This window comes from Centropristis striata, chromosome 9 (assembly GCF_030273125.1).
Source record: "Centropristis striata isolate RG_2023a ecotype Rhode Island chromosome 9, C.striata_1.0, whole genome shotgun sequence".
Taxonomy (NCBI): Eukaryota; Metazoa; Chordata; class Actinopteri; order Perciformes; family Serranidae; genus Centropristis; species Centropristis striata.
The window spans coordinates 16,915,932-17,144,876 of NC_081525.1; the positions used below are offsets into that span (position 1 = coordinate 16,915,932).

The 228,945-nt window shown below is 38.0% G+C and overlaps 10 protein-coding genes across 12 annotated transcripts in view; 4 read left to right on the forward strand and 6 right to left on the reverse strand.

Annotated features, from left to right (window-relative positions):
• Positions 1 to 17,076: 17,076 nt before the first annotated feature.
• dpt (dermatopontin) lies at positions 17,077 to 22,614 on the reverse strand. The gene is made up of 4 exons (XM_059340442.1): positions 22,208 to 22,614; positions 19,163 to 19,288; positions 18,302 to 18,409; positions 17,077 to 18,068 (listed from the first exon to the last, which is right to left on the reverse strand). Exons 1-4 carry the CDS (start codon positions 22,480 to 22,482, stop codon positions 18,002 to 18,004), a joined length of 576 nt encoding a protein of 191 aa, XP_059196425.1. The 5' UTR covers positions 22,483 to 22,614; the 3' UTR covers positions 17,077 to 18,001.
• Positions 22,615 to 47,049: 24,435 nt separating this feature from the next.
• atp1b1a (ATPase Na+/K+ transporting subunit beta 1a) lies at positions 47,050 to 58,390 on the forward strand. The gene is made up of 6 exons (XM_059340418.1): positions 47,050 to 47,457; positions 52,201 to 52,329; positions 53,813 to 53,968; positions 54,882 to 55,066; positions 56,861 to 56,944; positions 57,032 to 58,390. Exons 1-6 carry the CDS (start codon positions 47,364 to 47,366, stop codon positions 57,287 to 57,289), a joined length of 906 nt encoding a protein of 301 aa, XP_059196401.1. The 5' UTR covers positions 47,050 to 47,363; the 3' UTR covers positions 57,290 to 58,390.
• Positions 58,203 to 80,944, reverse strand: nme7 (NME/NM23 family member 7). Of its 2 annotated transcripts, none has more exons than XM_059340415.1 (12): positions 80,832 to 80,944; positions 78,323 to 78,424; positions 77,819 to 77,985; positions 76,955 to 77,065; positions 75,876 to 75,926; positions 75,457 to 75,664; positions 75,229 to 75,334; positions 69,503 to 69,567; positions 68,115 to 68,183; positions 67,798 to 67,899; positions 59,825 to 59,932; positions 58,203 to 58,467 (listed from the first exon to the last, which is right to left on the reverse strand). In XM_059340415.1, exons 1-12 carry the CDS (start codon positions 80,832 to 80,834, stop codon positions 58,435 to 58,437), a joined length of 1,125 nt encoding a protein of 374 aa, XP_059196398.1. In that variant the 5' UTR covers positions 80,835 to 80,944; the 3' UTR covers positions 58,203 to 58,434. The 2 variants fall into 2 exon arrangements, with proteins under 2 accessions (XP_059196398.1, XP_059196399.1); XM_059340416.1 differs by lacking the exon at positions 80,832 to 80,944 and adding an exon at positions 80,469 to 80,656.
• zgc:172121 (uncharacterized protein LOC337599 homolog) lies at positions 80,794 to 87,982 on the forward strand. The gene is made up of 8 exons (XM_059340417.1): positions 80,794 to 81,745; positions 83,942 to 84,009; positions 84,342 to 84,514; positions 85,389 to 85,492; positions 85,723 to 85,884; positions 85,967 to 86,172; positions 86,856 to 86,935; positions 87,689 to 87,982. The coding sequence occupies exons 1-8, from the start codon at positions 81,641 to 81,643 to the stop codon at positions 87,775 to 87,777; spliced, it is 987 nt and encodes a 328-aa protein (XP_059196400.1). The 5' UTR covers positions 80,794 to 81,640; the 3' UTR covers positions 87,778 to 87,982.
• Positions 87,983 to 91,869: 3,887 nt separating this feature from the next.
• LOC131977213 (basic immunoglobulin-like variable motif-containing protein) lies at positions 91,870 to 99,122 on the reverse strand. 2 transcript variants are annotated; one of them, XM_059340413.1, is made up of 10 exons: positions 98,930 to 99,122; positions 97,076 to 97,620; positions 96,782 to 96,911; positions 95,783 to 95,878; positions 95,594 to 95,698; positions 95,364 to 95,458; positions 95,148 to 95,280; positions 94,290 to 94,373; positions 94,113 to 94,209; positions 91,870 to 93,084 (listed from the first exon to the last, which is right to left on the reverse strand). In XM_059340413.1, exons 2-10 carry the CDS (start codon positions 97,548 to 97,550, stop codon positions 92,782 to 92,784), a joined length of 1,518 nt encoding a protein of 505 aa, XP_059196396.1. In that variant the 5' UTR covers positions 97,551 to 97,620; positions 98,930 to 99,122; the 3' UTR covers positions 91,870 to 92,781. The 2 variants fall into 2 exon arrangements, with proteins under 2 accessions (XP_059196396.1, XP_059196397.1); XM_059340414.1 differs by having other exon boundaries at positions 98,818 to 99,122.
• A 232-nt stretch (positions 99,123 to 99,354) lies between these two features.
• Positions 99,355 to 111,423, forward strand: si:ch211-201h21.5 (uncharacterized protein LOC555526 homolog). Its single transcript, XM_059340457.1, has 6 exons — positions 99,355 to 99,471; positions 101,362 to 101,550; positions 103,866 to 104,048; positions 110,524 to 110,635; positions 110,711 to 110,847; positions 110,936 to 111,423. The coding sequence occupies exons 2-6, from the start codon at positions 101,368 to 101,370 to the stop codon at positions 111,296 to 111,298; spliced, it is 978 nt and encodes a 325-aa protein (XP_059196440.1). The 5' UTR covers positions 99,355 to 99,471; positions 101,362 to 101,367; the 3' UTR covers positions 111,299 to 111,423.
• Positions 111,424 to 113,606: 2,183 nt separating this feature from the next.
• tmem131 (transmembrane protein 131) lies at positions 113,607 to 153,580 on the reverse strand. Its single transcript, XM_059340899.1, has 41 exons — positions 153,297 to 153,580; positions 149,840 to 149,901; positions 149,678 to 149,718; positions 144,467 to 144,535; positions 143,077 to 143,197; positions 138,422 to 138,538; positions 138,202 to 138,324; positions 136,806 to 136,886; positions 136,546 to 136,696; positions 136,387 to 136,443; positions 135,884 to 135,945; positions 135,691 to 135,799; positions 134,443 to 134,551; positions 134,179 to 134,332; positions 133,906 to 134,076; positions 133,520 to 133,630; positions 132,651 to 132,785; positions 131,295 to 131,399; positions 131,110 to 131,196; positions 130,830 to 130,982; positions 130,666 to 130,741; positions 129,479 to 129,593; positions 129,231 to 129,369; positions 129,033 to 129,142; positions 128,875 to 128,947; positions 128,561 to 128,712; positions 128,310 to 128,452; positions 126,321 to 126,507; positions 122,705 to 122,890; positions 122,428 to 122,583; positions 121,252 to 121,688; positions 120,314 to 120,498; positions 119,599 to 119,729; positions 119,399 to 119,517; positions 119,165 to 119,317; positions 118,908 to 119,058; positions 117,091 to 117,206; positions 116,913 to 116,985; positions 116,725 to 116,828; positions 116,474 to 116,622; positions 113,607 to 114,588 (listed from the first exon to the last, which is right to left on the reverse strand). The coding sequence occupies exons 1-41, from the start codon at positions 153,469 to 153,471 to the stop codon at positions 114,322 to 114,324; spliced, it is 5,415 nt and encodes a 1,804-aa protein (XP_059196882.1). The 5' UTR covers positions 153,472 to 153,580; the 3' UTR covers positions 113,607 to 114,321.
• Positions 153,581 to 163,075: 9,495 nt separating this feature from the next.
• cnga3a (cyclic nucleotide gated channel subunit alpha 3a) lies at positions 163,076 to 174,270 on the forward strand. The gene is made up of 9 exons (XM_059341431.1): positions 163,076 to 163,205; positions 165,931 to 166,049; positions 167,213 to 167,293; positions 168,804 to 168,977; positions 170,041 to 170,100; positions 170,710 to 170,895; positions 171,022 to 171,123; positions 172,056 to 172,162; positions 172,268 to 174,270. Exons 2-9 carry the CDS (start codon positions 165,955 to 165,957, stop codon positions 173,662 to 173,664), a joined length of 2,202 nt encoding a protein of 733 aa, XP_059197414.1. The 5' UTR covers positions 163,076 to 163,205; positions 165,931 to 165,954; the 3' UTR covers positions 173,665 to 174,270.
• A 1,420-nt stretch (positions 174,271 to 175,690) lies between these two features.
• ube3a (ubiquitin protein ligase E3A) lies at positions 175,691 to 187,930 on the reverse strand. Its single transcript, XM_059341661.1, has 11 exons — positions 187,649 to 187,930; positions 184,901 to 184,947; positions 182,418 to 182,701; positions 181,114 to 182,324; positions 180,870 to 181,014; positions 179,889 to 180,094; positions 179,044 to 179,208; positions 177,640 to 177,795; positions 177,476 to 177,549; positions 177,200 to 177,343; positions 175,691 to 176,163 (listed from the first exon to the last, which is right to left on the reverse strand). Coding segments are annotated over exons 2-11 (2,508 nt in total). The 5' UTR covers positions 184,903 to 184,947; positions 187,649 to 187,930; the 3' UTR covers positions 175,691 to 176,042.
• Positions 187,931 to 205,624: 17,694 nt separating this feature from the next.
• Positions 205,625 to 228,945, reverse strand: part of atp10a (ATPase phospholipid transporting 10A) — a 53,870-nt gene continuing 30,549 nt past the window's right edge. The window contains exons 13-21 of the mRNA XM_059341686.1: positions 227,740 to 227,924; positions 225,019 to 225,373; positions 220,008 to 220,084; positions 217,391 to 217,516; positions 216,630 to 216,830; positions 215,578 to 215,658; positions 211,728 to 211,832; positions 207,611 to 207,798; positions 205,625 to 207,439 (exon numbers count right to left, since the gene is read on the reverse strand). Of these exons, the coding sequence (XP_059197669.1) occupies positions 206,857 to 207,439; positions 207,611 to 207,798; positions 211,728 to 211,832; positions 215,578 to 215,658; positions 216,630 to 216,830; positions 217,391 to 217,516; positions 220,008 to 220,084; positions 225,019 to 225,373; positions 227,740 to 227,924 (1,901 nt within the window). The 3' untranslated portion in view covers positions 205,625 to 206,856. The remainder of the gene's footprint in view (positions 207,440 to 207,610; positions 207,799 to 211,727; positions 211,833 to 215,577; positions 215,659 to 216,629; positions 216,831 to 217,390; positions 217,517 to 220,007; positions 220,085 to 225,018; positions 225,374 to 227,739; positions 227,925 to 228,945) is intronic.

Sequence of the window (228,945 nt, forward strand, 5' to 3'; positions counted from 1 at the left end):
CCTTTTGCAAAAGAAAAACAATACTTTATCATCAATCTCATGATACAGTTAGCCAAATGGCATATCCATAAATGTTTTTTACGTTAATCAAAAAGCTATCTTTCTTGTCTTTCAAAAAAAGAAACCAAACAATATATTAAGTCTATTAAGAAATCTGCCTACATGTAAGCTATACAAACTTTGAATTTATGTACACTTTACAATGTTTTTGTATGAAAGCTTGCCTCTGTATTGTTGAAAACCCTCTTATGGTGTTTTGTTGGTGTATTGTCTTGTATTTCACCATGTTGCTTTAATAAAGTTTAATAAATTAAAAATAAAAAAAAATAAAAAACGTTTGTTTTTTTTTACTCCTACTGGGTAACTAGGACATTGGGAGTGTGAAAAATAATTTAGTTATTTTGGTAAAAATATTTAATGCTCAATTTGTTTGTATTTTTATTTTATACTATTTTTTTAATCTTTATTCTATTTCATTGTTATTATTCTATTTTTATTACCTTAATTTGTTTTTACTCTGTACTCATGTGTTGCTGCAACACCTGCATTTCCCCCATGGGGGATCAATAAAGGAATATCTTATATTGTTGTCGTCTAAAATATTTAATATATTTGTGTTGTTGTTTTTTGGTTGGAGTGAAGTAAAGTGCTGAACTTTTTGAAGACAATCGACTCACTCATTATCTTGTTGTCGTCTAAAATATTCAATTTATTTGCGTTGTTTTAAAGAACTTTTTTTTAAACGGTATATTTTACTGTATCACTGCAGTAGTGACTCTGGGACTAAGAGTTCTCAACCCAGCCCCAGTGGTGCGAAAAGTATTTAGATCCCTTACTTAAGTAAAAAGTACTAATGTCACACTGTGAAAAAAGTGCATTCAAAACCTACTTAAGTAAAAGTGCAAAAGTATCAGCATCAAAATGTACATAAAGTATCAAAAGTACAAGTACTCCTTATGCAGAATGGACCCACTCAAACTGTTTTATACATTCCAGATATATTACTGGATTATTGATTCTCCATTGATCATTGATTCTCACCCAGCCCCATATATGAGTTCAGTTAATAAATGTTGCAGTATCTAAAGGGACATTAACTTTGGTGTCAGCAGTAAGAAGGCTAAAAATGTGCTGTATGCTTACACTCATACTAACTGTGGTCCGGGTAAGGTTATAATAGTTTTGGATTTTCATTAGTTTTAGTTTTAGTTTTGTTGTGAATTTTTGTTTTCAAATTCAGTTAGTTTTAATTTGTTTATAGAGTGAGTTTGCTAGTTTTTATTTTTTGAAAATGCTTAGTTTTAGTTGAGTTTTTATTAGTTTTAAGGTTTTTTTGTAATGGGGTATTTGTTGGGTGCAAGATTAAAAAAGGTCACAATAAATTTTGACTTTATTTCCTTTGCCTTACCCATCTCAGCCCCAAAAAGGTTATTAACTCTTGCAGCTCCGGGTGTTTTGAATTTTGATTGGAGTAAAGTGCTCAACTTTTTGAAGACAATCGGCTCACATAGTCGTGTAACATCACAGTCTCAATAATCACTAAATACATTTACCAATGCATCCAGTATGGAAAAAGGTGGCAAAGTTGAAAACAAAGACATTTTCACTTTAATTTTAGTTAGTTCTGTAACTACACAATACAGTTTCAGCTAGTTATCTTTCTTTCATTTTTTTATTTAGTTAGTTCTCGTTAACTGCAATAACCTTGGGTCCATGTAAGACTAGACTGATTCCACTTAAGGTCAAGTCTCTCAAACCAACACAACAAAATGTACCCTTAGTCATCTGAGACAACTGCATGTTCACTTTAGTTAAATTGTTAAAGCAACAGTTTATATATACCACTTGGACCCTCAAACCCTTTACGCAGACTCTCCTTTTCAGTGTCTTATCCAAGGATGATCGAACATTTTCCACTGTTGTCTCAGCTGTGGAACAGTTTACCTCTCACTCTCTGGCTTTCCCTCACTGTTGCCATTTATTATGTTGTCTAAGGCATATTTTTTCAATTACCTTCCCAGTCGACACAGATGTTTTAAAATGGGAATGATTACATTTCATGTTACTTGATTGGCATTGCCTCAGCATTACTCACTTTCTTTTTCATGTAATCAAACTTGAGAATGAGATGACATTTCCTGTATGGAGATATTCATATCGATGAAAGTAGGTTACTTGAAAACACAACTCAGAGTTACAACATATTATGGGCTTATGGGCAATACGAACCACATGTTTTTTATGCCCTTTGAAACACACAGAATCAGCTTTATTTGACATTTAGGAGATCAGGCCTAGTTTTTACATAATCAGCTTGACAGAAGTGTTGATAAGCTAACCTTCTTAATGCTGGAGATAAGTCACATATCTGTGTCTACTGTACACAACACATTCCACATTAGTTGAGGGATAATCATCCTGAGTTTCACTTATCACCTCGTGTCTTTAGATAAAAGTCTCTGCGACAGGCCAGCTCTCTGAGATTTGTAAAAAAAGAAAAAATGGGAGATAAAAGTTTTCACAAACAGATCACAGTGAGCAGCTTGATAAGTAATGATAAACAGTCAAAGGCTGCTCAGAATCCTTAATGTTAGGAGTCTCAAGTTGTTGTTTTTTATCCCCTATAATAAAATGACGAGACTGTAAATCATCTCACATGAACTGAAAGAAATGCTGCATTGCAATTGTCCTCAGAATTTGCACTGCTAGGCCTTCGTGTGGCACTGCAACCCCAGTAGAGCTGGCTGTACATCACACATAATAGTTTAAATACCACCACTCTGTTATTTTCTGAATTACTCGGACCTGGAAGGGAGGGGCGACACACAATTTGTTGCTCATCCATGTGTCACATACCAAACCTGACATCAAACACCGGTCTGCAATGTGTCTCACTACTGCATTCCTGCATTCAGAGTCACAACTGACTGCACCAAGGACAAACTGCAGTTACAGCTTAAAATAAAGAGATGTGTCTGTAACTGTTGTCCTGGGGGGTGAAATATTACCTGGTAATGCAACAACATAGCCTCAGAGTAGGGCTGGGCGATATGGACCAAAAGTCATATCCCGATATATTTAGGCTGAATATCGATATATCTATTTTTATCGCAAAGTGAGTGCAAATGTTCAGTCAAAGCCAAAGCCAAATATGACATGTCACAAGTAGTTTTATTGAAACCATTTATTTAAGTGAGAATAAATACTGTATAACAACAGGAGTACCTTTTTTAAAAGAAAATCAAAGCTCCATCAAGTGCACATTTGAATAAAAAGCTATCTTAAATGAAAATACCCTATGAAATTAAATAGGCCAACTTTTTTCTGAAATAAATATATTTATATGAGAAAAGAATAATGAACATTACAAAAAGACAATAAATGACAAACCCTAGTAAGGGCAGCATTTATATATAAAGAAAGAAAAAGAACTATATTGATATATGTGATATGGTCTAATTCCATATCACATCTAAAATATATATCGATATTTTTTTTGGATTGATATATCGGCCAGCTCTAACTCAGAGCCCTGGAGTAATGACAACAGCCTCTCTGTTACAACAAATACTCAGTCTACTGTCACAGTCAGACACATTTCCGCCTGTTGTCATGTTTTTTAACTTACGTCTCTTCTGTATTTGTGGCCTGAACTAAACCCTGACTCACTGAGTAGACTGGTGGATACAAACCCACAGCACTCAACATCTACACCAAACAGCCTCCTAACTGCACACAAAAACACAAGTGTTGGACTGTTAGATTATTTCAGGTGTTTTGTCATTCCCGTCTTGTTTAACTTCCCATACAAAGCTGATTTAGTGTATTTGGTTCCCCCCTCCTATGAGGCAGAGATTTAATATGTTTATTCTCAGTTGCTGTTGGCAGGCGCCTCAACACGTGTCGCTGAGTGTTTACATGGACGCTGGGAAAGAGGTTATTTGCATCCTGTCGTGTATTTTTGTGCTCCATGCAGACATCTGTTGAGGTTTAATAGCACTTCACAGGTTTCTCAAGTGTTGAATCTAATCTGTGATGCCTTTACATTCAAACACAACAAAGCCACCTCTGTTCACTTTCTCTGTTTAGTCCATTGACACCACACAGTTTGATAGCTGCTCTGCACATCTTGTCACTTCCTCCCAGCGAGGTTTTCACTCAACTGTTCATTTCCTCCTCTTTAGAGGTATTGTTTGGTTTAAAGCTGGGTTTCTGGTACGAAGACAAAGGTATTCGTGACTCAAAACAGGAAGGCTGGTGTGTGTTTCAGACTGGTTAGAGACACGCACCCACTCAGTGTTGAAACATGCTCTTCTGCCAAGGGCTTCACGTGCATGCAAAGAGGAGGGAAATTCAAAGCATGCAGAGCTCTGCTGCAATGGAGTACAAAGGAAACCCTGAAATGAGGTAGCATTTTTGCACAGCCCATTCCTATGTCTCGAAGACAATGTTTTTTTAAATGGGTTTTTGGTTAGCTGCCTGAAATAAGGTCTGCTTCATAGATTTAAATTTTTTTTTTTATATGACATTAAATACGTCAGTAAATAGTCCATCCCACATGTGAATTGTTAAAGATATCTTAACCCTCCTGTTATGTTGCGAGTCAAATGACCCATTTCAAAATAAGTTTAAGTAATAAAAAAATAAGTAATAGTAAAAGTTTAAATAATAAGTAAAATAAATAAATAAATATCTTTTTTTTTTATTTTAAAAATCAAAGTCATGTCAAATGTTTATATTTTATATGTAGGTTTTTCCAATGTACATTAAAAAAGTTTTAACTTGGATTTTTTATGAAAATTTCAAAGAAAATGTTTTCTCAGGCACAGCAATAATGTTCATGTTCATTATCCATAAGTGTCAGAAACCAAAAAATTCTGAATAAACTTTTTTTTATATTTCATCATTAACTCCGTTACTAACCATTTCAATCAGTATTTAGTGCAATGGTGTTCTTTACCTCTCACAGATCATGGTTAAATGAGGATAATTTACTCGTTTTCATAAAAAAATGCACGTTAAAACTTTTTCTATGTGCATTGGAAATACCTACATACAAAATACAGTAGTTTAACATGACATTGAGTTTTTGAAAGTGTTAGTCACCTCTTCTGTTCAGGGTCAGATTGACCATTGAACAGTATCTATGTAATATCAACATGCAAATATGTTAAATGAACCATTTGCATTTTATACGTTGATTACACTTCTTGAGCCAAGCAGAAGAAGTTTCATCCTGAAAAAATACTTTTAACTATTTTTTTCATTTGTTTCATTATTCGACTTTGAAAGGGGTCAATTTGACCTGCAACATTACAGGACGGTTAACATGGCTTCAGCAAGAGCCTCCAAAGACCCACAGCTTAAATAAACACTCAATAAATTTGCCTTTACATAAATTCCTTGGGCTTCCTCCTTCATGACTCTATCATACTACCCACATCAGGTTTGTGTTGACTGTGCTGATCTGCTTTATTGCTCAGTCTGTCCAGTTGCTGGATCAGACTTACGGAGCTAATGTCAGTAAAGTCTAGTTTCATTACAGTAACCAGTGATAGATTGTCTTTTTTTATTTATTTTTTTACACCAACAGGGGAATCAGCTTTACTCATAGGCTGCACACATTCTCCTGTCCCACATAAACCTTCTTATTGCTCTGTATCTGCTGTGCAGTTTGTGTCATATAATCTTCCTAAGGTTTTTTGACAAGCTGTAATCAGCTCGCTGTCGGTGTTTTGTCTGAAAGCTTCCCCCTTGACAAGATAGCTGTTATTCATTGCTGCCATGTAATCTGTATATACCTTTATGTGCTGCCCTGTCTCGCAATCCATTCTCCATTCTGTTGCACTCATCACTGACTGCATCACCTTCATAGTGAATGAAAGCCTCCCATAATAGTAATAAATGTATATGCCCTCTTAACTCAGCTGTCCATTCTGACTTGAAAGCCTGTTGGTCTCTTGGCACAAGTCCAATTACTACTACTAATACTGCAACCACTGGTCTTGATTCTCCCATCCACAGTCTATATTTTCTAACAGAGACACATTTTCATGCAGTCTTTCAAACACATGTCATGTACAGAATACCTCATGTGGCGTCCTAATGTTCTCCTCCCTCTCTAACCTTGAAACGAGAGAGTAAACATAGCCTCGGGCATTGTTGACCAGAGAAAAAGTAGTGATCAGCGCCCCTATTACCCGCATGGTTGGCCATTTGACGTTTGGTTGTATATTTGCTGTTGAATCTTTTTCCACTCTGATGATACAAGCCAGTATTGACTGTACACACAAAATTTTCCAAGAATAAATCCTCTTCTGTTCACCTTAAAGCCAGTCATGACCTTCATATAAAATGATCAGGAGCTCCTGGTCTTTGTTAAATTGTAATAAAATGTTACTGTCCTGGAATAAAAAGCCTCTCTTTGTAAATGTAAACTCTCCCTCACCCAAAAAAACGAAAAAATGTATGCCCTCTAGTGGCCATGGTAATTATGACAGAAGCCAGGTTGAATTAAGGATACAGAGTATAAGGAACAACAAAGTCCACAAAGGGTGGCGGGGAGGTGTGGTGGGTGCTGGGCCAATGGCAGTGAAACCAAAAGTCAACATTGTTATTTTAAGCTGTGTATGTAAGCTAACCACCATGCAGTCCACATTTATGTCACCTAGGTCATTACCTTATGTTGGCAGAAGTTAAAAACTATCGTTTACACAGCATAACCATGTAGTTTTGTTTCCTAAATTAAACAAGTAGTTTAACTGCCTTAACCTAACCAAACTGTGACAAAATGTATCTTAAACTGCCACTGTTAAGTTTGTTTAGTTATGCTAAGTTAAGATTAATGGTCTGATGTTTTGGAGGATTCGGGACCTTGGACCTTGGACGTGGACCAGGAACATTTTAACTTAAAACCCTTTGTGAAAAACAGGAGTGTTTGTATGTATGTTTAGGATAGTTTTGAACAGTGCCAGTATAGTCAGTAGCTGTTTCCACACTAGCTGCTGATTGTGGCTGGTATCAGTCTGTTAATACAATTATTTCACAAAATGTCAACTGCTTTCTCTATAGAAAGTTCTTATGGACTGAAAATTAAACTTCTGCCACCACAGCAAAGCATGATGTGTATGAAAAAGTTGAGGAACACATTTAAATTATGGATATTACATGTCTGAGGTCTACAGTTGATTTGTAATCTTGATTTGAGGTCTTTGAGGTCCAAATTTGTAATTTGCTGTGTGTCCTGTTACACTAATGGCTCTGAACTGGAGCTTAAAGGCAGTCAGAAAGATCTTCTGTCTGACCCAGACTTCTGGGCAAGATAAAGGTGTCTGACTGTCTAAGGACAAACACAGCTGGAAACCGAACAAGTGGAGACTGCCTTATCTTTCATTGTCTTGCTCTCGCTGTGTCCAAGGCCAGACGCAGTAATAGAAGGCTTGCTATGGCTCTTCTGGCACTGGGGTACTTTTCCATTACACACCGCCTGAGGAGAGAGAGGAGAGTGTCAGCTGTAAACAGGTTTTCTGTAGAATCCTGTTAATGAAAATTGTCTCACAGTTTATCTGTATGGTCACAAAAGTTAGATAAACTTTTATATCATAATTTCTTGTTTTTTCAGCAGTGTAATTTAAGTGCTGGTGAGCCCAGGGGGGATCCAACATGGGTGACACTGACAATCAGCACAGTTTGCCAAGGAAACCACAGCACATTGGCCATGAATGGAGGATAATGATGTAAGAGCTCACAATCACAGCTCTGCTTATGTCACCACTTTTGCTTATCCTTCAGTGCTTTGTTGTCTGGCTGGCTGAGAGCAACTGACGTTTTATGGGTATTTGAAGCAAATTGGCTGCAATACAACCGGCAAGCTTGTTTGTCACAAAATCCTATGCTCTTTGGGAGCTGGGGGGACAAATCTTGAAACTTGTTGAGATGAGAGTAAAGTAGTTAAGTTAGTTGAATTGCACAGTGGGAGTTGTGATGGAACTTTTATTATTCAGAATTAGTGATTTGCCGCATTAGCTACCATAAAGCACTGGTCATGCCAGTGGCTGTTCCACTGAAACCCGTGATTGTACTGAATTGATTTAATTTCTAAAAGGGAAAAAAAATGAGTCATTGCTTTTTTTCAATAATGACCTTGTTTAAGTATTACCAAGTAGAAAAGAATTTCTTCTTCATCTGTGCTCTTGTCCTTTGGCCTTTTTCTAATTTTGTCCGCCTTGTGTGGTTTTCTATTCTTTGTGAAGCACTTTGTGGCATTTTTAAGAAAAGTGCTGTATTAATAAAACTTAGAATAATCATTATTGCTCTTATTTTGCATAATGAAGCCTACAGTTCAAGGTATAAGGTAGTATAAGAATGCACATAAAAACAACAAGTCCTGGCTGTTGTTTGAACTAATGGCCTTAGAGACAAAGATCCATGTGTGGAAGGCAATATGAAAACTGTCAGACTAATTGGCGATGGTTTCTCTTGGTTCATTTGCATTTAATTTGTTTGCATTTGCAAACCAAACTAGTCAGACAGCTGTGACAGTGAATGGACCTTTTTGTATTTCAATTTAATGTTAGGAGTACAATGGGCATAAGGAGTGTGAGATTTGTATAATTGAGTTAAATTGGAATAGTTTGGAAATGTTGCATGTCTATGCATGAAATGTTGAGCAAGATGGAGGAAGCGATTAGCTTAGCTTAGCATAACAGCTCCAAAGTTTCAAAAATCTTGCTACTAGCATCACTAAAGCTCACCAATAAACTTGTTATTTTTCATTTGTTTAGTGTAACACAAATTTGCAGTTATGTAGTTTAAATATATTTTGGCAAACAACCGTTTATCAGAAGGAGTAAGGCCATCTGTTTCCCATGCTTACAGTCTTTATGCTAAGCTAAGCTAATGGCCTCCGTAGTGCTCCATAAAAGCACAGAAATGAGACTAGTATTCTGTTAGCATCACTTTACTGCCCATGATTTAATACTGCACTTAACCATAAAGTTAGGGGAACTTGCAAAAGACAGTAAAATAAATGGATGCTGCACATGTATGGTTTGCAGAGACGTTAATGTGTCTTTGGAGAAACATAATTTCACCATTAGTCACCAATATGTGTCAAAAGCAACTTTTGTTACATCTTCTATGGCATGCCCATGTCTTTGAAATGTCACGACTCTCATATGTAAAGCTTTTCCTCTGAGAGAATCTGTAAAATGTTCTCAGTTTAGGCCAAGATATTCCTCTTAATCTAGCAACTTTTTAAAAATGGTTCTCATTTTGATTTACAGATTTAACTCGGTCGGTTTACATTTGCACACAGTGTGGGTGTGTATAGTTAGTAAAACATGAGAAAAAGTCTTGAATGTCCAAGTGTGTCCTCTGAGCAATGTTCTGTACCTTGAGATGTATTTCCTATATCCTGAGAAACTTCAGTGTATCTAAACTTTGGGTCACGGTCGGTTTCCACACAACCAAGAAACGAGCACGTGCTCGATGGTGTGAGAAGAGCCTGTTTTGTGTAACACAATACTGTTAGAGTCCTGCTCTTCTCTCTGCCTGGGCTTCTGGCCAACAGACAGATTAACACGCTGACAAGCCTCTGTACATCTTTTACACACACAGCCCTGACCTTTCACCTGCAGGGAGATCCAGAAATCACAGAATAAAGGTCTGACACCTTTTAAAAACAAAGACTGCGCTCTCTGTGGCACCATTTAATTAATTCTCAAGCTTCCAGGAAATGCAGCCACAAGCTCATCATGGCTAATGAGAGAGACAAAACCGCCATTGGAAATAGTGTGGTAATATTACCGCTAAGAGTCTGAATGACTGGAAACACCCAATGCTGGCGTCCTCGTCATGGATCCATTCAACTCTCTCCATCACAGCCCATAAACCGGCTAATTTATTCGGTGCTGTTTCACTACCAAGAATTCGCCAGCGAAGAATCCAAGAGCAATAATGATGCTTTTGTCTGGAGGTGCGCTGTGAGCAGGGAAAGTGAGAAAGCCAAAGGGAAGGCTGGGAACCAGTAGGTCACTGAGCTCACCTTACACCTCTCGTTCCCACAACGCCAAACTTTTTGCTCCACAGACCCAGAGGGGAAAAAGTGAGCAAGCTGTTTGTCTTCACTTTAAATCTCAACCAGCTTCTATTATCTGACACCATGATTTTGTGATCACAGGACGAACACCAGTTGACTGTGTAAACACGAGTGCAGAGCTCCCTCCTGAGTCCTCAATGCAAAGAATATTTCCCAAGAGCCGACGACTGGGAACTGTAACACTCAGGAAGGAGAGGATTCCCATCAGCTTATTGTTCATGTTCATGGCAACAAAATGAGTGTTGAGATTCATCAAGGGGGAATAATCATCCAGTTCATCAGAGTTCATCAGCTAAAGAGTTTCCTCTGAGTGCTTCATAGGGTGGGACTACATGTGATTGCCGCTTGAGACTCTTGAAAGCGAGGATCTCAGAAGAACGCTGTCCTCATTTGTGACTGAAAATGAATTCATGTGCAGGAGTAGAGCACAATCATGGCAAACGACACACCCCACATGATTAACCTGTGCCGTGCCCGACAGCCACGGGTTGCCACATGTTTTTCCTTTTGTCTTGAACCCTCTCATGGACAACAGCTTGTATTTGCTGATCCCACGCCAGTAAATAAATATCTCTACTGTACAGAGTGTACTCAACATGCTGCCACACCTGTGCCAGGTCAGACTGAGGTGGGCTGTCAGCTTTCTGATGCAGCAATGTAAATGAAAATGAAAAGTCATGATGGTGGACATTTTAAGGCAGCCATTAAAGTGACATTGTGTAACTTATGAAAGAAGAAATAATACAATCGTCCTCAGTACACTCAGGGGTTTGCTGTTGTAGTCTTACTTGGTCTGGTATATATTCTAAGATATATATCTGCTGTATTAGAAGTGTTCAGGTTCCTGTTGTACACTGAGTAGAATTGAGCAATCACATCTGAGCAAGCTTTGAAAGCAGGTAAACAGTAGACAGGCAGGCAGGCAGGCAGGCAGGTAGGTAGATAGATAGATACTTTATTTAGATACTTTATTTATCCAGAGGGAAGTTCAAGAGTGGAGAGCAGACAAGTTGGATTGCATTGGCTGTAATAAAACCAGAACAGACTTCAAGGTGAATTTTTTGATCATGAAAATGCTGTAAAATAACGTTTACCGGAACATTGCTTTTATTTTGAAGGCAGGGCAAACACGTTCTTACCGTAACGCTTAGTAAATGCATGCAACGGGGAAAACAAGTGGAGGCTGACTGACTGCAGTGTGCTTTGTAGTAACACTTAGTGTAACAGCAGTAACACACTGCACACACACTGCACAATACTTAACAATCAATCATTCAACAGTAGTAACGTTAGAACCAAACCTTGTTCAAAGCAAGGACTGAATGCTCAAGCCTTGAGTCAAGGACCAGAAGGCGACTGGCTACCGTAATAACTGTTGCTCAAGTCTGCGTGCAACATGCTCACTCGTGCTTCTTACCCGGCTACCATAATAACCTTTGGAGCTCTTCCATTTCTGCAGGTTCTGAGTGTATTAACAAGTAAACAAGGTTTCAATGGCAGAGAGGACACAGAACTAATGAGTTGTGTCTCCAAACATACTACCGGCACAGCTGTAAATTTAGAAGGTCAGCAGAGAATAGGAGCAGGGACATGGGCTGCTTTCCTTTTCCAGTTTTACTGCTGCCATTATGAGCTTAGTCATTTCACTTTACTGATCATGGGTTTCTCAATTTTAGACACACAACATTTTTTTTCATTGACAAAACGCTAAAATCGGGGAAATTTTCAGGGATAGCTTTAGCCAGGGACAGGTCAACCTAAACGGGGACTGTCCCCGGAAATAGTTGACGTCTGGATGTACCATCGGCTGTTATCTGACATGATTTAGCATTTATTAGTTTAGCTAACTTAGCTAAAGCTAACAGTCCTGTTTTTGACTTTCAAGTCCAACACCAATCTCGTGTCTCAAGTTGATAATCAGACTGTAAAGAATTAATAGCAGAGGAATTCTTGGCCCATACATCCTTTATCTGGATATCCACTGGCTACACCCCAACACCGGAGGAAATATTGGTCATTACCTTTCGAAGGCTAACTCTTCGTCAGACTAAGACCAGTAGCTTGGGTTAGGTGGGTATATAACCAACATTACTGTGTCACTTTGCTGACTTTTTGACTATTGTCTACATTGATTATGTCACACATAAACATTTGAATAGTTTCAATACAAGTCATGCTAATTTTTAGGTTCATACTTGTATTTTGGCAATCTGATCTGATTGCCTTGAGACAAAAATATGGTGCACGTTTGCAAAGGTAGTTATGAAGCCATGGATGGAGATACTAAGATGGGGGACGCTACATTTTCATCCCCTAGACCTTTTCAGGAAACACAACAGCCTGTATGTAACATAGTAAGTGGAGACAGATCTGATTTGCTTGTTGAACCCCATGTTTTCTTATCAAGGCAGCCAACAAAGAACTGACTGGATTGTCTGAGGCATTCCAGATAACCAAATGTATGAGCACAAGCACTGAAAAAGTGCTTAATATGCCCCCTTCAAAGCAAGTGATTCAAGAGAAGTAAAGGGTAATTTACTGTCCCATTATTCTGTCAGCCAAACATCCATATTGTTATTTAAATGTGAACAAAACCAATTAAATATTCAGTAAAGCTCAAATTGAGCCTTTAGGGGCTTGTTACATGTTCCTATTTACCCATAGTGGCAACTAGTAACGCAGATATGGTAGTTTTCACTTGAATTGCTTTCTATTGAAGAAACAGTCCCTATTAAAATTCCAGAGATCTGTAACAAAGACAGAGTTTCTGGTCTTGTTGTTCAAATGTCTATAAGTACTACATGCATAATGCTATTCACCTCAATTGTACTGGGGTGGAGGCAGTTATCAAAAGGACAGATATTTTGGTTGTATAAACCCTTTAGTGTGCTTGCATTGGTTTGATATTCTATATTGTAAACACATTATAAGTTCACATCATTGTCACTTCTTAGAAAAGCTGTACACTTCTGTAGGAAAGAGTTGTTCAAACTGAGTTCTGGTGGCCCTCCCCTGCACTGCACGGCTTGTAGTCTGACATGAAAAGAGGCAGCTGTTTTTGTCCTCAAGTGAGAGCAGCAAGAGCGGGCAGAGGCTCCCTAAAATAAACAGGCTATCTGTGCAGCCCCAGGGCTAGGTCAGGGTCACACTCCATGGTGCTCCCTCGCTGGGGCTCTCCCTGCCCACACCACAAACACAGCGCCTCACTTCTTTACTGCTGGGGATCAGAGCCATTTGAGTTAAAACAGTTGTATAAAGTCTAAAAAATTAATTAATTCTTAATTATTAAAAATTATTGTTTGAACATTTTGGTGGTAATTACTAGTTACATTCCCTCCCATTTTATTTAATTGCCAGCTAATTCATTTGGGTGGTAAATGACAGAATATTCTATAATTTAACATAAAAACCGCAATGGGTGAAACTGTCAAGAATAATTCAACAACCTATACAATGTCATATTGTATGCGTAGGTTCTAATGCTGGTTTTCCAGCAGGTATGGGAACTGTATTATTTTCTTATTCCAGGATATCATTAAGTGTAAAATAACCTTCCAATAAAAGGTGTCCCTTATGAGTGCTGCAGTCTGTATCAAAGATACTATAAACAATAATTTTATTAAAAGTTGTTTTAAGTGAGCAGCTCTTTGTGGCCGCTCTTCAGTGCATTGGTTACACACCTGCATGCTCACAACTTACCAACATTGCCAGTTAACAGGGAACACAATGGACATCTGTTGTTGTTCTGCAGGTTTTTAGTCATAAACCAAAGTAATAGAAAGCTGGTATCATGATGTCACATTAAGGCTAAAATCTGTACCACTAGTTTCTCAGTGCAACCTCTTTTCACCATTACTTCTTTCTTTCTGAAAAAATAAAATAAGCGTCATGCTGAGATTTTCATATTCAAAGATAAAGCCTTCATGATTCCAATAAAGTGAGGACACCAAGACCTTGAGGAAGACCACAGAAAACTTGGTGTTGGGATTTGGTTTGACATGTAAGAGATTTCTGATGAGGAGCGCTGTTCTGAACACTGTTGCGATACCCCTCTATTGTCAATATACTAATAAAACCATATTTCATCTGAATGCTCCAGGTCTTTAGTTTGTGGTTGTAAAGTTTCACGAGGCTGTGATCATCCTCATATCACCACAGCTCATTTTATACAGCAAGGTAAAGTTAAGAAGAAAAGCATGATTTTAGCATAAAGTGGGCATGTCTGTAAAGGGTAGACTCTCTTGGGTACCCATAGAAAACATTTTCATTCAGATATCTTTAGGTCAGAGGTTAAAGGACCCCTTTGAATATAGTCTAACTGAGAAGCATTACTCAACTGAGGCCTCTACAGCCTCCATAACAAAAGAGTCTGCAAGGCCAGCCGGTGGAACACTAATAAATAACAATTACTTCTTCTTTTTTTTAATGATAGTGCAAGAAAGGATTTTTAGCATGAATGCAGTATTCTCTTATTATGAGAAGCTGATATTTGTCTCATTCTTCCCTGGCTGCACAGAAGCCTGAATCACTGGATCGCAGCTAATGAACTCAGGCATTAACTACACAAGCTGGCCTCAAGTTCTGAGTGGAGGGAGAGAGGCGTACTCGGGCTGTGGGTACAAAAACATCACATGATCCCTCTTTTTTTCAGAGACTATTAGTGCTCGATTAGAGAGCCATTATGACATTTAATTTCTCTGATTGAAACAAGTGGTTTTCTTTCCCGTCACTTTCGTACAATAACATAAATCATCTTTGAATCTCTACTTTCCTAACTATTCTACTTTTTGTGCAAATATACTGAATAATTTATTCGCTTATTTGAACTTAGTACTTACACTGTTTGTTAGTCAAACACTCAGCAGTATTGAAACCAACATCTTAAATCTGAAGTGCCTTAAACCTGCATTCTTCCTAATGGCCAGCAGGGGGCAGCTCCACTGGTTGCAAAAAGAAGTCTGATTGTTTAGAAGTCTATGAGATATGAGACATGGCATCACTGTGAATCTTATGAACCTTTATCTAATTGTCACTTTATTGCTTCTGTAAACATTTTCATAATAAGTTTATGGTTTCGATTGTGTGATTATAACATTTAGGTCACCTAAAATGTCTTGGCTAGCATTTGGTAATACAAAAGAGACTCCAAGGAGTCGACTGTCCATTTTTACACATTGCTAACCAAGCTAACTTACTAGCATTGGTGGAAAAGTATCTCCAACCTACCAATAGGTAGCTGCTGACTTCTGACTGCAAAAAAAAAAAATAATAATAACATGGAGACCGCCACAAACCAAGATGCTAACAGCTAACAGTCCAAACTTGAGGCTTGACAGACCAACAGGTGACGTCACAGTGGCTATGTCCACTTCTTTCATATGGCCTTTATCGTCCAGACTGAATAATCTCATAGCCAATTTACAATTAGCCATGAACTTTTTCATGATGTTTTGAAATTACTTCCGTGACCCCTTCACCATCATCAGTTAAAACATTTAATTTGTCCAATAAGGGTTTGTCTGTTTTGGATTACATCAATGACATTTTTGATACCAACACACTAATACATAAAACCTAAACATCAGCATGTTAGCTTTGATATTGTGATCATATTAGCATGTTGATACGATGTTAGCATTTAGCTCAAATCAACATTGTGTAGCCTCACAAAGCTGCTAGCATGGCTGTAAACCCTGTGCCAACTTAGAAAATATTGATAAATTATCATTATTTTCATTTGAATGCATTTTTATCATAAATACAATATTTTAAGATATATGTTCTGTTAAATTAGTCAAAATAAGTATGCATTGGGTCCATTAAACTGCTAATATAACAGCCATATTGTGTTTATAACAGTAGCAGGTTTTCATCAGAAGTCAAATCCCTTTTTTCACTGGGGCTTTGTTGCCATAAATGTATACTTAGCTCCTGATTATATGGTGGATAACTACAGATTCCAAAAGTGATTGCTGTAAGGAGACTTTAATAGCTTTGTGACTCCTCCTATGAACTCTAATTACAGCCAGTGTGAATATTGTTTTGAAAGGATTGTTTTTCATCCAGCTGTAATGAAACATGTTGGAGAGAGGAGCGGATAGAGCGGTGCAATATATCCCCCCGTGTTTTCCAGCTCAGGAAGGAGGCTTCCACCACAGGGACAGTGGGTCTCTTTGGGGGCAGGAGGCCTCTGCCGGCGTGTGGCTCGCCACCGTCCACTGGCTCAGGGGACAGCTGTGTCACGCTGCGACGTTTGGCCCTGTGCCCCGGGACAGCAGTTGCCATAAACAAACAGTGCTGAAAGCTACTGGCCCGATCCCCAGCTCTTTTCAAGACGGTGCAGCAAGCCGGCTGACCTTCGCCCAGCTCACTCCATTAAGTCCGAATAGATTTTAACAGCCATTTGGAGGGTTGAGCTGGTAAAGAAATGCTGCTTGTCCCGTTCCAACAAGTGGAATGAGAATGAGGACAAAGTGGATTCTGGGCACTTTATTTTTCCATATTTGATCTGCTACCTTGAACTCATATGCTATTAGATGTATTTAGGAAAAAACTAATTTGAGCATTCATGTTGGTTGAGCTATGTCCCAAGGTTACACTTTTTGTACAGATTAAAGAAGAAAAAAACTTAGATGCACCTCGATACAAAAACTAGATACTACTTTTTCATCAGTTAACATTAGAAAATAGAAGTCATAGGTTTCAAATTCTTTTCAAATTAAATTTTCCCTCTGCTATAGTCTCACTTGAATAAGAAACTGATTTGCTGTTGATATGGTAATCCCTGATGTCAGACCCTTCCAGCAATATTTTATGACAATATGAAGCAGTGTTGAGTTTGCCTGCAGCCAAGTTAAGCCCAGAGGAGCTGTTGATATCGTCACGGCTGACTTCATCCTCTCTGTGTTTTTGGAAGGCTTACACTCTCAGATAGTGTGATGATCCATTCACCAACAGTCTTGACAAGTTCAGCTTTTAATCAAAATTCTTATATTACATTTTAAACCTCATACACTACGTTGTTCTTTTTTTCCAACATGCAAAACTATTTTATTTTTTGCATTATGTTAGATGAATTTGCACGGCAGACCAATAAATAAATGACCATACAAAGATTTCAAAAGAAGTGCATGGTTTTTAATCCCATTTTCACACTGTATAGTTATATTAGTCTTACAGTAAACTGCATAGCTGTAATTAATAAAAACTGAACAAAACACTTTAATAAAAGAGACTTGAAGTAAATTGAAAGTAGGTGGGAGACTCTTCACTGCATCCAAAGTTAATGTTGCCAGTGATTCTGAAAGACCTTTTCATTACTTGCCGCACATACACAGCTGTTCCAAGAGTTGACCTCCAAAACAATACACCAATCAGTCACATCCCACCGCTCACTGAATGCCTTTATGACCGTGAAAATGGTCCGACCACAAACAATTTTGTTTGTCCATCACGTGACTTTAACTCAGAGATCTTGGAGTGGAGCCTGGTGCAGTCTTTACCACCACCATGACCACAGCCATAACTAATTCACTTTGTTTTGGAAAAACACTTTCACAATCTGCCAAATGGCTTGTAGTTCCTCCAGCAACGAACTGAAAACACTTAACCTTTCCAAAGTATCTGGCGGAGCCAAAATCCCCTGCAGACCACCTGTGTTGATGTTCAATTTGACATTTACCTTTATATGAGTAGTCATTTTTGCATGCTAGACTAAAAAACTGTGATTATACAGACATATATTACATGCCAGTGGTTGATCCATTTTACAAAAGCAAATACATGAATGAAAACATGAATCATATCAGTAATGGATAATGTCAGGATTATCTTTTTCAGAGTAAATGAGTATGCTGAGTTTAAAATGTTTATGGATATGAAAAAAAAATGCTGATTACAAGTCTATAAATTTTCAAATTCACAGTCAAAGTCTGTCATTCTGCACAGGATGTACTTCCACTGCCGATCTCTGAAAGAAAGCATCAGATAAAATCAGTCAGTTCAACAACCATAAATTATTGTTTTTTTGTTTGTTCTGCCAATAAATTATGGTCCCATAGGCCTTAAAGCGGAAATCTTTTCTCCCAGCCCAACCATGAGAGGATTACAACAATTTCTGGATAAATTCTATCCAAACTGTTGCTTCATGGAATCAGACGTAATTGGGAAATAAACAGATGTTCACAGATGTTGTGAGCAAACCTTAGCACTCCACTGAAGGTAGTCTGGGCGCCTCGGATGAAGTAGCCATAAGAAGGGACAACCAGCTCTGCCTCTTCTCTGAAGTACTCAGGAATGTCATTCGTTTTCCTGTGGAAACCAACAAAAGTTTGTGGAACGTTTTGGCGAGTTATTATTATATAATGTATACCCTTTAAAAGGATAATTTGACATTTTGGGACATATTATAATTCACTTTCCTAACGGTAACACGATACAATAGCACTCTCTTCATTGTTCAAAGGTATACCTATGAAAAGTAAAACTGTTGTTAGAGTGGGACCTCTAGTGGCCGTAGTAATTATGACAGGATGGGAGGAAAGGAGGAAGTGACCCTTCCAGTAAAGACTGAGAAACTGTTTTAGGGCAAGTGGCCAGGAGGTGTGGTGAATGGGTCAAACAAATCCCAGACTTTGACCCAAGAGGCTGATGTTCATGAAACTAAAAGTCATTGTTATTTTAAGTTAACCTGTTAAATAACTTTCATACCTATATATGTCACGTTCTACACCACAGTCTGCATCATCTACATCACCTATGTAACTGTGTCCAGTAGTCATATACTGAAGTAATTCTCGCCTTGATCTTTTTGCCAACCTTAACTTAATCTAACAGTAGGTCGCTAGCTTTATTTTGTAACATATGTGCTAGCCAGCTAGCTCACTAGTAACTCATTTTTGTGTGTTAGTCAATGCATTAAATAACCATCCACTGGCTTCAGCATCTAACAGACAGATATGAATGTGGTTATAAATCTTCCTATCTAACTTCTGAGAAGAAATGGAGTATGCATATTTCCCAAAATGTCAAACTACTTCTTAACATTGCCCTTTGAGAACATACATGCAGGAATAGGGACAGCGGCGTTTGTAGTAGCAGCAGTAGAACTGCCACTCCCGGTCAAGAACGGATTCAAAGTACTTGCTCTGTACTCCCGCTACCAGGCCGTTGCGAGTGCATGTTGAAGTCCTGCAAAGACAAATTAAAGTCATTCGGTTATCCAAAAAATGGCAGCGAATGACACAGAAAAAGGTCTAAAATGATACCCTTCTGTTACTTCCAAGTCAGTCTTTTCTCTGCTTTCAAACATAAAGTTTATTGGATTTCTTGAGAGGTAAAACACTGAAATGCATATATATTGTTTGAAGTAGATACTGGTTTGTGGACAGTGCACTTTGTTTATGGCCCATACACTTTGCTGTCACCACAACACATCCAAGAATACCAGGTCCAAGCAGCAGGAGCAGCATGATGTGTAGACCTTTGTCATGGCAACAAGGGCACAGCCATCAGCCATTCAGCCAGTGGGGGTAGTTTCCCTGCAGGGTAATGTCCTTACTGGTGTAATTCAAACCGACAGCTATGTTAAAGAGAGGCAGGCGTGGCAATGATAGAGTTCACAGTGTTTGTCTTTGAATCAGTGCGCTGGGTGCAATCGAGCTTAACTCAAAATCAATCTGAGGAGTACAAATAAAAATGCTCTCCAACCTAGAACAACTAATATGAAGCAGATATAGTTGAGTCTGCAATCTGTTTACATATGATTCAAGCTGGTATTTACACAGAAACGTCTGGTTACAATTATCCCCCAAACAGGTTTTGTAAACTTGTATCCAAGTCTTTTAATAAGATCAACCTTTCTGTGCAGTTAGTTCAAAGTTTGCAGAACATGTTTATATGAGAACATTTACGCAGTGGATTTTTGTTGACTTGTCTGTTTTTACTATCGAGTTTTTGTGAATGACGTGTGGCAAGCTGCTGCAAAATGCTGTAACATGTGGCCCATGAAATACAATGTGATGTCTCTGAAGAGCCATTGACACAGCCTGTTGGACAAATCTTGTTAAGATTCACTGGCAGTAGTCATGTTCCCAGGAACTGTCAGTGGAAGACACATATTGCTGTTCTGGAGTGAGACGGTGATTCATGCAGGACCAGGAGGACCAGGAGGACCTGGCTTTGTTCCTCTGAATGAGAAAACAGTGGGAACAATTCTACTTTTTATGAAAGTAACAAAAAGGACAGAAATAAAACACATGGAAAGTTTTTAGGCATTCTATTATACAAAGCATTATAATAAACTTAACTAGGAGCATACATTTGCCCAACACACTTTTTACAACATTAAAAAAGTAATTAAAACAAACTTAAGATCTAAAATGACGGAAGCCATCTTTGGGGAAAAGTTGTTGACATTTCTTTAGCTTTTAAGCATATTCCATCCACTAACATGGAGGGGGCGGGGTTTATGAGCTATACCGCAGCCAGTCACCAGGGGGCAATCAAGATATTTTTGCTTCACTTCCGGGGAAGCTGTCATGTTATCCATCTTTATATACAGTCTATACCAAGCCCACAGGAAAAGCACTGAACTTCGAAGCTAATTTGATATAGTGTCCGAAGAGTGGAATTATAACTTCTGTATCCGTCACGTGATGCCAATGGGCTGAAAAATACTTTTTCCCATAGAGGTACATTGATAGACATATAAATAAGCAGATATTTTTTTGGGTGGTGAATCAACTTCACATTACACAATAGCCTTTATTTAATTATAATTGTCTTAAAAGTTGAAAAGTTCACTATTCGACAAATCCAGAGTTACTTTCCATCCTCCATTCATGTAAATAAGACTGAGACACAGCGGTGGGGTTAAAAAGGAAACCCAAGTATGTTGCTCTATGGGCCCATGGAGGCGGAAGATCTGGATAATTTTATACACAGAGGTCAACCTTTTTTGGCTTCATCTGCCACTGACCAACTTTCATAGGAATGAACGAGGCCCCACCTACAACACTGTGTTCTGCTCCCTTACAAAAACCATGGTCTATGCTCTGTTTTATGTACACATTTATCCATGCATAATTTGTCAAATGTCATTAAAAGTAATTATCAAACACAATTTTATCGGGTGACAGTTTTGCATATTATCTTCACTTTCTTTACTAGGTCACGTGTTTGCAAACTAACATGAATTTTCGTGGTAAAGCTTGCTAGTTCAGTTAGCTATGCAGCAGTTACACCCCGCAGTTAGTGGGTGTAGATATTTAGTAACAACTAACATCTACATAAGTTTGTGTAATTAGAACTTACAAAGGAAGTGGTGCAACCTTTAAACCACCAACCACATTCTCTGGTTGCAGCTGTATGGACTGGAGGTCTTCCAGTCCAACAACACGGGTGCTTTTGTTCATACAACAGTTTCAGCACACACAGCACAGGCCTCGTATGGGACTCTGTTGTCTGCTAATAGTGACCTTTAACTACCAGTGTTGTTGGTCAAAGAATATCTTAGACCTGCACTGAAGCAACATAACTTAGTCATTTAGGTCATTTTTTTCAATCTTTGATCCATACATCCTCCTGTTGATTGGAACAATTACAGACAAAGGGGCCACAGTTTAATACATTTCCTTCTGAAATATCTAGACCGAGATGAATAATTGAATACAATGAACAAACATGTTCACAGCTGCTGGGCAGCATTAAAAAGAAACTTTAAGCTCAAAGTAAGTTCATCAACTACTCTACGCATGTAATATGATTCAGATGTTGATCTCCTTTGACAGCATTTCTGAATTATTGTGCTTGTATATTATTCTGCATCAATTATTCATATCACTGCCACTACTTAAGATAATTAGTGTAATGTTTTTTGTAGATATACTATACACAGGAGAAAACTCTTTTGTCAATTAGAGTGAATTCTCGGCATCTCTGTGCCACAAGCCACAAGCCAGTCATCCTACCAATAAAACTTGATTTGATTTGATTTTAATTTGTAATTTACTCTAAAATCCATAAATCCAAGCAACAAAGCTGTCAAAGAAAGTAGAAAGGAGTTGTTCAACCAGTAAATGAATCACGGATACATGACAGAGGACCCACCACTCCATCCCAGCACGGTTGATGTCGTCCCACCAGCAGTCACTGGGCTCCCCCAGACCCTCAGGTGTGGGCTGGCACTCAAATGTCCACAAGCGGTCTGAGCCATCCGTCTCGCTGTAGTAGCTCCTGATGGCCACGAGGACCTCTCCGTGGGGACACTGGAAGTTAAAGCCCTGCCGATAGCCGTTGACCCAGTCCATGTCATGATGGTCGTGAGACTGAGCTGCCACCGTAGCCAGCAAAGCCGACGCCAGCGCCACCAGAGCAGGATTCATGTTGAAGAAAATCAGTCCGTCTGCTGGGTTTGCTCACAGCTGTCTCACTTTAAACTCCTCTGAGTCTTTTGTTGTCCAGATGTTTTGTAACCAGGAGTGATGTGTTATTTGCTGCACATGGGACAAATCCAAAAGTGGACCTTGCTTGACATTTTAAGGTAGACTCTGAGAGGCAGCAATAACAAAGTCTCATCGTAGATCTGGGGTTACCTTAAAAGACCACACTTTAAGATTACATGCAATTCAGTTCGTATAAGCATGTGTGAACCATCTCATTACTCAGACAGTTGACTTTGCAGTGTAATCATCTTTTTTTCCATGACTTTTTCAATCTTAAAGGTCTTTATCGTTTTGGACCTTAAAATATCATAATTTCACCAAACTGACTTTTATAAAACCCAGTCCTCTGTCCCAATTTTGCAACATCTACTGAAAAGGTTATTGTGACCAAATGGAATACTGTGATTTATCTTTAGCAATGTCTCACCGTCATTGCATTGCATTCTTTACAGTTGCCAGCAGGGGGCAACTGCTGGCAAGAAGTAAGATTGTATGGAAGTCTATGAGAAAATTACCCTACTTTTTGATTTGATACATTACCTCAGTAAATATTTACCTAATGAGTTTATGGTCTCAATCATTAGTGTCAAGTTTTCTTCAATATGACATGATGTTCATGTTTGTGATAAAGGTCAGATTTAGAGTAAAATACACAATGAATCAGGGTTTTACAAGGCTACAGTTGACAAGTTTTGTACAATTGGGCTGTTATTTATAACATTTTGGTCCCCCAAAATGTCTTGTTCAGTGTACGGTTGTACTAAAAGATACTCTATGAAGACCGCTGTTTATTTATCTGTTTCTGTTTATTTAAACTAGCCAGCTAGTGCTAGCTGCTAACTTAGCTCTGCCCTCTTGCCCAAACGTGGTCACTTCTGGCTACATATAACCAAGAAGGTGAAGCCTGCTAGGGCAAAAAACGACTGGTTCTGGCATCTAGCTAGGATACCTGGTTGCCTCCTGTTAGGTGTTCCAGGCACGTCCAAGTGCTTGAGGCATTATGTGTCTCATCTGGCCTAGGAATGCCTCAGGGTCCACTAGGAGGGGAGAGGGAGTCTATAATGCTTTGCTTAACCAGCTGCCCCCGTGATCCAGCCCCGGATAAGCGAATAAAAAAATGGATGGATGAATAGATGGACACTCTCCACAAGAGACAACAGTGAGCCCATTATAATCTAAAAAACAAACTCAAAACAAACAAGCGACTCAAAGCTGAGATTTATTCGTTATATCAGAAACAGTCATTGTCAGTTTTCTAAAGGAAAGGACTCCAAAGAAGAGGACTAAATGGTTGGTTTTGCAGCAACAATTATTCACATGGCTTGTACATGAAGCTGTTCTGCACAGATACAGATCACTAAGTGCTGACCTGACCCGTACCTTCAGTATGAAACATACACACAAATGCATCAGTGCACAATCACTCATCCATTTTCTTCAGTGTATCACAAGATAACAGCTATTACGTTTTCTACAGCTTCTCCTGTTCCTGTGAAACAGCTCCCTTGTAAAAGCTGACTGGCTGACAAATTAGGCTCTGTTAGAATATGAGCTCATATTATTTATGGAGTGTGGTGTTAGAATAGTATGTGTTGCTTTTGGTCATGCTTGTATATTTTATGCCCTCATAAAATATTGACTTTGACCAAGTTCTGCCCAGGACAAGATGTCAGAAGAGTTCAGTGGAGCATAATAATGACATTTAGATTTTAATTTGTTCAGGTAGTGAGTGAATGTATCTCCCACACAACACTAAGACACACAGTATTACATTAACAGTGGTGATGATGTCACTTTTTTCATGTTTTAGTGGAAAATTACAGAAAACCCTGCCGATGACCAACACAGCTGGCAGCAATAGATTTCAAAACAGGTGGTTTTCGAATATTATATTGTAATACATTTTTCAAATTGACAACTGATTGAGATTCAAAGGTATAATTTGTCACATTCTTATTGAATATGGACAGTGAAATGTTGCACACTCTTGAGCTAATAGGAGAGTATGCAATAAAGAATGAATAAGAAGAATTGGAAAAAGAAAAATTCCACTGGAAGATGTTTTAATAATCGAAAAACGCATTATTTTTCTCATCCTGTTTGAGTGAATATACCTGTATTCACCCTCTATCTGAAACCCTCCATTTTTGCGCCTGTCTCTTTTAAGACCCCCTTTTGAAAAAGCTCAGTTACAGCTGGAGAATGACTGTAACTGTAGCAGCACCTTTACCTATGTATAGTAAATTTGTTTCATCACAACATTAAGGAAGTCCTGACAGCTCATTTATAGTCTCAGTTTCTGAATATGGGCTGGATGTAATTCTCCCTGAATGCAGCATTTTGATACTTTCACAGTATTTATATAGCACTCTGCTTTGTACAGCAGCTTATTATTAACCATATACACACCGTAAGGTGGCGCCCTCTAGTGGCTATATTAATTGGGACGGGAACCAAGGTGGAAGTGAGTCTATGCAGTATAAAGAACGATAAAGTCCACTTAGAAAAAACCACGGGACTTTCACTCAGGAGACTCGTGTTCATGTTCCAAGTGAAACCAAAAGCCAAAATTGTTATTTTGAATTACGTATGTAATTTAACTTCTGCCTGTAGCTTCTTCACATTCTGTGTCATGTTTTGCATACGTAACTACTGTAACTAAAGTAGGCCTATGTTTTTACCAGTGGTGGAAAAAGTATTCAGCTGCTTTACTTAAGTAAAAGTACTAAAACCACACTGCAAAATAACTCGACTACAAGTGAAAGTCCTGCATTCAAAACTTACTGAAGTGAAAGTACAAATGTATCAGCATCAAAATGCACTTAAAGTTACAAAATTAAAAGTAATCGTTATGCAGATTGGATCCACTCAGATTTTTTGATATTCCAAATATACTGTTGGATTGTTATCATTGAGGCATTTATGTAAGCAGGAACTTAAATTTCACATGGTAGGACTCATTTTAACTACAGTTATGATGTGTTTTTTTTTTTTTTTAAAGATTATTTTTTTGGCATTTTATTGCTTTATTGGATAGAGACAGATAGAAAGGGGGAGACAGAGGGGAAGACATGCAGCAAAGGGACCTCAGGCTGGATTCGAACCCGGGTCCGGGTCCGTGGTTGTATGGTTTGGAAGACTGTTTAACAGGATCAAGGATTTTAGTCATCTCCCAGTTGTCTCCTGAATCTCAAGTTATCGGCTTAGCAAACATTGGCAGCAGCTTGGCTTGCAGCATGAAACGTGAAATGGAATTATTTAGTATTTTTTACTGGTTTTAATGACCTGGTCAGTTTCTTTTGGAGATGTGGAGACTTCTGGGGATATTTTGGCTCCTGGCAAAAACCACCTAAATGATGAACACTGAGAGAATCCTGACCAGGAGGGGTAAAGACAATGATAATGCCATGCTAATTCACCAAAAATGTATTTTGTTATAGTTTTGATTGAGAGACCCATGACGGCAGAAGATTACATATTGTGCCTTTAACTTACGGTAGTTAACAATACGGACATATTAAATATACTGAATAATATATAAAATAATACAATGTGCACCTGGGTTCTTTTAAAATGTGTACTGGCAACTGAGACAACCTACTAGATGCTGTTTGTTTCATTAGGGAGGAGAGACATCCATTTGATCGCTGTGTGCCTGAGAAGCTGATCCCATGTGAGAGATCATCCTCAAAGCATCTAAAAATAAATAACAGCACATGTTCAGGAATAGTGAGTGACTCACTGCAAGAGGAGTTCCACAAAAGTCAAAATGGAGCAGGACTGGGGGGTATTTATAGAAACTATTGTCTATTTAAAAATCTCTATTTAGAGCAATGCTGTTGGCACTTGGAGAATGTAGGGCTTCATTCATAATACTTTGATGTGACTGTGACATGCAGACTGCACTGTGCCAAAGATCACACAGTGCAGTCAGCCAGGCCTCTCACTGAAGGCCAGTTCACACAATATCTTTCAAGTCAACCGAGCAAGATCTGAACTGCTTGTACATCACAGGCATTCAGAAGCTGCAGAAGGAACCTCCTTTCAATCACTGACCAGTATGAATGCAAGTCCCTCAAAAAGAGAAAGGTTTCCGTTATTCGAATGCACTCAAGTGAACAGCAGTTTTTGCAGAAATGACACAGTAAAAAAACATCTTTGGGTCAGATGTGCACACATGAATGCCAGTCTTTTTCAAGATAAATATTTGGAAGCTACAGAGCACATCTGCTTTTAATTCAATCAACCCAAAACCAGCTTTCACAGTCGTGGCAACATCTTATCATTAGCACTACACACACAGTACAGCTGAGGCTGGGGCTGTGTTAGTTTGGTTTAGCATATTACTTTTATATCAGTTTAGAATATTAGTTTTCAAATAATCAGTTTGCAGGCATTTGGATGGAAACTAAAATTTGGACAAACATATTTTTTATTTTATACTATTTATTTTTACTCTACACTATTTTATTTTATATTATATTTTAAATCTTTATTCTATTTTTATTACCTAAATCTGTTTTACTCTGTAATTGTGCTGCTGCAACACCTCAATTTCCCCCATGGGGGATCAATAAAGGAATATCTTATCATGACTTATCTTATTTTTCATCCTTGCTGGATGAAAAGTTAAGGAGTCATCAAAGTGATTTCATTTCTTTCAGAAGAACTGTAAGAATAACTAGTACTCGTCCTCTGAGGACCAATTTCAGTCGGGGACCAAAGCATTAGACTGACCTACCAGGGACACCACCCAACACAAATTGACCTTTGCTCTGAGATGCAAACTTTAGTCTCTGACATAAATTTTGGACATCCTGTTCACTTGACTTTAACATTTACTCAAGTACTGTACTTAAGTTCAATTTTCAGGTACTACTTTAACTTTGTATTACTTTCTACTTCTACTCCGCTACATCTCAGAGAGAAATATATTTTTTACTTCACTACAATTAATTGAAAGCTTTAATAACTTTACAAATTAAAAATTTTGCATTCAAAACACAAATTAAAGTCAATATGTTGATTTACAGAAAATGAACTGGCAACTCGTTAATTCGTTAAGTCATTCTTAATGCAAAAATATTTCATTATGAGCTTTTTTAAATTTGAGGATTTAATGCTTTCCTTTTAATAATTGACATTTAATATTTAGATATTTTTAATTTGATAACTTTAGTAACTAATTACTTTGCAGATTTTGATTATTAATACAAAATATACATCAGCTAATAAATATGTTTTAATAGAATAAGCTTCCCAGCAGTACATAAAGTGATTAAAATGTACACATGAATGCACCAATAATCACATCCATATTAATCTGAAATGGGACCGTTATTTTAATGAGTACTCTTACTTGTAATATTTGCAAGAATATTTTGATGATCATTTTGTACTTTTACTTACGCTAAATTTTGAATTCAGAATATTTACTTGTAACCGAGTATTTTGACCACTGAACATTATGCCTTATTGACTGAATGAGAGGTAAAAGAGAGGTGAGTTAAGGTAGAGTGGTGCAGGAAGTAAATACAATTGTATTTACTATGATGGGAAATATAAATCCAAACATTCAAGTTATAACACAGCAGTTTATACACACACACACACACACACACACTGACTATCACTCATCTTCCCACAGAGCTGGACAGGACAGCTCTTGTCTGTCACCATCAGGACAGACTTTCTTTGTCCCAGTGGCCAGAAAAGGTTTGTATTCAAATCAGCGGGTGTGAGCAGCTGCCAAGTAGATAGTGTCCCATTCACAAATGTTTCTACATCCTGAGATAGTCTGTACAAGAGCAGAACAGCCTGTGATTCTTCCTACTGTGTACACAGAGTTCCACCAAATCAGAGAACCCATGAGAAAATGACACAAACTAACTAAAACTCTCCCTGTACTCATTCTCAGTTTGGTGCGCTTCATTTATTCAGCATTAAAACTGTCATCTCTTGTCAGTTATCACCACATAGAAGGCATTGTTTAAAAACAGAGTGAAAAGTTTACTCTGTCTGAGAATCCGAACTGTATCAAAGGACTGTGAGAGGGCCGAATGAGGGCTTTAAATAGATTTTCTGGTCAAAACAGACATTTCATATTCAATTAATGTCACCAACACCTGCTAGACAAACTCAGCAAACACTATACATAATAGCCCACATTACTATCTGCCAGTCTCGCATGCAGTGACCTTCAAAACTCCCGGGCGTCCCCTCGAAAATGTCACAAAACTGCTATTTTGTAAACAAACTCAGACTCATAGCAGCATGCAAGAGACCATCAACAGCATGACCTCGTCTTATATATATGGCACTCTGCTGTTTTACACATGGAGGTCAGATTCTGCTTCTTCTGTGGCTTTGGAGGCAGCACTGGACTGCAGGTCAATAACTCTGATGACATCATCAGGGGAGACTATCCTTTGGGACCCAAAAGTGACCTCAGTGTCACCTTTGGCCAAACCCTCTCCTATAACCAGCACATCTACCTCAGAAACATTACCCACCTCCGTCCATCCCTCACCCTTTCAGCTGCTGAGACCCTCACCCATTTCTTTCCCATGCTTTTCTCCTTAGGGCATTCATAGAGATCCAGCAAAGGCGTGATATTCATGCACTTTCATAGTGCAGTCCGGCATCACGGAACGAGGTGGAAGGATAGTGGGAGGAGGCGATAGTGGGAGGAGATGATAGTGGGAGGAGACGATAGTGGGAGAAGAGACGATAGTGGGAGGAGACGATAGTGGGAGGAGACGATAGTGGGAGAACAGATGATAGTGGGAGAAGAGACGATAGTGGGAGGAGACGATAGTGGGAGGAGACGATAGTGGGAGAAGAGACGATAGTGGGAGGAGACGATAGTGGGAGGAGACGATAGTGGGAGAAGAGACGATAGTGGGAGGAGACGATAGTGGGAGGAGACGATAGTGACGTGAAACAGAGCAGCAGCCCAGTGCTAATAGGCTACACAGTTAGCTGTGTAGCTGTACAGTATTCATGTGCTGCAGCAGTATGTGTTCACTTAGCGACCTCTGTTTGCTTAGAACAAGCACTGGACACTCAGTTAGCATGCTGGTTTGTTTACAATAAGCGGCGGACGCTGTGTATAGTTAGCGACGGCAGCCGCGGTTGTTGTGCAGCTGAACAGTGATTCGATGACTGTCGGACCAAGTGGGAGGTCTGTGTTAGACGTCACGTGCGACGTCAAATATCCCACTTCGCCCCGATGGCCCGTTCATTGTGGTCCCGCTTCCAACAGTCCCACCAATTTTCTGCCTCTGTGACTACCTCTGGTGGCGGAAAAAATGGTGCCACCCCCTTATGGGCACGTTCATAGTGCAAGCAAGGCGTTACAGAGCTGTAAATGTCCCGGCATGAAACGGCACTATGAAAGGGGCTCATGGTTCACCATCCAAAACACTCAAGAAACTACAATATGTTCAAAACTCTGCTGCTCGTCTTTTCATTGTCTTTTCATCCACTCCCGCATCTGTGACCACATCACTCCTGTTCTCCACAACCACAACCTCCACTGGCTCCCAATCTCCCAGCAAATTCACTTCAAAGTCCTCACCATTACTTACAAAGCCCTCCATAACCTGGCTCCCTCCTACCTACCTGAGCTCCTCCACTGCCACACTCTCACTCACTAATGCCACCCCCCCCCCCCCTCCCTCCGGTGATGCCTGATTCCTCAGTCAATACATGTAAATTAACAGTGTCATTTCACAAATGCTTTTATTTTATTATTACACTTTTTGCAAGAACGGGCAAATAATGTATATCTGTCAGTACGGAGTTTAGAGACTACTAATCTATAACAGAAGGTCTGTGTAAGAGGTGCACACTCACCAGACAGTCTCATAAAAGATAGAAGAGGCACCTTGGTAGCCTCGGGGTCTGAGGTGCAGAACTTGAACCATAATGTTCCCAGTTCAGTCCAGCCAGAGTGCTTTATTGCATGTAATTCCCCAGCTCTCTCATTCTCTCATTTCCTGTCGTCTCTTGTGTTGAATTTCGATTTTTGCCCGTTAGAAAAATATGCAGTTAAAACACCCAAAGAGCTAATAGAATACACAAACAAGTTATTTATAAAGCACATTTCAGTTAAAATTCAAATTTAGTCAATTCAAAGTGCACTTCATAAATATAAATTTAAAAGAACTATGAGTATGGAAGTAAGAACGGGCCAAAATAGAGTGCAATGTAGGAAATCAATGATTATTGGATAAGGGATAAGAAAAGGTTGTCCCCAAAAAGAACAAGAACAGTTTTACGTATGATTGTCCAAAAAAAAAATCCAGACATGATTTTTTTTAAAGAAAATTCTATTAAAAGTTCCTAAAAAATATGACAAAATCTTATCTCTGATGCATACAGGAAAAAAATCTGCTCAAATTCATCTAAATTGCTTATGCAGTTATTGCATTCACTGTTTGGTTAATACAGTTTATCAGTTATGATGTACTGTTATTGTTACGCAGTGGCTATAAAATATTAATAAAATATATAACTTAGTCAGGGATCCTCAATCATGGACAATGGGTCCTTTTAAAAAAAACCATAAAGTACCATACCACTGGAATCTTTTTCATGAATAATTATACTACATTATTAGACATCTGAAATCTTTTTTTTTAATTTTTCTGAATATTTCAAGAAATCAAGATGTTAAAACTCTTGTATTGTATTTATAGTGATTGTCTTTTCAAAATAAAAGCATCCGTTGTGAGTGTGTGTATATATATATTGCCAATGTATGCATGTTTTTATACAGACAGGAATATGTACAAAAACAGCGATTAATCGATTAATTGATCTTTAACGTTATAGATGCTTAAGTCGGCAGCTTTCCTCCAAACGCCCATCCCTAATCCAGACATCTAATAGGATCTAATTATGAATGAATGGCCTGAAACTGTACTTCTAAAAACACAACTATCTCTGGTATGCAGGGTTACGCAACTGCCACTGTGAGGATGTCAAGAGGTCCCCCAGCATGGTCCACTTTCCCATAAGACCTTTGCTGTTTAATAGTGCTTCACTGATGAAATTAAGGGGCCAGCCAAAAGGCCACCATAATAACGTCTACAAAACAAATCACTTCGCTTCAGGCTGTAACCTCATTAGAACAATGCGTCGTGGTTGCTTGGAGGATGTGTCTGAGCCGCGGCCAGCGAGCAGGCAGGCAGAGATAAGCCTCACTGACAGTAGTGATAATGGGAGAGCAGGAACGATTGCCTGGAAAATAATCATGGCCCAAGTATTTCAGGCGCATGATACCCTGTTCTCATTTATTTATTTGGATATATTGATGCCACCTTCGCCCTTGGGCTTCAAGGTTATCTGGGAGATGATATTCAAGGTTCTAAGTGTTTGACTGATTGGAAAATTGACTGGTTCAAGATGCACTTATATCGTCATTTTTCTATTAAATGAATAGGAATGTTGGCCTGTCTTGTTCTCGTTTTGTTACGATACATAACTGCCCGTATCTGTGTTTCATATTTTGACAGTGTCGCTCCCAAATTAAAATGAATGTATTAGTTCTGCTTGGAAAACCAGAACAGTTCAATAACTCCGTTTCATCTCCTCTGACAGATCCCAGAAAGTTTGGCTACCAGACCGAGAACAAACTAATTTCCATCGGCTCAGCACCACTGCAGTGACACTCAGCGACTATTATGAAAGTCAGACTACTATTTGAAGTCCCCTCAGTTTTGTGTGTGTGAATGGAAACATACTAAAAGTGGGTTAAACTAATTTTGGACACATTTGTGGAAACATTAAAAAGTGAAAGTTTCTTGCCTCTAACTTTGGCAGCGGCTGAGTGACATCTGGAAGCTGGCATTGCTGGGAAACATGCTGCCAACTTCCATGGCACCTACTGACACAGAGAACATCAGACTGTGTCGGCCTTTGCTTAATCCTGGTGGCTCTCTTTAAAGCCATATGAGCACTACACGTATCTGGAGTAATGTTGTCAGGCTATGACCCCTTGCAGTTTAAAAGTTAAAGGTTTAGTTTAAAAATGACATTCTGTGCAACAAGCAGCGGACAGTTTCAATATAACCACAGAATCCTGCTTTCTTCTGCACGAAAACATCAGTCAGTTATGGTTCGTGTTGGAGATGAAGGCTTTAAAACAGTTAACACTGAAAAATCATGGATCAGTAAAACCAGGACTGCCTGTTCTTCTCCCAGTGTATCAACCCCAGTATCACTTAGAGCTATACTTTTCCAAAACATTTTCAAGTTCAAGTTTTTTTATTAAAGGAAAACTTCACCTGCAAAATTATTAATTGTATGTCAATTACTTACAGCATGTTACCTGGAATTATTTAAGAATGTTTTTCTTTTTCTTGCACGCCTAAACGGTGAACAATTAATAATCTGAGTAAATCTATTAAATTATGTAAATTGAGAAAAACTTGAAACATCTGTTTGCAAACACAACTCATACAGCATAATCAGAGTCTCAGTTTTCCAGTTGTATGACGCTTAGCATAAACCGTCTCATGCTTGCACAGGTGTGCCTGCACACAGTTATGTGAGAAGGTTGTTAATAGATGTTTTTATATAGTTTTTCTGTTGTTACACACAGCCTCAATTTCCTTCAATTAATCAAGGATTTCCTCAGTTTTCATATTCTTCGTTCACCAATGACAAGTGCGAGATGTGTTCAAGACAGCACAGGGTGATTATTGTGGGGTTGGCTTCAGCAGACCGGAGAGAGTGCTGGTGGAGGAGCTCAGACAGGTAGGGGGGAACCAGGTTATGGAGGGCTTTGTAAGTAATGGTGAGGACTTTGAAGTGAATTCGCAGGGAGATTGGGAGCCAGTGGAGGTTATAGAGAACAGGAGTGATGTGGTCATAGCTGCAGGAGTGGATGAGAAGCCGGGCAGCAGAGTTAAATTGTAGTTTCTTGAGTGTTTTGGATGGTGAACTGTAGAGTAGACAAGTCTGGATGTGATGAAGGCGTGGGTGAGGGTCTCAGCAGCCGAAAGGGGCTGTTTTGGTGATGTGTTTGATGTAATGGTCGAAGGTAACACCAAGATTATGGACGTGAGGAGAAGTGAGCCCAGCGGAGCCATCGATGGAGAGGGAGAAGTTATGGGTGGATTTAGTAAAGATTTAAGGCAGATGATGATGACTTTTGCTTTGTCACTGTTGAGTTTGAGGAGGTTGGTTTAGAGCAATGAAAATGAAGTCCTTGGTGGCGGATTATGGAACAAATGGGAAGAATGCACTCATTATTACTAAAAGAGCATAAAAGACAAGATCAAAAACAACAAATTTTTCCTAGATTGCGAGCAATTGTTATTTTTGTTATTATTATTCTTTTCATGTAAAACTGTCAAATCTAACTGAAAACATTTTTATTTTAGTTATGGTTGTACGGTTGTATTCATTAGCAGATATCCACATCCTTCATGAACACATGATGGGTGCTGTCACTGCACAAAATACATAAATCTTGGGGCATCCCAGTGGCTCACATTGGTAGAGCGAGTACCACTAGTCCCTGCTGCAGTGGACCCGGGTTCGTGTCCACAAAATTAAATTCAATCAAGAATTGCTTTGTCAAATAAGAGAAAATTCTCAATCTATTCATCTCACTTCAGTGTTTTTTATTTCTCCACAATGAGAGTCAAACCCACAAACTGACCAACAAAGTATTCAGTCAAACTGAACTGAACTGATATCAAACATGTATAGACGACAACAACTGCAGCATTTTTTCAAACTTTCCTCAACTTTAAGCTTCACTGCTCTGAATTTTTTTTGGAATGAAACATAAAAATAGCCTGACTTTGCAGCGTTATTTCGACAACTTCCAATATCCAAGATATTCCTAAAAGTGAGTCTGCTACAGCCTCTGAAAAAGAAACGGCCGTCCGTCGAACACTAAATATTGATGCTTGGTGGCCATGAATCGATATAATATTGCCACGCAAAATATTGCGATACTATGCTGAATCCCCCCCACACACACACAAACACACACACTAACACTCTCTATATATTGATTTCTTCTTATTAAAAATAATTTTAATTTAACTTTGTCATACTGAAGGAGGGCTTGTTTCTCTAAAAGAACACTTTCGTTGAGTATCCGGTTTCCTACATAATGCAATCCTCTTCAGTCCTGATGTCATATAATGGAATATCTGTACAAACAGGCATGGCATCAGTAATCTAATCCACAGCAGAGAAAATGAGCCCAAATGATCATAAATCAAACAGTAGAGTGGAAACTGCGGTAATTGACACTAACTCTGCTAATGCTGTATTGTTTTTCAGCCTCACATGTCGATGTTATTCAAATGACTCTGACAGAAATTAGAGGAAAGAAGCTGTTCCACTAATCACTGTTTTCATTTTCTTCCTAGGGCTCAGTTCTACTTTTGCAGCATATTTGAAATTCAGATATGCACTCTGCTTCAAAAGGTTAACCATGGCCAAGGTCAGTTTCCATGCATGTTTTTTATTCACTGATAACACTTCATTGAGTTCTAGCATGCCCCTGCTAGGTCATAAAAACTGGTCTACCATATTTCTTTACCATTAAAAGCAAATTATCCACCTTTAAACATGTGTGAAATGTAACTATTATCAGATCCCACAGATTCTCATTCCATCGCTCGGGTTGGTTCATGCACTTTTTTCCCCCCTGTGTCCAAATGACACACGTACAGCACATTCATTTCTTCACTGTGTTTGAAGAAGTGGGTCAGTGAATGCTGACAGACACTTGGTTATAGAGCTGCTTGTAAACACAGCTACTACACTCTGCTGAATTCTGAAAAAACACAAGCTACAAGGTGTCAAATGACTTCAGTTTTGGTTCTCAATTAAATTTCACCTTTATTTTTCCTCCATTTTCCACTATTTGTGGATGAAGTAACTGAGGTCTGTAACATTTTATCACTCCAGATACATAGTGAACACTTTTTTTGGGTTCATTTCAGTAAAATCCCTCATGAATTATTTATTCCAGTGAATTTTAAACAGAGGACTGTGAATATTATAGCAGCATAACATAAGGCTGTTAGAGAAAAGCATATAATCAGCCAGAAACAGGATCACTTTCACTGAATAAAACCTATGTACAATTAATAACTGTTGAGATTCTCAGTTACTGGTGAAATCTAACTAAATCTATGACACAGAGTAACCATTAGTTTTTTAGTTAGTAGTAGTAAATATGAGCATTTAACAAGTAAAAGGCCATTTGATTATGGGCATTCAAGGAACAGCAAATATAAAAAGATGCTCAGTTGGAAGTAGGGTGCCAGAAAAATTTGCAACCTACATTCAACTGAACACAGATCCTGCAGAGACAGAAATGTCCTACTAGCATATTTATCACTGTCACACCAATATCAAAACCTTCATTGTCTAACTGCTAGTCTGTTTATCACCTCCAGATCTATCAACAACTGATCAAAGTGGCATAGATAACAACAAATCAGCTTCTCAACACCAACAGGACTGGCCAACATGTTATCATGACAACAAGGCACCAGAATGTTAAAATGGGACAAGCCAGTGCTAGTCAATGAACTTCAACCAATTAAGCAATTAAGTTTAAGTCTATAACTGTTAAACTCCATTAAAAGTCCGGACGGGCCAAACTTACTGTCATCAGTGCACACATAGTGGAAGCAGCACAAACTTTCCTCTCTTCCTGTGGTTTTGCCTCCTGTCTGTGCGCGCATTCAGTATTGTTTATACACAAGAAGACACCTGTCTATACACGATATATAGATAATGTAGCAAGCAAACTACACATGCTGTATTCAAAAAGTTAGCAGGTTAACTAAATAAAGTTATTAACCTGACTTCATGAGTTCTGAGCCAGGCAGAAAACCGTTTATCGCTTCTTACCGCATGTTGCTGAATGCTGCCATCTCTCCACCTCTCACTGCAGCACTAAACATTTCAGTTAGTTCAGCGCATTTGACAGCATCTGCCTGAAGGACTAGTCGGTTTGTGCTTTTATGCGTTTCTTTTAATTTTTATTTTCTGGCTGTGCCTTGACTGATTGATTTATTGACTGATAGCTGATAGGCCCAAGGAGGAGGGCTCCCTACCTGTTTTTTTTTATTGACCATTGGCCAATGAGTCAAAAACAAGGTTGTTCGGCTGAAAAGACCTGTCAGGCCGTGACGTCCCTGGCTGATTGATTGACAGCAGAAGGGGCCAAGGAGGAAGGGGTCTTGACCTTCGGTTGCCCTCTTCCTGTTTTATTGGCCATTGGGCAATCAGTCAACCAAAAAAGGAAAATAAAAATAAAATTTTCCTGTTTGCTCGATATGCCAAATGGCCAGTCCAGCCCTGCACATGCCAAGGGATTAAAAACCAACCAATCAACATCCACAATGTTGATTTTCCATTATAAAAAAATGTATATCACTTTATGACATCAAGAGCGTCAACCCCCCCAGTGGCTGTGCCATGACCCATGACCAGTTGTCTAGTATTTATGAAAGAATGCAGTAATACTCCTAAATTCTGACCATAAGAAAGACAACAATGTTTTCCAATAAAATGAAAAAGTTCAATTTACACATTTTACTTTACAATGTTAAGTTGTTGTGATCTTTACAGTTGCAATAGAAACACAAATGTGTCACTTAATCTATAGTAAAGATTAGAGGGAATAAGTTATGTTGAGCTGGAAGATGTAGGGATGCAGAATGTAACCCTATATATAAAAATGATGATAAAAGAGACATCAAAATAGAGTTTATCTCTTAAGAGGATGTGTTCTTGCTATGGTTACTGCATGGAAAATAGTGTGACGTGCAGTTTATTGATTTTGCCACGTAAGTCAGACAACTGCTCCCCCATTTACCCTGCAGGGCATACAATCCATCGGCACGCTCCATAGCAGACATCCCCGACTTTCTACTCTGCTTTTTTCTCAGTCTCTGTAATTGAATAGTGAGAGTCTAGCCAGCAAATACATAGAATTCTACAGATCAAATGGCACTTTTGTCCATTATACTGTAACTGAAGGAGCAATACATTTTAAAGTGTAACTACTCAGTAAAATGCAGAAAGAGCCATTTCGGCTAATTAGGGGTCAATTTCTCATCCCCAAGGTTCAATCTACAATAATATATCCCCAGAACTAATTATTGGACCTTAACTAACTATGTCTACTTTTCTGAGGGCCAATGTCAGGTGTATGGCAGCTGTACCTGAGAGGGAACTACTGCAGTGACAAGCCGTTGTACTCCTAAAGGTACAAATTCAGCACATTATTTACAAGATGGATTTACTTAATTGGGTTACCTCATTAAAACTTAAGACATGTATGTCACAAAATGTAAACCCACTGTATAAGCGAGCTGTAGGTAGCCACCATGATGTTTTGTTTAGTGGACTACCTTTGATTTGGCATTTTGGCTGTTGCCATTTTGTTTTTTTCTAAAGCCCAAAGTGGACATATTTGGATGAGAGGCTGAAGCTGGACAGGAGTAAGGGGTAGATGTGACTGAGAACCTGTAACAACTTGTCAATCACAAGGTAGACTCCCTTAAGCAAACGCTATTTTAGTGTCTATTATCATATAAATGGGACCATAATTTACAAAATGAACACCATGCTGTATTGAAGGAGCCTTGAAACTAGCGAGTGAAAACACAAAATCTTTGGGAAAATGTTTAGCTGAGTGCTCTGGCTACGCCCACTACTTAGTTCCCCTCGGCCTCTGTTCCCACACAGGTACATTTGAAGTGGTTAACCAATGGAGTTAGAATGTGACAACAGACCCACTCGGCAAGCAGTGTTGCCAACTTAGCGACTTTTTCGCTATATTTAGCGACTAACGACTCTTTTTCAAAAAAGCCACTAGCTACAAATCTAGCGACTTTTTCTGGTGTTATTGGAGACTTTTGGAGACTTGTTCCTACTTTTCTTAACGAATAGCAGATACCATCCCAAAGCACTCACAAGCGACCCAGTCCTCATGCAGCAGTCTCTCCCAGCTGCATCCAATCAGCGTCGACTAGTTAGTAGCGGCTCAGAAAGTACCTACCCGAGGCAGGTACTTTCTGAGCTGCTATCTGAGCCGCTAACCGGTGAAGTTGGGCAGGTCTTGGGTGGATCCTGTCTCCCAAGCCACACCCATAGTGGCTCACTCGAGGGAAAAATTCCCAGTGGAAACGCGCCAAAAGACTTCTGCACATTAGGATTTTGTTTGGAACCAGTGGAGTCACCCCCTTCTGGCCATTAGAAAGAATACAGGTTTAAAGCATTTCTGCATTTGCTTCACTTTTCAGACCTTTGGGAAACATGCTAACTAGCAGTGAAGTCACAATAATACACACGTCGCCTTTTGGGGGATTATTGTCTATGCATCACGATACAATTAGTATTACATCTTACACTCACTACATGGTGGCATGTTTTGATCTCATGTTGCACCATAAAACTAGATCAATTATCTAATATAGGAAGGCAATTGCTATAAAATGTTCAACTGTGATCATATATGATATTGGACTCTCGAGTGTCTTGTTGATCATTTGGTGCACAGTGTGATCGTGTGGTAAGGTCTGCTTATTCACCTGTGACAGCATAACAAGGAGGGCTGCACACAGGGTGAAAGCTGCCCTACAAATGTAAAGGTCAAACCATGTGGCCTCAGAGAATCCACATGTTGTTCAGGAAGTGAAGAGGGCGAGGATGTACAGGCCCCTCCTTGAATAATGCTTGAAATGAGAAGCTCATGTCAACTTTTCCATGCAGAACCCAAACCACAGTGTGCAATTTGAAAGCTAGTAACAAAGACATGCTTGTATGTGAATACAGCACAGTAAAGCAGACGGTAACGCCAGGTTAATCAGAACCAAATGGGTTTTTTCCATGTAATGCTGGTAGATGTTGCTTATGTAGGATGACCTGGGTATTTCTCTCCATTCACAAGTCAGTTAATTGAAACAAGCCATATATGTTTATATAACTAAGAGACTTGCTGTAAGGGAAGCTTGTGGAAAGGTTGAAAGGACCTTTTATTGTCACAGTAAGTTTATCGACATGAAGAGAATAATTGCAACATACTTGTTACTTGTTCTTCTGTTATCTTAAAAGTGAGAACGGCACAGTCTGTAAATACCGAAATAGCAATGTGAAGTACAGCTGCTACAGTGGAATGTACAGTCAGTGAAAGGCAGAGACTCCTGCACAAACTTTTTATGGCCGTCCTCTGCACCTGCTATACATGAATACAGCTTTGAACAGAAAGCTATCATGTTCAGCCAGGTTTCTTTCAAAGTGAATGAATGTATGTGAATAGCACTGGCATCGCTCAAGTTTACTGCCATTCGATCTTAATAATCACAGGTGAAGCTAAGAACTACTGCTCTCTTTCACACCTACACTCCAGGGAACTGAATGGCTTTCTGTCTCTTTTCCTCAGAGTAATGTAGGACACTGTAGAGGAGAGCATTAAGTATGAAAGGATGATGTAAGTCTGCTTGTAAGTGGCTAAGGGATTTACATTCCTGAGTTTGTGAATGTGCCTTAAGGAAGTATGTGTCTCAAATTCCATGTTATGTGTTTGTTTTGACAACATATTTAATTTTCTATCAAAAATAGTATGATAATAATGTGAATATATAATTTAATTATTAATTACTATAGATTTTTATAATGAGTCCACACCATAAAGTTTCACTCTTTAAAGACACAGTATGTAATTTCTGCCACTAGGGGTCCCTCAATCAAAACAATAACAAAAGATCTACTTTGATGATGTCATGAAGCAGTGTGGGATTATGGGACTTGTTGTCTTTATTGTGAAACGTGCTATTGCTGATGAAAATCTATCTGAGGCATAATTAATGCTCATGGATGAGTTAATGTATATATATATGTATAATGTAAGTTTTATTCACATCCTTTTATCTGATGAAATAGCAGCAAGTTACGTTAGCTAAAGTAATATTAACTTACTTGAGTGGACTAACTATGCAGCTACTGCTAATGCTATGTGGTGAAATCAATTGAGGGGTAGAGCAACATTGTTATGTGTGGTCAAAACAATCATACTAAAAATAACTTAATGACCATGTTTAATGTAATAATGACCATTAGCTTTGTTGACATTAACATTGTACCAAGCTGACTCAATATTGAATTATCATATCAATAAATTAGGTCTCTACTGAATTATTGTATTTCAAACTGACAGAAATTAATCAAAAAAGATGTGGTGAAAAGATTGCTGTAAGAATGTAATACAGAAAAAACACTGGCCCAATTTCATGAAATTTGGTAGAAGGGTAGAGGAAGGCCAGGGCCAGGCGAGAGCCCATTACATTTTAGAACAAATCTGAATCATGGGTTGTTTTATTTTTCACTTTTTTTTCTTATATTATGTTTTTTTTTTTTTTTTTTTAGAATTTTATTTTATTAATTTCTGTGGGTCATCATATTAGGTACCAGGAAGGACATAAGAACAAAAATAAGTAAATAAAAACAAATATCAGTTTCATAATTTCATCAATATCAGTTTCATAGTATTTCATCAAAATCAAAGTTACTTCAGAATTTATCTGTCTTATAATGTTCAATGCTTCCCTCAGTACTAATGATTGGTTGTACCGACCCTCCTTTACCAATTTGCATTTGTGGTGCATTCATGCCGGAATAATTGGAAAATTTTGTTCCAGACTGGGAAAATTAATATGAAGGCCCCCTTAAGTAGAAACCACTTGTAAAGTAATCAAGTTATTTTTTATTCATTTCCTTTGGGCTATGATGTCATCAACACGTTTGAAAAACTGAGCAATGGAATACAAAACATGTCTTTGTGGCCTCCATGTTATTTCACATTATGACTCAGAGCTTAACACACCTAAATTGGATGCACAAATTCCAAACTCAGGGAAATGAGACCATCTAAGGAGCACCTGAATGCACCACTAAGCTTGGCAGAGGTCTTCGGAGGCAATGTGCCATTCTAATAAAAGCCTGCCTAGCACCAAATAGCAAACTGAGAAAGTTTGCCACTTGCTGGTGAACAAAGTAGAGATTAAACATTGAATACATTTAATGGTTGGCCAGAAAAAACTCCACATAGATGCTAATGTCGCTCTCTATATGTGCTGGATGTGTAGAAAGTGTTTGCTAATCTCTATTAACAGATATTTGCATTTGAATGCACATCTGTAGGCAACAGGACAAGATTTTGGTATCTGAAGAGTTCTAGTTTCTGTTTGTAGTCCATGTAGTTCTGACCAATCGTGTTTCAGCAGGCTTTGGTTTCATTCAGGTAAACAGTATGTGTGGAGAGCAAAAGAGGCAGAATGCATTGGCCAATCCAATTTCACAACACAATGGCTTTCGCCTATTGACCATTTAGGCAGAAAAACTGGCTGTAGATGTCAAGCACCCATATCCAGGCCAAAACTTGGGTCAGTTTATAGTCTGATTAGCAACACGAGAATGGAGTTGGGGTTGACAGATGATGTCATGATGATACATTTTTAAAAAGCTACTAAAAAGCTAAATTGTTTTCAGATCATAAATTAAACCTCAGGAATATTGGTTGTTGACCCCAGAGGCTAAATTGTTGTGAGACCAAGCTTGCTATACACTTTGTTCAAACAGCAGTAAACCCACTATAGTGGCAGGAAAAACAATCAGCAGTTCAGCATTTAAAGGGCATTTCTCTGCCTATTTTTCCTCGTCTGACCATAAATGTATATTCTACAGAAGACTGTTTTGAAGTGAAGTGTTTTCCCTGACTCGGTATGTATCCACCAAGCTGTCAGAGAGCTAATCCAGGAGGCCATCGTCCCTCCGGCTCGCTGCATAGACACACTATTGTTGACGAGCTGTAGTCCAGCTCACTCGCTGCATACCAGATTCAACCACAACCTATCTCAGAATGCTGCACCTCCGGGTAATCTTGGCAAACCCTTGATCTATGTCAACAGTGGGCTGCTATGTTATCACTGCAGAATCAATAGTCTCACAAAGGAGTGTATTACATTGTTTACTTGTTATGGTGTGAAAACAGGCCACCACATAAAACTGGCTGTTTTTCAATTGATTACTCAGATGAAAGAAACTAGTCGTGGTTTACTCCAATTTGAAATGCATCCCACTGGACAAAGAAATAGGAATGTAGACCAGAGTTGTTCTTCTGATGTAATAGAGGGAAATCTGGTTTATATCATTTTATTTCAAGGTGCACTTCTCATTTCCTAAACATACTTTACTGAAACTTTCTGTCTTATGTTACTAAGAAATGCACTGACAGTAATGTGTGTGAGGTTTTGCACTCTTATCATAACTTGTCAGTTCAACAGAGTGATCAGTGCTGTCACACCTTTTTGACAACTTCTTCTTCTGGAAATGATATTTTTATAAGTGTCGTTTTTGTCTGACAGTGGCCATGGTGACAACTGGTACTTTTATATACTAAAACAAGCAAATGACTCAGTCTCTGTTGTTACAGAAGCATAAAGCACTTCCAGTGAGCCAGGGGATTCGGAGGTACCTATTATTTACAGGAGCAGATGTAAAACCTTGTACAAGATATACAGTGACTGCTGTGTTTTAACAAACGGCAAAAGAGTGTAACAAAACATAAATACATTTGTGTGGAAATGTATACATTAGTACTTGTAGGGCACTTGTGAACTTGCTTGGCTTCCCTCACAGAGTGGAGAGAAAGCAGAGAGTGAATAACTCAGTTTGTGTACATAACTTACACTGGTGAGTTCAAGTCTTTAAAGTATAAGCTGACAGGAGACTTGTTAACACTTTCTGGGCACTGATTCAACTGATAATATCACAGTTTAATAAGACAGAAACACTGTCAGTGTAACAGCATGTTTTGTTCTTGGCCTCCGTTACATTTGAACCAAATCTCCTCACATGGATAAAATTACAGGATATACTTCAGCTGTATGTCATTAACATTGATTCATGACATTGTTTATGATAATAAAAATGGATTAGCTATGATGGGAATTAGTTTTATACAGTTCAATTCAATCGTTGTTTGTGCGCAACCATGCAGTCACTCTGACTTCTCAGCACAGTCAGTGTCATCAGTTTGTGACTCATGACCAAGTGACACTGAGCTACAATATCGGAGTAACCAAATGTTGCATTCAACTATATATAGGACTACTAGTCACAACCAATTAAGATTTTCCATATTGTTTTAAAATGAAAATATGAAATATAAGCTTTGAGGATTCTCTGCATGTGAAAAGGCAGGTTGTATTCCACTACACTGTATTTGTCAGCCTCATTGAATTTCCTCTTCGCATCCTGTTTAGCTTTTGTTCCACCAACTGTTAGTTCTCTGTGTATTTTTCCATATGAGTTTGTTTTAGTTGGAGTATGATAGGCTTTTCTGTGTGTGTACTTACATATTCTAAACTAAACAATGAACCTGCAGCTTATCTAAGTATTTAGAACAAGTGCATTAGGTGCAGCAATAAAAATGTATTGGCCTAGATTCTGAGAGTTATCAAAATTATTATTTTATCAGAGTTATACATATGGTTTGACTATTTATTACGATATGGGCACTTAACCAAAATATCCTGATTAAGCTTTTAAGAAAAAATGGTTGGAGTGAATTAACTATCTTCATGTGATTAGTGGGAAAAAGACTACTTTAAAAGTGGGGCCTCTGTTAGCTAGTATTCAGCTTGTGTGCTGGTCCTCTTCCCTCAGTCATGAATGGATTACTGAACTGTCCTCCTGGGAACGGGCCCAGGGGCCAGAAGTGTCAGAAAATGGCAAGTGTAACTCAAAGAGACACGCCTCAACCAGAAAGACACATACAACTACAAAGAGACACAAAGAGACAACAAAGAGACTCACAATTACTATGAAAAGAGGAAAGACAACCACAAAATGACTACAAAGAAACACAAATCGACCATAAGGAGACACAAAACAACTACAGAAAGATTATAAAAACTCTGCAAACAACTGCAGACAAAAAACAAAACAGGAAAAAGACTTAAACAACTACAGATATAGAACTCCAAAGGGAAACAAAACAACAACAAAAAGAGGGCAAACAACTATGTAATCTTTGTTGCTTTGCTACTATGAAGACAAGATGGTGGAGCCTCTTGATTATCTGTGCCCAGGGCCCCATTGCATCCTAATCTGCCCATGTCCTCAGTGCATTTCATTTATGTTTGGCATTTCATTATGTTCCAGTCTACTCCCCATATTACATTAAATTTATTTTCAACTCTTTTGTCAGTTTAAATGTGTCTTTGTAAACACTTAGTTTCTTTAAAAATGAAAGTGGTAGTATATCAAGTGTAACTGTATATAAACTTGACTTTGTTTTCTCCATTTATTCTTATTACTATTATTAATTATTGTTGATTTTATAATATAATTAGGCTACTATTTTTTCATGTATGTTAATTCACCTTAGTGTAATCTCCTATATTACTTGTATAGTTATTATTCTAATCAGATAAGCTTTCTACTGGGGAGGGACTGGGCGGGTTGGACTGGGGAGATGAGAAGGATAGATACGAGGGTGGGGAAAGTGGAGGCTGGTATTATGTCATGTATATTATCTCGTGACTCTGTATTATATATTATTATCAGTGGTGGAATGTAACTAAGTACAAATACTCAAGTACTTTACTTAAGTACAATTTTGAAATACTTGTACTTTACTTGAGTATTTCCATTTTATGTAACTTTTTACTTCGACTCCACTACATTTTGAGGCAAATAAAAAAAGTATATTAAATAGTTAAAATGAGCCCTAAATCGACAGCAGTGAACCGCTGCTGACATAAATGCATCAATAATAATAATCTAATAATATATTTCGAACATATTCAACAATCTGAATGGGGCCATTCTGCATAGCGAGTACTTTTATTTTTAATACTTTAAGTTAATTTTGATACTGATACTTTTGTACTTTTACTTATGGAAGTTTTGAATGCAGGACTTTTACTTGTATTAAAGTAATTCTGCAGTGCGGTATCAGTATTTTTACTTAAGTAATGGACCTGAATACTTCTTCCACCACTGATTATTATATGTTAGAAACTCAATAAAGAGATGTTAACAAAAAGAAAAAGGGCTAATTGGATAAAACTAGCTTACTGACATTCAACATAATGACCATCCTTTGTGGCAGTGTTTAAAATAAGTTCCTTTAGAGATTAAGTCCTTTTAGGTGCCATACAGATGGGTCTGAATGTAAGGCAGACAACATGCTAACAACTGTTGGATTAAGCGACTTAGGCTAATGATAGCTAATAATTACCTTCTGCCTCTTTTAGTAGAAAATAGTTTACCCACCTTTCATAGCAGACTATGAATCATTATCAACTCTTAATACTCCAGGGAGTGCTATCTTTACTTAGCTTAGTCCTTATATTATTACTAAAATACAATTTTAGCTTTATTTGTCACCACTTTAGTTGAGGGACTTGAGGAACCGCAGTGGTAACCATGGCACCCGCATCTTTTAAAAACGTTGGTAGCAACTGTTGGACATTTTGTTTACTTGTAGGTCTTTAATGTAAATGTGTTTCAAATCTAAATAAAATATCAAATTAAATTAAATTAAAAAAAATACTCCAGGGAGTGCTATCTTTTCTTAGCTAAGTCCTTAAATTATTACTAAAAACACAGTTTTAGCTTTTAAAGGGGACTATTTAGCTATTTATTATATATTTTTATATCATCACACTGTTAAAATAATCGCCTATGTCATATTTTGTCAAAATTGTTGTTGTTTTTTGCCTAAATCATCTCCTCATGATGCCGGCCACCTATGGTAAAATCGCCTATATCCTCAGTTGATCAGATCATGTGATTTTACCCCTTTAAGATAATGGCCTATGTCAAGTGTGTGACTTAAGTGCATTTATTATGCCTAAGTCAAAATAAAATGTGACTTAGGCAATTTTTTGAACATGCCTTTGTGACTTAAGCAAGGTGACACTGGTAATACGTTATTCATGTCATATGTTACACTTTTGGTGAAATTTTTGTGTTTCCTGCAAAACTTGAAAAAATGAGTTAGGCGATTCTTTTAACAGGTTGACAATATTTTAGAACTCAATAAAGAGATGTTAACAAAAAGAAAAAAGGGAGTAATTGACCAAAACTAGCTAACTGACAATCAACATAATGACCATCCTTTGCAAATAACATGCTAACAACTGTTGGATTAAGCTACTTAGACAAATGATAGCTAATAATTAGGTTTTTTTTTTGCCTCTTTTAGTAGAAAATAGTTTACCCACCTTTCATAGCAGACTATGAATCATTATCAACTCTTAATACTCCAGGGAGTGCTATCTTTACTTAGCTTAGTCCTTAAATTATTACTAAAACAAAATGTTTGCTTTATTTGTCGCCACTTTAGTTGAGGGACTTGAGGAACCGCAGTGGTAACCATGGCACCGGCATCTTTTAAAAACGTTGGTAGCAACTGTTGGACATTTTGTGACGGCCCCTCAGTCTCTCTGTGCGTTCATTAGTGTGCTAGCCTGTAGCAAGCCCCCCTTTGCTTCCCTCTTACGCAAAAAGCAGAGGAAGCTTGTGATTTGCTAGACTCAGCCCTCCCTCTTCGGGGGGTAACTTATTACGGGAGTTTGCAGGCGGAGTCGGTTTCCCCGAGAGATAAATTGAGTGTGGTATTATTGGAGGAGTCGGGTACGAAACTGTCCTTTCGTGTTTCCTGTGGGGGACAGTCAACAGTCTGAGCTAGAACTACCTAAAGCGAACCGTTCAGATCAAGTAAATCGGGAAAAAGGGGGATATAACGGGGATTTAAAATGTCGGCAAACAAAGACAGCGACGGCGGATGGAGGACGTTTCTGTGGAATTCAGAGAAGAAAGAGTTTCTAGGACGAACAGGCATCAGTTGGTGTAAGTACTCATTTCCTATATTTTTTACTGAATTTACCAGCTAGAGACCGTTTGGAGACCTTGGTACAATCTCAAATAAACTGTGATGGAGGTGACCACGTTTGGCTGAGAGAGTGGAAACTGTCGGTGTCCTGTTGGTTTTTTTTTTCTTCATTTCCTGAGTGCATAGACAGCACCTGTTAGATCTGACTGCCTCTGACATGCTGCATCGTGACTTGGGTTTTTCAATGGAGGCTGTGCGTAAAGTTGGTCCGACAAATCTTAATTAAACTCATCTGTGAGGCACCACACCGCTGTATCTCAACGAGTTAGCCTTCTAGACACGCTACAGGTCGAATGTAATTAAAAATAAGGTTAATTAAATGTATGGAAAAATCAATTAAATCGCGCTACAAATGCATGAATTGCTCCCTCGCATATGTTCTTTGACTGTTTGGCCTAAGCTCGTATGACTTTCACAAGAATCAAATAGGAAATTGGTTTTGTGGTTAATACATTGTTATAGGAAATGATTACCAAAGGCGTAGCCCACATCGAGCCATTCATTAATAAACGTCCTTTATGAAAAGGTCATCTTGAAGGACAGTGGGCTGTGGGCCAGGACTTTTCACTAATCCAAATGGTGAAAGTTGAGTTGGGCTGTTGTGTGCCTCACTGATCCCCCTCTTGTATTTTAGCCTCCCAATGAGAGTGGAAGAAAAACAGAGGACATTTTATTCCTCCTTGTAATAAACTGAATAGCTAATCTCTGGCTCCTGTGTACAGGCCCGGTTATGGTTCCCCCCACCCCCCCCCTTTTCACTCAAACCCAAGATTAATGGATCCAGCTCTAATCGTTTTACGCGTTTTCAATACTTTAAGACGGCGGAATGCTCGCCTAATGCGGTCAGTGGTGGTTCTTGATTTGATAGGATAACCATACGCCATTATACAGTCCTAATTAAGCTCTCTAAATCGTTTAACAAATTATAAATGGCATTTTTCCCTCGCACTGTCTGAACACAGCCGGGTCCGGCCAGACACCGCTTGGTAACACGGTGGTGAACAGATCACGACTCACATGTCTCTAGGGCCGCCCCTCTCCATCTCTCACTTATTTTTTTTCCCTGAAAGAAACGAGACATTGGTCGGCGTGTCTTTGCCAGTTTAAACCCCCCATTCCTCAAAGATTGTTCAAAGCCCAAATAAACAGTTTATTTCCGAGAAAGGCTCATTTTCTGACTAGAAAAAAGAATCACAGTGAATGCTGCCGGAGTCTCGCCGCCGCAGCTGGGCTGTGCCAACAATGGCGAGTTTGTAGCGAACTTACGGGAGCTACTTTTAGGTGAAAAATTATAACCGCTACACGTTCGTAACGTAGTGATATTACCATTAGTGTAGTTATACTATTAATATGCATGTATCACACGTTTATTTTTGGTCTCTGTCGCCAGGGAGGGTCATGTCGCACTCACTAAAAAGCGAGCGATGTAGCTCTAAAAGCAACAGGTTTGTCTGTGCCCTTGAGTTGCTGAAACCTTCATGGTGTGTCAGAGCATTTACCAAATGTTCGTCGGTGTATGAAGTGAATTGTTTCTATCTCGGTTGTTTTAATAAATATGGGAAATATAGAAACAATGTGAGCTTCAGTGCCATACAGGTGGCTTTCCCCCCCTCATTTAACGTTTTCTTGACCATTAAGTAAGCTGAGTGTGTCAGAAAATGTACCGCAGAGCTGGTAAAGCGTTGGTGAAAAACGTCAGTAAAAGTGGAGAGACATCAGTGTGGTGTAAATGTGGTGACGGTTTCTTCACAACACGCTGCAGCAGTCTGGTGGGGGAGGTGCTCACCATTCAAACTCTGCCTGTCACCACCAGTAGGCCACTTTCTGACTCATTTACATTTCTGGGTTTCATATCTTGGCACTCCAGACTACAAAATGGTGTTGTGTACTTCTGTCACCCACGTGCACTCACACAGAATTGATCCCTGGCTGTCTTATAAATCTCTGTTTATTAGCTATAACTCCAATTATGCTCCTTAGATGGCCACATTATCAACTTTTAACCAGCTAAGAAACGTTATTACCACGAAAAGGGCTGACTGAAGGAAACAATCTGAACAGTATGAACAGCTGATTTTCACCTGCATCCATGACAAAAAAGTCATTTGTTTTGCAAATACTTGTCAGCCATACAACAGGTGCTGATTGTGACATATTTTATATATATTAAATGATCATTGATAAAGAAATCCCTGCCCTTAATACTAATCCTGCGCAACTCACCAGTGTCAGTGTATAGTTTCCTTCACAACAGGTGCATCACACAGTGAGCCTGCTATGGTTGCACGCATGCTCATAGGAAAATACCTCACCATGCATTAACATTAGCAGCAAGTGCTGTGACAACCAGTAGCCTTGTTTAAACACAAAACAAGGCCTTCTGTTTCCACAGTGTTGTACATTTGTTCAGACTTTTTCACAATTTTATCAAGAGATGTCCATTCTCTGCACAGCATTAATAAAATGGTTGTTGCTTTTGATCTCATGTGCTGGAAACACTTCCCATATGTTCTCAGTGTGTTTTATATACCAAAACTCACAAACAAAGCCCAGCCGAGTCTCCTACAGACTTCTCAGTTAACCGTCTGTAGCAGGAGATAAGGCTGTGGGGTTGAACCAGTTGTCAACCCGCCCAACTGGTTTTGCGCTGGCTGATTTGAACATGCAACTGGCAGCGGGAAGACATTTTGGGAAGGTGCCACGGCAAATACATGATGAATGAAAAACGATGGCTTTCAGGAACCTAAAGTCAGAAAGATGTCTGTAAGTTATAGGAACAAATCAGACATTGGGTTTTAATATTAGAATATATAAGTAGCCTGAAAAAGTATTTTCTCCCCTTAAATTTCAAGGACCTGTTCTCAACTGCCACACCTGCACACAAACATTGAAATGCAGAATTTTAAGATATTTCCATTGATTCAGAGTATATTGAAGTTACTCCCAGATGTGGGATGAGATAAACCTGTTACTGCAAAACGATAATAGTAACTCAGCAGGATAGAACTATAAACTTTTAATTTAGTATTTAATTTGAACTTTAATCAATACATTTCATTTATCACATGTAATCATCTAATGTACATTTCCAGTGAAATGTAATCCTACCAGTGCCTTTAATTTGTGCTTTTTACTCGAGAGATACTCTGAGATCGCACCGAAATTGTTTTTACACCACAGTCTATCACAGAGTTGTGTAATAGACACAGTATAATGTAGCTGGATACAAACAATCATCTTAAAGTAACTAAATAGAAACTTAAATGACATAAAACACACATTTAAATGTTGATTCAGCTCTTCCCTTCTGAACCTGTCTAAAAGAAGTCAATCAAGAAATGCTAAATACAAGTTTCTGTCATGAATAAAGTGAGAGAAAAGATAAAGTGGGGCCTCTTTCCTCCGTTAAGTGAGGAAAGTGTTTTCATGTCAAACCTGTTGGAGGAGGCTACACACGGTGGGGGAGGGGGCAGTGGCGCGACAGGAATCACTAGTGACTCATCTAGTACAACTGGGACCACAGCCCTCCTGCTGTTGCATAATGGGAGTAAATTTTAAATTAGGCTTAAAAAAAATCCTACATGGAGTCACTATTGTTCTAAAATGGCTTCCATAATGAGGAGAGAAAGGTGGTGCTAGTTCATAGAGGATATATTGACAGCCTTTCACAAGGTTTTAGTTGCATTTGAAAAAAATGAAAGCTTTGTGTAATTCTCACATTACTGGCACACGTAGGAACCAGGAACTAACCTTGCTCTATGGTGTTGAAACACAATCACATTTTGTTCCTTTGTCATTGAAGCTAAGGTTGTCACAAAACCAGAGGAAGGAAAAAAAGTCCTCACACAAAATAGGATTTTTTTTTTTTTAACAACCTGCACTCGGTGCTGGTACAGGTTGAGGACTAGGTGATTTTCTTCCCCACTGTTTCATCTCTGCAGCTCTGGGTTAAAAGTCTTGATTGCAGAGCTATTATATGGTTTAAATATGTGGTATTAAAAATGTATCAAAGTATGGATACTTTTGACAACTATAGTTCAAGGATCAACAATGTGGCAAGTAAAATAGCACATAGGGCTGGTAAATTTGGTAACGGGCGGTTGGAAAAAAAATTAAACACATGATATTTTTTCAGAGCTAATGATGGAAGTAGCTAAGTAGTTTCAGTTCTGTCTCACCTCTGCTGAGAGCTGCACATGTGCATTGCATTCATAAGAAAATGGCAGGTAAAGGCAGTTGCAGTTATCCTGGAGATTAAGTTAGAACAAAGTAAAACTATACATTGCACACAATAAACTTTAGTCTTTGTTGTTATTCCACAACCGCTAATAAATCAAACGATTTGCATGGGGACGAGTAAAAATTTAGAAGTAGATTTCTGACCTACTTGCCCAAACATTGTTTGAATTCTGTAACTGAATAAGAAATCTGTTTCTCTACTGTAACATTCAAAAGCTCATCATGATTTTCCAGTTTCCAAGTCATTATAGTTCTTGTTTTGCCTGACCAACAGTCCAAAGATATTCAGTTTACAATTTTAAACAGAGAAAAACAGAAACTCCTCACATAAAAGAAGAAATAAGAAAATCTTTCCTTCATAAATGACTGAAAACAATATTTTTTAAAGCAGTTAATGTAGGCTACTTTGTTTTTGTGGTTGTAATGCACATTATTAATCAAACGTACCTCTTCCTTTACAGTGAAAATCTTCCTGTTCTACGTGATATTCTACGGATGCTTGGCTGGAATCTTCATCGGCACCATCCAGGCCTTGCTGCTCACGCTAAGTAACTACAAGCCAACCTATCAGGACAGAGTCGCCCCCCCAGGTAAACACATTCTTCACCTTTTTTTAATGATTTAGACAGAGATAGATTGATAGATAGATACTTTATTTATGCCGAGGGAAATTCAAGCATCCAGCAGGATTCAAACATACATTGAACATGTTTGAATCTGCTGCAGTTTTAATGTTTGTTTCAGTTCGAGCTAAAGAAGGAGCAGTCTTGGTTTGGGTTCCCTCACCCTGATCGGAAATGTGTTTTGTCCCTGTGATGCTGTGGCTGTGTGTGGTTCACACAGTGTAAAATGACTGTTGGGGTGTGCCTTTAAGCAGCTACTCAATCAGAAGCCTTTCTGACCTTAGATAGGTTCAGCCATTTTGTCCTTCACTCCACTCAGCATGTCAATGTTTCCCCCCTCAGGCTACAGGGGAACTGTTGTAGCTTACACCCATTGTGACTAAAACAATTCATGTGTGCTATGATTTGTGTCACGGCAGACATGTTTACACATACATGTGTGGCAGTCAGAGTTTAATTACTTGGGGAGGGGAGGGGGGGTGTTTTGTCACAACTCAGAGGTCTTTAAGCTTGTTTTTCTGTAGAAAAATTATAATCTGTAATCTTGTGAGAACATCAAACAGCGCCACAGTCACACCAGCAGAAATTTCCTGAAAGCTTTGTAGACGGCAATGCAGATTTCATGCGCCCAACCTTGTCTTGTTGTGCCAGTACTTGTTTGCACAGCACATGCTCTAGCCTTGGCGGTATTTTTAGCAGTCATTGTAAATGACTGGCTTCATGCACACGGGTTAGTGTGCCTGTTTTTTTTTTTTTTTTCCTTTCTGTCAGCCGTGCACGACTGTTGATCATCAAAGAGTAGCCTGGAAGAGAAAGAAGTGTGCAGCGCTTTGAGTTGAAGTGAGTTTCCAGTAGTGGCATGATAAAGGAAGCAGGGGAGTAGTTAGATTTTTTTTTTTTTTTCAGAGCTCGAGCCCGCCTCTCACTCTGGGGCTAAAAGTTTCCATTGTGAGAGAGACACACGTGAGAGTGGATGGGTGGGGGCAGGGGATTGGTGAACTTTCACAAGCCTTCACTAAAATCCAACTGACTACATGTTACTTCTCTGTTTCTGCTGCTCCTATAATCTTTCTCATGACTACGGCAGTAAATAAACAGATCCAGCAGCGAGGCTGGGAAAAGACTCATTAATGTTTCCTTGTTCTCCTCTTACCCATCTCATTCTCTTCATGCCACGCCTCGCTCAGCACAAGGTCTGTGGAAAATTACTGCTATAAAGAGCTGACAGAGACCATCTGAGGAAATCCCCAAGACCCTACACTGTGTGTTGTCCTAAGATAATAGACCAGAGGCTCTCTCTGAGCCCTACAGAGAATAGCTCACATGATATGTTCACAAGTGAAAAAAAGTTTTTTGTTGTTTTTCTCAAGTTGTTATCAAGCATTTGACTTCTCATTTTCCTCCTTTTTTTGTACATTTTTCTGATCACAAACAATGTTGTGTTTTTCAGGTCTATCACACACCCCACGCTCAGAAAAATCTGAAATTGCTTTCAAATTGTCTGATGAGAAGTCATTCACGAAGTACGTTGAGGCTGTGGATAAATTCCTTACGCAGTATAATCCCGAGGGTCAGACCGATCAGATGAAGTTTGAAGACTGTGGAGGCAAGTATAAACCAGGGTGGCACTGTATAATAACCATTGTTGATAAATGGTAAATTGATAGGAAATTGAACCTAGGTTCTTATTTGTTTTACTCTTAATGAACAAGAGAATTATTATTAACAATATTTCCTAATAATTAGTAATGCTGTAATGCATGTTATTTAGCAGTTGATTGTTGCACTTATTTTATATATTATTTGTTTTGCAAATAAAACCTTGTTAAATGATCAATTAATACTTTGTAAAGCATCTTTAAACATTATTTAGCTAGATATTACAGGTGCAGAAATAATAAATAAATACGTTTTAATGAGGGCAAATTACTGTTAAAACCCAGAGTCCAAAAAGTTAGGGGCTCTGTAAATAAAAACAGAATGCATCAAACTCAGAATTCAAAGTGTATATTTACAAAAACAAAAAGTTAAGTATATCGTCTTTGTACAGTTGAAATTTTTGTTCATGGTATTTTATTAAATCATAAAGCACAAATGTGAAGTTTACAAATATTATATGAAGGTACAGTTGAAATTTTTATATATATATTTTTTTTAAATGTGACTAATATTTTTGCATTATTATAACATTCCAAATAAATTGGAAATAATTAACAAATACTTATTACGGTATATAACATGTCTTTCTAATTATTTGTTAACTGTTTATTATTATTTTATTGTTTGTTTACAGTAAATTAACAAAAGTTTAATCAACTATCAATTCACCATGTATTATTGATGGTTATTTTGTAACAATCAAGATTTGTCAGATCTCTTAATACATCCGCATTATGAACGTAGAGATACCTTATGTTCTCTTAATTTCATGTAAATAGCTAAACTTGGAGACAGACTGTGTGCATGGTAATTACTTAGGTTTTCCAGGTCTAATGGGTCTTTTTTCGGTACCTTTGCAGACATGCCGGCGACCTACAAGGACCGCGGTTCTCTGGACAACGATCTTGGACAGAGGAGGGCTTGCCGCTTCCGCAGGAATTGGCTCAGCAGCTGCTCTGGAGAGACCGACCCCTCTTTTGGCTTTAAGGACGGAAAGCCTTGCATTATCGTCAAGCTCAACAGGATCGTCAACTTCAAACCAAAGGTAAGTTTAGTGCACACTTACAGCATGAAAGCTTTCTTTTTATTGGTGCTATCACTCTGATAAAAGCCAGTGTTGGGAAGTAAATTAATAAAATGTTATAAAGGAACTGTAAAACACAGTCGTAAAACATGAGTATGTTTTTCGAAAGTAAAATTCTTTAATGAGTTTTAGCCTTAAAGCTAATGTGAACTAGCATAAAAGTGTCACCCACTTAACATGTGACATACAGTACTGGGACACCCTTCTTTGTTAGATGTGCCCTTATTAAAAGCTTTCACTTTGTAGAAATAAGCAGCACATAAACAGTACTTGGAGCGTAGATCCGGATCATTTAGTAGCACTCCTCACAAACTTACATATAGATACAAATTTAAACTGAAAATGAAATAAATTTGAATTTGGAGTAGGGCCGGGTATAGTTTAAAAAAATTACCATACCAATACTTTGAAGTGATAATTCATTTGACACCTGTTTTTCTACTTCATACAAACTGTCCAATGTTCTGTCCGCATCTCAGCACACTGAAGAGCTAACTCCATCAAATACACTGACCTCAACTTCAGCAAACTGCAGACTGTATGGGTTGTAGTGGGCCAATCACATGTCACATTAAATAGAAGAATGCTTGTGGTGATTGGCTTCAAGCAAAATCAAACAGATAGTAATTTTTTTCATGATCTGGTTTAAAAAAAAAAGAAGGATGGAATGCAGGTATTGTTTTGAGTTTGGATAAAACTTGATAACTGGGTTATTTTCGTCGATACCTTAAAGAAATCGAGTACCAATACTCAGCCCATTGGCCAATCAGGGTTGCATTGTGGGTAATGTAGGTGGCAGATTTTGGTAAGGAAGAAGAATGTATTAAATAAAAAAGGCAATGGCCATATTCTATACCAGGAGTATGTGCTGATTTGGCCAAAATGTAGCATGCAGTATGCAAGCAAAAGCGAAACCTTCAGAACGCCAAAAATACAGAGAAGTGGTCGCCTCCTGTATCCCACAATGCAAAGCAGTTGCACCAACAAACAGCAATGGTGAAGAGGATTCACATCTGTAAGTTTAAATTTTCTAAAAACAACTGTTGTTGGCCCTGTTGTAGGTATTTAGCGAAAAATATAGTTGTTTAAACTTGACATCTGTGGTTGATGTATCAAGATAGAATAATGAACAATTGGCTCTGACGTTTTTGGAGATGTGAGGGACCACTAGCAGGACAGGTGACCAGGCCATCAACACTCTGCCTTATCCTGACAAGTCCTTTTGAAATTTGCCACTGGCTCTGGTGTAGTAGTCAAACATGACATATAATTCATATTGGGTATATCTAAACAGGCGGTCTTCAGTCTCATAGTATCTATGAATGTGACACAACAACGGCAGCATTTCTTAAATAAGACAGACTGTGTACTGCACACAGTACAAATAACGACAAAATACAATCTAGCCTCTAATCCGAAGTTTAAAAATTATGTAGTAGGAAACTGGTCAATTCTGCAGTTTGCTCAATTTTGGCTTTATAGCTTCAATTACAACCAAAACTTGTGGTTCTAAATCAGTGGAGTGCTCTATTAAGGACATAGCAAGAGAATACCATTTTACACACCGCACAATCATTAATAAACCAAAATGCAACTGAAGTACTAATTAGAATGTTACATGGCAATGAATAACTGGTGTTTTATACCTTTTGGAACTTGCATTAAATAAGGCAACATGTTGTAAATAAACTTAAAGGGATGGTTAAAGGACGTTGTTCACCAACCAGTCTCCCTCTCTGTCTTTCTCTTTTATAGGTTCCCACTAACAACCAGTCACTCCCAGAACCTGTGATTGTCAAGGCACAGCCCAACGTGATCCCCATTCACTGCAAAAATAAGGTACATTTGATTTGACAGAATCTGTCCACTATGTATTACTACATATGTACCACGCACCAGAGTATAACTCAATTTCAACTGTTGCAGAGAGATGAGGATAAGGACAAGATCGGAGAGATCAAGTACTTCGGCATGGCGGAAGGCTTTCCTCTGCAGTACTACCCCTACTACGGCAAACTGCTGCACCCCCAGTACCTGCAGCCTCTGGTGGCCATCCAGTTTACCAACCTCACTTTAAACGAGGAGATCCGCATCGAGTGCAAAGTATACGGCGCAAACATCGATTACAGCGAGAAGGACCGCTATCAAGGACGTTTTGATATTAAGTTCACAATCTCCTCGTGACCTCAGCCATGACGAGCACTCTCATTTTGAAACCAATAAAATGTAGAGAGAATAAAAGAGTTCAGATAAACACCACTAGTCTTTGAACATTCATAATATACAGGACCTACACTTAATCTGTGTGCTTTACACTAGCTTTTCTGTGTGTTTGTTGAGGGTTAGAATGTAAAATACAAGAGTAGCAATAGCAAATATTTATTCTACTGTACATGAAAATATTCCTTGAGCCATGGGATGTGTTCATCTATTACTGTAAAACCGCAATTCCACTACTGACGTGTAGCGAGCTGTGTTTCTGTCCCCAAAGTGTTTCATCCTAATGTGGTTTCTATATATTTTTGGAGTGTCCAGTGCCGTAGTCAAGTCCTGTTGTAATCTCTTTTGTCTTACGTCAGCTTTAGTGGTCCAAGGTGTGTGCGCGTGCGCTCGTGTCCGTGTGCAGGTGTTACTTTATGTGAGTGCGTGGAGTGTGTTAATGTGCTCTGACTAACTGAAATACTAGCATGGTACTCTGAACATTGAAGGCCCATGTATGAGTAAATGACTGCGCTCCATGGAATCTTTATTTTTTTTCTGTGTGTTTCTTTATCCAAGTTGACTGTGGAAGGATACATTTGTACACCTTTTCTTTGTTCACCTTAGCTGTGGGATATGGTTTGATGACATTTCTGTTTGAAACTCTTACATCTGTTCATTCTTAATTCATAGTGTAGAGTTTTGTGGGTCCAGCCTAGAAGACTGTCACCTCCGTGGAAACAGTGGCAACTCAGTGCTTTGAAATCTGTTTTGCTGGAGACATCACATGGCGTGATGCAACTTACTATTGAATGTTTTAGCCATTTTCATGGTGGAAGAATTTTATATTTATGCAGTTGTACATTTTTTTCAAAGTGTAATGTATGAATCCAATACCAAAGTCGCTGGTCAAAAAGTTAAATAGAAGAATATCAGAGGCAATGCAGTATCCCGTGTAATAAGATGTTTAGTTGGTGTGAAAATACTTAATTCAATGTTGAAGATCAAAACACTTGTCAGGAGTCTGCTCTTGTCACTTTATTTAATCTGCAAAAGGCTGAAACAATAAACAGAAAAATGAGACAACTGTGATTCCTGTCAATATGTAGTATCGTGTTTTCTGGTTGCGATCACCCGTCCAAAATCTTGAAGAAATACTGCACCTGTAAAAAAATAAAAAAGCACTGACTGAATAAAAAACTTAAGGTGCAATTTATAATTATATTATAATATATATATATTATATAATATATTAGGGGGGAAATCATTTTTACCAAGAAATACATGATTTAGCCTACTAAGTGCAGCAATGAAAAAGTTCAAAAATGTGTCCAGTTAAGACACTCAATAAAACTTATATTGCAAACTTTCCAAACTAAAAGTAAGACCTACGCCTGAACTGATATTCCGAGTTTAAAAGCCTGTTGGAATGGACGGGCCCCTGAAGACTTGCGGAGGACGATGTGGCCTGCTAGCTCCATGGCTAAGCTAAGTTGGGATGTTTTCATGCAGCCTTGTGTCCGATATAACACAGCTATCTGTGCGTTCTTTCGTAACTTGCAGTCTCATGTTGCCCAGCAAGTTTATGTGGGGCCGTTTATGCCTAGCCTGGACCGGATCCCAGCTCTGCCGCTCTTCTACTTTGTCTTCCATCGCCGCTTTTGACTACTCTCTACCAGCTGTTGTTCTCTCTGCGCTTTGCTGAGCGAGTTATTTCTACCAGAAAGAAGCTAGCAGCGTAGATGTATTTACTTCTTCCTTGTCTCTGAGAGCAGAATTGTTGCTATAGTCACTAACTACAACCTCTTGAGGCACAATGCTATTACAACACAGGATGGTCTATGGATAGCTGGTTAGTGTGTTAATTTTTGTAGATACTTCTGCAACACAATACATAGACATCTATGACAAAAAGTCAAACTGTCACTTCTTCACAGTCTGATGATAATGTTAGTATTTTTTAAATTACATTTTAAACTAAAAATCTGGTCATATCTATCCAACAGATTGCACTTTTAACTTCAAAGTAGCAGCCAGCCCTTCTTCTCTGATTCACTTCAGAGTAAATTCTCCTCTGCACAAGCCCTTTCCTGGGCACTATGTCCCAGTCTTGGGAAAATGGCAGCTCAGTCAGTCATAGGCTAATGTTTAACAAGGAGGCATTTGTCCAGGCAACAGATCAGGAGTGAACAATGACGCTCGATGGGTCAGACCCACTCCCTACAAAACAATGGTTTTGTTTCAAATTCCTCTGCCATTCTTGTTCTCCTCAAAATCAGTGTGAGCTAAGGTTGCCCCAGCCCACAGAGCAGTCATGAGACTCGTCTAAAGACATGGCTTCACAGAGTCGGGGGTTTTGTTCTTGGCTAAATGCAAGGTGGTTATTTATGCATGGGCTGAAAGACAATGAGGAAACCCATTTGTAGTGGATCAGAAGAACTTCACAGATGAAATAATGTGGGTGTATTCTGCAGTACATGGAGGGTACAATGTGCGTATGTCTGCGACATTATCACCCACCTCCAGGACACCGTCTTCAGGGAGGTCTGTACAGTGCACTGCATTTTTCACTTTGTCTTTGCCATAAAGAGCACGCAAAGTGGTTGGACGAAGATGCCGTGCAATTTCCTGTTAAATGAAAACATCTTGTTTGTGATTCCTTCACTCATAATACACGGACACATCTTATCAGCAATTAAGTAAGTATCATAAACATGAAAGTAAAATCAATGACATGAGATGTAAAAAATATCAAGTGCTGGGTGGATGGTGCGGTGGAGTTTTGAAACTGAACATCCTGTACTGTTGCATATTACTAACACAGTGATTACTCAGCAACTGGGCATGTGATCCTGGAGAGGAAGTGACAAAACACTGAAACTCAGCAACTTTTTTTACACACTGAATAGTGGGATAGATTAACACTGCCTTTTATTTACATTGTAGATTTAAAAAAACAAAAAAGGTTTACCATAGCAAAATCTCAGTCACTTTCTATAAGAATTTATAGTTTTTTTAAGTTAAGTTAAGTTAAGTTCTAACTACATAATCTAATAATAATTATTGTTAATAATGACACATACTCATTTTCAGTTTCAAATTGAGCTCTAAAATAAATAAAATACAATTCTAAATAAAATACTAAATATTCTCTTATTGCCATACACAACTAGTACACTATTGGGAAACTGGGTTCTCTTTTTCTTTGCTGTCAAATGCTAAGCACATTTTTCTCCAGGCGGTAGTTTTATCTTGAGTGTCTGTCTATTTCCTTTCAACATCAGACACATCCAAGGTCAAAGCCGAGCTCTCTTGCCCTTTGCTACTTGTGGTGCCTCCAGGAAATGAAACCCTCCCACAGGGTCCACCATCAGGGGAGGGACAATATGTGAATAATTAATTTACCAAGATGACTATTTACTCTAAAGGAATCCAAGTTGAACATGACATATAGTGCTCATGTAATGTTTCATACACAAAGCAACCTGTGATGTTTTATACTTTAAAAAAATTCTTCACACAGGTGTGTTTGATCTTGTTCGATCAGCAAGATCAACATCAAAGCAAACATACTTAAAACTGATCAAAGCCAACCACTGGTACTGAACCTCTGTCTTTTTATCAGAGAACAGACACTATATCAAGTTTCTATGGAAGCCCATTCCTGCCAATGTGAGAAAAAAAAACCTGTAAGTCATTGTAATGAGAAACCTTATTGAAATGATTACTTATTATCTTAAAATAATTAATTATCTTTTGAGAAAATGTTTTAATTAACTTGTGTGTCTAGTTATTGGGCAATGCTGTCATTATTTTGAGATACTGAGTTACACAAAATAATGACAAACTTATTTTGAAAATAATGACTAAATCATTATTTTGAGGTACTAAGTGTTTTTTTGAGTCTCACATTTCGGTTACTAAGTGAATTTTCTAAGACACTAAGTCATTATTTCAAGAAAGATACTAATTTTTTTGTGTGCCAATCATTTTGAATCACAAGACCTTTTTTTGAGAAAGTTTCTCATTTTGCATTACTAAGTGAAACGTGATTATTTAAGTGATTATTTAAAGATACTAAGTATTTACTAAGTACTAAGTTTTCATATATATTTATACTAAGTAATCATTTCGAGAAAGTTTCTCATCATAATAACTTACAGAATTTCTTCTTCATCACAAGGCTGTTTTTATCTTATTCTTTCTTTTACTGGCAGAAATGGGCTTCAATAAGTCACAAATAGCTTCATATAAATCCACTTGAGGTTTGTATTGTATTGTATTGTTTTGTCTAAAAAAGAATCAGGAAACATTTTCGATGACAAGTTCTTTATCCTCCAGTGGTTTATGAAAGTGCACACAAAAGGCAGGAACAAGTTTCAAGGTCATAAATAAACCTAAACAAAACTTTTGACTAAAAATTTTGTACTTTTGTAAAATAAGTCTCCTGTTTCAAATAATTGTTTGTACAACACAACATTGAAATAACAAGAAGGAAAAAAATCTAGCAAAGGTCATGGAAGTTCGTATTTTAACTATTTTCCAAAGAGTGTTGCCTTTTGAAGTTTATATTTGCTATAAGGACATTTTATGTATTTTTTCCCCAAAAATGTAGGTGCTTAGACAATGCTGGCACATATTCGGTAGGAACAATAAACACAACAGCATTAGTGAGTGTAACCACCAGTGTAACTGGTCAATTGCTTTTGACATACGTATCTTTAACCATACTAGTGACATGGCTCTAGGGATGGCAATGTTGGTCGGGTAACCAATAACTCAACGACTACTAGCTGGATTGCTATTATCTTTGACACACATATTCATGGTCGTCAGATGACGACGTGTGTCAAAGATAATAATTTTTGTCAACCTTTGACTTTTCCCCTGGCGCCACTAGCCATGATGTAAAAAATAAAAATTTTCACACTTATTTTCCCATTAGCCTCAGCTGTACTTTGTGTTTGGTGCTAACTGTAGATGTATTATAGAACTAGATATGGTGCTGCCCGATGCCTTGTAGCCCAGTTTCCCACTGGTGTTGCAATGAAAAATCTCCTTGCTGCCCAAAAAGCATTTTCCCTATCGACCACAATAGTCAAAGGGACACCTGTAAAACTGCTGCCACCTCAAAGTGCAAACAGATCACTAACAACTCCTTCTATTATTACTTTTTTTATCCATGTCGTTTTTTTAATTGTAAAACCTCTGAAGTCATCACAATCTAAAGTTTGAGCTGAGTGGGAACTCGCGGGGGCGGGAGAAACACTACATTGGAGTGAATTGATGTAATCTTTGGTTCCAATATCTAGTTCTGGTGCAAAAGTGAAAACAATTAAATGAAAATGTTAGCATGCAAAAGTAAAGTGGTTATGCTAGCGTGCTAGAAATGTTGCTGAGAGCATGTTAGCATGTATTAGCATTTAGCTTAAAGCATGGCTGTGTCCAAGTAGTAGCCAGAGACGAGGTGCTATGTGTGAAACAGTTTGTCCTACAGTGGGCAAACAATTTGGAATACCAATGGAATGTCAATGATCAGTGATCTTGGCAAATTTAATAAACACTCCATAAAGAGTTCACAAAAAATTAAAACTGTGGCAGTGGTTTTCAAGTGCCATCATCCAGCTAATTGGTTTAATTGAAAGCATCATTCAGATTCTATCGGTCAGAAAGAGGGTGAACAAGGAGAAACAATAGCAGGACTACTGATATGGTTGCCCGGCTGTGGAACAATCATAATGTCTCAGGAGTCTAAATACAGCAGCAGCCTTTGCATACAGAATGTCTGCACAAAAGCTCTGGTGAGGCATTGGACTGTTGTTTATGTGTCCCATGCCACATAAGACTAAAGCCAAAGATAGTAAAGGGGAAATTAGTGGGAGATTTACTTAGTGATAAAAGAATTCTTTCAAAGCACTGCTCTCTCTAATTGCATTAGATACCCGTGAGTGACCTCCTGTCACAGTTTAATTTGATTGTAATGAGTCCCATAGTGTGCTAGACCATTTTTCACGTAATGACTGCTGGCTGCTGTGGACCTGGTGGTTACATGAATGTTCAGAAATCTAAAAGTCTTGCGACTGACTGCTGACTGTCCAACCCTGCTGAAGTGAGGGAGTCTTTTAGTTTTAAAGGCTCACTCTTCAGTCACTATGTTAGTATTCTGCTTTCCTTGTTCTTACCACTTATAAAGTTAAATATTACACATATTTACAGTAGGTTGTATAATTCTGCAGTGCTTTAAACAGACTATAATGCATTATAGACATGGGCTTTATACAAATTGTTACCATAATGATTATAATAAAAAGTAATATAAAATAAACACAGATCCGAGTAATAAACATATCTTGCCATCACATTGACATTTTTAAAATTTGTGTGTTTTGTACAAATGTCTAGCATTGGAGTACAACTCCTGTGTCTTACTTTCTATTTCATCATATACATTTATAGCTTTATAGCTGAAATAACATTTCTTGTGTTTGTATTACATCATATTGTATCACTACAACTACTACAACCATTGCTACTGTATGTTTGCACATTAACCTCTTGTTTATTTTTATCACACGTAAAAAATGTGAATGCAGAATTCTCCCAATCTGGCAAAAATTAAAGTTCCATGGAAACCGTACCTTCTTTTACAGTTATCATAGTTCCTCTGTAATCTTTCCTGATGTTACAGAGCTTAAAATAAGCAATTCCAATATAATGTTGCAATTTTCACCATTATATTTACTCCACAACGAACTTCATTGGTTATAAAAAAGAATATTAGCATGTCGTATAAGGGCAGATCAAGCTACATTCCTACTCTACTGAGATGGATCTTTTGAGTGTACTACAGTGCTCTAAATTTAGCATAGTGGCAACCAGGAACAGCTGATATCTTCTCTACAAAAGCATTATGCTGATGGGTAAAAAATCAATACGAAAAGTATATTTTTAACCAAGATGATGCACAGGTCGTATCTTAGCCTCGTGTAACAGGAAGTTCAGGCCTATTTGATCGTCTCTTACACTCACCATCTAAGCTACTGTAAAACAAGTGAAGTAACACAGCATGTTGAGATCACAATGCACTGCTAATGCGTAGTGTGGGGCACCTATGCTTTATTAAGACTCTGATTGAAATGAGAAGTGTATACTTACAGACTTTAGGACAATAAAACACGATTGAAGAGGTTAGAGAGAACAGCCTGGGTCAGAGCTGGCTAACAGAGGGCCGTTGTGTCTGTCCACTGATATCAGGACACATCACAAGACAGAGCACAATCTCATGACTGGGTCGGTGCAATGCAAGGCAGCTAAGGGTGTGGAGGTGTGAATACATTACAATCCTTTATGACGCCTAGTGAAAAAGAGTCATATGTCCTGTGTCTGTGTCTGTGTCATATGTTGTGATGTTTCTGTTCTCTTCTGTGTGGGAATATTACAATTAAATTGATCTACCATCAGCTTTAATGTGATATAGTGCTTTTGAGGTCACTTAATCAAGCCATTCAGCTGTACAGTCATGTGTTTTTTATAGATTTCTCCTAAATCAACTGGAATTAATCAATAGTCTGTTCTCACCACAAACAACAGACCATTAACTATGAAATAAACATGGTGACCTCTGCATACAGTCTGGCCTTACAGTGTTTGTTCAGACCAACCCATCGGCCTGATAATCACGTGTGGAATGTCTTCACACACTGTATTTGACAAGAAAATGTGCTGTACTTTGGTACTCCGTGTGACATGGGCACACACATGCCCTGTCCGTGACCTCATCAGCTAGCCTCTAACACGCTACAGCATTTCTTCTCAGTGCTGCTGTGACTTTCCATTTATCTCATGTATCGAATGACTGAACTCCACTACGGTGTAAGAGTGCTAGTGTTTAGGTTATTTGTCAGATAATACTGAGGTGAGTCTGAGGTCAGGGAGTTATGAAACTGCTTCAACTCCCAGTTAGTCAGCTGGGTCTGAAGCAATCAAGGAGGTTACAGAGACGTTAATGGTAGAAAGAAGGGCGAAAACAAATGACTGCAGCTGAGGAGGAAACCTCTGGTAACAGCCTAGACTATATCAAATATGGTGGGGGCATTTATAGTAACTAATGTAGAAATGTTCCGTTGTATACACCACATGTCACACTTTTATTTTTGATGACCCTTCAGGCAATTATAACCTGGTAAATTGTATATATACAGTACTCTTCAAAAGTCTTAGGCAGGTGTGAAAAAAAGGCTAGAAGAATTGATGAAGGCAAAGGGTGGTCACACCAAATATTGATTTGATTTAGATTTTTTTCTTCTGTTCACTCACTTTGCATTTTGTTAATTGATAAAATAAACTATTAACATTTCTATTAACTATCTATATATATTAATATAATATAATAATAATAATAATAATTTAATTATATATCAATAAACCCAACAAGAGGGTGATCTGAAGAGGATAATTAATGAAATAACAGAGGGCAGTTGCAAATACTTAATTATTTCGCCATCAATGAGCTATGATGTAGTGTCATGTGACCTTGAAATCATTAGCCAATTAACTAACCCTCTTCCTGCTCTGTGGCTGCAATGTCAGTCAGATTTTACAGTGGCCTGGAGGACTGATGGTTAAGGACGGAAAGCATAACAAAAAATGAAATAAACTAAAAAGAAAATCAGAAACAGATGAAATGACGATTCATAAAAAAGTGGAATTATATTTAACAAGCCTGACAGCTGAGTCATGGACAACGGCTGAGCTTGTAGGGGAACTGTGAAGGTGTGTAGCCCCTTATTTTTATGGTGGCAGAGCGTCTTATCATTAGATTTCACATCACGAACCAGCACAGCCCTGCAGCACTGGTTCCACAGTACCCACAAACACACACGTGTATGCATGTGTTTTACACACTCACTTGCTCAGAGACACATACACACAATTTCCTGATTCAGGAAAACCAACATGTGTTTATTACTTTTTATGTGAACCAATCAGAGCTTGAAACTAAATATGGAGTTGAGCTCATATGCAAAACATGGGGCTTCTCAGACACCTGGCTTCCAGCTGTCAGAATAAACGCCTTATCAACAGATGTATCACAGACCGAAGATCGCATAGTAAAAACTAAACAGAGAAGATGGTTTAGCAAGGCTTATGTTGGATAATAGACAGAGAGCATGCCACATCAATGGCTGCACTCTCTACTTGCACAAAAATTACTTAAAAAGATGAGAAAAGACAGTGACACCGCTGTTGCTCTTTTTCAGGCTAATCACTAAAACTCAGAGCAGCAGAAATTACTTTTTAAAAATATGTGAAACATATGTCTGGGAGTAGACTAAATATGAAAAACCCTTCTCAGCATAAAAAAATACAAAATAAGCACATTTATAGGGGTATTACTTATTCATAGATGGTATAAAAGAAGCCACTATGACATCACAAATCAGTGTGGACAGCTGTTTTGAAGCCTTGAACTCGGCATTTTGGCCCTCATCATCTTATTTCTCTTTAAACCAAAAGTAACCACATCTGGATCTGACCACTGTGGATCTGACTGAGCACCTGAGGACACTGTGCATCTATACCAGCGATCTGGATTCACCTGGTTCCTGGCTACACACTGCTAACAAAGTTAGCTTCCAAAATCTGAGGTAAACTAAAAACCAGTTCATGGCTATTTAAATGTACAGAGCCTCGCTATGCATTGCTTCTCCTTTACCCTGAATGATAGGTTACCATGGCAGTGGGACGCCTGTGGCTCTGTTGGTTGAGCAGTTGCCCACTGATCTGAGGGTCGGTGGTTCAATCCCCGACCATGGCATCCAACATGCCGAAGTATCATTAGGCAAGATACTGAACCCCAAATTGCTCCCGATGCTGCGTTCATCCCAATGGAGGCAGGTGGCACCAGTGTGCCCTGGTAGCCTCGGCCACCAGTATGAATGTGTGTGTGAACGGGTGAATGAGCGCAGTCTGTAGTGTAAAGCGTTTTGGATAAAAGTGCTATATAAGTGCAGAAGACTTGAAACTAATGATTGATACCAAAAACTCGGTGTAAAATCTTTACTGATATATTCTCATAGACCTCTATACAATCGGCCTATTTTTGCAACCAGTTGAGTTGACCACTGCTGGCCATTGGAAAGAATGCAGGTTGAAGGCACTTTTCATATTAGCATAATCAGCTACATCCACTTCTATTGATTTATTGTTGTATTAGACTGCATTCATTTTAGCCATGTAGACTGAATAAACTGGCAACTTAGTGTATCTATTGTATGTTACTTTTGAAAATGGCATTTTCGTATGTCTTCTATTTCCCGTTCTTTGGAAAAACTCAATTGAAAAGGAGGATGATGGATGGATACTAATTTGCAGACGATGTATTGATTTTCACCACATTTAACCAAAGGTTTGACATTTTCCTTGTAGGACAGGCTTCTAGTATAGAATATAATGAGGAAGTAGCAAATAATATTTAATATTGTTTGACTCACTGGATCGGCGGGTCCGCAGAATTCCCTGAATGACTGCGGTGTGTCAGTGCCATGGATCTCTAGGACCATGCAGGGCCCAGAACACAGCTCAGTGACCATAGTCTGCAGGGAGAGAGGGAAAAAATATACTGATAATGTTAATATGCAAAAACTCAACTTCAGCAGAATATTGAAACAATTTCTGAGATCTGTCACTCTTTGAGATCTTTACACAAGATTGGGCAGAGTTTGTGTTTTCATGATCAAAAGTTACAATAGACAGAACTATGATGCAGGTACTTGCCATGTTGGCACAACATTGTAGTGTTTATACTCACAGTATACTCTGTGACAACACCTTTGTAGACTTCATAGAATTCTTCTGCATTTGCCCGGTCTACATTGAACTGTGAAGAGGAAATATTACCCATGGAAATCAAGCGCACATTTTTTCACAATGGGATATAGATAATGCACTCTATTATAAGGAAGTAAGAAAATAAAAACAGTACAGACACAATGAATAAAATAATACACTTGGTGTGTGTTGCTTTGTATTGTGACAACAGCTCCATTATCACAAAAGACCTTTTGTAATTTCCATGAAAAATGATTAACTAATATGTTAAGGACATCGAGGCTGTGAAATCATATCCTTAGAAAAAAGGCCCTACATGGATTGTTAATATGCTCCTTTTTTACTCCCATTAATGCACAACACGCTCTGCATGAGGCTACAGAGACAAAACCCGGATTGATTTATTTTTGTCCTACGGCCCAGAATGTGCGTCACGTGTGATGTGGCAAAATAAATGAAATGAGAGAGGTCACTGTTTGCAGCAGTTCAATGATGAGGTCAGGTTGAATCAGCAAAAGTCAATACAGTGCACATATTGGTTAGACGAGTAAAGTTAAGATACATGAGCATATGAACTATTTACACAATATTTACTAAGTTCATACAGCTTTTTAAGAGTCAAATCCAAGTAGTTTTCAAGGTACCTCAACAAAAAGTTCTCTCAAACAAAAGCAACTAAATTGTTACTATAAATGAAAAATAAAGTTTACTGAATTAATTTAAGCTATCAATGTAGAAGAACATATTGTTTATTTTACTTACTTTGATTGTATGTTTTGATCATGATTTTTTAATAGCTATATTTAATGTCTAGTTTTAATTTAGCTTAGCCTGTCTGGTGTGAGATGCCAGGTGACCACAAACAAATATGACAACAGTATTGTTTCATAAAATATTAAAAGAATTTTACTATCCTGATTCACATTCACGTTTCAAAAAATGTCTAAAAGCCCATTTAACTGCTGTTTTAAAATTCTAATTCAAACACAAATACATGTGTATATCATGTTCATATTTTTGTTTTTATATTGTTATTTTTGTTATCGTCATTATAACTTGTTGTTGATGTTATACATAGGTATTTTTCTATTATCAGTTTGTTATTACTTTCTTATAACTAACTAAAAACTATGAAATTAATGAAATTTTAGGTGTGGGCTTTAAATAAGCCCATATGGGTTTTCTGCCTCTCCCTGCACTTTACATTATTTGTTATCTTTGTCATTTTATGTTATTATAACTGTGCAAATAAATAAACCTAAATCTAAACCTAAACATTAGGATAGTAAAAGGTTAGGATAGCTTAATTTATACTTTATAAGACCATAGCACAAGGACAGGACAGGAGAATGTTTTGTTAATTTTTACCATCTGAAGGGCAGAGATTTCAAATCCAGCTGCAGATATGGAGTTCAGGATCTTGCCGGTCAGACCTGTGAAAACATCAAAGCTGTTCATATTGACAGGCTTTTATGAGCTTTTCACTGAGTTAGCACAGATTGACAAGCAAAGGTGTTTATTGCTTCAATAAACTCCTTAATCTGATCCTAAGCATGTTGTTTCTTTAGCAGGCTTTACAGTTCATTCATGATCACAGTTTAGATCACACAGAATTATTCATATTTATGTTAAATTACTGGTGTTATTAGTACTGGATGTTCTATGAAGCCATCATACTGCTCCAATTCAAACATAAATGTTATCTTATGTTGCAATGACCTTAGATTGTACCGTGTGGTACAAGGAGTACAGTGAGATTGTCTTACAGATGTCCTGTTCAATAGAGGAGGACAGGAATAATGTCTCCTACATTATTTCTGTCCAGACAGTCAACACTTTAGAGAGCGAGATACAGAGCTATACCTCTTGTCGCTGAGGCAGTACATTATTTTAAAAATGGTACAATCACATTGACAAAGGTGGAACAGTGACAGTGAAGGTCAGACTGCTGCAGACACACGTAATTGAAAGAGGGCGCCAGTCTCATAATCTCAGTCTGACATCCTGATAAACAGTAGCCTGTGTACTCATCAGGCAGAACACTAGGTGTCTACATTTTCCATTAATTCTAAATAGTGCTGTGTGTAATCATGACTTCCAGCCTGCTGATGAATTTCTCTCTTATTTGGGTAACCATTCGGTCACGGTCCACTTATGTGTGTATTAGGTAAGTAACCACCTCCAGAGTCCTCTGTGCCCTCCCCAGGCAGCAGCCTGCCTAGCACAGGCACACACTCAACGCAGCTCCCAAAAGCAGCTGGTGCAGTTGCTAGGAGATCCTATTCTGGGTGCCTGGCAACAGAAGCTTCTCTATTCCAGTCATGTCTGAGTGCTTTTTCAGCCACAACTTCCCTTATCGCTATCGTGATTGGCTGTGTCCTGTACACGTCGCTGTAACGTAATTTTGGCCTCCTAAGTGATCTTGAAGGGAAATCAAATCAAGCTCTTTGATATTATTTTTCTTTGAACTGACGGACAATGTCAGTTCTTGCTCAGCTAGACGCTGGGTTACTATTTTTCAGATTATTTTAATTTAAAGACTTAATCAAATTCAAAACTTTCCACCTTTTGAAGCAATTTGCTTGCAGCATGTTTAGCAAACAGTGTCATGTTGCTCTTCATCTGCAATACGAAATACGAAACACCTCCAAATTACAGAATTTCTCTAAGGAACTAGCTCTTGTTCTTTACCAACCAACCAAATAGTGGTCATAAATTAAGGCAACATCAAAATACATTATATATCAGTATGGTGGTATTCTCTCAACTACATATCTCTTTCTAAATATATGGGTATAACTCTTAATACAGATATACCGTCCAGCCTAAGGCCCAAGATATAGTGGACAAAGTTGGATGATTTAATATTCTATAACTGACTGACATCAATATTGTTACCACAACAAAAACAAATAACAGTTCTGACTCTTCAAATGCTCATATATTTTTTCTGGTAAAGTACATAACTTCATATACTTTGGCTTTTATAGAGCCTTTCCAAAGAACTAAATCTGCATACCACCACCTACTTATTGAAGTGTGGAGATAATAGGCTCATTAGGTCATTGAAAGAAATCTTGCTTTTTGGCCAAACATTTATTGGGTATAATTACATTATGGGAATAAAACATAATTATAAAAATGTCCCATTATCAGATGATAATTTATCAGCCCTACATTGATCAGGCATCCCAGGAATCCCTGATTAAACCGGTGATGGTACTAGAATCTGAGCGATTTAGGACCTTTTAACAATGGAACTCCAAACCCTTGTAATCCTACAAAAAAAAAAAATCTTATGAGCTTGGTTTTCCATTTTTGCTACAACATCTGCTTTGTCTGTTCTACAAGACTATTGTCAAAACTGACTGAAAATGAACAGCGTCTGGCAGACGGACCCCAGAACAGTAACAAATTGTTAATAGTGATAGCAGTACTTGCTGCCTCTCAAAACTCCTGCAATTTCTAACCATCTGTTCAAACAAGGTACTGTAGACATAAAATACAGAACGCTGCTTGTATATTCACTCAGAAATTGATTTTGTTGGAAAGAAGGGGTCAAACCAGAATGGCACTTAAAGAGTGCAGACCTCCACAAAGACAAATGGTGTATTCACATACTCCAGTGATGGTGGAAGTCGTTCTACTGACTTTGTTGTGTTCATGAGCTTTAAGTCATTATGTGAAAACAACATGAATGCTACAAAAATCAGTTTTATAGTTCAAAGGAATTAAAAAACACTTTGACATTTTTTCCAGTATTTCTGTGACAACAAAGAACAAAGTTAACAGATCAGTTGAGCTTTGAAATTTGTACCAAAATGTTTTGCCAATTATACTAGTCAAACAGAGCCAAAAACATAACCATCTTGGCGACGGTAATCAGCCACCATCTCCTAACTACTTTTCAGACGACAAATGGCAGTCCAGTAAGTGTGTTAAGGAAAGTGTCATAATCATGTCCTGGTGAGCAAAAGAACAATTATTTATACTGTAGACAGCAGAACCTGCTTAAAATGATGTCTGTTGTAAGTAAATACCCTTCAAGCAGCCAGACCAGAGTGAGCACGGAGAACATTGTGGGCTGACTTTAAAAAGGTTACATAAACTCCTACTCAGATAGAGGCCTATAGTAGAACCGTTGAAATGAAATTCACTTTACCGTCAAGAAGAGAGTATGTATAATTAATAGGTCTACAAGTCAATAAAGCAATGATTGTGGTTGTTTGTTCTGAACTAATAACAAACAGCATGTGACAGCCCTTTTTAATAGATGTCAACAAAACCAACAAAGACAAAAGAAGAAGCATTTTGTCTTACTTGACAATGACAAACCGACACAGCCTTAATTACAACACCTCGAGCGTAACTGCTGATAAGCATTGGCCATTCCCACAAGCATAAACTGAAACACCCATACAAATGCATGCTCTATGTTTTGTAGGAATTCAATTTTGCAGCAGATTGAGAGTTACTAAATTATGCCCTGCAGCAAAAGAAAGCATGTCAATACTTAGTTGTTTTTTTTAATGGGTCCTTTCTCATAGGGGTTTCTCACGGCAGACACCTCAACTTGTCAAAGCAGGAAAAGCGCAGGTGTAACTGCAGTAATAACATTAATGATGGCTTCATTCCATTTAGGTGTGGCAGGATGTCATGCCAACGAGCAGTGTGCACAACACCAGGGTCCTAGCACGCCTACATATGACATTATTTTGATTGGTTAACCATGGCTTGCCCTGAAGAAGGTCTGTATATTAGGAATAATACAACCCTGATTCCCAAAAAGTTGGGACGCTGTGTAAAATGTAAATAACAACAGAATGTAATAAATTCAGAATTCAGGGTGAATATTTACAAAACACAAAAATGCATCAGTTTGAACATTAAATATACTCCCTCCCTCCACTGGCTGCCGGTGCACTTTAGGGTTCATTTTAAGATTCTTTTATTAGTTTTTAAGTCTTTAAATGGCCTTGCTTCACCCTACCTCTCTGAGCTCATCCACCCCTACGCCCCTGCACGATTCCTCCGGTCTGCCGATCAGCTGCTCCTTAGGGAACCGAGGTCCAGGTGTAAGCTCAGAGGGGACCAGGCTTTCTCTGTCGCTGCTCCAGCCTTTGGAACAATTTACCCCTGCACATCAGGCTGGCCTCCTCACTGTCCGTTTTTAAAAGTAATCCTAAAACCCATTTTTATTCACTGGCTTTTAACTCAACATGAGCCTTTGTTTAGCCATTTATTTGTTTTTATCTGTTCTTTGCGGTTTTAAAACAATAAAATTAATTTTAAAACCCACTTTTATTTACTGGGTTTTACCCAGCATGAGACTCACTCAGTTTTAGTTGTTTTTACTTGTTCTCTGTTTTTATTGTTGGTCTGTCCTGCCATGTACAGCACTTCAGCACATCAGCTGTGGCTGTTTTAAAGGGCTCTATAAATAAAGTTGATTTGATTTGATTTGATACTGTCTTTGTACAGCTTTAAATTGACAATATGTCAAAAAGGATTAGCAAATGATGGCAGTCTGTTTTATTTATGTTTTAGACAGCGTCCCAACTTTTATCTCAGCTCACAATGTTCCTGTGTTTGTCTTAGCTGATTTTTGTTTTGAGGCTACCGTGATATTTTGTAGTCTAGTGTTTTCAAACAAGACCTTGACTAGATAGCAATGCCAGCAGTACTATGAGCTCAAAGCTAACATCAGCTAGGGTTGTGCCAATTTTGAATCCCTTAGACCACAACGGACTAGCAAATTTTACCACTAGGTGTCGCATTTAACTCAGCTGCTCCCATGGAACATAATGAGACTGAACAAGTGTGTAACGAGTCCAATCCATGTGGTGGCAGTAATGGACCTCTTAGCTAGTTTGCCAGCTGCTAAAAGACAGAAGAAGCAGCATGAAGCCTCTATCTATGGCTTCAGGTCTAAAATGTTACCATATTCTTTGTTTTTAGTTACTCCGCCAAGTCTCGGCTTGTCATACTGAACTTTCTAGTAAACAAACACAAAGTGAGCCATACGCATCCTTCTTCCTTCCCACCTATTGTTTCCATTATATGCTAAATGATTAACAAAGCTGCTGTATAAAAATAGCTTTTTGTTTCTTTTTATTTTGCTGATCTTGGCAGTGCGCATGGACTGTCAGACGCGAGTGGCTTTGTTACTCCCTTTATAAACAAACATAATATAAAGTTGTCATATTGCTTATTACTAATGAAATACAAGTTGGATTTAGCACTGTGATGCCTTCAGCACAGATTGCGGATTTCTACTTTTTAATTAACCAGAATATGTCCAAATAACAAATGTTCACAACGACATGCTAATTTGCTGATGCAAAACAAGTATTATAGTTACCATGTTGTCAATTGTTGAATGTCATTCGTTTTTAAGTTATTTGGTCTGAAGCTAAAGTATCAGACAAATTTTGACCAGATTGTGTTGTTAGAGGAAAATCAAAGGATCGCTAAAGTCATTTACCAACAGAGCGACATTGCCATTCCTAAAGCCATGTCGTTTAGCATGGCTAAAAATAGAAAAAGAACACAGCACAGAGAGCACAAATACATCCATGGAAAGTACATATAAACCTGGTCCAGATCAGATACCAACCAAAGAATCACTGAGGATAAGCACTTGAGATCAAATCAGAAGTCAAGATTGAATTAATTTATATTGGACAATGGTGATATTGTACGTTCTAATGAGCTGTGTTTGGGCGTATGTGTCCAGAACAACACTAGTCCAGGTCTCTCTTCAGTCAACAACTTTCTGTGCGCATACTTCAGCTCTGTCCAGAGAATTTCACATTTCACAGGTCAGAGCTCTAGTGGCATGCTCCATGAACAGGGATCAGGGCAGGGATTTGGAAAAATCCAAAGCCAAACGTGGTTACCACGTAGTGCCTTTGTGTAACACAAACACATTAACAGCCATAGGTGGAAGGAGAGGAAAGATTAAACAAGTCAGTGGACTTGCAACTGCACAATTCAGGAATGTATCAATAGACCGGCAAGGACCAAGATAGAAACATAGACAGGTTAGTGATAATGTGCACATCTGTTGGCTGCAAATAGATAAACGCCCCTACCTTCTGATATGGCATGAGGTTTGATGATGCAGCATGTGCAGTCTGTATAGATGGCTGTATTAGAGGGACCATGGCCAATTGTGGACGGGAAAAAGTATTCAAGCTCCTAATAAAAGAAACACAAAAAAAATGTTTAGAGTGCATCATCATTTCTGGGAATGTGGATCACAGGGTACAGGGGCACATATGAATATGAATAAAGAAAACAGGCTAGCTTCACATCCTTACTCTTGCTGCTGCAGCAAGTGAGTCAGAGCCATGACCAACATTTTTGATGCCATCTGTTCCAAACTGGGCACGGACACTCTGCGGTGCCTCCTTCCGCGCCACAGCAGAGTCTGCAGGTCCCAGGAGCCTCCTCCAGATAGACATGGCCTCATCACCCATCAGCTCCATGGCAACCACAGGGCCCGAGGACACGAACTGCACCAGGTTACTGCAAAATGGAGCAACAACGTAACAACCAATTCATATCAGCAGAATTCCTACAAGCAGCAGGTCAGCTGTGTTAAATGTGTTGAAATGTCATTTCAAGGTGATTAGGATCATTTGCTACAGGTTCTGTTAATGATAATGGCTGGCTATTAGAAATGTTCTCTGTTGGCTAACACCTCCTCAAAACTGGCAAATCATTTACAGGTACTCACTTGTAGAAAGGCTTTGACTGATGTTCCACATAAAAGTCTGCCGCTTGCTTCCTGTATTGTAAGAAAACCATAAACCATGAAGGTTAATAAGTGGCCATATTATATAAGGTGTTCTATATGACCTCTACGTACCACACTGCTGACAAAGACATTTACAGAGGTCAATAGCATTTCACGTCATTTCAGAGCAGTAGTGTTTTAGAGTACAACATATTATCTTCCTATGCATTTATTTATTTATTATCAATGTTTATTTATATTTAATTTAGATTATTATTATTATTATTAATTTTAACCTTGGGGGAGTTTTTCATTCAAAAGTTAAAAATGTACACATTTTAAATAAGATTCTAGTATTTTCCTACCAGGATTGTATTACTGGCAGTGTGTAGAATGCTTTGAAAATGCAGTTAGACTTTCAGACTGGGTAATAAAAAATGATAATGCTATTTTACGGTTGTGTTACTTCCTAATAATTACCCCGGAAGTTTCTGAAGAAAGACATAATATATGGTAGTGCTGCAAATGATTAAGAAAATAGAGATAACATTGTAAGACAGGTTTTACCTAGAATTTAGTTAGCTGTGCTGAGGAATATCCTTAAAAGAACAGCTCAATGTTAATGAAATATGCATATAAACTAAACTATTTGAGACATTCTTTTTTTACCTGAAAAAATACAAATTCTGTCTGAAATAGGCAGCAAAAAGTAGACTTGTCCCAACAGTCTCCATACAGTGAGTCAGATTAAAGCACCATTATCAGCAAAAATCCTAAGCAATAAATGTTAAGGTAAAAAGTGCACATTATATTCATTGCTATTTCTGAGATGGCTTTCATAATATATTTGCACCATGAATAAGCACCTGATAAAACCGTAATTAAACGCCGACCTTGTCTGCCCGTTGAAGCACCATATGTTCCTAATGTGTGTGAGAAAGCAGAGCCACCCATCTGTTTTTGTGTGGATACTGGCACCATAAAGCCTGTGTCTCTTGCTTCAACAAGAGTTTGTCTGATACGTTACCACAGTCTGACTTGTAGTATCATTACTCTTAGCAGTGAGGCTTTGACCTTACCATGTAAGCGTGGTCATTTTGGCTTTGGTCACAATCAGGTTGGAGGAGTATATCAGTTCAAGGACATCTCCGATCTTTGTCACTACATCCGGCTTTATCAGAGCAAGAGTTCTGGAAAACATGAGCCAATGAGACATAACCTATAAAGATCAGACAATATAACAGAAACACTTTCACCTTTACCATAATGAGTGCTTCATAATGTGTAGGGTTAGGTATTGTACTTCAATAAACACTGGGTAGCAAGCAAATTGTGTCAAATTGTGCACGGGGGGAAACTGTAAACTTGGTTAATCTTGTCTACTTATTTTCAAATATTGCCTGATTTAGATTATTGTTTTCTATTTTTATTTTGGGCATAGTTCTTGAGTTTGTGGTGAAATGTCAATTGGCTTGCCTTGTTAAATAGGGTATGGTTCTTTGGAAAAACAACTAATAAAATTATGTTGTTTGGTTGAGTTATCTGTAAAAAAAAAAAAGAAAAGAAGTGATTTAACAAGATGATGATGATCATCAAGTTAGTCAAGCACACACAAACAAAGTCATATTCCTTGCTTTAAAAATCTGATGACAGCTGTTTAACAGCAGCTGCATCTTGATGAGGAACCAATAACTAACAATATTTAAAATTCAAAAAGGACCTTCCTTTAAATTACCACAAAAAATGCTGTTAACAAATATGAAAATGTTGCAAATCAAGATATAACAAGTTACAACACATTTCCTTTACCTTAATAATTACATGTGAATAAATGAAGATTATGAGCCAAGGTTACTGGGATTACTTGGAAGGCAATGTAAAGCTGTGAAGCTTATAACTAGAGAGGATTGTGAAGACATGTCACACAACTGTCACAATCATACCTTTCTTTTTTGCTGCCCAGTTTGTTTGCTGTGTACTGATTTCCATAGTCAATCAGATTAAGCTGTCGTGAGAACACATTCACTCGATTCCCAACGAACAGGTCCTCTTGATGGAGGTCTTCATATTTGGTCCTTCTCAAAAATATTCTCTGGTTTTTTACATCAAACTACAAATAAAAACAGACATGTTGATAGCTTATTAAAATCAAATAGTTGCAAATTTAAGCAGATTAAACATTTTTCTGATGCCAGCAGTGAAAGGATATTTGTTCTTGTATCAAAACTCTATCCACATTTGATAATATCACTAACTATTATTTGACATAAATCCATAAACAGAACTAACATCTTTCCCTAGAAGTCTACCTAAATATGAAAATTGTGAGGCTAAAAAGCTGGATAAATTCAAATTACCGTAGCCTTGCCTTTATAAGTAGCCTAAGAGAGTTGTAGCCAATGTAGCAGCAAATTTAAAGAATTGTAGCTGCAGTAGTGAATGCTTACCATTTCCACTGAGCTGTCTTTAGGGTAGTAGAACAGTTGGTAGCGCCGCAGGAGAGCTGCAGTCGGGTCATACCACTCAGTAAGAAAGGCATAGCGATCCTCCTGATAATGTCAAGAAACAGAACAAATCAGGAGGCACAAAATAATCCATACTAAGCTTTATTTGTCAATTTAAACCATGAGCCTATGTCATTATAACACATTTTTGTCAAAGATATTTGTTTAGATCTTAGTCCAGGATAGGGCTGGGCAATATGGCCCTTAAAATATTATCTCATGATTTTTTTCACACCACACCCTAATTTCAATTTTGAATAATTTTTTTTTAAACAATTTTTTTGACAGAATTTAAAACAAAATGAACATACTGTATGTTATTTGTATGCTTTTAATAAAATCAGACATGAGGTGCTTGTAAACTGAAAATGAATTTTTAATTCTAAAGCATTGTCCTAAACCACATATCCAAATTTATTGATAAAATCGACTGATCATCTATATATATATATATATATATATATATATATATATATATATATATATATATATATATATCCTCTGTCCGTTTCAACAACTCCATATTTTTGAAAACTTAAAGGAAAACAGGCTGTAAAAACAAGAGTTTTTTTCTTGTCTTAGCCCATTGATAGCTTTATATCAGTGTTCCAATGCATTCTTTAGTGCTTCAGATTTTTTGATTGCGTCATCCCACCATCCAACAGTGTTTTGATTTTTATAACCAACCTGCACAGACTTGAAAAATGCCTGAGTTGGGTAACTCAATACAGTGTCAAAGTTATGATGTTGTTGCAAAGTTATGCAATGCAGACTTATCACTCATCTGACTTTCACCTGCACAACCACACAATCATGGAACTTTGATAAAAACAAATGTAGACGTCGATGCTCACTGTCTTGACCTACCTACCTTACCTAACCTCATAAAGTCTCTGCAGGTTAAGTTAAAATATCTTTTTAAAAACCCAAACCCTGTGGGTTTCTGTTAAGAGTTGAGTTTAGTCATGCGATGGACTGTGGTAGGCCGGTTTTCCTTATTTAGCAAGACTGGTTGCTTACAAACAAAGGTTAAAGGTTCAGGAAATTTCTTCTGTGTATTGTAGCTTACTTTTAAGCAAAGAAGTGGTATTAAAGTAGTTTGTTGTGATTGTACTAACTTTTAGAGTGACTTGGAATTATATAATACCAACATTTGACTGATTTCATTATATTCATCTTGTTTGAAAAAGGAATTAAATGTGACCAAAAATAATTAAAAGGAATGGATATGATAAAAGTTGATTGCCTCAAGTAAATTTTTTCAGTGTGGTTCAAACTTAGTTGTGGACAGCTCATTTGTTAGCATTGTGACCTCATAGCAACAGGGCCATGTTTGACTTCCAGCACTTATTATGCTGAAGATCCAGTTTCTCCAACAGTTTTAAGTCAGGTGGGTGGAAGATGTTCTCCTGACCCCACTGTGTGTGTTTGTCTCTGTGAAGGACAATGTGTCCAGAGTGTTTCCTTGTCTTCTGCCCATTGTTAACTTGAAAAAGCTCCACCCCTGTAACCCTGACTGAGTAGGCAAAGAAAATAAACAATCTCTCCCTTCTGCTCTACAGAAATGTATGTGCAATGTATAAGTAGTTAGATATTAGTCAAAGAAATTATCCAGGAATGTGATTTTTTTTTTGCAAAGCACACACAGATCCACAACATATTGGAAACATCTTTATGTTGTCTTGTTGCTGTTTTTGATTTTAATAGCATACAGACTGGCACAGGAAAGTCAATGCTCATGGACACTGAGACCAGTGCCCCAGATTCAATATCTTGGTTCAGCAGTCCTGATGCTTACTCTTACTTAATCGACTCTTCTGCCACAACAACCTACAGTTCTTTAGTGTAGTCGTGTTTTAACTTTTAATATTACTGAACAAACTAACATTCAGGCACAGACATGTGGCTTCCTTCTCCTTGTCTGGAACCAACTCTCATGTATTCTAACAAACTGGACTTATTGACCACCCATTTAGCATAATACACTGCACAAAACATTGACCACGCACCACTAGCTTATTTCATTGGTAAGCTAACGTTTGTTTGTGTGTGAACGTAGAAACTACTGGCATTGTAACGTTTAACTTACTTTTTAAAATTGGTAAGTAATCTAAAACTGCAGCAGCGAAGTTAGCCAGTCCGTCTTCATTGGCAGTTATTGGCCACTGGCTAGTTAGCTAAAGTTACCACAAGTTATTGTTGTTGTGCATTAGGTTGATTAACTTCGCTACACCACATTGACACTATCAATAAAATACCGTTATTCCGTTTAACGGAAGGTTAGTTGATGTTGTTATGGTAACGTTAGCTGCTAACCTGTGTTTGTGATGTTACGTTAGCAAACCGTTATCCGTTTGGTCCATTCAAGCGTTATCGTACACATGTGCTACATATTTGCCCAACGAGTAGTGCGTTCGCATCATGGCTATTGATCAGACGAATGTTAACTTACCATTTTTTAAAAAAATGAAATAGCCTTAAAACGTATGTCCCAGTAACCAACTGTTTTCCGCTAGCAAACATTAGCCATCGCGGGCTTTCTTCGTTTCTATAGTAACTGTAGTGACAAGCCACGGTGCATTCATGGTACAGCCAGCTAACAAGGTACATAGCAATTGTTCTTACCATCGAAAGAAAGTTTAACCACTGCAAGCTACACCGGTCTAGCAACATGTTTACAAAAATACTAAATTCAAAAGTAATTACATTATACATCGTATAATTTAGTTGCCATACAAGTTAAAGTCACCACACAATTAGCTGAACGAGTGAATATGTGAATATGAAAAGGGTTTGTGTATGGGGAAACTGTTGACTTCTTTTGAAACTGTAAAAGGACATGGTGCTCCTAGATTGTCCAAGTAGCAATTTTACACTACACACGAATTTACTTATTCACGTGTGGAACTACGGTATAGAATCATAAATATCTTCTGCTCTACCCATGGATGTATCAAGAGAAAGAGATTGTTTCATGCGTCATCTAGTGGTAGTCTGATGGTATAATGGTGGCCGATATTCCCTAATTTTTAAAATTCCGAGTGGCTGGGAACGCAACCTCTGAACCGTTTGCTTTACCCGGAACAACAACAATAACAAACTGAGTCTGTAAAGTAACACGAAGTATATCAGGTACATCACTGTCGTTTTTATAGTATGCGTTTAGTTTGTTTTTTATGTTAATAGTTATATCCCCTCGACTGTACGGTTTGGACTGTAGTTGGTCATAACTTCAGTGCCTCTTAATCAAAGTATTTCTCCATGGCTTCCTCTGCTCCACTGAGACTTTATATGAATGATAACGGACCATTAATCTTAGATGGCGGACTTGCAACTGAACTGGAAGCACACGGAGCCAAATTACAGGTGAAATATTTACAAAACAGATAAAGTCATAATAAAGTCTGCATTAATGTAGGTCTATAATCTGGCAGTCGGCATTGGTTTCACTTTCCTGTTTCCCAGCACATAGGCTACACTGCGCAGCCTCTTGTATTAAACCTCTGAAGTCCAGTAGATTTTGGTTCAAAATGTTCAACTTCCTATGCATTCATTTCTGTCTCTATTTAGCATATTTCAGTCTGTACTTACATCACATGCATGGTGAGTTGGCTATCAATCAGATTTTTCATTTTATTTTAATTAACAAAGTATAAAGCTGCCAGGAACCGAAAATACAAACAAAAGACCTTTTTTTTTTTTTTTTTTTTTTACCATTTATACACACAAAAACAGCAGAAAAAATAACAAATAATAAAATTACAAAACAGTCTATTTGCATGTAAATTAAAAATAGTAATAGTTTTCATTGTAGAAAGAAAATTCACATTTTAAAAATGGTCTAGAAACATAAATGGCACATTGTGAAAGCTCCTATGATTGCACTTTCAACTGGCTTTCTCAGCTTGTCTACATATCATATATAAATAAAGTTATTATTGTAAATAAAACGTGTATTTTCAATAAATAGATGGACTCCAGAGGGTTAAGGGCAATAGTTAGTATACATTTTGGGCATTTTGTTTGCTAAGGCCAGTGGCGGAATGTAACTAAGTACATTTACTTAAGTACTGTACTTAAGAACAATTGTGAGGCACTTGTACTTTACTTGAGTATTTTCATTTTATGGAACTTTATACTTCCACTCCACTACATTTGGAGGCAACTATTGTACTTTTTACTCCACTACATTTAGCTGCCGGCTTTAGTTTCTTTTCAGGTCAAGATTTAACCCAAAAAACGTGATTAATTAGACATTTTTTCATAACAGTATATTAAGTAATTAAAATGATCCCTACCTTGAGAAAATTAGAACACTGCTTACAAAAATGCATCGATAATAATAATCTAATAATACATTTGGAATATATAAAACAAGCTGAGTGGGTTAATTCTGCATAACGACTTTAAGTACATTTTGATGGTGATACTTTTGTACTTTTACTTAAGTAAGTTTTGAATGCAGGACTTTTACTTGTAGTGGAGTCATTTCAGTGTGATATAAGTATTTTTACTTAAGTAAAGGATCTGAATACTTTTTTTCACCACTGGCTAAGACCAGATATAGCTAAATCTTAACCATGTGATTTAAATGTAGCATTATGCACTTTTTATATGAGCTGAACTTGGGTCATTTATCAAAATGTAACTTTTCAGTTAAGCATTGGGGAAGTCTTCATTTCTCTCAATTTTATTAGGGCCCGAGCAGGCAACGACCTGCAAGGTCCCTATTGTATTTCGAATGATTATTTATTATTTTATATATTTTACATTGAAACTGCCTTAGACTTCGATACCATGGTTATTCTTTCAGTGTCTTATCTTGGGTTACAGTTAATTTAAAATTTCTGGTTTGGTAACAATATTTAGAGATGAACTATGAGAATGACAGTGGTGGAAGTGTAAAGTAAAGTTATATCACCATAGTTTAAAAATACTAACATGTAAAACTTAACTTTACTGAAAGTGTATTATCTGAAAAAAAAAAAAGAAAATTACAAAAGTAAAAGTAGTTACTATACAGCCAAAATTGATTCTGTCAACACGCTGTAAGATTATTGTGAATTATACTTTTGGATTATTACTATTAATGCACTGACTGTTAACTAGCCATATTGTACTCATGATAGATCTTTAAAAAATGAATCTGCAAATTAATTGATAATTTCAGCTACCAAATAAGTGGGGTGGAATAAAAGTAGCTCAGAATGGTATTTAATTATAGTAATTTAGTAAATGTACTCAGTACTTTCCCCCACTGTGTAAAGTTGTTAAGTGTATCCACTAGGTGGCGCCATTGGCCCCGTACTCAGAGCGTGTTTCCTCTGCAGACCAAACTTTTATGTCATAAGACTTATTCGAATATATTATGATTATGACATTTATTCAACATGTGGATGTTTTGGAGCAAAAGAAAATCACGTTGCTTTAGTTCGCTTTTAATTAATAAATTAAGTAATGTATTAGTTCCAAATGCAAGTAGACATCTGAAATCTTATTGAAAATGTATATTTATATTTTTCTGTCAGACAAACATTTTAAAAGCATGTGTCTCTCACACAGGGAGATCCTTTGTGGAGCGCCAGGCTTTTGCAGACAAATCCCCAGGCCATAAAAGATGCTCATTACAGGTATGAACAATATTAGAAATGCATCATAATATTCTTCAGCTCTAGCTTCTCATATGAGATAATTTGTTGCTTTTCTTGGTCTTAAAGTGGCAAAGTGAAGGTGTATATTCTGAACTTTTGGACAGAATACCACATTTAATCACATCACCGTATGCTCTCAGATATTGTGATATGCATATTTTTGCTGATTCTCTGCAGATTAATCAACAACAATGATAATAATCATGAGCTTCAGCCCTATAGAATATCGAGTCTTGGTGCACATGAATCACAAACCATTCATAAATGAGTTGTTAAAATGTGACCATAGTTCATAAATTAAATATCAACAGGTTTCTCCTCAGTGGTGCTGATGTTATCACAACAGCTACATACCAGGCAAGTGTTGCAGGTTTCATCAGTCACCTGGAGGTGAGCCCTGAACGCGCCAGAGAGCTGCTGATGTCTGGAGTTCAACTGGCCAAAGACGCTGTGGAGACATTTGTCTCTGACACTCGTCCAACAGGTACAAAACTTTATGTCTCTGTAAGTCTGGACAATTCATCCGATTTTATTTTCAGTAACAGTTTTGGCTTCTAAAGATTACGATAATAAGACTTGTAGTCTTGTGTTTTAAATCCAGCGAACCCTTTCCTTTATAGTGGTGTTTAGCAAACAGTTGAATCTATGTTTAGGAGTTTTCAGTAGGTTGTGGCAGTGTACTCTGACATATCTAACTTACTTTGGTTGAATGTATTTTTAATTATTACTTTTATTAATACAATATATGTTTAGTAGTTTTCAGTAAGTGCACTAATGTTACAGCACAGTTATTAATTTTGATCAAATTAATTTTTATTTAATATTTTAATTGTTTATTTAAATGTTAATTGTTTATTTAAATTGTTATTACCTTGTTACATATACCAAAGGACATAGTAATATCTGGATATATTACAAAACAATTTAACATATTTTGACAATATTATCTATTATATTCAAAAAATGGTATTTCCATTTAATAGAGGTTACATAAGTTCATTTGATTGCCACTGGCTTATGTTTATTTACATTTTTATGTATTGATTTATTGATTTTTTTTAAAAACATTTGTTTTTAAAAAAAAAATAATTTGAAAAATTGCTCATTAGTTGGACTTATTTGAATTTAAAATTCAAGAAATTCCTCTGCTCTTCTTTTTTTTGTTTTTACAGCTCAATACAAACATGACGTTCCCAAAGTCAATGAGTATTCATGTTAAATAATCACTATCTCAATACAGGCCAAAATAATCACAATGATGATTTCTGCTATAATCGAGCAGCACTGCGTCTTTAAAATATATTTGAATCAGTGATCATTGATGCTATTTCATCTTGTTTGTGCATTTATCTGTGAAGGGCAGAGGAGTCCTCTGGTGGCCGGCTCTGTTGGACCGTACGGGGCTTTTCTGCACAACGGCTCCGAGTACACCGGGGCTTATGCAGAAGACATGAGTGTTGAAGTGAGTGGCTCTCAGCCTCTCATACTCTTTACATAAGGAGCGATTATGCATGCTGTGTGAAGGTGACACATGAACAAAAAGAACATAATTGTTGACCTAACTTGTTTAATACTCACTCCTGACTCTGCTTTATTTCTGAATGCTTGGTTGGATGTTCCTTTTCTTAGATTAATTTACTGTAGAATTAAATCATAATCAATGATCCCATGTGTCTTTTTTTCTCTTTCAAGGAGCTTAAAGATTGGCATCGGCCGCAGATGGACAGCTTAGCAGCAGCAGGAGCTGATCTCATTGCTTTTGAGACAATCCCCAGTATCAAAGAGGCCGAGGCTTTACTGGAGCTGCTCAGGGAGTTCCCAAACTCTAAAGCCTGGCTCTCCTTCTCTTGTAAGGTAATCATTGCTGAAAAACATAACAACTGGTGTTCATATAGTGTATTAAACTGACTCGTGCTTTCTACACACACACCGTTAGGATGGGAAGTGTATATCAGACGGCAGCGCGTTCACACATGCAGTTCAGGTTGCTAACAGATCCACGCAGCTGGTCGCTGTTGGAGTCAACTGCTGCTCACCAGCGCTGGTGGAGCCGCTGCTGGACTCTGCCAGCTCACTGCTGAGCCCAGATATGAGCTGGGTGGCGTACCCCAACAGTGGAGAGGACTGGGACTCTGAGCAGGGGTGAGAATCTCCTTTTATTGCCACTTAAAATATCAAATAATTTTTAATTAAGTATTTAATAGGGTTGTCAAAAGTATCGATACTCAAAAAAGTATCGATACTAAAACGTTGTATCCGGATACGATACACATTTTCAAAAGTATCGAGTATCTGAAGCGTGTTATCATAGTTGCAGTTTCTTTTTGCACAACAAATATTTAACCTGTGGTTCTGTTCATTTTTACATGTTGCATTTTTCTTGTTAATAAAAATATTTCTGTTAAATTTTGGGGTCTTTGTTTTTATCCTGGTGGTATCGAAAATGGTATCGAGTATCGAATATTTTCCTGAGTATCAGTATCGAGTTGAAAATTTTAGTATCGTGACAACCCTATTATTTAGTCTTTTTATTCATATATTTTTATATATTTATATATACATATAAACATATTCATATAAACAAATGTATATGAATAATGCCTATTTTTATGGTATAATTACTTATAATGTAAAGTAATGAAAAACTTAATTACTTTTTCCCTGACACGTGTGGTCCTCCATACTCTATACGATCCTTCACACTGCAGGTAGATTTTGCTGATAATACTTTGTACTTTTACTTAAGTAAAATTTTTGAATGCAAGACTTTGATTTGTAATACAGTACCATCACCTCTGACTGTTTTGTGTGTTTATCCTTAAAAGGTGGCTAACCTCAGGGAAAACATCAGCATTGATACCTGAGCTGAGTCACACATGGATGAAGCAAGGTGCTGCTCTGATAGGTAACCTTGACTGTGCCCTTTCCTTTAATGTGTCCTAGGGATGGGAATAATTAATCGATGATTAATGGTCTTGAAGAATTTGGTCGATCACGTGGAACTTTTAATCGATTTGTGTATTTTAATTTTATATATGACTGCGTATCAGTACTGAAACTGAAACACGGCCGATCGTTCAGTTCTGCGGCTGTAGGTCAATAAGCCAATGAGCTGAGAATTAAGTTGGATAAAGCTTAAGTTTGCAAACTGAAAGTTGCAATAACAATTATAAAACACACAGAAATACAAGAGTATTAATTTGAGCAAGAGTAGCCTACTGTATCAAACCTTGCTAGCATGATTTATTAGGTTTATTTTCATCCAAAACTTATTTAAACACAAAACACATTTAAATATGCAAGATTACTGTGAAAACTAACCCCATGCTTCTTCTGGGGCTAAAACATAAAACATTGAACTCCTTGACGTTATCTTAACAGTATCACCCCTCTTGAGTTAGTTTTAAGATCGACTGGAAGTCTCTCCGTCCTTTCAAAATAAAAGCCTCCGTTATCAAAACCAGCTTTTACTGTGTGGTCTTGTACTGTGTATATATCTTTTATTTTGCCCATATATGCATGTTTTTATACATACTGGAGTATGTATAAAAACATAGGGATTAATTGATCGTTAACATTATAGATGCTCGAGTTGGCAGGTCTCTTCCAAACACCTGTTGCATGTTTCTGATGATTGTTTCTGCTGTCTGTTCATCAGGGGGCTGCTGCCGCATCTCTCCCGCTCACATCGCAGAGCTACGGCGAGAGCTGAAAGGAAGTTGCATATCTCCGACCTCTGCTGTGTGATTACACTGAAAATGTATCGCTGAGAACAAAGATGCCTGTTTCAGAAGTTTATTTTAAAAAATCTTAATTTATTGTAAAATAAATAATAAATAAAGCACTACATCAAATCACACAATGACATCTGTGTTGGGACAAATGGTACCACACAGGTACGGACAGGATTGTGAGAACAAACTGTGACTGTACATAAAAAGATGAAAATCAACCATGCAGTCTTCACTTTCTTCACATTTTGAATGATTTTGAGGGATTCCACTATCACTTCTGTACAGCTCCAGTCTTTACTGGAGGTTTCACAAAGCACAACAAAACGTCAGCTGCTTTCACAACACTTGAACTGGACAGCATTTCCACTGAACTAACCACTGTACGTCAGGCGCAAAACAAGCCCACTTACCTGTACAATTAATTATGGGAACAGAATTTTTACAGCAAATGTGTCCATGTTTCCCCAGACAGCAGGAGTTGGATATAATGTTACAGTGTCACTGCAGTGAGTTTAACACAATGTGACATAAACACAAGAGACATGTGTATATGATCAGTAGTGGGATAAAACATAAAATAATCTAGTGTAACACAGGGATGGACAAAATAACAGAAACACCTTACAATGCAGTGGCAGTAAGGGTTATATCACGCGACAAAACATGTTCCAGTCGGGTTTTTTAACTTCATTTTTGAGGCTTGATGTGCTGTTAGGTGTTTATTTTTGTGTTTGCCAGATGTTGTCATGATTTTTGACTTTTTTCCCTCCCTTTCTTTCACATAACATCGGTGGTGGAATGTAATTAAGTACTTTACTTGAGTATTTCAACATTTGTAACTTTATACTTATAAAAGTCAAGATTTAACCTAAAAAACACAATCAATATTAAGTCATGAAACATTTTTTTAATTAATCCTCAGTATAGTATATTAATAACAGTTATATTAAGTAGTTAAATGAGCCCTATCTTTAAAAAAAATAAAATGCTGCTTGCATAAATGCATCACTACGAATAATCTAATAATGTATTTAGAATATATAAAACAATCTGAGTGGGTCATTTCTGCATAACAAGTACTTTTACTTTGAATACCTCAAGTGCATTTTGATTCTGATACTTTTGTACTTTTACTTCAGTAAGTTTTGAATGCAGGACTTTTACTTCTAGTAGAGTAATTTCACAGTGTTGTATTAGTGCTTTTACTTAAGTAAGGGATGTGAATATTTCATCCACCACCGCATAACATTCTTTTTCTTAAGGAAGCTCAGATCTCTTGACATCTGTAGTAAGACGCTGCAGATGTTTTATCAGTCTGTGGTGGTAGTGTGTTGTTTTATGCTGCAGTCTGCTGGGGAGGCAGCATCACACATAGAGATGCAAGGAGGTTAGACTGGTCTAAAGAGCTGGTTCTGTGGTTGGAGCCAGGTTGGACACACTGGAGGAGGTGGTGGAGAGATGACCTGTCAACATGTTCGAGTCCATCCTGAAATACCCGGATCATTCGCTACACAAAACCTTTATGGACCAAAAAAACAGCAGTGGACGGCTCCTCTCTCTCTGTTGCAGGACGGAATGATTCAAAAGATCCTTCGCTCCTACAGCCATCAGGCTGTATAATTCTTCAAGAGATTCTACCAGACTAACTGAATTTCCCATCGGGGATAAATAAAGTAATTTTGATTTGATTTGATTTACCTTTAAGTTGTCTGCCATACTGGGATAGTTTTTGTTTTTTTGTAAGTTGGGTTGTATGAGGTACTTATCCATTATCAGTGTATTACTAACAGTAGATTGAGGTCAGCACACTATATTTAGAATATTTCCATTGCTTTACTTCTGCAGGATTCACTTCCTACAGGGAAATGAATCATTTCATCAGTTGACCCTGCGTAAACTTAAACAGGGCTGTCTGACAATAGAATAGTAAATCGGTGAAAATATTCAAACCATAGCACACACTTAAATCAATTTGCAATTTCTAATACCCCTTTTTGACCAAAGCAGTTTCAGGGCCGGTTCGGAGCCGGTGCTCGTGCTGGTTCACAGTTGGTTCAACTTACGAACCAGCTCTGAACCTGTTTGCTTTTCCACAGGCTTTAGAGCCACGTCATTACGTCACTGTTAATGTCTGTACATGTCTCCCCCCTCTTGGCAAGTATACTAACAACGTCAGACTACATGTCTCTACAACACATCTGTGCTGCTCATTGTAATCACTATAGACGCAGAATACATTGTTATTAACACTGAACGTAAGATGTTAATGTTTGGACTAACGTTAGCATGCTAGCTCACCATTGTTAAAATCAAATAAATGATTGACACACATTTTAGTTGGTCTTGTTGGTCAGATAGCCCCGCCCCCAGCCCCTGACGTAAGTGGTTCGCATTCAGAACCAGCAAAGCGTTAGTGCCACTCTGGAACCAGTTTTCCTGGCAGAGAGCCGGTTCTTTGGCTGTCAAAAAGCGAGGGACTGGTTCGAAATAAAGTACCTGCTCCGAACCGGCCCTGGAACAGTGAGTAAGTACATTTTCCAAATGTTGAACTTAACCTTTAATACATCACACCAGAGCCACATTCTGGCCCAACATGTTCCACAACCAGGTTTATATGCAGGTTCGACACGGCTCGGTTTTCGTACATCACAGGAAACATGCGTTACTGTTCGAATGACCAAATACACAAACACATGTCCAGGGCTGGACTGGGATGAAAAAAAAATCGGTCCTGGCATTTTTGACCTGACCAGCCCACCACAACTAATAACTCACAAACTATCTTAGTGCTCTCCTAACCATGTAGATATACTACCCAGATCACTCCACACTACACTACATGTAGGCTACATAAGACAGCCCTCATCCCAGAGTGTCAATCAAAACACAGTAAGTCAGGATGGCTAACCCCCTTCCAGACCAGCTTGGTTTGAAAGGGGGTTGAGAGGCTAGAATACATTTAGCTGCTACACTGGTGACCTAATGTTTGGAAAGAAAAAATGTGACGAAAGTGCCCTCTTGGATACCCCTGTGGTAGATAAAACAAACTTTCAGTGAACAAAATTTAATAAAAGGGCCTCAGAGCATACAGCAGGTGCCCTTTTTATTATTTCGCAAACGTCAACATTCTCACACATCCTGAAACCGCCAGTGAGCTTCTGCCCCTTCTCCTTTTGTATCAGTACTTCTGCCTGTTTCTCTAAACTGGGGCTGTGCTGGCAGGTAATACACCAACTATGGATAAGTAACCCACTTCAAAAGATCAGAATCATCCCTTCCTTCTATATGCTGTATGTAAAGCACACATTTACTGCCACACACTGCTTAATTGTACTATAATGTGACTGTGGTTGTGTGTGTATCATTCGCAGACACTGGTAAAAGTCTGAGAAGAAAAAGTGTCAAAAATCAAGAAGACAAAGAGGAACAGCAGGCAGCCCCTCAGCGACCCGACTGGAACAGAATATTTGATTAAAAGCGCTCAGAACTACGATATGACCCCAAAAATGAGCGGAGTTGAATCCACATCTGACAGTCTTAAAAATAAAACATGAATTCAGCAATATTTAAGCAGAAGTCTGGTCATATTCTAGATTTTTCTCATCCTTAACAAATCCCACGAAAAGACTAAAGCCGACAATGACTTGACCCTGTTAACAGCTGCCTGTGAAATTAAAGCCTGGTATACAACCCTGACTGGAACGAGAATGAAACAGAATGCAATCACTTACCAATCCTTAATTATATGACATACATTCGATTGAAAACTGTACAAAGGCAACATATTTCACTTCTAAATTTGATGCATTCTGTTATGTTTTACACAAGGCTTTCTGGAATCTGGATTGTATCTTATTCGTCTGTGCCAAAGAGCCCCATTGTTCCAGAAAAAAAAACAGTTATTGCAGAATGAAAGTCGGGGAACAAATTAAAGGAAACACGTGAATAAAGCATCAGAGTATGAACGTGAACATGATGTAAATAAAATGTCTGGCTGTGATTGTCTCTGATACTATTTGTCCTTTTGTTATGTCTGACTGTGCTTCCTGCCTGCTGCACTCAGGCCTCTCTTCATCTCAATGAGATTACCTGATTTATGTAAATGAGGGAATATATGGAGGAGGAATGGGTGTTTATCGCTTTATTGAAGTCCTACAGACCTGTGACAGTGGTGGAAAGTAACTAAGTACATTTAATCAAGTATTGTTCTTAAGTCTCATTTTTGAAGTACTTGTACTTTACTTGAGTATTCCCATTTAATGTAATTTTACACTTCTACTACGCTACATTTTAGGGGCAAATATTGTACTTTTTACTCCACTACATTTAGCTGACAGCTTTAATTACTTTTCAGGTTGAGATTTAACATGAAAAACATGATAAATTTAAAGTGATTAGACATTTTTTAAGTAAATCTCATAACAGTATATTAAGTAGTTTAAATAAGCCATATCTGGACAACAGTAAAATTCTGCTTACATAAATTCATCAATAATAACAATCCAACAATGTATTTGGAATTTCGCAGTGTTGTATTAGTACTTTTACTTAAGTAATACTGAATACTTTTTCCACCACTGCTGTAGCGTCCCGGTGGCTCTCTGGTGGAGTGCGTACCACTAAGGCAGAGGTCCCTTTGGTGCACAGCTTCCCCTTCCATTCTCTTTCTGTTAATGAAGCCAAAAAAACGACCTACAGAGTTTGCAAGGAGCAGGGAATCTATCCTTGAGGCTCGTGGTGGCCCGACTCTATTCTACACTAAGGCAGTTAATGTTTCCTTTAATTTGTCACCCATCTGTATATGTTTAAAGATTTACATCTTCAGTAGTAGCAGCATATGTGCTCTGGGCTGAGAGCCAGAGGCCGGCTCAGAAAGTCAGGCAGACTAACAGGTTGTTGGTTTTGGTCTTTGCACAGGATTTGTTTGCATTTAAATAAAGAATAACATCAGAGCTATGCTTTTCAAACATATCCTAGGGCTACTGTACTGTATTGTAATGTCTGTTCTCAAACCTGTTCAGTCTGTGATGTCTTCCTCCAGGTCGCTGTCAGGAGAGCTCCTCTGTCTGTACTCTGTCACGTTGGACTGGCGTTTCCAGCTCGTGTCTTTCTGACTCCCCATACTGTGCGAGCGTCCCAGGTAGGCCAGTCGCTTGGATGACGTCCTCTCCTCCGCTTCCTCTGTGGCGCCCCCCTGGGGCCGCTCTGTGCCGTGGTGGTGAAAGTCGTGGCGCAGGTTCTCCAGGTTTAGAGCCCAGGGGCCGAGCTTCTGCCAATTGACCCTCTGGAAGGCCATGATGCAGTGCAGGTTGCCTCCCACCTGCAAGCCAGAGGAACCATCTCTCAGTTAGACTCTGACATGTTAATACAATCAGTAACACCACGGCTTGTGTGAAGAGAGCACAGCATTATCTGCACTATCTGCGCCGGATGAGAAGAGCACACCTCCTCTCTCTCTCTCTGCCTGCACACACACACAGCAGCAGACACCATGACGTGCACAAGCAGTACTTCAAACTTGGCGAAACATCTTAAGGACCGACACCCTGGCCTTTACAGTGAATTTAGTGACAGGTTAGTGTATTTCGTTTCAAACTTACCTATTACTGATGTTATCGTTATCGTGGGTCTTTGTTTTTATCCTGGTGGTATCGAAAATGGTATCGAGTATCGAATATTTTCGAGTATTGTTATTGAGTTGAAAATGTTATTATCGTGACAACCCTACACAGAACTATTTAAGTCACATTCAAACTCCTTTGGTTAGGCGCTACAAAAGTACCCGTATGAGAACAGAGGCCGGGGGTAACTAACTGGTGGGCGTAGCCAAAACCCTCAGCCACTTTCCAAAAAGTACTCAGTGGAAACACGCCTATAGAGAGCCGTCTGACCAGCTGCATCTCGGTCTGGTGTGGATCCTGTAAAGCCTCAGACTGGAAGTCTGTCCAGAGAGTGGTGAGGACAGCAGAGAAGATAATTGGGACCCCACCCACCCCCACCATGGACTGTTCTCCTTGTTCTTCCTCTGGCAAGAGGTTCTGCAGCATCAGGAGCAAGGCATCCAGATTTCAAAACAGCTTCCTTCCCCGAGCTATCAGACTTATATTTTTATATATTTTTATGTCTATTGTCTGTGTACAAAAACACTTTCTGCTGCTACACTTATGTGCAATATAAATATTCTATTTTTACAGTTTTCTTTCCTGACTTTCCAGAGTACAATCACTGTTAGACAATGCAACAGAATTTCATTCAATGTGCCTATTTTTTATGTATAACTGAATGACAATAAAGTCTGTCTAAGTCTAAGTCCAACATTTAAAAAGACAGGTATGAGAAGAAGGGAACCTTTTTGGTTTTGCGTCGCTGAATCCCCCTCTCTGTGTGACGGATGTCCAGGTATTCTGGGTTCTGTGTGTTGAGGTCCGTCACAATGTCCAGCCATCTGAAAACAGGCTTCATGTTAAACTGCTCAGCTGCAGAACATGATCACATACACACAGCAGAGACGGAGCGGAGACTTACTTTTTACAGTGCATAGCTGGGTGTTTCCTGCTGGGCTCGCCAATAAGGATCCAGTGCTCCGTTTCGTTTATGGGTAGGGGGCCCCTTTTATTACCATAAAAAAAAAAGTTTGTTAATAAAATTATCTTAATCAGAATCAGAAATACTTAATTGATCCCCAGAGGGAAATTTGGCTTCTAACCCTAACCCAGTTACTCCAACCAAGCCTAGAGATAAATAGAAATTAATCTTTATTATTTTTCTACTATATATATATATAAATATAATGTCATTATCATGTGCAATATATCTTTATTTATTACATCCTGCCATGTCATCTGCACTCTATCCTTTGATGCTTAATTTGTTGTATTTATATTATATATTGTTATTGTTAATATAAACATGATACAAATATAAAACCTTATTTAGCAAAATGGGAGATATTCCACATAAATAAATATATAAATATATTGCATTGTTGTTTGACAGTATCGAAATGTTATTGTTTTTTGTTTTTATTTCTTGGAGGCGTTCAGGGCAATGACAGCTCTCTGGTAGAAACTGTTCTATTTATTTTGCTTATTTGGTTTAAGTTATTATCACCACAGAATTAATATCTTTAACATACATTTATGCACAAAGGCTAGATGCATGTGTTTAAGTCTGTTTAGCAAAATAGTTATTTTCAACAGGCTTTTTTTTATTTTGAAAAAGAAAAACAACAACATTTGCTACAGCCCTAGCTTGTATTGACTTCTAACATTTCCTAGATTCAACGACGATTCAAAAAAACAAAAACCCAGCAGATGAATGCTGATTTTAATTTAATTAATTAATTAATTAATTAATTAATTACTAATTTAATCTGTGGCCTACCTGTAAGCCTTTGCTGCTTTGAGTGGCGTGGCTTCAAAGCCCACTGGGCAGAAGTAGTGGTTCTGGCAGTGGTAAATGTAGGCCATGGACTCGTCTTTCAGCCCTTGTGTCAGTTTCGTCAGCGCTCCTTCAGCTAAAAAACACATCGGAGAGGTTTTCACTTCTGTTCTCTCTCTGAGAAGACATGCAGTGGAGTCTGACAGCTGAGGGACTCACCCGTCTCTCCGGCCGTCTTGTGTTTTCCGTGAGGTTTGTACAGAATGTAGGAACAACCTCTCACTCGGAAATTGTCATTGATTTGTCTAAACCACCTGTAAGAGAAATACATTAATTACTGTGCTGCGTGCATTTACGACGGTCTGTATTTTTGTTTTTCATACTTGGCCCTAATACGCTGTTGTATGCATTTCCTGAAAAGAAGTGATTATTTAAAGAATGTTGTGTACCGCATCAGAGTAGCATTGCCGGTGAAAGGACCGAACTTGATTTCTTCAAAAGGCGGCTGGAAGCCCAGAATATGCAGAGCCTCCTCCTGAGAGATGGGCGGCAGACTGTACATGCAAATAAATAAACACTTAGTGTCGGAGGAGCTTTTAGGAGTTTTTCTCTGGTGGAGGAGCTGACGTGCTGCTTACCTCCCTGCACCCAGAGTGCTGTACAAGAAGTTCCAGCAGGAAATCAGAGAAGAGATTCCACATGAAGTCTTGTACTGCGGCCGACTGATGCAGTACCTGAAGCACAAAATCATCAATCCATTATATTACAGCATTGTTTTGTTTTTGCATAATTGGTAACACACATTTGTCAGTTTACTTTACACCAATCCTTTGTGAATTTACTCTCCATTTTGCAAAAGTTTACATGCAGTTGTAAAAGCTGTTTCCAACAAATAGTGATAGCTGTATGGGGATGGTGTGTCCTTTCCAGTCAGTGGTTTCCAGCTCATCCCACTCTTCCTTCCACCTTTCTTTCCATTCCTCAAAGCCACAAAATAATTCTTTCCATGTGGAGGTGGAAGGTTTACAACCATCAGCCACATGCTCAGATGTTGAATAGATCACCAGGGACAGATCAGGCACACAGAAGTGATTATTTTCTGAGTGCAGAAAGTTGGTCATTTTTGTCAATTATTCCAAATGACAAAAATGACAAAAAAAAGCATAGCTAGACTTCATAGCAATGGTCTGCTCTTCAGAAATAACACATCACGGAATGCCAAACTGACAAATCAGACCTGAGTATTCAACAAATCGGTGTAATATTGTTTTCAAAACATGAAGTAAAGTTTCTTCAAAGACAACAGTAATAGATACTATTGTAATGTTTCATTATATGTATAATGGATCTATATAATGAGTTATTTCCACTTTTAGAATTGAATTACTGACATAAATAAACTTTTCTATGACATTTTATTCTATTGAGATGCACCTGTATTAGTTGATCCTAAGACGTGCATAAAGACTTCTGGTTGCATTAGTTTGCTTTTGTCAGCTAAGAAAACTGCATGAAAAAGGGAACTCAGTGCAGAGAAATGTGTTATGATTGAAAATATTTTGGAACAGCAGTGTGATGTGAAGCTCACTTCAGTGGGTTTCTCTTTCACACTACCGAGGCACTAAATATAACATTACCATCTTCTGAGGTCGAGCACTTTCCTCTGTTTGATCTCCTCCAGCGAGGCATGAGGAGGGACTTCTTGCAGATTTCGGCTGGGTCGGTCTGATGACTTCATCTTCTTGGTGCTGCTTTTCTTCACATTGCCTGAAACAGAGCATTAGTCAGTGGAGACTAAAAACCAGGCTTTTTGTTCAACAATTAAAAAGGCAGATGAATTATATAAAAACAGGAGTTGCAGCTTTGTACAGAGCCAACTTAACTTTTACTCTTTATATAACAGGCTTCTAAAATAAGAATGTGTTTCTTACTGGTTCTTGTTTTTCTAGTGAGCACAGCATTGAAGTCTGTGGTGTCAATCTCCCAGGCCAAAATAGGTTTAGTGTGGCCAGAGGACACTTCCACCATGTCCCAGTCCCCGTCTGATCCCACATGGTCCCCTCCAGATTGGCCAGCGCTGAAGTCAGCAGAGGGTTTGGGCTTCCCAAGCGACAGCCCGTCATCCTGCTTGTCCCTGGCTACATTTGGGGGGCGGTACACAGAGGCAGCCTGGTTGAGGAGAGCATAATCGGAGCACACGGTGTAGAACTTCTCCCGGGAGTGTGTGACCGGGCAGGTCCAGGGCAGGTGGAGTTCAGCACTGGAAGCCCTCCTTACTCTCGCAGCGTCCCGGGCCAGGGAGCTCATCAGGCCGTGTTCCTCCTCCCCATCGGTGGGCCTCTGCAGCCCTGACGGTTCTGCTGGCCCGGAGAGGTTTGCTCCTTGACCTTCCGATGTGTTAGGCATTGAACAGCCACTTTTTAGATGATGGTTGACAGAACTGGCTGCAATTTTGTTGAAGCAATGGCTGTCTTTCCTGAAGATAAAAGGACATGAATTTTTTTTAGAAACAATACACAGTCATGGAAAAACTTATTAGAACATTATTTTCAGACACATCCTCAGACACAGAGATGCAAGGCGGTTGGACAGACTGGTCAAAAGAGCTGATTCAGTGGTTGGAGCCAGGTTGGACACATTGGAGGAGGTGGTGGAGAGATGCACTGTCAAGATGTTCAAGGCCATCTTGAAATACCCAGATCATCCGCTACACAAAACCTTTATGGACCAAAAAAACAGCAGTGGACGGCTCCTCTCTCTCCGTGGCAGGACGGAGAGATTTAAAAGATCCTTCGCTCCTACAGCCATCAGACTGTACAATTATTCAAGAGCTAACAGACTAAATGAATTTCCCCTCTGGATAAATAATAATAATAATAAAAAAATAAATTTTGAATTTTCTTCATTTTGTTGTTCATTTTAATGCCTAGTACGACTAAAGGTACAATTGTTTGGATAAATATGATAACAACAAAAATATCAAAGAAACAAAGAAATCGCTTCCCTTGGTGTGTGACTGCTCCATATAAGTCGGCTACTGAGGCTCACTCAGTGTTGTTGTGATGGCTGTATTTGTATTTATTGTTTATGATAACGGTGTTTAAATGTTGTAACTTGTCTCATTTTATGCTGCTTTCTTGGCCAGGTATCTCTTGGAAAATAGATTTTTTTATCTGGTTAAAAAGGATATATATTAATTTAAGAGCTGATATCTAGCCATTTTCCATGGTTTTCTTGATAATAACCAATCTCATAATCAAGAAAACCACGGAAAATGGCCAGGTATCAGCTCTCAGATTAAACTCTTACGAGCTATTTTTTTTGTTATCATTATGTTTATCCAAACAAATGTACCTTTAGTTGTACCCGGCATTAAATGAACAAAGAAATTAGAGAAAACAAGGGTGGTCTTATATTTTTTTTTCATGACTGTATAAAAGGCAGATGAAGCGACAGACTCAAAACTGTGCACTCAGGGAACATCTGATCACATTAACAATCTCTGTACTATCCTTTACAAAGTCATAACCCTGAATGTCTTTGTTGTTTTAACTGCATCATATTACCTTTCACCCTATAATAAGTCACCTATTATAAAATCACCATGCACAGGCTCCTATTACCCGCCTGTAGACAGATAGCTGCAGGTATTGAACATTAACTAACATTTCACCTGTGCAGCTGCAGCAGTGGTCGAGGTGAACACTCATAATATCATCAGAGCTGAATTGTAGGTAGCAGATGTAAACACGCCCAGATGTACCGTTATATTTCTTTCATCATACCTCGTGCAACGGCTTGGGACCAAACGGGGCTGGAAAACTGGCAAAGCGTCAAGCTAACCACATATTACTAACCGCAGGTGGACATTAGCTCAGGACATGTTAAAAAATGAACGATATTAATTCAGAAACGTCGTCCTCCTGACCCGTATCCTCTTCCTGTGCAGTTTTAAAAGACTGTTCCATTCTGAGCAACAACCGGGGGTGTCCAAAAATAACCAACGCCAGATGGTAGCATTAAAACACTAAAGTATACAATGAAGTCAAATTAAACGCACTTTTTTATTTATTAAAGAACGTATCTTATTTTTATTTTTTATATTCATTACATTTTCTCAAAAAGCACGTATGGCTTTGTTAATGCCTACAACCCGTGTTAGGAAACAGTGGAATGGTCCTAGGGTGTAAACCAATCACAGGAGCGAATGCGGGGGCTCTTTAAACTTTACTTCACAGACTGAAAAGAAGTCTTTTTCCACAGGAAAGAGTGCTTGAAAATTAAAAACCAAAAGAATAATTTTCACCATACCATACGGAGCCGAGAGGTAAAATGGACATACACATTTTTTGTTTTTGTAAAGCGCGCATGTGTTTTATAAGTCGGTTATTAGCTTTATTAACTCTAAGTTTATTAGGGCTGGGCGATATGTGGGTGGGAAAAAAAAAAGTTTATTTATATTCTAGGGTTGACTTTTGGTGGTTTCACAAAATATTTACACAATAAGATTTTTGATGAGCGGTCCCCTTGGTTCTTGCCACAAATTTTAAATGTTTAATGTTCACAAGATTGTGTCCAGCATTGTCCTTCAACAGGAGAGAAAGGTCTTTACAAGAGGGGAATGAAAATGCGGATGGTATGGGGAAAAGGAACTCATCTGTTGTCGACTGAATTTTGGGTTTAATTGTGAATTTTTTTTTTTTTTTGTCCATTTATGTTTTTGATCCTGGTGTGAAGTATTTGCATGTCCTGTATACATGGAAAGCATATGTATAAGATGTTAAATGTTAATGGGACAATGCTGAATGGAATCAATAAAAAGTTAATTAAAAAAAAAATAATGTAGTGGTTAGTGATTAGTAATGTGTAATTATTAAGAAAAACTGGCGGAGGAAGTATTCAAATCTCTTACTAAAGTAAAAGCACTAATACCACACTATGACATTCTCCACTACAAGTACAAGTCCTGCATTCAAAATGACTGAAGTCAAAATACTTAAATTACTTAAAGTATTAAAAGTAAAAGTGCTAGTAATGCAGAATGGACCCACTCAGACTGTTATTCATAAAGTCATGAAAAAAATGATTAGACCACCCTTGTTTCCTCTAATTTCTTGTTCATTTTAATGCCTGGCACAACTAAAAGTACATTTGGACAAATATAATAACAACAAAAATAGCTCATAAGAGTTTAATTTAAGAACTGATATCTAGCCATTTTCCATGTGTTTTTTTTAATAATGATTTTGGTTATTATCAAGAAAACCATGGAAAATGTCTAGATATCAGCTCTTAAATTAAACTCTTTTGAGCTATTTTGTTGTTATCATTAAATTTGTCCAAATAAATGTACCTTTAGTTGTACCAGGCATTAAAATTAACAAGAAATTGAAGAAAAATAATGGTCTTGTAATTTTTTCTATGACTGTATATTACAAAGATATTATTGTATTATTATTTTGTTGCATTTATGTCAGCAGCATTTTACTGTTGTCCAGGTAGGGCTAATTTTGACTAGCTAATATACTGGTTTGTGGTTTTATTGATAAACATATGTAATCATTTTAAATTGATCATATGTTTCATGTTAAATCTTGACCTCGAAAGAAACTAAAGCTGTCTATATTTGCCTAAAAGTATCAGCATCAAAATGTACTTAAAGTATCTAAAGTAAAAGTAGTTGTAATGCAGAATGAACCAACTCAGATTGTTAAATATATTATTAGATTATTTGTATTGATGCATTTGTGTAAGCAGTGGTTTAAATTCCTCAAGATAGGGCTCATTAAGTGGTTACTTAATATACTGTTATGAGATCTAATTTTAAAAAAAACATCTAATCACTTTATCATGATTTTCATATCAAAAGTAACTAAAGCTGTCAGCTAAATGTAGTGGAGTAAAAAGTACAATATTTACCTTAAAATGTAGTTGAGTAAATGTACTTAATTACATTCCACCACCGGTAAAGGCAAATAATAGAACAGCTAGAACAGTAGGTAAGTTCAGAAAACTACTACTACTATCACTTTACTGTAACGCAGCTTTTAAACCAGAAAAGGACAACACTTACGTTATATTAGGATAACACAATTGGAAAAAGATAATATCATTCTTCTCATTCCTCAATATTGATATTTTAGGTCCCTGCCCCTTAACCAAACAACCTTAGAAAGACTTTTTTTTTACTGTGATTTTGCAAATATTCATTTTACAGGAGACCATGGCAAAGAAGCAGGTGATCATCGACACAGACTGCGGCATCGACGATGCTCAGGCAATAATGATGGCGCTAGCAGCTCCTAACATCCAGGTGGTGGGCATCACCTGTGTGTTTGGGAACGCCGCTGTGGAGAACGTGTGTCAGAACGTCCTGAGGGTGCTCTCCGTCTGTGAGCGCGAGGGGGTACGTTTATCAAACCTTTAAATCTTTAAATTCATTTTTAGCCAAACATTGTACTTTTTACTCCACTACATTTAGCTGCCAGCTTTAGTTACTTTTCAGGTCGAGATTTAACATGAAGTATATGATCAATTTAAAATGATTATGCATGCTAATCAATCAAACCACATAAAGTACTAAAAGTACTAATACCACACTGTGAAATGACTCCACTACAAATAAAAGTCCTGCATTCAAAACTTACTGAAGTAAAAGTACAAAAGTATCAGCATCAAAATGTACTTAAAGTATCAAAAGTAAAAGCACTCGTTATGCAGAATGAACCCACTCAGATTGCTTTACATATTCTAAACATATTATTGTATTATTATCGTTGATGCATTTATGTTAATATTACTTACTAACTTACTGTTATGAGGTTTAATTTATAAAAACAGTCCAAACACTTTAAATTGATTGTGTTTTTTATGTTAAATCTCGACTTGAAAAGTAACTAAAGCTGTCAGTAAAAAGTAGTGGAGTAAAAATTACAATATTTACCTCAAAATGTAGTGAAGTAGAAGTATAAAGTTACGTAAAATGGAAATACTCAAGTAAAGTACAAGTACCTCAAAATTGTACTTAAGTTCAGTACTTGAGTAAATGTACTTAATTACATTCCCCCACTGCATAACAGTATATTAACTAGTTAAAATTAGCCCTACCTGGTCAACAGTAAACAAAATGATAATACAATAATATCTTTGTAATATATAAAACTGTCTGAGTGAGTCAATTCTGCATAACAAGTACTTTTACTTTTGATACTTTAAGTACATTTTGATGCTGATACTTTTGTACTTTTACTTCAGTAAGTTTTTAATGCAGGACTTTTACTTGTAGTGGAGTAATTTCACAGTATGGTATTAGTACTTTTACTTAAGTAATGAATACTTCCTCCATCACTGGCAAGTAAACAAGAAAATAACTATGAATTATATGTTAAAACTCCACCTCTTGAAATGGCCAGATAAACCATTTCACTCCTGCAGGGATAGAATACACAGTCGACGAGCCTGTTGAGTAATCCATCCATGTCACACACAATGTCTCATCCTTTTCTCACTCAAAAGCAAATAAAAGTCATTGTTTAAAGAACCAACCATTGATAGGAAATGGGTAATGAACAACCCTCTCCACTTTGTTCACCTCCCTCAGAGATTTTGCTCTGTAGTCTAGTAGAGATTAGACGGTCGAAATCAGTCATTGGGAGTGTTTGCAGTGGAGCTGTTTTTCTAATCACACTGGTTGTTTACATTAAACATGTGAAATAAAAAACTTTTAACACAAGATGATTATGTACTGTACAAAAATGGTATTCATTAGATCTAATTCGGACTGGATTAGGGCTGCTGCAGTACACTAGAATGCTTGTCACCTGCAATATTTCAAAAATGAAATATTCATATCATGTTAAAAATACACCTGTGACAATATCTATAAATCACCAGAGCGTTTAAAATGATTTCCCTTTTTTTCTCTGTGAAGTTATAGACTCTCTCTCCTCCTCCCTCCACTCATATTTTGAGTGTGATTCATTTTCCTCCTCTGTGCACCGGTCATTGTTACAGTCTGATTAGCAACTTCAGAAGAGAGAATGGAGAAATAGCATGTGCCACATATGAAATGCAAATAATTGTGTTATTTTTAAGAGAATAAAAAGCTGAATTGTCATCAGAAATGGCAGATGGGTTCCTGAGATTGGATTTCGGCCAATACATTCCGCCTTTTTTGCTCTCCACAGACTGTTCATCTGCATGCAACCGTTGTCTGTTGCCTATATATTCTGCATTCATATGTAGATATCTGTTTATAAAAAATAGTTTTACACAAAACTCAAGCTTTACACTGAGATGATGAGCTCAGAACACAAAATACAAGGAATAATTATGACAAGATAGGGGTGAAAAATTACCCACATGCTCTAAAGGAAATTAAAGTCACCAACCAGTGCACGTGATCTTAAAATCAAAACATGCTCATAGACAAATACATTTATAGGACTCTATTTAAACTCGTAAGCCACTGAGATTTCCCTCATTTACAGTGACGACGAGTACAGTGTGGGTGTGAGTTGAAGATCATTCCAGGTGTCAGGGGGATTAAAACAAAAGGCTGACTTCCCATTTAAACCGAATATAGAAACATTTTGTAATAAAGAAAAATAAACAGTGGGGTTGTATACTTCAGTATTCTCTGTGCAGAGCTCATCTAAATATTACCTTTTGCTCGTCCACATGTCTGTCTGTAACTAAAAAGTGCACCACATGTTTCTGCAGATCCCAGTGTTTCGAGGTTCTGGCGGTCCTCTAGTTGGAGCCTTTGAGCCGGTTAGTGACCACTTTGGGACTGACGGACTCGGGGATGTGATCAAAGATAAAGACCCAGAGTGGGAGGAGAAAATCCAGAGAGAGCATGCAGTCAATGCAATGATCCGTCTGGTGACTGAAAACCACAAACAGGTGAGAAACCTCCCTGTGGTGTGTGTGTGTGTGTGTGTGTGTGTGTACGGTGTGTGTGTGTGTGTGTGTGTGTGTGTATGTTTGTATGTAAGTATGTTTGTGTGTATATACGTGTGCGTGTGTGTGTATGGGTGTACGGTGTATGAGGGGCATTTTATGCCAGCACACTATACTAAAACGCGTGTACAGCGCCTATGGGATGACATCAAACGTCTAACGTGCGCGTGTAAATTCCATTCACTTTCAATGGACAGACAGGCGTCACGTAGGCGTCACGCAGACGCTGTACACGCGTTGTTGCGCATACGCCTACGTGACGGCTGCGTGACGGCTGCGTGACGGGTGAACTACGCCTCAAATACGTGACATGAAGACCCGCGTGACTGTTAAGTACAATTCTACATAGGCGTACAGACACGCGTATTGCGAGTACACCAGATAACATGGGTGTCGGGTGAAAAGTGCCACGAGCGAACGTAGTGGACGCCTGTGTGTGTGTGTGTGTGTGTAACGCGTGTACGCCTATAACAGTTCAGCTGTTACACAGAGTCTCAGCTTCATACGGGATTGTGAAAGCAGAACTTATAGATGAACTCCAAGCCCCCACAGAGCTGTCAGGATATTTCTATCATTTTCAGGCCCGTTTTTATTTTCTTGATGATATTTAATGATAGCAAGGGTGAAAGGGATAATTAAAATAATTTCAGCTACTTAAAAATAGTAATACTAAAGTGCGACGCTCACAGCCAGTTCCCAGTTCGCTCTTGGACATACAGTTCATTACGCATCAGCTGTAATGTACAAATTGAATATTAAGTAGCCATGCGGACCTGTCCAATGAATAAGGATGCTTTTTGAGTAATTTTATGCGCTTGGACATACAGTTCATTAAGCATCAGCCGAGGCGTGTACTTAAATTGCATTTAGGTAGACTGAAACAGCCTAAACTGTGTAATAGGTCTCTCTTGGTAAAACATGGATTGCTTTAATTGTGAAGCGAAGCGGCTGTTAAACTCAAAATTCGCCATCATAGTTTGATAAAAACATATTTTGTTACAAAAAATGTAAACAAGTATGTAAGAAAGGATATAAATGTATAATTGCATTTGTAACTCGGCCCTTGTGACCACCCTGGAACTCTTCGTTGACGGGTGGTCGTTATATTTGCGGCTCGCACCGCGTCGTGCTTTATTTCTCACAACGGCTGGCGGCTCAACCTTAAACAGTACAAGTAAACACTGGCGTGAGACAACAGAAAGATTAAAGGCCGGTGTTGTGTCCTTAATGGTTTCCACACTAACTGGTTGCTGTAGGATATGATCTGCGCATGTTCTGTTACGCATGAGCTGTCCGTGGTACTGAAACACCAATCGCCGTTAATGTGAGGATTCTGTCTGATGTTATGCTGTTCCTTAACACCTTATCTACTGTTTGGGTTCATCTGTAGTCGGCACTTTGTGCAATAAAATGATTTATTGTGCCGTGCGATAGAGCCGATACGCATGTTTTGTCTTTACTGTTGTATTGTGTACAGCCTTTATAGAGCTCTGTTGGGAGAGCTTGTGTACGGAAGCGCATTGCATTCACTGGATTAAAAAAAAAATAGACACCTTTTCTCGTAATTACGAGATCCTGATCTCATAATTACGAGATCCTCGTAAGATAAAGAAAAAGGAAACGTCTGTAAATCCTCTCTCAGTGGCAATGATGGCGCTATCGCAGTTAATCTGCTACTACTACCTTCTCGGTTTGAGATACTGGGAAATACTGATGGTATTAATATTAGTATGTCAACACTGCGTGACAAAAAAAAGTCCTGTATTAATAAATACTTATTATCAAGCATAAAAAAGAGGGAAAAAGTATCATCATGCACTAGTGTTCTCTGAACCATGCACGGTTCACATTTATTAACATAATTATTATTATTGATTATTAATCATAATCATAACTAATGCCGGCGGGTGAGCCTGATGTTTGGGAAGGCCACATGTTATACAGAGCGCCGGGCAGAAGTTGACCGGGCGGAGCCCGGTCACCGGTGCTGCTGATCGCTTCTGAAGTAAGCTACTTTCATGTTGTTTATCTCATCACCATGGCAATGCAGTAGCTGCATCATAATAAATCCCTGGAATATGGGGGAAGCTTGCTCGCGATCGCAGCTCCTTTGATGAGAACGCGCACAGAGCACAAAGCTCAGAACCGGACAATGCTCGGCTGATGCTTAATGAACTGTATGTCCAAGCGCATATAATTACTCAAAAAAGCATCCTTATTCATTGGACAGGTCCGCATGGCTACTTAATATTCAATTTGTTCATTACAGCTGATGCGTAATGAACTGTATGTCCAAGAGCGAACTGGGAACTGGCTGTGAGCGTCGCACTTTAGTATTACTATTTTTAAGTAGCTGAAATTATTTTAATTATCCCTTTCACCCTTGCTATCATTAAATATCATCAAGAAAATAAAAACGGACCTGAAAATGATAGAAATATCCTGACAGCTCTGTTGGGGCTTGGAGTTCATCTATAAGTTCTGCTTTCACAACCCCGTATGAAGCTGAGACTCTGTGTAACAGCTGAACTGTTATAGGCGTACACGCGTTACACACACACACACAGGCGTCCACTGCATTCGCTCGTGGCACTTTTCACCCGTCACCCATGTGATCTGGTGTACTCGCAATACGCGTGTCTGTAAGCACGCCTATTAATCAGACTTTATGCTGGCACAGGCGACGCGTTTTAGGCGTTTAAGTATAGTGTGCTGGCATAAAATACCCCTCATAGATGTGTGTATGGGTGTACGGTGTGTGTGTGTGTGTGTGTGTGTTTGCGTGTATTCGTGTCTGGTGTGTGTGTGTGTTTGCGTGTATTTGTGTCTGGTGTGTGTGTTTGTATGTAAGTATGTTTGTATGTAAGTATGTTTGTGTTTATATATGTGTCTGGTGTGTGAAAGTGTGTATGGTGCTCGTGTATGGGTGTACGGGGTATGAGGGGCATTTTATGCCAGCACACTATACTAAAACGCGTGTACAGCGCCTATGCGATGACATCAAACGTCTAACTGCGCATGTAAATTCCATTCACTTCAATGGACAGACAGGCGTCACGTAGGCGTCACGCAGACGCTGTACACGCGTTGTTGCGCATACGCCTACGTGACGGCTGCGTGACGGGTGAACTACGCCTCAAATACGTGACATGAAGACCCGCGTGACTGTTAAGTACAATTCTACATAGGCGTACAGACACGCATATTGCGAGTACACCAGATAACATGGGTGTCTATGAGGGGCATTTTATGCCAGCACACTATACTAAAACACGTGTACAGCGCCTATGCGATGACATCAAACGTCTAACGTGCGCGTGTAAATTCCATTCACTTTCAATGGACAGACAGGCGTCACGTAGGCGTCACGCAGACGCTGTACACGCGTTGTTGCACATACGCCTACGTGACGGCTGCGTGACGGCTGAACTACGCCTCAAATACGTGACATGAAGACCCGCGTGACTGTTAAGTACAATTCTACATAGGCGTACAGACACGCGTATTGCGAGTACACCAGATAACATGGGTGACGGGTGAAAAGTGCCACCAGCGAACGCAGTGGACGCCTGTGTGTGTGTGTAACGCGTGTAAGCCTATAACAGTTCAGCTGTTACACAGAGTCTCAGCTTCATATGGTATTGTTTATAAGAAAGCACAACTTATAGATGAAGAGAAAGACTATCTCGTACGTACCAGATAAACTTAACGTTTTTCCGGCCAAAACCGGAGGCTTAATTAGCCTGTTTTAGGAGTGAAAGTCAGCAAAATGCAGCTTAAACAAAATGTTTTACCTCATTAGTTAACTACGAATGTCTGTAAAACATAATGGGACTGTGCATAAGTGCCGAATTGGGTTAAACAGTGTAGATATAAGGTCCGATGGAATCATATTGTGAAGGGACTGCTGTCCACATGGCTACTGAATATTCATTAGATAGGTCCGCATGGCTACTTAATATTCAGGGGTGACAGCGATTACGGCTTCTGCAGGCAGGTAAACCTACCTAATTACAGCTGGTGCGTAATGAACTGTATGTCCGCGCGCGAAGCTGGGAACTGGCTGTGAGCGTTGCACTTTACTATTAGCCTACTATTTTTAAGTAGCTGAAATTATTTTAATTATCCCTTTCACCCTTGCTATCATTAAATATCAATTCGATATCATTCAAACCTAGAGAGAGAGAGAGAGAGAGAGAGAGAGAGAGAGATTTCGTTAACAAGAAAATAAAAACTGGCCTGAAAATAATAGAAATATCCTGACAGCTCTGTGGGGGCTTGGAGTTCATCTGTAAGTTGTGCTTTCTTATAAACAATACCATATGAAGCTGAGACTCTGTGTAACAGCTGAACTGTTACACAGAGTAACACACTGTTAACGTACACGCGTTACACACACACACAGGCGTCCACTACGTTCGCTCGTGGCACTTTTCACCCGTCACCCATGTCATCTGGTGTACTCGCAATACGCGTGTCTGTAAGCACGCCTATTAATCAGACTTTATGCTGGCACAGGCGACGCATTCTAGGCGTTTAAGTATAGTGTGCTGGCATAAAATACCCCTCATAGGGTGTCGGGTGAAAAGTGCCACGAGCGAACGTAGTGGACGCCTGTGTGTGTGTGTGTGTAACGCGTGTACGCCTATAACAGTTCAGCTGTTACACAGAGTCTCAGCTTCATACGGGATTGTGAAAGCAGAACTTATAGATGAACTCCAAGCCCCAACAGAGCTGTCAGGATATTTCTATCATTTTCAGGCCCGTTTTTATTTTCTTGATGATATTTAATGATAGCAAGGGTGAAAGGGATAATTAAAATAATTTCAGCTACTTAAAAATAGTAATACTAAAGTGCGACGCTCACAGCCAGTTCCCAGTTCGCTCTTGGACATACAGTTCATTACGCATCAGCTGTAATGTACAAATTGAATATTAAGTAGCCATGCGGACCTGTCCAATGAATAAGGATGCTTTTTGAGTAATTTTATGCGCTTGGACATACAGTTCATTAAGCATCAGCCGAGGCGTGTACTTAAATTGCATTTAGGTAGACTGAAACAGCCTAAACTGTGTAATAGGTCTCTCTTGGTAAAACATAGATTGCTTTAATTGTGAAGCGAAGCGGCTGTTAAATTCAAAATTCGCCATCATAGTTTGAGAAAAACATATTTTGTTCTTTATTTCTCACAACGGCTAGCGGCTCAACCTTAAACAGTACAAGTAAACACTGGCGTGAGACAACAGAAAGATTAAAGGCCGGTGTTGTGTCCTTACTGGTTTCCACACTAACTGGTTGCTGTAGGATATGATCTGCGCATGTTCTGTTACGCATGAGCTGTCCGTGGTACTGAAACACCAATCGCCGTTAATGTGAGGATTCTGTCTGATGTTGTGCTGTTCCTTAACACCTTATCTACTGTTTGGGTTCATCTGTAGTCGGCACTTTGTGCAATAAAATGATTTATTGTGCCGTGCGATAGAGCCGATACGCATGTTTTGTCTTTACTGTTGTATTGTGTACAGCCTTTATAGAGCTCTGTTGGGAGAGCTTGTGTACGGAAGCGCATTGCATTCACTGGATTAAAAAAAAGCTGATCGCTTCTGAAGTAAGCTACTTTCATGTTGTTTATCTCATCACCATGGCAATGCAGTAGCTGCATCATAATAAATCCCTTGAATATGGGGGAAGCTTGCTCGCGATCGCAGCTCCTTTGATGAGAACGCGCACAGAGCACAAAGCTCAGAACCGGACAATGCTCGGCTGATGCTTAATGAACTGTATGTCCAAGCGCATAAAATTACTCAAAAAGCATCCTTATTCATTGGACAGGTCCGCATGGCTACTTAATATTCAATTTGTACATTACAGCTGGTGCGTAATGAACTGTATGTCCAAGAGCAAACTGGGAACTGGCTGTGAGCGTCGTACTTTAGTATTACTATTTTTAAGTAGCTGAAATTATTTTAATTATCCCTTTCACCCTTGCTATCATTAAATATCATCAAGAAAATAAAAACGGGCCTGAAAATGATAGAAATATCCTGACAGCTCTGTTGGGGCTTGGAGTTCATCTATAAGTTCTGCTTTCACAACCCCGTATGAAGCTGAGACTCTGTGTAACAGCTGAACTGTTATAGGCGTACACGCGTTACACACACACACACAGGCGTCCACTACGTTCGCTCGTGGCACTTTTCACCCGTCACCCATGTTATCTGGTGTACTCGCAATACGCGTGTCTGTAAGCACGCCTATTAATCAGACTTTATGCTGGCACAGGCGACGCATTCTAGGCGTTTAAGTATAGTGTGCTGGCATAAAATACCCCTCATATACGGGGTGTGTGTGTGTGTGTGTGTGGTGTGTGTGTGTGTGTCTGCTCTCTGGTGTAGCACTAAAATGTGCTTCCTGCAGGTCTCCTTGGTGGCCCTCGGCCCGCTCACTAATCTGGCTTTGGCTGTCAGACTGGATCCATGTTTTCCCCAAAAGCTCAAAGATCTGTACATTATGGGTGGCAACATGGAAGGTAAAACCACAACATAATTACAGGGTTTGATTTTCAAACATGCAGGCTTGTATAATTAGATTTTTTTATCTGCAGGAAAAGGAAATGTGACTCTGTGTGCAGAGTTTAACTTTGCAAAGGATCCGGAGTCTGCTTATATTGTTCTTGAAGAATTCCTGTGCCCTACATACCTGGCATCATGGGAATACTCGTGCAGGAATCAACTGACATGGGTAAGATGTGTGCTCGTGAAGAACTGCATAACCCTGCATGCACGACTGTTCCTCTTCAAACTGATTTTTATTCATTTAATCTGTGCAGGACTTCTTTAAAGAGCTGATCAATCAGGATACACCTGCTGCAGCCTTTATGAAGAAGATAACATCCAAATGCTGGGCGTACTCCAGAACAGCCATGAAAACCAAGAGAGACATATACTTTGGACCTGGCTTCGTCTCATACGATGCCTACGCCATGGCTGCCTGCATTGACAGCAGCGTGATAACGGAGAGGATCGAGTGTCCGGTCCGCGTGGAGCTGCAGGGCTCCATGTGTCGTGGCATGTTGGCGCTGGATCGCACAAACGCGCTGAAGAAGAACCACAGTGTGTTTGTTCTCACCAAGTGTGATGCTGCCAAGTTTAGTCAGTTACTCATGGAGTCTCTGAGACAACCCAAGAAGTAATGATTCATGATATCCAGTCATGGAAAAAATGATTAGACCATTGTTTTCTTCAATTTCTTGTTCATTTTAATGCCTGGTACAACTAAAGGTACATTTGTTTGGATAAATATAATGATGAAACAAAAATAGGTCTTCCATGGTTTTCTTGATAATGATTTTGGTTATTATCAAGAAAACCATGGAAAATGGCTAGATATCAGCTGTTAAATTAAACTCTTGTGACTTATTTTTGTTATCATTATATTTGTCCAAACAAATGTACCTTTAGTTGTACCAGGCATTAAAATGAACAAGAAATTGAAGAAAAAGGGTGGTCTAATATTTTTTTCCATGATTGTGAAGTTGGGGAAAGAAGGCAAATGATAATGTGCCACCCTGATTCCAAAGATTCCTTTTTATATGATATGATACATATATTCAATTGAAAACCGAATGAAGACAATATATTTAACCTCTTAAGACCCATTATTGGGTCTGATTTTATCAGTGTTGTTTTGTTGAAATTATGTAGTTTCAGTTGTGTTTTAGCCACATGCTAAACAAGCATAACTGCAGAAGATATTACCTTTCTAATGAAGCCTCATACTGTAAAATCTATTGTGGTCTACTGATGGAAAACCAAAATAAAACACTTTTTTAAATCACAATGTACAAAAAAAATGTTTTTCTACAAGAAGGCTTAAAAACAATGTTTCACTTGTTAATAACCCACTATCAGTGGTGGGAAAAGTATTCAGATCCCTTACTAATGGAAAAAGTACTAATATCACACTGTGAAATTACTCCACTACAAGTAAAAGTCCTGCATTCAAAACTTACTGAAGTAAAAGTACTAAAGTATCAGCATCAAAATGTACTTAAAGTATCAAAAGTAAAAGTACTTGTTATGCAGAATGGACCCACTCAGATTGTTTTATACATTCTAAATATAACATTATTTGTATTGATGCTGTCATGCAAGCAGAGTTTTAATTTTTTAAAAACATGGCTCATTTAATTACTTAATACACTGTTATAAGATTTAATCAAAAAGAAAGTCTATCACTTAAAATTGATCATATATTTTATGTTGTCAAGTAAAGTACATGTACCTCAAAATTCCACTTAAGTACAGTACTTGAGTAAATGTACTTAGTTACATTCCAACACTACCCACTATATGTGATGAAGAATTGTGTAAGGCAGGAAAAGGCTATTTTGTTTCTGCTGTATTTCACAAGTAACCTCGTTGTGGTTGTTCCACAGTGGAGAATCAAAGAAGTAAAAATGATCCTAACTCAGGTTTCAGCCTAGTATAGCTGGTCATATGTGCTTTACATTTCTGGGAAAGATTTTTATTAGAGGTAGTTACTCTTTTTCTTACAAATAAGTGACATTTTAGTGTCTTTGTTGGAATAAGTTAAGGTTAAGGTATTAGGATATAGGCATAAGGATAAAACATTAACAGAGGTCATAACCCTGATAAGAGTTGACCTATTAGCACTCTTAGTTTGAAAAACTACCCATTCCTAGTTTCCATGGGAACAGACACTTTTTTTTCTAAACAAGACCCTTTCTGAAGTTTATGTTATGCTTTCATTGCAATTTTTCTTTTTACATTTCTTATACTGTCAATTTCTCACTGTTTTTTTAGGTTCACCCTCTGCTGCTTCAATGATGTAAACACACTGTACACCACCTGCTCAGCACCAAGCAGCAGAACAGCAGAACAGAACTGGTGAACATACAGATGCATCTCAATACATTAGAATATTATGGAAAAGTAAATTATCAGTAGTTAGTCAAGTCAAATAGCCCCAACCAAGTATTGAGTGCATATAGATGGACATACTTTTCAGAGGCCAACATTTCCATATTAAACATCTTTTTTAGAATTGGTCTTTTGTAATATTCACATATTTTGAGACACTGAATTTTAGGTCTTCATTAAATGTATTATAATTAGAAGATATTAAATCAAGTGAGACATTAAATGTTTCATTCTGTGTGTAATAGATTTATATAATGTGTTATTTCCACTTTTTCAATTGAATTACTGACATAAACTTTTCTATGATATTCTAATTCATTGAGATGTACCTGTAGTGGAGCATTTAGCAGCAAAAGAGAAAGATATTTTCCCTAGGAGTTGGTAGAGACAAAAAACAGAATCAATATTAGTAGCTAATTCAATTTGTTATTAAAGTCTGTATGCTAACAAGTTAATGATATGTTGATATGTTCACAAGTTTCAATGCCCCTTTGTGGGAAAAAGCTATTTAATTATCGTTATTTTAGGTTTAAATGGAATAAAATGAAAAACAAGATGTTTTGCTGAAATCCTTTATTTAAATTTGCTGACAAATAGAGGCGATGTACATTACGAACCTCAAACTTAAGTGTTTGATCACCAATTTATTCTCACAGAAGGCTTTGATATCATCTGGGCAGAGCCCTCTTTAAAATAGGAACGTAAACGTCCGTATGGTTTTCTGGGCTGTTGGTGTTCTGGAGAATCACATTTCAGAGAATGAGAGATCCTGGCTGCCAAATCAAAGCCTAGTGCAATGAATTAAATGCAAATGTATGCAAATTTGACTTTTCAAACCAACTTTTATAAGAAACCAGTAACAACCAAAATGATTGTGAAAATAAGACACATGGCTTAAAATAAGATGTCTGTTCCAACATTAATACTGAACGTCAGAGACGGCGTGCCATGTACCAAACTTTGAGAAGGAATGCAGCATTTACCAGCCTTTCTATAACAGCAAAATGTCTGCACCGGCATTAGAATACCATGCTGTCGACATTTTTAAATTTAGGGGCTTCTGTTAAAACAAATCCAAATAAAAAGTTAGCATTGCTGCCCCCATGAATAAAAAGCTGCAGAGAACTAAATTGCGGGGTTTGTAACCACCAAACCCATTACACTTCAGGTAACAATGCTTTCTGTTGGGATTCTCTGATTATAAAATTAGATTTAGGGTACAGAATACATCATATCCATGACGTGCTTCTGCTAAGTGCAGTCATGTGCAGTTTTAATTGCCGTTGTCGGAAGAGCTGGGCCACGGCTCGGAGCTGCGTCGGCTCAGGGTGGGGCGCCACATGCTCCACGGGTTGTAGGTCCGACTCATCTCGGTGGAAGCTGGCGGCGAGGGGGCGGGACTGGTGACCAGATCAGTCAGAGTCGTCGAGTTGGTTGTTGGAGGAAAAGGGTGTAAGGCTGAATCTGCGCTTGTTGACCAAATGGAGCTGCCGAAGGGTGTGGTGGCAGACCAGGGGTTGCGGCCATTTCCCAGGAGTGACTAAAAGAAAAATTAAAAATAGAAGAGCTTCACAATAGTATCGTGAGCAGGGAGACTATCTGTGAGCTACTTTAAGCCAAAATTACACAAGAATATCAGTATTATTTTCCAGTTTCTGTTAACCAACTTCAGTCCAAATCATAACTACCACATATTTATTACTAGGCCTGTCACTGCAAAATTTTTTAGGACAATATATTTACCCAGAAACGATCACGATAAACTATAGTATCCTTGTCGTTTTAATTTTATAATGATATTAGAGCATAATAAGTACATCCTTTTCCAAAGCAACAAATTTTTAAATCTCAATAATAAACAAGAATTCTCCCAAGCATAGAGTATACATGGAATGAATCAACTTCTGTGTTATTTGTATTTTTCTCGGCCTGGTTCACATTCATGATTAGCAACAATGTTGATTTTGATGCATTTTTATTGTTGTGCAGTCTCGGATTTGAATATTAATTTTATTTTCCACATTCACGAACAAACATCCTGTCCTGATCATAACTAGGAAATATTAATTCATTATGAGAACCCTTTAAATGTCAGTTTGTTAACATAATGCCCCTGTAGTTATGAGAAACAAACATTCTCCCAAGTATTGAGTAAATATAAAATAATTCAACTTCTGTTATTTGTTTTTGCATGCATTTTTTTGTGTGCAGTGTCTGATTTAAAAAAATACTCCCTCTTGTTACCATAAATGTCACCTTCATAAAATGGTTTAAAAACCCCCACATAATAAATATTATTTTCCACATTCACTCACAACCATCCTGTCCTGATAATAACTAGGAAATATTCCCCTTTAAATGTCAGTTTGTTTACATGATGCCACTGTTACAAAAAAAAGCAGAACTGTGAATTATTAACTGTATAAGTCCTAGGGGGAATTTTTACTTTTTTTCTCACAATCTTAGATATGTCTATGAATAACAACAACACTGACTTTGATGTGTTGCATCAAACACAGCAGTGCTCCATAATACAGGGCTTTAGACTGAAAGCGTGATATAAGAGAATGCATAATTTTATGCTGTAATGGCTTTGGGATCAAAAATTGTAGGTTTAGTAGGGCTGGGCGATATGGCAAAAAAAAGATCACAATATATTTTTTCATATTGTTCCGATCTCGATTATTATCATGATTTTTTATGTTTTTAAACTGCCAGTTTTAAAGCATCTGTACTGAAAACTAAAGAAACTAGAAATTAGTTCATTATTTTATTAACATACGAAGTTAAGAACAAATCAAATTAAATAAGATGAATATAGAACATAGCTGTAAATGTTTTGTTAACTTGTTTATTGAACTAAGTTCCATTCAGTAATCACATGTTTCTCTGTAAGTTTTAATATGTCCCAGGCTCTTGAATGCACCATAGCCATTCCAATGCTATTGAATGCACCATACCTGTGTGTGAATTGCCGTGCTGTGAATGTTAGTTTTCTCTCGATACAGTGGCGGATAGATTGTAATTGCCTTTTGCTCATTCCCAACATTAACCTGTACCTCCCTGGTTTATTGCTCCAAGTCATGGCTGACATCGACTTCACTGTCCTCAGCTCCACGTTTAGCTCCACTTTCGGTCTTCCTGTTTACTTCTCTGATTGGCTGTTGTCACGCACCCTTCCGACCCATTTGATTGAGTAAATATGCTCACAGCTGATTACTGTAATCGACCTGAAATTTCTCGCAATCCCTAATTGCAATCATAAATTGCCCAGGCCCAATTCTGGCTACACAGTTTATTATCAAGTTATTATAGGAGCTGAGGTTCAACTTCCAAAGTTCAAAGGAAAACTTATACACTGGCCAAAATCCAACAATGTCCCTAGGATTGCATAAGGGTTAAAATAACCAAATAAGGGTTCTTACTGCAGTTGGGGCAGTGGGAGAGCTGGAGCTGCTGGGCCAGGAGTGCAGAGAGTCACTGCTCGGTATGTCCCAGATGGAGGAGGCATTGGGGAACTCAGGCCAGCTTTGCTGAGGCTCCGATGACTTTGGGAGATTCATTCCGCTGAAAACTAACAACACAGACACACAGTTTTGTTTGAATGCATCCCATGAAGTGTTAAACCAGTTACTTTACATTCTTCTGGTTTTACATTAACAGCCACACAAGTTACCTCCTGTCAGGTTGAATGAATTGTTGGGTCCAAAAGCAGAGAACGAGTTGGCAGAATGGAAGTTTGGACTGCTGGCTGTGTCAATGGGGCTCCATAACCCAGAGCTACAGGAGGAAATACAATGAGGATTAAGATGGGATTGCATCTTGATGTCATGTCATGAATGTCATGTCATGTTCTCACATTACCTGTCAGAGCTGTCACTTTCCACTGATGTCATGTGTGATAGAGCCTTGTCACTTTTACCCGGACCAGAGCCACCTAACAACAACAGAAAACATTAGTGTTCTGTTGTAAACAAACCACTTCACAAACAATGTACGCATTTCAATCGTTTCGAGTGGGAGTTCGTGTCAACATGCTTACCTGGACTTTTATCATAACCAGCAGCTACAGCAGCAAAGGTCGGGTTCCCGTTTTTGCCTGGGAGTGGAGTGGCTGCAGACAGTTTATTTCCTGGGGCCTTCTTTTGGTTTAACTCGCTGCAAAAACGACAGAAATTCACCAAGATTGTGTATTAGTAGTAAGGACTTTTAATGACAGAAATCAGCAATAAGAATGACTTCTTTAGAAACTTGGCAGCTTAAAAGGTGTTAAAAAGGATAGTTCAGATTGTTTAAAGTGAGGTTGTGTGAGGTACATAGGATTTTTGGCAGCAATTCCAACAACAATAGATCGGCAGAAATTCATATTTGCAAGCATGCTTACCAGTGGTTGAAAGTAACTAAGTACATTTACTCAAGTACTGTGCTTAAGTACAATTTTGATGAAGTTGTACTTTACTTGAGTATTTCCATTTTATGTAACTTTATACTTCTACTTCACTACATTTTGAGGTGAATATTGTACTTTTTTTTAAAAACTTTTAGACTAAGTTTTGAATGCCAGATTTTTACTTGCAGTGGAGTAATTTCACAATGTGGTATTGGTACTTTTCCTAAGCAAGGGATCTTGATGCATCCACCACTGATGCATACACACTCTCCAATGTATTCTTTATGTTATAACGTAAATGGAGAATGAGCCGAAGTACAGACACAATATGACACCACTGAAGCTCAGCAATGTGCTGCTGAGGACAGTGGCAGCAGCAAAACATATTTCAACCTCCTATAAAAATAGCCCGCCGAAAAAAACATATCAGTTTAAGTGTACACTATATATATATTTATTGAATATTCAACAGCTCTGTTAAAGTTATGTAGGAGGAACTGAAACCCTTATCTATGCTTTCTGTAAAGCCACCAGAGACAGAGTCATTTTTACTGGTCTACCACTCCCTTGATCATTTAGTTTGTTTGTGTTATTGTGTGCTGTATTACTTTTTGCTGCAGTACATTGCTTAGCTTCAGTGTGTGTACTCCTGCCTGCTTCTCCACACTGGTGTTTCCCTGTACAACCCCACTTAAAAAAAAATCTAAATCATCCCTTTCAGCCAGGGGAAAGTCAGTCAAAAGAGGTCTGTTGACAAATTATGCTTATGCAATCTAATAAGCAAAATATCTGAATGGCTTGATGAAAATTTTAATTTAGCAATCATGCGCACAGAGAAAGCGAAGGTGTACAGGTCAACAGTGACATAACTGATCTCGAGCCAGACATCATTCACTTTATTGGTGAAAAAGGATCAAAATGTTCAAAAATAATATCTATTCCATTTGCACACTTATGTCAAACAGAAAACTTCTGCTGCTAATACTGACTGTCTTGCACTATAACAACTTCTAACTTATACATAACTTTGCTGCTACTTCTTACATTTACACTGTACATATACTTGTTCACTCATTATCTTTTAAATGTCTTCATCTACTGCACACTTTATTTATTGTCTACTTTAGTGTTAGGATAAGTTTGTCTCTATTGTGCTTGTGTACTTTACTTTAGAGTTTATTTTAGTGTTAGAAATGTCTTGTCTTCACTGTGGGATAGTTAGAAACGTAATTTGATTCTATTGTATTTTGGGTACATGTGAAGAATTGACAATAAAGCTGACTTTGATCCATTAGTTGGCAGGTTGATGACATAATTGATCATTTTTAAAAAGGACCTTGGGGTTATGACAGTAGCTGGCAATGACCGTGACAGTTTTTTGGGAAGTGCACATTTGCATTTGCAGAATTTGCAAGGATATGAGCAAATGTTGGTCATTTTATTAGCTACAAGTTTGACAAAGTAGATACCTGTTACTGTTGAGCACGCTGCTGTAGGTGCCTCGGGACAGTAAGCTGGGGGAGGTGGGTGGGGGGGAGCAGGTCCCTGCTGTGACGGCTCTCTTCAGGAAAGGGTCGGCGTTTATGGTCTGGAGGGAGATCTGCTGAAGACTATCTGCTTCTGCATGTGGAGAACAGGAGAACATGTGATCTTTTGATCAGTGAGTGTGTAAAACGGAACAGGACTGACCGTGGACTTGCAAGGTCGGTTTCAGATCTTGACTTACGGACGCTGTTTTTGGAAAGTGGTACGTCCCACTCTGGAGAAGCGAACTCCTTCTCCCCCTCAGAGCTGCTGCTGTGGCCCAGCTCCGTCACCGGGCCGCTGGACAACAGTTTGGCCAACAGAGAGGGGCGCCCTTCGTCCAGCTTCCCGTCAACTGCCAAAACAAACATGTTACAAACACATCTGGTGTTGAAGCGCTGAGAAAAGTGACGACATTTAAAATAAATAAACTCACATCTCTGTTTCTGCAGCGGTCTTGTCTTTGGGATGGTGGTGAGAGGGTGGAGAGCTTTGGATGTGAAGCTCTTACGTTGTTTGTTCTCAAGTGGTGTTACGTATGGCAGCTCCAGAGAACTGAAAACAACAAAAGATATGTCAGAAAAAGGAGGCAACAAACAAAAGGTGAGGTCATCGCCTGTGGTTAAATGAACAGACCTGGATTTTTCAGCTGGGTTCTCTTTCTTTATGATTCCTTGTTTCTTGGGTTTGGGTTTGATTAGGCAATTTGTAGTCTCTTCTTTCACTTTTCCTGTGATTACTGTTCTTCCTTTCTTTTTCACTGGTTCCTGGAAGAAATTAAGGGGAAACAGATAATAACAGCATTAGTATTATTAAGTCATTTCCACAGTAATAGATGCCAGGGCTGTTTTTAAGTCAAATCTCAAGTCAAGTCTCGAAAAGCAAATTTGGAAAACCTGCTTTTTGGTTTGCAAGTCACTGCCAGTATGAAAATTACAGTAAACCCCACCACATACATCTTTTTATATTTTTATAGGATATTTCTGCCTACAGGTACAATTAAATTAAATTCCATATGTGTTTTCCGCATGGCAGAAATGATCTAATTCTTCAGATTTATTTACATTCAAGACAACTTCCCAATGTTTTTGGAATCAGAGCTGTACATACTAGGTACTTTTTCAATGTGTATAGGTCACCATGCCATGTCCTCTCAGCTTTATGCCTTCAAGTCTGAAGTAAGTTGAGCCTCAAAGCAGACAAGTTTAAGTAGAGTGACAAAAAATGAGGACTTGGACCTGGACTTGTCTGCTATGAGCCATGACTTACTCGAGTCTCCAGCTCTGGTAGATGCAATGAACGGAGAGTGTGTAGACAGAAGAGGATGTGAGCTGGACTACAAAACTGTTACCTCTTTGATGTTTGTTTCCACATCTGGATTGGAGGTCTCTGTAGTAGTGGAGGAGCTGTCGTCATTGTCAGCCAGGTTATCTTTAAGCTCGTCTCCCTGAGTCTTTACTGTTGACTTTTTCTCTTTCTCTTCCTTCTTTCTCTGGGCTTTTGTTTTGCCCCGCAGCTTCCCTTTGGATTCCAACACTGCAAACAATAAAAACACAAACCTTAAACTAGGGATGGGCGTTTGGAAGAAACCTGCCAACTCGAGCATCTATAACGTTAACGATCAATTAATCGCTATGGTTTTATATATACTCCTATAAATATGCATACATGGGCAAAATTAAAGATATATATACAGTACTATGTAAAAGCCTGTTTTGACAATGGAGACTTTTATTTTGAAAGCACGAAAAGAGACTTCTTGTCGATCGTAAAACTAACTCAACTGAGATTAAACTGTAAAGATAACATCAAGGAGTTCAATGTTTTATGTTTTAGCCCCCAAAGAGGCATGAGGTCAGTTTTCACAGTAATCTTGCATATTTAAGTGTGTTTTGTGTTTAAATAGGTTTTGGATAAAATTAAACCTAGTAATTCATGCTAGCAAGGTTTGATACAGTAAGCTAGTTTTGCTCAAAGTAATACTCTTATATTTCTGTGTGTTTTATAATTGTTAATGCAACTTTCAGTTTGCAAACTGTAGCTTCATCCAACTTAATTCTCAGCTCATTGACTTATTCACGTACGGCCGCAGAACTGAACGCTCGGCCAGTCAGAGATAAAATTAAAATTAAAAAATACACAGATCGATTAAAAATTCCATGTGATGGACCAAATTCTTAACGACCGTCAATCGATCATCGATTAATTATTTCCATCCCTACCTCAAACACCTGTAAATGACTAAAGAGGCCTTCTGCCCCTCTAATCTCTTGTGATAAATGTGGGTACCTTTATTTTGTATAGACTGAGCGCTCTGTTCCTGTAGAGTCTCACTGCTGAGTGGATCTGGACGGTCGAGGTCGTTGTCCATGGCTCCTATCAGGTTGGCATATTCTGCATCCTCAGGACAGAGGCCTCTGTGAGGCAGCGATGACCCGGCTAAACTTTGACTCTGGAGGTCCAGCTGTTTGGTGCTCCGAGCCTTCCGGTTGGTCAGCTGGCAGGCAGCTGGAGGGCCGTCTTGGCCTGAGGTTGTACTTCCTTTAGTCAGCTGCGAGGAAGTAGCTTGCATAGATGGGCGGCTGAAGCCGATCCTGGACCTCTTATCTTGGCTGTCTGAGTCGGATAAGCTGCGGCTGTTGCCCTGACGGCCTCCGACCCGAGCAGCTCCGTTGGACGCATATACTCCTCTGGAGTTCTGGGGGGAGTCGCTGTAATCGTTCAACCTGAGAGGTAAAAGAGATTTTCTGTTAAATGCTGCTATGTTATTGTTTTTCAATAAAATAAGATTAAAACATTGAACGTGTATGCTGTGAATTATAAAAAAAATCATTATCGGCCAAAATCGGAATCGGCAGGTCAAGCTTTTTAAAAATTGGTGATCGGTCAGAAAATTGCAATCGGTGCACCCCTACTATAAATACAATAATTGAACTGGAGACAAGCCTGATTATAATGTTAGTTCATATTTAAATTTGTTTTAGCTAAAAAATCTGGCCACATGGTACAAAAATAATCTGTAATCTGGCACTTTAAAGTCCTGTGTTGCACCACTGTTCTTGCTTTTGTAATCAAGTTAAGAATAAAAACTAAATGGGTAAAATTACTAATTCACTTGGCAGAGCAGCTAATCAGACAGCTCTCACACACTAGCTCCCTCGGCTTAAACATTCAATGAAATTATAAAGTAACTAGTGGTTACAGTGCCAGACACTGCTAAAACTGTGGGCAGTGGTTAGTCACACCCCCACAGCTGTCTTCTCTGTGTGTCAGAGCCCTTAAACACACCTAATCCATGTTAGAGCCATTTCAACAAACTGGGGCTGTGTTAATCAAGTACTTAATGTTAGACTGATCATTCTTTTCATTATATAAAATTATATCTGTTCAATACATTGATAATATCATGTGGTTTGATCAACATTTGTCCAAGATGTAAGTCAGCCTTTTCTGTGTTCCACTTACTTTGAATCACTGTGAATTTGCACAATGTCCCTGAGATTAAATGGTCTCCCAGTCTCCAAGGTGGAGTTGGATTCCACAGACACGCGTCTCTTGAAAGGCTCCCATATGCTCTGAGCCTCCAGGTAGGCTGTGGCAATCACCAACAGAAACATGGAACTGAAGAGACGTAAGCAAAACAAAACTTTTAGTTGTGCTGGGATACATAATAAAAACAGCACAGTGTTTATTGCTTGTGGTGCGGTCTTAATGCTACGCAGCAGTTCTAAGCTGTACTCACCTCATAATGACAGACACTATGATGTAGAGCTCCAGCTCCCAGCTCGGTCTGGGCAGGGTCTCTGCACATGCAGCTAACATGTGGTAGGGCAAGGAGGCATTAAGGACAAACACAAACTCAGAGCCTCCACATGTCACCAATTTCAGCTCCCGGATCACTCGAGATGAAGTGAAGTCGGGTGTAAACCTGCAAGGAAAGTGAGGAAATGTTAAAGTTTAAAAGGCTGTTTGTAACAATACAAGACCCTGGCTGATCTGACATCTGTGAATGCTGCCAGAGGTCAGAAGACAGCAGTGGTAGCTAATAGAGAGCGAACGAAATGTAGACCAACCCAAAAGAAGAATCACCATGAGCTCTATAGAGAATTGGCCTATGGGATTTTTGCATTGGATTTTGGATCATGGCAAAATAAGCTCTGTGGCAAACACACGCTTCTGATGCTTACGTGTTTACTTCAGCAGGATAATCTTCACAAATGAACACCACTTTTATGATGTTTGAGAAGTTAATGCAGTCGACGAAAGTAAATAGCTAACGTTATGCTATTGGAAGTACTCCACAATCACAAGTTAAACATCACAGCCGTTAGCTTCAGATGCTCTCCGACAAGCTAAGCAGCTGTTTTGACAAGCTAGCGAATCGATAGCCCAATACAGTCATGGAAAAAATTATTAGACCACCCTTTTTCTTCAATTTCTTGTTCATTTAAATGCCAACTAAAGGTACATTTGTTCGGACAAATATAATGATAACAAAAATAGCTCAAAAGAATTGAATTTAAGAGCTGATATCTAGCCATTTTCCATGGTTTTCTTGATAATAACCAAAATCATTATCAAGGAAACCATGGAAAATGGCTAGATATCAGCTCTTAAATTAAACTCTTATGAGCTATTTTTGTTGTTATTATTACATTTGTCCAAACAAACGTTCATTTTAATGTCTGGTACAACTGAAGGTACAATAAAGTGAAGAAAACCAGGATGGTCTAATCCATTTTTCCATAACTGTAAATTGTTTATTTTAAATAATTTATAATCTGTAAGAGTTTGCAAGAGCACTGAAAAACAGGACTAGAGGCTGTGAGGCCGTCTAGTGAAAAAGTTCCTATCTGTTTCCGACATGTGACTTTCAATATATCCAACAACCACTGTAGTCTCATTTAGCTACAAGTTAGCAACCACCTTTTAAAGACCACGTAAAAACTTGGGGTATTTACGAACGTATTCTATGTCTAACAACAAAACACAAATCTCTTAAGCTTGTATTAACCACAGACCTTATTTCAGGCATTAGAAAGGCAAAAACCATTAGAAAGGCAATTAGAAAGGCAAAAACCCATTAAAAATCCTCACTGAGTTTGAGAGGATAGACCGGAGGGCCCATAAAGCTAACTGACTTCCTGGTTGAAGAACTCATTCCTGTGGCAGGGATGAGCACAGGTGCAGTTAATAAAATTAACAATGGTCACATTCCATTCAGATTAGTCAGTTTCAGGACCTCGATACATGGCATGGTTTCCTGTCAGTGACTCTATAAATAGAACAAAACAGTCGAAAGCCATTGTTTCTGTTAGCTCCACCTGTGCTTTTCCTGCTACGATGAGGCAACATGTTGGCCATGAGAAAAGTCTATACAACGATGAGACAAAAAGGCTTTTGCTCAAAAACTTTAAAAAACTTTTGATGCAAATGTTAAGAGTTTGATTCTGTCATTCCCACTTTGTATGCTCTTTAAGATAACTATCATTGCACAGTTGCAATTTATCATTTACTGTAAGTTAAGCTCCTCCTTCTCTGCTGCTACTTGTAATATTTCTCTTGCAGTTATAATACAAGAATATAAATGAACCTTATTTCCTGAATAAGAGGTCATTTCCTCCCCCACTTTCAAACTGGCTCGTGGTTTCTACGTGTGAAAGTTTGAACAGACTGAACACTGTGCAAAGCAGAATAGGAGGGTCAGTTTGCAACCAGAAGTGAATATGTCTTATCCTGTTCCACATAGAGATGAATATAGAGCCAAATATGGTCTCACAGCTCACTGCAGCTCCTCAGGCATCATCAAAACTAAATGGATCATTCTTTTCCAAATACTGCTTATTTATAATGTGCATACAGATATGCTATGGAATTGTAAAGCACACCACAAGTACTTAGAATGTTAATCAAGGAAAAAAATGTTTGTACAGACACTTTTCCTACTGTGAAATGTCAAAATGTCTTCCCCGAAAAAGGCTTATCATGTGAGCTACTAAAACTTACTCTACCTACAGTAGTAGGTAGAGTAAGTTCAGACCCACACAGTTCTGAGAAGAGGCCTACGCTGGTTATAACAAGACAGCCAAGTTCAAATGTATTATTATTTTAATGAAAATTTAAGAAACTTTCTTAAATTTAATTGTTGAGTTTCATAGCTTAAAATTCACAGCAAAGCAGACTGAACACTTTAAGCTAGTGGTCTTTTTTTAATGACACCTTTGCTGCAAGAATGATGACATCTCTCACAGGAAACCAGCAGGCAACAGCTAAAGAATAACATTGATGTAAGAGAATGCACTGTAGGGGAAGGACACTTTTTCTACTTAATTTAGACAAACTGACTATTTCATCAGATGGTAAAGCCAGAGTTGCTGATTTTCCAGAAAAACTGATTGAAAAAAAACCTCCTAAGTTGACTATTTGAGGATTCCCAGTGAACATTTGAATGTCCATTTTGAGAGTGGACTTGAACTTTAAGAGAAAAAGAAAAATAAGACCTGAGGGGAGCGAGCAGAGAGACAGAGAGCCAATTCATCCTCTTACTAAGGGCTTACTCAGCCAGAGAGGCTGAGGACAAGTATTAATAGAGCTCCTGGGTGATGGGGAGAACACGCACGTGCACACATGCACACGCACGCACGCACGCACACACACACACACACACACACACACACACTGAAGTTCCCATATTCCTATGCCTTCCTCAAACTGCTTGTCTAAATCTGACACAGCAAAATATTCATGGACAAATACCCCTTTTCGACCAGAGCTATTTCCCGGCTGGTGCGAATGGTTCTTTGGTTTTCCACCGCCAAAACACTGGCTCTGCAGGGAAAAATGGTTCCACAGCGGCACCAAGTCTTGCTGGTGAACCGCGAACTGTTTACGTCAGGGGCTGGGGGCGGGGCTATCTGACCAACAAGAACAACTCGGTGCCGTTGAGAGAGACCAACTAAAACATTAATTTATTTGATTTGTTTAATTGCAATGTGATTGTTACGGGCAAGCTAGCGTGCTAACGTTAGCTGGCGATCACTAGCTTCAACATTAGCGTGGTAGCATGAGCAGGCTAGCATTAGCTTACAACAAAGTTCAACATAAAGATCTTACATTCAGTGTTAATAATAATTTGGCATCCAAAGTGAATAAAATGAGCAGCACAGATGTGTTTTAGAGACATTTAGTCTGCCGTTGTACAGACATTAACAGTGACACAATGAAGTGGCTCTAGAGCCTGTGGAAAAGCAAACGGGTTCAGAGCTGGTTCACAAGTTAAACCAACTGTGAACCAGCACGAGCACCGGCCGGGTACCGGCTCTGGTTAGTAGAAGAGTAAAAGAAGTGAGTTCACTTACAGTATGATGAGGTCTTTTGAAGCATTTGGCTTAAGTGCAAATTCTTGACAATTGAGAACTTTGAATCCATATCCTTCACAAGCCTGCCCGTTGATTTCTGCTGATCTGATGGTGATCGGGAGCAGGCCTGTGTTCTCCACTCTGAACGTTCTTTTGAGAGTGAAGTTTGGCTCCTTGACTTTTGTCTCTGAAAAAAATGGAGGGAGAATAATGGACACAGAAAAGTATTTCCGTCAATGAACTTGAGTAGTTTTTATAACCTGTCTTTCAGACAGGATACACAATTGCAAGATTTAAATATATATATATATATATCTATCGCTATTGAGAGTTGAAGACTCTGGGACCTATTTAAACAATCTGTAGCTTATGGTCTAAAGTGCATGGCAGGGCGTGTCCAACTGCACTTTTGCTAGTTAAACAGTGCATAATCTGGGTGCAAAGTACAAAAGTAGTGAATCTTCCCACTCCCAAATAAACAAATAAATTTATGTTGTCCCAATCCCAGAAAAATGATTCCTGTCACATTGCTTTCCTGTGTTAAGATGCAAAAAAAGTTCACCGAGGGGCACAAAAACAGGAAAAACACGTTGGCCAGGGGAATTTGGTAACTATAAGTGAGTGGTTTTCTGCATGCACCGTCTCCCAATCCTCTCTTCCATCAACAACTCTGACTGCACATGAGCAAATATACTGATAACTGATTTAACTGCTGCGCTTTCTCACGTGTAACTACATCAGTAAGAATAGATGGAACAGAGATCAATTACAATGAAATCAGCTGTTGTTCTCCCTGATGCTTGAAACAGGGAGAAAAGAAACTCCAGCAATTTCTACACATACGATCACACAGGTGCATCGAGCTGTTGCAGAGACTACCCTTCACCTGTGTGTTTGTGTTAGTTTATGAATAATTATTTGCTTCAGCTTATCATCCGTTAATGCCAACTTAATTATTAACCTCCTAAAGGGCACAGGTCATTGTTTTTCTGGAGTCGGGCCAAATATGGATATCGCACAGGAACAGACAGAGGGACTAGAATCACATTTGTGACCTGGCCAGCGGAGATCATCTGGAGTTTATCTGGATAGAGGGGAAACCTGAAATTGTGAGTGTGTTAGCCGTTTCTCACCACACACAACAGGTCTGGTGCAGATTATCTGTGTTGCTGGTTCAGTTTCCGTCACACACAACAAAAAATCTTTCTGGACTGAGACTCTGCAATATATGGCTTAAGATCATCTAGCAGCTGGGATATGATGAAGATGGTAATGTAGCTGATATGCACTAGCTTATGAAATACAGTCACAGAAACAATAATTAGACTACCCTTGTATTATTCAATTTATTGTTCATTTTAATGCCTGGTACAACTAAAGGTTGTACCAGAATTGTGGCTAGCCACAACAGGTAGCAATTAGGGTCTGATTAGTTTATACATCGTGTGGTTAACATCAGCTACAATTTGAGAAACCAAGTTGATATTTGACGTTGCGCCTTTTAGGCAGCAAGCTAGCCATCGATGACCTTCCAGGATGACATCAGTTTAAACCACTGAAATCAAGGTCCGTTCTAATCCATTTTCCCCACACTAATGTTCCGACTCAATTATTATCAACTTCTTGGTTAAATTTATAATTGCAATATTGTCTATGCAATGGTCCATATCCAACTGCTGACTCTATCAACATTGTATATGTTCCTAAAGTTTTTATTTTATTTCTGTTGTAATTGTTATTTCTACTTGTTTATATTGTGAAATTGTTAATACTTTATTATATTTTTTACTTGTTTATTTGCCAATACCCCTCTTATTTTTCTCGTTTATACTGCTGTTTACTATTTATTGTTTGTTTTTTTGCTATCCACTTTGCTGCTGTAACCCTTGAAATTTCCCCATTGTGGGACTAGGAAATCTTAACTTAAATTTGTGCTTGGTGTGAAACAGCTTTAATGGTCGCACTGATCTGGACCAGACAGAAACTCACTCTCCGTGCAGTCTTTGAGCAGGGCCTCTGTCATCTTGAACCTCAGCGAGCTGCCCTGTCCCGGAGGCTTCCCTGCAACTTTCAGGCTCTCCGTCGTACCTCGGCCGTGAAGTACGATCGTGTCGATCACAGTCAGATTATTCCTAAACAGATTCCCAAATCAAGCAAAAAATGTAAGAATAGAAAACGCCTTCAGTTATTCTCATTCTACAACACAGGTTTTCACAATGAAATCAAAGTCTGGACATTACCTGACTATGAGGAGGGAGGAGACACTGTGGTTGCTGGTGGGAGTGAACCTCACGCTGAACGACTTGACTTCTCCGGGCAGCAGGAGGAGGTTGTACACAAAGGGTCTGGTTGATCCCTCTACGAACCCTGTACTGCTCTTCATTAGGGAGGTCTGCCAAACAAACAGAGGGCCTGTTATAGACAAACAGCTTCCACATGCTGCCTCCGTCACGGACAAGACCGCTGTGTTAAGCAATGCAATTATAAGCCAAACAGCTGATTCTCTAAATTCCTGAACGGCACTAAAGTCCGTCATCACTCTCGTAGAACTCACTTGATTTCTGTGAACCTGGAACTCTAAGGTATTCGTGTCGATGTTGATGTTGGACAAATTTCCTAATGGCAGTCTGGAAAATAAAATTGGAAAAGAGTGTTGGAGTCAGATGAAAGGATAATGAATGAGAACGTCCTGTGCTTGTGGAGATTTCCCACCTGTCAGCCAGCTTTCCAGAAAACACTGAGGGGTTGGGTAACAGTGCCAAGGGGAGAACTTGGACGTAGACGAGGACGTCAGCAGGATTCTGCAGAATCACCTCCTCTTCCTGCAGAGATACAGAAATATGTTTAGGAACTTTAACAACACCTCAAGACATTCCTGTGTGTTACTGTGCACAGGTTGTTTCAACTCACAGAGGAGCTGTTTGTGTTGGTCAGAGGAAACATAATTCGTTGTGAAGAGTTGACCAGTGATGGCCAGGTCAAGTGCGCCGTGATTTTAGCCTGCACGTTTTTCTGCAGGTCTGTGTTGACTTCAAAGACGGCTTCAATCCTTCAGTTAGAAAAGAAAAGCATCTTGTGACATTCTGTAAATAGCCAATTAGGGTGGAGCAACTAATTTAAGAGTAACATTTGATCATCTTCACTCATAATATACTTACTTGTGGCCTGAGCGCTCTTTCAGCTCTTTCCATCTCCTGAGGAGTTTCTGGTGGAGATCGACATCAGCGTCCCAGATATCCTCTTGTAACGCCAGCCCATGAGGCTTCGACTCAGCTGCAAAATTAAAAGATTTATTGTTTTTACATTTTGACTTGTTCTGTGAGTATGGAAGCCCATTTCTGCTAGAAAAAAAAAAAACAAGATGAAAACTAAGCCTTGTGATGGAAAAAAAACAAATATCCTGTTAGTCGATATAATGAGAAACATTCTCCATTACTTATTTCTCAAAACAATTACTTGATATTTCAAAAATAATTTAGTATTTTAAAATAATAACCGTTCTCTAAATAATGACTTAGTATTTTAAAATAACGAGAAACTTTCTCCAAAGGTACTACATTATTATTTATCTATAAGTGATTAACTCATTATTTTGTGTTACGGAATGCTTATATTGAGTCATAATTTTGTACAAAGTAATTATTTTGCAATATTAAGTAATTATTGAGATCCTGAGTAACATAAAATGACGACATACGTCATTATTTTGTGCTACTGGGTGCTTACACTGAGGTATCGAGTAATTATTTTGTACTGATTCATTATTTTGAGATCCTAAGTCATTAATCTCGTTTTTGAGATACTGAATCATAATATTGAGATACTAAGTCATTATTTTAAAATCCTAAGCCAATATTTTGAAATCCTAAGCCTTCATTTTGAAATGCTAAGCCAATATTTTTGAAACCCTAAGTCATTATTTAGAAATCTTAAGCCAATATTTAGAAATCCTAAGCCATTATTTTGAAATCCTAAGCCAATATTTTGAAATCCTAAGTCATTATTTTGAAATCCTAAACCATTATTTTGAAATCCTAAGCCAATATTTAGAAATCCTTAAGCCTTATTTTGAAATCCTAAGCCAATATTTTGAAATTCCTAAACCATTATTTTGAAATCCAAAGCCATTATTTTGAAATCCTAAACCATTATTTTGAAATCCTAAGCCATTATTTTGAAATCCAAAGCCAATATTTTGAAATCCTAAACAATTATTTTGAAGTCCAGAGCCAATATTTTGATCTTTTCAGGATATTTACCCCCCATCACATTGGTGCAAATGGGCTTTCATATGCGAGATTCAAATGTTACATACACTCAAAAAAAAAAAAACCCAACAACTTACATTTAAGCACAAATGGCAGCCCCACATAACAGTGATCACCACACTGCAAGCTGGCGTCAAAATAAATATTTGCCACCTGAAAAAGATGGAGGAAAGAAAATAAGTTCATGTTCGTAAGGACACTTGTGGCCCACTAATGTTGCTCAGTGAGATGAAGGGACTACCTTAGATTTACGTCTTGGCTCCAGCTCGTCTTTGTTGTTGCGGAGCCGTTTATAATAAAAACGTATATCTTCAGTCAAGGAGCGGATCTGCTGTAGTCTTACTTTCTGAGTAAAAGAACTCTGTATACTAAAGCTTTGATGAACAACTTTCCCCTGGAGGAAGAACACACATATACAGACATGTCAGGAGCAGAACTCCTCAGGCAGTTCACAGGAATGTATGCTGTGCAGGTGACAGCACAGGTGTTAAATGTAGGGATACATCTGAAGTGTTACTTACTGGAAATGAAGGTGGTAAGACGATGTGCTTTGGAGAGCTGTTTAATGTTCCCACAGCTATGAGAGCTTTCACTGGGATTGTTAATATCTGAGGGAAGAGAAAAGAACCCATTAGACTTAATGCTGCTTGTGCATTTCTTTTAAAAAGAACACCATAAAAAGCTCACAGCTTGGATGGGTACCTACCTCATAATCTGTGGTTATGTGTATGGCTCCATCATATGTGCCCTCCAGTGCCTTGGCCACCAGTGTCACTCTGAATGCTGCATAATAGCCAGATGCTAATATGACCTTTGAAGAGACAAAAATAATGTGTTGGTTCTTTATTATATATAAAAACCCTTCTGCACCTCAGGTTGTAGGCTGTAAACATGAGGAAGTGGTTAGCTGTAAAGTACCTTTTTAGGATACAGAAATACATTTCTGTTGGTGCTTTCTCTCCTTGTTCTACTTTTTTCTCTCTCTTTGATACTTTCCTTTTATCTCGTGTTCTTATTTTTTTGTGCTTTAGAATTAATTTTTCTGATCCCAAATTTAAAGCATACACTAACCCTAGCTACAAGGAGTTTTAACAGGTTTTGAAACCGTTGTTCTATATAGTTACTGGCTGTTTCTATATAGTTACTTTTAATGCCTTTCCCTGGTGTTATTCTCTAGGAAAATCACACAAGGCAAAGTTTGGCAGTGAGTAGTTCGTCAGCTGGAGCAGACTCTGTTTTAAGCTACAGAAAAGATATCGGTATCATATCAAACTATTAGATCTAAGGAATCTATGTTGTGAGATCTCATGGGAAAGGGGTGAATTAACGCTCCAAAGTTAGGCTAAATTTTAGCATGGCCATTTTCAAAGGAATCCCCTGACCTCTGACCTCAAGATATCTGAATAAAATGGGTTCAACTGTCAGTGTCAGTTTGTGCAAGTACAAGGTGGAAACATTAACTTTGCAACTGATTATAACATAAATTCTTGCTTGCGAGTGTGCTTGAGTATAACAACCATGTTGTCTAGCAAAGAAACTTACCAAAAATAGAATATGAGAAACTTCACAGAGGTAGTATTTAATGACAGCTGTTATGGGAATCGTTGTGTTAAAATGCTCATATGCTTGTAGCTGCAGAAGCATAATTAAGTAGACGCATGAGAAAATAATTTTCATATCAACTGCTTGACAACTGCTGCCAGGTGTGAAGGAGGGGGAGCAAAGAATTTGAGGAGAAGTATGAGAATCTGCATCACAGAGAGGGGGACTGGGAGTGCTGCAGCTTGTGTTCTGACCCTGTTGATAAGCATGCACGAATTTGTAACAAAGAATGATATTCAAGCATAAGTTGCAAAGTCATTTTGCCTCAGTCTCATGTGCGTGTCCCCCGGGTGTACATTGAGGCTCGTTTGCAAGCAATAAAAAACCATCAGGAGTAAGAGACAACCGTTATGTGTCTCTGCGTTTAATTGCTCTTCGTCTCACCCTAACTCGACACAACAGGTTTTCTGTTTGCCACCACACAGACTATAATAGATTGGTGACAATGCAGGGGTCTTACAGCTTTGTGATGGGAGGCTGAGGTGTTCTGTAGCTCTCGCAGGCGACTCAGGGCCACTGTTGCGTTTCCTTTCTCCGTCTTCAGGAGCTCCATGGACAGGCTGTCTCCTGTGACCAGCCAGGACTTGATCTCCAGCTGGAGGACACAAGGCAGTTTAAAAAAAAGGACAGAAAGGGACAATGTGTGACTGCACTTATAAATTCCTAATCAAATACCTCTGTGGAAATGTTACCATAAAGGCTAATGTTGCAACATAAGTTTAACTGTTGTGCTGAAAAATATTTAAATCCACAAGTCAGCACATTTAAAAGACAATGTAAAAACGTCTGCCTTACACAACGGGACCCAACTGTGTCTTGGGCAATAAACAGGAAAGACAATCATACCGCAAATAAGTTCTTCCTGTTATTTTTTTAACTTTCCTTCCAGGATAAACTATCTAGAAAACTTTCTACAAACACTGTCTAAAAGAAGCAAATGTAACCTGCATTGCAAAAATAAGTCCAGTATATAAGTCTATGACAAAATGAATCTACTTGTCACTTGATTTATTACCTTAGCTTACATCTTCCTAATGACTTTATGGTCTCAATCGCATGATGTTCAAATTGTGAATTCCGGTCCCATTTATAGTAAAATAGAAGATAAAGCAGGATATGCTTTAGGGCGGGGCTACTTTGTGATTGACAAGCTGCCAACATGGTGACCTGTGCAAACTTGTTTTTGGGTGTTTGTGTTTCAAACTTAGAACTTTGACCCTTTCACAGTGTGTATTAAGCTCATGAAGGTTAACTGCAAAGTCACGGTGCCTTCTTCTTCTTTTATAACGTATATGGTAGCAATATATGCAGTATCCAGCGTGATCTCACCTCTATGGGATTACTGTTGACCACCACAAATGTGATGGTGCTGGTGTCTGTTGCACTGCGAACGCCAAAGTCCAGGATGTTCTCCTTCAGACTGGGAGGCAGGACTAGCGGCTGTTCACACCAGGCGAGAAAAAACAAACACATTTCACTGAGAGTCAGGATTATCTACTGTGTTCTACAAAGTACAAATGCATCAAGATGAAAATGTGTTATCATAGCGTCACTGTATCCCACATCGTACGGCTTATGGTCAAAATTATATCAAGATTTCACATTAACTACTAATACAAACTATCATGTTATGTTTCCAATTCATTAAGTGGTGTGAAACTAGAGTCTAACTAACGTAACTTAATTAGGCAAATAAATGTTTCTTTATTGTGTACCTCCAAGAAGCCTGTGTAGGCCCGGACTGGCAGGTGAAACTTAGATGCATTAGTGATGAGCAGGATGTTGCTGTCTATGTGAATGGATGGTCGGACTGGCCGGAAGAGGAGGGAGAAGATGTAGCGTGACTCATGCGGGGGAATAAGGATGGGTGCACTGAAGTTCTGCACCTAAAACACACAAAGAGGAGAAGTGATGTCATGTTGACCTCTGTAACACTTCCAAATCAGAAACTGTAAAAGTCCTCTGTTCTCCTTTGCAATCCCACTCACATTAAACATGGTTTTAGCCTCTTCGGGCAGAGACACATCATGTAGTCGGATTGCAAAGCTGAAGGCATTTGTGAGGAAGATGGGTCTGTCTACTGGGTCGACGGGGCTGTCCCTGATATGGAACAATGTCGCTGTGTGGTCAAAGCCCAGATAACTGCCAGAAGAGAGAAGTTGTTTTTCAAAAAACTGCGACAGGAACAGGTTTCTCCTTTATAATACATAAAGCCAGCCACTCTCTCAGTATATAGCCACAAAACAACTCACCCATCTAAAACTTCTGCCTGGTAAGGGATTTCAAGCTTGGAGTAGCTCTTTTCTTTCGCTTTAACAGTTATCTTACCAGAGAACTGATATGGTCTTCTTGCTTTTGAGGCTGCAAAGCAAAAAAACAAGATTGAAATAGCAGATAAGGGCACTGCAAAAGACCTCACAAGAGGAAGTTGTGCAATGCTCTAAACTAAAAAGTGTCAACCAAAAGGACATAATGTAAAACTCTTAAAACTAAAAAATGCCTTGATCATTAGTAATAAACAGCCATTATGTTTTATAGAACACATACAAGGAAAACCAGTATATTAATAAGCCTTAACTAGAGGAAAAAGTAATAATTCTTTAAAGGAAGTTGATGCAAAACAGTGTACACTCAAAAACAGCGCCTTGTTAAGATTTTTTTGTGACTCTGTCTCCGTGCCAGTGAAGGCTGAAAGAAGGAAACCAACATCACGCAGGCTTCAAACTTATAACCGACTTTTCAGTTTCCTTGTTAAGAGCAGGGGTTCGGTGGAAGCACTATTTTAAAGTGAATAAAAATAAAATGCATTTTTCATCTTCTAGACATTTTTGGTTATTTGTCTGAGTCACATCACAACTGGAGGGAGCGGTAGTGGGGCAGGCGAGGGAAGCTCAGGTGTTTAAAAAAATATATATGATATATGAAGTTTTGAAAATTTTAAAATTTTCTCAACTGGATTTCCTTTCATTGTTCAAGATATTTGGCAAAAAAAGGTCAGAGTTGTCGTGAGAAATCCAATTAGATGTGCCTCCTCCTAATGCAGTCAAATTCAACAATTCAAAAGCAGCACAACGTATAGTCTCCAAAATGATTATACATTATACTATCCATTTTATTTTTATGGCTAGCTGACTGATACTGAACATAATTTACTGATGCTTATTTAGTTTTTATTCATGTATTCACTTCATGTTCTCAATTTGGATGTATATAATTGGTTGACAATACATTGTATGTAGAGTGTAGAATAATATTCAATATTCTTTAATAAAGTTATTTGTGTAAAAAAACATCCTTCTGAGTACCTGTTTATAGTCATGTCGGTGCAAAGTTGGTGCACAAAAGCTTTATTTTCAAGTTCACTATATCAGCAATAGGTAAATTTTTTTCCCTCTGAAAATCGCTACAGGCTCCTACTTCTATCAGCTAAAATGAAACTTCATAAACATCAGATTTCAACAGAAGTGTCAAATATTACCACATAAAAAGACACCACTTACCATCAAAACTAATACTTGCGACTTTGGTATATCTGCTCTCTCCAGCTTTCAGTGTGACTGCTTTGAAGTCTACTGTGACTGCTTCGTTTGACGGTGTTGTACGTACACTCTGTAAAGCGTAAATAAAGGATGGAGTTACATGAGGGTTAAGATGACAGTTTGAGAAGTTCAAAAGGCTTCTAAGGAAACCTACTGTTATTGGAACGTCTTTTGTTCCTGAATTTAAAAGGTGTAGATTCAGCAGTTTTGGACGATCTGTAAGACAAAGTAGTTAAAAGAGAACGGAGGCGTGAGCAAAGAGGTCCAGAGAGAGATTATTCAAGAAAAGCTGCAAGATGTTAGGGCTGGGCGATATGGATCGAAACTCATATCCCGGTATTTTTAGGCCAAATGGCGATATACAATATATACTGGTATTTTAAACAAAACGTGCAAAATGCTTAGTTTTAACGCAACATCACAAGTTATCTTTATCAACCTGTTTTATGTAGGTATTGACCGAAATACCTCCAAATTACAAAACCATTGGGGTTTTTTTTCTTACAAACTAGCTCTAGCTAAAGATATTATATATCGGTATGGCAGTATTGTCTCAACTACATATCTCTTTCTAAAATATACAACAGTATAACTCGTAATACCCATATACCGGCCAGCCCTACAAGATATAGCTTGTTTTGTAGAAGTCCCACTTACCTTGTGACCGCAGCGTACCAAAGTCAAGCATCTCTGTGGAGGAGTATATACCAGGGGCTACAATAGTAGGAACAGAAAAAATGTTTAACTGACAAACAAAGGGACACTGAATTTTTATTACCTACTGTACATTTACTGCAATACTCAAAGGTTTGATACCTGATGTGACCTCCACCTCGACAGGGAGGATAATGAACTGATCTTCATTGGGGGCATTGGTTTTGATTCTGATGAAAGCTGTGTGGTTGTCAACGTCTCTCGACGAGAAGCTGGCTCTCATCACTCCCTTTGTCTCGAAGGGGGGAATCTCCTGGAGAGAGAAGGACAGCAGCATGGGTGAGACCGACAAGAGTCTGACTGCTGTTAAAATAAGACTCGAAATTAACAGGGAAGGAAAAACGGTGTGGTGTGAAACTAACCCATAATTTTCCAGTGCCTCCTTGTTGACCTGTGGGAAGCTCGAGATGTAGATCCCCACCACTAGAGTACATCTCAACAACCTAGAGTGAGACATGGAAAAGAAATACAGACAGATTTAGAAGGAACACACATTTAAAAGTCAATCAATTTTTTAAGTGGGTTTGTAAGTAGCACTTATTCACTAGAGGTGTGAATCACCAGAGGCCCCACGATATGATTTTATCCCGATACCTAAGTCACGTTACTATATTATTGCGATTTTAAGCAGTTTGCGATATGGTGAGTATTGCATTATAACATAATGAGATTTAACTGTTAAACTGCATTTTGTGTCCACAAAATTAAATTAAATCCAGAATTGTTTTGTCAAAGAGAAAATTCTCAGTCTATTCATCTCACTTCAGTCTTTTTATTTCACCACAATGAGTCAAACATGAAATATAAAAAATAGCCTAACTTTGCAGCCCGCTACTGCCTCTGGAAAAAACAAAAACGGAGAAAATACTGATGGCCCGGCGACGCTAAATATTGAAACTTGGTGGCAATGAATCGATTTAATATTGCCAATCAAAATATTGCGATACTATGCTGTATCAATTTTTTCCCCCACCTCTATTAATCACAGTGTTTGGAGAAGGAGCAGGAGTACGGACATGAAAGCTAAGCAATGTACTTCTGTGGACGGGGGCAGCAGCTTAATGTATTTTAGCCACATAAAAAAACAAAAAAACAAAAATCAGCTTAAGTGTAGGCTGCATTAAGAATATTTTCGCAGCTTTACCTTGCCATCAGACTTAAGCCACCGCACTCCTTTGCCAAAAACACTAATTTCCCCTTGAACGCAGGAGCTGCTGAACTGCCTCGACTGGTTAGTTTGTTTGTGTCATGGTGCGACTTTAGTGAATCCAAACTAACTCTTTAAAACACCAAAGTCACACAATAACACAAACTGACTGACTGATTGAGGCGGCATTAGAACAGCAACATCTGTGTTCTGCAAAGAAAATTCACTGTTTGTGTCTAAGGAGTCTGGAAGCTTTGAAGAAAGGATAGATGTATATAACCGAGTTATGCACAAGATTTCCAATGCCCTTGTACATTTCTTTTGTACCTGAACAAATGGCAAATAAACCCTTGAATCTTAACTGTCAGAAAGGGCTGTCTCGTAGTAAGGTAAAGAGGTAAAAAAATTTCCAATTCAGCAAATTTAAACTGATTTTTAGGTGTCTAAAATAGATTTAGCTGCAGTACATTGCTTAGATTCTGTGTCAGTTCTCCTGCCTGCTCCTCCAAACCACCATATGCTGTAGGTAATACTCTGCCTAGTAACTTATACAAACCCACTTCAAAAGAAAATCCAACCATTTCTTTTATATTAAAAATCTCCAATTTTACCTGCAGTGGTTCACTGTAGGGGTTGTGGATGTTTATTAGAGGTGAGAAGCTGCTGTTTACTGGGACTCGAGCCCCGATGAAGGGCCGCAGTCTGTAGGGGTTTGGGATGCCGACCCCAAAAACCTTCAGAGACAGGAAAGAAGAGCAAAATGAATCACATTTCTCCTGCCACTTATTATGTAACTTAAAAAACTGAAGTAATGTTTATTTCGGTCAATACCTGGTATGTAAACACTCCATGATGTGATGTATTAATAAATAAAGTGTTTTCTACATTCCCAACTACTCGAGCGAGAAACACGACATCGAATGATGTGTTCCCTCCTGGTGGAATTATCTGTTGAAAGAACAGATAAAACATTTTAAGCACAATATACATGACGTGCAGCCCAACAAGAATGCAACTTCTCAGAGTTATTCACTTAGCTTAGTTAATAACCTCAAAGATCTTAAAGCTCGCTTCTGCAATATCTGACCCTAAAAATCTGCTGCTATGCAAACATCACAGCTACACTCTAACTTTAGCATTTTGGTGGTGACTGTGGTAGCAAGTGTTGAATGTTCAGTGGGTTTTTGACTCAGATTACCATGAATCCTTTCCTGTCAATACAGTAACATGAACATCCGCAGAAAGAACATCTTAAAATGTCATGTAGTTGGAGGCTGTAACAGAATAAAAACTTCTTGTGTCAGCTCTGCCGCTGCAGAACGTTCAGAGTGTCTCAAAAATGCAGATAGTGGAAGGATAGGAATTTAGCAAACATTTTAAACTTCAGTGTGAGAAATGAAGTGCTCACCAGATAAAGGTTTGGTGGAAGTGCTGACGCAAAACAACAGCTTATAGGAAAGAAACACTTTAACCTGTGCATTATTACTATTATTATTATACTATTATTAAGCTGAGTTTTTTTGTCAGGAAACTTCTTCAAACAGGAAACAATAAATGAGCTGTGCTATTTTCATACTACATCCCAAGGGCATGGGTTTGGTTCACAAGTGTACATATATATCATGTATTTCCTGCATTTATATACAATCTGCTTCCTTCCTCTGCATGTTGTTCAGGTAGAAAAAAAACATCTACTTGTACTAAACTAAAAATAGAGATACTACAGTTTATAAACCTCTGCTCTATTGTTAATGTACTAAATCTACTTCACACAACGTTCAGTTTCTTTAATAGACATGACAAATTATCTTAGATTTGCATCTTTGCTTCAAAGTGCTTTACTGCCTGTGCTTGACTTTAGACTGATGTTCTATCCAAATATCTTTAACAGAGAATACTAACAATAACTTAAATTACAGATTAGATGTAGGGCTGGGTGACATGGCATCAAATTGTCTATAGAAATAGATGTTTTCATATTTTGCTAACCATATATATCACAATACAGTGCATTTCCCAGTAGGGATGTAATGATACATCCATTCAGTTAAGTGAAAGAAATAAATACATTTTACATCTTTAAGTTAAGCCTTTATTCTGAAATCCCCACCTTGTATTTATTCTAGTTATTAAAAGGAATAGATTGTATTACTGAGCTCTTTCAGACATTTAAGTGAAAAACAATTGTCAAATCATATTTAAATTGCATTTTGTTTGTTTTGTGTCGATAGGTTTGTGTTAAAAGGACATATAATATGGTCTCAATGCAATGCACAGGTAATGAAGAAGAGAAACCGCTCTTGGAACATCTTGAGAGGAAAAGTAAAAAAATCTTTGCATAAACATTTTGCATGGTTTTTAAGTTTCCTAATTCTACAGTGACAGCTGTGCTCCAAAGTCCCAGCATAACTTAAGTATAATCATTTGTTTAAATTAAAATATGCTCTGTAGTGTATATTTAAAAGTATTAGTACATAGCGACATGGCTAGTAAGCACAGACATTGACTTGGTAAGATCTGAATGAGAACACATGAACACTGGAAAATGATGTGACCACAGCAGCGCAGATCTCTGGGGATTGTTCTCTCTAACTATATATGGACTTGAGTGCATAGAAGAATCTTGGCGTATAAACAGCCAATCCAAACTTAAAACCATTGCAAAATAAAACTTAGAAAAATACCCAGACATGAATACAAGGTATGCATCAGTTCCATGCAATCAATAAACATGTATGTGGCATTTATGAAAGAAAAACACTGACATTAAAGCACAAGATGGAGGATGGGTCCAGATTAAAGCTTTGACTTCTCATATCAGTTTTCTTTGCTTTCTGTCTCTGAGCAACAAGAATTTGAGAAGTTTGAGTCTTTGCAGAATCAAACTTTACTGTGAACAACCTGTAAGCCTGTTCTTTTCTACCAAAAATTCAGAAGTGGAACCTAGAGGTAAACTGTCAAATTATATTAATTACTGCTTAAAACTGTACATCCAAAATGTTAAATCTTACCTAAACTAACAACACCTAGTGTTTTTAATAAAATAAGGCTCACCCTGGAGACTTTTATCCAATATAGAAATTCTTTATACAAACATGTCCCATGACAGAGGACTCAAGGCCTCAGATTGTTATCTTTGAAACCACATCAAATTCCTTCCTACTGAATGTCTTTGTTAACTACACTCATGTCCTGAAGTTGAGTTATTTTTTACATCTGATAATCCCCTGTAGACTATACTATTGGCACTAAAACACCTCAGGTACATGCTGTTAATGAAAACAACAACAGACATACTCCTCTCGACGACCTTACTTCTATAATCAATACCTTGAGGCAACACTTTGGCCAAAACAACAGTGTCCTTCGTCAGTTTAACAGGTGTGCAACAACTGCGCTTAAAGTGACAGAACAGGTTTGTCCTGTAAAGCAAGTCTTCACATGCAGCACAGAGAACAGGATTTATAAAGCTCATGTGAGAAAATTTACATTGGAAAGCATTATATTATTGCTAACAACAAATCCGTAAAACACAAGATCCTTATGCATGCTCCAGCTCTGTTACTTTGTCTTTGAACTTTAGGTGATGGGAATGTGTTACACTGTAGAGACGGAGATCTGCTGCTTGTGATCACTTTATTTATAGCACAAAAATCTCTCTCTTCATCTTTTCTCTACGTGCCTTTAAACAGCATTATCTATAAGCTTGTCCTGTATATTAATTTATAAAACAAGATGAAAATGTAGTGCTATAAAATGTCTGATTATCATTAAAAAAATCAGGTTTAAATTATGAATAATAATAGATTATGACATAATAAAAAAAAGTTTTTAAATCAACCGCAACATTCATATATACAACTTCATATTGCCACTGGGCTGAATGATTTAATAACTTATTTGACAGGAATTGCGATATGACTCACAATATTGGAGGGAATGATCATTTCTGCATTATTATTGTTTCATTCTATAAAGTGCTGACAACATTTATCTCAAATTTGAAATTTAAATATTGCCTAATAGAGCATTTATTGGCCGAAAATGAAAAAGAATAATAAAAATAATATTAATTTTTGAACAACACAACGAATATTTTATCTTTAACTCACACGAGTGGTTTTTATAATCTTCTTCATAAAATAAGATTTGGTTCAGGTGATCACCTGATCAGTGTCTCATTAAGTAATATGAAGAGGCTTGTGTTGGAATCGAACAAACACTGGAATGGACTGACTGCCATAGATATAGAGATGCTGATTTAAGAAACACTTGTGAGAGTGGTCTCATATTTTTTTCCAGAGCTGTATCAGATATATATAGTTTATCTGAAATAACCACATTCATTATCCTTTAATGCTGGAGCCAAGAGAGGCAGGTCACCAGACTATCACAGGGTCGACAAATGGAGACAGACAGACAAGTGTTCACACTGTCACAGTTACCAATTAACTGAACATGTCTTCATCTGCAGGAAGCCAGGGGAGAGTGACGGGGAAAACGTGCCCCCGAGCCAGATCTAAACTGTGGACCCTCTTGTCGTGATGCACTAATGCTAACAACTGCACCACATATCCACATGCTGAAGCCTGTTTTCATATGCCCCCTTAATGTGTTAGTAAACATTGCTCTATGGTTTTCTTCCACATGGCAGTAAAGTGTCTGACTGAGAGTTTATGTATATATGTGTGCATATGCACGTGTATATATGTACATGAATGCATTTATTTTATTTTGTTGAACTGCCTTTATACATATTTATATATATCTTGTATAACTGTATTTATGGTTTTCTTGATAATAACCAAAATCATTATCAAGAAAACTATAGAAAATGGCTAGATACCAGCTCTTGTATTAGTGTGGTATCTGAACTATGCCTTTAAGGCACTGCACTGTTGGTTTAGATGATTTCAGTTTAAATGCAAATGAAGAGTTAAGTATCATATTTGTGCATTGGATAGTATTGCCGTGTCCTTTTCCTCGTCTGTGTGTTTATGTGTTTGGACTGTCACTCTTTATAGACTGCCATTCATCTCTTGGCTGCGATAACATCACATGATCTGGTGACACATGTGATTTGCATCAGGCTTCCCACTATGTTGTCATTGTCTATATGCTGCTCTTTACTTGTTTGCTGTTGAGGCTTGAAGAAGTTTCCCAACTATATGAGCTTATAGAAAATAATGAACAAAAACAGAACCTGAGAGGCAGAAGAAGGATACATTGTATCTCCATTGTCTCTTTTTTACAATAATTCAGTACAGTTACCACACTGATTTATTCATGTTTAAAAATGCTGCATGAAGCATGACGATCACATAACATGGGAAGATCAACACACGGCGCTGTGACTTAAGATCAAGGGAATGTTTTTTTGTTTTTATAACAGCATAACCTGACAGATATTTGATTTAATGTGACTGTGCTCATGACAGAAATAAAATCAAAGCTGACAAAGTAACTATGCTATGATAAGTACTTACCCTATTCTGGAAAAAGGATGCATGAAAATGTGCTGTTGTTGCTGATATTGATATCAAACTAATTTCTTCTGAGCTAGGATTATGTAAATAAACTTTCTCCATTTTTGGCATTCCAACGGGCCTGTAAACACAGACAACAACAATATATTAAAAAATAATTAAACATTAAACACATAGATGTAACATATGAAAAGAAACTCTGTAAAGTCACAATAACATGAGAATTTACACCAAAACTTAAAAGGGTCAACAAATTTGAAAAAATAATTTAGCTTTAATAGACCAATAATAAATATAAATAACATTGTCAAAGTTTTGACAGGAAGCGAGATGGAAAAAACGATTTGAATATTGAGTCTCAACAAGGTGCACTTGACATTCCTCTGGTTACATTGCCCAAATTATGAATTGATTGCAAAGGAGCATACGTATAGTTCTGCATGTTATGACTTATTCATTGTATATGCTGCATTGTCAATCAACCTCTATAAACTCTTTGATTTCCTTCCTTCCAGGCAGCCTGTGGTTTCTTTCATTTCAATATAGTATTAAAAAAATCAGCTCGTAGGGACTTGAAAGCTGGTAGCTTTTACGATGCTCGCAAATGCAAAATCATGCAACGATGAAGTTATTTAGCCTCTAAATGATCACTGACATGCTCACTTCTCAGTCAGCTGATTACGACTTAAAAATTCCCTTGCATGGTCCTTAAAATAAAGTGGATAAGGAGGCATGTATGTGTTCTCCGACACAAGTAAAGCAGATTTAAACATGTTAGCATCTTAAATGAAGTGCATCTAAAGTTGAGCTTCTATCTACAGTATGGGCTGATTCAATAAGACCTCAAATCCAATACTGAGTCTCTTTCCAGTGTGTTGCGGACTGGGTGAGATTTTTTCAAGGTTTCATGCCCTCAAAACAGTCACAGCTGATAAGTAGATTGTTTATTGAAGACGTAGGGCAGGGGGAGGACAGGCTGAGACAGCTGGGTCTCTCCCTGTCAGTTGGTGCAGGGCTACCCTGCAGCTCCAGAGGGCTACTGAAAATTTGCACTAGGCGACACTTGAAGCTGGGTCATGCTACATGGGTGTGCACCCACTGTCAGAATGGAATGTGGTTTAATAAGTCTGTCAGGGACGATGCATTGTTGACAGGATGAGGTCACTCACCTCAAAGTAACTCAAAAAGCTTTATTGTACATATAATAAAAGCCTGCAGTTCTGTCAGATGAAGATATTTCAAATATATATAATAAATTAGATTTTATGTCAAAAAGGAGAACTTAAAATGATAATAGCAAGTATCTCAAAGCATTCAGAATGTGATAAAAACACAGAACAAACAGAAAAAAAAGACAATAAATAACTGTAAGAATATATCAAACACTCACTGTTCGTGAAAGTCCAACATTGGAGGTTCAAATCGTATAGGGCGGCAGTTCCCACGGTGCGGGGACGTGCTGTGAGAGACATAAAGATGTGACAGCAGCAACAGCAGGACAGAAAAAGTAGCATCCATGTTTGTGTGTTTTTCAAACAAATGAGAGGCTAAACACACACGCACAGACACCACAGTCTGTGGCCATGGTTTTTAAATAACGTATTAAGATGGCTGTGGGACCACACCCATATAGAGCGCTGCATTTCCATATGTAAAATCTTTAGTCAAATCCAGAGATGAAAAAATAAAAATAAAGACCAACTGCACACAAACCCCCCCAAATATCTGAAAAAAACGATCTCTTCCTTAGTGTGATGTGTCTCTCACACAAGGGCGACTAACTTTTGAGCATTGGTTTCACCCGTCTGGTCGTAGGACACAGTCATAGCTCACCCAACCTGTTTAACAACAGGTGGATCTTAACAATAGAAAAGGCCGTCCCCTAAAGAGAAGCAACTCCTCTTTGTAATATACAACACAACTGTGTAATAAGAGCCTTTATGTAAATCTCATGGAAGGAGAAGTTCATCAGTGGTGCAGGTGTGGCACACTATCCAGCTTTATGTGATTTGATGTTTGCAAAGCACACACCTGAATGTCACACACTATTTTCATCAAAACAGAACCAGGTGTGGAAAAGTTAAGATGGCTTTAAAAAAATATGTCACGCAAGGAAAGATGAAATCTTTTATGCTTCTGTCTTTTGCAGCATAATTAATGTGGTGGCATCTAACACCATATATTAATACAGTACTCACATGTAACTACTCTAACATCACCCTGGAGTCAGACAATAATAATCAGATCATTTTCACCTATTTACTACCAAGCTCAAATGTATGGGAGCAGACAATGGCTGGAGCAGCGTGCTCCAATAGCAGAGTCACAAGAGACGGGATGGATTTCCATCCCCTGAGGCGCTCAGTAATCCACACAGAGGCCCGACCATGCATGTTCCTCCTGGATAATCTGTCATCTACAGCCTGTCCTCACTGCTCCCATTAATATAACAACTACTGACAAAATTCTTGCGGGATTAAGGATTCAGATGGATCCTGGCTGTGAATTCTGTGCAGCCTTTCGCTCTGCACTTCAGAGCTAATGTGTTAAATGTCAGGGTGTAACTGGAGTAGCCAGAGAGATCATGAGGAGGGCTGTTGCCTCTTGGCCTTAGATCTGCATATGTCCAGTGTCAGGCTAATCTTAAAGGGATAGTTTGGATTTGTTGAAGTGGGGTTGTATAAGTTACTTATTCATAGTCTGTTTATTATCAACAGTACATTGCTGTCAGCTTGTAAAAGCAGGCAGGAGTACCGACAGGAAAGCTAAGAAATGTGCTGCTGTAGACGTGGTGGCCACAGCAGTTCATAAGTGGGCTTTTTTATTTTTTTAACATGCCCCCCCCCCCCCAAAAAAAAAGCCCACCTTCAAAGAACACAACTGCACACTAGTAGAAATTCCATATATTTAAATAAAGAAAATTTAAATACAGGTGCATCTCAATAAATTAGAATATCATAGAAGAGTGTATTTATGTCAGTAATTCAATTCAAAATGTAAAAATAAAACATTATATAGATCCAATACACACAGAATGAAACATTTCATGTCTCAATTTATTTAATTTATTCTAATTCTAATGAAGACCTAAAATTATGTTTAATATGGAAATGTTGGTCTCTGAAAAGTATGTCCATCTATATGCACTCAAAACTTGGTTGGGGCTATTTGACTTGAACTACTGGGAATGGACTTTTCCATGATATTCAAATGTATTGAGATGCACCTGTACTTTGAATTATTATTTTCATACATTATTTACACACAGCTCCACTTTTTTTCAAATAAGTTGGGTTGTATTGAGAAAATTTTAACCGCCTAACCCTGCTGTCAGACAGCCCGTTCCATCAGGGAACTGAGCAGTTATGCTCTCTGAAAAGCCACCAGACTCCTTTGACAAAAACAGCAACTTCACCTTGTAGAACACAGGAGGTGCTGGTCTACCGCTGGTTAGTTTGTTTGTGTTATTGTGCGACTTTGGTGTTTTAAAAGATTAACTTACACTATAACACAAACTAACCAATTGAATCAGACTTGGACAGCAACTGCCATCTTCTGTGAGCTAAAATGACTTTCGAACGGAGTCTGGTGTCTTTGAAAAGAACATAGAAAATGGCTTCAGTTCCCCATCTTGAAAAGGGCTGATTTTTTAGGTGGTGAAAATACATTTGGCTGCTGCCCCCGTCCACAGCAGCTCATTGCTTAGCTTCCGTGCTGGTACTTCTGCCTGCTTCTCCAAACTTAGGGTGTGCCAACCGCTATCTATTGTAGGTAATACATTGACTAACTACCATGTATACAACCACACTTAAAAAACAAACTGAAAAGCATTTTAATTCCTATGGAAGTGAGAAGTGACAACCACGATTTTCTTTATTACTCATTTTGCTCTTCTTTTGTCTAGAAGAGATAATAATTAACTCCCAAAGGTTTCAAAATACTACACACACACACACACACACACACATACTCACGAGAAAAAGAGGAAGTTAAACATGTGAAAAAACCTGAAACACACAAAACAGCAAAACACCTCCTCCCCTAACTGGAGGGAGTGGTCATGCCATGTCTGCGGGAGATAACCCTTTTATGGATTGGAACACACTGTACAAACAGTAGAGGCTTGCTGTATGCTGCACTGAGACAAACCACACATGTATAAACTAAGGACAGAGTATTGATTTTATGTTGAAGCCACGATACAAAAACACAAATTCAACTGACTTAACTTGCACTTGTTTCCTGCCTTGGAACGTGTGCACTCACTTCTACCTGTTGAAGCATTTCAAGCCGTAGCTGTCTCATTAGACAGTTCTTATAGCATTCTTCTGTCAGCAAGGCATTTCAGCAATCCTGACTAGAAGGCAATGTGACCTAACCAGAGACACTTGTCAGCAGCAGAAGTGCAGTTCCGCTCGACGAAGTCATGAAAAAACACGACTTTGTGTCTGTCTGCTCCTCTCAGCCTCGTCAGTGTGGGTACAAACTGTCAAACTCACATTCTTTGCGGTCTGCCCTGCTAGATTTTAACTCCTCCATGAAGCTGTGTCAGTAGAGAGGCACACTTTTGTCTGGTGGTGCAACAGGTGACACAGACTGAGTCGTTTCCCTGACAACTTGTGTCACTAACGGCACATGCTTCAGAGAGCTGAGGGGGACATACAGATTGTGTGAGATCTTGGTGGGGGTTGGGGGGAATCTTGCCTTCTCTTAACTGATTTCACGCTATCAATCAAACTTGTTAGTTCATGCATGTGGTAGTTTGTGACAATGATGCTCAAGCTTTTTCTTTTTTTGGTTTGTTAAGGGATATTTTGTCCTACCCAGGTTCGTCAGCCTTGACAAAAAACTTTTTTGTACTACGTGTTCACATGACCACAGTTACTGATAATGAATTTGTTGCAGTGCAATTTCAGCAGCGTCTTGTTGTTGAGTGCTACTGGAAAATGACCATATGTACATAAATTACTCATTGTGTGTTAAAGGTTTATCTCACATGCCTTTGAAGTAAACGAAGAATCGAAAAACCGAGGAAATCGTTGATGAATTTAAATAAATGGGGTCTGCGTTTAAAGTTGTAATATAAGGTTTATCTGTCTTTTTGGATTATAAAGTAGGGCTGGGTGATATGGACCAAAACATATCCCGGTAGTTTTAGGCCGAATGGCGATATAAGATATATATTGGTATTCTAAACAAAACGTGCAAGATGATTAGTTTAAACTCAACGCCACAAGTCATCATCTTCAACCTGTTTTAATCAAATACTTTATCAATTACAAAACCTCCCAGGTTTTCTTTTCTGCTCAACAAAGCACAGCTGTGTGAATAACAACAGATAGTCGCGAGCTAACATTAGCTTATAATTCAAATTGTATTAATCACAAAAAGCTAATCTGTGATGAATTATTTCCTGTTGCTAAACACATGCAGCTTTCACACTTAGAGCACAGTGTGTTAACAGGACCCTAAAATATACCGGTATAACTCTAAATACTGGTATACCGCCCAGCCCTATTATAAAGCGGTGAGCTTGTATGTGAATTCTGTCAAAGTGTCTAAATATTCAATCTACAGAGAAATGCACAGAGCCCATATTCAGAAACTGTGCCTATACACGAACTGTCAGGAGTTCCATAAGGTTACGATGTCTTTTTCAGGAGGGGCTTTAAAGTGGCTGTCCAGGGAATTCAGGTCATATCGATTGCCTGCACACGTCTCTCAACATGGTGGTGGCTGAGCCGGTGGTTATGTTGGCTAACAGTGCTAACACCATAGTGAACAAATAAAAGCCCTAAAAACAGTGTAACATGAGGGGAAGCAGGCAGATGGCTCTTATGATTCTGCAAAAATGACATGTCAGGAAGGCTCTAGAGAGCAGTCTCAATAGCTGTCACCTAATTTTATACAGGTGAATATGGGTGTATTAGGTATATTCAGGCAGACAGTAAGAAAAAAATCCCCTTAAACAACACCACAAATACATCAAAACACTACTTTACAATTCTGACAACTTGTGCAGTATAATCACAGTTCAAACTGCTTCTCAAGAGTAAAATTCAAACACTTTTCAAGCAATTCCAAGGTACCTCAACCCAAAATGTCTAGATTCTCAAAGCCTTTAATCTTCGCATCAAAATTCTTGCTATAAATGATACTTGAATGATAGTGTAGAGTTGTGTGAGTTTGTGAAGAAATGTTTTATAGTTTCGCTGTTGTTAAACACGGACCCCATTTGCTTCAAATTCATCATTGGATTCTTTGTTTACCGTGGAGGCACGCAAGAAAAACTTCAAGTGCAGTTAGAGAATAAAAGGTGACACAGGGTGAGTCATTGATATACAAATGGCCACTTTGCAGGTGAAGTATAGCTTTAAATGTGTTGCCGTGTCAGTTCATTTCAAGAACTCTTCAGGCTTCACTATGTAAAACTTTGTCATTCAACTTAAAGCAACACTTCAAAGAATCAAGATGCAGTATGCAAGAACTACATACCTAACACCCACAATAACATAATGGCATTTAACTACATAAACATTTGTTTGGAGTTCTTGCTGCAAAAGAATGGAAGCTATCAATGAAGTGAAAAATATAAACTTACCTTTGTTGATGATATAAACTAAAATCAATGTCAGACTCTGCCTGTAAAAAGAAAAGAGAATTAATGAGCTGAATGTGATTTAACTGGACATTTCATTTTCACATTAAGAGGTGAACTTGTAAAACGTGGCCTTTTCCTGCCAAAAAAGGACATAGCACTTACCTGTAAGAGGCTTCCCTCACCAAAATGTAAAACTTCTAGAATTGTGTCTGACTGGATGAATGCTGTAAAAAGAAAAAAAAGACAGACAGACAGGAAGACTGTATAAGTATTACCACCATCACTGAAAAGGGGAAGAATGTTTTACATCGATATGTTTTTGTAATGTTCATAATTATTTTCTCATATAAATATTTTTATTTCAATGTGCACTTTATGGAGCTTTGATTCTTTTTTTAAAAAGGCACTACTGTTGTTATACAGTATTTATGTTCACTTAAATAAACAGTTTCAATAAAACTACTTGTGACATGTGATATTTGGCTTTAACTTTGACTGAACATTTTCTCTCACTTTGCGATAAAAAAATATTGAGATATATATATATCGTGTATCGATATTCAGCCTAAATATATATCAGGATATGACTTTTGTTCCATATCACCCAGCCGTAGGTTGTATGAATTATTTATCCTTAGTCTGTGTATTATCTACAGTAGATGACAGTCAGCACTCCTCCAGTTTGGAGAAGCAGGCAGGAGCACTGACAAAAAAGCTAAACGTAAAACACATAAGGCCAACCTACAAAAAAATCTACTCTTAAGTGTATGGCATATTTAGAAAAGTTTTACTTCGCTTTACCTTGCTGTCAGACAGCCGTGTTTAGGTTCACAAAAGGGGAATGGAGGCCGTTCTGTGCATACTCAAAACCACCAGACTCCCTTGACAAAAATAGTAATTTTACCTCATATAACATGAGAGTTGCTGGTCTACTGCTGCTTTGATCATTTAGTTTGTTTGTGTTATCATGCAACTTTGGTGAACTTGAGGTAACCATTTTAAAACACCAAAGGCTTCAATTCCAGGAAAGGGCTGTCTGACAGCAAGTTAAAGCGGGGGAGGTAATGCACTGACTATGGATAAGTACTTCATACAACCCCACTTTAAAAACAAAAAACTATCCCTTTAACTCTTTTGAATACTGGAAGGATTATTGAAAGGGGAAACTATAGTAGAATTGGGCATATCTAAAAATAGCTTTCAGAAAGTACCCCCTCCTTCCAAACCTCAACAGCAAGAGACATCAGTCATTATATCTTCCTGTACCACAAAGTTATATTACTAGGAAAGATAACTACCTACTTGAACTTTAATCTCTTGTACTTTCAGAGCAGGCAACAGACAAAAAGATCAGACTTTAGGGGAGATCTATGTTCACATTGTGGTCCACTTTCTGTGGAAGTTTGGTGGTTAAGCTGTACTAAAGTTCATTGTTCATCTACCACCATGAACACATAAGAGCTTAATAAGCTATCAATCCAAAGGGCATTTTTGTATATGAGCACCTAATGATTTGTCACAATCAACCAAAGTGAGCACACTCTAATATTCTTCATCTGTGTGTTGAAAGGGAAGTAAATCCTTCATAATCAGTAACAGGATTTTCAGGTCCTGATGTCACTTGCTTTGGCTTTCATTTGACTCTCCAAGTATACATCAACAAGCGTGGAACGCCAGAAATTCAACTCCATAATCAGCATCTATTACACTTTCACTCTGCTCAGAAGCTTTTCAACTTGACAACGTCATCACCTTTTGCAGATCATCCTCACAGCACACTTTGAGCATGGAAAGCTGTTATTATGTAAAACAATTAAACTTTTGCATGTCACTGACTACTGCTGGTTTTAAAGCATATTTTAGATTAAATTGGTCAACAGATTCAGGTGATCTAATACCCTGATGCAACACTTTTGTTTCGTTTCTAGATTTCACTACTGATGTTAAAAAAGTACATCACACACAGCATCATTAGAGCTATGCTGCCATAGGTGAGCATCTATTTTGAGATGCAAGTGAAATTTTCCAAGTTCAAGTCACCTTGTATTGTTTAGTATAGAACGGAAATAATTATATTTCCCAACTGTACCTCAGTGGACCACAAAAGACCTAATAAGGGATATAAGCCATAGTGAAAGTTACACTGGTCTGTAACCTTAAATACACGTTTACAGAAAGTGAAACTTTGTGTTTCCGTTCACTTTGAATAATCACATCTCTTGCGATTCAGCATATGATTACCATCAAAACAACAAATGGCACAAAATTCAAAAATGCCCTCAACAAAAGAGTGAGTTTTTGATGATTGCCAAACTCAAAGGAAGCAGAATGTTTAAGCTAATATCTCTTATAAATCATATTTCATTTCCACTGGCATGGGCCTGTGTAGATCTGTCCAGATAGTTTAAATAGTGGAGCACAACTCCCAGTGAGCTCAGCGTTGAGGTTGGTAGGGGCAAGACAAAGTGACCTCACAATGCTTGGCAAATAACTTCCATTTGTCAAGTTTTTTTTTTGATAAATGCTCAGATTGTGTTGCAAGTGCATTGGAACCAATGTAAACAATTTATAGGCAGCAGGCACTGCTTATCTTAGACTTGGACTGCAGCTGCCCTATTCACGACTTGTAGACTTATCACTGTGACCGGACATGATCAGTAGATCTGACAGCTGGACACTTCAGTCCGCTGGATAAATAACATGCGGCTGTCATTTGCCCCGTGGACTGCTCAGTGCCAAGCTGGAAGCAAACCAGGGTCAAAATCAAAATGTTCAGCCACGTTTACAAATATCAGTCAACGGACAAATTCAAACGTTTCCTTTTATTGAGTCTAGTATGAGGAAGTAGTGTCAGATAGCCTGGGAGCGACAGAGACACAATGTTGCAATTAATGTCTTTTAATTCAGTATCATACAGTAGGTGTGCAATATATTTATGAACACTGCATAGCATCATACAGGGTTCGTACACTTTTTCAGTGGTCAATTTCAAGCACTTTTCAAGCATCTGCTTCTGGCAAATTGAATTGAATTGAAGACTGTGCACCTTACCTCCCTTTCTTGCCTATGTTCACATTATACCGTATATTTTTTTCTTTTATTTACTTGCCTATGTATGTTTATATTGTATATTTTTATATTTGAGATATTTTATATATATTGTCGCACTGCTTTTTGGAGTCTGCTCTCAAATCTCATTGTACATGTGTATAGTGACAATAAAGGCATTCTATTCTATTCTAACACTGGGGCTAGCTACAATGCTAACAAGCTGCTCTTTGCCTTGTATTATTGTGTATGTTTGTTAGGTACTTAGCCATATATGGACGGAAGACAACATGACAACAAGCTACAAACTAAGCTAACGTTTATTAACGGCCACATAACGGCTAACGACAGGTAGCATTTTCATTCTGAACTAACACTAACACTATGGCATGTCGTTTATGACAAAGATAAATAACTACAATTTAGCGGTGTTGGAGGTTTTAGTGTTAGCGAGGTAGCTTGCTAGCTGTGTTAAAGTTGGCCCGCAGAGGTAACCTCAACCCACACTTGGTAGAAATGTCTACGGAAGTTAGCGCTAGCTAATGCGGACGTAGCCAGCTAAGTTACAAACCTTGTTTATTGGCCCGCGTCGTGTGAATAAAAGCAATAAATAACATCCTCAATAATCCGATGCATGGCGTCCTTGCTCTTGTGTGTGAGTGGCGAGAACTCTTCTGGGCTCTTTCTTCACTCGCCATGCTGTACTTCTTTCTGTTACGATAACAACCGAGCGAGTGTGCGGACATGCCCGTGTAAACCTCTGCTGACTCTGTCAATCATAGCCGTGAGGGAGAAAAAAACTCAAGTGAGCAGCAGCTAACTACTGAACAGGACGTTGGCCTCTCTTCTTCTTCGTCTCTTCCTCTTCTGCTTCACGGGGTGACGCGTCACGGGTTGACACGCAGCGCTGCATACTGCTTCCTGCTGCAGCGGGGTGACCGCGGCTCCACTCTAGTAACTATAACAACAACAAAAAATGATGTTTTTGTCTTTTCTGCAGGTTGTTTCATTACTTAGTCTACAGGGATGGGCAACTTAAATGCTGGAGGGGGCCACAATTTTTCATGGACACTATCACAGGGCCACATATAGGACCGTACACTTAATCAGATATGGTGAAACTGCAATTTTAAATATGTTTACAGTGCAGTAACCTAACATATTCCATGCTCAAATGCACGTATAAAAGTATAAATAGGAATACAAACGGTTTGAAGCAAATAAAAAATAATTATATTATTATTATTATCTTATTTCCTTTTTTCACTGCGAGAACAGCAGACCATCATGAATTGCAAGAAGTAATTTTGTGCATTTTTACACTGCACTTTCAAGATTTCATGCTCAAATGCATGTAGTTGTAATGAGGGCCACTTCAAGTGAGGATGCGGGCCATATGCGGCCCCCGGGCCTCCAGTTACCCATCCCCATTCTAGCACTTTAGTACTTATAGTAGGTTACTGGTAGGCTTTATTTACTGGGCATTTTCTTTACTGGTAATGGATTATTAATTTAAATAGACTATGTAAAATGATCTATTTAGTGCTAGTCCATGTTGTAGTTAAGGAGAGACTGAATAGAGTAAAACAACAACAACAACCAACTAATAGATATCATTATCAAACTTCCCAAGTTTTTCTTTAGTTAAACATCTTAATGTGTATTTTTGGATGTTTTTTCCCCCACTAGTCTAAAAGAATACATGTTATGAAGGAAAGATAGGCCAAAACCTGTAATTATTGCCTATAGTCCAGATTTAACTTTGAATAATGATTTTCAATCAGTGATGGAAAGTAACATTATACATGAAACTGCAGCACAGGTAGTTGCATTTTACTTGAGTATTTCCTTTTATTTATTTATTTTAGGTCTCATTATCACTCATGTGTTTGTTAATCAATTCTTGTTTGCTGTATTGGATCCCAATTGGCTTCCTTCCTTCTATAATATATGAAATAGTAAGAATGACAGGAATTCACAAACACAAAAGCAACAAACCACTGTATAGGCCAAGACACAGAATCAAATAATTTATTTCAATAACACTACATAAATAAAATGAAAAAAATCAAGATAGATAATAAAACACGTGGGTGCTGTTCTAAAACAAAACCAGGGTAATGGTTAATATTTGACAGCAATAAAGTTGATTGCTGATAAACAGAGATAATGTGAGCCCAGCGAGCCTATAGAACATGATAAGCTCGTTCTGTCGGATGTTTTAGGTTGTCTCTTAAAGCTGATGGGAGCTGATTGTCTGCTAACGTGTTCCTTTTTTCTCTGAAGTATGCTGTTTGCACGTGCAGTTTACAGTTTTAAGAGGAAGCCACAGAGTGAGATGAAGCTATTAACAGAAAGTGAAGCTTCACTTATTGTTTACAAGGAGTCATGTTACACTGTTAATGTGTGTCGACAATAAAGGGAATCTTTGACAGCCTTTAGGTGAGTAGAAGTACTATTCCTTGACATCCACCATCACCAGACAATATCACTAGAGAGCACTCATAAAGAGATAGCACTCAAACTTATTACCTGTTTGATAATTAAGGGCGACAAAGGTTACTCTCTGCTGGTTGCAACGCCTGTTGTTATTATCAGTGCAACACTATCAACGTGTTTTTACAAACACAGACGGAAATGAAAAATGTTTCCCAATACTTTGCTCTATCACAGATTTTAATTAAAATGTATGTAGAGTTAGGGCTGGTCATATCATATAAAAGTCATATCCTCGATATATTTAGGCTAATTATTGATATATGATATATATGTCGATATTTTTATCACAAAGTGAGAGCAGATGTTCAGTCAAAGTCAAAGCCAGATATGACATGTCACAAGTAGTTTTATTGAAACTGTTCATTTAAGTGAACATAAATACTGTATAATAACAGGAGTATTTTAAAAAAAATAAAAGCTCCATAAAGTGCACATTTAAATAAAAAAATATCTTAAATAAAAGCTGCAGCTTGCCTGGAGCAAGGATCACAGTGCAAATTTGAACGATATCGATATGTGCGGTATGGTCTAATTCCATATCACATTTAAAAATATATCGATATATTTTTTATATCAATATATCGCCCAGCCCTATGTAGAGTATTTTAAAAGCAAAAAAAGTACTTTGCTTAGGCATTAGCACATCACAATACTTTTTTAAATATATTATTTATTATATTTATATCTGTAAAAATGCAAAGTGCTTTCAGGAATATATATATATATATATAAACCAGCGAAAATATTGACGCTAAATAAATGCTAAATATCAATACTTGGCGGCCATGTATCGATATATAATGAATTATTTTCATATGTTTTAGATATAGATAAATGCAGATCAAGAAAGCATGACTTTAACGTTAGGCTACTTTATTTTATCTGTGACCTTCAAAGGGCCAGAAAATAGCTGTGTGCCTCGCCTATTGAGTCAGCAACCAACAATGTATCTTATGGGTTAATGAAACTTCTGTGACTCAATTCATCGTCAATCTGGCAGCTCATACCAGCAGCAAGACAGGTGCTCATTTTTCACATGATTTATTACTTTATTTTACTCATAAAACTAAATGAGTATTTAGGGTGGTTCCAATATTTGCAATACATGCTACACAACATACATCAGGAGGTGTGTCATGACAGACACTCCCAACATGCCATCATTTAATTAGTGTTTTACTTTATTTATGAGAACATTTAGGATTGACATCTTGCCAAAAAACAGGTAAAACCAGATTTATGAGAATGGACTGAGCAGTCTTTCTACTGAAGCAGAGGTAGACAAAAAACTAAAGTGGATAAATGTCAAGGTTATGTCATTATTAAATGAATGGACAACATGGACAGAAATACATTACATCATGTTGATATCTTTGAGTAAATGTTCAAATAAATATCTATCTGAAGTGACTCACATTTTGACTCGTCACACAGATGTCTCTCATAACATCTTACCATGACTGCATTACATAGTTGTGCCTGTAAATAGTATCCAAAACAGGCCACACCTAAATGGCACTGTGCCATCATTGTAATTGCACCAGTGTTTTTCCTACTGTGCTGACTGGCCATTGGCAAGTCATGTGAGGAAGGTCTATTATCCGTCATTAAACCAGCTTTCAGGACACATCTCTGAGCTTGTGAGTGCAATTCCCTAAGTTGCCTGTGGAGGGCACACATGTAATAAAATACAATCCTACAGAGCAAGGCTTTTCTTAAATGTTTGTGTCACCATTTGCCAGGAAACAGTTGTAATTTTGAATTTGAGACTAGTACGGAAGAGTGAATAGTTTGTGATGTGACTGTTCAAATGTAGGTTGTGTGTGGGATCTTTTGTGCAATAGATCATTTGCAAAATATGACTGAAGAAGACACATATCAACCAGGAAGAGACTCAAAATGACTGCAAAGAAACATAAAACAACTACAAATAGACAGAGACAAGGGACCACAGAAAGACCAAAACAACTATAGAGAGATGCAAAACAGCTGCAAAGAGACACAAGGTCACCATAAAAAACATAAAAAGGACAACAAATGGACAATTCACTAAACAACTTCAATGTCAACAAAATGACAACAAAGAGACATGAAACAACTACAAAAAGGACAACCACTGACAAAAAAATACAGCCTAAAATGCAAAATGACACAAAACAACCACAAAGAGAAACAGAGAGACTAAAAAGAGATCAAAATAACTACAAAGAGAACCATAGATACTAAAAAGATATCAAAACAACTACAAAGAGAAAAACATAAAGACCAAAAAGAGATCAAAACAACTAGGGAGAGATGCAAAACAGATGCAAAGAGACCAAAGGCAACCACAAAGACATTTACAAAGGCAACACTCACATAGTGACGTGTAACTACCACGAAGAGTCACACAACAAAGAGGATAAACATTTATTTGTCACAGCTCATTTCGCCCTGTTAGAAACATGTGATGTCCATGTGATTGTAAAGTGTGTGTGGATGTGAAAGTAAGCACACACACACACACACACACACACACACACACACACACAAACACACACACACACTTGCTCTGTCAGCTGATTGCGAGCGGAACAAACAAGAAAAAACAGCACAAATGAGGCTGATTGCAAATAAAATTATTATTGTTATTGTGAGAGGATTACGGGGAAAAACAACAACAAATGAGTGGAATCAGACTGGAGATCAGAGTTTCATATTCCTGGCATGTTGTGTGTGTGAGGTTGTTATAGCAACCATGTGTAAGGGTCTGGCGGAGGATAAACCATCTTCTCCATCTGATGAGCTGGGTCCAACTCATCAGCACAAGAGGACTCTTCAGTTGATGCCGGCTGCCAGGACACATCTGAGGCTGACTTATTATATATTGTGCTCTGGTGTTACATTAATGGCATGTTTGGTATGTTTTGTATATTTAAACCTCTGGATTTTCTACAACTACATGTCTGAGTCCTACATTTGAATAATAATCATAAATTCCTGACCCAATAATAATAATAATAATAATAATAACTTAAACTTATAGTGCCTTTCAAGAAACCCCAAGGATGCTTTACAATACAATATAATCAGTGGTGGAAAAAGTATTCAGATCCTTTACTTCAGCAAAAGTACTAATACCACACTACTAAATTACTCCACTACAAGTAAAAGTCCTGCATTCAAAACTAACTTATGTAAGAGTACAAAAGTATCAGCATCAAAATGTACTGAAAGTATCAAAAGTAAAAGTACTCAATCAATCAAAAAAAAAAAAAATCAATCAAATCAGAATTACTTTATTTATCCCTAAGGGGAAATTCAGTTAGTCTGTTAGCTCTGGAAGAATGAGACAGCCTGATGGCTGTAGGAGCAAAGGATCATTTTGTATCTCTCCGTCCTGCAACAGAGAGAGGAGCCGTCCACTGCTGTTTTTTTGGTCCATAAAGGTTTTGTGTAGCGGATGATCCGGGTATTTCAAGATGGACTCCATCACCCCCTCCAGTGTGTCCAACCTGGCTGGAGGAGGTGGTGGAGGGATCATTATGCAGAATGGACTCCCTCAGATTGTTTATATATTCTAAATATGTTGTTACATTATTTGTTTTGATGCATTTATGTAAGCAGAATTTTCATTTTGTAAAGCCAGGGCTCATTTTAACTACCTACTATACTGTTATGAGGTATCATTTAAAAACAAGTGTCTAATCACTTCAAATGCATCATGTTTTTCAGGTTAAATCTTGACCCAAAAAGTTTAAAGATGTCAGCTAAATGTAGTGGAGTAAAAAGTACAATATTTGCCTCTAAATGTATTGAAGTAGAAGTATAAAGTTACATAAAAATGGAAATACTCAAGTCAAGTACAAGTACCTCAAAATTGTACTTAAGTACAGTACTTGAGTAAATATACTTAGTTAGATTCCACCATTACAATACAGTAGGATGACTAAAAAATTGGGCACTGATGAGGTGAGGAGGTAAATGAGTCCAAAAGCCTTTGTGAAGAGATGGTGCTTCAGAAGTTGGGTTTTTTTTAAAACGTTTTTTAAAAGTCTAAAACCAAGGTACTAATACTCCCAACTCTCAGCACATTTCAAGGACGTACCAGTCACAGCGGCGGTGTACAGTGGTGTGCAGAATTTCTACACTACAAGTAGAAATCCTGCATTCAAATCTGAAGTAAAAGTATCAAAAGTAAAAGTACTTGTTGTCCAGAATGGACCCACTCAGATTGTTTTATATATTCCGAATATATTACTGGATTATTATTACTAATGCATTTGTGTAAGCAGCGTTTTATTGTGGTCAAGGTAGGGCTCATTTTAACTACTTAATATATTGTTATGTTGGGAGACAAATTGACCCATTTCAAAGTATAAAAATCTAAAAAAAAAAGTAGCTAAAAGTATTTTTTCTCGGGATGAAGCTTCTTCTGCTTGATTTAATAAGTGTAATCAACATATAGAATGAAAATGGGTAGTTATACATATTTGAATGTTTATATTACATAGATACTGTTCAATGGTCAATCTGACCCTGAACAGAAGAGATGACTCGTATTAATTAATCAACTCACAACATAAAAGAAAAAATTTTAAAATGTAAAATAAAATTTTCAAAAACTCAATGTCATGTAAAATTATTGTACTTTAGGTGTGGGTCTTTCCAATGTGCATAAGAAAAAGTTTTAACATGCATTTTTAAAAATGAAAAAACGAGTGAGTTTTCCTCATTAAACCCTGATCTGTGAGAGGTAAAGAGCACCATTACACTAAATATTGATTGAGATGGTTAGTAATGGAGTTAATCATGAAATATAAACAATATTTATTGGGATTTTTTGGTTTAGACCAAAAGATTCTGGATAAAAGTCACAGTACTGTTTAAACCCTGAATGCTGACTTCTCCTCCTCCTCTCAGTTCAGGGCCAAAGAGGATTCCGTGGATTCATCTTATTGTTGAATGGCTGACGGTTATAAATGAAGAGGCTGCACGGGGCTGATTGACTTGGAAATGGACAGAGAAGCCAGCGTTCAGGAGGAGACAGTTGTTGCACTGGTGCATTCTGGGAAAGCCAGGGTTTAGGGTGCAGTAATTACCATGGGCCTTCTGGCAGAGATGTAAAGAGGCTTTCAATAGATCTGGATGCACCTGGAGACTAAACCTAATGAGGTTTGGAGAAGGGGAAAGTGATTGGACTACCACGTCTTGATTTTTATGTTACCATAGCAGCATCCAATAGAAATAAAACATAAAAAATTGGTTCGGTACCAACACCCAGTTCTTTAAATGACCTTTGACATGTTGCAAATTAAGGATTATGTCTAAATCAGACACAATATCTGGACAAGTAAATGTTATTTCTGGCATTTAGAGTCCATAGACTCTTTGTATATATAAGCACCTTTTCTGTGTCTATTCATGGATCACCGTAAACCCTAGTCTATTACTGTGCTAATTTCCTTCAATTTGAGATGACACAAAGAAAACAAACAGTATCAGCCTCTGCAGCAGTATAGGTCATATTATATATATATATATATATATATATATATATATATATATGTGTGTGTGTGTGTGTGTGTGTCTGTGTGTGTGTGACTGTTAGAATACCTGAATAAGTGGATAAATAGGCAACCAGACATTATTTGCCAGAATGAGCTTAGATAACGTAGAGTAGCTGGAGTTCAGCTGGTCATTAATTTATTATTAAAAAATAAAGGTAAAATGTTCCACGAGGGGCATTAGGTGGCTGAAATAGGTACTCAAGTCTAAGATGGGATTAGCAGTGCAGCGCCGTACATTGCCAAAGGATTTATTTTTTAACCCACGGGGGATGTGGCGGGAGGCGGGGTGACACGGTGGTGCTTAGTTGCTGTTGGGACAGGAGAAACATTGTGATAGGAGTCTTCTTTCAGTCTGCTCTAATCACTCAAACCATCGCTCATCAAGGGACTCTTACATGGTTAATTCAAAAACCATTTCATGTTAGGATTATTATTTTACTTGGTCTTTTTTCTTATGTTTTTACACTAAAACTATCATCTTGGCATACCAGTATTGAAAGGGTCTTATACCAGAAGTAATCAAAACGTCTATTCTTTAAAGACCTGCACTTCAGCATACCAGCTGTTTGAAAAAGTGGGGGGAAAAAGAGGGGGAAAAAGATGTAAGTGTGAACATGTTTCATAGACTCACAATGACAAAAGCCAAAAACAACGGCAAAGAGACACAAACTTACGACAGAGATGAAAACAAACGACTATAAAAAGAACCCAAATGACTACAAAGTGACACAAGATGAGCACAAGAAGAGAAACAAAAGCCACTACATAGAACCACAAAATAAGAGACTCATGACTATGACTATAGAGATAGAAAATGGCCTCAAAGAGACACAAAATGACTGCAACGGGACACAAAATGACCTCACAGAGACACAAAATGACTGCAGATATACAAATGTACCTCAAAGAGACTCAATATATCCACAGAGAAACTCAAAATGACTACAAACTAACCCTAACCCTAACCCTAACCCTGACTACAAAGACACAAAATGACAAAGAAACACAAAAGACAAAAATGCATAACAACTACAAACAGACACAAAGTGACTACAAAGACACACAAAATAACTGCTAAGAAATACTATATATATACATACATATATAGTATTTCTCTGCAGTTATTTGAAGAGACAGAAAAGATAGAGATACATAAAAGAGAACCAGCAACAACAAGTTGCTATAGTAACTATAAAGTATGTCAGAGGGGCTTTTTGTGTAGTCCACTGACTCATAATACACTGACTAACTGCAGCTACATAGATTAAATGGAGTAAAAAAAATACAGCAATTCCCTCTAAGATGTCATGGACTGGATGTATAAAGTGATAAAAATAAAAATGCTCAAGTACAAGCAAATTGTAGGCCTACTTAAGTACAGCAAGTAGGTCTGGATGTACATTGTTGCAGTTCAGCACTAGTTGATACATTTTAGACATAAACATGTGCATTTGCTACCATTATAAGTCAACAGGCTTAGGACCAGATTTGAGAAGAAAGGGGCCAGGTCGGACAAAAGCACCACATTTTGGAGATGGCAGCCATATAAAGTCTTTGAGAACCAGAATATCTCCCAAGCCACTTAGAAGGTCAATCTTGATGTCAAATTATACATTTTCTGGGTCAAGGAATCATTTAAAGCTATTGAGAATATAACTAGATGATTATTTGATCAAATAGATATGTTCATTTTGGCCATGTATTTACTTAATTTCGGACATGTATAAATATAAAATAACAAAATGAACATATCTTTTTGATCAAATAATCATCTAGTGAAATTCTCAATAGCTTTAATGGATTCTTTGACCCAGTAAATGTATATTTAGACACCAACTTTACCTTTGAAGTGGTTTGGAAGATATATTGGTTCTCATAGATTTTATATGGCTGCCATCTCCGATCCGCAATCTTGATGAGGTGGAACTCATCAAAAGTTGAAACTTATGGAGATGGAGTGCATGTGGAAAAAATGGTGCTTTTGTCTGGTAGGCCTATGTCCCCTTTATTTTGCTAAGCCGCCTGACTAATAGTAAATGTGTACATTCAAGTAGTAAATGTGTAGCCTGTGATATTTGCTTGTTTTAATGCATGGTCAGTGCTGGCAGTGTGTGTCCACACGGTGAGTTGTGGACAGTAGTGATGGACAGGTGATGGACAGGTGCCGTGATGGACAGGTCTCCTCCCCTTGTCTGATCTGGGACCTGAGATCAGCCAACAGTGTTCATCCTGCAGAGCCGCTGCTGCCAATTATGGAGAGCCGGCATCGAAATTTTTGTTAACGCTGTATTCGGACTAAAGGAATCGAAAAATCTGTCACTGGAGAATTGTATTACATTTGTGTTTTGAAGATGGGATTATACAGAAGCGATCAGAGTGGAATTACGTGTTTAGTCGGAATACAAAAGTCATTGTGAAGCGGCTTCACACGGGTGAGTTACGGCTATACTATGCTTTTATTTTGACACCACAGTTTCACACGAATAGTAGAAGAATGTGATTTTACAAATGAGCTGTCTGTTTATGTGTTTACGTTTTCGGATTGTCAGCTGTCAGCTGCAGTCTGTCGCAGCAACAGGTTGTTGAAGATGCTCAAATTAAATCCTACTAAAGCTGTCAAGGGTTCGATTTATTTAGCACTAGACTTTATTTTGAAAGAATTTGGTTAAAAGAAATGTCCCGAAATGTGAATTTAGAGCCGAAACAACACCATTTAAGTCTGTACAGAGAGCATATTGATACATGGAGTTGCAAATTAAAGCATAACAAAATATTGCAATGTAATATGAATCATAGTTTAAGATGAAGATTTCCTTTATTAGTCCCACAAAGGGGAAATTTCAAGAGTTACAGCAGCAAAGTGGATAGCAAAAAAAATAGGCTAAATAAATAAATAAAATACTAAACAGCAGTATAAACTAGAAATATAAGAGAGGTATTAGCAAATAAACAACTAAAAATAAGTATTAACAATTTACTATATAAACAAGCAGAAATATAAAAAGTATAATAAAGTATTAACAATTTACAATATAAACAAGTAGAAATATAAAAAGTATTAACAATTTAAACTAAACTAAACTAAAACAACTTTAGGAACATTATATACATTTTAGACAGAGTCAACAGTTGGATATAGATTTCACAAAGAATATTGCACATATAAATTAAATTATAGAAATATTGTGCAGTGTTTATAATGCAGTGATTGTCAATGTCTGGTTTGTGTTAATTATGATTCTCTGTCAGAATTCATGTATCCAATAAAGAGTGTTTAAAAAAACAATGCAGGCCAGAAAGCTGTGTAACTTTGTAGACTGAAGAAATTCTTTTAAAATGTACACTATAACCGGATTTCATGACGATATGAGTTATTAAAGGTAAATAGTAGGTCTGTACGGGGGACGGGGATGTCTTGGTAAACCTGACAACCTTAGCAGAAGTCTCAAGCCTCTTAGTGAGTCTTGACACCTGGGTGAAGCAGAGCAGCTAATCTCCACAACCAAGAGAAAGAGTACATATACACAGTGTCACTGAATCAAAGCATTAGTAGGCCTAATAAACATTGGTCTGGAAAATGTCAGCATCACATGATTCATAGACTGCCTGATATGTTTTTGTTCTATGGTAATGCCATGATATTCAAGTGCCATTGATGAGTTTGTTTCAGGTTGAATTTGTTGAATTTCAGGTGAATTTGCTTTATTTAGTTAGCGGGCATGAGGCCTTTTCCCAACAAAGTGTAAACTTTTTATGTTGACATTCAATACCATCTTAAGGGCTATTTGAATGAATTGTAGTATGATTTATTTTTTAAATGGCTGCAAAATTTCGAATTTTTAAGATAAGATCAGATAAAATAAGATATGACTATTTATCCCGCAGTGGGGAAATTTAGTTGTCACAGCAGCAAGATACAGACACATAGATATAGAAGACATAATAAGAATATAAAAAAATAAGACATACACATACATTCTATACAAATTATATACATACATTTCTGCTATATATCTCTATATATTTTATTGCAGATGTTCATGTATTGTAAACACTAAAATATTGACTCAATGCTTCAGTGTTTACAGTACATGATGAAGAACAACTGCGATAAACATTCCAAACTTACCATTTTAGCCATTTTTAATTTTTAAAATCACACAAAAATTCATTAAAATGGCCCATAAAATGGTATTGAAAATCAACATAAAAAATTTACACTTTGTGTGGAAAAGTAGGCCTCATTCTAGACACCCAAATTTAACATGAATTTGCAGCCATTTCTAATTTTCCAAATATATTTATAAAATCAAACGGCAGATATGTCTAGCACAACGCAGTTAGTGGTGTGCATTGCAATATTTTTTACTGCACCATCATCTAGATTTGGATCATCAGGCAAGAAATATAGAAAATATAGAAAAAACATGGCACACGTTGCACCCCAATCACACCGATTTCAGAAGTGCTTGGAAAATTATGCAACTCACAGTCAGTGTACAGACACAAGACCTGGCTTTACCTTAGTCACCCTTCAAGCAGTTGGCTTCTGGAGATTCTGCCACTGTGATTTAATTTAGTGGGGGTTGCTTAACTCCCTGGTATTAGCACTAATCTACATGTGTGCACGTGTTACAACCACAGAGATCAGTGAGATATTATTTACAAGCAGAAAAAAACAATATTTTATTTGGAGCAAAACGCATATTCTAATTTTAGAATTAAAGCCTAAAAATCCATCTGTGCTGCATCAAAATATCAAAATAAGGCTTTTTTGAGTGCAGTTCCTGGAGCTGTTTTTTCTGTCCTCACCCCATACAGTTGTACCTGTTCTTTAAGTGGAGCCATAAGAGACTTAACCTGCCGTATACGGTGCTGAACATAGCAACTACAGGCTACCTGTAAGCCATAGCTTAGTTATTTAAAAAAAAAAACAGCTGATCGTTCACAGAGAGAGAGGGCACTGATCCTGTTTAGTGTTAACGACATAATGAGGATGTATTTTTAGGTGCTACTCTCAGACGAACGGTGAAAAGTGGCGTTCAGTAAACACATCAACAACACAGCTCTCTCTCACGCGGGAAGCGACTGGTGTTTAAATGTGATGCTTGTGACATGGTGTTTCTTTCTCTGTATGTTTGTGTGTGTGTGCTCCAGGCCAACAGAGCCAGATACGACGACATGGCAAAAGTCGGCACTGAACACTCAACCAGACAGTGGTTGACCACCAACGCACATGATGATGAGCTCGCTGTCATTGAAAATGGGGACAGCAGGTCTGATATCACCATGAAATAATTAAATAATAATAACTTTTGGTTTTTACTTTTAAGCTAGGATTTTGTGGAGCTTCTCAACCACATTAGCATATTTACATTGTTTTGTCTTTAACAATTCTGACAACTTCGCTACCTTTGATGTAGGGCTGGGCAATATGGGGAAAAATAAATGTCTCGATATTTATGACCAAATACCTTGATATTGATATTGTGACAATACTGTAGGGTTGACTATTGGTGCTTTTATAGAAAATAAATTTACTTTTAAGTCAGGATTTTGTGGAACTTTTCAACCCAAATTAGCATATTTATATTGTCTTTAACAATTCTGACAGCTGAAGATATATCTACTTTACCTTTGATGTAGGGCTGGGCGATATGGGAAAAAATGAATGTCACAATATTTATGACCAACTACCTTGATATCGATATTGTGACAATACTATAGGGTTGACTTTTGGTGTTTTTAAAAACAAATAAATAATAATCAATAATGTGGCTATAATGATTGAATATATATCTTCTTTACCTTTGATGTAGGGCTGGGCGATATGGGAAAAAAAGCCACGATATTTATGACCAAATACCTTGATATTGTGACAATACTGTAGGGTTGACTTTTGGTGCTTTTAAAAACAATAAATAATAATAATGTGACTAAAATGTTTGAGTGGGTAAAGGCAAATAATAGAACAGCAAGAACAGGTTGGTAAGTTCGGATAATTAGGTCACTTTCAGTAATGTAGCCTTTAAAACCAAGAGATATTATGACAAAAGCCAAAGTCTAAGACAATCATGACACCAACATACGCAGTTGCTCTTAAAGTTGGAATAAGATGTTTTTTTTAATCTCTTTCCTTGAAATGATTGTGACAATGTGATTTATTATTGACAGATAATTAGATATTATTGACGGTGTATATCTTCTCAAAAAAAGTTCTTTAATCAATTAATCAATCTCTTCCAAACATATCACAATGGAAATGAAACCACAATTAACTGAGGATTGTGTCTGAAAACAAAATAATTCAAACTTTATGGGCGACCATGAAATATGGATATACTGCCCAGCCCTACTTTGACAGACTGACATTTATCACATGGACGTTGCATGATCTTCACCGTGTCCCTGTTATTTTCCCCCACCTGCTCTCTGCCAGGGCTCAGTCTCTTTGTGAAGACAACTCAGGGAGAGCGCTGTCTTCAGAGTCCCACTTTACAGGTGCTGGGGCAATGGCCAGGTAAACAACTAGCACTCTTCTAGTAACACATTTAAAATCTTAGTTACCATTGGTGGAAAGTAAAGTTCATTTACTCGAGTACATTACTTATGTAAGATTTTGATTTACATCTCTTGAGTATTTCAATTTTTTTTCTACATTGGACTATACTCCCCTACACAGGTGCATCTCAATAAATGAAAATATCATAGAAACGTTTATTTATGTCAGTAATACAATTCAAAAAGTGGAAATAACACATTATATATATCCACTACACACAAAATGAAACATTCCTTATCTTAATTTATTTAATTTCTTCTAATTATAATGATTACGGCTTACATTAAAAGAAGATCTAAAATTCAGTGTATCAAAAAAAATGTAATATTACAAAAGACACATTTTAAAAAGTATGTTTAATATGGAAATATTGGCCTCTGAAAAGTATGTCCATCTATGTGCACTCAATACTTGGTTGGGGCTATTTGACTTGAACTACTGGAAATGGACATTTCCATGATATTCTAATTTAATGTGATGCACCTGCATTTCAGAAAATATTGCACATTTTACTCCACTACATTCATTGGATGGCTGGTTACTGGTTACAATTCAGATTAAGATTTTCAACACAGCATGAAACATTAATAAGCTTATAAAACATAACACATTGTTGAAGAATAAACCAGTGGTTACCAAGATGTTTGGCTTGAAACCCTGAACAAAATAAAAAAAATAAAAGTCATTAATTTAAATAACTGCCTGAGGCCCCAAAAGATTACTTTAAATGACAAGTGGGTGCCATCACAGGTGACAGGTTTCAGCACCCAGGTTCACCATAGCTCATCCACGTTCCAATCAATCAAATCAATCAAATAGCCTTTATTGTCATTGTGGGTGCCACTGTTTAAGGTGCATAGTTAAAGCAATCATAACACAAAACAAAGATGAGTAAAACATTTGAAAATATGTTATAACACTTAGCTAAAACAAGGACAAAAACAAGGACAAGGACGTGTGCTGTAATAAATAAATATAAAAATAAATAAATGACCACTGAAAGTGCTACAAAAGTTATAGACGAGGTAGATAGTATGCCTTGCACATATTAGTTGTATTGCACATGTCAGTTTTATTACAGCTCTTTGCACCTTTTTGGATTATCCAGGAGTTAGGAGAAGTCAGGCACTTCTTGATAACAACCGGAGCTGCAACACCGAGTTTGATTTTGGCTCTTTAGAAACCCAAGTGTGATGTCATGAAGAATATGTTATTTAGTCTGATGTCCTCTCCCATCTCATAACCCCTAAGACATATCTTGTGATCATTTGAGGTTGCCCAAAACTGAGGTTGAGAACAACTAGACCAAACTACCTTAATGTATATCATGTAGATTTACACTGCTGTACTACCTTTACTGTAGGTAAATCTAAATACTTCCTCCACCACTGGTATTTAAATGTTCTGTAACCTCCCTAGGCTAGATGGGTGTCACTTTGTTCTGTTTTCCCTCCTGCTAACCTTCTAGGTTCTCTTACTTCTTCCTCATGCTTTGGAACTGGGCGTCTCACAGAGTGAATCCCGAAATAGAGAGGCATGACTCTTTCCTTGAGCGCTTCAGAGGCCCTGAGCTCAAAGACCTCTCCAGTCGAGAGAGCAATGCCCAGTCTGTGGGCCCCAACGACACAAACCATAAGAGAAAGTAAGTACGGGTCTGTGTGGCAGTACGTTAAAGTTATATGTCCAGGCCTTATAGCGGCAATGGAATTGAAACATTTCAAACAATATCCAACAAAGAGGAAAATGAATCTACATTACATGAGCACATTGCCAGAATGACATGCAACTGCTGAATTAGAGTATCATTTCCTGTCATGGAAAAAACTACTAGACAACCCTTTTTCTTAAATTTCTTGTTCATTTTAATGCCTTGTACAACTAAAGATACATTTGTTTGGACAAATTTAATGATAACAACAAAAATAGCTCATAAAAGTTTAATTTAAGAGCTGATATCTAGACATTTTCCATTGTTTTCTTGATAATAACCAAAATAATGATCAAGCAAACCATGGAAAATGACTGAATCTGTTGAATCAGCCCTGTGATTCGAATCTGCTCCAAAATTTTAATTGTTCTTCTTCTACACCCTTCCACCAAGTTTCATAAAAATCAGGCCAGTAGTTTTTCTGTAATCTTGCTGACAAACATGCGGAACCAAAAAGGTACCATCCCCCCGAAGTACGTAACAATCATTCCTCAAATCTTTGATGAGTCACACTTGGTTAAATGGAACTAAAAAAAGATGCTAAAGTCGTAGTGAACAGGAAGTTAGAGCATTTTCAGCTTCTTTGACATATTTTCAAGTCTCTGGATTGCTTGCAAGTGCAAAAATGGAGCTATGTAGAGATACGGACCTGCAGAGGACTGTTGTGTGGCACAAAAACCTCCCCCACCAGCACTGTTAGCTCAAAAGAAGGACATGAAAATGGATAAATGAGACCACAACCTCATTCTTTGGAATTATCAACTAAAATTTTTTCCAGCTGAAATAAACAAACAGTCCAACCATGATATTTATTTGCTAGATAAAACTTGTGTGGTTTAGTGTGGCTGATTACCTCAAATCACATCACAATCAATTGATAAATTAATTTAAAAAATCACAGGAACACATGATTAGAGCAATGTATTCTTTTTATTTAATTTCACCGTGTTTGTGACACTGAGGGTTCCCTGTTTGTTTCTTTTGTTTCTCTCCAAAGTCTTGCCACTAAGTGGCCACTAGCTACTTACAACATGAATAACTGCAACAACACAGACGAGTAAGTGTGTGCATATCCGTTTCAGAAAATAGAATGTAAATTAAATAGTATAATAGAAAGTAGATCTTTAGAGAAATCAGTCATCGCTTATGCTGGACATTAGTAGCATATTTTGTAGCTACTGCAATATGTTCTGCAGTAAATAGCGAAACTTGAAGCACCGTAGTCCTTGAAACAACATGTCTTCCAGTTCCCCATTCCTTTCCGTTGTTTCCTCCTCATTAGACAGATAGAGCCGAAGCCCTTTTGCCTGTTTGAGGGATTTTTTGTCCTAAATCATGATGCAGGTTTTCCTGATTTAATCTTCAGCAGAATATTTGGATATGAATTGTTCAGGCATATGCTGATACTTAAAGCAAGCCAATGGTTTGAAGTGGTGAACTGAAAAGAAGAACGTGGAAACTAACCTGTATCATGATGCCATCTGCTGGATAAACATATGACCTGCAACAGATCTTACAACAAAGTCTTGAATCTCAAGACTATGAAACCTCCTCCTATACCTCCACTAGACCCCCTCCTTCGTGTCGCCCCTCTGACAGTCCCTCGTAGACCTCCTCCGCCCTTTTATCACCACCATTAAAAACATTAATAACATGTGATCCATAGCAAAAAAGAGGACAAAAAGGAGGAGATAAAAAAAGATGAGAAAAAGGATGAGAAGAAAGACGGGGACAAGAAGGAAGAGGAGAAGAAGGATGAGAAGAAAGACGAGAAGAAAGATGAAAAGAAAGATGAAAAGAAAGATGATAAGAAGGATGATAAGAAAGATGATAAAAAGAAAGAGGAGCCACCGTAAGTATATCATTAGTGTTTGAGAGCTTTTATTACAGAAAACACACATTTGTTTGCTTAATACTTACTGTATGTAAAATTAACAAAGTCTTGGGACAACATAAAGTAATTCAGAGTTGTTTTTAGGAAAGATGTGTGGATTATGGATCCAGCCACAGACCAGTACTACAAATGGCTGTCCGTCATTGCAGGCCCAGTATTTTATAATCTGATTATGATTGTAACAAGGTATGTTCCATTTAATGTGCTTCAAAACTTATTGCATGTTCACACCAGGCGCAAAACTAATTTTTATTTCGCTTCACTTGCACAAGTTTAAACGTGGGATGGCATTTATATTTATTTATGTTAATCATGCGAGATTGTAGTAAACAACACTGCCATTACTTTCTGTCACCCTCCATGGCAGATATAACCACTATTGCTGAGTGCAGGGCTTTGAAGCAAATTTTTGTTGTGGCCAAACCACAGAATTACGTCACTTGAAGCCATTGGGGCCAAAAGCCCTTTTTACATTGACTCACATTGGGCAAGAGACTTTTTTTGTGTGAAACAACCATCGTAAAATGACTCGTTTCACTATCAGAATGTTATTAATTCGGTCCAATAACAATTGGAAAGTATAGAAGAGAAACATTTATTCCCATTCATTTAGTCATTCAAGTTAGCGGAGCACTTAGCTGGAAGTTAGCTGGCTTAAGTCTCTAGTTCACTTGCTATATTGACCCTCAGATGCAGAAGATCAAAGTAATTTTATACATGGAAGTTGGCTTTATGCTCCACTGAGCAACTTTTACTGGAATGACAGGGCCCAGCCTCCAAGGCTGTATCCAGTTCTCTTGATACATCCATGCTTTGTACCATTTCTAAACAGAGCTTGATCGATAAGAGCTATGCCATGCGGGACAATCTTAATGCTGATAAGCTTTCACAACTCAGTGTTTACGTTTTTCAACCTGCGCAAATACATGAAGATGCAAACACCACATAAGACGTCTCTTCCAGCGCACATGTCTCATGAATTTGTATCTTTGCATTTGCATTGACGCTGTATTAAATTGACTGCGCAAAAATTCCCCTTGTGCCCGGTGTGAACGCACTTAGTCCTCACTTGGTGGGCCATTTACAAAATTTTAAATGTATCCTCTTTGTCCTTCTAGATCCAGTTTTAACGAACTCCAGGACACATATACAAAACTCTGGCTATTCTTGGACTATGGCTCAGACCTGATCTACTATGCAGATACGTTTGTCAGATCAAGAACAGGTTGGATTCTTGAAAATAGTTCAAGACAGAATGGACATATATGGACAAGAGATTGTGTCCATTGGAGTTGTTTATTTGGCTTCTAACTTTGTGTTTGTTCCTTAGGTTACCTGGAACAAGGATTGCTGGTCAAAGATACCAAGAAACTGAGAGATAAATATAGAACAACACCTCAGTTCAAATATGACATGATTTCAATGATACCCACTGATCTGTTGTTTCTGAAATTCGGATACAACAACCCAGAATTCAGATTCAACCGTCTTTGCAAAATGCCGAGACTTTTTGAGTTCTTTGAGCGTACTGAAACCAGAACCAGCTTTCCAAACATGCTTCGTATTAGCAATCTCGTACTTTACATCCTTGTTATTATCCACTGGAATGCTTGTGGGTTCTTTGCCATTTCAAAAACCATTGGTTTTGGAACTGACACATGGGTATATCCCAATATCAGCCACCCAGAGTATGGCCGTTTGGCCAGAAAGTACATCTACTCCCTGTATTGGTCCACACTGACCCTCACCACCATTGGAGAGACCCCTCCACCAGTCAAAGAGGTAGAATTCCTCTTTGTTATTAGCGACTTTCTTGCTGGTGTGTTGATCTTCGCTAGTATTGTCGGTAACGTTGGTGCCATGATTTCCAACATGAACGCCTCTCGTGCGGAGTTCCAGGCCAAGATCGACTCCATAAAGCAGTACATGCAGTTTCGAAAGGTCACCAAAGACCTGGAGGCTAGGGTCATCAAGTGGTTTGACTACCTGTGGACTGAGAAGAAGACCTGTGACGAAAAGGAAGTTTTGAAGAACCTCCCAGATAAGCTCAGGGCTGAGATTGCCATCAATGTCCATTTGGATACGCTGAAAAAAGTACGTATTTTCCAGGATTGTGAAGCAGGTCTGTTGATTGAATTGGTGCTCAAGCTGCAACCACAGGTGTTTAGTCCTGGGGATTACATCTGTAAGAAGGGGGATATTGGCAGGGAGATGTACATCATCAAGGAGGGGAAGCTAGCTGTTGTGGCAGATGACGGTGTCACTCAGTTTGTAGTGCTCAGTGATGGGGCATACTTTGGGGAAATCAGTATCTTGGGTATCAAGGGCAGTAAAGCAGGCAACAGGAGAACAGCCAACATCAGAAGCGTAGGCTACTCTGATCTCTTTGCCCTGTCCAAAGACGACTTGATGGAGGCTCTAACTGAGTATCCAGAGGCCAAGAAAGCTCTGGAGGAGAAGGGGAAAGCCATCCTGATGAAAGACAACCTTATTGATGAGGCAGTAGCCAACGCTGGTGCTGACCCTAAAGACCTGGAGGAGAAGATTTCCAAACTGGAGACCAACCTGGACCTCATGCAGACCATGTTCGCCAAACTGATGGTGGAGTTCACGTCCAACCAGTCGAGGATGAAGCAGAGGGTCACTGAGATGGAAACCAAAGTGAAATCGATGAAACCAGAAGACCTGTCAGAAGTGGTGGCCGACAAGGACAAGAAAGTCCAGTAAACTGCAAAATACCTGAAGGACTTAATGGGAAATGAAGGGACTTTTCATTTAGAATAGTAGACTGTCGCTTTTTAAAAGACCATGTTTATATCTATTTATACATCTCTGTTTATCATAATGTGTCAAATTGTGTACAGTGTATGCAGCAAATATTTTGTGTGTATGCTTTCATTGACAATTTAATCTTGTCATGAAACTACTTGAGTATGTTGATGAGAAGTGAATGCAAAAAAATGGCTTTTTATAGCCTTAGAATAATGAGGAATGTTTTTTTTCCTGATCAGTATTGACAATTTTTCCATAAACAACACAATGATCTGTTAAGTATGAACTGAAGTTCATACAATGCATTAATGCAACTCCAATATCCATTTGATACTATACATGAGTGTACAAAATAAACCAAAATGCAGGTCTGTTTCTGAGTTATCAGCATACACTATCAGTTGTAAATTGGGTGTTATATGTAAATTAACATTAAAATGTTCATATAACATATACTGTAAGTGTCTAGTTTGTCCTTTTGTGGTATTTTCTTGGGGTTTGTCCCTAGATCAACCCCTTTTCTGATCCTTTGTTATTATCAGGGCTGTACCGAATAGTTCAAGACTTCATTCAATGTGATTATGTTTGAATCAAGACTCGAGTGCTGTGCTAGAGTGGGCCGATTGGATAAATATATTGATGATTGGCTGAATACATCTGGGGGTTTTTTTACTCATAAGAAGGTGACAGCAAAACAGTATTTTCACAACTCACTCTGTGAGTTAAGGGTTTATTTCGACCAAACCAGAGCAGATTATTGTTGGAACAGCTTGGAAAGACTGATCAAAAAAGTTTTGGTGAGTTTTGTTTTTCTTCTGCTGAGTTTTGACAGCTATTTTTTACACCGCTGTAAAAATTGTTATTTTTTTTATTCCTTTAAAGATGACCATTTTAACATGGGCGTCTATTTTTGGAGCCAGTCGAGTAATTACCGTTTTTCACACTTCTGCAATGACTTAATTTTTCAGCCCTGGAAGTTGCCATTAACAAATGTAAAAAAAAAAAGAAAAAAACTTTGTGTGGAGTTTGCCTGTTCTCCTTGTCAGCATTGGTTCTCTCCGGGTACTCCGGCTTCCTCCCACGGTCCAAAAACATGCAGTTAGGTTAATTGGTGACTCTATGAAAATGTATATTTTGACACCAACATTGACCTTCTAAGTGGCTTGGAAGATACATTGGTTCTCATGGATTGTATTTGGCTGCCATCTTCGATTCCACCATCTTGATGTAGTGGCTCCCATCAAAAATTGAAACCTATGGTGGTGGAGAGCATGTGGAAAAAAATTGGTGCTTTTGTCCGACATGTCTCATTCTTCTCTAATCTGGTCCTAAGCCTCCTGACTATATGGACTAAAGCAGCTCTAAGTTCTCCATATTATATGTTGTAGTTGGAAATTCCTGCAATGAATATTAAAGACAGAGTTCATAGATCTTTTTTTAACCTTTATTCATTTTGCATAATAGGTGCTTCCATAAGAGTTTCACATTATCTGCACATTCTTAATGTACCTGAGATATTTGGCCAAATAAAACTTTTTACTCTTTTCCTTATATAGGCATTGCACATTTGGCAACTGCTCTTACAAAATGTGCAATCGGAAACACTTAATAGCAAACAAACCAAGGGAGGGGAATACTCTTTCGGGATGTGAAAGATCGCAAGCTACTGAAACCACACAATCTGGTCAGGTTTACTGTTTCACAACACACAGTATTCATTTTATATGCAATACAAGAGGCACAACACAGAAATACTTCAAAATAACTTTTAGGCTAGTGGTGAGTTTGTTCTCTCACTCGCAGGAGATATAAGTTTGTCAGTGTTCGGGTTAGTAGTAATATAAAAGGCTTCACCTCAATATTCTACAGCAACAATCGTTGGCAAGGAGCACCATTATGCTCAATCCACTCCCAGTTGTGGAAAGAGAGCCTTAGGACTGACTACTGCTACACCATGAAGAACTGAAACACATGAGAAAAATCAAACTAATTCAATAAATATACTGCATGTGCTGGCACAACTCCTGTGTTTAAGTGCACTTTCACAGTTTCACAAATCAAACATTGTTCACATTTGCCCAAAAACAAAACACAAAAGATAAAATACGTTATTCAAGTGCAGTGTGTAACTCTTTGGGAAACCTAATGTATATGAAAATGACTGTCAAGAGACGGTAGGCCTCAGAGTGAAAGGCCCACATTGGAGTATGACTGGCAGAGGTTGGTTAGGCACAGGGTTATTGCAGCATTTGGTTTCATGTCATTTACTCCCCCTTTTTGTGGAACTCCCTTTTTTCTTAAAATGCAGTCTGAAAACTTTCTCTGTGGATCTGTCACAGCATCCCAAATCCTTTGGCATATGTGATGGCCTTGAGGAGTCTTTCTCTCAGTTTTTCCTTTGAGGAGTATTCTGGGAGCAGCAGTGCATTAAAGCAGGTGTGAGAGGTCGGTAGCCTGAAGAGAGGATGAATAGTAAGAGCATTAAAATTGGGGCAAATGTGAAATGAGACAAGCTTATCATGAGGGTTTAAGCCTTAACAGAGTCTTTTGAATATTCAGGCTTTTGTCTCTACTCTGCTCTCTCTTCATCATCACCTCTATCCAGATTGCCAGGTCACAACTAGGGATGGGCGTTTGGAAGAAATCTGCCAACTCGAGCATCTATAACGTTAACGATCAATTAATCGATTAATTGCTATGTTTTTACACATACTCCAGTATGTGTAAAAACATGCATACATGGGTAAAATTAAAGATATATACACTGTACTATGCAAAAGCCTGTTTTGATAACGGATGCTTTAATTTTGAAAGGATAAAAAGAGACTTCCTGTCAATCGTAAAACTCAAGTGAGATTAAACTGTAAAGATAACGTCAAGGAGTTCAATGTTTTATGTTTTAGCTACCAAAGAGGCATGAGGTTAGTTTTCACAGTAATCTTGCAGATTTAAGTGTGTTTTGTATTTAAATTAGTTTTGGATAAAACTAAACTCAGTAATTCATGCTATCAATGTTTGATACAGTAAGCTAGTTTTGCTGAAAATAATAGTTTTGTATTTCTGTGTGTTTTATAATTGTTATTGCAACTTTAAGTTTGCAAACTGCAGCTTTATCCAACTTAATTCTCAGCTCACTGGCTTATTGACGTACAGCCGCAGAACTGAACGATTGGCCGTGTTTCAGTACAGTGAGTACTGATACGCAGTCATAGATAGAAATTAAAATAAAAAAAATACACATATCGATTACAAATTCCATGTGATCGACCAAATTCTTAACGACCATTATTAATAATCGATTAATTATTCCTATCCCTAGTGAGAAGTTTCTCATAGACTTCTAAACAATCTGACTTCTTTTTGCAACCTGTGCAGTCGCCCCCTGCTGGTCATTAGTAGGAATGCAGATTTAAGACACATCCATATTGGCTTCACTTCTTTTAGGTGGCTACATCCATTTCTTTTATACAGTCTGTGTCTGTGTGTGTACCTGTCTGTGTCGGAGCCATTCTTGGCAATGATCATTTTTAATTTGCCAAGCCCACCAACTGGTGCTCTGTCTGTGCCGGTGGTAAACTGAAGAAACAACCTCTTCTGTTCCTCTCCGAAAGAGTGAATTGTTTCCCAGAAATCTCTGTGTGCAGGAAACCAAAGTCAACATTAAACAGCAATGATAAAATCAGTGTCCAGTTTTATGTCCTGCTGCTTAAAACATATATTTTTTATTACAACTGTTGTATGTGGGCAATAGGTCAGTGGGACTTACTTGATGATCTGACTGTCTTTGCTATAACCTCCATCATATTCTGTTGTCTTTTCAAGTGCTTCAAAGTCAAGTTTCTGTGAAATCCCAACAGATTGCTCTGTAAGTCATATAACAGTGAAAACAATAAAGTAATAAAACATCTAAATGAAGCATTGTTTACTCACCCTGCTTCCACAGATAAGCAGCTCAACTTCCTCAGGTCGAAACAAATGTTTCAGTGGGGACTCATTTGTGACAATTAGGAAACCTTTTTTGAAGGCTTTGAATTGTCTCTCCACGCTCTTGTTCAATATGTAGTCAGCATACATGTCCACAAACTCCTGAAATAAAGATGTAAAAAGCAAAAACACTTTTTTTTACATGACATGTACAGCAAAGATATAGATAATAATGATTTACTTTTTTTTCCACAACTGCAGTAAAACAACTGTGAATCTCTGACCAACAGTGTATTTTGTGTATTTTAAGTGATGTTTCTATACACTTTCTCTCAACAGAGGAAAGACAACCTACAGAATACAGTTTTTTCAGCTCTTACATCCAGTTCCTGTTGAAATGTACAATTAAATAGAAAGAGGAGAAATATGTGCCAGTTACTGATTCTGCTAATATTGAAGCCCGACCCTATCTTCAGACAGGTCACAGACAGCCATGTAATAACTTTTTTTTATTTATTGAGGAAAAGTATGATTAAATTGCTACCAAGCCCATAATAACAGTATATTTTTGACAAGATTTTAAAAATTCATATCGCGATATTAGCAACATTCCTACTTGTTGATGTAGTGACATAAAATCATTGCATTCAAAACTTCCTGAAGCTAAAGTACAAAAGCATCAGCAATAAAATGTAGTTAACGCAACAAAAGTAGAAGTACTCGTTATGCACAATGGCCGCACCCCATTGTTATATACGTATATTCTATATATATTGTTGGATAATTATTTTTGATGCATGTATGTAAGCAGCATTTACTGTCACCAAATGGTCACCTAACTAGTTAATGTACTTTTATGTGGTTTCATTTATAAAAATGTTTAATATCATGTCTTTATGTTAAATCTTGATAAAAAGTCACTTAAGCTGGCAGCTAAATGTAGTGAATATTTGCCTTTAAAAGTAGAAGTAAAAAAGAAGTATGAAGTTACATAGATGGAAATACGCCAGTTAAGTAGTGTTCTCAAAATCTGCCTCAAAATTCTACTTCAGAACAGTACTTTGTAAATGTACTTCCATTTTGCAACTGAAGAGTCAAGGGTACATTTTTTGTATTTGGCAATTTTCGAGATTTGCTCTTTACACTACATTTTAGATTTATGGTTGATTTTTATTTTGTTGAATGATTTTTATTTATTCAGACTTAAAAATAATTTAAAAAATCATATTTTCTATATATTTTTCAGTATTTTGTAATATTGTCAAGAATATTGTTATTGTAGAAATACCCTGAAATAGTGTGATATTCTTTTAGGGCCATATCGCCCACTCCTACTTCCACTACCATAATGTCAATGATCATAATAATTTGTCACTCAGAGAAATGTTGTGGTTTATTAAGACATTTCACCTGTCTATTCTCCTTAGTAATAGGGATCTGGTCTCCCTGCTCTTTTAAGTCATATAAGATCGGGTTTCCAAAAAGGTCCTTGTGTGATATCTGGAAGGTGAGCGTCATGTCTTCTTCTACGTCTCCGGTATATTCAAGCAACTCCTTCAGACTTTGGTAGAGACCCTGCAAGAAGAAATATCAGCTGTTAAACAAATTATTTGACATTTTGGGAAAAATCTTGTTTACAGTGAGATGACAACATTGATTCCACACTAGTCAAGCTTGCTTTTCCCCTCTAGCTTCCAGTCTGTTTGCTTAGCTTCAATGTTAGGTATCAATATTGTATATTAAGTATTTTTTCCAAAATGTTGAACTTTTCCTTTTACTAAAAAGCTAATCCTGCATTAAAAAATATAAATAGCGTTGTGAATGTGGTTTCTTTCCAGCAACTCTGAAAACTTCAGTATCATTTTCTTGATTCTAACAGTATCATGATAATACCATATACAACTTCAGCAAAAGAGGTTGTCTCCTAACATGTATTGTCCTCTTCCAAACACATTTAGTATTTTGTTTGGCAAGGTTCTCCCACATCAAAAGTATTAATTAAAAATGAAAAAAAAAAAAAGCACATCTAGTCTTCCTTTCCCGCCCGTAAAAGAGTCCATCAAGATGGATAGTGTTAGAAGAAACATCAGAGAGTTTCAGCCATACACGTGCAAGCCTCATCAGATTCAGATGAGGAGTCTATTGAGGACCAAAATCGAGTGGCAGACATATCAGACTGGTAAGTTTAGTCAGCATCTTTTAGCTTGTTAGTCTGCAAATTGCATTGGCTGATAGAGAACAGAAAATTACTGTACTGGATGTGAGTCTGACAGGTCCAAGTAGGTCCCCTTCTTGCCCATGAGTTTCCTGTAGGCAACCATAGGGAAATGAACGTCCAGGATGCAGTTGTTGTAGATGGCGAGCCCCAGGACGAGTCCAACGAGCGTGTACTGGGCTTCATTTTCCAGTGATGATGAATTAAACCAAAAAAGTTTTGTGTCGTCGTCGTAGCTAAACATTCCTGTTTGGGAAGACAGAAGAGAGAAACACACATAAGGAATAAAATACATAGATAATGGAATCATTTAGTATTGTTTACATTAGAGGTGTGAATCAGCAGAGGCCCCACGATATGATTTTATCCCGATACTTGAGTCACGATATGATTGCGATATTAAGCATTTTGAGATATTGTGAGGATTGCAATGCATTATATTGCGACTTAACTGTTTAAATGCTTTTTGTGTCCACAAAATTAAATTCAATCAAGAATTGTTTTGACAAATCAGAGAAAATTCTCAGTCTATTCATCTCACTTCAGAGTCAAACCCACAGACTGACCAACAAAATATTCAGTCAAACTGAACTGAACTGATATCAAACATGTACGGACGACAGCAACTGCAGCATTTTATCAAACTTTCCTCAACTTTAAACTTCACTGCTCTGAATTTTTTTTGAATGAAACATAAAAAAAAATCTTGCAGCGTTATTTTGACAACTTCTCAACACGATATCCTGACACATGGTACCTATAGATTCCTTAGATCTTCTAGTGTCATGTGATACCATATATCCATTAAATTCCTCAAAGTGAACCTGCTACGGCCTCCGAGAAAACCCCCCCAGCAAAAATACTAACGGCAGTTCGAAAGCTAAATATGAATACTTGGTGGCCATGAATCAATATAATATTGCCACGCAAAATATAGCAATACTATACTGTATCGTATTTCCCCCCCACCTCTAGTATACATACAAGTGTATTTCCTTAGACATTGTGATTTTAGTCTCACCTATGTCAGGATTGAAAATTTCCTCCAAAACCAACTGAAAGAACTCCTTTGAAACGCCTCCCTCGTCTACACCTTGCTCCCCTTCAAACTCAACAAACAGCTGCTTCTTCAGGTCCGATGGGTTCTCCATGGAGATCATCTCCAGCTGCAACACAAAGGGGGGGTTTGATATTATTGAAAAACACAGCAGGACTGAGCCTTAATTTGTCATCACATGCAACATATTGCACTGGCTGTGACTCACTCTGACGAGGGCGTCGTCAATGATGTGGTCTCTGCGTACTTTGAGCTTGAGATAGGGGTTGGGCTGCTGGCCCTGGACCATGCTGTAGAGGGCCGTGAGGCGCCGCTCGCTGTACATCCTGATCCTGTTGTCGTAGTACAGTCCTTGGCTCTTGGTGACCACGTTGAGGATGAAGGGGCAGCTCTGGAAAGAAAACTTGGTTTCGGCATTGACTTTGAAAAAGGTGAAATCCTTGTCCATCTCGATCACTTCGTTCAGCGACTCGTTGACGAAGTCCTCAAAAGGGATGAGGGGCTTAATGCTATCTACAGGTCTGACACCGAGTTCTTTCTCCAGAAGATCGGCTCGGGGACCCTTCTTGTAGAGCTGCTCCTCACCTAGCAGCTCATGCAGGGTGAGCTCGTCGGACTCGGAGTCTTCCTCGTCCTCCTCGTTGTGCTCCACGTTCACATCGCCACCCAGGATGCTTGCGTAGAAGGCGACTTTTAAACACTGCGTGGCGGCGACCACGGTCTCGTCATCGTTCACCAGGTTTTCGCTGTCATATTCATTGCTGACGACCGTGAAAGTGATAAGCTGCTGGAAGGTCTCCATCATCCGGCGGATGTGCGTGAGACCATACACGGACCAGAGCTTTGAGAGCCTGGCGAGCGCAGACACCGGCAGTTTGCTCATCGCTTTGCAGAACTGTGGCAACGCCACTTCAAGGTACTCCGGGCTGTGGAGGTTACTGTTCTCCAACATGATGACGAAGATGTTCAGGTAATCTGGGTTCGTCTCGTACACGTCAAGGTACTCCAGGTCAAGTTCCATGTTTGGTGTGAGGTAAATGAGTGCGTTTACAAGAGCTGCCTCTACCTGGTCAAGGCCTAGAAGTCTGTCGTAGACTCTCCGCACGGCCTCGATGTCCACCGTAACCTCACAAGAGTCGGACGTTTCACTACAACCCTCGTCTGGTAAAGCAGCAGCGGAGGAAGCCCCCATCTCCTCTGAGGATTTCTCACTCTGCTTCTCACACTTGTCCACATCTGATGGTTTTAAAGAGTCAAGGTCTTCAGTTGTTTTTGGTTCATCCTTCCTGAAACTCTTGACCAAGGCCTCGGCGTTGGAGAAAATCCTGCCGATGATGCGGATCAGAGCGGAGTAATCTCCCTTCTCCTCGCAGGAACTCAGGATCATACATACTGTGTTCTCTGTGAGGTAATGAAGATCTGGACCAAGACAGTAAAAAGGAAAATTGAATTAAAACAGTGAAGTGATTCAAAGTCAATGTCCCTGAGAGTGTGAGTCAGTTTTTACAGTACCTGAGAAGTCCTCCTTGGGGGTACAGAGGTTCATCTCGCTCATCTTACTGTCCAGATGAGTGTTTGGATGTTGGGCTTCAGAGTCTTTCTTGGAGGGGTGAGGATTACAGAGTTTGGCATTAATCTTAAACAGCTCAAGCGCTTTGGCAGCTGCTGAGTTCTTATCCAAAGGTTGAAAGTCACTACATGATGCGCAAAACTCATTCGTGCAGTCGCCATTTCCACAGCCGTCAGTTAACTGCCGAAAGTAGCGCTCAATTAGATGCTTTGCAGTCGCTCTGTTCCTGTGTAAGATATTTAACAGGAAGTCAAACTGATGATTCAAAATCATCTGTGGTTAGAAAAAAAGCATTAACACATTCTAGCAATGTAAATAATACAAAATGTTGACTACACTGATAGTTTGTAAAGGAACAAATTGTTTTAACAACTAAATGACAGAAATTGGCATCAAAGGGTGCAACTATAGAAATAGAATGAGACTAGAACAGACATTGAATTGTGTACCGTGGTCACTTGACTAGTTCAAGGGAAAGTGGCTATTGTTGTTTGTTCTTATGGTGACAACACAGGCCAGTGGGATTGTAAAGGGTGTCACCCTCACTGGTTTGAAGATGGACAGCCTGCTAGTTAGCCTGTTTGTCCCCGTAGCTGCTGTCCTCTCTAGAGCTGTGCATCTTCACTGGTCTCACGCTTTGATTACGATGATCAAGTCCACAATTCGATTCAATTTGATTCCCCGATGCATCACAATGCGTTACATCCTCTATTTTTTTTAGATTACAACACATGGTTACTTTTTCATCAATAAATACTATTGGTCTGTGGGTTAAATTTTTATTATTTAAAGTGCTTTTCAAAATGTATAGCCTACTTTTGGAGTCTAAGGACATTCCTAATAACCAAAATTTCTGTAAACCAAAATAAATAGTATAAGCCTAGCTTACTACCCCACATAATCTGTCTGATTATCGACTATCGATTATCGACTGTCACTGCATCGATACAGAATCATCCCTGTCTGGATTGCGATGCATGGATTATACAATTATTTTCAACTCCCCTAGTCCACTCTCCTCATGGTGAAGTAGTCTCCTTGCGGCAAGGAGTGAGTAACCCTGAGTAGGGTTGGGTGGTAAATCGGTATTATGAGTTATACCGATATATTTTAGAAAGCGATATGTAGTTGAGACAATACCGCCATACCGATATATAACTAACTTATTAACTTATGACTGCTATTTGTTATGGCCGTTTGCTCCTCTCTGCGCTGATAGACACAAATAATTCTCTGCAGCTCATACTCTTTGGCTCAACTCAGCCCCTTGCACGTGTACGTTGGAGGTATTTTGGTAAATACCTACATAAAACAGGTTGATGATGATTACTTGTGATGTTGGGTTAAAACTAAACGCTTTGCATGTTTTGTTTAAATTACCAATATATATTATATATTGCCATTCGGGCTAAAATACCAGGATATGAGTTTCGGTCGATATCGCCCAGCCCTAACGCGGAGACTCAGCGCTGCTGTTGGCCACCAGCCAGTGTTCAGCTCATTTTCTGAAACCAGCCTAGCATGGTGGAATTAGTAAGCTAGCAGGACGGCTGACTAGTTGGGGAGCTGGTAGAGATGTAACAAAACGTTTTGAGACAGTTTGAATCAGTGATGCAAATATGTGACGATTCAAACTGGTGGGATGAAAATTTAATTGCGAGACTTTAAAACAGCAGATAATGCATCTACTTTTTACTTTTGGTCATACATCCTACGTCACTCATGTCAGAAACTGTATCAAGGCGGGAAACCTTACAGAATTCACAATCCAGTAAAGAATCAAAGCTGTGTGACAATTGCGGTTTCAGATTTGGATTGTTTTTTGTTTTTCAAATTCAGTTCAGTTTATTAATTGTTAAAGACAAGATATTTTTAACAACTTCACTAAAAACAACAACTTCAGTTAAAAAACGATTTCTTTAATTTAAAGAAAAGATTAAATATGTTTTGTAGATTTTTGTCTGAAAAAAGAAAGGAACCTTATTAAGTCATTATTTGTCTTCAATCTCATTTTGTTATGAGAAAATTGTATCCTGACGCCAGTATTGTGAATTGTATGGAATCGTGTGTTCAGTATACCGTTACAACCTTATAGGTGGCTAGTAGCTAGCTTGCTAATTCCACCAAGTCTGCTAATTCCTACACAGGAAAATGAGTCGAACAGAGTTTTTTCAATCTGCTTTTCTATGCTGTTACAAGAGTGTGTTTGTTTACGTGAGCCCACTACAACAGATTCAAGTTCTTAATAAACGTCTATTGCTCTGACCTGCTGTGTTATTTGAATGGGAATGTCAATCTTCAATTCATTCAACTTCTATGGGTGCAACTTTTCAGTTAGAAACATTAGTCTAACTAATTGCATGTTTGTTTATTAGTTTAGCAACAAGTTAACTAGTTGAGTAGACAAACAAATAGAGTGACTTACATTCGGCTGGATTCAGGAACACTCCTGCAGTCCCTATGCACAGTACTCTGAAAAAAAAAGTTCATTCATTCTGTCAGATTTTACTACGTGAATTTACAGCCCATAATAAAAGAAGCTGGCAATTTGAGTCAACTGATTGTTTGGTTATTAGGGTCCTGGTCAACATAGACATTTATTAGCCCTATAAATCATAACTGGTAATCTGGTATTCTCGACTGACGCTAGATGTGTGGCAGATACGCCACTGTATGAAACTTTTAAACATCCCAACACACACACACAATGACATGTTGTGTGTATGTTGACCAGTGGTGGAATGTAACTAAGTACATTAACTCAAGTGCTGTACTTAAGTACAATTTTGAGATACTTGTACTTTACTTGAGTGTTTCCATTTTATGTAACTCTATACTAACTCACTACATTTCAGAGAGTCATTGCACTACTGATTGTGCATTTTTATAAATTAAAACACATTACAATATATTAAGTGGTTAAAATTAAAAGTATAATGCAGCTAACATGAATGCATTTATAAGAATAATAAGAATAATTAAATAATATATTTGTAATATATATAACAATTTGAGTGGGGCCATTCTGCATAACGAGAACTTTAGTTTTTAGTTTTTCTATTCTATTCTTTTGTTTTCTTTTTAATTTAACTAGCTCCAGAGAACTGGGCGAGACAGAAACGTTACCTCAATTTGTCTGTATGTCTTGCATGTATGGAAAAACTGACAATAAAAAATCTTTTAATCTTTTAACATTTTGAGTCTGATACTTTTGTACTTTTACTTTAGTAAATTTTAAATGCAGGACTTTACTTGTAGTGAAGTCATTTTAAAGTGGGGTATTAGTACTTTTACTTAGGTAAGGTACCTGAATACTTTCTCCACCACTGGTGTTGATGCAAGACACTGAGAGCTTCCTTTCCATGTATCAGTTTACGGATTAAACAAATCACAGAGTGGGAAATAACAAATACAGAGCTTACAGGTCAATAGAAGAACTCATGCCGCACACAATTTTCTCTCGCTCTTGTGCATTAACCCAGAGCACTGAACTTCCATTTAGTGACAGCATTAATGTGTTCATATTAAACCGTGTGCTCTTTTGGAACAGCTGTGTGGATGAAATGTTTCCAAAAGGACATGTGACCCAGTATCATGTAATTGGTTTTGATTTATGACAAACAGATATTTGATTTCATGCATATCAGGCTACAAGATCATTTGATCTACTATATATAGTTATTTTAGGCTATTATTTATAATTTGGGGTACCGTGAAAAATAATGCCACAGAACTGTAACTGAATCAGGGGATGTCATAAGTTGAATTTTTTTTATTATATTACTATTATTATTGTATATATATATATATATATATATATATATATTTAAAGATCATTCTCATTGTACTACACTTTCAAATTTAAAAAAGTAATTGTGCACAAAAATGAGAAACAGCATTGTCGTACAAAAATAATTGATATTGTTGGTAATTCTCATTGTTTCAATCAATGTATTTGTATCTTCCAAATATACTTAAATTAGATTTTTTAAACAAGCTAACATGAAGGTTTTGAATGCTTGAATATAATCTTTGCCGTTTTTTTAAACACTGGCCCCTCCTTGGCCCCCACAACAAAATTGGTCTAGAACCGCCACTGTTTATAATAATTATAATAATTATAATAAATATAATAAATAATATAATAAGTATAATAACTGTGCATACATGTGTTGAAACCAAACTAAACATGGTCTACGCTCACAAAATAGTGTGCAGATGCTGGTGCCAAGATTGAGAACTGAGTTAGGTAAGAAAGCTTTTAGTTACGCCCCTTTATCATGGAACAATCTGCAAAATGAATTAAAATTGTCTGAGTTGATCACAATCGGTGAATTTAAATCGATTCTAAAGGATAAAGAAATAATTTCTCTTGGTCAGTGTGACTGCTCCATATAAGTCTCTACTGAGGCTCCTTCAGTGTTGTTGTGATGGCTGTATTTGTATTTAATTGTATTTAATTGTTTATGTTAACTGTGTATAAATGTTGTTACTTGTCACTTTTTACACCTCAAGGACACCATACCATTCTAAACACTGATTAGAAATTATACAAGGTTCATACACTTTTTCAGGACCTTACAACAGTTGTAAGTTGCATGTTTTAGATGAGTACTTACATGCTAAAAAGGGTAATTTCATTCAACCATACCAACAGCGATGGTTTTACACTTTTAACAACCAAAAGTAGTTTGCTAATCTCAATATTCAATTTAGTATTTTATTCATTGAACATGTGATTATCTATAGTCAGATTGCAAGAAAAATACAGTAAGAACTTCATTATTTTCAAGCACTTTATCCAAAATCCAAGCACTTTTCAAACCTTGAAAATACAACATTAAAATTTGAGCATTTTCAAAGATTTCAGGCATCCGTATGAACCCTGTTGTGATGCGTTTTTTTATGCCACTATATTCAAGCTGTTGTTAATGCCATGTATTAGTTATTAGCCACATTTGATCACCACCAACGTGATTCTGACAGCTGGCTATGGCGAGCTGTCACACAGCACTGATTTTATTGGTTACAGCAACTTATGGCGCTTCATACTTCCGAGCTAACTAGCTTAATATCACACGAATAAACAAGCTTCAGGACGTGAACACGACATAAAACAGTGTCAAGAGTGTGTGTCAAGAGTGTCAGGTGTCGGCCAGCTTCACGTACTAACCTGTGATTTGAACAGGGTGTCTGTCAGTGACAGTGCAAAAAAAATCTCCTCTGTCAGTGTGAGAGCTGCTGTTTTAGCCTCATTCAGTCCACTCCGGTCTGGGACGCTCCGGGTTGAATAAATGTTATTTATTTTCAACGAAATGTAGTCTGAGTGGAGCTCAAGAGTGACAACGTTAGGAAGTCACGGGTTAATACTTTTTGTCTGTAAGTTAGAGCAGAATATCCTCGCCTACCATCTTGTAAACAAGACCGAGATGTATCCCGGCATGCAGCGCGAGGCTGTCAAACACCATGCCCCCCCTTCTCCTCCCATCTCACCCACAACCCGCAGAAATACACCTGAAATAAATAACACCAAAAATATGATGTAATATGTCTACATTGGCTGTATATTCCTCCACAATACATTTTTTCCCACACGTCTTTCATTTCAATGTTTTAACAGACAGGAAGTTACATGTTTCTTGCTGATAAAAGCATCACTTTCTTTTTTTATTTTCTTTAAAAAAAAAAGCAAAGTCAAATCACTAGGGCAGTTTAAATAGTAATAATAATAACAATAATAACAATAATAATAACAATAATAATAATAATAATAACTAGAAAATTTCCTCTGGGGGAAATTTTGAAAGGGCCACGGGGGCTACTGCCGGTGTGTGTACACTATGATGAGATTCTTCAGAGATTTCAAACAATTAATACTAGTAATGTTATGATACTATTCCTCTTCAAGTATTTATTTATACAGCAACCTATGCCCTTTAACCTCAAAATGTGTGTGTGTGAAACATTTGTATCTGGAGGAGTGTGCGCGCTTACGCGCGCATGTGTGTGTGTGTGTGTGTGTGTATCTTTAACTGTTATTACATTAAATGACCAGTGTGTGTGTGTGCGTGCGTGTATCTTTAACTGTTATTACATTAAATGACCAGTGTGTGTGTGCGTGCGTGTATCTTTAACTGTTATTACATTAAATGACCAGTGTGTGTGTGTGTGTGTGTGTGTGTGTGTGTGCGTGCGTGTATCTGTAACTGTAATCACATCAAAACATCAAAGCGTGGGGTCGACCAATCAGAGCAGAGCAATCAACGGAATTAACAGCTGTGGAATCTTCTGGCAGAGTGAAAGCAGCCAGAGGTGGGCAGAGTGAAATTTCTGGCCTCGAACAGAAAGCATTTTTGGCAAAACCATAATACCTATCATTGATCCGACTTCACTTTGAGCGTCCTGAGTTCTTCCTGAACCTCTACATATGTTTTTTTTTAAGAAAAATGAAAAAATAGCTTTGTTAGAGCGATCTAAAAAAACAGTTAAATCTCACTTTTTCCGAAATCTTGCTACGTTTTTAATATGGGACCCAATGAGGCTGTTGGTGGTTTTGGTGGTGCATCTTTGCGTCGTACGCCCAAATTATAACTCTGACAGCTTTACCAGAGGATTGTGAGTGAGAAGACAAATTTTCCTACATTTCTATGTATAAATTATTTCTGTAGAGTGGAATTTGCGGCCTGGAGCGCAGTTTTCAAATTTATTTTTTGACAGTTTTACCTCTCCCTCTACACTCTGAGCGATGACATCACACACTCTGACACGAACATTCCGTGCAATACACACCCATTATAATCTCAGAATTTCTCCAAAAATGATCATGGTCATTGAACAGGGATTGATAAAAAACTATATGACCTATCGAAACGCAAAGTAATACACCAATACACAAGACTTGTGTCTACTGTTTAAAGTTTAAATGGAGTCTCTAGGTGAAATTATGCCGGAGAAGTAGACGTCTGAAAATCTTCAATTAATGTTCTTTTTTACTCATTTTCTTTCGGCCGTCCCATTCATTTCAATGCAAAATTTTGGGCAGTTTTTCGCGACTTACATCACGAAAAATTCATCTTCCGTAGAGAAAAGTAATAGCAGACCGATCCCGATCAAACCGCACATTTTGATATATAATTTGTCCTGCAACTCGAAGAGTTGCAGGACAACTCGAAGAGTTGCAGGACTAGTAGCGGGACGAAATTGCGTCCGGAAGAGGAATAAGAAGAAATCCACAGTATAACAGTAGTGCTCGGGGCTTTTGTCCCTACAGCTATAGCTGTATGGGACCAGTGCTCAGTGCGATTGCCCCGAGGCCCTAATAATAATAAAACAGACAGGAAGTTACATGTTTCTTGCTGATAAAAGCATTTTTTCTTTTCTTTTTTGTAAAGCAAAGTCAAATCACTAGGGCAGTTTGAATAGTGATAATAATAATAATAATAATAATTATTATTATTATTATTAACAATAATAATAATAATAATATAACAGACAGAAAGTTACATATTTCTTGCTGCTAAAGCATCAATTTATTTTTTTATTTTTTTTAAAGCAAAGTCAAAACACTAGGGCAGTTTAAATAATAATAATAATAATAATAATAATAATTTTATAAATATACATTCACTTTTAAAGAAGACTTTGTGATATCATTTTCGATGAACAAATGGAAAATTAAATGAATGAATGAATGAATGAATGGGCCAATACAATAAAAATATGTTTACATGTTTCTTGCTACTAAAAGCATCACTTTGTTTTTTCTTTTCTTTTTTTTAAGCAAAGTCAAAACACTGGGGCAGTTTTAATAATAATAATGATAATAACAACAACAACAACAACAATAATAATAATAATATTATATTATATTATTATAATAACAATGATGATGTTATAAATATACATTCACTTCTAAAGAAGAATATGTATCTGATATTATATATATATATATATATATATATATATATATATATATATATATATATATATATATATATATATATATATATATATATGCTGTACACAGCTGTGGTTGCCAGAACTTCACCCTTAAAAATACAGTGAGTGGGTTTTGTACTGTAAACTTTGTACTGTACTTGTAGTCCCTTTATTTTTTTTTTGGGTAACTGTGTTCTTGTGACATAATGCCTTTTCTCCGTTTTTCACATGTTTAAAAGTACTATTCCTTGATTTATGGATAATTAACAATGTCTACTACAGTGATATTCAACTTTTAATTTTACACCCTATTTCTATTGCAATATGACAGTGTTTTACTGTAATTTCTAAAGATTTTTTACAGTGTATGCTGAACGGAAATCATAAGCAGAGCTGTTTAGTCATTTCTTGTTTACATTCAGGATGATCTGGGCTAAATCGGAGAAATTTACCTAAATTAAACATCTCTGCAAATGCAAATGGAGGCCAAGTCACAGTGCAATCTTGTTCATAAGCTCTTAATCATATTCATAAACCATAAATATAACCTGCCATACATAGCAGGTAGTCAAAACCCTCCCATCCCATTCTGCAATAGCACCTTGTAAATTATGCATGATCTAATCCATGTGCATTACTCTCATGGTGCTGAGGAGATGTTTGTTATTCTGTCAGCGTTCCAGCCTGACATGGAGTATTACACTTTGTGTGACATTTGGTTTCTGTAGTGATCAGTCCTGTGGGTCACATATATACACACGGGTTAGTATATAGTATTTCCATTTTATGTAGCTTTATACTTCTACTCCACTACATTTAGCTGACAGCTTAAAATCCTTTTCAGGTCAAGATTTAACATAAAAAAAACATGATAGTGAAGTGATTAAAGTGACATTTGTTTAAATTAAACCTCATAACAGTATGTTAAGAATATAATCAATAGTAATCAACAAATAATATATTTGGAATATATAAAACAATCTTAGTTGGTTCATTCTGCATAACGAGTACTTTTACTTAAGTACATTTTGATGCTGATACTTTTGTACTTTTACTTCAGTAAGTTTTGGATGCAGGACTTTAACTTGTAGTGGAGTAATTTCACAGTGTTGTAGTAGTACTTTCACTGAAGTAAAGGATCTGAATACTTTTTTCACCATTGATTATGTATTGCATTGTAAAGCTTGGGTTTGTTGAAAGGCACTAAAGAGCATGTTCCTGAAAGCTTTTAAGCTATTTTTCATATTTATTATAATACATGTGTGATGAAAGAATAACTCTATGTCTGTCATCTATGTCATGATGAATGAAAGGAAATCATGTGCCGCCTCCTCTAGTCTGTCTTTGACTCCACACACTAATGTAGTAGGTGGCTGCAGTACTCCACATGAACACTGGGAGTCACTGTAGGGATACTTTTGATAATGGACTCTTTTCTCACAAGGTGATTTCATTCTTTCATTCTTCTTAAATTTGAGATTCTAACAAACAGACAGACTGAGATTACATTTGCCTTGATACAGTTTGTCTGTAATAGTGGTTACCAAACATATCGAACTGCCACCCTCATCACACTTTTGACTTTTGTAAATATTTTACAGAATAAGTTAAATATATGAGGACTTCCGTCATATGTTTTCCTAATAATCCCCTTGTGACCTTTAAATTTATCTTTCAACAACTTGAAAAGTGAAAAATTCAAAATAACTGATAAATTGTTAAATATATGGTTCTAACTGTTTTAAAATAATTCCCCTCACTTGGTTTGAAAACTGAAGTTGTTTAATGTATAGTCGGTTTTCAAAATAAACTTCTGTGTTCACAGAAAACGGTAAACTCTAGGCAATAAAACTTGACCAAAATTAGGGTAAAAGAACAGGGATGGGCTTGCAAACAACTATTTCCGCATTTAACCCTATGGGACCACTAGGGACATTTTCAGCCATATTTGCCATTTTTCACTTTCGTTTTGGCAATAATTTTGGCTGTGATACTGTTTTTTTTCTTGATATATTTTGTAATTTAAATTAAAATTTTTCTAAGGGGTCTGCAATACATTGTGTAAAAATGTACTACCTTCGGGCTGAAAATGTCCTCTTCCAAAAAAATTCTATAAAAACTTTGCAGATTAATATTTTTTTCTACTTTTTCCCGCATAAACTGCTGACAACCTGACACAATTAAAGGAAATGAACTAAAACGCAGTGGAATGTGGGCTACCTGTACGGTGAGATCTACACAGATAATATTATAAAGATGAAATTTGTGTCCTTGAGTTTCACTCTGTAGGCTACCACTGAGCTAAAGCTAATTTGTTTTTTTTTTCATTGCAGAATTGTCAACATATTGCTCAACAGGCGCTCGTTCTGATCCTTTCTCTCCAAATGTTTTTGGTCGGAGCAGATTCCGGCTGGTACAATTAAACATACTCAGTTTGCGCTTGAACCATTTGGTTTGTTTATTTCCATGTTTACATTTTTCACTCCAAGCTATTCAACCAATAAGATATAATAGTGTGAGTGGATTTCCAGCCCTCCACCTTCATACACACCCCCCTTTAAATCTTTTTTTAAAAAATTTGTTCCACTTTCATTTCTCCACTGTGAGAGCAAACCAGACTAAATACAAAACGATCCAAATGTATCAATTTCACTCTGATTCGGACTAACCAAACAGACTTGGGTTGTGAAAGCGCCCTAAGAGACATCTATACTGACATCTACACTCACTCATTCACAGCTGACAGAAATGGAAAAAGAGACAACTTCATTAATCCCATTCATCAACATCGTAGCCCGAGCTTCACACTCAAGTGCACGCAAGAATTTGTTTCATCATTTCCAAGTAACCTTCCGGCTCAGGTTGTGTTATGGTACAAGTTTTAAATGGGGGAAATTAGAGCTTTAGCAGCCACTGATTCAGGTAGCAGTGAACATTAACTGACACTGGTGGCTATTGCTTCCTGCTGTATGTGTAATAATCTATGGTTATATCATTTCCCTCCCAGCCATTTGATATGGATTAAGAGTGCCTAAAATTGACATCATCATCACATGTCCCTTTTCACGGAATTTATCAATTAACCTCAATTGTACTGTTGGCCGTTTGTGAATGTGACTGCAGGGTGGTACAGAGTTCAGCAGAGGACACTGAAGGTTGCATGTAGGACAGGGCTGTATGTGGAGGATTATTTTATCATGGTTGTTAAGTGATTCCTGGAAGTGTGCCATACAGCGAGCGGAGACGGGGGTCACCGAGGCAATCAGGGCAGAGCTGATGTCTTCTGTGATCAGGATACATGAAGCCGTCTCTGATCAGCTCTCTCACCTCTGGCTCATAATCCTCGCGCGGCTCAGGGGATTTTCAACACTTCAGCAGAGTGTGAATGTTGACATCATCACAACAAGCGGACAAACAGGGGACTGAAATGTTTATGAGGCAAAAACAAGGAATTTGCTTATATCTTGGTTTATGGCTCACTCTGTTTTCACAGCATGAAAGGCCTCTCCTGCGCTCCTGCTCTTTATCCATGTTGAGTTTGATTTTTTGCCATTCCTAGTTCTCGTGATGGCAATGAAAGTTTAAGGTCCAGACTGAAATATCTCAACAATTCAGTGGTGGAATGTAACTAAGTACATTCACTCAAGTACTGTACTCAAGTACAATTTTGAGGTAGTTGTACTTTACTTGAGTATTTCCATTTTATGTGACTTTGTACTTCTACTCCACTACATTTTGAGGCAAATGTTGTACTTTTTACTCCACTATATTTAGCTGACAGCTATCGTTACTTTTAAGGTTAAGATTTAACATAAAAAAACATGATACATTTTATTAAATTTAACCACATAACAGTATATTTATTGGTTAAAATGAGTCCTGAAATTAGACTGCCACCACAGTGTCACATAGGGGGCCGATCAATAAAACCTTAAAGGGTTATCCTCAGGAGGGCATTGACAATAATTGTACCAAGTTTTGTATAATAATGCACAAACTATCCCTTTAATCCTCATACACTGTCTGAAGGAGGACTTTTAACTGATATGTATAAGTTAGAAGAGGCAGGTAGCAATGGTGGAAAGTAACTATGTACATTTACTCAAGTACTGGACTTAAAGTAAAATTTTGAGGTACTTTTATGTACATTTTATGTAACTTTATACTTCTACTCCACTACATTTTGAGGCAAATATTGTACTTTTTACTCCTCTACATTTAGCTGACAGCTTTAATTACTTTTCAGGTCAAGATTTAAAATGACAAACATGATACATTTAAAATGATTACCCATTTTTACAAATTAAACCACTTAAAAGTTTATTAGGTAGTTAAAATGAGCGGAGTGGAGTCATTTCACAGTGTGGTATTAGTACTTGACGTAAAGGATCTGAATACTTCTTCCACCACTGTCCTTTTTACTTCTTTACTTTTTTATTTATAATTTTAATTTTTGAATTTTAAATTTTATTTTATTTTTGAATTTTTTTCGCAATGTGCATTCGCGGCCCCACTGCGCAATGTGGTTATGGATATGAGCTTTGGCTAAAAATAATTCGCAATACTCTGAATATTTCTTCAACCACTGTCCTTTTTACTTTTTTATTTTTTATTTTTTTTATTTTATTTTACTTCTTTATTTATTTATTTTTTTCATTATTTTTTAAATAAATTTTTTTTTTCAAATTTACATTTTTTTTCAATTAATTTTTTTATTTTTTATTTTTTATTTTTTTATTTTATTATTTTTTTATTTCTTTATTTTATTTTATTATTTTTCCGCATGCGCAGCCCGTTGCGCACATGCGCAGTAGTGCAACAAGGCCGCGCATGCGCAGAAGCGTAGCGGGGCCGCACATGCGCAGTAGCGCAACAAGGCCGCACATGCGCAGTAGCGCAACAAGGCCGCACATATGCAGTAGCGTAACAGGGCCGCACATGTGCAGTAGCGTAACGGGGCCGCACATGCGCAGTAGCGCAACGGGGCCGCGCATGCGCAGAAGCGTAACGGGGCCGCACATGCGCAGTAGCGTAACGGGGCCGCACATGCGCAGTAGCGTAACGGGGCCGCACATGCGCAGTAGTGCAACAGGGCCACGCATGCGCAGAAGCGCAACAAATAAATAAAAAAATTAAAAATTAATAAAAAAATTAAAAAATTAAAAAATTAAAAAATTAAAAACTTAAAAAAAAATTATTTAAAAAATAAATCAATAAAAATAAAAAATAATAAAAAAGTAAAGAAGTAAAAAGGACAGTGGTGGAAGAAGTATTCAGAGTATTGCGCATATTATTTTTAGCCAAAGCTCATATCCATAACCACATGGGGGCCGCGCATGCGCATTGCGAAAAAAATTTCAAAAAGTAAAATTAAATAAAATTTAAAATTTAAAAAAAAAAAAAAAAAAAATGTGAAGAAGTAAAAAGCACAGTGGTGGAAGAAGTATTCAGATCCTTTACTTCAGTAAAAGTACTAATACCACACTGTGAAATGACTCCACTCCGCTTATTTTAACTACCTAATAAACTTTTAATTGGTGGTTTAATTTATAAAAATGGGTAATCATTTTAAATGTATCATGTTATTCATTTTAAATCTTGACCTGAAAAGTAATTAAAGCTGTCAGCTAAATGTAGAGGAGTAAAAAGTACAATATTTGCCTCAAAATGTAGTGGAGTAGAAGTATAAAGTTACATAAAATTGTACATAAAAGTACCTCAAAATTGTACCTTAAGTCCAGTACTTGAGTAAATGTACATAGTTACTTTCCACCATTGCTACCTGCCTCTTCTAACTTATACATATCAGTTAAAAGTCCTCCTTCAGACAGTGTATGAGGATTAAAGGGATAGTTTGTGCATTATTATACAAAACTTGTTGTTTTGTTGTTATTTATAACTTTTTGTCATGAAGGTTCATAGATGCTGTGTGCAAAGTTTGGTGCAAAACGATGAAATTGCCTCGGAGGAGTTTGAAAAAGTAGGTTTGCGACATTTCGCGAAATTGCGAAAAAAAACTTGAGGCGGAAATGGGCGTGGCCTATATCACGAGATTCAGCAAAACTCAGTGAACGCGTGGATATAAGATTTTTGAATGTTCGATGAAGTATGTGGGAGTTATTAGCCAAAACGCACTTATAGCGCCACCTAAATGTGAAAATTCAGGATGACAATAGATTATGAAATTTTTCGCCTGTTGTGACTTATATTTAAAGTTTCACAAGTTTTGGGGTATGTTCAGGCAGTGAAAAATGCGATCATTTGGGACAAAGAAAAAAAATAAAGAATCATTCGAAATACAATAGGGACCTCGCAGGTCGTTGCCTGCTCGGGCCCTAATAATATATTTGACAATCTGAGTGTGGCTGTTCTGCATAACAAGTACTTTTACTTTTTTGATGCTGATACTTTTGTATTTTTAGTTTTCAATAGGCCTACAGGACATTTACTTGTAGTGCAATAATTTCGCTTATGTGTCGCTTATTGGTTTCACTGACTATTGTTCTGAAACCAAGATTTTGGCATTAGTGCGATTGCCATCTTGTTTTTTGAGCCATAAATGACCATATTTGGACGAGAGGGTGAAGCTGGGGAGGAGGACACCTTGTTACCAGCTAATGCTAATGCTACTAGTATTCGTAAGTCATGTTAACTGTTCATTTGGATGCTATTTTTGGAAAGCAGGCTTTAAAAAAGTACTCTCTAGAAAAAAAACCTAAATAATAACAGGAAATACTAAAGAAATAATAAAAACAGTTGACTTTTGACCAATGTAAACCTAGTTCTTTTGCTTGGCTAGTGCTAGTGCTAGTTTGCTTTTCCACAGGCGCTAAAGCAACATCATTATGTCACTGTATACACAAATCTGCTCTCTCAGGATTTGTGAGAAAACATTGGCATTCAAACAGGAGTGGTACAACACATTGGTGCTGCTCGTCTTGATTGATATGGACGGTTCTTATTAACACTGAGCGTAAAATGTCAATGTTAGACTTTGTTGGAAATAAAATAAAATTAATGATACACATTTTAGTTGTTGCCAACTCCTCAGTAAGTAAAGTAGCTATTGGCTTTCCTAAGTCGCTAGAAGTCAATAAATGACATCATCGCATAATTTGAATAATTTACCATGTACATGTAATTGTAATGGACCCTATAGAAGAGGGGAATAACGTTGTGGGAAAGACAAAAGTGAGTAAAAAAACACCGTAAATATGTTTAGAAGTGCAAATGCACTGTCTTCTGTCACAATTCCAACCCTCCTCCTTTATCCGGCCTTGGCATCGACAAGAGTGACCCAAAAGAGACAGACTGACTGTAAGACAGCCAGCCGCGACTTCAAGCATGCGCAATTCATGTGCAGATTGGAGGGGTTAATATGTCCTGTTCTGCAGCTGGGAGAGACTGCTGCAGGAGGACTGTGCCACTTGTGAGTGCTTTAGGACGAGGGGGCCCCACTGCTTGTTAAGAAGAGTAAGAACGAGTCTCCAAAAGTCTTTAATAACACCAGAAAAAGTCACTATATTTGTTGCTAGTTGCTTTTTTGAAAAATAGTTGCTAGAGGGGTCTGAAAAGCCACTAAATATAGCTACTAAATATGTCGCTAAGTGGCAACACTGATTTTAGTATTGCTGGTCACGATAATCCTGCCCTCAGCCTTAAGTGGGTCAAGATTCAAGAGAAGCAAAGAGTTGGTGCCGCTCTGGAACCAGTTTTCCTGGCAGAGAGATGATTCTTTGGCTGTTGAAAAGCGGAGAACTGGTTCAACTTTATGCACCAGCTCCGAACTGGCCCTGGAACTGCCTCGGTCGAAAAGGGGTAATAGTGTCTTTTCGTAGGCCTGGGTGCAGTTACAGGTGCAACAGAGCAGGTTCAGGCCACATCCATTAGTATTATTGGCAGTCAGAGTTAAAAGAGACCTGAAACTTCCAACTTGATGGAGCAGCGAAACACTTATTTTAGCCAAGTGTCAACATACTCTTCAAATGATCATATAAATATTATAATAGTCATTATTAATAGTCTATTAATAGTATTTTTATTGTTTCTGTTTCTTCCTACCGGAGATTATAAATCACAGGTAGGTGTATGTCTGTCTTTGTGTTATCTGTCCAGTGTCGTTTCTGTTGGATGGGTTCCTGTGTCAGTGGGAAGTTAGACCGAAAAAGAGCAATAATGCTTTGGCTCCTACGTGATGGTGCAGAATGGAGTCTTACAATGCCTCCACCAACTGGAAGACAGATGGCCTTGCTTGCAAAAAGCCTTCATTTGTTATTTGGAATCAAAAGTGATGCGGTGCACGGCTCCACTGGTGTAAATGAATAATTCTTCTCAGCGAAACTCTGAATGGAGAGGAGAGGCTTTTAAAACATAAACAATACCCATAATCCAGCTCTCTGATGGCTTCATTGGACCAGCTATTTACGAGGCAGCTTAGGAAATTGAAAATGCCCTGATTTAAGCTTGTTAAAACAATGGGTCATGAAGCGGGTCAAGGCAGGTTTAATGACCAGAATCAATGAAGCTCCTCTATGATAAAATGCAAATCAAACTCCATTAGCTTCTGCAGAATTAGTCTCCTGTCTATCTGAAGGTAATCAAAAAAATAATTATGGAAAATGAAAGAAGAGACTGTGAGGAATCCCTCATTTCCAGAGGAGAGCCCGTTTAATTATATCATCAATCCTTCAAATGAATTCTCATAACACAATATATCCATTTTATTGCATGTGCTGCTTATCGAAAGCACATACAATCACATAAAAATATTGTCGTGCAGAGGGTAAATCTTTGCACAATGGCACAAAAGTTCCATATTACACACAGTTTGCAGAAGAAAAAAAAAAAAACAGCTGATCAATCGCGGCCAGTTTACACCCGGGCTTTGAAAGAGATGGAGAGAGCAGCACTGCGAGGGTAGAGGAGTCATCATTATCTCTGCGTTCAGATGAGGAATCTGCTCTTGCAAAGTGCAGCGGCGGTCAGTAATTTGGCCGTCCCGTTGCAGCGGCTCACGAAAGGCAGCATCAGCAGAGCCTTGTCTGTCCTTTTTTCACCTCAGTGTGCCTTAAAAAGAAACATTAATAACATCCCCCACCTCTAGAAAGCCTTCGCAGATGTTGCACACACCTGGCAAAGACACACCACTGCAACACCAGGCCAAAGATCATCCATCTTCTGAAGGCCTCTTCTATCACACCTTTGTACAGATGTGTGAGCGGATGAGAACAGAGACACTGAATTTATGCAGATATGGTGTATATCATTGAGGCCTTATACCACTAGAAACTGGAGCCAAGAGCTTCTTTGAAAAGCAAAGCAAGCCAGGTGAAGGGTATATGCAAGTAGGGATAGGCGTTTGGAAGAAACCTGCCGACTAGATTATCTTAAACATTAATGATCAGTTAATCGATTAATCAATGCATGTATACATGGGCAAAATAAAAGATATATAAAATATACAGTACTATGCAAAAGCCTGTTTGGTAACAGACACTTTTATTTTGAAAGGACGAAAAGAGACTTGATCCTGTTGATCATAAAACTAACTCAAAGGAGATTAAACTGTGAAGATAACATCAAGGAGTTCAATGTTTTATGTTTTAGCCCCCTGAAGAGGCATGAGGTTAGTTTTCACAGTAATCTCGTATATTTAAGTGTGTTTTGTGTCTAAATAAGTTTTGGATAAAATTAAACCTAGTAATTCATGCTAGCAAGGTTTGATACAGTAAGCTTGGTTTGCTCAAATTAATACTCTTGATTTTTTTGTGTGTTTTATAACTGGTATTGCAACTTTCAGTTTGTAGCTTTATCCAAATTAATGCTCAGGTCATTGTAGGAATATAGGAAATCTTAATCTTAACTGTCTGGATACACAATGCTATGCTATCTTGATCAGAAGATTGCCTTGGTAGCAACTTCACAAGGTAGTCACGCCCTGCTTTATTTTACTCTAAATGGGACCATAATTTACAAAATGAACATCATGCTGTATTAAAGAAGACTTGAATGATTGACACCATAAACTCATTATGAAAATATTACATGAGGTAAAAAAAAAAAATTCAAGTGAGAAATAGGGTAATTTTCTCATAGACTTTTTCTACTGTTGGACTTCTTTTAGCAACCCTTGGAGTTGCCCCCTGCTGGCTGTTAGAAAGAATGCAGGTTTCAGCTTTACTTTCCAGACCCGGAGGTTGCCGCTTGGTGTGGCTAGGTAACTGATGAACAGCGGCCACTGTGGCCACAACTGGCAATTACAGCATAGAAGGACACTGAATTTGCCCTAAATTTAGCCTTTTTTTTGTTTATGTGACCTAAAATGCGTAAAACCTTTACTATACTGGCTTGTATCTGTGCAAAGTTTGTCACTAGAGAAGTGTTTCCAACCCCTTCTCAGAGTTTTTCTTCACATTTTATTTGGGAAAACCATGTTACACAGTAACATGTAGTAGTAACATGTAGTAACATGCAGTAATTATAACAGCATAAATTATTTTTATTTAATTTAAAAACATCTCTGGAGGGAGACTTTAAATGTGGCTTAACAGAAGCATAAGTAAACAAAAGCCATTCTGTAACAGAAAAGCACAAAATCTGTATTAGGATCTGTTTTCAATCTCAAAATAATTCTCAATATCATATTTTCCTGACATATGGATTGTAGACTAGTTTGAATGGAGCAACTTGTTGATCTAGTTTATGTCTTACATCCTCTGGGAGCTCACAATAAACCCCTGAGCTCAGCTAGACAGGCACATTGATCAAGCTAACCTCAGCATCTGCAGTTTTACTGCAATAACACAAGGCAGGCTGTGCTTTGAGCTATGTAGTATGGGAAGGTCTTAACAGTTTCATACATTTTCACTCCTGACCCCAAAAGTGGGGCGCATAAAGAACAAATGCAAAGATAATGGAGGACTGAGACCTTTTATTGAGCAAAGAATACAACATTTTCTGAACAGAAAAGCAGGTAGCAAAGGATAAATACTTTATTATGATCATTTTTATTTTGTTCACAAGTAGCCATGGTACGAGTAACCTCCAGTTAATCAAAGGACAAAGAACTGATCAGAAAAATGTGTGTATCTTTAACTTGAAATATATTTTCCCATGATGGTGAGGCTGTTGGAATGACGCTGAACTTAAGTGATTAAACAGCAGAAAACCTTACAGGAGGCTTACCTTGTAACCAAAATACAAATGAAAAACCCCCAAAAAAAGAAAAATCAAGCTCAGATATGTTCAAGGCCATGTGCAGGGAGAGTGAAAGTTCCTGTGTGGAATTTGTGAAAGTGGGTTTGTGGGAATTCAGCAGTGAATACACTCAAGCTTCAAACTGGCACATAAAGTGCGACGCCAAAAGCACAGAACAGACAGAACCTATAAAACAAAGTGGACAGACTGCGCTGTCAGAATGTGAACAACATGCCAGGAAGAGGCACCGTGTGCAAAAACAGACAGAAGGAAAGAAACCACATAGCACGTAGCCTCATAAATATCATCTCCACCAACACAAGATGCTTATCATCGAAACAAATACAGCTTCAGCATCGTAAGCAAACTCTTAGATTTGTAATTCCAGTGTTAAGGCACATACTATTGCTTAGAAAATACAGAAATATAAATGATCTTTGGTAAATGATACACTTTATAAAAATGTACTGCAATGACATAAGAGATACAACGATCATAACATATTAAAAGGTGCTACTTTTTTAAAATGCTTTATTAAACGAACTGTAGCATCTTTCCAATACTCCATACTTACTTGTTACTTTGTGCCATGATAATGAGTTCATCATGGTTCCTTTGTAAAGTGTGAAAGGAATAAAACTTCCCAACCTTTTCATACTGCATCCAAGCACTGAACGTGCACCAGTTAGCAATACTCAAATGGCAATTCTGAAATAATGCTTTTCAAAGTGCAAATTTAAATGGTAAAGCCGCATCTTTTTACATTTGGAAAAGCTTCTGTTGCTATTTTTGGTTCACAGCTGAGCTCCAGCAGAACTGAAGATCAGACAGAAGATAAACTGTGAGAGAAAGACCTTCAAGTAAACTCACGTTTATGAAACGTGACGGCAGCTTGTTGTCAACCTTTTGTAATAAGCTTCAAGGAATAGTTTGACATTATGGGAAATACTATTTACTTTCTTAAGGGGTGGACAATCTCTTGGCGTTCCACACCTGTAGCATGGACGTGCACTTGGTTCCAGTCATAGTAACATCTGCTCCAAAAAAGTTGGGACGCTGTCTTAATGTAAACAAAACAGAATACGATGGTAGCTAGTCCTTTGTGACTTACACTCACCAGCCACTTTATTAGGTATAAGGCGAGCATCAGAATGGGGAAGAAAGGTGATTTAAGTGACTTTGAACCACATGGTTGTTGGTCTGAGTACTTGACAAACTGCTGATCTAACAACCATCTTTAGGGTTTACAGAGAATGGTCGCAAAAAGAGAAAATATCCAGTGAGCGTTGATGCCAGTGGTCAGAGGAGAATGGCCAGACTGGTTCAACAGTAACTCAAATAACCACTGGTACCAAACAAGATATACAGAAGACCATCTCTGAACCACAACTAGTCCAAACTTGAAGCAGATGAAGACCACACCAACACTTTATTAGTTACACCTTGCTAATTGTGCTAAGTGGCCAGTGATTTTTTTTCCATTCACCTTTATTTAACCAGGCAGGTCATTTAGAACAAATTCTTATTTACAATGGCGGCCTGACAGAGTGAGTGTCATTAATTATTCAAATCAAAAATGATTAGACCACCCTTGTATTTTTAAATTTCTTATTCATTTTAATGCCTGGTACAAATAAAGGTACATTTGTTTGGACAAATATAATGATAACAACAAAAAGAGTTCATAAGAGTTTAATATATTATATTTGTCCAAACAAATGTACCTTTAGTTGTACCAGGCATTCATTTTAATTCATTAATTATTATTCAAATTAAAACTGTACAAAGACAATATATTTTATGTCCAAACTCTGCTTTTCTCCAACTTTTTCAGAATCACGTGGTACAATTGAGGATCTGAATGGCATGCCACACAATGCACCACAATAATGTTTGCCAACCTCTCGACAGCAAGAAACTCCCGTGTTTGCTGAACAACTTAAGAAAAACGCAAAAACAGAGAAATGAACCGTGCAATCGCCTAATGAGAAAAGCTCAGGGATGGGAAATGCTTTACACTGGTGCAAGAGATGAGAAGCAAAGACGAGGAGATGAACTGGATAAAGCACAGTCCCCCCCCCCCCCCCCCCCCAATAAATCTGTGCCATTAATCAATCCTCTACACCCGACTGTGAATTTAACAAATATTTAACCGCTGAAAAGTACAGGTGCATCTCAATACATTAGAATATCATGGAAAAGTAAATTATTAGTAGTTCAAGTCAAATAGCCCCAACCAAGTACTTAGTGCATATACAGATGGACATACTTTTCAGAGGCCAACATTTCCATATTAAACATACTTCTTAAAATTGGTCTTTTGTAATATTCAAATTTATTGAGACACTGAATTTTAGGTCTTCATTTAATGTAAGTCATAATCATTATAATTAGAATAAATCAAATAAATTAAGACATGAAATGCTTCATTCTGTGTGTAATGGATCTATATAATGTGTTATTTCCACTTTTTGAATTGAATTACTGACATAAATAAACTTTTCTATGATATTCTAGTTTATTGAGATGCACCTGTGTTAATAAGAGCTTGTGACTTAACACCCTAACTCCACAGAATTATCAAACTGTCAGCAAAACATCATAGCTCCAAATAATAAAAAATAAATATAATAATAACATGTCATGATAGCATTTTTTCATTTCCTGAAAACCTTTCGTTTCGTAACGTTTTCGCCTGAGACATCCAACGTATCGTGTCATGTTTCTCCTTGTAATAAAGCAAATAAATGTATTTCCCACAATATCAAACTATATTATTTTCATTTTAAACCATATGACACTGTTGAAACAGATCCATTGAGTCCGCGCGCACACACACACACACACACACACACACACACACACACACACACACACACACACACACACACACACACACACACACACACACACACACACACACACACACACACACACACACACACACACACACACACACACACACACACACACACACACACACACACACACACACACACACACACACACAGAGAGCATCATTACTGGTAGATTGTTGTTGTATAAAGGATTAAAGCTTCTTGGTTAATTCTCATAATGCATGATTATATCTAAAACTCTCAGGATTCTTCAGTGGAATGTACTGTACGACAGAATAGTTACAAACAGGATTTTCAGTCTTTAAAAATGAGCAAAACAAACATTTGCAAATCCAGCAATAAGACTGAAATGCGCACTGAGCCAATGCCACTATTTGCTAATTTATGTAAAGATAAAACTCTTTCAGAATTGGCACTCACACATGTTTCTGTGGAAACTTATAAAAACTTATCAACACTGTTTCAAGGCACCAGTGGCTTCTGATCCTGGTGTTCATTTACAGGTGAAGCTGAAAGAATGAAAGACAATAAACTCCCAAATCAGGCAGCAGTGGAATGTCTCTACTCATCAAAACCTGATCAGCTCGTGAGATGCATCTTTCATATAAAAAAATTCCAGGATTTAAAAGAAAAAAACCCGAACAGGAGACATTCCAGTTCTTTCATCTTCAAAACCTCAAAGACATATTTAAACATCCAAAATATAAAGTACCTATTGGTATATTACAGAAGCAATGAGAGGCAAGGGAGATAAAAAAAAAAAAAAAAAAAAAAAACTGCTGATCCATACTATCAAGTTTTTTTGTTTTTTTTACTGATAATTCCTTTAAGTCAGTGATCATCAACAGGCGGCTCGTGGGCCAAATATACTGCCCATCCGGCACGGGGAAAATAAAAAACATCACGAACGCTGAAGTAAGAAAGAAAAAACACCCTGTGGAGGGAGTGAGACGGAGTCTAGGAGCATGAATTTAGTATTGAAAATTGCAGAACGATAGTGAAACAGATATTTTTTTATACAGTCATGGAAAAAAATATTAGACCACCCTTGTTTTCTTCAATTTCTTGTTCATTTTAATGCCTGGTACAACAAAACGTACATTTGTTTGGACAAATATCATGATAACAAAAATAACTCATAAGAGTTTAATTTAAGAGCTGATGTGAGCTATTTTTGTTGTTATCATATTTATCCAATCAAATGTACCTTTAGTTGTACCAGGCATTAAAATGAACATAAAATTGAAGAAAAAAGCGGTCAAAATAATTTTTTTCATGACTGTACAAGATGGACACAGACCTGCCGATGTGGATTCAACCAGCGCTGGACTCGTTTTGGTCATGATTACATCTTTATATCAATCTTTATATAACTAGTACGGAAGAAGATTAGGGCCAGGCAGGTGAAAAAAAAAATCATTATTAAGTTCGAGAAAAAAGTCAAAATACAATGTTGAGAAAAAACACGTATGCAATATATAATATAATACGATATATGTCTAAAAAAATTCACATTAATGATATAAAAGCAGATTTTCCCCATAACAATTATGTAGCCTACAATCACGAATAGCTTATTTATGTGTAGGAGGATTTTAGTACTACTAGACCCTTAAATATTGTGGTTATTGCTCATTTTATGACATTTACGAAAATCAGGTTGTAGCTTGCAGTCTACTTAACTGTTCGGATAGAAAACAATGTTCCTCTGATGACTTATTGACACAAATCTGTAAATATATTTCCAACTTTACCGAAAACAAAAAGTTTACTTCATACACGTCATTTCAATTTTTTTCTCAAAATTGTATTTCAAATTTATTCTTGACATCTTGACTTTATTCTTGTAATTTCGACTTTATTCTCACTATTTCACCTTTTTTCTCGAACTGCATAGTGAAAAAAAATTACTATATAACTGATTATTTTTTTCTCCTACCTGGTCCCAATCCTTCCACAATCTTGTTTTGAGTAGTCTGTTCACTCTGATGTTCATTTTGTAAGAAAATAAAAATTAAATTAAAGAAATCACCTTTTCACATGTCGAAAAAATGTTTTTAACCTGTTTTCACTTATATATTGTTTATATAAATATATATATATACATTTCTTAAACTAAGAAAAATTATCCATTCTTTCCACCTGTTTTACAGATTTAAAAAAAAAAAAAAAAAAAAAACCCATTTTCTTACCTGTCATAAACACAGGAGAGAAAACACTTTAGATCAGACTTTTAAAAAATTGGATCACCAGAATTTTTTTCACACTTGTCTCTCAGGGCTTCTGTAGCATCTTTTATAAAAGAATCTCCAAGAAAAATACAATAAAAATATGACTTTTTAAAAAAAATATCGTGCAAATTGGAGTTTGTGTAACATACTGTAAGACATCACAAGGCGGTGTGCAGCGTCTGTTCTGCCCCCTGCTCTGTCCTCTGTGCTGGCTGAACCGTGTGGTCCCTCGTGTATTTGACAAACCGTGCGTCTCCGTCGGGGGGCAGGTTCAGCTGGACGCTGTCTGCCGGTGAGAGCAGAGGTGTGGAGGTGATCCAGCAGGACAGACTGAGATCTGACGCCTCTAAAGTCTTATCGGGACACTCTGAGTCTTTGGTGGGAGGAGGCTGCGGCTCCCTCGAGAGCTTAGCAGCGTCTTTGGTGTAAGGAAGAGTGTCTTTTTCTGATGTGTAGAGATCTGAGAGGCCCTTCTCACTGTCTGTGGGCCCCGGCGGGCTTCTCCGGCCCTGTTCGTGTGTTTGTAAAACGGGGAAGCTCCTCTGGTCCTTTTTATTGCAACCCCTAGGGGAAGTCTTGGTGGGGGACAGGAAGGGAGGCTTGGGGCTGAGCGGCGACCCCACCTTGACCCTGCTGAGGCTCAGAATGTTCCTGCGGGTTTCAGCGGGGAGTTTATCTAACTGTCTTCCAACTTGGACCGGGCTGGGAAACAGTGTGCCTTGACACGCCCTGTAGAAATATCTGGAAAGTAAAAACAGAGCCAGATATCAGGAGGCAGCTATTCCAGAGACGAGCGCTCTCGGGATAAACATGAAAGACATCTGGTACAGATAGAAGTCGTTGCACGGGTCGTAAATATTTGATGGAACGTGTTTGTGCATTCAGTCAAAACACAAATCAAGCACAGCGTACCTGGGCAACAGAGCTGCTACAGGAGTGATGACACAGAGCAGGTAGAAGAGAGGGTCCTGTAGCAGCCTCTGCATGGTCCAGTAGGGGTTAGAGGGGGAGTAGCAGGTCGGACAGGAGGCGTTGTAGCACAGAGCCACTGTGAAGAATAAGGCGATACTGAAGGAGATAGATAGCCAGTTCATCCAGGTCTGCAGGGGAAGGAGACAAGGGAATATATTAGAGGTGGGGGCAAAAAATCGTTATAGCATAGTATCATGATATTTTGCATGGCAATATAATACCGATTCATGGCCGGCAAGTATCGACATTTAGTGTTTCTACAGCCGGCAGACTGTCAGTATTATCACCGTAGCGGGCTCACTTTTAGGAATATACTGGAGATACTAGTTTTTGGATTTGGCAGAGATACGTTGTGTTGTACTGTACAGTTGTATACTAATATATTTTGGACTGTCCCTACCCCTTTAATAGAGAGGAGTGGGGATAGTGTACTGTAACTGTAAAATTTAAATACTTATTTCTAGAGGTTGGGGGAAAAATCGGTAAAGTATAGCATCGCAATGTTTTGCCTGGCAATATTATATCGATTCAGAAGTTGAGGAAAGTTTGAGAAAATGCTGCAGTTATTGTTTGATATCAGTTCAGTTCAGTTTGACTGAATACTTTGTTGGTCAGTCTGTGGGTTTGACTCTCATTGTGGAGAAATAAAAAGACTGAAGTGAGATGAGTAGACTGAGAATTGTCTCTTATTTGACAAAACAATTCTTGATTGAATTTAATTTTGTGGACACAAAAGGCAGGTAAACAGTTACAGTGATACTAACAATATCACAAAATGCTTAAAATCGCAATAATATTAGTATCGTGACTCAAGTATCGGGATAAAATCGTATAGCGGGGCCTCTGGGGATTCCCACTTCTAGAATATATTGGGAGTTATTTTTCTTTATCTGGGAAAATACTTGATTTTATAACAACAGACCAGGCTGAAGTGAAGGTTGACATCAATGCAACCCACAGACAGTAGGGATTATTTGTCAACCACTCCAAAGTATTACAACAATGTAACATTAAAGTCCACATGGAAGACCTGAGAGGCAAGTGAGAAAAAAGTCTGGTGATCTATTTTCTCTGATCCAAATGATAAGAACGAAGTCATAAACACATTAGCCAATTAGCATTAGCTCTGTTAAACTCGGCACTAAAGTGTTCTGATATAATGCTGTGGCTGTTATAATGAACACCAATACTGGGAAACCATCCAAGTCTTGAAGGTAAATATTTTTTTTAGTAATCTGGGTGTTATTTTTAAGTGTTGGCCAGACTGTAGGTTATGATACTAAAATGACTAATAAAATCACCACCACACAGTCAGAAAGAGCGGAACAGATTATCACAGATGCTGTAAACAAACCTCTGCGTAGTCGTACTATCTGACACACTATTTAGAAATTAGAGTTTAGAGTGAGTGCAGCCAAGTGTCAGTAATAGTCACATGTTGCTCAGGAAAACTTGTTGACACAATTACTGCAGAGCCAGTAAGTAAGTCTTTAAAATGACATAGATGTTGACAGTATAACAGACAGACAATATATGTCATTTTAAAGATGCATTAATTGTTTATTGGCCACTTGGGTGCAAGAGAACCACCTGTAAACACAACACATTATCTCTTTATAACCACATCCAATAACAATATACCTCTTTTTGTACTATGATACCCATTGCACATTTGTATATGCACAATACTTACTATTTTCTTACAGTTGAGTCGCCACCTGTGTTGTTTATTGTTTTGATGACCTCACTGATTGAATACCACACTGTTATTTTTTTGAACACACCCCTTTCAACTAATTGCCCAATTGCACAGCCTTAAGAGCGTGCATATCAGGAATGCTGGGTCTTGTTGGTTTTCTGAGAATCTACTGCACCTACTGGTACCTTGTTTGCCATGTAGCAATAAAAAATATACTAAAAACCTGTTTTAATCTGGTTAGTCACATTGAACTGCTATTATTTTGAACACTACTGTATACACATTTATGTATGACTATTTATTTAATTTTATTTATTATCACACCATGGGACTGTGAGAAACGGTATATCAGTCTCTGTGTGTCCTGTACGTATGGAAAACTGACAATAAAGTTGACTTTGACTTTATAAAGTTTATATGGCAAACTTGTTGGATAGAGCATATACTGTACATTGGATTTATCTTTTTTTTTTTTTTATTTGATGCTAAAATAGCAACCTGGTGAGTCTGAAAACGTGCCCAAGATGCAACCAGGTCATATGACACAGTCATTTTATTTCTTGTTAATATAAAAATGGATGTGATACAACTAGGGGGTTGAAAAAGACATTGAGATGTGCAAAAATATAGTTTTTGAGTAAAACTTGTTTGTTTACATCCTGTTTGATTTTTTGACCATTTTGGACAAGGAATCAATGCTGCGACAGACCAGATCTGATGACTCCCACTAACAAATTAAAACCTGCATTATATGTAAACAGACTTATCCTTTAAACCTCTGAACCGTGGTATTAAAATGCATGTTTTCTTAAAATTGTTTTTACCAGAATTACACCACTGATTTTCAAATTTCCTTTAGAAAAAAATAACCAAATCTAAGCTTAACATAGTGATATTTTATCAAAATAATAAAATAAAAATAAAATAAAACAAAATAAAAATATATATATATTTTTCTCAAAATTAAACAAACCATAGGTTAAAAAGAAACGTTAATGACTCGGCTGTAACATACAGTCACATGACAAAAACTGTCAAAAGCCTCTGGATGCTGTTTACACAGAGCAGAGAGGAGAGGTCAAGAGAAGTTGTAAAAATGTAAATAGTTCAACTTCAGAGCATGTGGAGCCTATATTTTCTTTCAATACAGGTAATACTTGTATATACAGATCCATTCTATTCCATTTTTTGTAAAATAAATTATTAAAGAAATTCAACTTGTTTTTTCTTTTAATGATTTATGGCATTATATCTAATGTGTTATACTGCAAACTGCAGACTTTATATATTGTAGTTTAAAAAAAGGCCAGAGTGAGTAAAATGTGACAGCAGCAGAAAAATGCCCTGAAAGTGTTTGCCGTTCAGAGTGTTAAGCAGGTAAATAAAACCAAAAAAATGCAATCACAGTTGTTAACATGAGAGGCCTTTTATAGGGAGATATTTATTCTTGTGTTCTTTGATGAGTTTAGGCAGTTACAGGAAACACTGCCCTTGTGTCACCCTGAGGCCTTCATGAGTTGCCTGGCTGATAGACATCTGACAAGGTGAATTCTATAAAATGGTCCACTGGAGTATTGTCCCTCCTGACACACACACACAAGCGCACACTGAAGCACATAATTAATTACAGCCTCACAGCTACTGTATGGGGGAAGAGACCAAACTCGCTGCCTGCTGTCATCTCAAATGCCTTTAATTGACTTTCACAGCCATTTACCAATCATGCATGCATTATGCTCCTGAGCAGCCACAGAATGAAGTACCTGCCAGCGGAGCATTTGGAAATGTTTACCTTCGGTCGATGCCGCTCAGTAAGAACACGTCTCTGCACGAGGGGGGCATTACGTCCAGGAAGGTAGTTAGTGAAAAGGACATTTTTCATGTACAAAACTTGTCAGGCTAAATTTACAGCCTCAGCATAATGGAAAAGACTCTGATTCAATGCAGGGTCGTAAATCTAAAATGGCTCATGACCAAGACTCCCGGGCCGTTTACGAGAACCACGCGTGGATACCTGAGAATAAAACCAAACATGGAGGGAATGTGGGGGGAAAATAAACAGGTAGTTTGGAGCTCTGGGGCACTGTGCTGGGGTGCAATGGAGACAGTTTGCAGAGGGCCTGGACAGAGGCAGACACGCTGTCAGGCTGATATATAGGCTCTGATGCTGCAGAGCTCTCTGGTTCAATCTAATCAGCTGGAGTTAAATAGCCATGTGGCTGTTGGCCTTCACACCACTGCTCTCACAAAACTAGATGCTGATTTGAGTGGGAAAAAGCAGCGCTGAAAGAGAGGAGGCCTTTCCCAGGGATAAAACTTGAGTATTGAAATCAATGAGTTTAAACTGAGGTCCCTTACCCAGGTTTTGGTCTCAATGCCCAAGTGCACCAGAATGGTGAACAAAGCGAGGGTGGTGATGGGCGTCCCCCATGTAAACAGATCCACGTCAGAGTCAGCATAGGCCTGGGAAGAAGAAGAAGAAGAAGAAGAAGAAGAAGAAGAAGAAGAAGAAGAAGAAGAAGAAGAAGAAGAAGAAGAAGAAGAAGAAGAAGAAGAAGAAGAAGAAGAAGAAGAAGAAGAAGAAGAAGAAGAAGAAGAAGAAGAAGAAGAAGAAGAAGAAGAAGAAGAAGAAGAAGAAGAAGAAGAAGATGAAGAAGAAGAAGAAGGGAGGTGAGTTAGTACAACTCTGATTCCAAAAAGGTTGGGGTGCTGTGTAAAACATAAATAACATAATGTGATAATGTACTAATCCTTTGACACATATTCAATTAAAAACCCTACAAAATAGGGATACAAAGATGCATAGTGAGACAGGTAAAAAGATTTAAGCCATTTGATATGAAAAATTAATTGCAATATCATTTTTCAACAGCAGAGGGCGTAATCTACTCCGGATTTCACTTGTGCGACACAGGCGGCAATCTCTGTGGCTGCGGTCGAATAGTCAAATTTGCTTAGGAACCTTCCTAACTGAGTGAAATGACCCGGAAGTATTATCGTAGCCGCCATGATAAGAGCTGTTCGAATTCTCTAACTGTTAAGGAAAGGAGCTTCAATGCTTCCTTTAGTATCTCCTTTAGCATAGGATACACCGGACCATCCTTTACGAAAGGAAAGGAGGTAATGCCGTCCCACAATTCCTTGCGGTAGCAGCATTTAAGGCCGACCGGTCACGAGAAGAAACGAACAAAATGACTGACAAATCCCGCAGATCGTCGTGTAAGTTACTGATGTGTTTTCATCTTAATTTAATTATATGTTTAATGTATGAATATGATGTTATAAGAACTTGTCATAAATTTGTTGCATCAGTTTGCATTAGTTATTTCCTCCTTTTGAACGTTAAGTGTCTCTGCCTTTACGAATATAATTTATTGAAATAATTGAACTTTAGTCACAGATGCTGAAACCCTTGCCTTAATAAAGACAGTTCAATACGTTGAAAATGAAGAATAATGACAGGATCTCAATTCATCCAATTTTATTTTTATTTTTTTTAATTCTTAGCAGTTTTATAGATTGTGTATATGTGAATAAGATCTGACACATAATAATAAAGGTATGCTTTAAAAGCATAATAATAACATGTACAGTAGTGGCTTTGTAGCACTCAACGTTGTAAATGTGCCATGATTTATCAGTTTTCATTCAATCATACCTATTGGTATTTTGTATATAAATATGAATGGACAGGTGCATGATCAACCTTTCTCAATGTGATCACCATTTTGTTTCACTTTTGTGACTGGCGTGGTCTATTATTCTTTTTTGTTACATTTCATTTCCAATCATGGTAATCACCTAATATTCGTGAGAACGCAGATTTTTGTAGTCCATCTTCGGAAAATTGTAGTTTCACCACGACATTCGACGTCATCAACATTCGCCGTCGCGTGATGACGTAGACTAAGTGTAAGTGCAGTCGGATTCTCTAAACACCGCGATCGTCTTCTCCTAACTCCTCATGAATTCTCCTTCCCATCTTTCCTTGACCCCGTGACGTTTTCCATTGAGGTTAAGGAAAAGTGGTTAGGAAAGGACTTAGGAGCTGATTTTTTTGACTATTCGACCGTACCCTGTGTCTGAGCCAGGCGGCAAACCAGGAAGTGCCTTAAGCCTGCATTCTACCGAAAATTCCAGCAGGGGGTGCTAAGTTTGGCTTAAAAAAAAATCTGCCCATTCATTTCAGTGCAAAATTTGAAAACTTCTCACTTGATTTATTACCTCAATCGCTAGTAAAAAATCTTCAAGACAATTTGATGTCAATAGTTCTAACAATGGCCCCATTTAAAATAGAAGATAAATAATCATATGATTTGGGGGCGTGGCTACCTTTGATTGACAGGTCACTAACAAGGCGAGCCGTCACCAGGAGAGAAGCAGAGCAATGCGTTTCCACAGAAACGTGTCAATTAAGTTATATATAACGTTATATAGATAGAAAAGAGGACGTTCACCGATTTGGTCTCATAACTTTGACCCTTTCACAGTGTATTTTCACTTAATGACAGTTTATTTGAACGTTTTGTTCAGTAAAAATGTCTCGTTCAGCGTTTGGTTGGACTAACAGACGCTCCAAGGAGTCGCTGTTCATTTTTCTGAGGTAAGTAACGTACATTTTATTTTTGTTTTTTGCTAGCCAAAACTAACATCCCAGTTAATGCTCCAATTAATGCTAACATGAATTAGCAGCGACTTCTCTCAGTCGGGATGCTCAGTCGGTGTAGAGAGGCGTGTAGTCAGTGATCAGATCCCTCTCGCTCCTCCACAGTCCAAATATGGTCTGCTCCTCGTATGGAAAACAAGATCGTGACGCAAGATGGCGACGAGTGTAACGCTGAACTCGATGCTTCCAACGGGCAGTTCACAATCCAATGGGTGACGTCACGGTGACTATGTCCATTATTTATATACAGTCTATGGTGCGACAGCATACGTCACTGTCAGTTACAGAGATAAAGCGCATTTCAGCCCCGCCCCCACCGGAGGGGAAAACAGTCATGGCTCCCCGTTAGCTTTGTATTGAATGATGGAGCCTCCTGTCGGTTCTGTCCATTAGCAAACAACAGGAAAATGTCTAAAAGCTGCTGCGTTGTGAAATGCACTACCAACAAGTTAAAGAACCAGAACAAAGTATTTACAAGCTGACAAACCAAAAAAAATGAATTTAGGAGGTTAAAAATGGAAATTAGTAAACATTAGCTTGCTAACACACAGATATTAGCTTGCTAAAATATAGCTAACATTAGCTTGCTAACATATAGCTAATATTTGCTTGCTAACAGCCAACAGGAGACATTGTGAATGTGCAGAGATCTCAGCTTCTGCCTGAGAATGATGATATGCTGATCTCCTGAACTGGACTCATGCTTCCTCCATGACATGGGGGGTTAGCAGACAGCTTCTTGTCACCTGACGGGGGGAGTTTCCCCGGTAGGACGTAGCGCGTGGGAGGATGAAGTTATTCCTACTGGTTCCTCTCCCTCCCATCAGGCGCCCCGACCAACCAGAGGGAGGCACTATAGCGACCAGGATCATTGCATGTCTTTGTGGGAGGCCCCTGTAAGGGAATCCTCGGGGAGAACATGCAAACTCCCCACAGAAAGGCAACATCGGACTATTAACACCACCTGCTGTGTGGTGAGCTGTACCACTGCTCTATAAGAAGCCCATGCTCCAGTTTGTTTGGTGAGTGTAATTCTCGTTTTATTTTATTTATAAATTATCAATTATTAGCATTCACAGTAGCTGTTAGCCAGCTAATGCTGCCTTCGATGCTAACGGGACTGAATTAAAGAAGATATTATTAAACAGGTATGGTGACTGAAGTCATAAGTAATACAGAAGTGTTATCATTCATTTTTGGAATACTTAACTTTTTAGAAATTTAGGGAATTCACCATCTACAATCCATAACATCATTAAGAGATTCAGAGAAAGAAAGAAGTCTTAAAAACCAACATCACTTTGTAAAAGGACATCACTACATGACGTCAGGAGCACTTCGGTAAACACACACATTTTGCAGGCATCAAATTTAGAATCAAGTTTATAAGTTTAAACATAAAATACAATGTCTTAGTAAAGTTTTCAATTGAATATATGTAAAACAGGATCACTTAATGACCGTAGTTAATGGTGTTTGTTGTAAGAGCAAAAAGGAACTACTGAGTGAAAATGAGTTGAAGGAAATTAAAACCAGACTTACAAAATAAGGAATGAAGAAGCAGACCAGACTTTGGTAGAAGGCATCAATCATGTTCATCCAGAACATATATGGCTTATATTCCTGAAAGATAAAAACCACAGATTTACAGTCATGAACCTCATCAACTAAGTCAGCAGAAGATGAGATCATACCGAAGTGTAGCATGATAGAAAAATATGGCCATGAATCATAAGGTTAAAGCTGAGCTGTCAAACATTTACTGTATGTAGTAAACACTAATAATTACAAACATATGTGAGAAGTATGGATGGGCATTTGGAAGAAACCTGCCAACTCAAGCATCTATAATGTTAACAATCAATTAATGATTAACAATCATTTAATCGCTATGTTTTCATAGTATAGTTTTAGTATAAAAACATGTATACATGGGCAAAATAAAAGATATATATATATATATATATATATATATATACAGTACTATGCAAAAGCCTGTTTTGATAACGGATGCTTTTGTTTTGAAAAGAAGAAAAAAGACTTCCTTTCGATCCTAAAACTAACTCAACTGAGATTAAACTGTAAAGACAACGTCAAGAAGTTCAACGTTTCATGTTTTAATCCCCGAAGAGGCATGAGGTTAGCTTTCACAGTAATCTTGCAGATTTAAGTGTGTTTTGTGTTTAAATAAGTTTTGGATAAAATTAAACATAGTGATTCATGCTAGCAAGGTTTTATACAGAGAGCTAGTTTTGCTAAAATTAATACTCTTGTATTTCTGTGTGTTTTATAATTGTTATTGCAACTTTCATTTAGCAAACTGTAGCTTTATCCAACTTAATTCTCAGCTCATTGGCTTACTGACGTACGGCTGCAGAACTGAACGCTCGGCTGTGTTTCAGTTCAGTGAGTACTGATACGCAGTCAGATAAAATTAAAATAAAAAAATACACAGGCCGATTAAAAATTCTACGTGATCGACCAAATTCTTAACCACCATTTATCGCTTCTTCCTTTTCACCACCAGCCTCCTTAAAAACACACAAAGTGCAGAGGAACACAGACATAGGGACAGATACAGAAGGAGAGCGGACCTCGGAGTTCTGGCCGTTCACATATAGCTGAGGTAGTTGTTGGAGGGTCTCTGCTGACACGTCTTTGTCCAGAGTGCCAGTGATGAGTTGTGGGAAGGCGGAGAACATCAGGTTGAAGAAGATAAGATACCACTGGTCGATCATGGCTGAACCTGAGAATCCGCAGTAGAACTGATACCAGAAGATGAGCGCTACAAACATCTGTGGGAACAAAAGATAACAGGGGTGAATTCACATGAGGAGGCAGGACAGAACATGAAAAGACAGCACTTTGGGGGAATCATTTCCAATTTTATTGTTCAACTGATCTAAATCACATATTTATGGAAGCCCCTTTTCTGTCAATGTGATAAGAAAAAAAGAGCCTGTAAGTCACTATAATAACAAATATACAATTTAGAATCATAAAATAATCAGATCGTATGTTGCTTAAGTTTCTCATTGTGACCTACGGAAGCCTTATGCAGTGTTTTCACATGGTATGCACATTTTGAAGATTCGCATGAAAAAAACTTGATGGAAAGACCAAAATTCGAAAAAGTTTTTAAGCTTGCTTAAGTGGTTTTTGTCTTTTCTAAAAATAGTTGCTTCTGACATGAAAGAACAATTATTAGTTGCCCAATTTAATCTAATTCCTGAAGACATATTTTGTTTTGTTTTATTGGCGGAATTGGGTTCCAAAGATGATTACATATAACTCTTGGTTAACATTTGTTTCTGCTTTGAGATGAGTATTTACGGAAGTAAAAAAAAAAGCTTACAGCATTCTTGTAGAAAAAATAGAGAATCATATTCGCCAGTCGGGAGTAGCACCAGTGTCCGTGGACCAGCAGGAGCTTCTGGAGATACCGGAAACATGGAAGAGCAAAGTCACTCGCCATCACCGCCTGCAAAACACCAGAGAGACCCAACATTCAATCCCCTCCATCCGGTACACCATCAACACACACATGCCCTGTGTGTTATTAGGAAATAACTGGTGGAAATGGCTGGCCCTGCCACACACGCCTGCCTCTTTTTAATGAATCTTTAGTGGGTATAATCTTTCCAAAGCAATAACCCTTAAACGAGTTGTCCCCCTTTTGGGATTCATTGTTACAGCAGCAGGAAGCTGTCAGTCTCATCCATCAACATCTAAAACAAAACCCTCCCTGTAGTCCGGCCGGGTTTATAACTTACATTTTAAACGGCACCGCTAACCCTTTATGACACGTCTCAACTGTCAACATTAGCTGTCAACAAGAAAAATAACAGCAGATGCCTCATTGTGCGGCAATTTAGTTTCTGCTGTGCTCTAATTACGGCCTTGTAACGACTACATGGGGAGTGCGCTCCTGATAGAAGAAAGGTGTGTTAATCATAATGCAGTGTGTGCTGGCCTGAAAGCGGAAATGTGCGTCTCAGCACGCTGTGGGATCCCGAGGAGTGACCGCTGTCTCATTAAGAGCAAATTTGATTAACAATGATTAATCTAGCAACCCAGGTGAGGAGAGGATACTGAGACTTTAACAGATGTGCTACACAGCAGCGCGCCTCTGAAGCCTCCCCTGGAAGTTAATTGGGAATCTCCATCATTGCTATGCAGGATCAGCTTTCTGGAACAGGGTGTTTGAGAGAAATGAGCAGGGGGAGGTCGACCAAGCTTTTTTTTTTCCTTTTCTTTTCTAACCATGCTGCCGTCAACTGCCGTGGTCGTGGCATTGGCCATGACCTTAGAGCAGGGAGAGAGGCTGGTGGGGATGGAGTCGAGACTAAAGCGCCCATAAAGTGTAGTGCTTCACTGCAGGACACGGGACAAGCTTCCTGACTCAGCAACACACAAGCAATCCTATTTAGAGGATGTGTATGGATGTGGGCTGAAACACACACTTAAGAGTAATGAAAACCCATTAACTATGCTACAGAACGCCAGTGTCTTCTCTTATTCCCTTATCTTCTATCCCATAGCTCCCCTCGCTCTGCTCAACCTCTCAGATCTCTCATACTGCAATTTTTTACGATCCCCTTCAAATCACAGCCCCATCCCCTCCCCCCTCTCTGTGGCACCCTCTTTATCAGTCCCTCCCATTCCCGTAAGGTTTCCAGATTTCCCTCAGAGACCGTAAATAAGAAGTGGTCGAGCCACCGCGACATCACCCATTGGTTTGTGGACTACTGTTTAGAGTTTGGCATTTTGGCAGTAGCGATTCTCAAAAACTGGCAAAAAACTCTCATGAGACTCGGTGCCCAACCACCCATCCTGACCTGAACCATTCTGAGAGTTTGCAAAACTAGAATTTAGGTTAGGTTTAGGTTTATTTATTTGCACAGTTAGAATTATATAAAATGATAAAGATAACAGCTTAAATCTTCCACCTAAAATGTCATAGTTATAAGAAAGTAATAACCTGATAATAAAAAAAACATATATATAACATCAACAACAAGTTATAATGACAATAACAACAATAACTAGGCCAGCAAGCAGGACTGAACGGGACCGAGCAGAGTGGAGCCGTCGGGGGAGGCCACGTCGGGCGCGGCGATGTGGGCTCAGTCCCTATGCGTACCAAATTGCGTGTCTCCTACCACTGTGCTCGGGGTTGGTGTATAACATGTTACTTCCTGTAGCCAGCAGAGGGCGCTATGACTGTGTGTCAATATTGACATGTGGGTGTGTCCAGGGCCGACCCTTATCACGTGTGTGAAATTTGGGACGGATTGGACAATGTATGGTCAAGTTATCCAGTCTGGTGTTAGATGGCGAGACGCCATATTTTGCCGCCATGCCACGCCCACATAGTGTGACCGTCGGTAAAGATTTATACAACTTACAACTATACAACAGAACGAGAGTTACAGATGGAACTAAGGTTCTATGAATTTTGGATGACCGCCAGTTTACTGTCTTCCAGATATTTAATACCATCTCCGACAGTCAGGCAAAATAAAATTAAGTTTATTGTTAACATTTTTTTTTACTGTGGTATTAAATCTTATTCTCTAATCAAATTTGGACAAAAGTGTCAGCTAAATGACATGTAATGTAAAATTATATCGAAAACCTTGGAATTGCACAGGTTTTAATATGGACTACAAAATGTTTTGATAGGTATTGTGACATCCATAGTAGCCACAGCCTAAAGCTAAACAAGTCTATTTTACTGTAAAAGAGACCATCATTTGCAAAACAAACATGCTGATGTATTAAAGAAGACTTGAAACTACCGATTGAGATCACAAAACGATTCTGAAAAATGTTTACTGTGGTAGTAAATCAATGAATCTGACTACCTTTATTTGCAGCCAGTGGAGTCGCCCCCTGCTGGCCAATAGAGAAGCAGGTTTAAGGCACTTCCACACTGGCTTCACTTTTCAGGCAGTTTGATTTCTCCTTACCTGCATGCCCTCCTGTCCCGAGATGCCTACGCCCACATCCGCTACCTGGATCATGCTGACATCATTGGCCCCATCACCTGTAACAGTCATAGAGAGAATTACAACACAGCCTCAAGACACATTCATACATAAACTGTATCAGCAGGGCATCAGTTTGCCAGCAGCCGGGGAGCAGAAGGGACTTTATTGAGCGTGGTGATGGCAAGACAGATCTGTATTGTTCTGTATGTGGGAAGAAATGTCAACCGTTTACAGAGATGTCAGTTTCTTCAACTGTTAAATTAGCTTTGTGTGTTTGTAATTTGCTGCTATTGCCAGGTACCTTTCACTAGCTCAACTGTCCCTCTGGTAAGGCAGAGCCAGGCCTGCTGTGGTAGCTGACGAGCAGTGTTTTTGTTTATGCTCTACTTTCAGGGCTGCAGATAATTTTCTTTGCCAGCACAGGTGGTGGAGTGGGAGATGAGTGTTGGTGGGCAGAGTGGGTTTTGCTGTCTTGATAGTAAACATGACTGGAGTGGTAACGTCGGCTCAGTGTGAGAGGTGGTTGGTGGTGAACGCTCAAATGGAGGCAAATACTGTTCCAGTAGGCCTGGGCGATTATATGATCGTGATTAGTGATCGCAATAAATGTTAGGTCGATTGCGGTGATCAGCTGTGAGCATATTTACTCGATCAAAGGTGTCAGAAATGTGCGTGACAACAGCCAATCATAGTCTTTTCCTTTTCCTGCTCCGTTTGTAAGTTAGCAGAGAAGTAAACAGAAAGATCAAACATGGAGCTAAACATGGAGCAAAACGTGGAACTAAATGCGGAGCTGAGGGTAGCGAAATAGAATGTTGTAGAATGTTGTAGAATGTACAGGTGAATGTTGGGAAAGAGCAAAGGAAATTGCAATCTATCTGCTGCTGTATAGAAAGAAAAATAACATTCACAGCACGGCAATTCACACGCAGGTATGGTGCATTCAATAACATCAGAACGGTGCGTTCAAGAGTGTGGGACATGAAAACTTACAGAAAAACAAGTTGTTCCTTAATGGAACTTAGTTCAATAAACTAGTTAACAAAACATTAACAGCAGAAACACTCAGGACTGTAAAGTAGTTCACAGTGTTATTGTTTTTGTAAATTGTTTTTATATTTTTCTATGTTCATCTTATTTGATTTGCTTTGTTATTTACTTCATATTTTAATAAAATATTGAACAAACCTCTTGTTTCCTTAGTTTTCAGTACGGATGCTTTAAAACGATGCTTTGAGACAGAGAGTTGCTCATGTTCACAAATATTGACTAAACGTTCCTACACCTTGGAAATAACATTTGAAAGAAAAAAAAGGGAAGTGGCTCCCTTTAAAAGGTATCGACAGAATATTGGTCAATTTTAGTATACTACCCATTTGCATTTATCAGTCACTGTAATATCCAGTGGTGGAAGAAGTACTCAGATTTCTTACTTAAGTGAAATTATTAATACCACACTGTGAAAGTGAAGTAAAAGTAAAAGTCCTGCGTCAAAACCTTACTTCTATCAACATCAAGATATCAAGTACTTAAAGTACTTGTCATGCAGAATGGACCCACTCAGATTGTTTTATATATTCTAAATATATTACAAGATTATTTGTATTGATGCATTTACATAAGCAGCAATATGCGTAATCATAAAAATCATGGTATTTTTTAATGTTGAATCTGAAAAAAGTATCTAAAGCTGTCAGCTAAATGTAGTGGAGTAAAACGTACAATATTTGCCCCTAAAATGTAGTGAAGAAGTATAAAGTTACATAAAATGGAAATACTCAAGTAAAGTACAAGTACCTCAAAATTGTACTTAAGTACAGTACTTGAGAAAATGTACTTAGTTACTTTCCACCACTGTTAACATCCAACATCATATCACAACAGCATCATCACATCTGCTGCAAATCTTTGTATGTAATCTATTAAAAAATGTTGTTTTTGAGAATCAATGCAGTATCACAAAATATACCATTGTGATACTTAAGTGTATTGATATTTCCTTGCAGCTATGATTTACATATAGACTGCAGTAGGTGGAGGTTCAGTGGTGTAACAGCAGCTGAGGTCTGAAACGTGGTGCTGTAATGATATTATTAAAGTACCTATAGATATTAGAGCTCCGCCATCATTCTGTCCCCACAGAGATGTATAATAAAAGAGTGTTTGTTTCCTCCACATTACTGCTAACATAGCAATGACAGAAAACCGCTTGGCTGGCAAAAACGGAAACCTCCTGAGCGCAGCAGGAACAAATAAATGGAAAACAGGGAAAAGACATTCGTAAGTCACACTGACATTCTCATGTCACCTAAATTACGCTACAGCGTCATTAAGCCAAAGGGTATAATTACAAAGGTGCCCTGAAATAATATTGTTTTGACTCACAGCAAGGGTTGCAGAAGGTTTGCATGATGAGTGTGCACCTCATTCAAAGTCAACTCGTATTGACACCAAAGCAAAGGAGCTTTATTATGTCTGTTAAATGACTAGTAGCTGCTGCAGGGTCTTCTGACAGTGTTGCACTATTTTCCTGGTCATCTTGGCAAATGTTTAATATATCTGCACAATATCTAATTTCATTTCCTGCAAATGTTTAAATGAACAGTAATGTCCAATTTCTCTGCAAAGGTTTAAATATTTTAGCAAAGGTTTAATGTAAATTCATATAAATCATAGCTTAATTATTTATAGGTTAAGTTTATTTTAATGTATGTTCAATGTATGTAAACTAACTAACTAACTAACTAACTAACTAACTAACTATCTAACGTCATTGAAGAAAACAAGGGTGGTCTAATAATTCTTCCGTTTATTGTTCGTTTTAATGTTTTGTTTTTGTTTGGACAAATATAATGATAACAACAAAAATAGCTCATAAGAGTTTAATTTAAGAGCTGATTAAGACATTTTCCATGGTTTTCTTGATAATGATTTTGGTTAATATAAAAAAAAGAAAATGGCTAGATATCAGCTCTTAAATTGAACTCTTATGAGCTATTTTTGTTGTAATCATTATATTTGTCCAAAGAAATGTACCTTTAGTTGTACCAGTATCTATCTATGGGAGCTCACTGAATGATGAATATTTTGTTTGTTACAGTGGCCACAATATCTTAGCTTCTGACACTAGAATTATCCGCTGCTTTGACTTGTGGTTTTGGACACACTGCCAGACCAGCTGGTACATAAAGTACCACTTGACTGGGAGGCCGTCCTGGACCTGCAGGATAGATCTGGGTGGCGAACTTGAAAGGGCTCACAGACCTACTCTATCATTACCACCTCTAGACAAAACAAATAATATTGGTGGCTGCCAGTAGGTGTTACCAAAGAGCTTTTTTTTTTACTAACAGTGTGATTCACTTTGGTGCATTAATAAACGACTAGACCTGTAATATAAATTGTGTTGGGTTGTGTACTTTAATTATCCCAAATGTTTCCAACACTTTTCAAACCTCGAGATCTATAATTTTAATTAAGGGACATCCTGTGTCTCGAAAACAGCGTCAAAGAAACCTGGTCCTTTTGTTTTGGAGACAGTTGTGGATAATTCATTCTTTCATTCATTATCCTGAACTGCTTATCCGAATTAATGATGTTCGAGGCCATCTTGAAATATTCGGATCAACCGCTACACAAAACGTTTATGGACCTTTATGAATGCTTGGCAGCAGTGGACGGCTCCTCTCTCTCCATTGCAGGACGGAGAGATTCAAATGATCCTTCGCCCCAACAGCCACCAGGCTGTCTCATTCTTCAAGAGCTAACAGACTAACTGAATTTGCCCCTTGGGGATAAATAAAGTAATTTTGAATTTGAATTTGAACTCGGGTCGTGGGGGGCTGGAGCTGATCCCAGCTGACATTGGGCGAGAGGCGGGCTACACCCTGGACAGGTCTCCAGACTATCACAGGGCTGACACATAGAGACAGACAATCACACTCTCATTCACTCCTACGGGCAATTTAGAGTCACCAGTTAAACCAAAGCTGCATGGACTGTGGGAGGAAGCCAGAGTACCCACACTGACACGAGGAGAACATGCAAACTCCACACAGAAGAGCTGCAGGCCAGACTCAAAACCACTTGCTGTGAGGTGAAAGTGCTAACCACTACACCACCGTGTAGCCCCGTGGATAATTAAGCTCCCAGTAAAAACCTCCTGAACAAAAAACACAGAAGGAAACTTAACTGGGAGAAGCTGACCATAATGGTGGTTAAGACAACAACTCCCATGATCCCAAGCTATTTCACGACGCTTCCAAACTCCGTCTTTTGTGATCGTTTTTTCATTTCAGGACCCCTGGCGGCTTTTGTGGAAATCTGATTAAATTCTGATGCTGGTTCCTGTTACTCTTCATACACCTGGAAAATAATCTGGTAGCAGAACTGGAGCACCTAATGATGAAGCTGCGTCAAAAGCATGATCAGGTTTTTAAGCTTAGTGAGTCTTAAGATAAAGGAGTAGGAGTTTGAAATTTAAACTATGCCTGTGTGAAGTTGTAGGACATTCCAGCATTTTTCTGGTGTTATTTGTCCTGTCAGCAGCTGTGTGCGGCGACTCAGGCGTGTTTGGATCTGTTTGAACGCTACTTATAGCCCAGTGATAGCATTCGGGTTTAAGACTACAGGTTATAGTTTAATCAAGTTCATGATAAGAATTTCCCTAAATGTAGCTCCTTTTACACTTCAGTTAATCAATATCTGACACCAAAAACACTTTCCACATGTTTCTCTCCAGAACAGGACTAGAAATCCATTTGCAAGATTTTGAAGGTTTTGTTGTTTACTGATTGACAATTTTGAAAGTTTTCATGAAAAATGTAAAGAGCTACACATGCATTTTAGTTGCACAGTTGTTACTGTGATGAGCACTTTTTCACACTGGCAGTCAGAGCCTGTGAAAGAATCCGCATCAATAGCTCAAATAAAAAGAGGCGTGTGTGTGTGTGTGTGTGTGTGTCAAAGTGGATGTTGAACTTTTACTCACCTATGGCTAGAGTCATGACCTTCAGCTTGTTCCGCACCAGTTTGACCACCATGCTCTTCTGCAGTGGCGTGGAGCGGCAGCAGAGCACTGAGCGGCAGCTCCGCGCTACAGCCAGGAATTTATCCTCCAGACTCTTATCCAGGGCATAGGCCAAAGTCCGCCCATCAATTACCAGGCCCAGCCGGTGCACCATGAAGGGAGTGGTGTGGGCGGATGAGGACGGGGATGAGGAGGGATAGATCTCAAAGGGTGCAAAGTTACCGTGAAAAATCTTGGCGGCTTGGTCTGTAGAGCTGCAGAGGAATTTGGCCTGGATGTAGTGTAAACTTTCCTCCAGCAACAACGCGCATGCCTCCTGGTTCAGAGACAGGCACAGAGCGGGTTGGAGTTCAGGATCAGGTCGCTGAGTTGCTTAATATCAAACTGCCTGACCTGCTTCACATCTGGCAGACAGATGCTTCAGCAGCACAGAGTAATCATTGGTCCTCAAATAACCTCGTTCTCCAATAAGGTTTTTGTTTTCAATGAGGAAAAGGACAATATTATGTTAAAAGAATAGTTTGACATTTTGGGAAATGTGCATATTCACACAGTGTTGCCGAGAGTTAGGAGGGAACATCGATGCCACTCTGAAGTCTGTACAGTAAACTGGGACCTTATATCAGAGATTTAGTAGTCGATACCAATAGCAGTGAAATTCTCTCACACTCGAACGAAAATACCATGAAAACCTTGCTGACCTGTCTCTGTCTAACTGACAACACAGTGCTTGTTCAAAGAAAATGTTAGTTCGTTCTCTTCTTAAAGGCAGTTGGTGACCAGCAAGCCCATCGTCACTTCGTGGCTAATGCAATCACTACTATATGCCCTTACGACATGAAACCTAGTTAAACTCGAACGAAAATACCACGAAAAACTTACTAACCTGTCGCTGTATCTAACTTACAATACAGTGCTTGTTCTGAATACAATAAACTGCCTGACAATCATCCAGAATTCATAGAACCGAATTCATAGGTTGCTTTCACATATAAAGTCTGGTGGACTCTGGTGTGATTCAGTGTTGAAGTTGAAGTTGAAGTTGGTTTGGTTTGCTTCCACACGGTGCTTTGTCAGCACTGTAAACAAATGTCCCGCATTGGACGCTGCCCTTCGTCTATTAAGACAGAATATGTGAGGGAAAGAGCTGACGCTTTTTCAAAGCAAGCATTGATCCGTAAGCCTAACCCTAACCCTAAACTGTGGGGCTGTCTGGATTAAAGGTAAACTTAGCTCTGTCCTCCTCCATGCTGCAGCACAGGGAGCTGCTGTCATCCAGCTGGTAAGAGATCTGTACGCTGGTTGAATTTGACGCCACGGACTCCGAATTTATGGTCTTTTAAACAGTCAATTCCACCAATTCAGTGCCCCATATTGCTATTTTTCAAGCTACTAAAGCTGTCAGCTGTCAGTTTATTTTAAGGAAATGGACCATCAGTGAGAGAACCTCTTCGACCTGACTGTGTGTAAGGATTAGAAGATGAACCCCAGACCAAAACAGAGTGCAGAGTACAGAAGTAGCGTGCCCGTAAAAGACACCAAAACACTGCATAAACACTTTTTTTTCGCTTCTGTTCATTCGTCTTAGTGTTGTGAAAAAATGCTTATAACGGTAGGAAAAAACCCTGATTTTTATAAATTGTTTTACAGCTGATTCAATTTTCATGATCCAATTCCATGTTTTTCTGTTTCCTGGAATTCATACGGTCCAATTTACTGTACAGACATGTGAGTGATCTTCTCATCTTACTCTCTGCAAGCAAGCAAATAAGCACATTTCCCAAAATGTTGAACTGTTCATCTAAGAATATATAGATTATACAATGTGAGGAAAACTGTATCATTCTTTTTATTAACCCATTAACTATATTTTTGTTTTCAGCCCAAGTGACATTTTTACTATACTATCACTTTACCTGTTTTATTTGCACCATCTCTTTTTATATCTGACCACATTAGACCTATATTAAGCTTTCTGTATTTTTTCTATATTATACATGTCATATACCACGTATACTATACTGTGTATATCTCTGCATATAGTTAAATATATTATTAATTGATGTTCATACTACAACAGGCAACAACCTATTTAACTTGCTAAAATATAGTTTCTCCAATGGGAGATATCTGTAAAATGCAAAGTACTTTCAGGAAAACAAACAAACACAACAAAAGTATACATAAATAATAAATGCCAAATAGCAGAAATGTATGTATAGAATGTGAATAGAATATACACATGGATAAGAATATTAGACCATCCTTGTTTTCTTCAATTTCTTGTTCATTTTAATGCCTGGTAAAGGTTAATTTGTTTGGACAAATATAATGATATCAACAAAAATTGCTTTTAATTTAAGAGCTGACATTTTGCCATTTTCCATGGTTTTCTTGATAATGATTTTGGTTATTATCAAGAAAACCATGGAAAATGGCTCATTAAAATGAATAAGAAATTGAAGAAAACAAGAGTGGTCTAATCATTTTTCCCATGACTGTATGTATATGTCTGATTTTTTATATTCTTATTCTGTCTTCTATATCTATGTGTCTGTATTTTGAGCTGCTGTGACAACTAAATTTCCCAACTGCAGGATAAATAAAGTCATATCTTATCTTTTTGTATTATAAGTCAAAGAGTCTTGGATGCTTTAACAGTGAAAAGCTTCTGTTCCTCACCTGAGAATCAGCATTCAGTGTCAGGATCTCCTCCTCGGGGTCCAGCAGCTTGCAGGCGTATGCGATGTTGACGGCCGTCTCCTGCTTGTCTCCCGTCAGCACCCATATCTGCAGGCCGGCCTTCCGCAGAGACGCTATGGTCTCAGGCACTCCGTCCTGTAGCCGGTCCTCGATGCCCGTCGCTCCTGTGGGTGAAGCAGCATGATGGTGACAAGACCTCCAACATCAGCGAGCCAAAACAGTATTGTATACAAATTAAAACATATAAAGTAAGTTTTAAACCTGTTTTTGCTGTTATATGGTTTATGGTTTTATGATTATATTCATGCTTGAGACTTAAAAATCAAAGCCAAAATCTGGAAACTTAAATTACAAAACTTTATGTAAATGTCCCATCTTGAGTTGAGTAAAGAGAGCACCAAAATAATCTACCCAGTGTCAAGAAATGAAAATGTGATATAACTGATAGTAGTAGGGCAGCATATCTCAATATATCATAAAAATAGTTCATTTTTTGATAAAAGCACCAAATTTGGCATATGTGTTAATAGACATATTGGGAACAAAAGTGGATATTGGGCCATCACAATCTCATATCCTGGTTGCCATGGCAGCTATTTTTTTCAAAATGTCTACCACTTGGTTAAACTTTCCTATCCCATTGGATCCGCGTGCAGCAATGGACATAATCTACATCTTATAAGCCTGAGAACCAAATAAAATACTCATTCACAATTTTACGAACTCATTATATTATACTTGTATTAAATTGTGCTGAGAATCAGAAAAAAGATTGTTTTGTGCAAAACTGTTTTGTGCATTTTTTTGTCAGATGGAGGCTGTAGAGCAAATGTGGTCCTCAGAATGCCAATATGTGATGGCCCAATATCCAGTCTTCTTCTAAATATATTAAGCTATATATGTACCAAATTTGGTGCTTTTATCACAAAACGAACAAAAGGGTTAGCCATGCCGCCCCACTATAAGATATGTGACACTTTCTTCTTACATAGATTTTTGTTTTCAGATTGTAAAAAGAACATTAAAAAATCTGACTCATTTCATAAAAAATTAAATCAGCTACTGCATAAACTGAATAAACTTTTTTTTGATAGTGATGTTTCCTGTTTTTATTTCTAGGGTTTTAGCATAGATTTGTTGTTCATGATAAAGCATTGTCAGTAAAAAACAACAGCATATCAACAT

Coding starts and splice junctions, on each gene's coding strand:
- dpt (XM_059340442.1), bottom strand. CDS start 22,482: ATGAATCCTGCTCTGGTGGCGCTGGCGTCGGCTTTGCTGGCTACGGTG. Junction 19,289..22,207: donor AACCGTGCTGGGATGGAGTG/GTGGGTCCTCTG, acceptor TTGTCTTTGCAG/GACTTCAACATGCACTCGCA. Junction 18,410..19,162: donor CGCTGTCCCTATTCCTGCAT/GTATGTTCTCAA, acceptor TGGTTTCCACAG/GAAAACGAATGACATTCCTG.
- atp1b1a (XM_059340418.1), top strand. CDS start 47,364: ATGTCGGCAAACAAAGACAGCGACGGCGGATGGAGGACGTTTCTGTGG. Junction 47,458..52,200: donor ACGAACAGGCATCAGTTGGT/GTAAGTACTCAT, acceptor CTTCCTTTACAG/TGAAAATCTTCCTGTTCTAC. Junction 52,330..53,812: donor GGACAGAGTCGCCCCCCCAG/GTAAACACATTC, acceptor TGTGTTTTTCAG/GTCTATCACACACCCCACGC.
- nme7 (XM_059340415.1), bottom strand. Junction 77,066..77,818: donor CTGGGCAGCAAAAAAGAAAG/GTATGATTGTGA, acceptor CATGTTTTCCAG/AACTCTTGCTCTGATAAAGC. Junction 58,468..59,824: donor CTGAAGACGGTGTCCTGGAG/GTGGGTGATAAT, acceptor ATTTTTTTACAG/GTGCAGTATTTCTTCAAGAT.
- zgc:172121 (XM_059340417.1), top strand. CDS start 81,641: ATGGCTTCCTCTGCTCCACTGAGACTTTATATGAATGATAACGGACCA. Junction 84,515..85,388: donor CTCTGACACTCGTCCAACAG/GTACAAAACTTT, acceptor TTATCTGTGAAG/GGCAGAGGAGTCCTCTGGTG. Junction 86,936..87,688: donor GCAAGGTGCTGCTCTGATAG/GTAACCTTGACT, acceptor TCTGTTCATCAG/GGGGCTGCTGCCGCATCTCT.
- LOC131977213 (XM_059340413.1), bottom strand. CDS start 97,550: ATGCCTAACACATCGGAAGGTCAAGGAGCAAACCTCTCCGGGCCAGCA. Junction 94,374..95,147: donor AAAGCAGCAAAGGCTTACAG/GTAGGCCACAGA, acceptor TGGTAATAAAAG/GGGCCCCCTACCCATAAACG. Junction 94,210..94,289: donor CCAGCTATGCACTGTAAAAA/GTAAGTCTCCGC, acceptor GCCTGTTTTCAG/ATGGCTGGACATTGTGACGG.
- si:ch211-201h21.5 (XM_059340457.1), top strand. CDS start 101,368: ATGGCAAAGAAGCAGGTGATCATCGACACAGACTGCGGCATCGACGAT. Junction 101,551..103,865: donor CCGTCTGTGAGCGCGAGGGG/GTACGTTTATCA, acceptor ATGTTTCTGCAG/ATCCCAGTGTTTCGAGGTTC. Junction 110,848..110,935: donor GCAGGAATCAACTGACATGG/GTAAGATGTGTG, acceptor TAATCTGTGCAG/GACTTCTTTAAAGAGCTGAT.
- tmem131 (XM_059340899.1), bottom strand. CDS start 153,471: ATGTCCGCACACTCGCTCGGTTGTTATCGTAACAGAAAGAAGTACAGC. Junction 134,077..134,178: donor AGGCTAAAACCATGTTTAAT/GTGAGTGGGATT, acceptor TGTGTGTTTTAG/GTGCAGAACTTCAGTGCACC. Junction 119,059..119,164: donor ACTTTCCAAAAACAGCGTCC/GTAAGTCAAGAT, acceptor CTCCACATGCAG/AAGCAGATAGTCTTCAGCAG.
- cnga3a (XM_059341431.1), top strand. CDS start 165,955: ATGGCAAAAGTCGGCACTGAACACTCAACCAGACAGTGGTTGACCACC. Junction 170,896..171,021: donor AAAAAGAAAGAGGAGCCACC/GTAAGTATATCA, acceptor AGTTGTTTTTAG/GAAAGATGTGTGGATTATGG. Junction 172,163..172,267: donor GTTTGTCAGATCAAGAACAG/GTTGGATTCTTG, acceptor TTTGTTCCTTAG/GTTACCTGGAACAAGGATTG.
- ube3a (XM_059341661.1), bottom strand. Junction 181,015..181,113: donor TTGACGACGCCCTCGTCAGA/GTGAGTCACAGC, acceptor TTTGTGTTGCAG/CTGGAGATGATCTCCATGGA. Junction 176,164..177,199: donor AATGGCTCCGACACAGACAG/GTACACACACAG, acceptor TCCTCTCTTCAG/GCTACCGACCTCTCACACCT.